The sequence below is a fragment of the Ursus maritimus genome, unplaced genomic scaffold (genome assembly GCF_017311325.1).
Source record: "Ursus maritimus isolate PB19 unplaced genomic scaffold, ASM1731132v1 scaffold_12, whole genome shotgun sequence".
NCBI lineage: Eukaryota > Metazoa > Chordata > Mammalia > Carnivora > Ursidae > Ursus > Ursus maritimus.
In genome coordinates, this window is record NW_024423564.1 from 19,047,835 (window position 1) to 19,336,192 (window position 288,358).

The 288,358-nt window shown below is 34.6% G+C and overlaps 1 protein-coding gene and 2 pseudogenes across 4 annotated transcripts; all 3 read left to right on the plus strand.

The window, feature by feature from the left end:
• The first annotated feature begins 9,708 nt into the window (after positions 1 to 9,708).
• On the plus strand, positions 9,709 to 197,930 carry COL11A1 (collagen type XI alpha 1 chain). Of its 4 annotated transcripts, none has more exons than XM_008697640.2 (67): positions 9,709 to 10,087; positions 31,277 to 31,444; positions 36,579 to 36,792; positions 40,134 to 40,296; positions 69,162 to 69,290; positions 74,894 to 75,010; positions 75,615 to 75,707; positions 77,678 to 77,932; positions 78,689 to 78,751; positions 80,198 to 80,239; positions 81,258 to 81,320; positions 82,101 to 82,175; positions 83,433 to 83,516; positions 85,601 to 85,657; positions 88,941 to 88,994; positions 92,131 to 92,184; positions 92,303 to 92,356; positions 92,544 to 92,597; positions 93,783 to 93,836; positions 93,957 to 94,001; positions 95,227 to 95,280; positions 95,804 to 95,848; positions 96,128 to 96,181; positions 96,640 to 96,684; positions 99,147 to 99,200; positions 100,577 to 100,621; positions 101,744 to 101,797; positions 101,878 to 101,922; positions 106,996 to 107,049; positions 108,600 to 108,707; positions 111,458 to 111,511; positions 116,173 to 116,226; positions 116,352 to 116,396; positions 116,543 to 116,596; positions 116,737 to 116,781; positions 120,276 to 120,329; positions 125,736 to 125,789; positions 130,133 to 130,186; positions 133,109 to 133,216; positions 133,612 to 133,701; positions 133,960 to 134,013; positions 147,638 to 147,745; positions 153,224 to 153,331; positions 154,261 to 154,314; positions 155,379 to 155,432; positions 155,924 to 156,031; positions 161,158 to 161,211; positions 163,033 to 163,086; positions 164,099 to 164,152; positions 167,565 to 167,618; positions 168,249 to 168,356; positions 168,651 to 168,704; positions 169,333 to 169,386; positions 170,411 to 170,464; positions 176,254 to 176,307; positions 176,422 to 176,529; positions 176,986 to 177,039; positions 184,013 to 184,066; positions 184,970 to 185,077; positions 185,575 to 185,628; positions 185,735 to 185,770; positions 185,870 to 185,923; positions 187,390 to 187,639; positions 191,129 to 191,241; positions 192,673 to 192,741; positions 194,759 to 194,992; positions 196,193 to 197,930. In XM_008697640.2, exons 1-67 carry the CDS (start codon positions 9,967 to 9,969, stop codon positions 196,337 to 196,339), a joined length of 5,436 nt encoding a protein of 1,811 aa, XP_008695862.1. In that variant the 5' UTR covers positions 9,709 to 9,966; the 3' UTR covers positions 196,340 to 197,930. The 4 variants fall into 4 exon arrangements, with proteins under 4 accessions (XP_008695862.1, XP_008695861.1, XP_008695863.1 ...); XM_008697639.2 differs by lacking the exon at positions 74,894 to 75,010 and adding an exon at positions 75,275 to 75,427; XM_008697641.2 differs by lacking the exon at positions 74,894 to 75,010.
• Positions 17,556 to 18,112, plus strand: LOC103669381 (annotated as a pseudogene).
• A 21,596-nt stretch (positions 197,931 to 219,526) lies between the features above and the next one.
• LOC103669317 lies at positions 219,527 to 221,053 on the plus strand (annotated as a pseudogene).
• Positions 221,054 to 288,358: the final 67,305 nt, after the last annotated feature.

The following is a 288,358-nucleotide window of genomic DNA, read 5'->3' on the forward strand; positions in this document are numbered from 1 at the left end:
GACATTTTAGGTTTCTAATTTTCATAAAATTTCTTAAATTACTTTTTTAAAAAAATTCAAGGTCCTTAAGTGGGAGGAAAAATGCATTTTTAGTGCATGGGCTGTTTTTAATTTTTTCCACCCTACTTTAGTTGACTACAGCATGAAAAGAAACCAAAAAACTATTTTACACTAAATGTACTGTAGGGAAGGGAGTGGTGCTCGTGGTTAAAGTGTGGGACTTGTAGCTCAATTTTTTGAGTGCTATTTCTGGCTTAATTACTGGCAAATTCTGTGGTTTTGTGATAGTTGCTTATATGGTCATATATGGGTTTGCCTATCTGACAACCACTTGTGAATGCTCCGCACTCCTAAGAAGCAAAGTGAAATAGAGACTTGCATTAAACTGATCCTACCTCTTTTAATACAATCCTTAAAATATTTTATTTCACGTTTGTCCTCATAATATTCTCTGGTACCCACCATATCTAATGTCTACCAGATATTGCAACTGTGCTCGTTGTTCCATGTCTAGCCTGAATATCATTGTGTCCTAATCATTAAAGTTCATTTGGTTGTGAGAAATAGGAATCTTCTCTGGCTAGGTTAGGCCACAAAGGAAATTTTTCTTCCACTTATGGAAGAGTTAATTTATCACACCTTTATGACTTTATAACTTAAGCCTGTCAGAAGTGTGGGTCACCATTCAGAGTAGTAAATACAGATCTCAATTGATTTGCTTGATATATATCCTATAGGATATTTTACACAAGAACCAAAATATGACTAGTTTACTTTGTTATCGGATAGGTGCAATGAATGATGTTTGCTGTAGACTGAATGTTGTGTCCCCTCCCCCCACCAATTCATATATTGGAATCTAATCCCTGATGTGATGGTATTGGGAGGTGGGGCCTTTGTGAGGTAATTAGGTTACAAGGAGAAGCATTGGTGAGTGGGATTAGTGCTTTTATAAATAATAGAGGTCTCAGAGAGCTAGAAATTTATGGAGGAGTAACAATTTCTTGATTTTAATATCTGTTATATAAATCTTGATTTCTCTACATGTGTTCTTTGAATCATTTTTTACATTATTTACAAATATTGTTTATATATAGCAGTCTTTTAAAAATCAATATTTTGGATAGTATGGAGGGAGAGAATACTCTTAAAATTTCTCTGAAAGAGCTTCAAGAACAGTTGAGCAGTCCAAAATGATAAAATGAAACCAAAATGTAAATAAACATATATTTATATATTTATGTTTATATATAAAATAAATTTATTTATTTATTTATTTATTTATTTATTTATTTATTTATTTATTGTGAGGAGTTGGCTTGTGTGGTCATGGAGGCTGAGAAGTCCCATGATCTGCCTTCTGCAAGCTGGAGACCCAAGTGATATAATTCAGTTGGAATCCAGAGGCCGGATAACCAGGGAAACCCATAGTATAAATCTCAGTCCTACAGCAAGAGGCAATGAGCTAAGCTGAGATATCCCAGCTAAATATTTGTCCTTGAAGCAGGAGAAAAGGGTGTTTGGGGCACCTGGCTGGCTCAGTAAGTGAAGTGCGCAACTCTTGATCTTGGGGTTGAGAGTTCAAGCCCCACGTTGGGTGTAGAGATTACTTAAAAATCTTAAAAATTTTTTTAAAAAAGGAGAAAACGGTGTGTCAGAAAATGCATCATGGACTAACACTTCTTCAAGCATGTTCTTAGACAACTCTCCCTTTCTTCAACACTTCTCACTTACGATGACTGCTAAAAGTCTATTTTTTCCAGTTTCCAGAAAAATCAAATTTTTCTCTTTCTTCTAGTTGCCTGGAATTCTCCCTTAAGATATGTAATTTTCTCCTACGCTGATTGCTTTTCTTGCAAAAATACTCAATCTTTTATCCCTGTCCTAGCCCCTGAAATTCTGAGGAATAAAATTCTGGCAATGCAAGGTTCAGGAAAATGTCTTAGTAATAGATTTGGAATGTAAATGAACTCAAAGATGCCCACAGGCAATGGGAATAATAGGCTGGATAGATAAGCATTCCTTGTGAGTATTCCCCAGAAGTATTGCTAAAGACAAGGGTGGTAAAGACTGATCCAGGTTTTCAATAAATAGTAAGAAGTATCTTTCCTGGTCTATAGTCAGAGACTAAATAAGTACATATTCATTTAGAGCACTATAATATCCATCACAAAATCCCTGGATAATGTTTACTTTTCATCAAGCTATTTATCTGAGCTACCAAGGTGTGTGTGTGTGTGTGTGTGCGCGCGTGTGTATTTGTGTGTGTATTTAAAACATTTCTGATCATTACATGATCAAATTTTATGTAAGTTATAATCTCAAATAAAATCCATTTAAAACAGTACTAAAGAATATAGATTTTTTTTAAAAAAAATCACTTTCTATAAGTAATAACAGTTATTCCCCAAGTAGGATTCCTTCTTTCCTAATTGACTTATTAATAGATTTTTCTTTCTTTACCTGAATATTAAGGTTCTAGGATTTTGGCCAATACCCCATTCAAATATTTATGAAATCACTATCCATATATATGACATATTTTTGAGAATAGCACATGGCACTATTTTTGCCATGGTCTGTATTTGCAGTACAATATGAATATGGTTATATATGAATTAAAAATTTTATGTGTCATCAATGATTTGAAATCCTTATATGAATTCCTTGACATTTTCCTTGTTTCATTCTTACCCATTCAGCAAAATTTACTCAGATATTCTGCTTCAGAATTTTTGGGTAGTAATAACAAGAGAAGACAGTGGAGACTACAGGAAGCAGTGTTGGTTGGTTGCCAATATCAAAGTTCACGGGAGGTCAGATACAAACCATACAGGATCCTTATTATCAGGAAATGGTAGAGATGAGGAGGATATCTAAACTTGATGGGACTGTATCAGCAGAACTGATCATTCTGAAGTTTGAACACTGATATAGTAAAATATTCCGGTAAACTGTGCCTCAAGGAGTATGTCAAACTTTGTCTTGATTGTCCACACCTCAAAACTCTTGTTTCAACCTTCCAGGTTGTTAAGAGTCCCACAGTATTGCCAGTATCTTCCTGCGGGTCCAATGCCAGAGCTTGGGTCTCAGGAATATAATGACTCCTATCTAAAGTTCCAGTGTTTTAAAATAATGGACAAAATCACAAACAAGCTCTTTTGTGTTTTAAAGCTGCATTAAAGTACACAATTAAGTGTCAACAAAAGCATACAGAGTTCAGTGAGAAGAGGAAACCAAGACTTTCAAGATACAACATAGAATGAATGTGTAATTTAGAAGGAAATAGGTAGACTAGAAAGAAATGTTTATCTAAGGCTTGATATATCTTCTGCCTCAAAGCTTTAAAATTTTGAACTAGAAGTTCTTTTTTTTTTAATATTTTATTTATTTAGGAGAGAGAGAGAGCACATGCAGGGGAAGGGGCAGGGAGAGGGAGAAGTAGACTCCCACTGAGCAGGGATCCCAGGACCCTGGGATCATGACTGGAGCTGAAGCAGATGCTTAACTGACTGAGCCACCCAGGTGACCTGAAGTAGAAGTTCTTATGTAATACTTGTAATTTTCAAGATGTTCCGTGCATTTACAAAATATTAATGTAATTATGATATTTCTTCTGTTTAACATATTGGATACCTTTTTTCCTTTCTCTTCTTAGAAAGTATAAAATGACTTAAGGTTAATGTCAGTAGTGTTTCCTGTCTGCAGAAGTGTATGAAGTCATAAAGTGATTTTAAAATTCCAGAAGAGAGTGAAACTTGAGAGTTGACATTGAGATAAACAGAACTTATCTTCATTTATCTTTAAGACAAGTTTTTTTATTTCTAAGAAATAAATGGTTTTCTAAGAAATGTTTTCAAAGATATCTCTTTAGTTTGATTTATAGATTTTTTTTTAAGGCTATAAATAAGGTCAGTAACATTACCTTTCCTTATTTTAAGATTTGTAGTACTGGAGATTTTATTCATTTTAATAGTTAATCTATAAGAAAAATAATGTGCCAGGGCGCCTGGGTGGCACAGTGGTTGGGCGTCTGCCTTCGGCTCAGGGTGTGATCCCAGCGTTGTGGGATCGAGCCCCACATCAGGCTCCTCTGCTATGGGCCTGCTTCTTCCTCTCCCACTCCCCCTGCTTGTGTTCCCTCTCTCGCTGGCTGTCTCTATCTCTGTCAAATAAATAAATAAAATCTTTAAAAAAAAAAAGAAAAAGAAAAACAATGTGCCTACTATAAAATACAAAAAAATATAAAATGCCTTATCTATAAGGAAAGAATTAATAGTGAGAGAGAGGGGTGAAATAAAATTTTTGTCACATATTCTGTTTCTGTATTCCTAGTTTGAACTCTGAGTATGCCTAACCTCATCCTTAAAATGAAACTATTAAAATTGCCACATTCCTGCCTTATGAAGATGTCATGAAGACAAACAACAACAAAATAAGAAATTTGAATAAAAATGTTGTTATAGTGACAAAGGTGTTTTGCATTTAAAAGTATACCTTCATATGAAATATTGCTTGTTTTACAGCCCTTTAAGTCCATATGTGATTTTCCACTCTTAACAGATTACATTGTGAAAACTTTCGAAATAGGATCTATTGTTTGTCCAGCATTTGAATGTGCAATAATTTGACCATACCAGTACTGGCAGAAAATATAATATTGGGAGGGTTATTAAACACTGAGAATCTGCAAAACCAATTAAGTTGGAGTTATTCATCACAGATGTTTTAAAAATCAGATCTATCTTGATATTTAACCATATTCACCAGCCTTAAATCTTGTATTTGGTGTTTGTTGTTGCATCAAAAAAATGTACAAGACTGTCATATAAAAAAAACAGCAATATGGTATATAATTCAGAAATCTGTTTTATGTGAGTCTTCTGTTTCCAAAGCACATGCATTTGGTTCCAGAATGAAATGAATTGGTACAAATGGTGGAGGCACAAAACAGATTACATATGGCTGTCTGGAAATAATAATCATTTTAAGTAAAAAATACTGACAAATGCCAGTGGGGCATATCACTCTGTGAAGGCAGGGTAGAGGTGGAAAAAAAAAGGAGTCTACTTATTTGAGAAGGTGCAATGATGCCTTTGGTCATCTTGGTTCCTTTTACTATTTATATTATGAAATGATAAGTATCCAAAAAACCCTATTTGTTTGAGTAAATTCTTAAAAGGAAATAATCCCTTTAAAGAAGCTGAAATCCTTCCTTAGGCAACCTTATTTTATTAGGAACAGCCAGTGTGAATCAAGATGAATACTCTTCTAATGATAGCTGGGCGCCATGTATCGTGAAACATCATTGGGATATATCATTGGTGTGGTACTTCTTTTGGCCATGACATGTGGTTCATTGAAATATTTAAAATCCATCTTCTTCTACTGATAGAGATGTTGATACTGTCCTGTACCACTTTGTAGAAAGTTGTGTTATATTTTTGCTGACACACAGGAGCATAGCAAATGCCAAATCTATTCAATTAAGAAGAAAAAAAGATACAGAGAGTAAAAATATCTTGACAAAGGTCCAAAAAAATATTCAAGTTTTTACCCTGGATCATTCTGTCCTCGTCCCTCTTTTCTACTTTGGACAATTATGGAAAAGAACTAGGATGACAAATACAGCTAACTAAAGTATATATTAAGAGAGGGGTACATGCATGTACAATGCTATATTCTGTGCTTGTTGTGGGTTCACTTATATTTTGTTTTCTTTAGGTTATTTTAAACAGGATGGGTCAGTCATTTCTGAGTTGGCTCCTTCAACACTCCAACAGACCAAACTTTTCATCTGAAGAGTCTGTTTTATCATGGAAATTGAGCTAAATTTGGATTTCTCTGAAGTTCTGTAAGTTGTTTCACAGGAAATGTGCCAAAAAATACCCGGTCATCACTAAGGGGTACTTGTGAGCTAGGATGGACTATGGAAATAAACTTTTCTGTCCTCTCCCCACCCCCAGTTTTTACAGTACAATGGCCTATCTGTGAGGTAAGAGGGACTAACACCATTTTTAAACAGAGCCTAATTTTTAGCCTCTCACGTATTAGAAAAACTGTAAAATAAATGTCAAAGTGCTTAGTCATTTCTTTCTTAAAATAATTGACCTAAGTTCAGAAAAGGGCAAGAAAGACAAACCATTAGGCACAGTAAGAGAGGGATTATATTCAACAGCAATTTTCTTTTAAACATTTTAAGTATTTCTGATGTGTGCATGAGTTTCCCACCCCCACAATAATTTCTCACTCAATAAGTGAAATTTGGTGCAATGGTTTTAGTTATAGTAAAATGTTTGGAGAATATGTATATACATATACTAGGCATATATGTGCATACTTTATATATAATATATGTATTATATATACCAATATCTACATTATATGTAACGAAAATAGGAAGGCTAAAGCATCAGTATGAGAAAAGAAGAATGAATGTCAAATGATTTAAAAGATGGTGCATCTTTTAAAAAATCTTGCCACTTAATCTATTTCTTCTTTCCCTTAATTGTACCTGTAGTGATTTAGGTCTTATTATGTAGAGTTCTCTCTATTTCCAATACTTTATTACTATTTATATTATGGGCATCCAGCTCTGGACCAGGTTTCTTCATTCCGAGGTTGGTTATTGAGGTCTCCATAGTTAAAACATTGGTTCTCAATCTGTATCCCCTGATTCCTAGAGATAGGTGAAGAGATTAAGGGAGACCTATGAACTTTTCACAGTGTTCACTAAAGCTGAATATTTATATCCCCCTAATCTGACCACCCAATCAATTATCAAATTATTATCTTAGTTTCTCTAAGAAGCCTATATGGACAGTCAAAGTAAAATATTGCTACAAAAGAAGTGAATATTTTTTCTCTAAACCATTTCCATCTTGGTTTTGAAAGGCTTACAATCAGAATGAATTCTACAGAGTTGAGCAAATATCTCCAAACATTGTTTTTTAATGTGACAAGATAGATGTCATATAGCTAATTGTGCTCCAAATTAAAGACCTATGTCAAGGAAACTGTCGTATTCTGTTACATTCTGAATATGTATGAACGGCAAGGATTGGTTGAAAGGTGATCTAGGAAGTGACGCCCCTGGAAGTTATCCCTTGAGAAGCTGAAAGTGGTGAGGTGCGTGTCTTCCAGCTTCCCTCTGTTCCCTTTGTTGTTTAGTGTTACCCTTCCTTTTGCAGAATTCACCTCCTGTAACTCCATGCTCTGGCTCCTGGGAGGCTCTAGGTCTGGCAGCTGGCTACAGACTGCAGGGGTTAGACATAATTACCTACTCCTTACCATGAATCTACTATATTTCCTTCCAGAGGCATTAATTCAGACCCAGGTTATGCCTAGATGGGCTGTGGCCAGAGGAATTTAGACCACAGAGTACAGAAAGCATAAGGTAGTAATAACTCTATTCACCCAAGACACTTTGCCTGAAAGGACCCTTTCACCCCAGTGAGAAGGCCTGAGATGTGACCAGAAGGTGGGGCGTGCTAGACTGCATCATTTCTCACCTTCTAGAACATTATCAGGCCATGGAATTCTCAGTAAATCAGGAGAGCTATTGAGAAACAATTTGGAATATCATCCCTACATATTGCTGCAAACGCTGTTAGCTATCTCTGCCTATTGAGTTGGTTCATGAATCTGGCAGCCTCACAAATATGTATTTCTAAACTTTGTATTTATTTTGCTCTTTTACATCTAGGAGAAGACCTATAAAACAAGTTCAGAAATATAGAAAGAATTGAACAGAAAAATCGTGTTTCAGAAAGTTTTGCAACTGAAAATACAAATTTTTCATTTTGAGAAGATGAAGGATAATTAAGATGGTAAACTGACCTATATTTCCATCATAAATTTCTTAATTGGTAATTGTACTTTCCACATTTAAACACAATATAATATGTAATCATTTTATGAAATTATATTAATAACTTGAGTTGGAATCTGAAAAGCTAGTTGGTGATATTTCTCTGCAGCTAGTATAAGGCATCCCAAACATTCTGCCAATAGCATTTCTAACATAAAGTGGGGTTTTCATATGTTCGTTTCTTTTAAACTGTTATCGAAGAGGTAAACTTCTTCATGTGGGAATGGTTCTTTGTCACAGAGGGTGACAGTCATCTTGCAGGTATATTTGCTTTAATATTAGTTGCTTTCCTCATTTTATATGCCTCATCTATGTTAAACAATTCCATCTTGGGCCTCCATCCTGTCTCTGAAAGCCTTCCTTCCAACTTCTAAACCACATATATGGATTATCTGATTAATCTAGTAGATCATGAGGTATATTTTGATAATAACTAACAGAAAAAGAGGTTTCTAGAGATTAGTGGACATATGGGCCTCATAAACTTAGTTGAGAATCCTTAAACATTGAAACGTCTTAAATACTCAGCATAGGTCCTGGTCGAAGTGTCCAGTCTTTGTCAACAGGAAAATGTATTCATTCACTCAGTCCATCTCTACTGAGTGCCTGATGTATGCTGGCTACCTTGTTGGGCACTGTTCCAGAAAATTTTTGAAAGAGACATCTCAGGAAATATTAAGGAACAAAAAGGAGCCAACAGGAGGGAATAATTTAAGCTTGGAAAAAATGACCAAGGAATCTATATTCCAGGTTTAAGTGGATTACTTTGAGGAAGGGTAAATAGAGGGAATTTAGAAACCTGCCCCTTATTATTTCCTCTGTGGAGTGACCATGTTTTCAGCTCCTGAGTCCCTTTAGAGGAGCTGTGGGCCTAAATGCTTGTATATCTCTGCTAGTATCCTTCCTTGTCTTTTCTCCTCCAGCTTTGCACCCCCATTGGAGATCAGGTCAGAATCAGCTGGAAAATTAAATTACTCACCCCCTCAATGTCAGCTCCCATACATCTCTTTCTCCTCCTGCCTCAAGAGTACAGTTCAGCTCTTTAAGAGACGAGACTCTGAATGAAGGTAGTGCAGAATTTAAACATTTAAGAGAGAAACTTGTCAGTTTCAGAATTCGAAGGACAGCTTCACTCTTAAGATCAGGGGTTTTGACCTCTTGGGTCCCTCCATCTCACCTTCATCCCTTTCTTCTAATTCTCAGTTTTAAAAAGTAAATAAATAAAAATACTTTTCGGAGCAGGCAGAGCAATGAGTCCTCTGGTTCCACGTCTGCTATAAGAAGCAGATTTTTACACAAGGATAAGGTTACGGCTGCCAGCCCAGAACTCCAGCAGTGTGGCAAATCAGACGCTGGGCTCCTCCCCTCCCCCGCCGACGAACGAGAGGCTAACAGACGAGTGCAAGTAGACAAGTAGCTGTTTTTATTGAATACAGAAGCTCCTTGAAAACTCTGTGGGCTCCGGGGCTCTCCTGCAATTCCTTTCATTCCCAAAGTGCTGGAGCCAAGCACGCGTCCCGCGTAACTCCCTCCCATTTCTTCTCGGGGATTTGGGTAGGAGAGGAGGGAGGAGAGGAGAGGGGAGATGGGGGGTGGTTGGTGGGCTGGGCTTGCCCAGAGTCCTGATTCTTGGGCCCAGGGAGAGGGGGGCGGGCTCGCGGCAGCCCGAAAGGCGTGTGATTGGGTCTGACCCTCAGCCGGCTTGTCAGTTTCTCTCAGGGTAAGGGGGGCGCGGGAGCCGAGTGGGCGGAGGAGGGGGCTGCCCAGAGCCTCTCGTCCGGCCCACTGACGGCATGAAGGCTTTAGGGGCACGCAGTCCTCTCAGATTTTCGGTTGAAGCCCCTCATCTGCCTTCAGTCTGAAGGCAGGGCCCCGCAGAGGACGGATCGGAGGGTCGCGGCCGGCGGGGCCAACCGAGAGGGAGAGGAGGGGGCGAGACACGGGAAGGAAGCAAACCATCAAATTTTAAAGAAAAAGCCCTTTGACTTTTACCCCTCTCCGTCCTCAATGGCTGTGTAGCAAACACCCCCGAAGATACCTGGGAAGGGACGAAGTTGGTCTGCAATCGCAGTTTCGTGGGTTGAGTTCACAGTTGAATGCGGGGCTCGGAGATGGAGCGGTGGTCCTCTAGGTGGAAAACGAAACGGTGGCTCTGGAATTTCACCATAACAATCCTCGCACTGACTTTCGTCTTCCAGGCTAGAGAGGTCAGAGGAGGTAAGAAAAAAATGGTTTTGGGGAGGTGGGAGAGTGCCGTCGGTCTTTGTCATTCTGCGCCCCTCCCCCTCTTTGCCCTTTCTCCCCCGCCTTACCCCCCACCCCCCAAAACCCCAAAACAATTCTCTTAAATAAAATCCAGATTGTAACTGCCACCAGGTTGAAGTGAAGGCTGGAGAGAGAGATGGATGTAGGCGGGACAGTAATGGGAGAAGAGGTAGCAGGGAAAAAGATCTGTCAGGCACAGAGCCTGCTGAAATGCCCTTCACCACTTTCCAGCGTCTTTGAAAAGAGGAAAAATATTACCTTGAATACAAGGGCAGTTGTACAAAGCTTTTGTTTGAGGACTAGTCCCTAGACTGCCCTTTGAACACATCTTCTGGTTTCTTCAGATTCTAACTAATGGAAATATCTTTTTAAGGGTGAGCTGAGGAGAAAATATAGAGAAAGGGTATAAAATGAACCTTGATAAAGTTCTTTGTGTGAAACAAAGTGAGAAACAGGCTCTTTTACTTTTAGGGATATAAGAGAAAGCAGAGGTGATGAATCTAGAAGACTGAGAACACCGTGTGTGTGTGTGTGTGTGTGTGTGTGTGTGTGTGTGTGTTTGGCATTTTAAGTGGAAGAAAATTTGGCAGATTATAAAGAACGGGTTGAAGATAGGGAGAAGACTTCTCCCTGAATATCAGTCCACTCCTCTCTACTATGACCCCCACTCCCAACCCCCACTTCTTCTTGCAGGTTGGACGTGCAGTTCTCTTGGAGAATGATGAAACTCGCCAAGCAAATGGGGTGGGGGAGGAGGAATAGGGATTGGGAGGGAAGAGGAGGGGGCCTGGGATGGGGTGGGAGGGGAGAGGTAAGGAAAAGTTCCTACGTGGCACCACCAAATATTCAATGACCAGACCTGCTCAGAAGACTGCAGCCCTGTCAGTACCCAAGAAGGGAGAGCGACTTCACTCCTCCCCTCTGCCTCCTCCCTCCCCTTCCCCCGCCCTTTCCCGCAAAGGCATCTGGCTGGAGCGGTCCGTTAGGTGCCGTAGACACGACTGGCGGGCAAAGGCCTTTGGAGTTAACGGAGCCCAAACAGCTTAGAGTAGAAAAGCGAGCTTTGTCGGGAGTGCACAGAGAAGTGGGGGGTAGGAAGGAGGGTGGCGAGGATTGGCTGAGGGAGAAAGAAGTTGTCAATCCCAAATGCGCAGGCTTTAGCAGAAACCTGAGTCTGGCCCTGGTAGATGCCAAGATCTGAGTTCTCCCTAATGGGAATTAGCGCTCCCGGAGGCCGAACTCTGGGAAACCTGGTCTGTATTCCTTCCCCAAGCTTAGTGGTGCTCACCTTCCTGAGTAGCAGGCAGTGCTGGATTATTCTTAGCTTGGCTTTTCCTGGTAAATACAGTCAGAGCCTCAAATTTAAATTTTGCTTCAATTTGGATACAAGTTATGCTAATTATTTTGATTCATTCATTTCAATATTTTCAAGGATAAATGGTAGAGTCTTTGAAAGTGGAATCCATCAAAAGTTTGCTTTTTACCTTTGGTACCTGGTCACCGGCTGGGTTGGTCATTTCTGTCAGCAGTTCTGCCCTCTGCTGGTTTTATTTATTATCTGGAATTTAAGTAGCTGCCTTAGAACCTAGGACCTCTTAAAATTCTTCTAACTACAGTGATGCTGGAAAAGGAACTCCATTAAGAAAGGACAGCTCTACTACTTTTTTTCCAGCTTATTACACATACATATGGACAAATGTATCACAATTCCAGCTCTTAATTTAAAAATATAGAAACCAAACTTTCTCTAATGAAGATGGTTGAGATATAAACTCAAGAGGCACCATTGCAGACATTCAGGAATTATTTCAATAAAGATATTTATGTTTCTTTTCCACATTTGGCCTCCCCTAAAGCTCTAAGGATATCAGAAAGGTCAAATTTCTACACTTGTGTTGCATAAATTGTCTCTTTTCAATCTAGCTTCAAACCTGAAACACTTTTAAACAAACATCCCAGTACCACATCAAGTAAATGGTGGAAAAAGAACCCTGCTTATTATTATAAGGCCAATAACGTGGGAAATAGCAAAGCTTAAGGATCACATGTTGTTTTTGCTTGTCACTTCTGACGAAATGTCTTAAAAGTTACAAGAGTATTTGGATATTCAGACTGTAAGATTCGGTAATTCGTGTCATGAAGTTGCTAGGTGCTTATTACTTCCCACTAAGTAATATTTACAAATCTACTCTTTTGGCATTTTTGCCACTTAATAAACTTCAACAAGGAAGTAATAGTATACTAATGCTTTAAAAGGAAACACTGGCCTGAATCATCACACAAGGGAAAAATAAACCCAGTGTTCAGTTCTTATGCTAGCCATTAGATTTGCAATTGAAGTAACAATGAATATGATTTCATTTCAGTTTCTAAATAAAGGTATTATGTACTATAATTTATTGATGTCTGTAAGATGCAGTGGTGCAATTTGGTTGCTAAATCAAAAGGTAATTTAGAACAGCCTATTTTCATCTAAAATTTGTATTTCTTGGATTTAAGACACTAACGCCTGAAAGAATTCTGGGTTCATAATAAATCAGATTCTAAAGAAAGTGTAATTAGAATCCTAAAGTATCTGCCTTACAAAGAATAGTTCTTGGAGTGAATGGATTGAAAGAAAATTTATACTCTCACATAGAATCGTATTATTTTACTTTGCAAATCCAAACTCTACAACTTGGTCATCTTTAACATGCCTATTAAAAATTTTTAGTATTTATAATGATTTAGTATAAGAGTTATTTTATAATATATTCATTTGTGTTAATTTCAATTTTATGTTTCATATATTTCCCTGTGGTTAACATAAATGTTTTATCTCAGAAGTTTATGGATTTCTTTATCAGTTAGTCCACTGGCTATTAGAGAGGACCTGAGATTTACCTGGAATTTATAGTGACTGTGCTCTGATTGTATGCAGCGTGATGGTTTTAAGACCTTTAAAAACAAGTTAAACTAATTGAATACTAAGAAAAATAGTATCTAATTGAATCATTTTTTCTAGTTAAAATGGTACTCAACCTTTGGTAGTTAAGCCAATACTTGTCTTGCAAAAAGTTGATTAATTTTATGAGCACCTTTCAAAGCTTGTCAGCAATTGGTAGTGAGCCTTGCTGGAGTGTTTTGAGTGCCCAGGATCAGCAGGTGAAATGGTGCTGGCCTCCAGAGTATGTGCTAATCCAGCTTTGCAAAGAGATCAAGTTTGTCCCTGTGGCTTCTTAATCATGAATCAGTTAGAAGGTCAGATACACTTCTGATAACAAATGCAGTGTCTGCTAGAATTATTTAATTGTCTTTCCTCTTGTTTATTAAATAAAAATTGACACAGTCCAATAGGAAAACAAAAAAGAAAACCAGGTATCTTATAAGAAGCATCTTCCTGTTTGTTTTATACAGATTTAGGTGCCACATATATATTCAATTAAATATAGACACTTTCACAGAATTGTCTGCTAGTTTTTAAATTAAGTTTATTAATATCTTAAAGTGACAATTTACTTCATAATAAATACTTAACTGAGACTCTACTTTATAAAAATTATTCTCTAAGAGGTATTCTGATATTTTTTTAACAAAACTGTGAAGTTGCAAATGAGAGATGTATATACCTAGGTAGTATAATTGCTTACAATTCATTTAATTACTATTTTAGGTTCTGTGTTTGCTTCAATGTGACTAACATAGAAAGAGCATATTATTCAAGTTAAGTTGTCCCTAAAATATAGCAAGGTAAACATGAATCTCTTTCCATTCTCGGGTAGGATTTCTGACAATAAATAAATAAATAAATAAATAAATAAATAAATAAATAAAAGAACACAAAACACAAAACAAAACCCCAAACTAAACAGTCTGTTTGCTTCTTTTCTGAAAAACCTCTCCTCACTTTGGTTAATTTATTGAAGCATTGCCTATTTGATAGCGAATGATAATGAGTGGACTCAAATCAAGCTTAGTTGAGTGTCAGTGTAATAAAAAGCTGAATTTTTTAAAGGAAGAAAAGATGTTTAGATTAGGTTTTTTAAAGAGAATGCTAGAGATAGAAATTATAGTAGAGATTGTTTCTCTTCACTACCTCTCACTTCACTAATTAGGAAACCAAGGCACAGAAAAGTTATTAGCTGAATGCTTTTTCTCATAAAAACATAAAAATATTTCTATAATATTCAGTGTTTTTCTAAGTAAATATAGTGAAGGTCTGCAATAGTGGTAAAAATATTCGTAAATAGTAGTACGTCTGAGACTTTATGGAATGACCAAATATTGCTTAATTGTATGTGTTGGAGTTTAGTGAGAAGATGGAATAAGTGAAAATGATTGATTTAAAGAAAATCAGATAGGAAACAGAGTTATAAAATGCATTTAAAAATTCCTGAATTTCCTGAGTTTGGAGAAAGGTAATTTTTGATCATTTATACTGTTAATATATCTAATTATGAGAATCTATAGGTTTATCAGTATCAGAGTAGAAAGCATAATAGTTTGTAAAATATTGTGTGTGTGTGTGTGTGTGTGTGTGTTGCTGGATTAGGAACATAGTCTTTTATGCACTCTAAAGTTGTTAATGGAGGACCAGACACACTTCAAATTTTCAAGAAGCTAAGAAATTATATACTTATATAATATAAAAATATTATAAATTATATATTTACTTCAAATAATATATTCATTTAATAATACATCTATGTGTTTATTACGAATGATGTCAAATTTCTATGATTTTAGATTGACTGGATGATAAATACTATATATATGTATGGTTTTAGTACTAAACCAGATAATGAATTATTACTTGAAATGGCTTGTTTGTTTATTAGATAATCTTTCCCCAGACAAGTGGCAAACTTTGGGAAAATATAGGAGAGCACTTATTAATTTTTCTTTTGGATTGTTAAGGCATCTGAGACGACACAAACAACTTCGACCTCAAGAATAAATGGACATTAATCTATAGAGAAGTAGACACTCCTAAGAGATCACCATGACATTTGTTGTGCTGGCAACAACAATGGTACATCTAGTATTTCCACAGAATGAAGAGTTTTCCTGTCTTTAGGGAAGCAGTACATGTCCTTAGGGTCCTGAAGAAGAGACTGTGGAAGCTAATGTTTATACTCATGATCAACACTAACAATTTATATGAATATAGGGCTTTATAAGTACTGAGCTAGCCCATCATTTTGTATAGTTTTTAATGATTATACTAAGGTATCCAAAAGCCAGAATTCCATTGTATTCTAAACACACTTTTCTTTCCTCCTACCTTTGGAGAAATAATTAAGGGCAGTTGGTGTAATCATTAGGAATTCAAGGCAACTACAGAATGGGGGCTGAGAGCTGATCTGCATTTCTGCTTTTACTCCTCCACTTCCCTCATTTGATACTGGGGAAATGTGACCTGAGCTGGGAGTGGTGAGAGGAAACCAAACTTTGTTTTTGACCATTGAAGTTTTGTTCCTTAGCAAAGGAGAAAGAGAGGTATACACAGATGCTATAAAAAATTACAGTGTTCCCTAAATTCTCTCCCCAAAGAGGCAACTTTAAATGCAGATTTCAGTGTAGCTTTTGGTATACTCTAATGACTCTCCTAAATCTGGACTTTTTTCTTCTAATTTCTCTTGCAATTTTATTCAGAACATAAAGATTTAATTTTTTTTCATTTTAAACTGTTTTTCTATATTATAATGTGTCTACTATATGTGCTTATTTTTCTTGCAAAACCCTAATATAATTTTATTTTTATAGGCCTTTTTTTCCTACTTTCCGTTGTCTCAAAACTCAACCTGAATAATACTAGCTGGTAGAGAAGATGAAAGTCGATTTTAAAGTGATTTAGTGAGTAGTGTCTATTGGTTGCAGTCTTTGGCCTACTACTGACTTGGCTAGTGGTTCTTTAGACATTGGCTGATCACCAGACCTACTGTTATCTGGTAAAATAAACTCTTTGCTTGCTGCGCATGGAATTAGAGACAGTGCTATTAATTTAGGAGAAAGAACTCAGAGAAAAGAAAGGTTATCATATTTCAGAGTAAGAGACCAGCTTAAATACGACTTGACAATTGAGAACTAAAACAAACCTGTGTAAAAGTGCTTTAGCACAAAAAACTTTTGCAATCCCTTCAAAACCTCCTTTTTTTTTTCCTTAAAAAGCATTTCTTTCTTATTTTAAACAAATTTAATTGCTCTTGAATGGCCCTGTACTGCACAGGCAAATGAAGGTCCCTATTCATAGAACTTGAGCGCATAGAGTGTCCGTGGAAGCTTCCTTCCTCTGTCTGACTGGTAAACTGGCATCCGGGCTTACAGGCGTGAACCTTCCACTGTGTGAGGTGGTTGGCTTTCCTTCCCCACTCAGCTCTTCACAAACAACTTCCCAAAGGATGACTGCCAGAAAGGGCAGTGGTTGCAATTCCTGACAAAGCTAATAAGAAACTCTAAAGCACTTTTTCACTTTGTGCTCTTATTAGAGAGCTCTGCAGAGAGAGAAGAGCCATGCATATTATGCTATTTTCCCTGACTTTTCTCTTTAGGCTAGAGTGAACAGTGAAGCACAACCTCTTAGCTGTCACTCTTCTTTTTGAATGCTGATGAGTCTTCAAAATACTTCACTGGTTTTGAGAAAAAATATGTTGTGCAAAAGGCTTAGCATGATGGAGAGTAGCCTTCAGGATGGGACCCCTCTGTACATTCAGGCTCATGACCAGTCATTTCACACCTGCCATAAACCTGCCCCCATTTACCTTCCACTTCAGCAATGTTAAACCTCTTGCCCGTATTCTCCCCTGTCCTAGAACACACTATTCTCTTTCCTTGGAATATCTGTTCCTTTCTCATCCATCTAGCAAATGTTTTCTCCTACTTCAAGATTTAGATCAGGCTTCATATCTCCAGGCAGATAGAATAGTAAGATCTAACACTAAATGCGCGCTTATTATTACGTGCCAGGTCCTGTTGTTAGCACTTCTCACATAGAATCTTATTTCATTCTGAAAATTGCCCCGGAAATAAGCTAATATTAAAATATACATTTTTTTAAGATTTTATTTATTTATTTGACACAGAGAGAGAGAGAGAGTATAAGCAGGGGGAGCGGCAGAGGGAGAGGGAGAAACAGACTCTCCGCTAAGCAGGGACCTCAATGTGGGGCTTGATCCCAGGACCCTGAGGTCATGACCTAAGCCAAAGGCAGATGCTTAACCGACTGAGCCACCCAGGCGCCCATAAAATATACATTTTACCCATGAAGGAGCTGAAAAAAGGTGAAGTTAATTATCGTGCCTCAAGTCACACAGCTTCTATGTGATAGACCCAGGATTTGGACCTAGACAATCTTGTTTCAGAGCCTGTGCTTTTGATCGTTTGTCCATGCTTACTTTATTGTGTGTTATAATGTTTCCACACAGCCTTCCTGGCTTATGATTATAATGCCCTGGGGCCTGACATTAATGGACAAATCATGCAACTGCACCACAGTAAGCTTCATGTCAATTGTGTGAATAACTTGAATGCCACCAAGGAGAAATATAGAGGACTTGGCAAATGGCAGTGTTATAATTCACATAGTTCTTCAGCCTGCATTAAGGTTCAGTGGTGGAGGCCATAGCACTCTTACCATTTTAAGAGCAAACCTAAGCCCTAATGATGGTGGAGAACATTAAAGGCTGTTGCAGGAAGCCCGGAAATGTTACCTTGTTTCCTCTGACTTATTTCAGGAGAAATTGACATGTATCTGTTAGCATTCAAGGTTCAGACTGGGGTTGGCTTGGTTTCATTAAGTAATAAGGACACTTACAAATTGCTGCCTGTTCTAATTAGGATCTGTTTCAAGGAACCACAGGTCTTAGTCCACTTTGGGAGAATGATATATGGTAGTATGCTTATTACCTTCAGTATAAAAGTGTCAGATCTGATTACCTAAAAGCTGTTTGGAATGTAATCACCTGGGAGAATGTAACTAAAAGATACACAGTTTGCTAAAAAAGATATATCATAATTTTAAAAAAATTATTCATTTATCTGTTAGTCTTCGCATAGGAGTTCCTGGGGGGTAATGACTATGAATTAGTTTTATTTCTGTCCTCAGGGTCTACCCAGATGCCAGAATGCACAGTATATGATATAGTCACTATTTAGATTATAAATTGTCTTCTTAACTTTGCCCAGTGGACTGGAACACGGTTAAATCTAGTTAACTTGGGAGTGGTGTCAAGTGACCTACTCATGTCTTGTCGTTAGCAGTAATTAGATCCCTCCCTTTTTCTCTGCTAGTGAGTGAATTGGGATATCCCTCTAGCTTTCCTAATTTGGAGAACAGTTTTTGCACATTCTCTTCAAAGACACTTCTAAATATTTGAAGGTACTCATTGCCTATATTACCTCTAAAATTGTAGTTTGCTTTAACCTAGTAATCTGATAGAGAAAAACACCATATGAAACGGTATTTTTGTTTTGGCAGCAAAATAAATCATCATTTCACTGTCTGCTGATGAGCAAGAGAGTTTAAGCCAAGAGTGGTATCAATCTGTTAAAGTAATAATTGGGAAAATTCCAATCATGTGTTCATTTTGAAGCTTTCATCTGTTTTGTATGCTATTAGGGATTTCTGATTTTGCTTAATAGCTATTAGAAAGAGTAGCCTATCTATATTTATTGCTTTATGATTATTTTAATAAACTAATTCTAGAAACTAATTTGCATATTATACATATATTATAATTATTATATTATGAAGTACCAGCTTTAAGCAAGAAGTATATAAAGTTTCCAGTGCTTAATAAGAGACAGTAGTTGCAGAATTGTTTTAGAAGAATGTTATGTATTTTTTATATTCTATTCCTATCCATTGTATATTTTAGTTACACTAAAATCATTAAGACAGGTATCTTTATCTGTTTAGTGTGTCCCAAGCACATAGAACAGAGCCTGTTACATAGTTAGTATTTGATAAATCTTTGTTGAATGAAGTGAAAGTGTTGGTTGAAGCTCTGATAAATTGCTTTTCAATAATCTAACAATCTGAGATATGATATAAGGTTATATATATATCAGTTATTGCCTGTGTCTGCAGAAGTGTATCGAACAGATTTTTGCTGGTGTAGTTGTCATTTCCTGAAAATGTCAATATCTGCAAGCTATGATCTCCACCTTGAATACTTCCAAACCGCTTACCATTGCTTTTTTAGGATTTAGATATTATCTCCTAAAGGAATACCTCTTCTCAACTGTAAAGACTGAGGTAGTTGACCTTGCATAACATTCTGAAGCACACTAAACTTACTCCAAACCTGAATACTTACCACAGAATATTTTTGATGCTAAAATGAAAACAGGGAATGCATCTTTTTCATCTATGTAAGAAATTCTGCCTTCTAGCACTATATCTGGAGCAGAATAGATGGCCAATAAATGTTTATCATATGAATTAATGACCTCATAAGCAAGGGATTATACTAGAGTCAAGAAGACAGAGGTAGTCAGCCTTGGCTTGCTATCACAATCATTTCCAGTCCCATCTCTGTGGATTTTGATTGAGTAGATTTTGTATAGAATCCAAGCGTAGGTGCTTTATAAAGCTTCACAGATCATTTTGATGCATATCCAAAGGTTTATGAATCTTTTGTAACAAGAAATAAATGCACAGAAAAATGGGAATGTGTCTAGCTTGTATAACAGGGCCCTGGAAGTCAAGTAAAAGGTTATTTATCTGCTGTGTGCAAATCACTTGATAAATACCCAATTACCCAATAGCAGTGACTCTGGAGAAAAAGATTTGGATAGATAACTGATTATGATAGAGATCATGCTTTTTTTTTAATCCTTCTCTCCATAGCATGTAATTAACTAAATGCCAACAAATATTGCTTTTCTCAACATTAATGTCAAATGCTTGTATTGACACTATAATTTAAGTTTTATAATAAACATTTTAATAGCTTTGGCCACTTGTAAATCAGATATGCCAAGCTTTTTAAGTATCACACTCTCAACTGGCATTTGTTCTTTCCTTCAACATCCTGAGTTGTGATATTACTTCTGCTTTCAATTTTCAGTTCATAGAAGCTTTTTATGATACAAGAAAGTCAGGACTGAGGCTGTTCAATAACCATGAAAATTAAATGACTCTCTTCTAGGTGCAATCAGTGTTAGGTGCCCTGACTACAAAGACAGGATGCCAGTGTCTATTACACATACATGGGGTATGTGTGTTATCAGGAGAGTGCTGGGGTTAGGAGAATGGGCTAGGGCCACATAACACAAGACTGTATAGATATATTTTTTCTGCATAGCACAGAATCATGTGACTAATTAAAACATACAAGAGGCTGCTAAGTTGGCAGATTCAGTATAGACATTGGTATCTATCCATACTAGGTGGTTCCCCTTGATTGCAACCACTGGATCTTCTGACAAATAACCAGGGAACGGGGGTCATGCTGCTTTTTCTGGAATAGCCAACCCACTGTAAAGTCACCTGGGGTTCCCCAAGATAATTAGTACATTTAAGTCACACTTGATACAGGGTTATGGCCACTATGGACTTGAAAAAAATGTATGAATGAATAATCTTCCTGTTTTATAAGGAAGTACATTAAACAAAATGTATACACAGATTTATAAAATCTGTTATAAGACAAAGATGTAGCCTAACATTTTAAACCTTAAATGTAATCGTTCTTGTTATTACCCAACTTGTAGCATGTTTTAGGACACAAATTATAAGTAGAGTTGTTTGTTTGTTTCTGAGGATTCATATATTGGCCCAAGATCTCTATGTTGATTATTTGAGAGAATAAAATATGTATTATAATCATTTTTAAGTCATAATGATTTCTTTCACAGAAAGTTGTATCAAATACAGTTTTAAAATAAGTGTAATGACTAATTATAGCTTTAAATAATGTTAATAGGCTGTCAACTCCCAAAGTTTTATTTCTATCACATATCTTTTCCCTGAATTCCAGACTCATATACTCAACTGCCTGTTCAGCCATTTCCAGTGGAATGTATTAAATCATCTCAAAATTAGCATACTCAAAATTGAATTGTAGAACCTTCCTGAAACCTGTTCCGCTCACAATCTTCCCATCTCAGCTGATGATCAGTCATGATGTTCGAACTAAAATATTTGGAGTAGCTTTGACTCCTTTTCTCTCATACTCCATTTCCAACCCATCAGCAACCCTGTCTGCTACATTCAGAATATATCCAGAATCTGACCTAGTACTTCATCTTTCAGTCCAGGATTGCAAAACTGACAAAATTTTACACCTCAAGGATTGCAGTTGTTTCTTCTGCACTCCCTTCCACTCTAGTGTCCCCATAGTGTGTTCTCAAGGCAGCAGCCACAGTGGTTTGGAACATTTGTTGGTTCGTGTTACTCCTCTCCCTTAACTTTCAGTAGTTTTCTGTCTCACTTGGAGTACAATCTAAACTCATTGAACATCCCACAGGACCTATACAGTCTGCCTCCAAACTGCCTCCCCTTTACTTCTCTGGCCTCATCTCTTATACCACTTTTATTTCCTGTGCAGGAGACCTGAATGTCTCCTTGCATTTCCTCCAACTCCTCCCGTTTGTGGCAACTCCTATCTCTGGATCTTTGCACTTGTAATTCCTTTAGCTTAGAATGCTGTGCTGTCAAAATATCAGGATAGAGAAGCCTCTTATGCCTTGCTAGACTGCTCAAACATTATTTTCTTATTGAGGCCTTTCTTGGCTTTCCTATTTGATACTAAAATCCATGCCTCCTCAACCCTCATTTAGGATTTATTTTTCTTTTTAGTACTCTTCAAATATTTGTGATTTGTAAAAAGTAATGACTTATTTAAATTAAAGGTGAAGATTTTATGTTGAGGCATTCTATCAGGTGTAAAATTAGATATTTTTGAAGTACAAGGAGTACAAATATTGCCGTAAAGTATTTGGGCAGCTTCTAGACCATTTTTAATTCACATGATTGCCATAGCTTTTAATTTTATTTTTCATATTTAGACATAGTCAAAGTGACACTTAAATTCCACATAGAAAAGTATTTTACTTATTTGATGAATGTCATGCACACCGATTCAGTTGTTGTAAGAGATTATAGTTGTAGAGAAATGGTAATGGGATTTTGTTTAGCTGGCTTAACAGGGCAATAATGTGGGACTTGTGGTTACTTAAAAAGTAGATGGGAGATGTTTACAGGTAAAGACATAAAAAGCAACTACAGATTAAATATTGTTAAGGAAATGTACATACATGCTGATATTCAAAGCAAAATTTATTTGTTATTTCCAATCAGTACTAAATATCAGCTAGGATCACAGGGTCTACACATTTCTCTCAACCACTGGGTAGGTCATAATTGGAATAAACAGTCAATGGTGGGATGTGGATACAATGGATTGTGGTGGGAGCCACAATTTTTCCCTTACTTCTACTTCAGAATATTTCACTGTGTATTTCTTTTACCCTGATCTTTCCAATCTTGAATTTAACCAGGTAACTGACTTTTTAAAGCTGGTATTTTCATGGGATTGTAAGGAAGTACATTTATATTTGGTCTTTGGGTGTCTGTTTTCTGAAATGGTATTACCATTAGGCTTGTTAGGTACCTTGGTGTTGCTGATTAACTATAAAATTCCTGAAACTACAGGCTACTCTTTTATACATGTCTTTGTCCATGTTATTCTCAATTTGATGCTATTCTTGGTTTGAGTATCAAATATCCAGTTTTTGCAAGATACCCATCAAACACTTGAACCTTGAGATACTTATATTTATTTTATTCTTTTTTATCCTGAAGGGACATATACTCTCCAAACATAGGTTTAAAATGACAAAACGTATAAGTTTATTATAGAATCCCTTGGAGATAAAATGAACTCTAAACACTTCCCATGCCCAGGGGGGTTTAATGTAAATTCTACAACTATAATCTTATAAGCTTAAAATTTATTAATGTATTCAAGCAGTTTGTTTCTACCATTTTATATTTTCTTTGAGAACAAAGAATAGATTACAGAATATAGACAAAAAGTCTAATCGTTTCAGCTACAAAGAGTTGTGTTGGGGCATAGGAAACTTATGTGATTTCTATTGACATTATTTATGCCACATAGTTACTTAAAGATGAACTTTCATAATTTTTGTTTTTTAAATATGGAAGAATTTAGGTCAATATGTTTTAATTTTTTCATACTTCATGTTTGTGATACAAGATTGGCATATAGCATATATGTGTTTGAAATAAATGAAGAAATAGTATCAGAGAAAAGGCACTAAATATTAGTTTTTTTAAAGATTTATTTATTATATATATAGAGAGAACACATGAGTTGAGGGGAGGGGCAGAGAGAAAGAACCTCAAGCAAACTCTCTGTGCTGAGCACGGAGCCTTATATGGTGGGCTTGATTCCACAACCCTGAGATCATGACCTGAGTGGAAATCAAGAGTTGGATCCTTAACCAACTGAGCCACTTAGGCATCCCTAAAATATCAGGTTTTTTTTAATTCTTAATAAATAACTCACATCACATTATTTAATCTAGAGATATGTTAACATCTATCCAATACAAAGAGAAATTACTAAAGGGGGAAAATGCTAATGATAGCATATGAATGTCAAGTTTTGCTATAGGGCAGTAATGAAACAGTGAACATGAAGATGCAGATTCAAGACTTATTAGATTGCATATGCTGCCAAAGTTCCAGGCAATGTCATGGAGTTGTACGTACTTGGGATAACCTAAGAATGTGCTGGAGAGATTGGTCAACACTATATAATTTTCATGGACTATATCTGATGGACCTTTAGCGATGGAAACCTGTTTAGTCTTCTGTTCTTCTGTAAAGAGATTTCCCAAAGTAGTCAGGGGAAATGGGTAGCAAGAATCAAGTTAATTATAACTCTGGGGGAAACAGGTGATGCTCACTGGAACTATTAAAGATGTTCCAAAAGGTTGAAAATTTAAGGACATAGTGCTTTTAGATATTCTTTTTACTGAGTTATTACTATGTGTTGGGCACTAGCCTCAGAGGTTATAATGCCTTATTTTATTTAATTCTCAAAATGAGGCTAAGTTGAAGAACTAAGTCACAGAGGAGGTGAGTAGGTTACCCAAAGTCACACAGATAATCCGTGCTTGGACTAGAAGTTGAATTAGAAGTTGGGCAAACTTGGATTAGAAGTGGGCAGTTCTAATAGTAGAAATGGAGTTATTAACTGTTGCCTATTCACTTGTCATATTCACTTGTCATATCCTATCCTAAGGAGTCCATGTTAGACTCTAGTAAGAGCTCTCGTGATTTTAAAATATAGCAAGGTATTGATAACAGTTAAAATATAATAATAGTCACTTCTCTCTCATTTTTCTTTTGTCAGCCCTACATTCCACCGCCACATAAACGCAGTAGCACTCCTGGTTTTTGATATTTATCTAGAGCAGTGAAACATTTCATGACTGGGTGGGAGATTTTTTTTAAAGATTTTATTTATTTATTTGAGAGAGTGAGTGCGAATGGGGGAGGATCAGAGGGAGAGGGACAAGCAGACTCCCTCTGGGCTTGGAGCCTGGGGCCTGGTGTGGGGCTGGATCTCATCACCCTGAGATCACGACCTAGCCGAAGCCAAGAGTCAGACACTAAAATGACAGCGACCCAGGTGCCCCAGAAGATGGTTTATAACTTTCTGTGTTTTAACTTACTTTTATTTCTCCCTATAAGGATATGTTTCATATGTGGCCTGTGATGTAAGGTACAAGGTGAAGATAAGTGACTCCCTAGAAATGGGAAAGCATCTACTTTATTAAGGCTACTTAAGAACTGGGTTCTTGCCACACTTGAATCAAATGGAAACAGTCAGACTTGGGAAGATCTTTAAGGTGCTGCTTATAAAGGCCATTTCTAACACTCATTTTCCTGCCGAGACTGGTGGGAAAGAAACTCTGGCTCTGAGGCAGGATGTAGCTGCTCATTGATTCATGTATTCATTCATTTATTAAACATATCTCTATTGATTATTTACTATGTGTCAGCTGCTATGTTATTTATGAATACTACAGTGAACATCAATAGTGCTGATGTTTGCTGTCAAAGGGTTTACAGTCTATCAGGGGAGGCAGACATCAAACAATAAATTACAAGCTTAGCAGAGAGAGAAGGAGGGAAATTAGGTGGTATGAGTCTGTAACAGGGAGTTTAGACACACACTGTGCCTAAGTGAAAATTAGATAATTAAGCAAGCAAACAAAATAGGATGTGGAGTTATCCAAGGGGGATATAAGGTACTTGGGATCATATGAGTGGGTCACAGAACCCAGCCTGGGAGAGATAAGTAATGATTTCCTGAAGGAAGTCATGATTAGGTTGAGATCAAAAGGTTGATTAGGTCTCAGTTCACCTGGCTTTAATCCTGGTTACCCATTAGATTCATCTAGAAAACTTCTAAACCATGAAGGCCTGCCCTCCCCCACTCCCTTCATTCTAATTATAAGTTCTTACACAGGACCCAGGCATTCTTATGTTGGAAAAGTTCTCCGTGAGATTCTAATGACAGTTAGGATTGAAAACAGTCAACTATCCTTAGCCAATTGAGAAGAGATTGAAAAATTCCCAATAAAGGGAGCACAGTATATTTTAGAAACTAAGAGAAGTTTATTTCAGCTGGAGCATTACATTTGGGGTTGGAGAAATAGATAGGAGTTAGTGTAATGTTTCACTTGGAGACTGTGGCTGTGAAAATCCATAGTGGAGATCTGATTTTTCTCAAGAGGTCCTCAGCAGCTATGATGCACATCTAAATTTATTCAGTGTTGATGTCTTGTCAGGCAACCATGATTACTTTCATTTCCTTGTACACTGTATGTCTTGTATCTGTGCTGCCTATCTGATATTTCTGTCACCCTCCTCTTAGCTTATAAACTTCTACCTATCCTTTAGGACTCAGCTTAAAAGAAACCACATGTTAGATATTTCAGCCTTTGTGAGCCGTACGATGTCTAATCACTGTGACACAACTGTGTCGTAGGGCAAAAGGAGCTATGGACAATATATAAATGAATGGGTGTGGCTATAGTCTAATACAGATATTATTTGTGGATGCTGAAATTTAAATTTCATATAACTTCTGTATGTCACCAAATATTATGCTTCTTTTAAGTTTTAACCATGTAAATTACAAAATAGTCAGCAAGGGCTTAACTCATAGGCATAGTTGTCCCTCCCACTGTTCTAAGGCATTGTCAGAAATACCAACTCACAAAAATTCTTTTAGATAAATATTTTTTTTATTATTTTCATTTTACAGATGTAGAAACTGAGGCACAAAGCAGTCTAAATCACACAGATGCTAAGTACAGGGATGGGATTCAGAATCATTCCAGCTCTTCCATGCTATGTATTGGTGTCGTTTACTCCTTATTGGTCATGGGAATGTGTGAAGAAGTTTAAAGGAAGAATTAATTAGAGATGAAACAATCAAAACATTATGAGACTTTAGTTCAGTAATCCATGGGGACACTGAAAGCAACAGAGGGAAAGGATTAAAGACCTGGGACAGACTAATCAGTGAATGAGTCAGGGTGTTCAAGAGATCAGCAGAACATAATAGAAAAGACATATTAGGCCCTTGAAAATTTTGGTTTTAAGATAAAAGACCCCTTTGGGCTTCAGAGAAAGTTGCTTCTAGTATTTTCGCATTATCGTGTTTCATGTTCAGTATTTTATATAGCTCGTGTTGTAGGTGGGTTCTCTTCTAGTTTGGGAAAAATTCAAGTATAGCTAAATAATTAAACCCAAATGCGAAAAGTGCTATAGTAGAGGGGAGTATATGGAACCCAGCTTTGGGAGATAGGAAATGCTTGCCGGAGCAGACGACACATCACTTATATCCTGTTGTCCTCAGGTGAAGTGGAGCTAAATGTTTCAGATAGGGAAAATAGGATTTATAAAGGCCCAGAGGCAGGAGAAAGAAGATGGGGGAGGGGTTCTGGGCAGTCTAAGTTCAGTATAACTAGAGCACTGAGTGAGGACGGAGTTAGGGGAAATGACAATGAAAAAAAAAATGGTGGAGGTGCAGTTGGGTGTGTTCAGGTCTTCACGATTTTCTGTGCGGGGTTTGTGCATACCCTCTGGAAATTCGTGGGTTCACTGGAGGGATTTAAGCAACAAAGTGACATAAAGCCTGGAGTTTTGGAAGTTTGCTCAAGTTGTGGTGTGCAGACTGATGAGAAGAGACGTGGAATCAAGTTAAATGGCTATTGGACTAATGCACTGGGCTCTGATAGCTTATTCTTCCATATAATAAACTATAACAGTATGTAGTAAAAGGCAGGAAAAATACTGTTGAACAAAATATCATACTAATTGGATACATCTGAAATTCTTTTCATGGTTTGTGGCATCAGCTATTGGCAACATGGAAATGATTCCAATATTAAGGGCATTTAAGAATTGCTTTGAATATGGAAATTTCGCTTTTTTAGATGTATCAAGCTACAACAATTACTGCTTTTAATCTTTAAACAGTTGCAGTTCAGTTAATAAAAAATGAAGAATAACTTCCCTATGTGTGTATAATGTATGTGTGTATGTATAAAGTCAGAATCCGTATTAGAAGAATTTGTTAAATGCTGCAATTATGAGATCAAATAACAGGCAGATTTCAAAGTGGTTTAATTTATTATTTACTTTATTTGAAGGAAAAAAACTTTAAAACTTGATTGACTAAGTTTTACATTTTTATAACTTGATATGCTTTTCTAGAAAAAGAAAAAACGTAGTTGAAATCTTTACTTTGTGTCCCTATTTTTTAATTGCTTTTTGAAGAACGAATTATTGCATATAATGTGTCTCTACAAAGCATTTTGTGAGGTTTTAAAAATAGAGCCCTTATTTTGAATCCTGTAGAGGGAATGTGTTTTTATCACAGTGCTTTCAAAGTAGGAAGAAACAAATGTGGCAAAATCTGTGCTCTTGGAAAAGGTCATCCTGTGAAATGATATTCTGTTGAGAAGATACGTGTTGTTTATTTTATGTATTTACCTATGAGCAGTTGGGACCATGACCATTGGACTGTGTCCTTTTCTTCATAGAATTACAGCCTTCATAGCTGTGCTCATGTCAGTCCTTGAGTCTCCACCCTGATGTGCTTTTGCTAATAGCCTCAGAGCAAGAAGATAAGATAAAATAAGCAGATAAGACGCTGTGACTTTTAGAAACAGCCTCCTTCAGAGTCATTTATTCCTTGAAACATAAATTGAGTGTAATTTAAAGCAAATATAAACATCAGGAATCAATTAGCTGTCTCAAGATAATTTTAGTATATTATATTTACATTTTAAGTTTCTTTTACAGGGTTTTTATTTACGGGGTATAGCAGTGAAGGTGGCAAAGTGGAAAGAGCCTGGATTTGGTATTTGCCCAGATCTTAGGAGTGTCCTCAGTTTGCTTTCTGGTTCTCAATTCCTTCCTCTGTACAGTGTGGATCAGAACACATGCCCTGCAAAGCTTAGTGACTAGCACATACTAGGCTTTCTAGACCAGGGAAGCCATTATAGTTATTACTTTCTTTTTGTACTTTATGATAAGAGAAAAGAAGAAAGTTAAGAATGGTCAGGGGTTCCTATTGGCCTGAAAAAATTGACCATCACAAGTAGGACTCCTGCGAAAAGGTTCTTGAAGGCTGTGATTCTTTTAAATATTCCAAGGCTGAACTAGAGAGGATCATATGTGATAGAGTTGATTCTTTTGAAATGTCTGATTTCCATAAAGAAAAGTTGTATTTTCTTTTTAATAATTTGGAACCATGTGTACTATACTGGATAGTATGTTGATTTTTATTAAGAGGCTTGATGAAATAGGTAGACAGAGTATTGTTAAAGCAAAGTATACTTGTTATACTCTAAACGGAAACACGTAAAGCTTCATCCACATATGTTTGTACATATGGAAGTCAATACACCTAAATCTTAATTAACTAAGGAAAGGACCAGATATACATTGGTCACAAGCACTCATTCATTCATTCATGCATTCTATAATGAATGGATAGTTATTGTAAAAAATATTAGTTGAAATTATACTTTTCACAGAACAGCATCCTCTATGGAATGTGATAAATTGTGATCGTATTTTCCAATTCTAAAATCAATCCCTTTTCCATTCTCATTAAGTCGTCCCAGAAACAGTATATTTTGAAATTTGATGGCAATTCTGTTGTTGTTGTTGTTTTTTAACTAACAACTGAAGTTTTCAAATTAATAATATTGGTTCACTTTCAGGCAGATTTGATCTCTTTTCTTTCTGAAATGGAATCTAAATACTTGCAGTAAGACTTATGCCTCAGACATGCTCAGTAATACAAGGGCCAGCACATTGCCTTCTCTGAATATTTTTATTTTTGAATAAGGAGAAAAAATCAAGAGAATATAGGTATATTGAGTGATATGGAGTCTAAAGTCTGTTTTTATAACAATGCTTACACCACATGACTCATGTTTTGGCTTGCTTAGTGAATTAAGTGGATATTAAGTTGTGGATCAGGGAATTTGATGGTCTAAAACATTGTCCTTTTATGTCTGTTTTATTTCATATAGTTTAATGTTTTGAAGGTTCATCCATGTGGTAGCATGTATGAGAACGTCATTGCTGTTTGTGACTGAATCCTATTTCATTGTATGCGTGTACTGCATTTTGTTACTCTGTTCATGTATTGATAGAAATTTGGGTTGTTTCCACCTTTTGGCTATTGTGAATAACGTTTCAGTGAACATTGGCACACAGCTATCTGTTTAAGTGCCAGCTTTCAATTCTTTTGGGTATATATCTAGGAGTAGAATTGCTTGGTCATATGGTAATTCTATGTTCAGTGTTCTGAGGAATATTATATGATTCCACTTATATGAAATTTCTAGAATAGTCAACTTCACAGAGACAAAGTATTATTATCAGTTTCCAGAGCCTGGGCAGAGGTGGTGAATAGGGAGTTATCACTCAGTGGTTACAGTTTCTGTTTTGGGTGATAAAAATGTCTTGGAAGTACATAGTGGTGATGGTTGCACAGCATTGTGAATGTAATTTTGCTGCTAAATTGTACATAAAATGGTTAAAACGGCAAATTTTTTGTTGTATGTATTTTACTACGATTAAAAAAGTGAATAGTATAATATACCAAAATCAATCAATTATACACTTTAAATGGGTGAATTACTTGGCATATGAATTATATTCCAATGAAGCTCTTTGAAACATCAAGTTTATCCAAAGGGATTATACTTTATTACACTTTTATCGAAACTCTCCAGGGACTTTCAATCTGAATCATGAAGCATGAAGCATGTCCATGAAGATACTCTGGCAAATTTAGAGAGTAGAAATCAACAAATTATATATAGATACATATACCCATGCGCAGACACACAGATACACGTACATACACAGTACACACTATTCACACATGCTGTATGCTTATATATAATTTGTTAATAACTAACATAGGAATGCATTCAAGACAAGAGCGTTATGTTTTGTTACCTATTCTTTTTAACAACTTATAACTTCTTTGTGTATACAATATGGCTTATTAATTACACATTTTACAATAATTATGTATAACATTCATTGTGAATTTGAACCTTCAAAATCACCTTTATTTAGATTATGAATAGTTGAATAATAAATCTATTAGAAATTAATGGAATATGTCCAGATGCTGGTTTTCACTTTAATTCCAAATAATGCAATTACTTAGAATGATTAAAGACTTTATAAATTGTAATTGAAATGCATCAGACAGGTTGTAAATTCACATATATTCAATTATATATTATATATATATTACATTACATATATATATAAAATATATATATAACGTATATTTGATCCTAAATCTACATATCCCCCCCAACATGAATATCTTCTGTTCGCTTTTCCATAGTTTAATTCTTGATTTGAGATATTTTGTATTTGAGAATTTTATAGTTTGTAATTTATCTGCTGTCCCACTCCTCAATCTCCCACCCAAATATTAAAGAAACGTGGCAAGTGATGGATTTAAGAAATAGAACAACAAACTATCTTATCTGTTAAAAATACTCATTTTTATATTAGACTATTTGTTCAATCTTTTTTTTTTTTTTTTACTTTTCACTTATTTTCAGCTGCTCCAGTTGATGTACTAAAAGCTCTAGATTTTCACAACTCTCCAGAGGGAATATCAAAAACAACGGGCTTTTGCACAAACAGAAAGAATTCACAAGGTTCGGATACTGCTTACAGAGTTTCAAAGCAAGCACAACTCAGTGCTCCAACAAAACAGTTATTTACAGGTATGTTCACTTTATTACTACAACTATTACTAATTTGCAAATTATTATTGTTTCTTTTTATCATGCTGTATAATGGACAATTATTGGCACAGATATAATTCTTTCATATATGGGACACCAAATACATTGTGGTCACTAAGGTGACAATGAAAATAACTAATGATTTAATGATTGCCAGTTTTAATTCAGTACAATTGCAGGAGAAATGCTCATTTGAAAATTTAGTAATTTATTATTTTATTCCAAGACAACAAAACTTGAAGACAATATTTTATCTAACTTATTTTTGCATACAATCATGTAGAATTTATTTTTTGGTGGGAACATGGCAACTTTACCCTTAATGACTACCCATGTGGATTGAATGGGCATGTGGATTTAGACATACTTAGTGAATGTCTTTCTAAAATTAATAAAAGTTTCTGTTGAAAGAAACACTTCTTCAGCAGATGTTTTAAAATAGATTATTCTGTCTTATTTTTGGATCCTGTTTTATCTCAAATATAGTAAAAGTTAGTCACATCTCACAGTTACAAGGAGATCTGGGACTAGAGATTTTGTAAATCTTTACCTGGGAAGTTTTTGTAATGGTATCAAAAAATACTTGGTAAATATTTTCTTTCTTTCTTTCCATGATTGACCTAATCACACTAATTATCTGCAAATCATGATAATATAGGGAAAGGGAGTTGAGTGATGAAACAATTTCTCAGCATCACATTGTGAAGGCAAGCAACTCCTTACAAGTCTGCTGTTGGATACATGTCAATTATTTTTTCTTGTAACTATACTAAATTGAATGTCCTCATCCTTATTTAACAGAAGAGGAAATAGAGTTTCACTGAAGTTCTTGGACTTGTCCAAATTACAAGGGGTCAGTATTTAATCCAGATCTTCTCTGTTGCCTAGGCCATTATTCCCTATATTATCAGATGTTTGTTGTTGGTGCTTTCAGATCTCTCAGAAATAATTTATCTTCTAAATTCTTCATATTATCCTCTCTACTGTCTTTACCTCAAGGGATTTGAATTCTCTACTTTCACTTAAAACTATTTCCTGACAACAGAAAAATTAAAAATCTGGGGACTAAAGAATTACAAAAGAAGATAGTGTATTTTTCATGGATGGACATTTTAAAGTATTTTTGAAAACACATTTATTTTGATTAAATCATTGACTTTTCCTAGATTTTTCTTGTTTTGCCATAATTTGTGATGGACAAAAGTAACAAACTGCAAATATAAAGAATGTCAATGGCTTTGTCTCTCTTTGAAAATAAAATTCTGACTTTGAAGATAAAAATTAAAAGTCATTAAATCCATAAAATATTTTTCTAAAAAATCAAGTTTAAAAGTTGCAAATGTAAAAATTATGTTGCTTTTCTATTTATCTGCTCTCTAATGCTGAAATAGGAAAGGGATGGGAATTTTCAAGAGGAAAAAAAACAAGGAAAAATACACTAATGAAAAAGCTCTAGAAATACTCAAGAAGTTAGCCTTAATTTTTTGTACTTTGGCTCATCATCTCAGGGTCAGTGTTTTGCCTTCCAAATTGGTACTTAGTTTGATTAGTTCAATCACTTCTGTTGTGTTACTCATAGAAAAAGAACACAATGTATGCCTTTAGGATCTCCTTCCCTAAGAGTTAACAAAATTCCCTTATATCAATTTTTTTTCACCTTCTCATAGTGTTGTGCCTTAAGCATATAATTCTAATAATGAATATTTCAGATAAGAGGAGACACCTCTGATATGGACCTTATTTTTCCCCCACACAAATGAATTTAAACTTAATCTTCCTACAGAGTAGAGCTTCCTGCCAAACAATGCAACATGCAATTAATAAAAATGATCAATGACATTTTCATAGTTAAAAAATACAGAGTGGATATTTTCTTTATCAAATAAGTAAAAAAGATCTTTGAAAAATTACTTGGAATAGTCTTTCTTCCATTATGGGAACATAATAGCGACTTCTTTTCTAACGCAGAAAGTAAGCAGTGGTAGTGGAAAGTTCAACACTGGGTAGGGGTGGAGGATTATCAGATAGCCACTGTAAAATTCTGTTTAATGAAGGTATATGTCCACTAAAGTCCTAATCTGAGACCTTTAATTTAACTGTCTGAGAACGTTGTACATGTGACCTGAATAGAAGCTGTAATTTGCAAATTCTATCTGCCCTCTTTAGAACACCTGCTGTAGGACAGATACTATCCAAGAAACTTCGTGTATATTGATCTTTGTCTTCATATTCATCTGGAAAGAAGAATATTTAAGCCTAAATTACAGATTGAGGGTTAGAAATGTGGAGTATTTGAATATAATCACAGAACCAATGAATGATATGAGCCTGAGAGAGAATCCCTGCCTCTTTTAGACTAAAATGAGCTTTCCTACTATGCAAAAATGGCCTTCCCTCCTCATTTTCAAAATCCTGCTGACCACCAAGCTACATCAAAAAAAAGATTTTAACTAAAGGAAGACATATTCCACATGGGAGTTTATTGACCATAATCTAAAAAAATTAAAATCAAATAATAAAACTTTGTGTCTTTTCATATAAAATGTATTCATGCATGCAATATCTATTGATAGTAAAAGGCCATTTTAAGAATCACTATTGAATTTGATATATTCAGTGTGAATTATGGTTATTGCATGTATATGATTTATGTATACATGCATATCAAAAGTAGTAATAGCATTTTTTCTTTAATAGCAGTCTTTCAACAGAGAGGATGCTTTATTTTTAGTTTGTATTTATACATTTCAAACATATATTATTTAAGTTGAAAAATTTCACATTTTATTTTATCATGTATACTGATCACTGTTATTTTAGATAAAATTTCATAGAGTAAGTAGTTGCATTTTCTTGTTGAACTAATATCATAGTGAATTCTCTCTGAGACATTTAGTAGTTATGGACAACGTTGTTTAATGTCTTATAGGGAAGAAACTAAGGTGGGGTGCATAGGTTAGACTGAATATTTTGACATCAAGTCATGAATTTTAGGTAACTAAATTTTCTTTTTTAAAGGTGATAGCTTAAAGATAATAATTAAAATCTTACTGACTAATTTTAAATTGAGAAATACTTCTGTAATTGAAAGATTTTACTTATTAGTGTGGTTAGCAGCTGACAATTTCAAAAGCTGTGCTGTACAAATTGAATGATTAATTAGAATTTGCTATAATCTATTTGGTCTTATATGAATATATTCTTTCTTAAGATTCCTTTTTCCCTAAGTGTCTCTATGTGGACATTAATTCATAATGTTTTTGCAAAAATGAAAAAAAAATAAATATTGTTTTCCCCTAACTCATAATATTTTAGCATCTTTTTTTTCAATGTAGATCTTTGAATAATTGAGGTACATTTAGGGAAAGAATTCCTGTGATTCTCAACATTCTGAGCTACTTATTTTTAAAGTTTCTTTTCTATAGTGCTTCTTCAATAGCAGGCTGAATTACCTACCTAGATTTTTATTTATAGTACAAGCAGGTAAAACTTGTTTTATTAAATGATGTGTTTTATTACTTTTCTATTTTATTTATATGATTATTTTCCTTCTGTTGATTTATAGAAATATAAAATTAGATGTCTTTATGACACTTAAATGAAACAAAACTATATACATGTTTTTATTATTTTTTCCTGTGATAGCAAATGTTTTATGACCTACTTGTGATATAGCAAAGTTGTTTGGTAAGTTATTTTAAAAATTAAAATAAAGAAGTTTAAATAAACAGTTTTTAGTTTGGCGATATCTAGTTATCTAGATATAGACAGATCTGGAGAAAGATACAGATATAGATACAGATATGGATATTATAGAACCAAATGGTTTACATGAATTGACTATTTTCTCTCTTTGACTTACTTTTATTTAATTTCTACATTTTAAATAATTTCAATTTCATAAAATGTCTCCTACTACTTTAAGTGACTAGTTATGCTATATAGGTGCTAAGTATTTTATTTAGCCAGTCCCAACCATTGTAGGCCATCTTAATATTTTAGGATTATAAATTTAGTGTTCTGGTGAATTGACATATCTTTACACATGAGCATTGTTCCTATTCCAATAAATTCATAGAAGTGGAATTGCTTGTCTCCTGTAATCTTTTGAATTTGAATCCATGGCAGTCAAATTCATAGTATTTTAACCATGTAGAATAGAATTTAGAATGAATGGATTGAATATGGAAGGTTCCTGGCCCAGATATCATTGATTACATATGCACAGATACACCAGTTTTGCATATGGACAACTTTTTAACTGAAATCTCATCCTTCAAACAATAATTAATGCCTGCTTTACTTATGTTCCAGAATAGTAAGATATATATGTAACAGTATTTTTGAAGAATAAAATGCAAAATTTAATATGCAGTGATTTTATAAAAATATACAAGTAGTCATTGCTTAACTATCTGAGATATATTTGTGATAATCATTTAACTGACATATTTATTTAATAAATAATTACTAAGCACTTGCATAGATTTGACCCCATGCTGGATATTTGGAGTATGATGGTAAGGGGGTGGGGAGAAAGACAGTCCTCTTGAACTTAGAATCAAATTAGCCAAATATCTAATAGTTGTGATATATAATGACATAAGCTTTTTATTAGTGAAACCGCATTTTGCATGATAGGAAAAACTGATCAGAAGCTCTTTAGCTTTTGAAGGATGACTTAAAAAATACCTTCATATATTGTGTCCTTACAGTGCCTTCTTTAAAGAGAGAATGTATGGCCATAGATCAGACAAGGCTGAAAATACAAATCTTACACCAAAAGTGGTACTTTCATATTTTAAAAGTTCTTACTATGTATTTAATATTGTACTGGCACCATGGTGAATCCTGTTTCCTAACTTTGAATTCAATTTTACATTATCATTGTGCCTTAAATGAGTGGCTTAAGATTTGAATATAGCTTGGACAATTATTGCAGAGAAAGCTTATTATCATCCCCTTCCCATTTGTTTTTTAATCTGAATTGTTATTACTGTTTGAATTTACATGACTTATTAAGGCTACCTAGCATGTTAAAAAAAAAAAAAAAGGGTGATCCAGGAATAATTTGGGAATTTGGATTTCTGACCCTTTGGCTTTCTCTTCTCAGGAGGAACTTTTCCAGAAGATTTTTCAATATTATTTACAATAAAACCCAAAAAAGGAACTCAGTCTTTCCTTTTATCTATATATAATGAGCACGGTATTCAGCAAATTGGTGTCGAGGTTGGGAGATCACCCGTTTTCTTGTTTGAAGACCACACTGGAAAACCTGCCCCAGAAGACTATCCCCTCTTCAGAACTGTTAACATCGCTGATGGGAAGTAAGTAATATAATAATCCAGTGTTGTAGCTATATTGAAAGCAATTATTTCATTTAATTATTAAAAAAATACTCATAAAGTGTGATGCAGTTTTTCTAGAGACTGGAGATACAGAAATGAACAAAACTTAAAATACCTAATTTTACACAGTTTCTTTTGCTGTCTGGGTAGACCGATGATGTCCAATTTAAAAAAAATACGAATAAAGAGCATATCAGGTGATGATAAGTGAGACAGAAAGAAATAGAGCAGTGAAGAGGATAGGGAATGGTGGTGGAGGGTACCATTTTAAGGAGTGAGATCAGGGAAAATCTCACTAAGAAGGTGACTGGTGAAGAATCTGGGGTGTATGCCCTGCTGATAACTGAAAGTATACTATTTCAGGAGGAGGGGAAGCAAATACACAGCCTCTGATTCCAGGCGTGACTGATCTGGTCTAAGCAATGTCCAGGATACCAGCACGGCAGGAGCAGAGTGGGATGAGGAGGATGGAGAAGCCCTGGGAGACCAAAGGGTAGAACACTTTGTAGATGAATATAAGCATTCTGGGTTCCATCTGGAGTGAAATGGAAAGTCACTGTAGACTTTTTGAGAGAGGAATGACCTCATTGGATTTACTTATTATCAAGCATGTTAATATTGACAATCATAAGAAGCTTTTTATAATACTTGATGTGTGCTATATACCATTTGAAGCACTTCATACATAGTCGACTCATTTAATTTTTCATGACTCTTTGAAGAAAATAATGTTAATAAACCCATTTTACAGATAAGGGGACTGAGGTACAGAAAGTTTAAGTAACTTGCCTTAGGTCTTATATTTGCAAAGTGGCAGAGGTAGGGTTTGAACTTAGATAATTAGACTCCATAGTAACCATCGTACTCTTCTAAAAATCATGCTGAATTCTGAATTCTGCATTGTGAATATTGCCTTTCACTTAGGGAGCAGCTAAATACAAATAAATGTTTATTAAATTTACTTGGTGGGATGCGTGGGTGGCTCAGTCAGTTAAGTGCCTGCCTTTGGCTCAGGTCTTGATCTCAGGGTCCTGGAATCAAGTCCCGCATGAGGCTCTATGCTCAGCAGAGAGCCTGCTTCTCCCTCTTCCTGACCCTCCCCCTGCTCATGCTCTCTTGCTATCTCAGAGCTCTCTCTCTCAAATAAATAAATAAAATCTTTAAAAAATTTACTTGGTATTTTATTGCTGAATCTAGGCTTCTAAAACTAGCCTTATCTGAAATATGATATTTAGTTATAGATGTAGGAAGGAAATAACTGTGCAGATGGGGAAAAAAAAATCCACCCTCAGTGTATCCTTATCAGGACCATGGAAAAAACTTCATCTCAGTGGCAGGAAAAACTAGGCTTTTATGAGCAATTTACATACTCTTCTTAATAGTTAATATGAAAAGTGATGTTATGAAAATAAATCAGGGTAAGGAATTTAAGGGTGTACTGTTTTCGATAGAACATCTCTTTGGTATGAGTGCATTGAGCAAAGACTTATTAGAAGTGAAGGAGTGGGCCATGTGGGGATGTGGAGAAAGAATGTTTCTGGCAGAGTGAAGAACACTGCAAAGAACGGTAAAGAGACAGCAATGTGGCTGTCGTGCAGGGAGTGAGAAAACAAAAAGTTGGGCATGAGGTCAGAGGGCCAGGGCACACCCTGTGAGGTAGAGTAAGGACTTCAGCTTTTACCAGGAGTATTAGATGGTTTTTAGCAAGGCTGAGACTTGATCTGACTTGTATTTTAAAACGGTCACTCTGGTTGCATGAGAATGGAGGCAGAGACCAGTTAAGAGTCTAGATGAGAGAGCTTGCAGATTGCATAAAGTCGAGAGGCACTGGATTCTGTGTATCTGTTGAATATAAGGATTTTCTCATGATGGGAATGCATAGTATATGAGAAAGAGAATAATTAAGAATGACTCCAAAACTAAGGGGTAGTTTAGTATTTTGACTATTATGTGTAATACCATGATTATGACGTATCATTTTTATCAGAGCTGAAAATAATCAACAAGATCAAATTTAAAGTCCTGATCAGCTTTTAGCAATGGAAATCATTTTTATTTTCTGTTAATGAAAAGCACATACGTACAACAGTGGAGATGGTTTAAGTTAAGACACAGGCTTCTTGGCAGAAATACGTGTAAATTTTACTCTCACAGTATTAAGTGGCTCCAAAATAAATCTTTGCGAAATTCAAACTAAGCAGACGCCTATGCTAGTTGAATGTGCTATGGAAAGACCAAAGATTAAGTGTATATGGAAATATACTTGGTCCTCATCAGTAGCCATGCCAAGTCACATGAAACAGACATTTAGGAAGGCTCCTGCAATTTTTGGGGTATTTTATTTTATGGATGTAGTCCTAGACACTTCTGCAATATTAATCTAGCATTTTTCATTTGGAAAAAAAAAATAAAATATAAACCAGAGTGGCTTGCAGAATCCAAGTGAGCCTTACTCAGTGGTTTATGTTAGCACCAAATACTGTTAATAAAACCCACCATTTTATAGTAAGATTAGGATATATATGTTTCCACAGGGCTGGCCACGTCTACCCCTAAGCCTGTCATCGCTGCCCTGAATTAGCTGGAGCAGTAGCTTCAGCGTGAATTGAGACTCTCACTCCACACATGCGTTGACTATGCTTTCTTTCAGCGTTCCCACTTCCTGCCAACCCTGGAAAGAAGGAGAGATATTGTGTCTCAGTTTTGGATCCTGCCCACAGTAGTGATCTATAACTGTCTTGAAATTAAAGTGGAAAAAGAAAACGAAAGCACTTGAAATAAATGTGAATAAAGACAGAGAAGCACATTGTGTTGTACAATTAGGACGTTCAGTTGTTCCAGATGGAGCAGTCATTCAATTAGTAGACATACCCTTTTACAGTTCATCTCAGGGGATCTCTAGAGAAAAAAAAAAAAAAATAAGTGGAATTCCATTTGGAAGAAAGCATTTACGTACATAGAAACTATTACTTACCCGGTATCCCACCCTTGATCTCTATCAAATACACTCATCAGGCATTGGTGAGATTAAGCTTTTGTTGCAACCACACAAAGTGAAGCAAAGGATGGGCACTTCTTATCAGCATAGACAGCAACCCCTGGTGTGCATTTTATACTGTTTGTGTCCTTTCTAGTACCTAACACTCTTCTGGGTAAACCGTAAGTAGTCACCTGTTAACTGATTGATTAAAAAAATGAGCTTACATTTTGTACAATTTCAGCTCACTTTCACAGTTTAAAGTACATTGTATTTAAACACGAATAATTTTGTGGCAACAATGTCTTTGAAGCTTACAAAAGAATTACTTGTCTTTTTTTAGGTGGCATCGGGTAGCCATCAGCGTGGAGAAGAAAACTGTGACGATGATTGTTGATTGTAAGAAGAAAACCACAAAACCACTTGATAGAAGTGAGAGAGCAATCGTTGACACCAATGGAATCACGGTTTTTGGAACAAGGATTCTGGATGAAGAAGTTTTTGAGGTAAAAATAAATCAAATTTTATTTGAAGCTGAATATTGTTAAATCGGATGAACTGAGTTGATAACAGTAACAATCAATATATGTTATAAAGCAACGTTGAAAATGAAAGGGTGACCTACTTTCTTCCTCTGCGGGTGTAGCGGTGATGTTTTCTATTGTTCGGTAAGAGAATGAGTAGACAATGATGGTTCTAACGACTGGGAAACATTACAGAGATTGGTTGATTTGAACACAGGCATGCTATTCTCCTGGGAAGGGCAAATGGCTTTACTCTTAGTACTTAGCATTATTTTCTTTGGAGAAAAGAACATTTTCTTCACTTCCTTCTCTGGGAGATTAATTTAGGGAAATGCACAAATCAGATATTCTGCCTTTGCCTGTTGTTAACTTTTCCAAGGTATAAAATAGAGATCATATTGCAAAAGCTGAATTTATGTCTTTAAAATCACTTTTTTAAAAATGTGAAGCTCATAGTAAAAAGTTTTCTTCCAATTATAATTCACCAATTATGATCATCACATTCTTTCTTTTAATCCTTCAATTATTGGTCTGGTAATTTGTCCTTTAATTTTCATTTAGTCAATTATTAACAGAACAAACAGACCTGAGTCCTGACCCCATAAAGGGATGCACTCCTGAGACATTATTCAGTACTGTGATCTGGTTTTATACAATTTATTTTTCAAAGTATAATAAAGTAAAGCTCTGTAATATATTACAAATTAATAGACAAGGTTTACATGGAAGATTCTCTGTATTTGGTTGATTGGTGAATATACACACACACACACACAGACAGTATTTTTCATAGAAAGAACAGTGTACATTTGGTGCAGGAGGATATTACATTCCTGTACTTAAATACATAACCTATGGCATAATTTTAAATATAATTAACATTTGTGGCACTTTCAGATTATTTAATTGAGATTCTGTTTTCGATTTTTCTCAACTTGTGTATACTTAAGCCTTTGACTCCAAATGAAATGTTTTTAACACATTATATCATACTAAATTAAATGATAAACTCATTCAGGCAATATATAATGATATATTCTCAGATCTTCCAATATCATGTATTGATTGCACATAAATGATAATAAATATTTATTTATTAGATGAATATTGTAAACAAATTAACTTAATTTCTAGTCTAGCAAAGTTCTTTTTTTAAAATTAAATTACGAACATCAGTTTCACAGACTAAATTTATTTTTGTAATACACACAACCTTATTTTCTGGGAACATATATGAGTAATACGGATGCACTGTATCAGTGGATGGTTTCATTTCATATCATATATTAGTTTAGTCTATTGCTATACATGGTTACAGAGCCTGTGGAACCTAAGCAACAGAAATTAAGAGTAAACTTTGTTCATCATATGGATGCCTGGGTGGCTCAGTCAGTTAAGCATCTGCCTTAGGCTCAGGTCATGATCCCAGAGTCCTGGAATCAAATCCCACATCTGGCTCTTCGCTCAGTGGGGAGCCTCCTTCTCCCTCTGCCTGCCACTCTCCCTGCTTGTGCTCTCTCTCTCTCTGAGAAATAAATAAATAAAATCTTAAAAAAAACCCACAACTTTGTTCATCATAAATGATAGGAATATATAAAGAGGAAATCAGAAGGGGCACCTGGGTGCCTCAGTTGGTTGAGCATCTGACTCCTGATATTGGCTATGGTCATTATCTCAAGGTCATGGGATCGAGCCCTATGTCCAGTTTCAGGCTCAGTGTGGAGTCTGCTTGAGATCTTCTCCTGCTGCCCCCCCCCCACGCCCACCATGCTCACCCTCTCTCTCAAATAAATAAATAAAATAATTCTTTTAAAAAAAGGAAAATAACAGAAGAGAAAAATTAACATTAATTAATGTTTTAAAAATACAAATTAATTATTAATATTCTTAAAATTAACTGCCCTGAAAGATATTTGTTATATGTACATGCTGATTGGATGTCTTTTTCAAACAGGCCTTCCCTTGCCACCCTCTCCCCATTCCCCATGCACAGACTGTACTCCACTTTCTTTCCCATATATGCTCACTGGGATGCAGTTTAGAGTTTTTGAATTACAGTTTTAGACTATCACAATATGGTCTTTTATCAAAGCAAATAATCGAATCTGATGTTACATATTTTAAAATATGTAATAATAGTCAATGTGTTTCATAGGCTGATTACAGTATCAACTCCTAGAATATATAAAAATGATTTCCCTAAAATATTTCCATATACTTTCACTACTGCTAACCACAACCCCTTTGGCCAAGAGGGCTTCTAGTAAATTACCAAGGAAGATGTACTAGAAGAAAAGATTAATATATGTATTCATGATTAATTCTTAATTTTCTAATCCATAAGCCATATTCTAAATCCTAGAGTAACTCCAGCTGTTTATTTGGAAAAACTGCTAAACTATTAAGAAAAATAATTTTTCAAAGACTCATTAATAAATTCTTTAGTGAGTGTGACAGTGAGTAACAAAAATAAGTGTATTATGCTGCTTTGCATCTTGGAGTTTCCTGAAACTTTATGGAGCTTTAAAAAGGACACTTATTCAATATGAAGTGTAATTAGTTTTGAAAAAGTAAATAAATGCAGACATTTCACTATAAGGTTTATCTTTATCCTCCATCTACATAGTCATTATACATAAACTCAAGTGGTATTTCCTAAATTATATTATTGTATGGGTATATAAATTTCAAAAACAATTTACTCTTTCCGACTTGAAAAAAGACTATGAAGAAAAGAAATAATTCAAACACAGATTTTAAAATCACAATAAAACTTTCTGGCTCCTTTTGTGAAACTAGTTCATCTTATCTATACATGATGTTAATATATCTTTCTCTAAAAATTTACTTGAATATTTTTCTTTTTATTTTGTTTTACATTATGATATCTATCTAGACTTTTGAATCTCTGCAAGTGAATATGTAGAAATTAAACTAAAAATGATGAATATGTAGAAATTAAACTAAAAATGAGGAATGGTACCATCTATGCATTATTTTAGTGTTTGATAAACAGTTGTAATGGTGAAGATGATATAAAAAGATCAGTGATTCATTTTTATGGAAACTGAAAATATCACTTCTTTGGAAATAGTGTCATTCCGATTTAGAAGCAAATTTGTTTAGTGTATAATTTCATCTCTATCGTCTCTGTATTACCCTGCATTTATGGAATGGTACTATTATGGCAAAAAATGCTAAACGTGGCCGTATTTGAATTACAGTCTGAAGACTTCTAAGAATTCAACATCAAACAGATAAAAGCAAAACTGAAAATGTTTTTTTTAAGTATGTTAAGTTAGTTTATATGAAAATGCCAAATGAATATATAGAGCTATAATTCACATTATATAATTTCAGCATAGTGGAGTGAATATAAATATTGATTATAGAATCAAAAAAATCTGATTTTTGAATCCCAAAATAGCTTAACTACATTTCTCTATGTAATTACTTTATGTGGGTTTTATTATTTATTTATCTATATTTTACTTCATGTAAGTTTTAATTTCTCATTCTTCAAATGGGAATCGTAATGTAATCTCCCTAGTAAGTATATATATTAAAAAAATGAACTCATGTAGGTAAAGTGCTTAAAATACTAGTATTAATTATATATGTATATATGGTTATATATTTTGTGTTTAATTATGTATTACTATGTAATTTTCTTATTATTACTTATGTTCTTTTTTATCATCTTACAACTACAACATGTCAGATATTCTTATACATATTTGATATGGGAGAGCAACAGTGACCCATGTATCAGTCAAATGTTTTATGTGGTCTTTTTGTCTTGTAAATGAAGTACTTGGTTCCTGGGCTACTGCTTGTTTACAAGGTTATGTTTTGGGGATTAGATAAATTTTCCCTCTCTAAACAGGTAGCACGGGGGTACAGAATTTAGCAGGGGGAAACATGGTCTGGGTAGATGAATACTTTCAAGTAGGCACAAAATATCTAACCAGCACTAATCCACAATCTTGGGGTTTTTTCCTAGCTTGATAATACACTTCAAAGATGGTAGGAAAAGCTAAATTAGAAAAATAACTACATTGCCTGTATTCGTTACCAGTAAAATTACTTTTGTAGTCTTTTAAACAGGAAACTTCTTTACTAAATATCAAGTTGTAGCCATTATAATTCAAGTTTTCAAAACATTGCTATTTCTATCTTTTTTTCTTTTTTAATGATCAAAGCAGGTAATTACAAGTCTTTTATATTTCCAACAATTTTCTCTCTTTGGGCAGATTCTTTCTTTCTTTTGAGAGCTTGTTTGGAGGTTCTAGCAGGGGAGCGCAGCTACTCGTATACCCTTGACCGAAGAACGGTCCTCCTCTATCGGGGAAGGTCGTCCTCTTCGACCCAGCGCGCACCGAGCGCGCAGCTTCGGGAGGGACGCACATGGAGCGGTGAGGGAGGAAGGGGACACCCGCCTAGCCAGCCAGATAAGCCGAATCAACCCTGGCGATCAATGGGGTGACAGATGTCGCAGCCAGATCGCCCTCACATCCTTTCTTTCTTTTGAAGGAATGAGAAGAATATAATGGCAATTTAAGTGGAAAAGCTTGTTGATGAAATTTTTTCATTTTTTCAAACTTCTCAGAATGATTTTGGCCTTCAGTTTTCTTGGGAGAAATCAATGAATAATAGTTTATAAAAGCGACACAATTTTAGTAGTTTTACAAGACCAGAAAACTTACCTTAAGGTAATAATAGCTATCTCAAATATTCCAGTAATAATTTGATTACCGCTTTGTGATACCTGTGTATCTTTTTAATATGTGTTTTTTCCAAGCATATATGCTTTTTAAAAAATGATGTTAGTAGGGGCACCTGGGTGGCTCAGTCGTTAAGCGTCTGCCTTCAGCCCAGGGCGTGATCCCGGCATTCTGGGATCGAGCCCCGCATCAGGCTCCTTCGCTGGGAGCCTGCTCCTTCCTCTTCCACTCCCCCCGCCTGTGTTCCCTCTCTCCCTGGCTGTCTCTCTCTCTGTCAAAATAAATAAATAAAATCTTAAAAAAAAAAAATGATGTTAGTAGACATGGTTTTCCTATAGAACAACATAACAGGATGGAGGTAGCTTTCCCATCTATCCACTTTTCCTAGTCTAGATGCATTAGCTAATAACACTTGAGATTTTTAAAATCTATTTATTGAGATATAATTGAAGTACAATAAACTGCAAATATTAAAAGTGTACAATTTGATCAGTTGTGAAATATGTTTACTTCTCTGAAACCATTATCAACATCAAGAAAATAAACATGATCCTCACACCCAAAAATTTCCTCGTGGACTTTTATAATCCATGTCTTCTTCTCCCCTAACCCCAGGCAATCACTAGTTTGCTTTTTAATCACTGTAGCTAACTTATTTTTTCTAAAAATTTAATAAGCAGAATGATACTGAGTATACTTTCTTTGGTTTGGCTTTTATCACTCAGCATAATGTTTTTAAGACTTATCCATGTCTCATATATATCATTATTTTGCTTTTTTAAAAAAATTGCTGAGCAGTATTCCAGAGTATGAATAAACCACAATTTGTTCATCCATTCATCCTATTAGTGGACATTTGGATCATTTCCTGATTTTGGCTCCTGCATATAAAGCTAAGCTACTATGAACATTCATGTGTCAATTTTGATTGGGCTTTATTTTTGTTTGTCTTTGTTGAATACCGAGAAATGGAATGCTTTGATTATTTGGTAGTGCATATTTAACTTTAAAAAACAAAGAAACTGTTGAACTGTGCTCCAAAGTGGCATTAAATCATTTTACACTCCTTCCGGCATTGAATGAAAGTTTCAGTTGCTCTGTGTCCTTGCCGAGCCTTGATATGGTTAGTCTTCTAAATTTTAGCCATTCTCAGTGGTTGTATAGTAGTATTTCATTGTGGTATTAGTTTACATTTCCCTCATAACTGATGATGTCAAGCATTTTTTCAGGTGCTCATTGGACATTTCTGCATCTTCTGTGAGGTGTCTTGCCCATTTTAAAAAAATTAACTGCTGTATTTCGATTATGGAGTTTTAAGAATTTTTTTTTAATAAATCCTTCGTACTTTGTTTGATAGCGTTTTGCAAATAATTTTCCAGCATGTGGCTTACATTTTTATTTCATTAACAGCGCCTTTTAAAGAGTGAATGCTTTTCATTTTGATAAAGTTTGTCAATTTTGTTGTTATGTTTTACAGTTTTTGTATTTCCCTACACCAAATTTACAAAAATTTTCTCCTGTTATCAGATACGTTGTAATTTTAGGTTTTACACATAGGTCATACCACATTTTGAGTTAATATTTGTGTATGGTACAAGTTAAAGTCCATGTTGATTGTTTTTAGACAAGGGTATCCAGTTCATCCTTTATAAAAAAGACTTCCCTTTCATGCATTGGATTGCTCTCATTCTTTGTTCAGAAATCAATTGACTACATATGAGCAGATCTATTACTGAACTATTATCCTATTCCATTGATTTGTCTATCTTTTCATTAATACCAAACTATCTTGATTACTGTAGCTTAATAGAAAGTTTTGATAGTAGGTGGGGTAATTGCTCTTACTTTTTATTCTTTGTATACATTGCATAGGCTCCTTTAGGTTATTGGCATCCTATATAAATTTTGGAATAAGCATATCAATTTCTAAAATAAAACTGAGTTTTCATTTAAATAAAATTTGGTTTTAATTGGAATTTCATTTAAGCTCTAGATCAAAATGAAGAGAATCCATATTTTAACAAACACTGAGTTTTCCATTTCCTGAATATGGTATAATTTTCCTTTTTTTTTTTTTTTGCTTTTCTTTAATTCCTCTCACAAGGTTTCCTAGTTTTCATTGTAGATGTCTGTTTTCCTCTGAAAGTGAACTTGATATGATCTCATTCCATGTAGATTTATTGACAATTATTTTATGGCCCAGCATATAGTCTATCTTGGTGAATGTAGCATATGCCCTTAAAAAGAAAATGTGTCATGAAATTGTTGGATCGAGTGTTTTATAGTTATAATAGATGTTTTAAAGTCTCTAAGAGTTTTAACATTTGGGTTATCTGAGTTGTTTATTGTCTTTTTAAAATTATTCGTTAATACACATTGTTTTTTTAGAGCTCTTACAGATTCAGAGCAAAATTGAGTGGAAAGTATAGTTTCCATGTACCCCTGTGCATGTGCATGTGTGTGCGCGTGCACACACAAATGCACACACACACACAAACAGCCTCTTCTACTATGAACATCCACCAATCCAGTACATTTTTTGCAATGAGTGAACTTATATTGGCATATCATTATCATCCAAAGTCCATAGTTTGCATTAGGGTTCACTCTTGGGTTGTACATTCTGTGGACCTTGACTGATGTATCATGACATGTATTCAGCAGTGCAGTATCTTGTGAAATAATTTCATGCCCTAAAAATCCTTTGTGCACCCCCTATTCATCCTTCCTTCTCTTCTAAATCCTGATGACTACTTATCTTTTGAATGTTTCCATAGCTTTGCCTTTTCCAAAATGTCATATGGTTGGAATCACACAGGTTAGTCTTTTCAGGTTGACTTCTTTCACTTAGTAATATACATTTATGTTTCTTCCATGTCCTTCATGGCTTGACAGCTCATTTCTTTTTAGTACTCAATAATATTCCATTGTCTGAATGTAACACATTTTATTTATCCATTCATCTACTGAAGGTATTTTTGGTTGCTTTTAAGTTTTTGATAATTCTGAATAAAGCCTCTATAAACATCTGTGTGCAGGTTTTTGTGTGGACATAGTTTTCAACTGCTTTGGGTAAATACCAAAATGTGTGATTGCTGATATGGTAAGAATATGTTTAGTTTTGTAAGAAACTGCCAGACTGTCTTCCAAAAGAGCTAACCATTGTGCATTCCCACAAGCAGTGAGTGAAACTTCCTGTTCAACATTTTTGGCATTTTGACCATTTTAGATATTGGCCATTCTAATAGGCATGTAGCAGCATCTCATTTTTTTAGTCTGCCTTTCCCTGATTACATGTTGAACATCTTTTCATATGCTTTCTTGCCAACTGTGGGTCTTCTTTTGGTAAGCTATCTGTTAAGGTCTTCTGCCCATTTTTTGATCAGGTTGTTAATTTTCTTATTGTTAAGTTTTAACTGTTTTTTCTATATTTTGGATAATAGTACTTTATCAGATGCGTCTTTTGCAAATACTTTCTGTCAGTCTGACTTGTCTTCTCATTCTCTTGATATTGTCTTTACGTAGGTGAAGTTTTTAATTTTAATAAAGTCCAGCTTATCAATTATTTCTTTCATGAATTATGCTTTTGATGGTGTATCTAAAAAGCCCACACTATACCCAAGGTCGTGTAGGTTTTTCTTGTATGTTATCTTCCAGGGGTTTTAGGTTTTGCATTTTACATTTAGATCAGTGATCCATTTTGAGTTAATTTTTGTGAAGTGTTTGCATTTAGATTCACTTTTTTTTCCCCTGTGGGGTGTCCAGGTTTTCCAGCACCATTTGTTGACTAGACTAACTTTGCTCCATTGTATTGCCTTGATTCTTTGTCAAAGATCAGTTAACTCTACTTATGTGGATCTGTTTCTGTTCCATTGACCTATTTGTATTTTTTTTCCAACAATACCACAGTGTCTTGATTACTGTCAATTTATAATAAATCTTGAAGTGAAGTAATGTTAGTCCACACAACTTTGTTCTCCTCATTCAATATTGAGTTGGCTATCCTGTGTCTTTTGCCTCTTATAAACTTTAGAATCAGTTTTACAATATACACAAAATAGTTTCCTGGGATTTTGACTGAGAATGTTGAATCTCTAAATCAAGCTGGGAAAACTGACATCTTGACAATACTGATTTTCTTATCCATGAATATGGAATATCTCTTAGTTACTTAATTCTTCTTTGATATCTTTCATCAAAGTTTTGCCATTTTCCTCATATGGATGTTATATATATTTTGTTAGGTTTAACCTATTTCATTTTTTAAGGGTTAATGCAAATGGTATTGTGTTTTTAATTTCAAATTCACTTGTTCATTGGTTGTATATAGGAAAGCAACTGGCTTTTGTATATTAACCTTACATCCTGCAACCTTGCTCTAATTAGTGATTAGTTCCAGGAATTTTTTGTTTGTTTGTTTGTTCTTTTGGATTTTCTATATAGACGATCATGTCATCTATGAACAAAGATAGTTTTATTTCTTCCTCCCATATCTGTATCTTTTATTTCCTTTTCTTGTCTTATTGCATTAGCTAGGACTTCCAGTACAATATTGAAAAGCAGTGGTGAGAGGGGACATCCTTGCCTTGTTCCTGATTTTAGTGGGAAAACTTCAAGTCTCACCAGTAAGTATGATGTTAGTTTTAGGTTTTACATAGATTTTTTAAATTTATCAAATTAAATAAGTTTCCCTCTATTTCCAGTTTGCTGAGAGGTTTTTTGTTTTGTTTTGTTTTGTATCAAAAATAAATGCTTAATTTTGGCAAATGCTTTTTCTGCATCTATCCATGTGATCATGTGGTTTTTCGTTTTCAGCCTATTGATGTGATAGATTGCATTAATTGGTTTTCAAATGTTGACCCAGCCTTACATAGTGGGGATAAATTTCATTTTTTCATGGTGTATAGATCTTTTTATATATTGTTGGTTTATACATTGTCAATTTGCTAATATTTTGCTGAGAATTTTTGCATCTGTGTTCATGAGAGACATTGGTCTGTAGTTTTCTCATAAATTCTCTCTCTGGCTTTGGTTTAGGAAATAGTGTCCTCATAGAATGAGGTAGGAAGTAGTCCTTTTGTTTCTGTCTTCTGAAAGAGAATGTTGAAGATTGGTATAATTGCTTACATAAATATTTTGTAGAATTCACCAGTGAACTATTCAGGGCCCAGTTCTTTCTGTTTTGGAAAGCTATTAATTATTGATTTGATTTATTTAATAGATATAAGCCTATTCAAATGATCTATTTCTTGTTGTATGAGTTTTTGCAGATTGTGTCTTTCAAGAAATTGGTTTAGTCCTTCTAGTTCATAGTATTCCTGGATTATCCTTTTATATCGATGGGATACATAGTGATGTCCCTGCTTTCATTTACAATATTAGTGGTTGCATCTTCTCTCTTATTTTCTTAGCCTAGCTAGAGATGCAGTGATTTTATTTAAGACACACACACACACACACACACACACACACACACACACACTGCTGCTTTTCATTTTACTGGTATCTGCTCTAATTTTTATTATTTCGTTTCTTCTGCTTACTCTGCATTTAATTTGCTCTTCCTTTTCTAGTGTCCTTAGGTGGAAACTTAGGTGATTGATTTTAGATTTTTCTCTTATTCTAATATATGTATTCAGTGCTATACATTTCTCTGAGAACTGCTTTTGCTGCATCCCACACATTTTGATAAGTTTTGTTTTTATTTTCATTTAGTTCAAAGATACTTTTAAATTTCCTTTGAGATAACAGCTTTGACTCATGTGTTATTTAGAACTATGTTGCTTATCCTTCAGCAAGTTTGGAACCTTTCAGATAGCTTTCTGTTATTGATTCTTAGTTTAATTCCACTGTGTTCTAAGAGCAGATACTATATGATTCTATTGTTTTAAAATTGTTATTTTTATGGCCCAGAATGTGGTCTATCTTGATGAATGTTCCAGGGTGAGCTTGTGAAGAATGTGTAGTCTGTTGTTTTTGGATGAAGTAGTGCATAGATGTCAATTACAGTTGATCCTTGAATAACACATGTTGAACTGCATGGGTCCAATTATGTGCAGACTTTTTTCTGTTATGTACAGTACTGTAAATGTATTTTCTCTTCCTTATGATTTTCTTAATAACATTTTTTTCTTTAGCTTATTTTATTATTAAGAATACAGTGTATAATACATGTAGCATACAAAATGTGTTAGTCAACGTTTTATGTTATCAGTAAGGCTTCTGTTCAACAATAAGCTATGAATAGCTATGTTTTGAGGGAGTCAAAATTATACATGGATTTTCAACTGTGTGGGGGCTCTCCACCCCTCACTCCCATGTTGTTTAAGGGTCAACTCTATATCCAGTTTGTTGATAGTGCTGTTCAGTTCAACTGTGTCTTTATTAATATTCTGCAGCTGGATCTGTCCATTTCTGGTGGATGGGTGTTAAAGTTCCCAGCTATAATAGTGGATTAATCTGTTTCTTCTTGCAATTATATCAGGTTTTGCCTCACATGTTCTGATGTTCTGTTATTAGGCACATACACATTAAGGACTATCATCTCTTTTTGACAGTTGATTCTTTTTATCCCTGAAAACTTCCCTTGCTCTGAAGTCTACTCTGTCTGAAATTAATAGACATATTCTTGTTTTCTTTTGACTAGTGATGGCATGGTATATCTTTCTCCATCCCTTTACTTTTTATCTATATGTGTCTTTATAGTCAAAGTAGGTTTCTGGTAGACAACATATAGTTACTCATTGTTTTTTGATCCATTCTGATAATCTGTCTTTTAATAGGTATATTTAGACCATTGATATTTAAAATGATTATAGAAATAATTGAATTTATATCCACCATATTTGGCACTGTTTTCTGTTTGTTGACCTTATTTTCTGTTCATCTTTTGTCTTCTACAATTCTGCATTTTTTTTTGTTAAATTGGACATCTTGTATGATTATGTTTCACTCTTTGCATATTAATTATACTTCTTTTAATTGTTGCCCTAGTATTTGCAATATACGTTTTTTAAAAAGTTTATTTATTTATTTTAGTAATCTCTATGTGCAACATGGGGCTTGAACTAAGAACCCCAAGATCAAGAGTCACACACTCTTCCAACTTAGCCAGTCAGGCACCCCAGCAGTAACTTCTGATTAACCTTTAAATAACACTATACTATTTCACAGGTAGTGCAAGTACCTTATAATAACAGAATATTCCTATTTCCTCCCTCCTCTACCTTGTATTATTGTTTTCATTTGTTTCATTTTTTCATAAGCATACATATATTTATACATATATATTTGAATATATTTTGCTATTATTATTTTAAACAAACCGTGATCAGTTAGATCAATTAAGAATAAGAAAAATAAAAATTCTTTTTTTTTTAAAGATTTATTTTTATTTATTCGACAGAGATAGAGACAGCCAGCGAGAGAGGGAACACAAGCAGGGGGAGTGGGAGAGGAAGAAGCAGGCTCATAGCAGAGGAGCCTGATGTGGGGCTCGATCCCATAACGCCAGGATCACGCCCTGAGCCAAAGGCAGACGCCTAACCGCTGTGCCACCCAGGCACCCCAGAAAAATAAAAATTCTTATTTTACTTCTACTTATTTATTCTCCAGTGCTGTTCCTTTCATTATCTGCATTTGAAATTCTGACCTATAGAATTTTTCATCTCTCAAATGAACTTCTTTATTAAATTGCTTGAAGGATAGACCTCTCACCAACAAATTCCTTCATTGTTTGCTTTTCTGAGAAAGTCTTGATTTCTCTTTCTCTTTGAAGGATAATTTTGCAGGATATAGATTTCTAGGTTGGTGCATTTTTTCTCAACACTTGAAATATTTTATTCTGTCCTCTTCTTGCTGTGCACCTTCTGAAGGGAAGTCAAATGTAATTGTGATCTTTGCTCCTCTATAGTTTTGGTGTCTTCCTCTGGGTTCTTTCAAGATTTTTCTTTATCACTGATTTTCTGAAGTTGAAGTAGTTTTTCTTTGGCATTTATGCTGCTTGTGGTTCTCTGGGATTCCTGGATATTTGGTTTGGTGTCTGACATTAATTTGAGCAAATTTTCAGTCGTTATTGATTCTATTATTTCTTTGTTACTCACTCTCTTCCTTCTGATATTCCCCTTACATGTGTGTAATATCTTTTGTAGTTGTCCCATACTCCTTGGATATTCTGTTCTTACCCTCCCCCCCAATTTCTTTTCTCTCTGCTTTTCATTTTTGGACATTTCTATTGTCATATCCTCAAGCTCAGAGATTCGTTCCCCAGCCATGTGCAATCTACTAATAAGCTATCAAAGATCTTCATTTTCAATCTCTAGCATTTCTTTGTGATTCATACTTAGAAATTCCATCTTTCTGCTTATTTTAGCCATCCTTTCTTGCATATTGTTTGTTTTTTCCCAACTTCTTTAGGATATTAGTAATCATTTTTAAAAATTGCTAGTTGGACAATTCCAAAATCTTGCCATATCTGATTGTGGTTCTGATGTTTCTCTGTCTCCTCTAACAGTGATTTTAGCCTTTTGGTATGCCTTCTAACTTTTAGTTGAAAAATGGGCATTATGTATTGTATAAAAGAAATTTGGTCAAGATGTTAGTAATATGTTGGTAAAATACAGGGGTAGAGGAAGCATTCTATAGTCCTATGATTAGATCTAAGTCTTTTAGTGAACCTGTATCCCTGGACTGTGAAGTTTACCAGTGCTTTTCAGTTCTTTTTCCCCACTGGGTGGGGCAGGATAGCTATAGATGGCTGTAGATGTGTATTTCCCTTCTGCCACATAGAAGGGGACTAGAGTTGTGTACTTCCCTTTCTCCAATTCTGTATGGATCTTCTTTAATTAAGAAAGAAAAAAAGCAAGCTATCACTATATTTAAAAATTATCATTATATGCTTTCAATCTAGGTTCTAAACAGAAAGCTATATTCACTAATTATTTCTTTAAATTTTACTCTTGCTTTACATATATTTAGAAGATCTCTCGTACAATACAAACTTTAGGAAGAGAAAAGTGGGTGTGAGTGAACCCAGATGATAAAGTCATCTCCATTGCTTCATTTGAGGACTGAAAGATGAAGACAAAGTTATCATTCAGCAACTAAAAAGTGTAGAAATAGTTAAATGAAAAAGGTGATGATGATATTGAAGTTTTTGCTTTTTTAAAAATATTGTATTTATTTATTTGTGAGGGAGAGAGAGAGAGCTATAAAGAGAGCATGAGCAGGGGAAGGGTCAGAGGGAGAGGGAGAAGCAGATTCCTTCCTGAACAGGGAGCCCAACATGGGGCTTGATCCCAGGACCTAGGAATCATGACTTGAGCCACCCAGGTGCCCCAAGTTTTTGCTTTCTTAACCACATTCACAGTATTTAGCAGTATTGACTCTGGAGCCAAATAGCCCTGGTTTGACTGTTGGATTTGGAATTTAGCCAGATTGGACATCATGGTCAAGATACGCAACCTCTCTATGTCTTTCTCCTTATCTGTAGAATGGAATACCTGGGGTGCTTCTTTCATAGAGTCATTGGAGAGTTAAGTGAGTTAACATGTATAAAACATTTATATGTGTCTGTTAATACTTAATGCTGTATAAGTGAAAAATAAACTTTCTTCTGTTGATTATTTCTGAAATTAGGTGAAAACAACAGATATATAACTAGCATAGCAGCTACATTTGGCTTTGTGAGGAACTTCAGCTTATAGTGTATTATTTTATAGAAGACTTCAAAAACTGAAAGAAAAAATGAAATGTCATCCTGGAATGGAATTGTATTTCTTACTCTGTCAAAATAGCACAGTGTCAGCGAAACAGAAAAACAACAAAGCTTTGAATTTACCATGGTGATTTAGTTTTGTTCTTGTTCTGTGAATCTTCAGTTAACATGTGTATTTGGGAATATAACTGTGGCTCTTCTTTTAATTGTTGAAAGCATTGTCTAGAATCTGTTTTGTGATTAATGTTTTGTGTAATGTAGTAAGACATCAAAATTATTTATTTTCTAAATTTCAGGAATTATGTACAATTTTAGGAGAAGTAACAAATATGGATACCAAACCTGAGGTATAAATTTGATAGGGTTGATATTCAAACACAGTCCAAGTAAAACTTGATTGTAACAAACACAAGTTCAATGCAAATTAGAGCAAAAAAGTCCCAAGGCACACACTAAACACCCATGTAATATTGGGATTCAGCAACAACACTGCTTTAAAGATGCACTGTATTCACAGACATGCTGAATTTCTCTAATATATAGAAAAACTAAATACGTATGCAGTAATTTCTAAAAGGGGATCTTCTGGTTCTCATGCAGAAATAGCCCAATGAATTTGAATGACAATATCTTGTATTAGCAGTTTTATAAAACAAAATTTTGTTACTCAAACAAATTTAGAAGTTGTCAAATTTTATTTAGACTTGGTGTTAATAATCATTTACAAAGTTGTGATGACATATAAGATATTCACCTCTTGATTTTTCTGTTTTTAGGAGATAATTAAGTCTAACACTGACCACGTATACCAGTAGATCAGAGTCCAACATTGGGTTAATCCTTTTTTTGAGAGTTTTCCATAGCCGAGTCTGAAAGGAACATCTGTTTTTGGCTGTTTGATGTGTAATTACATTCTTTTTTGCTTCACTTTGAGCTGGTATGACAAGTGTGGTGAGGGTCAACACACAAAAATGTGCCACATTATTTATGACCAAGCTTCAGTGATGCCGTAGGAAGTTTTGGCAGCCTTCTCCAGACATCACTGTACTTTATTATACAACAGCCGTGTGGTATACTGTTGCCATTCAAACTGTGATCAGATCTGTACCATTGTAGCATGACAGGCAGATAACAGCTATATTTGGGGACTTTACTGATAGTTTAGTATAATTTTATATTTAGTAAGATTTGTCATTGAAACCATTTTAAGAAATTCAATGTAGCATTCATTTTAGGTGGATTTTGATTTCAGAGCTCTATAGAAGATCCAAAGTACCAGTTATACAGGATATTCCTTGTCCTCTAAAAAGAACATTGCCATTTTGGGTCAGTGTTTTACTTTTTGATTAGTGCATCACTGGATTATCCACTGCCAACAGTGCACAATAAAGTGTCACATTTTATTTTGCCCTCTTAAAAATTTAATGTCTGATTACCGTGGTGAAAGGTGATACTTGTCTTCCTTATTATTTTTCCCTTTTAAGTTTTATTATTAGTCAGCAGCATTTTATTACCTTCTCAAGGATTAGCCATTTTGAATTGTGTTCTTGTCATATCTCTGTTATCATTTGTTTTAAAATTACCTATTAATATAGCTTTCTCATTAGACTATAAATTCCTTGGAAGCAGGATTTATAGCCTATTAATTTAGATATTCCAGTGGCAGCACCAAGCACAAAGTTTGACACGGTGTTTATAGCCACCGAAGATTAGTAAATACATGAATGAGTGCTGTTCCTGGTGGTGGTGAAGACTTCTTCAGAAGTGTCTGGGAGGAAAAGGGGCAGGGATAGCTGTAGGCTAGCGTATGCCATTTGAAAGTTAGGTGTTAATTATTAAGTAGTTGACTATTCCCTGTTAAAGCAGAATAAACATTATTTGCCAAACATTATGCTTAAATAATTGATATAGAGGCATAAATAAATAGTTGTAATAAGATATGATGGATAAGATATAGAAATGTTCAAGTGAAGGAATAACAACTATATTCAAAATGTTGAAAAATAAAGTGATATTTAAAGATGAGGGCACAGGAGCAAAAGATGAAAGTTTGGAATGAGCACAGCCGATCTGAGAAATGTAATTTGGTTGGGGGGCATTTGGGACATGACCTGGTTGAACGTGTTAGGGCATGTTTGTGGATAGCCTTTTACGCCACGCTGAGGAAGTTGAACTCTTAAACCAGAGGTCATGAAATATCTCTTTAAGTAGAGGAATTCAGATTTGTTTTTTTTAAAAAACTCGTGTGTGTGTGTGTGTGTGTGTGTGTGTGTGTGTGTGGCAGTGAAGGAGTTAGTATAGAATCAGGAGAACCAGTAGAAAGAAAAAAACAAACCCTGATATGTTGAAACATTAGTTCAAATAAAAGGTATCAGAGTAAAGACAAACAACGACAGAAGAAACAGAAGGAAGCGTCTTGCTTCAGGATGCTAATGTGAGGTAGACCTGGCAGGACTTGGGGACTGATAGGTTATGTGGAGCCAAGGGAGAGAGGAACTAAGTACTTTAAACTTCACACAGATAGTAAATAGTTGGTGTTTCTTTTTTACCAACATGAGCTCTTTGGAATTTTAGCTATGTTTAAAAGTCTTTAATTTTCTTTTTTATGATTTATGACTTAAGTGCTTTAAACAAAGCTTTAAATTGGCTAAAGGCCATAGGATTATCCTGGACAAAATAATCTTATCTCACCATGTTTCTATACTTCAAGAGCTTTAGAGTGAACACACAGTTAATGTGAAATTTTTATTCACTCAAAGGAATATAAGAATGTGTTAGACTATTAAATTATTTTTTTTAAATGAGATCTTCTTAAGGCATGACCTAGTTCATTTCTGTTTATAATAGGACTTCGTTCTTAGAAGAGTGGCAAGTACACAGTAAGTGCCAACTAAGTAGTATCAAGCCTGCTCCAGCCTTGGGGCCTGGGCATCCATTAGTCTTCCGGCTGGAAGGCTGTCCCCTACGTATCTGCATCTCTTATTTCCTTAGTTCCTCTGGTGTCTCTGTCTCAATATCTCTTTATCAGTGAAACCTTTCCTGATCACACTTTGTACTAGAGCATCCTACCTTCTGACCCAGCTCCCTTATCCTGCTTTATACTCTTTATGGCACCTACCGCTTTCTGATGTACTATACTTGTTTATTTTCTCTTCTCCTCTGGAACATAAGCTCCAAAAGGGCAGGGGCTCTGTGCTATACCCACAGGGTCTAGAATAATACCTGAAACTTAATATTTTTTAATGAATGAAATAAGTATACTTTCTAGCATCTATTAATTCAAGGGACATAAATCATCTACATCAAACGAAGCAGGAAGCAAGGTTTGTTACCGTTTTTCTAACCATTTTATTTTTTTATTCATTATTTTGTGTTGAATAGAGCTACATTGATAGTTATCTTTTAGTAAGAAACCTTGTTAGAAAGTATAAGATACATATGCACTTTTTATGTTAGTGTTTCATACCATTTTAGGCATTTTCTGTATTAGTAGGTAATTAGCTAGTTATTAAAACAGTACTCCATTCGAATAACATAAGAACACTACTCATTTTCTTAAAACCTGATTTCTTTTTTTTTTTTTAAAGATTTTATTTATTTATTCGACAGAGATAGAGACAGCCAGCGAGAGAGGGAACACAAGCAGGGGGAGTGGAAGAGGAAGAAGCAGGCTCCTAGCAGAAGAGCCTGATGTGGGGCTCGATCCCATAACGCCGGGATCACGCCCTGAGCCGAAGGCAGACGCTTAACCGCTGTGCCACCCAGGCGCCCCTAAAACCTGATTTCTTAAGCTGATTTTGGGACACCAAGAAATATAAAGTCTCTTGTGGGTAGCAGTTCTGTCTATGATTATGTGTTTTCTCTCATTCTTTCCTTTGAATTATACCTCAGATGCGATCTCTGATCCATTTTTCAATTACACTAAAATTCTAAGCATTTTGGCAGCTTTCCTTTTCCACACAAAATAGTTGAGAAAGAATCGTTAACGGTATGGCATGTTTGAAAAAAACTATGATGAGAGTTAAGGCTTTGGCAGATTCAGAATTCTGAGTAGACAAGAAGCCTAGTTTTTCAGTTAATCTTCTGATAATGGTGTTACTTCTTGAGAATTCTATGCTATGTTTAAGTTTTAATGTCAGTATTGTTCCTGGATATGCAATCAAAAACCTCTATGAAGACAGCTCATACTTCACAATAAAGCTCTAATATCAAATGTGAACCGAAGTTTTAGGGTCCAGGGTGTATCTTATGGAAACATTGTATAATTTTGTTAAGCTATTGCTTTTACAGTGGCACATGCTGGAAACTGCTTAGCCAAATGTATTTTTCTTTTTCTTCTATTATGTTTTTTCCTGATGGGCTTTACTTATAGAATAATGACTTTAAGGCTCCTGAAACTCAACTTTTTTTTGGAATTCATTATTGGAATGATTACAGATGGATTCTCCAGCAGCATTTCTTAGATTTTACAGTGTCGATAGACACGTTGTCTAGAAGTTTGCGATTCAGAGGTGTGTTCTCCTTTAATTGCCCTCAGATACTGTAGTAATTATACCTTATATTTGTGAACATGTTACATTTTAAAAACTGTTTAAGTACTTATTATTTTTTAAAGAATCTCTAGGAAATCCAGGACAAATAATAGTATTTTCAATTTACAGATGTTGAGTTCAAGTCTTGTAATGATGAACAAATTAATATCTTAGAGATCCATTTATTTTTTTATTTTTTTTGAAGGTTTTATTTATTTATTCGACAGAGATAGAGACAGCCAGCGAGAGAGGGAACACACGCAGGGGGAGTGGGAGAGGAAGAAGCAGGCTCATAGCAGAAGAGCCTGATGTGGGGCTCGAACCCATAACGCCGGGATCACGGCCTGAGCCAAAGGCAGACGCTTAACGACTGCGCTACCCAGGCGCCCCTAGAGATCCATTTATTGAACAAACATTTATTGTCTATCCACGATATGTAGGCCTATTCCAGAATGGTGGAAATCTTAGAGAACAAAACAGAAGAGTTCTTGCTGTCACGAAGTTTGTATTCCAGTGGACAATATAGATTGGCTAATTAAGTAGAGAAGCCTAGCCTATAAACTGCACCTTTTGTCTTGATTGTTTGAGCCCTTAAACTTAGTACATATGTAAAAGGAAGATGCCAATTACTGTTTTAAGGCCTTTAAGTACATGTCTTTCTCTAACTTCTTACATTCCCTGTGAGTCCACACTATGTTCCAGCAAAAAAACAGTCTTTACTGAAGTGATTACAGAGGTGTGAACAAGAAGGCTGGAGAACCTGGTGATGAGCATTACTTCCCTAGAGCTAAAGAGGCAAGGGGCAGAAACAGTGGTATAGAGTTCATTGAAAGCTGGACCCATGCAGAAGTGTTTTCCAGAAATGGCAGTAGTGGTAAGGGGGCCAGACTGCTGTGATAAGCCCGGGAAGTGTGAGGAAAACAACCTTTCCCTTCCCACCTTCCAAACTCTTGATAGTAACTTCCATTATCTGAATTGGAACCTGCAAGATAGTCTGATGATATGGGCTCTAAGGGTCAGATTTTTGGGGTACAGAGTAGGAGACGGTAATATAAGTAATTAGGATTTGGGAGACCAACAGAGAACAGCCAGCACTTCCATATTTAAAAGAGAAACTGGATCATTAACTTTATCATTAATTGTGCCATTTATGCCAAGCTTTTCTGGATTGTTCCTCTAATTTTCCCATATGGAAGTTGTCCCACTCTCCCCACCCCCCAGCTGCCCCATTTCTTTCTTCCTCATAAGTGGAGTATGGTAGGTACTAAAGAAATATGTTGCTTATATGTTATGTTTTGTGTATTATTAATCTTCTTTACCAAGCTATAAGCTATCTGAGAGTGGACTCTGAGTCTGTTTTCCCTCTTTATTCCTCTTGCTTCTATCCAGAGAGCTAGCATGTTATTTTGCTTTAATATTTGCTGACTGAATGCATAGATGAATGATTGGTAAACAGCCAAGGAAAAAGATTCTCAGAGTTATCTGGCTGTTAAATACCTGTGTATTACAATGAAAGTTATAGGAGAAAAGCAATTATTATCTGGCTAATAATGTATCTGTGCCTATTAACAAAAGTTATCACATATGCTAATGTATAAAAAGAAAAATTTTTTATCTTGGGAAAAATGTAACTCACCCTAAAATTGTGAGATATACAGTACCTCCTAAAATTAGGAATGTTGCATAGCAGGTTTGCTTTTGCAGTCAAGAAAAATATAGTTCTTTCCCCATACTCCCATTTCAATAGGGACTTCTGCCTTTCAACTTTGCGAGCATGCGCCCTGTTTTTCACTGTTCAATAGACATATATGCAGGTTGGCTATATTCTGTCATGAGCTAAGAAGTTTCCACAATGACATGGAAAAAATCTTTTTTTTCCAAAATTAAAAAAGTAAAAGGTGTATTTATTGTTTTATATATTAATACGCATAGTTTTAAAAACCACTTAGGCTTATATAGCTTATAAAATGGCCAGTTTTGATTTCACAAAACTTCAGTTCACTAAAGGAAAAATATCATTTATTGTTACATGGTAGAGGAGTGGAACACAGTAAACATAAGGAAATATTTTTTTAAAGTTCTGTTATTTCTAGATGGTATCACTGTATATAGAATGAGAATAATGAATGTATAGAGATGCTACAACCAGTCATTTCATTTCATCCACTGAAAGTTATTTTCTCTAGCCTTAAAAATAGGCAATAAAAAAAAGGCGATGCTTAAATTGATATGTAAAAAAAATAATTTCCAAATATCAAGCTTATTTGCTTAGAGGAGGAGATGTGCCAGTTCAACTGTTAAACTCTTTATGGAATGATGAAAATAGTCTGTCATGTTTTTTCATAGTCAAAAGATGATAATTACTTTAAAATTAAGTCCAAAATTTACTGCCAAAGTCAAAAGCTATGAAATGTAAAGTAAATGTCAAATTCTGCTGTTAACTTTGTGAGACAGGCAGTGAAAATAGTACCTACATGCAAAGGCCATATTTGACCTTTATGCTGGCATTAGTTATATGTACTTGTCCTTTAAATCTGTGTTATAATACAAGTTAAAAATATTAAATGATGCCTGTTTTTTTATACAGATGATGTTTTCTTAAATTATTTTTTAAAATGTCTCAATCTGATTTCCATTTTAAAATCCTCTTTTTATTTTAAATATTATTTTAAGTTATATTTTTAAGAAAATAGATCTTTGTATAAAGTATCAGATAAATTTATTTTGGGAGAGGAATTAAGTTGTGGTGATACACATTTTAAATGTTTGCTTTTTAATGAAATTTTGAAATGAATCGTTTTGTGATCTGAAAATCATCTCAGTATTTTTCAGACTTGTAATTTAAATTTTTACATGTTTTCTTAAATCAAGAAAGAACTAAGTGTGTGTTTTACTCTTGATTTACATCACTTTGATAGATAAAATAAAATGCAAACTACAAAAGATATAGAATTTTGATAAATACAAATATACACATATAATTCTGATGAGAATACATTTTTCTGTTCTTTTTTCCATTGTTGACATGAAGTTGAACTCGGATATAATTTCATTAATATGGAGTTAGAGATACAACCAGGAGTTGTTTTTTTATCGAAGTGTAATTGACATAGAATATTATATTAGTTTCAGCATACAACCTAGTGATTTGATATATTTACATACATTATGAAATCATTACTACAATAAGCCTAGTTATTATTTGTCACCATACATAGGTTTTTACAATATTATTTACTGTATTCTCTATGCTGTACGTTATATCCCAATGCGTATTTACTTTATAACTGGAAGATTGTGCCTCTTAATCACCTTCTCCTATTCCATCAATTGCCTTTCACCGTCTACCCCTGGGCAAACATCAGTTTGTTCTCCATATCTGTAAGTCTGCTTCTGTTTTGTTGTGTCTGTTCATTTGATTTGCTTTATAGATTCTACATGCAGATAAATCATAAGGTATTTGTGTTTCTCTGCCTGACTTGTTTCAGTTAATCCAATACACTCTTGGTCTATCCATGTTGTTGCAAATGGCAACATTCCTTTTTATGGCTGAGTAATAGTCTATCACACACACACACGTGCACACACACACACACACACTCACACACACACACACCGTATCTTCTTTGTTTATATTAGTGTTTTTATTTTCTTTGGATAAATACCCACAAGTGATACTGCAAGATCATATGACAGTTCTAGTTTTAATTTTTTAAGGAACCTCCATGGCGTTATCTATAGTGGCTATGCCAATTTGCATTCCGACCAACAGTGCATGAGGTTTCTCTTTTCTCCATACCTTCTCTAGCACTTGTTATTTCTTTCTCTGTGTGTGTGTGTGTGTGTGTGTGTGTGTGTGTGTGATACTTTTTAAACCATTCTGACTGGTATGAGATAACATCTCACCATGGATTTGATTTGCATTTCCCTAGTGATTAGTGATTAGATACATCTTTTCATGTATCTGTTGACCATCTGTATGTTTTCTTTGGAAAAATGTGTATTCCTCTGCTCATTTTTAATCAGATTGTTTATTTATTTGTTGATATTTAATTGTATGATTTCTTTATATTTTTTGGATGTTACTCTCTATCAGATACATCATTTGCAAATATCTGCTTCTGTTCAGTAGCTTGCCTTTTTATTTTGTTGTTTTCCTTCACTGTGCAAAAGCTTTTTAGTTTGATGTAGCCCCATTTGTTTTTTTCCTTTTCTTCTCCTTGCCTGAGAAGATAAATCCCACCAAAATATTGCTAAGACCAGTGTCAGAGCGTTTACTGCCTATGTTTTCTGCTAGTTTTGTGGTTTTAGGTCTTACATTTAAGTATTTAATCCATTTGGGGTTCACTTTTGTATATGGAGTAAGAAAGTAGCCCAGTTTCATTCTTCCGCATGTAGCTGTGAAGTTTTTCCAGCACGATTTATTGAAGAGACTGTCTTTCCCCCATTGTATATTCTTGCCCTCTCTGTCGTAGGTTGATTGACCATATAAGCATAGGTTTATTTCAGGGCTCTCTATTCTATTCCATTGATCTATTCCATTTGGGTTCTTTTGTGGTTCCAAAATGGCATTGATATTTTGATGGAATTGCATTACATCTATAGATTACTTTTTTACCTTTTTACTTAAGATTTAAAATGCATTTTGACATAGTCATATAAATGGATGTTTAAACTCAGTATGAAATTTCGCATAATTTAATTTGATGATTTTTTTTTAAACCTCTGGTAAGTTTACTTAAGGGAAATTCTCCCTGATTCTTATTGATCCGAGCGCTCGGTTTGTTTGGCTTCAGTGATGAACCTTACAATCTGCAGGTAGAGGGACACCACGAAAAAGTAAATGAAGGCAATTTTCTTAGAAGAAAAACTGAACTTATTCTGGAAACAATCATTAATTATCATTCCATTTTGTAGACTTAAGAGGTTCATCCCCAAATATTTCCTTTTATTATGTTTCTTAACTGAGTAAATGATTTTGCCTCCCTGCAGTTGCTCACTCCAGAAACTAAAGAATTGCTTTCCATTCCTCTCTAATGCACTTTCCTCCATCTTTCCTGCCATTCCCAACCTACCCCATTATCAGCACCTGGTCTCCAAACCTTACAGATATTTTTCCCTAATATGCCAACTCTATGTCTCCTTTGTTCATTCCTTCTTCTGCTTAGTTTAATTTCTCAGCACTTAACTACATGGATTCCTAACAGATTTCCAAGCTTCCAAACTGGCTGCTTCCAAATCATCCTTCCCTATGTTGTCGATGATTTCATTAAAAAACAGCATCCATCAATTTGTTCCATTGTTCAAAATCTTTGAATGACACTCCATAACTTCTGGAATTCAGCTCAGACAACGAGGTTTTTCTTAAATTGTTCCTCCTACCTCTTTCCACTTTGAACCCTCACTACTCATTATCATCAGATAGGGCCTTCTCTCCACCTGTGGGGCACTACAGCTACTTCTCTGACTTCGTCATGTGGTTTCATGTCTCCAGGGGTTTGGTTAAGATGCCTTTTCTATTTAGTGCTGTTTCCATCTGCATCTTCTTCATCAAACTAACTCCTCTTTGCTCATAACGTATCATTAAGATTTTTCCAAGAAGCATTTCATAAAAACATTCATTCCCATTGAAATATCTGCATGTTGCAAGTTCATGGAGCCAAGAATGTACTATGGGAAATTTGGAGTTTAGAAGATTTTATAGAACACAATTGCAGCTGTGTGATTTACTTTAGTATTAGGGGAGATGAAATTTTTAATTCTAGGAATTTATGAAATTCAGTGAGATATATCATCAATAGGTACTTGGAGTCTGTTTTTCCTGGTATTATCAAAAGTAAATTATTCTCTTAGAATATAAGAAACATCCAAGTTTTAATAATAAAAGTTTGAGTCTTCCAAGATTACGAGAAGAGTTAAAAGCTTCATGGTGGGGTGCCTGGGTGTCTCGGTTGAGTGTCTGCCTTCGGCTCAGGTCATGATCCCAGAGTCCGGGGTTGAGCCCCCTGTTGGGCTCCCTGCTCATCAGGGAGTCTGCTTCTCCTTCTCCCTTTGTGTGCTCTCTCTCTCTCTCTCAAATAAATAAATAAATATATCTTTAAAAAATAAAAAAATAAAAGTTTCATGGTATTGTACAGATACTAGTTGCTAGACAAACATTCAAGAGAGACTATTTATAGATAAACTACTTAAAAATGAACTCTTTGTTTGAACAGTGATAGTTGAACATTGATCCAGCCTCTCCATTCACTGTTTTGGTTATATCTGAATTTTCTTGCCATTCTCGTGATTTTATTAGGTTCCAAGCACATAATCCATTCACAGGTCACATTGTAGTGGACATGAGAGCTGATCAGAGCCTGGTTTTCCATTATGCATTCTCAGGAATCAGCTACTGTGCTGTTCAATTCAGTGGATACTTAGGCTGGGGACTGACTTCAACTAAACACTGGTTGGCTTCACATAGGATGAAAAGTTGAATTTGAAAATTCAGACACTTAACTTTGACACATTGACATTTGTCCTTAAAACATTAGATCAATCTCTTATACCACATTTTTAAAATAAATCTGATTGCTTATACATGGGAAAAAAGCTAAATGTGTATTAACTTATGTATTTCATAGACCATGATGTAGTTTATTCATCGCACGAAAACTAGAAATAGCTAGGCTTTATAGAGATATAAACACACACACACACATACACACACACACACAAATAGAAAACAAACCAAACAAAAATTAGTAGAATATCTGCATTATATTTTAATTATAAAAGGAAGATATGCTATTACTTATTAATTGGGCCTGATAAAGCTGTGGCAGGATCTTTTTGCACTACGTGTGAAGTTTAGAAGAACCTCATCTTTATAGATGGGTGCCATTTGGTTTTCTTACCCTTGCTTTGCTTTCCACCTTAATCTCATCCTGTCTATACACAAATACTACCGTAGAGACCTAGTTGACACAGCTGTAGATAGCAAGGTAATTGCATCAACTCTAAGTTTGGCTTCGTAGATCATTAGAGGAGGAGGACGTCTTTTTCATGGTTCATATGCTGCAGATGCCAGTATTACTTGGTAACTTCACCCTTTTCCAGCTGTGGAAATTTTTATGGCTATTGAATCTAAATATTTACAGTTTATTCAACCTGTCAGGGTGCTTTTGTTTATCTACAGACTGTCTCACAACATGTCCTATGATTAACATAAAACACTGTAAAACACCTTCTGGGGAAAATTATACTGTAGCATTTTAACTGAATTTTTCAGTTTCTTTCCAGTAGTATATTTTACGGCTAAATATTAAACACCTGAAATAAGAATTTATAGTGGAAAGATTGGCAGGATTCCATTTAATGAAGTCAAGTAAGAACTTAGAAAACCAGAATTCTTCTAAAAAATATACTATTTTAAAAATACCATATGCTTATAAGATAGGCAACATTTTTTTTTTTTTTTCTGTTTCAGCAGTAGCTTCAGTTGATTCATTACATTTCCTATACTTAAGTATGGAATTCTGAAATTCTGGAGAGAAACTTAGATATGATCTCTATATGTATTCATTTTGCTAAAGATGAATGAGGTAACTTGCATAATTCCACATGGTTAATGGCAAAGTTGGAAGAAAATTCAGGAGTCAAGATTTCTAATTGAAACCCTCAGGGATGCCAGCACTCAAGATGTACTCAATAATGCCTCATTATTATTATTTTTTAACAGCAGAATGAAAAACTGTGTATTCAAAGTTCTGTTTCTTACTTACTATTATCCATTTATATGACTATATAATTATTTGCATATAATTCAGTAGCGGGTACTCAGTATTCCAAATTGATCAGTTAATGTTTTAAAAATGCTATCAATAAATTTTAAGAACTTATATTAATTTACCTTGAGCATATTTACAACTAGTGGACAGAAAAGAAATATTAGAGACTTTCCTATCTAATTACAAAAAAGAACCTTGAAAAAAATCTCGGAAACAATCTAATTCGATTGATTAATTATATTGCCTCATTACATGTGAAAATAAATAATTTTGAAGTTGGAGCACTTATAATAGTATGACTATTATAAACTTTTTAGTTTTCAGGTGGATATTGGCTGATTCTGAATTCTTTTATGTTTTACTGGGAAATAAAGTAGATGTTTTCTTATTTGTGTGTTACCTGACCGTATTAAAATGATATATGCACTTTTAAAGACTGTTTTTGTTTTTCAAATTTTTATTTAAATTCTAGTTAGTTAACATAGAGTGTAATATTGGTTTCAGGAGTAGAATTTAGTGATTTATCAATTATATATAACACCCAGTGCTCGACACAAGTGCCCTCTTTAATACGCATCACCCATATAGACCACCCCCACCCACCTCCTTCCACCAACCCTCAGTTTGTTCTCTATAGCTAAGAATCTCTTATGGCTTGTTAAAGCACTGTTTTAATGAATGATCAGATGAAATGACTAAACAACCATTGTACAGAAGTGCTAGGAATTCTTGTCTGGGATTCATTGTGAGAGAGACTTTTTAAATTTAATGTCTATATTTTCCTTAGGCTATATAGGTTGTATAACTCTTGTTAACAAAATGCAAAATGCTGGAATAACTTTGAAATTATTCAAAATGGAATCAGGAGTTCTGTGAATCAGACTTATGTGCTGAAACTTACAAGGACTTGAGTCATCAAGTCGAATGGATATTAACTTAAAACTTCTTCTGGGCCTGAGTATAATTCTGGATTGATATGGCCATGACCCACGGATTTATATGAAACTAGTTTCATGTTGAATTAGACCCTGTGGAAATATTCAGAGTGCTTCAGGAACAGAATATTACTATTTTTCTCTTGTTTACACAGTTTCCAGAACCAGTTTCCTGAATCTCTTAAAAATTAAACTCTTTAGATAACCCTATTACTAATTATTTGTAATTTTTTAATTAAAATTATGTAGAATTCAAGATAAGTGAGTTTTAACGTACTTAGATGCTCAATTTTTTCTTAATAAAAGTATATGAAATTTATGCCTTTTTATTCATAATTTCAACTTTTCTGGTCTCTGCATTTCTTACTCATCTTTGTAAGTAGGAATTCCTTTTGATACTCTTTTACCAGAACACAATAGTAGAATCTATATTTTCATTTAAAAATTGTCATATAAATTTGCCTAACAATAATTCCATTTAATTTGATTGAACTCTTCAGTTTATATTTAAAATATATTACTATCTTTATATATATACAGTTTTTAAATTTTATTTTTTATCAGCTTATTACTTATATTTTATTTGTCTTATTTTATGCAGTGTAAACTGTGAATGCAGTAAAATCAAGTTTTAACAAATGGATGCATATAGTAAAGATTCTCTGAACCACAGTTTAATAGAATAACAGGTGATTACAGGTGTTAATATTAACAGCTGATTTGTAAAACAGGTGTGAATTTTTCTTTAATCCTGTAAGACTATTTTTTATTTAAGTTTTTAAATTCCAGTATAGTTAACATACAGTTTTATATTAGTGTCAGGTGTACAATATAGTGCTTCAACAATTCTGTACATTACTCAGTGCTCATCACAAGTTCGCCCTTTAATCCCCATCACCTATTTCACCCATCCCCCCACCCACCTCCCCTCTGGTGACCATGAGTTTATTCTTTATGGTTAAGAGTCTGTTTCTTGGTTTCTCTGTCTGTCTCTCTCTTTTCCTTTTGCTTGTTTGTTTTGTTCTTTAAGACTATTTTTAACATTGAATGTAAGTGATAGTTCTTCTTCAGGTATTTAAAAATACCCTACACATTGTCTTGGGTAAATCTTGCTCTGAATATATGTATATCTGAATATGCTGACTACATCCATGTTTATTTCTTGACAGGGGGACATCCAGCAGCTGTTGATCGTAGGTGACCCCAAAGCCGCGTATGACTACTGTGAGCATTACAGTCCCGACTGTGACTCTTCAGTGCCCAAGGCCGCTCAGGCTCAGGAACCTCAGATTGATGAGGTGAGGACTGTAAACTCTGGGCATGTTTTCTCATTTCAATGGTGCAGACCTACCCCTGTAGTATTGAGGCTTATCTCTATTAGTCAGTTTTAATTAAAGAATTCTTTATTTTTAATAGTGTTTTAATATTTCTAGGAAGAAGTGATTTAAAGAAGATTTTGCGTGTTTTTTCCTCTTAACTACTCTGTTACTTAAATTTCTTAAACATAGAGATAACCCACTGTATACTCTGTATATGAGCATATTCATTTTGGGGGAGATGAAAAAAAAGATAATTACCTAAAAGCTATATTTCTGCTACATAACTATCTAAAAGCTACATTTCTGCCCTTGGCAGTTAAATAATTAACACGGCCTCCAGATAAGGGTGACACATCCTCTGGTGTGCTTGCCTCTGGCAATTCAGGCAGATGAGAAAGTGACGTTAGAGCTGTCTTAAAGTTACAGGCTGTGTTGAGTATTTAGAGAGATTTTTTTTCAGTTTCTTATTGTCTATGCTACATTGATATGTATGTTTTCTTTCTCTTCCACAAAATTCAATATAAAGAGCAATGAAATGAAAAGCAGTATGATCTGAATGCAGTAACTAAAACTATTCATGTATGTTGATTCATATTATGTCACTTTATTTGAAATTCAGGTGTCAAACCATTCTCCCAGGCTATTTTTGCAAGAAAATTTACCAGAATGAAATTTTACCCTATTCTCTTTCAGACCAAAAAATAAGTTTGCACAGCCATAGCAATTTTGGCAGAATTAAATATCCCAAAAAACAAACAAACAAACAAACAAAAAATACAGTACTGTGTTCCCTTGTCCAGATTTTTTGGTAAAATCCTTTGATGTGGAGCTTCTTAAATTAAAAAACAAGCAAACTGGAAGGAATTTAGTCTTTAGTTGGCAGCAAAACAGTTTTTTTAGATTCTTTTTTCTCAAGGTGAAGAGTTAAATTTTGGAAGAGGGGGTTGGAAGGTTGAAAACATCCAAGCTGCCTTTCTGTTTGAAAATTGCTCAAGTAGCATTCTTCTTACTTTCTAAATATACTACTTGGTGCCATCTTTTGAGCTTGACTACTTAGAAGAGGTTGGGATCTTATCTTTTATTTTAATTTATTGTTCTTTTTGCATGTGAGTTCAGTTAGGATTTTACCATCTAAATGCTTGAGATATATTTGTTGACATCACTTTTCTTTTTAAAGTATGATAGTGAATTCTGTTGCACTGATCTTGTCAATGACTTAATATTAATGTTTTTCTTAAAACAGGATAAAGTCTTAAGAAGCTGACAGAAAAGCAAATATGAGAGAGAAAAAAGACATTGCTTGGGTAGTTGTGTTTGCTATTCTCACAGTTTTCCAGTGCCTCAGTCTTTTTATTCCCTCAGGATTTATTTAAACAATTGTGTGTGTGTGTGTGTGTGTGTGTGTGTGTGTGTGTGTGTGTGACTTCCAAAAGGATAGGTAAAATACCATCAGGTTTAGTGCTTTTATACCTTAGAGATTATGTGATGATTCAGTATTAAATTTATAACATTTATACATGTTATACATGTTTGAGATTGCTGAGATTTATTTTGCTCCTATTTTAAGGAAGATAAGTTTTGTTCTTTTTAGCTACAAATATGGCTCTGATTTTCGGAAGAATGAAGGTATGCTTTCTTAATATACCACCTTGAGGAGTTTTATTACTATATTTTAATGTTATCATGTCAAACTGTGTTATTTTAAAGCAAAATAGTTTTTATCCATTTTTATTGGATAAAAAAGTAAATTTTAAAAAGTAAATTTGTCCTTTTCTGCTTTAGTTGTTGATGATGTATATTTAACATTCTATAGAGAAGTCAAACTTGTTTTTACTATGAGAGTTTGAGGAGAAAAACAATGTATTGCTATAATAAATACTGCATGGAAATCCGGATGGGTGATTCTATAATAAATATAGCATTTCTTACCGGTTTCTATATTGACTGTGTTACAATGAAAAGCTTTTTTGAAGAATCAGCTCACGTTTTTTTTCCCCCAATTGTAAATTACATTGATACTTCAATAATATAACCATTCTATACAATTATGAAATAAACTGGTTAACCAAATTAGTAAACAGCCCTTATATTAGTTTTGACATACAGCCATTAATATGTAATTATATTTCAAATATGCATTTTAATAATTGGTCTACAGATGTTCTTCCTGTACAGCATAGGAAGCAATGTTATTTGCCAGTGAGTAAAGAACATGAAAGCAGTATAGAGCATTGACCATACAAGTTGAACTTTATAGTGCTTAATTTTCCATTAATAAATATGTGACATTGCATATTCATTATTCTAATTTGGATTAATAGATAAGTCAATTTATTTTATCAATTAACTCAAGGGTGATTTTTCCAACTTGTAATTTTGTCTAGCTCATACCCTCTAAATAACATCTTCTAAGTCATTCCTAAGATTCAGTCTTTTCATGTGCTTGCCAGAATATCGCATCATCATCATCCAGTGAAAAGCATAATGTAGGTAGACTTAAGTATAGTCATAATATCATCAAACTTTAGTTCTGTTTGAACCTACACAATACCATTTATATAGAAGAGTAATATTAAAATTATGATGTTTGGGGATTTTCTCAAGTTAGATTATTCTACAATCTTATAAGAAATTAAGTGTGAAATCTACATGCGGTTATTTCTTAATGTATTATGCAAACTGTTGTATCTTATACGTAGGAGGCAATTGCCATTCTTTTTTATGAAGAATGAACAAGAAAAATGAAGCAAAGGCAAGATAGTGTTTTATAGAGAAATTTAAACACCAACCGACTTTCCCAAATGTATTACCTTAATCTTTTTTGGCACTTAATATTTATCATATATTCCAGTTCTCATAGATGCACAGATATTTACTGATGCCACTATTTTTCTAACAAATTAAATAAGAACAGATTATGACATTTCTATACTCCTCACATACTATAATTAATGCTAGGCTACTCTCACATATCAAAATTGAAATCATCCCATCACTGCATGTCTTTTTGCATATATTCATCTCACTGATTACAGCTAGTTCTGTTTTCAAGGCAGCCCAAAATTCCATAGTAAGTAAAGAAGATCATCTCCGAAAGTAGGTTATAAAGCTTCATGTACATTAGTGCTAAGTATACTCAATACCACCACCAAAGGGATGTTGTTTAGATAAAGAAATAAGAACAGGGACGCCTGGGTAGCTCAGTTGTTGAACGTCTGTCTCTTGATTTTGGCTCAGGTCATGATCTCAGGGTCATGAGATCAATCTCCATCTCGGGTTCCATGCTCAGTGGGGAGTCTGCTTGAGATCTCTCCCTCTCCCTCCACCCCTCCCCCTCTAAAATAAATAAATCTTTTTTTAAAAAAAGAACAGAAGCAGTGATTCTTCATTGACTCCTGAAAGAGTCTAAGAAAAAGATGTATTTTAGTGTCCAAGGAGGAGAGAATATTATTTCCTCCAGTATTCCATAATCACAATTGGTCTGGTTGGTCTTCATTTGGAAAGAGTTTAAAAGAGGAGAAATTTATAGAGGTTAGACATTTCCTCCTACAAGAAAAAAAATACGACATGAAGTTGGTATATACTGATACGAATACCATGCTTCATTTAAGATGCATTAAACTGTGCATTTGAAAAATCAGCCCTTTGTGTCTTTGTTTATTGTCCTATGTTTTTAAAACTCATTATAGATGCATCTGATTTTGAAAAGTCTGCCTAAGTTTAAAACTTTACAGCATAAATAGACTGTCAAATCTTTTCTTTTTTATGTTTTACTTCAAGCTGGCAGCTAGTAGCTATGTAAATTTAATATTTCTTATTCCAACATGATTGACCATAACTACAGAAAAATTATTCATTATACAATATTCAATCTCCATTAATATCTTTTTAATATGTATCTAAATTCAATATTTAATCATTTTATTTATTTAAGAAGTTATTAATAATGTTTGCAGAGGCATGAAGAAACAAATGTTCAGTGTTGTATACATGAATTTTTCTATTTTACAAAATTCTGTACAAATTCAATTAGAATACATCTTTGTTGAAGTACTTTGTATGTATATTTGTTGATAAACTATTACCAAGTAGATAAAATTACTAATCCATTTCAATTAATTTAATCAAATCAGTGTTTTGAAAATCATAAAGAAAACTCAAGGCATGTCTATGTTTATATTTCAATATGACCTTCAGCTGAACCATCTAGAAAGTTCACTCTAGTGAGGGTATTTCATCAAAGGCCAGATGTAGAATGTTGCCAGGGGATCAGCTTTGGACATGTCTCATTATAGGTCTGTGAAATTTGCCCTCATTTGCATTGCTGTAGTTAATAGAGCTTATTAGAAGGCACAGTGATCACAAATTTTCTAAAAGACATATGGTCAACAGTTATTTTTCTGGCAGATCAAAAAGCCTTTTTTGGCAATTTTGAAATGCCAAGAAGTCTAGTTGGGGTATAATTGGAATTTTACCAAATATAATACTGAGGGAATTCCAAACAGGTTGCCTTTAGCATATATATATTAGAGATTCAGCTTGTTGCGTTTGCTGCTTAATATTTTATGTATATATGAGCTTAGTGTATTTCCAGTTATTTTGATTAAACTAATGACTAATATATGTTTCACAATAACTATATTCTTGTTTACAAATTAAAGTTTTGATAGAGATAGTTGGTTTTGAAGACTAATACATTATCTTCCTTATCACTCAATATGTAAGATTGTCTTGTACATCCCTCTGTTAAGAAACATACCTCTTTCCAACTAAGTTATTTTGATACAGAAGAATCTAGTATAAAATACTGTTTTCCAGTGTGAGTTCAGTTTAAGTAGTTTACAAGGTCTAAGTGCTATGCTTTTTTTGAAAAGCAGAAATAATGTATCAACTAGAAACAGATTAATTTTGAATCTTTAAATGTTTCACAAGTATTCTGTGCTCATTTTGACCTTAAGTCTTAGCAAATTAGAGATTTCTGAATAAATTTTAGATTTTATTTTTTCATTAGTTCCAGTGTTCTGTTTAGACTCATCTTATGTTCCTTGCATTTCGTTTTCCTTATCTCCCCTTTCTGATTCACAGCATAAACATTCTTTCATACTTGGAAAGATTACTCTCCATATTTCAAATTTCAAGCATGTAATTTAATGAAAAAAGTACCCATTGACATTATAGTAAAATTCTTAGAGAATTTAACAAATTACTTTGTAACAATTTTTACAAATAAAAATTAACATGAATATTTAACAACTGTGACCATGTACATAATTGTGTGTTCCAAATAAGCCATTAGCTAAAAGTTTTGAATATTAATTAAGTTTGAATTAGTATTCAAAATTTTTAGTTTCCTTGCATTCCTAACCATGATTCTGCTCTTAGAAAACCTGCTTTGTCACTCCAATGTTATTATACTCTGTATAGGATGGTATAATACTTCTTGTAATACAAAATAACATTTAAATAACATTTCCCTGCCTCTTAACCTTTACTGTAAGTAAAAGTTAAGACTATTACCACTTTGTTGTTAGTATTACCTGCAACTAACAAAATCGCCTGATATTTTTTCCTTTGCAATGTAGTATGCACCTGAGGATATAATGGAATATGACTATGAGTATGGGGAAGCAGAGTATAAGGAGGCTGAATTTGTAACAGAGACACCCACTGTAACTGAGGAGACAATAGCACAAACCGAGGTAAAAACAAAGTAGCACCTCTGTGTATGGTGTCCTGCTGTTTGTCATTTCATGGTTTCTTGTGTCTGCTGTTCCTTGAACTCATCATAAGCCTTTCATTCACCTGATTTCTATGAACCAATAACTGTGATTTTTATTCAACAGTAGCCGTCCTGAAGGAATGATGCTCATTTTGCTTTGCTTGTCCTTCCTTTCCTCCATGCTCTTCATTTCCCTTTTTGCTTTATTTATGTTTCCCATTCCATCTTTCACCACGTTTTACAGAAAAAGAAATCCAATTTCAAAAAGAAGACGAGGACAGTGGCCACTAACTCAAAGGAAAAGTCCAAAAAGTTTACACCCCCTAAATCTGAAAAATTTGCATCCAAGAAGAAGAAAAGTTATCAAGCAGCAGCAAAAGCCAAACTAGGGGTAAAGGTAGCAAAGAAAAAGCAATCAAGATCTCTCCTGGATAAGCTGGAAGATCTCTGATGGAATCATTGTCCTAACCCAACTAGATAAATGCCCATTTGGCTAATCTGATAACCCAATTAAATCATGATTTCCCTAAATTTGGGATTACCTTACATTTTTATAATTGCTTTTCTTTTGAATTTATCACTAGGCAAATATTGTTGATGATTTTCAAGAATACAACTACGGAACACAGGAAAGTTACCAGACAGAAGCTCCTAGACATGTATCTGGACCAAATGAGGTAAGCTCATTGACACTATTGAATTACAATTCAGATTTTTAAAATGTGTAATACTTCTTAATACACTTCACTCTGGCAGAACCTATAACTTGTGAGAAGTTCCATCTTTTTATCCCTCTACTGAGGTAAGAGGAACAATAGCATTGATTCACTGTTACTAGAAACAGGTCATTTAAAATCAGTCAATTCAGGTTTTGCATGATTCTTTGCTTCATGCAAATGCAAGTTGATTAAACTGAACTGGCTGCTATCATTTTCTTGATTGCTTCTGGGATTGAGCGAGCTTCTCAACATGTTGTGATGAAAGGTATTCACAACATGATTTTTCTGTGAGGAGGAGACTCTAGACTCCTCTAAAGTGAAAATTGTATCATGAAATGATACAATTAGAATTTATTTCATCTGACCAATAATCATGCATTTTCATGACAGCAAGCTTCTTGAGAAAACGTAGGCTTAGTGGATTTTAATAGCTATTTACATTTTCAAACTTGTTAGGAGTACGATGTTTATGATTAAATTAATATATCTTACCCTTTTTCATTCTTTTCTATGAAAATGTTTAAGCACATACTGGTATAAACCAAACAATCTTCCTGAATTTCATATTATGCATACATTCTTATCATGAAAAAATGAGGGTGCAATTCAGTTTAACTTTGTGAAATACTTGTCATGCCAGGTGTGAAGAATACCTGAGTCATTTAGCTATAAGAAAATTTATATAACATGTGTCCCAGTGAGGCAAATAAACCCAATGGTGCATTACATGCAAACACATGCTTTAAAAAATAACATTTCAGGGTGAGAACAGATTTTAGGTTTCAGCTAGTCCAAATTAATCATTTTCCAGAAATGGATAGCTTGAGTCAAGGTGTCTATCTAGCCAAATTTTTCTAGATAAACTTTTTTAGTTCAGAGCTATGAACATAGTAATATACACATATTGGATAATCTTCATCCCTTATAGATAGTATGTCCTCCCTGTCTAAGAACACAAAATATTATAGTTATTGGACATTTTATTTTATTTAGCAATTGCTAAATTAATCATTTAGCCACTTTTTTACTCACGTGATTTTGTGTACTACTACTCATTTATTCAGTACTATTGTGTCATCTAGATTCACTGTTGTAGAAATCAAGTTACTTAAAATGAAATTCAGAGAGTAGCAAGATAAATTATTTAATTGGAACTTCATCAAGTCATACTATCGCTAATAAATATGATTCAGATTTATGCTATTAATAAAGAATTACTTATGTGATAAAGAAAATTATACTAGGTTTATTTTTTTATCTCTGAGGGAGTATTATTGATATAAAATTTACTTGTAAATGTATATTTAATCTCTACTCTATGAGATTGTACGGTGATATATTCTATTTCATTGTCTTGAATTTTGAAGACTATAATTTATATTTTATTTGCTTCAAAGAACTCTTTGGTGATATACTTTCTTATATACTAGATACTCTGTAAAAATTGCAATGATAAGTCTCAGTATTGGCATTAATATTTTATTTTTGTGATTGAGAGTCAAATTTACATGTTTTTTCTGGTAACAGTTGTATGACATAATGATTATCTGTAAGTTTTGAAAATTAAACAAAGCTTTAACTATGTGCATATTTCATTGTCCAAGTCTCAAACTATAAAGCAAATATAAAATTGACTAACAAGTTTTTTTTTTCAATGGAACAAGCAAATACACATGCTGAATCCATGTGAATATTTGCAGTTTATTGGGAAAAGTACCTTGAAAGCAATATTTCCCTGTACATACCAATGTACAAAAATATTTCTTTCAATGATACTGAAAGGTTATCTTTCTCGGCCTTCAGGCTTGCTTGAGTAGCATTTAAATTGCTTCCCATCACATTCCATCAATCTGTAATTGCAAACGCTTACCTTGCTTTACTAACAGTAAACTTCATGTTCTTCAACTCCTTGCAACTTAAATTAATAGCCAAATCCAGTTGAAGAAGTATTTACTGAAGAATATCTAACGGGAGAGGATTATGATTCCCAGAGGAAAAATTCCGAGGATACACTATATGAAAACAAAGGAATAGACGGCAGGGACTCTGACCTTCTGGTAGATGGAGATTTAGGCGAATATGATTTTTATGAATATAAAGAATATGAAGATAAACCAACAAGTCCCACTAATGAAGAATTTGGTCCAGGTGTTCCAGCAGAAACAGATATCACAGAAACAAGCGTAAGTCAGTATTACGCTCTGTGTCATTGTATGTCTTATTTTTGGAGTATTTTCACGTTTATCTTGATGTCTTTTCAGGTGTAAAATACAGGTTGTGTTCTTATGTAAATTGTAAATATTTATCACTCCTAGGACATCTTGATAGATTCTTCCTCATGGGAATCTTCAGCAGTTGTAGTTCTGCCTACACTACCAGAGTCTCATTTGAAAGTATAGTCTTGAATAGAATTGTATCCAAATTGTCTTGTCATTGATAAGTTTAGAATAGTTATTATTCTGGATAGTAAGTAGAATTTCTGATTTTTGGACTATTTTATTTTTTAATTTTGAAAAAAATTTTCTATCGATGCACAGTATGGTACCATATTTGTTATTTTTTTTTTCACCATTTGGCCCTCTTCACCCATTTCTTCTACCCCCTGACCCACCACCTTTATTTTGTTAAATTTAATTTGATGACACTTTTTGCTTAATACCTTGGAATAATAATTGAAGTCTACAAATGTCTTTATCTTTCTGTAATATGTCTTTAAGAAACAATTGTTTCATCTTATTCAAGAATTGTATTAATGCTCATTATACTTTCCTTTTTATATTTTCAGTATCTGAACATTCAATAGGTTTCTATTTTTAAAAAGCACATTTTAATAGGTTGTTTTTAAATGCACTTGGATGATTAAATTTCCTTAAAAAAAAAAAAAACTTAAATGACCTTATTTACTTAAAGACAGGCTGCTTGAATTTTTCACTCAACAGATAAATGGCCATGGTGGATATGGAGAAAAAGGGCAGAAAGGAGAACCAGCAGTAGTTGAACCTGTAAGTATTGGTGTGAATACATTATAAAGGTTGGTACAATTAATTAATATATATTATGAGCCATCATCACCTTACATTATATATAAAATTCTAATGTCCAAATGTTTACAATGTGCCACAAATAAGTGAGTTAGTGAGTGAGGCCATTTCTGGCATGTGAAATTTTAATCAACCAAAAAATACAGAGACATGAATTTTGGAATTTGAAAGTAGCTGAAATTTGTCTAGTCTCATTCTCTCGTTTTACAACAAAGGAAACTGAGACCTAGAGAATTTAAGTAACTTGCTAAGGTTCAAGTGTTGGTGGTTGAGGCATAACCAGATGTTAGCTTTTCTAACTTCCTTCAATTTATCTAACATGACATTATTAGACATGTACTATTTGACCTAGATACTTTCTTGTTTAATATCCAGATAATGTCACGTTGTGATATGAAAATATTGCTTTTAAAATTCACTTCCTTTTTTCCCATCGAAGAATTGGTCTAATTCATTCCAAAAGTGATTTTTAAAATTTATATTAATGTTATTACTACTCAAGATATTGGTAAAAAGCAAATTCTTACTGGAAATCATTTTTACTATTGTTTTCCCTAATCACCAACTTGGGAAAACTGTTGCATTAGAACTAAGGGGAATATGCTGAACTGTTAGCTTCAAGATCATGAAAATCATTTCAGAAGTTGCAAGGACATAAAAACTGAAAGACTGGGTGGGGGGAGAGCTAAAGGTTACTTTTGTCTATAAGGGCATTGCTGGCTATCTACTGTATTACTCCAAAATCTGAGAAATCGTGCCAAGTACTCACCAAAGAATTTTTAAATATTTTTTTCAGAATAAATATGCCCTTATTTTGAAAATGCACAACTAACTTTTTAAATGATAAAACAATTTCTGGCAGTAGAATCATAAAGTTTGTGGAATGAGTTTCTTATCCTGAAACAGTACTCTGTTCTCTTGTCTATTGACGAGCTTATCTCATATTTATCCCCAATTCTTTTGCTTGGACTTTTTTCTCCTTTTCCTGAATTAAAGTGCTTAGGTGCCACTTAACTTCCGTTCTTTCATTCACGCAGTAAATATTTATTAAATTCTGGCTTTGTGCCAGGCATTATTCTGGGTGCTAGGGCAAACTTGGTCAAATTTCTTTGCTCTGCCCTTCTTGGGAGCATGTAGCATATTCTCCTTTTAATATTACTTTTCTGAATGTTTATTCCTTTTCTAATTAGTTCACAGATTCTCCAAGGACAGAGACTATGTTTTCTTATCATTTTAAACTCTCTCCCTTCCCCATGCAAAACTGTTCGTAATTGGTTTTATATGGTAGAAATAGAGAATTTACTTTTTGAAATGAAATGATGTGGTGCTTTGTTAGAGCTGCTTAGACGAGAGGTTAGGGGTTACATTTCACTAGTAGTGATTCTTTGTCTTTTTTTTTTATTATAGGGGATGCTTATTGAAGGACCACCAGGACCAGCAGGACCTGCGGTATGTAACTGCGTCAAGATTATTTTTGTCTTAATTTTTTAAAATAATCAGATATAGAATTTCTATTACATTATTGAATTTATAAATTTTATACTAATTTGAGTATTGAATGATAGATGTAAACAGTTTTATCAGAGGGCCTGGCTGCCTTGAATTGCTCTCTGATTTGTCTTTCCAAATGTTATTCTTTTGAGAGCAGTGGAATTAAATTTTGTTTAATTTTCTTTCTTTCTTTTCCTTTTCTTTTCTTTTTTTTCTTTTTCTTTCTTTTTTTTTTTTGGCTTAAATACCTCTGCATCCTCTAACCTCATTTTCAGCTTTCTATCTGTAAGTTACGATAGTGAAAAAAAAATCTTTGTTTTTTTAAAGAAGTATAGGTATATCTCAATAGATGGAGTTGAGAATTCGAAGTGGACAGTAGCTGCCTTATCTGTTCTCTGAATGGAGTGATTATCAGTTTCCATTGTCACTTCCTAGTGAGGCTGATGTGGCTTCGTGTGTCTTTATTCTCAGGTAGTTGTACTGATCTGACTTTGTAAGAAATCACTGTCTTTTGCGGAATTAGTTAAGTCCTTGTCACCTGAAATAGATATGTTATGCTGATGCCTTTAAATACTTTTTATCCATAAAAGAAAATGTAAAAATGCCTCCAAGCTAAACGATTTCTACTTTTCAAGTTTGCTATCACAGTTTTGAGGCCTAATTGAGTATACCATTTCTTCATTAAGAACTGCAAACCCACTTCTATTTCAGGACTTTATATTGGCATGTTCTCCTTTCCTGTTTTTCCTTGGAATGCCTGCCTCCACCCTGAGAGCAGCTTCATAGAGGAAGCGTTAAGCTAGCTACTGGGTGGTTCCTATACGTTGTCTTTTCATAGGAAGATAAATAGGGCAATTGTTTGGGAGACAAGTATATATTTATGAAATATAAAATGAGCTCTTTTTTGATATTAGTAGGATGTATTTGCCTGAATGATAATAAGATCTGACTCAGATCATGGTTTATTTCTCTGTAGGGTCTTATGGGTCCCCCTGGTCTGCAAGGCCCCACTGGACCCCCTGGTGACCCTGGCGAGAGGGTAAGTGGAAGACTCTTTATAACAAAAAAATAAAACATAGATTAAAATAATTACAATATATTCTGCAAGTTTGACATGTTATCCTTCTCACTGGAAAGGGGGAGAAGTCTGTGAATTCAATGTGCAACATTTTGTTTAACTTTTCTAACTATAATTTTAGAAGTGAGAATGAACAATGTGCACTTATCTGTTGTAATTATTAAGAAAACTTTTATTTTCAACAAATTTCCACTTTGAGATGAACCTGCTACATTAGATTCGGTTCTTTAGTCTGAATTGAGACATGTTTTCCACAAACTCTGATGAATATTTAGTTGGATTTTGATAGACTGAGTTAATAAACCTGAATTCTAATTTGAAGAGCATGTCCTGAATCACATGTTAAAATAGACCATTTGTGTTGTCAGTCCAAACTCCTTGTAAAATCTCTTTCCCTGTTTTTCCTTCAACCTTGAGTAACCAATAACTTTGTGCATTATTAAAATCCTATAAAACTAGTGCAAAGAAAATCAACCCTTGCAGGGCACCTAGGTAGCTCAGTTAGTTAAGCATCCAACTCTTGATCTCAGCTCATGTCTTGATCTCAGGGTCATGAGTTCAAGCCCCACTTAAAAACAAAACAAAAAACCTTTCTAGGTATACTTACTAAAAGGAGATTAACCAAGAAGGGGAGGACAAGTGCAAATTAGTTAATGTAGACTAATGTTATTAAATTTATTCTACTTCTAATAAACTTGATTCTTTATTCGATTTATTAATTTTGATGATTTACTTTCCTAGGGTCCCCCAGGACGTCCTGGCTTACCAGGGGCTGATGGTCTACCTGGTCCTCCTGGTACCATGTTAATGTTACCGGTATGGATTTTTTTTACTGCTATAAAGATGACTTAATATTTCATCATCTTATTGTTGAAAAATGTTGCTGAACCATATTACAGAGCAATTAACTAAAAACCATTGTATGAGGTAGAGATACTTGAAGTCAAGCAGCGTTGAGAAATGAAATTTTATTAAAACAAAAATTTGGTAAATATCAATCTCTGCATTAGAACTAAGGTTTCATTATTTGATTAGGCTTGACAACAAAGCTTAGACGTTGTTCTTAATATTTCCAATCATGTGCTTCATCCTGAGTCATATGATTAACATGTGTTTCATGTGTTACTTAACATATTAATATGCTATTTATCACCATAGAGATAACAGTTGATACTTTTTAAAGAAAATATGTCTATATTGTCATTATTCATTGCTCAAAAATTGTTTTACCATAAGATTGCTTTTTAAAGTTGCCCTTGTTCTCCTGGAAAGAACTTCGATTAATTTGTTTAAATGTAATAAAATTTCAAGTAATAATCAGGTAGAGTAAGGAATTGACTGATGCTGCATATTCAGTTAAAATTTAAAAGGATCTTTAGAATTTTAGAATTTTGTGCAAAGACACTGGGAGGGTGAGTTTCCTATTATAATTACTTAAGAAAAGGTAAACAAAACAAATATATCTCAAGGGTGATTTCCTCTGTATTCATACAGATTCCAGAAGTTTGGGGGCGCAGTCGTTAGGCGGCTGCCTTCGGCTCAGGGCGTGATCCTGGCGTTCCGGGATCGAGTCCCACATCAGGCTCCTCCGCTGGGAGCCTGCTTCTTCCTCTCCCACTCCCCCTGCTTGTATTCCCTCTCTCACTGGCTGTCTCTCTGTCACATAAATAAATAAAATCTTAATTTAAAAAAAAAAAGTTTGCGCCACAAAATAGCAATTGATCTATAACCACCACTGAACTGAGTACATTTGGATTTTTTACAAATGAATTAATAGAAATAGGTAAAATCTGTACAGGTAAAAATATATGATGACTTATTCCAGATTTTTCAGAGACTATGGAATTTAGAATCAGAAGTCTCTAATCTCTTCTACAAATGGTAAACATGGTCCAGAGAACTTCCATTATGGGCAGGAGAATTAAAAAGAAAAATCTAAGTATCTTGAGTCATATAAGTTACCTTGTACTTTTATAAAATCCCACCATTTTCAGTAAATAGTTTTTAATTAGTAATTAAGGCACCTTTTTGACAAAGGCTAATTTTGAACTTCTCTGTGTTCTCTTTTCTAAGTTTCGTTATGGTGGCGATGGTTCCAAAGGACCAACCATCTCTGCTCAGGAAGCTCAGGCCCAGGCGATTCTTCAGCAGGCCCGGGTAAGAAAGAACGAACGTGTATTCCTGTAAGCTGATTCTAAATCAGATTGTGTGTGTGTGCACGTGTGCGTGTGTGTATGCGTGTGTGTGCATGTGTGTGTCTGCAACATTGAATTTAGACAGAAAAAATACTAAGGTGATGATCTATTTTTTCCAGTAGGAATATTTTCTGTAATTGAATATTAAAGTTACATGACTGACTCTTGCAGTATTGCCATATATAATTCTAGCAATTACACATAAACCAAAACACAAATTTTCTAAATTTTTTTCGAAGGGTATCGATAGGTTTATGCCTAGCACTCTCTATTTCTCACATACAATCTGTCTACTAAGACAGAAGCTGATGATTAAAAAAAGATAAGGGAATAAGGTTTGAAATAATTTTCCTCCTAATCTAATGAATTATTCATGATATCCCAAATATTCCAGGAAATTAAGTTCTTTTAAGCATTTTCATATAAGAAAGAAACCTTCAAATATGTATTTAAGTTCTAATCATCATAATCTATAATGTTTTTACAAAATCCATTGTTTATAATCCTTTATCAGCTGAAAGTTTCCACTATATCTTATAAGACCTATAATTTTTTAAATTCACTGCAATTAAAAAGTCTAAAGAATGGACTAGGAAAGAGTTGAAAGTCGTATAATACTTTTATTCATAATACAGGATTTTTTTAAGGAAAAAAATAAAGGGCTTACATTTGGTATGGATATGGGCCCACTTTTTAAGTGATATAAATAATTTCTGTGATAACTTTGGGTAAATTTATGAGTATATAAAATTTAACATTTATAAGTCTATCATCATAAATTTATGAGTGCATAAAATATCTGAAAACATAAGTGAAGATTATAATTTATTCTCATATTTGTTTATATCTTTATTAAGTCTGTCAATCTGAAAAGATGCCATTATTTGGTTACATCACGTATAAAGACAAAAATATTAAAGAATTTGTTTATTAGATCTTGGTGTAACACTCACCTGAAAATATTTAAAATAATTTGCTAATGATTCTTACAATTCATCTTATAAATTATATTACTTTCAACAAATTTAAAGTAATTATTTGAGCTTAAATATTTTATGAGGCCATTGAATTCCTCATTTTATTAGTCCTTTTAACCTATTTGGAAATAGATAGCAAGCATTATAATTCCAATTTTTCAGATATTTAATCTCAAGGATTAAGAAGTATATTGTCAAAAATCTCATGGTGAGTCAGTAGTGGAACTTTGGAGATCCTACTGTTTTTATCTCATGCACTTTTCTAATATGATTTTACATATTGTTTCTATTACAGTATTATTTTTGGATATCTGTTTTGATAATCTAAATATTCATCTTTTGGAATCACTAATATTCAAAAATAGCTCACCATACTAACTTAACATCTATCAAGTATTTACCCTTTGTACTCCACTTGTTCCAGCTTTTCAAGTATGTTAATTTCATGTTTCTAATATTCAGTATCAATAGTGCATGTAATCAATCTCTCATGCCTATGAGTATACAAAATGAATGCATTTTTCTTGTAATGTTAAATTTGATTTAACATTTGTTAAAAAGAAGTGTATTAGCATATTTTCTGATAAATTTTGCTTGCTATCTGGCTTTAGTTGTCATAGTTTTCCCTGAAATATTGCTAGAAACTTTTTATTTAAAGCACCTCAAATTCTTCACCTCTAGAAGGATTTTCAATGATAATTGTGCCAGCATGTTTAAGAGAAGGCTATATTTTATTCTGAAGTACACTTCAGAGTAGAAAAATTATAAAATATTAGATATCTTATACTACAATCTATTTTAACTTTTATCATTGAATGAATCATAATAACATATGGTGCAAGATTGTATACAAGATACAGCAGTTTAAAGAACATCTGATACTTATTTAAGTCATTTGTCATTCTAGAAACTTGCAGTTCTTCAGTAATCAGGCACTCTTTCTGGTGTGTAGCTATTATAACTGTGTTGATCATCTGTTACTTAACAGGTAGCTTGTGCAAATGAATATTGTGGTTTAATATGCTTGTCCAGGAAAACATCCCTGAGTTTGATTTCCTTTATTTTCTAGATTGCTCTGAGAGGTCCACCTGGCCCAATGGGTCTAACTGGAAGACCGGGTCCTGTGGTAGGTTACTCAATAAGATAACGTATGTTTAAATCCATGTATTAGTAGTTCCTTGTGCAACTTGGGCCAAGCATTGTTCACATTTCTAGCTAATGAAAATAGATACATATACCTACTTATGATTGATTTTGCTTCCATTTTAAAAGTCTATTTCAATTCAGTCCTCAGTAAGTTTTGATAAAAAAAGTTTCAGTGAAGAATTTTCAAATCAAATAAATGCAATGAAAAATATAATTGAGTCATATCTATTAATTTTTCAAATTATAAGCATAATTTATTTGCACAATATTCCAAGTTATTAAAATTCAATTTGACATTAAATTATTGAGACTTAAGTTTGTGTTTAATAGAATTTTTATTAAGAAAGAAAAAATGTTTGAGGTCAGTTAAATTATTCCATAATCTGGGGAGAAAGCAGGATAATTGGCTTAAACTTCAGTTTGCCTTCAATATTCCACAAAGTGCTTCAGATATTAGAGAAATTAATTTGTTTTTTGGACACTCTTGGAAAATGACAGTGTTTTATTTTTCCATGCAAGCTTGCTAACAAGCTAATATTTTCCAAGTGGTTTTTAAAAAGTATCTTCGAATATTTTGAAACTTTTACCAAATGTTAAGCAGTGTAGCAATTCACAAAAAAACACAAAGATTCTTTTCAAATCATATTTTTTCTTAAGAGAAAAGAAAACTGTAGGAGTCCAACCTCGGTTCTAATTGATTTTAGAATTAATTGAATAAATAATTTCTATTTTAAGTATTTGTTTTTCTATTTAAAAAAAGCCATTCCTCCTGTTCTTTCACATTAATTTATATGCTTTCAGTATGTTTTATGGAAATAATGGTGTTTATAGAAATTATTACTATGAACATTAAAATCTTACATTTTATTTACTTAGTAGACACAGCAAAACAATTTTATTCAAGTTTGAATCAAGTTAATAGTCTTCTAATTATTTAATCTGTTTTACTGATCTTAGTAGGGTAATAAATAGTTTTCTTCATGTGGTTTATTCAAAGATTTGTTATGTAGTTGCATAAATTTATGGTAATCTTAATTCGGTTAAAAATTTGTATAGCTTATATATTTTGAAGGGTATACACTCAGGTATACACTCAATGATATGGGCTCATCTAGAACATATATTCTAGCAAAATAATAAGAAATGTGGAAGAATCTATGTTACTTAACAAAGAAATAGAGTTAATATTTCATTGCTTGTTAGTGATAACTCAAATTCACATGAGTAGGGAAAGTCAGCAGTATGCTAATGCTTTATAAATCTGGGGGCAGAAGAATTATCTGTATATTTTATTAAAAATAACAGTTCTTGGGGCCCTGTACTTGAGATTCTGATGATAAAGATTCAGGGTTGGATGTGGCAAGCTATATTTTTAATGAGTGCACCAGGCTGATTCCTACAGTCAAGCATGTTTAGAAATACCGCCATATGTTACCTAATTTAAAAATATCACTCCAGGATCTCTAAAACTACATTTTCTAAAGGAATTTTCCTCCATATCATCCTGACAAGCATAGCAATGAAAGCATGTTCCATTAGCAGTTACTGTTTTCACCAAACAATCATGGCGGGTCAGTCATTCACAGCGTGTTGGCGAGGAGAAAAGATTGGCAACCGCGTACACCTTCTCAATGTCATACGTTGGATACAAGATTAATTGATTTCACTGCTTAAGTCTTTGTTATGGGAAGCTTTAGCATGCTTAAATATTAAAAGTAGGTATTTAGAGAAAAACATATTGCTTCTTTTCACCATTTTCTCTTCTATTATACTTTGCTCCAAAATGTCAAATTATGAAAGACTTTCAAATATCTGTTCATTCTAGAGTCTTAAACTATTTTATTATAAAAGAAACAAAATCTACATCAATATATTAAGACACAAACATAAACATTCTTCCAGTGAAAAATTCTTTATCCAATTGTTGTGTCTGATTGCTTTTCTAGACCAGTAGAGGCTTATATTATAAAACATACAGGGAATGTAGAAAATATTGCAGTTATTTTTTCTATTCTGTTACTGTCAATTGTTGCATGATAATTTTTAGAGTAAGTGTTTGGACAAAGTAATTATAATTTGTTGAGTAGGTCGTGCTTATATACAGAGAATATAGGGCAGTAAATTAATTAAAAACAAATTGATTGTCCTATAAATGTGTTCAATTCAGTGATTAATAATCTGATTTAATATAGAACCTCAGGTTTTCTCTTGAAAAAATTCAGTTGCAAGGATTCTTAATTAGAAGTATGAAGGTTATCATTGTTTAACTTTCAAGATTAGAATATTCATGTTACTTCATTTTCCATATTTCTTAGGAGTCAGATTAATAGTTATTTTCCTTTAGAGCCACCAGGAGGCTCTAGATAGCTAACATTTCCAGACTTAGCACAATTTTGATCTTTTTGTATAATGATTCAATGCACCATTATTTGAATATATATTGATTTAAATAAATCAGAAACTTCTTAAAGACCCAAAGTATACTTCTTCCATGTGAAGTAACTGTTATCACCGTGTTCAATTTTAATGTTCTAAAGCTTTTTAGGGGAATGAACAGCCTAGTATTTATTTTTAAAACTCACAACATTTTTATAAAGTGATTTTATATATTTTCCAGTTAATGTGCCAGGTTTTTATTGCACTTTTTGAGTTATGTAAACATTTGTAAGAGGTTTTTTGTCATAAGGACTTATTCTTGTGGGAAATAAACAAACCACTTTGGGAAAAAATGCTTTGACATTATTTCAGGACAATTAAAATGATAGTTGTAGCATCTGTTCTTGACATTTTATTGCTATAGAATTCAGTGTCTGAGAAATTTCTGAGTGTAAAAGCAATAACATTTTGCCAAGTTCTTGCTGTATAAATGGATTCAGTGTATACCTGATTCAGTAAAAATGTGTTGCCTCTAGTACTGCATCAGAGTATAATAATAAATAGTGCCTTGTGTATCATCATAAGTACTGTGATGGTACACACAGTAAAGAAACTTTCGATGTGATTTCCTGAAATTGGCTTCTGTGTAGTTATGTGTAAAATAGAGACTTTTAAATTTGGTTTACACATTGGAATACAATAAATCTGAAAAGAGATGTATTTCAAAGGGTTTGAAAATTTTATTGTATAAATTAATAAAATTATACTAGTTCGATGAAATATATTTTGAATAGTGTTTGACTATTTCACATGAAAATGGTAGGATAAAAGTAGTTAAGGACTTATTGCTCAATTAAATGATTATATTCTTACTTTTTTTTCTTTAGGGGGGGCCTGGCTCATCTGGTGCCAAAGGTGAGAGTGGTGATCCAGGTCCTCAGGTAAAAAAAAATAGCCTATTTCACTTATTTTATTTTTGACTTCATTTTATCTTGTAGGGTAATTGAAGTATCTGCCATCTGTTTTATGAGTAAAGAAATTACTTATATTACTTTTAAGTTCACATCACCTCCTTTAATTGAAAAATCCCTAGTGGCCAGTTGACTGCCAATAACTTGATTAATTTAAACAATATTAAAAGAAGATAATAAGCTAGGATGGAAAAGGCTTGATAGTAATAGGCCTTCAGAATATTAAATTGACTTGAGATTGCACAGAGCAGGGCAGAACTACTGCAATTGTATTTTTTAGTGGTCCTGCCTCAAACCCACAATATTTTCTGTGAAGAGTAAATCTAACATAAACTTTCAGAAAGAATATTTAACATACTTCAAAGATGCTAACTTCAAACTTTTTGTAGAACTGAGGAAATTATGAGAATTGAGAACATCTGAGCTGAAATTTTTAGAAAGATCTTAGATTATATTTACATGGTACCAAATTAAAAGTATTATTTTTCCCTTAATGATAGTAAGTAGATAGAAATATTCAATATAAGCACCTTATGAAGTAAACTTTTCTAGAAATCAGAAAAACAAATGTGACATTTAAAAATACATTTATTTATTTACTTATTTTTAAGATTTTATTTATTTATTTTTAAAGACTTTATTTGTGACAGAGAGAGAGTGAGAGAGAGAGAGAGCATGAGAGTCAGAGAGGGAAGCAGGCTCCCCGCTGAGCAGGGAGCCCAACATGGGGTTCAATCCCAGGACCCTGGGATCATGACCTGAGCCACCCAAGCGCTCTAAGATTTTATTTATTTATTTGAGAGAAAGAGAGAGAGAGAGAGAGAAGGAGAGTGTGAGCAGGGAGAGGGGCAGAGGGAGAAGGAGAGAGAGAATCCCAAGCAGACTCCACACTGAGCACGGAGCTCCACATGAGGTTCTATCCCAGGACCTTGAGATCATGACCTGAGCTGAAATCAAGAGTCAGAAGTTTAACCAGCGGAGTCACCCAGGTGCCCCTAAAAATACATTTATTTTTAAATGAAAATACTTCCTGATATACTCAATAAATAGAAATTCAGATTGGGCTGCAGGAACTCTCAAGTGGCCGTTCACTAATTTTTTTTTCTTCTTTTAAAATTGGTTTTATTTGGGGTGCCTGGTGACTCAGTCAGTTAAGCAACTGACTCTTGGTTTCAGGTCAGGTCATGATCTCAGAGTCCTGGGATTCAGCCCTGAGACAGGATCCGTGCTCAGCGGGGAGTCTGCTTGAGATTCTCTCTCAGTCTCTCCCTCTGCTCCTCCCCCACTGAAATAAAAATAATCTTTAAAAAATAATAAAATAAAATTGGTTTTATTTTTTAAATATTACAAGGTGAAATTGAATTGTAACACCAATATATATTCTTTGTAAGCACCACCATAATCATCAGGATAGAGAATGGTTCTATAACTTTAAGCAATTTCTTGGAGCCAATACTTTACAGTCACATCGTCCCTCCAACCCCTAATATCTGACAACCACTGATCTGTTCTTTGTTACCATAGTTTCTTTCTTTTCAAGAGTACTGTACAAATGAAATCATGCATTATGTAACGTTTTGAGACTGCTTTCTTTCATTCACCATAATGCCTTTGAGATTCATCATAGCTGATGAGTGCATCAATAGCTCATTCCTTTTTGTTGCTGAGTAGTATTCTTTTGTACGGATGCACTACAGTTTATTTTGGAATTGGGGAAAAAAATCAAAGAAAATCGAGAAAGATAATTGGGTAATTCAGAACATGGCAGCCTTCTTTATCATCGTTGGCTAATATTACCATAGAAGGATGGAAAGCATTGCAACTTAACTGAGAATTCCATAAAAATACTGAAATGTCCTTATTTGAATAATCTAAGGAGTTTAAGCTTTTGAAAATTTATAAATTTTTTCATCAAATTCACCCCTTTACAAAATAGTTGAATCTGAAAACATTTCAGTAGTTGTCATGGATTTTGTGATTTTCCTGAACTCAAGTCCAAAGAAATACAATATCAGATGAAGAAGGATCATTTTCATTAAAAATTAAGATTTGTGCTGTTATTATTGACCCTTGCCTTCCAGCTGGGATACAGGGTAAAGTCATTTCACAACAAAAGTTTTCTTAAAAAGCTATATTCTTTTAAAACTCTAATTATTAGACAACTTTAATTTCATATTTCTATAATCAACATTGTACAGTGATAAAAAATATTCACAATTTTAAATGTGTTTTACATTTGCTACCACACTCATCATATGCATACTGTTAAACTTTGAAAAGTATAGTTAATTAAATATAAAGACCTATATGTTTATACTAGAACTACATTTGGTCTATTATTAGCTGTGTAATTTTATTTTAAAAATATATGTATTAAGCCCCACCAAAGACATTGTTTGTTGACATAATATTATATTGTACTACCTCAAGAAAGAAACATATTGAGAATCTTTAACCTTTAATCTGACATGGCATGGTACCAGGCAATAATTTGCATTTGGGATCGCCAAATTGTCCTCCAATATTTTGTAGATGATGGAAAGAAACATGTACCAGGCACTTTGCTAAGTTGTAGGAGTATAATGGAGAAAAGACTGAGTCTAAAACCACAGCACTTAACAATTTAATGGGAGATTCAACTATTAAAAAAGGCAATTATATTCCATGTGGTAAGTTGAATAAAAGAATAAATATGGGGAAGAGGATCTCCAAAAGATAAAGGAGAAAGGTGAAGGAAAAAGGGTTTGGAAAGAGAAGAGGAATGAGATGGATGGTGAAGAGTGTTTTCAGTCAAGGGAAATGTAAAACCCTAAGATTTTGAAAATAAAGTAAGTGAGGATTTTCTTTAAAGGTTAAACTATCACTTTGTATTTCTTTTGTTTAATTGTAATCAGATGTCTCTATAAACTTAATGAAATAATATGAATTTTTTTAAGAAAAATCGATCTTCTGCTTTATCTGAGCTTTTACGTAAGAAATAATTTATGTTAAAACAATTCAGGTAAAGCTAAGAGGATATACATTTCTAAAACCACCTGTCTCTGTGTGATTCAGTTTATTGATCAAGAATTCCATAAAATGAATAAATTGCAATGTTTTGATATAGGGCCCTCGTGGTGTTCAAGGTCCGCCTGGTCCAACGGGAAAACCTGGAAAAAGGGTAGGACTGGTTTTCATTGTGTATTTTGAGGGCATCTGAAATCATCAGTTATCTTGTTTCCTTTTACTCTGTGCCAGGAGGAATCCTTTTTGCTTAGTCATGTTCTTGGCATTTTCAGGGTCGTCCAGGTGCTGATGGAGGAAGAGGAATGCCAGGAGAACCTGGGGCAAAGGTCTGGAGCTCATATATTCATTTACTCAGATCTTGTATGTCGGTTCACTCCTGAAAATTTTATGTTTTAAAATAGAGTTTCTTGATATGAACGAATATTTCATATTTACATTACAGTATAGAATTAGGTTGAGAATGTGATGATGATGATAATGATGATGATGATGATGATGATGATGATTTTACAGGGGGATCGGGGATTTGATGGACTTCCGGGTCTGCCAGGTGACAAAGGTCACAGGGTAAGATATACCATTCTGTCACTTTGCATACTGAGATAATACAAGAATATTACGAAATTTTTTTAGAATTGATAGACTTTAAGAAATCAAAAAAGAAAATTAAATACTTGTGCATCTAGTAATTTAGTAAGTTATGACATCTAGTACATACTTGAAGAAAGATAAATAGAAATTACACATGCAATATCGATATAAGTTCTTTACTTTTAAACATTAATCATCCAAATGTAAATTCAGGCAGAATCTTTACATGTATGTGGAAAATATCATATTTATAGAAAGATGAGTGTGGAGATTTAATTTTGCCTCTAATTTTTGATAATCACCTTAATTTCCCTCTTACATTTTGTTTGTGGAAATATACTTAATAGAGTCCGCTTTAGGCAGTCAATCAATATAACAATATACTGGGCACTGTATTTTATTATCTTGTTACATGGTGCCCATAGATAGATACACCACAAGCTATTTCTTGTGATAATATAAGCTTGCAATCCAGTGCAAGAGCTTATAATTTGCAAAAGCTAAACAAACCACCATGCTGAACAGGAATCCAGTGGATATTTTTAGTGAGAAATTAAGCAAAGAGGAAGTCTCTCAGACAAAATAAAGCTTTGGACCTTCACATTTTTCTTCTCCAGAAGTTAGGAATGAAGATAAGACAACCTTTACGTAAATTGGAGAATATTAAAAGAAAAGAAAAAAGAAAAGAGAACACTATAGATGTCTAGCAAGATAATTTAGTGTATACCAACCCCACGTCAAGAGATGTAGTTTTTTAAAAAATCCAAAATTTCTTTAGCTATAGTTAGTTGTGCTGATTCACTATGAATCTCTTAGAAGCAGAAAAAATTTAAATTAAAATCACCAAACTGTATCTGTTTAAAACAATCTTCAGCAAAATAATTTTCTACATGATTTAGTTTGTAATAATTGTCTGAAAATTATTTTAGGTATTTTATTCAAACCTTTTTGTTTTTCAAGTTGAAGGAACATTTTTTTTCTAGCACGGTAATATATAAAGTCAATGTAAAATTATGATTTATCTCTGCAGTGTTCTGAGGACAAAGAAAGTATATGTTTTCCTGCCAAATTGTCTGTATATTCAGCAGGATAGCTGTAGTATAGACTTCTAAACATTCTGCTTTATTTCATTTTCTAATTGTATTTATATTTATTTAATAGGGTGAACGGGGTCCCCAAGGTCCTCCTGGTCCTCCTGGAGAAGATGGAATGAGGGTATATTAAATTTAATTTCTTTTAAGAAATATTTGAAATGAAAATGTAAGAGAACAAAGTCATGTTGAATTGATACATTGTCTAATTGCGTTACCCTACCATTCATTTTGTCAATGACAGGGAGAAGATGGAGAAATAGGACCTAGGGGTCTTCCAGGTGAAGCTGTAAGCAACTTTCATTTTTTAAAAAAATAATACTCTGTTTCAGAAGAATAGTTCTTGGTGATGTACCTATAAAGTCAATAATAAACTCAGGTGACTATAGCAGTCTCACCTAAGCTAACAAACCAGGTAATCATTATGGGAAAACATTTTAAAAGAAGGGCACATAGAGCTTTGTTATACAGAAAGTCTTAGACAATTGAAAGGAAAGAAATGTGAAACAGAACATTTTTTCAGCCAAAAATCTTACCTAGTTTTTGTTGCTATTTCTTCGTTTTATCTTATTTTTTTATATCATCGATGGCTCCAGAATCCATTCATATATTTAGGATAAATGGATCTTAACAGCCAGAAGGAACAAAAAATTAGGTGCCTAGTATATATCAGATATAAGGATAAAATGTGCTAAATTATATTATTTTTTTCCACTAAACTGTACAAATGAGGAAACTGAATTGGGGAGGTTTACCCAAAGCTAGTTAATCAAAACACCAGACTAGAGCCAGGCCTCTTCATCTCAGTCCTAGTTTGTCCCATTATAGAGCCTGTCAACTCAAAGGCATGATGGCGCTAGGGAGTAGGAGAGGCAGTAAATTACTGTACTCATTTTTCTAAAGAAGGAAAAGAAGGTGGAGCCGGTGGAGGAGGGGGAAAAAGAAGAGAAGAGATTAAGTTTAAAGAATAATAATTTTAAAAAATCTCTCAGGAAAATGATTTCTATCACCCACACATATAGTTTGCTTAAATACCTGTTTGTTTCTTTCCCTTTATGAATATTCTCTGAAGAAGGAATTTACCTAATACAAAACAAGAAAACCAGGATTTTTTGATGTGTATAGACTGTCTGATTGTATCATAAGATTTAATAAGATTCAGTGTTGCCATTCAAATCAGAAAATGACACAAAAGTGACAAAATATTAAGCTATTTCCTATTTTTTAAATTTCCCAAGTGACTCATATGTAAATTTATAGAATCAAAGATACATAGTTTATGTGCTAAACTCTGTGTTACCCATTTTGACTTTTGGATCAGGATAAACGTGAGATATTTGTGTTACATAAAAATGGTATTTTAAACACCACAGGCAGTGTGTTAATAGAAGATATATGGATATTTTTACTCTAAACATTACATTAAATTTCTTTGGAGGAGGAAGTGTATTTTGAGGGCATTTCTTATGAGGACATGTTTTGTTTCTTTTTTTGTTTTTTGGTTTCCCTTCTAGGGTCCACGAGGTTTGCTGGGACCAAGGGGGACTCCAGGACCTACTGGGCAGCCTGTATGTATTGCTGGAAGTATTCAGAATTTTCTAGGGAAAGCTTGTTGTCAGACATTTTAAATCTTAAGGCCATGACAGCTTTCAGTAGACAGCTAGGTATTTACTGCTTTGTTATATTCTAAGACCTAATGATGCTGACTGGCAGTTAAACTGATTATTCTCCCCCCCATCCGTTTCTTTCTTTTCTCTTCTTTTTGGTTTATCTGCTTTAGTGTTTCATGTCAAATTTCCAACACACAGTGGAAGATGCTGCTAGGTTGTCTCCAAAGTGGACACGGATAGGAGAGTATAGACCTTGCTTTTTTCCTCATCTCTAAATCCTAAAAAGATTTTTAGTCACCCTAGGCTAGTGGGTGTCAGGTTATTAGGTTAAATTTTAAAAAATTTTCTGTTGTAGTATTTAAACTTATATATATATATATTATATATGTAATTACATATATATATATTATATATGTAATTACATATATAAAAATATTTGCATAATGTAAAATGTACATAATTCTTTTTTTCTTTATTGAAGGGTATTGCAGGTGTAGATGGCCCCCCAGGACCAAAAGGAAACATGGTATGTAGAAATCATCTGTAAAATAACTCATTTCTATAATCTAGGTACTAACAAACCGCTTCTGTTGCTATATCTAAAATAAAAATTTACAAAATAACAGCAAATAAAATAGCAAAAATAACATTTTGCTAAGTCCATTAGCTTTTGCTAGCATTAATATTTATGAGATTTTCCAGATAGAGAAAACTGATTTGGGGACTGTTTTTCAATTGAGAAGAAAAAAAAAAAAACAACTACGTGAAATAGCTCTATTAAAGACTCTATATATTTCTCTGGCAGGGTCCCCAAGGAGAACCTGGACCTCCAGGTCAGCAAGGGAATCCAGGACCTCAGGTAAGTCCATGCCACTGCAGCTCCTTTGAGATAATGGGGTAGGGTGGTATCTTTTCATGAGAACACGGGCAGCTTCAGCATTTCCATGTAGGGTTAAAAATGTTTGCAACGCAAGAGTAGGAAGATAATTCTTTTTTCCCTTTTTTAAAAATTTGAGCAAATTTACAGAGGCCCCTTTTTTCCAAGAATAAAATGAGTCATTCAGTGTTCATGGAATGCCAGCACGAATAGCCACACCTGCAGAAGGGTTCTGACTAGGATCCCATTACAGTCCCACTGCCAGAAGAGTAGCCTGTGTAAAATGCCTCACAGTGTTCCAAAACTTTCTGGGAAATGTGGGGAATGTATATAGATTCTCATGACTCATTTCATGTGAAATAGAAGGTTATTTTTCTGTTTAAAAAAATGTATTCTTATGATGTGATTCCTGACATATGAAATAAATTCTTTTAAAATAGGGTCTTCCTGGTCCACAAGGTCCAATCGGTCCTCCTGGTGAAAAAGTAAGTTACTCTGGGGTTCTGGTAATGCCTGGTCACCAATTTGGGGTTGTCACCCTTAGGCAGAAGCAAAGTCTGCCTTCTGTTTTTGATAAGATGTCGAGACGGCTCAGCACATAAGGAATTAATCTGGAGTAAAATACTGAGAGTACAGTATGAGGGGAAGTCATTCATACATCTCTGAACTAGAAATGATAAAATTCACATAGTTCCATTTGGATAGCTTCCAAATGTGACATTCTCAGCTATATTAATTTTAAAAATGCACTGGTATGAATGAATGTTTTCTCTTCATTTTGGTTCTCCTTTTCTTTCTCATTATTTAAAAAAATGTCATTAGGTTTGCCTGTGACAAAGGGTTTCTAGCAAGATCTGATTAAGAGAAAATTGTGAAGTTATCATTCTCACCATTTTTCACGTATAAATGGCAAAAGATGTTCTTGTTAATAACTCAATGTCTGGATCAAAACAAGAATAAATCTTTAATTAAAGAGATGTCTTTCTCCCCGATTTCTTCTGCTGATTCCTTAACTAATAGTTCCTGTCCCCTGTAGTTACAGTACAGTGCTAGCTGGTTCTTTTTAGTACCTTTTCCCCTTATTTTCATTGATTTCTGTGAACATATAATTTAAAAAAAATAAGCAGCTTTACTGGGGTATAATTTCACATCATAAAATTTCACTCATTTTAAGTGTATGGATATATATATATATATATGTATATATATGTATATATATGATATATATGACATCTTCTTTATCCATTCATCAGTCGATGGACACTTGGGCTTTTTCTATAATTTGGCTATTGTTGATCATGCTGCTATAAACAGTGGGTTCTTATTAGATATGTCTCTTGAGGCAAGGGAAGCAAAAGCAAAAATAAAATATTGGGACTTCATAAAAATTAAAAGCTTCTGCACAGTGAAAGGACACAGTCAACAAAACTAAAAGGCAATCTATGTAATGGGAGAAGATATTTGTAAATGACATATCTGATAAAGGGTTAGTACCCAAAATATATAAAGAATTTATCAAACTTAACACCCAAATATATAAAGAACTTATCAAACTTAACACCCAAAAAACCCAAATAATCCTGTTAAGAAATGGGCAAAAGGCATGAATAGATACTTTTCCAAGGAAGATTCCAGATGGCTAACAGACACATGAAAAGAGGCTCAACATCACTCACCATCAGGGAACTACAAATCAAAACCACAATGAGGTATCACCTCACACCAGTCAGAATGGTTAACTTAATTTTTAAAATAAAATCATTTTATAGCTGAAGATTTTTAATATTTCTAGTCCCTTAAATATAGCAGCAACAAAAAATCCATGTAGTATTGCCCATAGGTCATTGTCATAAAAAATCACAACTGCTGATAAGAATAATTAATGAAATAGTTCTGCATTTGTACTTTACGTCTTCTTTCAAAGAAATGAGACCATTGTCTTGAGAGCAAAAGATAATTTATGTGACTGACAAAATACTACCATTAAAAATATAGTGTTTTGCAATGGTTATTACATAATGTTAGATTACCTGACTGAAAATGACTTTGCAGAGTGGTAAATTGAAACATTTAAATTCTTTAAATAAATGCAGTTAACCTTAGTTATAAAATATAAATTGTTCAAGTTAAAGGTTATTTTCAATTTCTTTGTTGTTCTGTTATGATTTAAGTTACATCTCTTGTAGGCTCTAGATTATAAGTCTATATAAATACAACACTTGTCCTAAATACTCTCTTGAGAATGGAAATGGGTATTATGTCCAATATCTAGGCTTGCTTATATAGCTTTTCCCTTTCAATTGGTTCTAAATTCTGCCTGATTATTTGATCAGTAAGCTATAATTGTTTGGGCTCTGGAGACTTGATAAGTTAGTTATTCTCAGCAGAATGCCTATCTTCCTATCAAGAAACAGTTTACTTCCTATGGTGGTCATTCTTACTATGTTCCAACTGTAGTGATGGCATGTTAAAAAACATTTGAAACCCTCCATGGGTAAAAAGAAATTAGAGTAATGTGTTGAATAAATAGTTACTTTGTTTTAATACCTGCATATTAGGTTTATACTTTGACATCAAAATATTAGCTATGTTTTTCTTTGTGTCCCATGAATAACTGTCACAATATAACATTTCTTAACACATTTTAAAAATTAGTTATGTTTCATTGATGTTACCATATAATTATTTTAATTAGCACTTATTAACATCTTTGACGGAAATATGCAGTGTTTACTTCTTCGATGGTATAAGTCAATATATTCTTGACCCATATTGCTTTTCTTTTTATTCTCTAAGCTCTAGTTTATTGTGGTAGGCAAATATAGATATAGATATATAGATAAAAACCAGTGACTTGTTTTATTAATAGCATATTCCTATGTAAAAGTTAGACTTTTCATTATTCTCATTTTTTAAAATAAAATATTCTCTTTCTCTATTTGATTAGGGACCACAAGGAAAACCAGGCCTTGCAGGACTTCCTGGGGCTGATGGGCCTCCTGTAAGTAATAGTTACTTGTCATTAAAATTTCTATATATTATCTCCAAAAATAGATTTTACATGTGTTTTAGAAGTGATTTTCTGAAGTCAGTGATAAAAACAAATTGAACCAGTAACGAAACATTGATCCCTCTAAAATACCATTTCATCATGTCACTTCCATATTGCAAAATCTTTTAGGATCATGCAGTGGTCCTTGGATACGCTCATTCTAGTACTCTGGTGCGAGAATTTCAAGATCTTCCTACTTCCTCATGAACCGTCAGTTCCAGGCAAACACATCCACTCACTTTTCTCTCAGCATTCTGTGAGAATTTATTGCTATACCTGTCCTGTGGTCTTTTTTTTTTCCCCATAGAAAGTGCTTTCCCGTTCTCTCTCACTTTTCAAAGTACATGTTTCCTGAGGGTCCAGGAGTAATTTCTCACCATTTAGTAAATTTCCTCAAACATCTTCCATGAAAATTTCTCAACTTTCAGAGATTTCTACCTTTTCTAGAAATATAGCAATGTTTATTGTACCCCAATGCATAATATTAAAATAAGTAATTATATAATATATGCAGTTGTTTTTTTTTAAAGATTTTATTTATTTTATTTATTTATTTTGTTTATTTGAGAGACAGAGATAGTGACAGAGATGGCAAGAGAGAGCATAAGCGGGGAGGAGAGGGAGAAGCAGACTCTCCGCTGAGCAGGGAGCCTGACGCAGGGTTGGATCCCAGGACCCTGAGATCATGACCTGAGCCAAAGGCAGATGCTTAATGACTGAGTCACCCAGGCAACCCTGCAGTTGTTATTTTAAAAAATTTGTTATTTATGTTTCTTTTTATCTCTTCAAACTACTTATATTTTAGAGCTAGCATACAAAATTTTTACTGGGTGTAATTGTGATGAAGTTATACATTTTTTTTTTACTGACTCTCAATAATTTATTATTAACACTATTAGTATTTGTGATCGTGCTATATTTTCAAATGTCCCATTCATATGCCTTAGCTGCCTTTTGAAGATGCATGTCTGATTATTTGATCAATATGCAAAATAGAAGTCATATTGAAATAAACATCTTTATGTAAGAACTAATTGATACTGGGGTTGAATTGTTAATGAACATTCTCTATTGTTTTATGTACTTTTCCCAAACTCTCTCAAATACATTATGTAGTTGGTGAAACTTACATCCATAAAATATAAGCTTATTATGTTTCCTTCCAAATGCTACAATTTCCAATGTTATTTAGAGCCATATGACATGATGCAAAATGTTCAATATCTTTTGAAACAATAGATTTGAAAAAAAAGGAACAATTTCATAGTGTTATAAACTACCATTAATATTGCATCTTACCAGTATTATGTTTTTACTAAATATAGGGTCATCCTGGAAAAGAAGGCCAGTCTGGAGAAAAGGGTGCTCTGGTATGTTACAAAGTATCCATGTAAATGTCCTGTAACCTTACGTCTAAGAGAAAATGCCTTACTTTGGTCATCTTTATGCTATATATTCTTCTACGATCACTTAGGGATAGGAATATTAGAAAGTAAGTACCAGAAAATAGTTTGTATCTACCTTTAAACATGTCCTTACTTTCTAAAGATTTTTGCTATAATTTAAATATAAATTATGTCCTGGTAGTTATTTTTGTTTAGAGTGTAATAAACAGATGTGTCTTAGATAGATAACTTTTAATTTTGTATCAGTAACTTTATAAATTAGACTGTATTATCTATTTTTTAAATAAATAGCCTCATGATCAGAGATAAATTCAGATTTTGCATATGTAGTATATGTGGAATAAATTACCATAAATGATAATAATGAAATTGGGTAAGAATTACTAAATATCAATAAACTGTTTATGTCACCCCAATTTTATCTTTACTTATTACTCTTTGTTAACTTATAAAAAAGAGATTTAACTGTAAGAGCAACGATTATCAAAATATCTAAATAAAATATTAAAATAAGAGCTTATTTATTGTTAATACTATTTTGGATTAGTAGTGGGTAGGATCATTTTGTTTAGATTTGCTACTTTTAGATTCTTATTAAAATAGCATTTAAAGACAGCATTACTATAGAAATTATATATTATATTTTAAAAATTGTTTCCTTTAGGTAAATTAATTAAATGAAATCGGCTGTGGAAAATATGCAATTTTGATCATGTTCTTTATGATATGAATTCTACAAAAGTTATACCAGATTTCTATTACAAATATTTGTCTCTTAGACATTGAGGACACCAGATATTTTCAGGTCAGGAAATTAGTTATTAATCATGCAATTATTCACTTTTTTTTTTTTGCAAAATTTTTTTTGCAAAAATATATGATACAATAAATTTGGAGTAGGTAGGGCTGGTCACATGGGTTGTTCATTGTATCAGACTTTAGAAATAAATGATAAACTCCCTAAGTAATCTTTACCAATAGTAGAACAATGTCACATTCTTGTAGATTATTTGGTAAAATTACTGTGTGTGAATGAGTAGTACTTTCAATGTATTATATATTTAAATAGCAATGCATCTTTTTTAGGGTCCTCCTGGTCCACAGGGTCCTATTGGCTACCCTGGTCCCCGAGGAGTAAAGGTAAATGTTATTCTTTTTCACACCATGTAATTTCAATGCAAAATGTTACAATCATTTAATTCTTCTAATTTATCCCATAGGGAGCAGATGGTGTCAGAGGTCTCAAGGGCTCTAAAGGTGAAAAGGTAAAATATAATTTATTTAGGTGATTTTAATTGTCATATATCTATTAGACCAGAAATTTAAGTTTATTCAACAGATATTTCATTTCCCAATATATTAAATAATTACTTGATACCAGACAATGCAAACCTGATTTTGTACTGTGTATCCTGGAAACTTTGTTGGAAAAAGATTACACCTTGGAGTGAGGACTAAATTATAGAACAGAAGCAAAGATATGTCATAAACAGAATTAATCCTGTATCCCTTTTTTTTCTTGCACATGTTTACCTTTTATAAATTATAGAGTTGCCTTATGAATAAAATAGCTACAGGGTTTATACAATATCCAGTTGTATGCATAACAGAGGAATGTTTATTCCTTTCATTCTTTGCTAAAATCCCCAAAGTTCTTAAGCTGAAACGCAGTGCAAAAGTTAGAAGTACCCTAAATCAGTTGGAGGAAGAGGAAGTCTTTATACATTATACTGTATGCAAAGCAAAAGTATTAATGAGAAGGAAATAAAGATTAAAAGTAGGCAGGGGTGGATGAAAGAATGTGGGATTTTTTGTGGAGCATTTGTAGTTTGTCTTTGGACAAAGAAACTGAAATTGAGAATTTTTTTTTTTACATAAATGTTTAATGTCAGTCAGTGTAGATCCCACAAATCCTTCAGTGATTATGTTAAAATAAAATGGCATTACTCACAGTCAGTATTGTTAATTCTTACTATAATATTACATTTAAAAATTAAGGTTTAGAATAAAATGTTTATAGCTTTATTGAGAAATTATGGAATATAAATTTTGATTTTAAGGATAACTTTATTCCCATAGTCATAATGTTATTAAAACCACCAAAAAAACACAAACAAACAAAAAAAACCCCCAACATCTTGTGTGGATTTGATATCAATAAGGAATGGATAACAAAAAGGGATGGACTTATATCCATTATAACTTATTTTTCTGAAAAATAAAAAGTAACATATTGACACATTGTCAAGTTATGCAATTATATTCAGTTCTATATGTAAAATGTCATGCATTTGAAATGAACTCAGCTACTTTGATGAAAATCCCAATTCATTCTTATCATCACAGATGAACTTCAGGATATAGTGTCTTACTGAGTTAGCAGCTGAGCACAATGATTGATCAGACAGGGTTGAACTTGTAATTATTTGCAGAAGGCCTGTTGAATGAATATATATATATATATATATATATATATATATATCTCACATGTATTGTCTCTGGAATTTTTCTTGTTTTTTTTTTTAAAGATTTTATTTATTTATTTGATAGAGAGACAGAGATAGCGAGAGAGATCAAGAGTTGAGTGGAGAGGGAGAAGCAGGCTCCCCAGCGAGCAGGGAGCCTGATGTGGGGCTTGATCCCAGGACCCTGAGATCATGACCTGAGCCAAAGGCAGATGCTTAATGGACTGAGCCACCCAGGCACCCCTGGAATTTTTCTTCTTAAGACATTTAAGTATCAATTCAAATTTGTCTCCAGAATAAGTGTCTTCCAAAGATTTTTAGGAAAGACAGTATTTAAAGGAAAGGTGTTTAATTGGGATGGGAAAGTTGTGAACTTGCTGGCAAAAGGGGTAGTGGCAAAATGACAGAGGTAAATACAGTTATAGATGATGAGATACATGTGAAGAGAAACACCCAGGAAAAAAATGTCTGCTCCTTAGATGTAGAAAAATAACTTTAGATTATTTGTTGTTTTGAATGTGTATGGTCTCAGAAGCAACAGGTAGGTGTAGAGAAAAATAATTGAAATTTTAAATTGAGAGTTAAAGTTCTGAGTTCCAATTATAGTTCTCATACTAACTAGACTGGTAAACTGAGTCAGATTGTCTCATTTCTCTGAGCCTTATTTTAAATCTGTAAAATGAGAACTTTGTCCTAAATAATCACTCAGGTATTTTTCAGGTATACCAATTATTTTATCATTTATTTTATTTACATCTGTTATTTTATCTAGTCTAGGTTTAGAGAAATTTTATATAAAAGTTTATGGAAACTTTTTTCTAATGATAAGAGTTCTCCCTTTTTTCTGAGTCTGTGAAGAATCATTAAATCTTTATGAATTTTAATATTGATTGTTTATTTTGTTTTTCTGAGTATGTATTATGATTGACTATCTCAAAAGAGATAAGGAAGTTCAAACTTTTTTTTTCCCACATAACAACATTAATTGTTAGCTAAAGATGAAATAGCAAGTAAGTACCTTAACTAGGATTAAAATTCTCCATTGTTCAGACAGATGTGTTCCTTCGACCTTAAGCAACATAATCAAATGAACCAAATGGCATAGATGAAATCCTCTTTTATGCATCTTCTAAAACTGTTTCCTTTCTTCTTTTTTGAAGATTAATTTAGACCTAATAGTTTTAGGACTGGAAAACTTAGTAACTTGATAGTGTCGCTTGTTTATAAAATTGCCACTTATTGTAAGGATATACCTAATATTTAAGTCACCTAATTTATTTCTTATTTGCTTCTCTACTTTATTTTCTAATTGTGAATGTATTGAAAACAAAAGTGTGACAGAAATAGCATATAGTCCACTATGTTCTCTCCTGAAACAAAAATTTCTGCCTGGAAAAATCCTAAAAACTGTTATTGATTTTTTGACTTAGATTGTAGTGTTCTTTAAACTAAATTTGGCAACTGTGTAATTACCTTTCTCTCTAGGGAGAAGGTAATGAAGACAATAGTCAATAGGAAGTTAAATGGTCATTTTCAGCTTTTAGGCCTCTATTATTGCCCGACTGCATTCAGTACAGAGAGAATCCTACATACATGGCTACTTTATAGCCAGAATGTTGAAAACCTTATGCTTTTGTCTTAAAGGAAACTTCTAGACCTGTTAGACTTTTTAGGTTTAGGCAAAATACTAGATTGAATCCCTTTTCTAGGGTTAGGTCTCATATATCCATAATTACCTGATATTTTCTGGACCTTAACATACCTTGCTAAACACACACTGAGGCGTGATCACTTAATAAATGTCCATTTAGTAAATGTTTATTAAATATCATGGTTATTAAGGACCAAAAATGTACTAGGCACTGTAGGTGCAGAGGCTAATTAGGCATAAGTCTTGTTTTCTACCATTTAGTTAAAGAAAGAACTATGATCTACTAAGTGCAGAATGGCATGTTGTTACAATAATAAATGCTTAGAGGGAGCACACAGGACAGAGGGATTAATTTTGAGTAGGGGGTAGTGTGGAGATTTAGCTCATGATAAAATTTTATAGCAGAATTATGAACTGAGTCTGGAAAGAAGAGTAAAGGTAAACAGAGGTAGAAAGAGAAGACAAAGGATTTGCAGGTGTGTGTATGACAACGGAAACCAATGGAAGAATTACAAATGAGGGGAGCTTGGGGGGCTCAGTCAATTAAGCATCTGCTTTCGGCTCAGGTCATGATCCCAGGGTCCTGGGATAAGCCCCATGTGGGAGCTGCCTGCTCAGTGAGGAGTCTGCCTCTCCCTCTGCCCCCCTCTCTCACAAAAATAAATACAATCTAAAAAAAAATTACAAATGGAAATACAGGTAATTCAGTTTTTCTAGTACTCAATCTCAGGGTGTTGGGTGGGGTGGAGGGGAGATTTGAGACCAAGGGTAAGACTGCCAAAGTGGACAAACAAGGGCTAGATCATGGTCAGGAGGGGAGGGGAATTGGCAGCTTATATTCATTATTAGTGACTTGAAACCATTGAGTTGCTTTAAAGTAAAAATTGATGTGATTAATTTTGTTTTTTATAGAGACCATTTGGCAGTAGGATGTGTATATGTGCCAGTCTTGCTAGCTGTGTTCACATACTCGACCCAATGATATGTCCTTTCCTCAAACTCTGCAAGTCACATCCATTCTCTAACTCCTAATTAAGATACTAACTCCCCTGTCAAAACTTCTTCAACTGAGGCGCCTGGGTGGCACAGGGGTGAAGCGTCTGCCTTTGGCTCAGGGCGTGATCCCGGCGTTGTGGGATCGAGCCCCACATCAGGCTCCTCTGCTATGAGCCTGGTTCTTCCTCTCCCACTCCCCTTGCTTGTGTTCCCTCTCTCGCTGGCTCTCTCTATCTCTGTCAAATAAATAAATAAAATCTTAAAAAAAAAAAAACTTCTTCAACTGACTTCCTGCCTCACTCCCAACAACACCAGAACCACCACCACCACCCTCATCATCATCATTGTCTCTCTTCTCCGAACACCCATTCTACTCCATTTGTACCAAAATTAATGCAAATGTTCTGCTTTCAGTTTTTATTGTTAAAATAAAAATCTTGAAATACTCCATGCAGAGTAAGGCTCAGTTAATGCTATTGAAAAATTGAGTGGTTATTCCTTAGGAACTTAATTTTTTCATTTTATTTTCTTTAAATTAAGAGATAGCAAGTTTGCTCATGAAGCCTAGTTTTAAAAGTCTAAATTTCACTAAGAATGGTATAAAATATTTCCATAGTCAAAATCTCTGCTCTCTTTATTAAAGAAGGCCCAATTTTCAGTATTATTGGTCTGTTTGTGATAATGAGTGTTATCTATGTACATGTAAAGGATAATATTGGTTTGCTTATTCTTCATCTGAAAAGAGATTGTAATATAGAACACAAGTTGAACTAGAAGGCATTTTTAAAGCACATGTTACAAAATTCATGATATAATATTCTTTGGTATGAATTAGTAAATTAAGGGTAAAGACATTTTATTTTGTAGTCAAAATTTCTTGTATTCCAAAGTTAAAATGATAATTAATTAAATATTTACTTTTTCTTTGTTCAAATGGCATAAGATATATGTTGTTACAAAGAGAATGGTTATTTCCCCTATAAGATAAAGGAGATTTAATGGACACATTTGAGAAGAATTTCCCAGAGTAACTTAGAACCAATAATAATAGAAAATGAGAGGATATGGACAATAAAGGTTAGAATAGGGAGAAGGAAGTTTCACAACACAATGCACATTTCTCAGAACAATTTTCCCGAAATTATCAGTGTTCATATATTACGTAGCCATATTTTAGATTCATTCAAACAAATCATTCAACATGTTTTATTACTTCTATTTTTTAGGGTGAAGATGGTTTTCCAGGATTCAAAGGTGACATGGGTCTTAAAGGTGATAGAGTAAGTAAGAAGAAAATTCATACCAGAACATGAACACTTATGTGTGTCTGTATGTATGCATGTGTGTGTATTCTTATATTTAAATACAGCAAGCACAGGATAAATAAAAATGTGTGTACTATCTGAGACTTTGTTGACTTTGTTTTTTATATGAAGATTACACATGTTAATTTTTGTGGAGATAATCTATATAGTCTTTCAGATATTATATTACATTTCCGTGTGTTCTATAGCCTACATATGTGTATGTATAAAAAATTGAGTAGTATTGTTTATAGATATTTTCTAAATTGATGATCAAATTGCTTAAAATAAGTAGTTTGATAGGTTTCTTCTAAATTTTGTAGTGAGCTCTCTTGCTTAGAAGCCATATATCTGCAATTTTCTTGAACTTCCATGATTAGTGATCTTGAATTTTTTTAGCATAAAAGTTTGCGTATACTTTTTTCTGGTAATGATTATCTAGAAAAAAACCAAAAATCTGAGTTACCCAAAGTAAACTAAGTGTTTTATTGGGAAGATTTATTTTATATCTAACACAATAATACCTAATATCAAAGAAGCATACTGCAGAATATTTTTGTTTCCCTAAAAAATATATAATGTCTGTTTCCAGAATTGGGACAAGAACTTAACACATTTCAAAGTCTAAAGTGGCGACATTTTTCTCGTGTTCCAGTGATTTCCAAAATTGCTATTGTCAGAGAGGAAAATTACTTTTTCCTACTAACCTGCTAGGTTCTTAGGCTGGGGCCCTGTAAAATTAGATTGACAAAAGACAGATTAACAAGACAAAAACAAACAGAATTTGTCTAGCATGTGCTTCACGTTTATACACGGGAGCACTCAATGGTAATTAACTCAAAGGAGTGGTTAGAATTTGGGCTCATATGGCATTTTAGCAAAAGAAGAATACAGTTTTAGAGATATGACAAGGAAAAGGATTTTGAGTTTCTAGGGCTGCAAATTGTGGGAAGGCAGCTATATGGAAAAGTAATGGTAGATAAAGTCTAGTTAATAAAGTTCTTTGGTGTCTGCGTTTGACTCCGGACTAACGAGAGTCTAGCAGTCTCTAGTGATTAACTGTTGTCCTTTCTTGTAGAGAGGGGAGGGATGGTGTCTTTGCAAATTTATATCCTGTTTTTAGCACCTTGTCTTGCTTCTGCTTCTTCTCACTTGCGTTCAACTCAAAATAACCTTCATCCCCGAGTGGCATATTTTGGGGTTCATTATTTTGCCACCCTCCACAATCTAACCTTAATTTTTACTCTTTTCTTTCTTTCTGCAACACAGATTTATTAAGATTCCTTTAGTATGAAACACGGTAACATCAGACTTCTGTAGGCTTTCAAATGTCAGACTATATGCAGTTGTTTATTTACTAATGGAAAGATTGATTAAATCAAAGATTTTCAAACCTCTTTGTCTTAAATAAAGCATGAGTAAACAAATGAGGAGTTGAAGAATACGACTTTTTGATATACTATAATCTCTGTTTTCAGTCTCCAATATATTTTAAATTACAAGAAGGTTGTTACTCTGTGTTTCAGGGAGAAGTTGGTCAAATAGGTCCAAGAGGAGAAGATGGCCCTGAGGGACCCAAAGGTCGAGCTGGTCCAACTGGAGACCCTGGTCCTTCTGGTCAAGCAGGAGAAAAGGTCAGTGAACAATTTTAAATTCCCGGGTGCTCTTGCAGATGATATTTCATCGACATTTAAAAATATTTTTAGTCACCCATGTCAGAAATCTAGATATTCTATTACATTTCAAGTATATCCATATACTGGTAGGAGTATAACCACGAGATGGGTCCATTTATCCTTTTTCATTCTCCCTTGTTGCCTATCCCCTCCGTTCTCCTTGGCCATGCAGAATCAACTGCTTTTCAAGCTCTTGCACATTAGAGGTTGAGAATTTGAGCGTGATTAACAAAGGATCAAAGAATCAATGAAAGATGGTCTACTTATTGTTTTGGAGGAAGTAGAATCATCTTTGCTCCTCAAGCCAAAATGTACACTTTCTATTTTTTCACATAAACATGCATTTTCACAGAGCAAGTGTTTTTAAAAAATGCTGTTGTCCAAGCCCAACTTCAAGAGATTTTAATTTTAGTCTGGGGTTAACCCAAGCATCGCTATGTTTTAAAACATCCCCAGATAATTCTAATTCTCATTGGTTGCAGAGCCTTTGTGCTATATGTAATATGTCAAAAACATTGTCAACCATTACATTTACATTTACATGTAATATTACACAACATTGAAATTATGCCTTTGTAGAGTATTTAGTGATGTGGTGAACACATAAATAAATGTACTATGTACATATTTATGTACACATAAATGTAACTATGAAGTTAAATTAAGAAAGAATGAGAAATGTCTGTGATAAATGTTATCCTATTACATACACTAAAGGAAAATATAAATAATAATTATTTCTTGGTGGTATATTTCAGATGATTTCCTTCCTTTTAATATGTATATCTGCTTTCCAAATTTTCTCTATTAAGCACACTATTATTCTGTGAAATATGGAAATTCTGTGCTACTTAAGAAAATTTTAATTTCCCTTCTTGCCACCCTGTCTCAGAAGAAAAATGTATGAGGATTATACAGGCACTGTGACTAGATAAGTAAGAAAATATTTCCTCATGTCATTAGGAGGCCCGTTGTAGTGGTTCTTCTATAGTTTCACCCTCCCAGCTGCCAACTGTGAACTGATGAAGGATGTCAGCGTGTGTAGGCAGGGAAGGAAAGAATGGGAGAAAACAAGGGCTTCCAAGGCTTTCCACTCAAGTACTCACTTGCCAATAGTTTGAGACTCTTCTGGACCTTCCTCTCATCCTTGCTCCACTTTATTTGTATAAATGATCCCACCATCTCTTCAGAGGCATCAGGACTTTACCCCACAATTCTTCATTTTTAATATTTCATTATTATTTTCCCTTTATTGAAGTTGCCTATCACCCTATTGAAAATGCAAACAAATTTTCTGTTTGGGTTTATTTTGAAATGACTTTGAAGTGAATAAGAGTTTATATTATAATACAGTAATTAACATAGAACACAAAGGCTTTGTGATCATAATTAGAGATTTTCATTAAACTTGAAATCAGTGGCATAAAACAGATATGATAACTTAATGTATCCAAAGGGACATCATTATAAGCATGCTTCTTAGGACTTGTTTGCATATTTTCCATCTGAAGGCTGCTTACCTATGCAGCGTTGATCTTGAATCAGACAACTCTTTAGTTCAATCTCTAAGAACACGGTCATAAACTATATTCCTATTTTCTTGCCTTGATTCCTCTAGTAAAATATTTATTGTTTATAAAGTTACAGCTCAACTTTTACTGTTGTATATAGTAATTTGGATTTGTTTTTGTTTCTGTTCTTATTTTGTTTAAATGTACATGGGAAATAATGATACTATGTGCCTCCTAATGTTTAAGAGTTTGGTAAATAATATTTTATATGTGAAGTGTGCTTTCAAGAAATCTTAAGGAAAATAAGTTGCAGTAAAATTCCACAAACATATTTGATTCAATTCATTCAACTTAATTTAATTTTCTCTCTACCTGTATCTTTAAATTAATGCTTTGTTCAGGGGGCAATTTTCTCAGTATAGCATTTTAAGCCTCTTGGTAGTTGTTACACATCTGTGGACTTTGCTATAGTTTACCATTTGTTTTAGCACTTTTAGAATGAAAGGTAATCTCATTGCACTGGAACAAAATTGTGGCACATTTAAGTCCTCCCCCACAGGAATTAACACTCCACAAAAGTCATCATGACTTAGCTGTAGTTTGCAACGTTTGATACATCGATTAACCCAGATTTATCCAGATGTTTGAATAAAAGAAGAAAAGTTGCTCAAAAATTAGGTCAGAATTTCTTGTATAGTTATTTAAACTACTCAATGAGAAATAGTTAAATAACTCATGATTGCTTGCTTTATATTTACAGTGAGAAATGAAATAATCTTATCAAAAAGATTCACTTTAGTTCAAGTAATAAAATCTAAATATAGTTTTAACTACATCAACTAACTTTAAATAGTTTCAATGTTGAAAAAGCTCTGGTGTTTTCTTTATTCATGCTTAAAAGTTCAGAAGGAGTCCTAGAATTCTCTTTAGCTCAGAGTTCTGTGTCCCCAAAGAAGGCACTGTCAGTTAGACAGAAGTTAAGTTAGCAAACATTATAGAATTAGAAATATGTCCAAAGCAATTTTTTCCCTATTCAAATGAGGAAATTTAATGTAAGTGACATGTATGGTGAAAACTTGCAAATCTTCCTTCCCAGTGTTCAAATATGTGGTTCTAATTTTTAGGAAAATGACTAAACTCATCATTGAATCTTCAACTTGGAATTTTTATTTGTTATTATTATTTTTTTAATTTTAGGGGAAACTTGGTGTTCCAGGATTACCAGGATATCCAGGAAGACAAGGTCCAAAGGTAAAACAATTGGCTTGATTTTTTCTACATTTTGTAGAAATTAATTACACAGAATTACCTTTCAGTTTGTGCCATAGAGATGATAAATCCTTAAATTATAATCTCACAAGAGAAAGACATGGGGTATGTGGGTGTTTGGTGTGCAGGGGGCTCAAAGAGCTTAGGTGATTATGGATTGGAGTATTTTAGCAGACAGGGTCATGAAAGGAAGGCATAGTCAGCTACTTCCTTGTAATTGGAGCCAGGACCATTCCAGGGTAGCATGCTAGTATATCTAGAAGTGATAAGGGGATAATAGGTGATGGAGAATAGCTTTTGATTTCATTTCTAGCGCCCTAAGGGTTGGAATTTCCACTTGCTGCTTTAAAAAAAAAAAAGAATTACAATACATCTTTCATCATCTTTATTTTCCCTCATTTCCACAGTATTTGTTTCCTAAGGCTACTGTAACAAATCTCCAGACTTGGTGACTTAAAACAGGGATTTACTCTCTTACAGTTCTTGAGACCAGAAGCCTAAAATCAAGGTGTCAGCAGGGCCCCCAGTCCCTCCAAAAGCTCGGAGAGTCTATCCTTGCCTCTTCTAGCTTCTGGTAGCCCAGGGTTGTCCTTGGTTTGTGTCTGTGTGACTCCAATCTCTGCTGCCTTCACATAGCCGTTTTTTTTTTCCTCCTATGTCTTCTCTTCTGTCTTGTAAAGACACTTGTCTTTGGATTTAGGGACCACCTGGATAATCCAGGATGATCTCATTTCAAGATCCTTCACTTAATTTACACCTATGAAGACCTCTTTTTCTAAATAAGGCAACATTCTCCTTCCAGAGATTTGAATATTGGATATATTGATTTGGGGCCACCATTCAATCCACTATAGAGCTCAAGTGCTACTTTTAACTATTTGAAATATACATAATTTAAGCATAAAAATGGATGGTTTAAAAAATATATTTACTTTGGTGTACTACTTTTCCTCGAGCTAATCATAAAACTTTGTCAAGGCTGCACTTCATGCACTGACTAGTTAATTAAAGTGGTTAACTAGATTAATATGTACATTTTGGTTATTACTATTAAGATGGGTATATGTCCACGATATTATCTATCTATCATCTATCTATCTATCTATCTATCTATCTCTCATCTATCATATATCTATTTGTGATGTATCTCTCTCTGTTTGACCCATTCAGGCTTGACAGGTATAGTATATGAAGATAAATCGTATTTGTATAATAATCCTCAAACATATACTTATTAATAAGTTTCAGAGATAATCACTGGGAAACCATAATGTCCTTCCTTTTGACAAATGTGAAATGCATGCACTTGGGTTTGCTCATTGTCATGTGATGACACTATATTAGGCTTGCCACCTGGCTTTGTTTTATAATTTTTCATTGGGTTACTAGAAAATATGCATTTCCTTATATAGTAGGAGTTAAACATAATGCTTTGAGCCCTTCTAAAATGAGATTCATTTCATTTGTGATTTAAGAATAACATGAGCATCATTTAAAGGTTTCTAGCTACATTTAGAACATTGATTAGTTTTACCTTTTAAATATTGTCTCTAATATACTGCCCTGTCTCCTAGCTACCTTCCTTTCAAATGTCAAGCATTTTCAAAAGTATTATGAGTAAAAAAAGAAAACATTCACTGCATAACCCACAACCTTAAACTATCTTTAGATTGCTTGAAGAGTTCTTGATCTAATTACAAAGTTGAATTGCAGTTGTGGTGTTTTGATTTAAAAACAGAAAACTGTCATATTACTTGAATGAACACAATATTCTTTATTTGACATTCTTATTTTCTTCTGTTTTTTTTTTTTCCTGAGACAATACTCTGTTCAATATTCTTTGAGTTATTTCTATTAACAAAAGGCACCAGAATGACTGGAGAGAAATGTTTCTTCCTAAAGGAATCAAACATTTTTCTTTACTGTTTAACCAAAATGTCTGAAACTCTGGTTTTTATTTTTTTATATTACTTTTCTTCATAACAACTTTTTTTATGATCAAAAATGATATATGTTTCTTGGTTCTAAAACAAAAAATAATGGGCTCATCAAAGACCAAAGAAGCTTCACATTTTTTTTTCCTATGTGGAAGCTAATGAATTTTGAATAGATTTAAATCTATATTGTACTAAAAGTGAAATTTGGCTGCTAATCTATTTTTAAGCAATTTAAGGACTATAATTAGACAATATAATTTATTTAATATCTTTCTAGCAATATAAATCACAATGGGTATTTGAAAGTTGTGCCACTGTAAGTATTATAAAATGATGGCTCCTTCAAAAAGTAAAATCTATTTTAATGTGGGATTCTTTATATTTAAAATAGCATTCAAATGATTTTGAAAGTTTCACAATTGGTGAGCCAATTTCACCATTAACTTTTGACTTTCGAGCATTTTGTTTGATGTTTGTTCTTTCCATTTACAAGCATTATAATGCCTTTTCATGGAAATTGTATACTTTGGTGGTAACCCCTTATGTGAGAATAGAGGAAGACTATGCCCATATATTATAAACTGTTTAGTTGGTGGGTTGGACATTTTTGTTACTTTCCCATAAGCTGCTTAGAGCAGAAACTATGTAAGAAAATAAACTTATTAAAAATAAAATTGATGCATAGAGCAATTTGTTTGAATGGAGTCTCTACAAATATGATTAGTTATCTATTCTACTCAAGACAGGAATGAATATTTGTTCTCAAATAAAATCTGATAGAGTAGATATTTCCATATTGGATTGTACTCACTCGTCAAATTTCTGGAGTAGTCACATAGTCCTATGCTCTACCAGATCTATCTGATTCTCTGTAGAGAAAGAGCAATGGCTTTGAAAGCCCTTTAAAAAAATGTAATTTGCAGATATTATTTCCCCATTATGTGAATATTACATGTCTATAGACATGAACTAGAATATATTGGGGAATGGGTCATCAGAAGAAGGTTAGCAGTGCATACTACGGGTTATTATTTTGATCATCAGCTCCCATAAGGCTTCAACATGTGATTTTCCTGACTTGTGGAGGAAATACAATTGGTATCTGTTGTATATGTCACCTGGAGAAATTGTTAAAAATGCAGATTCCTGGATCCTCCTGCCAGAGAGATAGATTCTAAAAACATGGAATCACTCTAGACTATTTTGATACAGAGGGGGCCGCATATCACTTGGAGAAATATTATTTTAGGGGTAATTCAATCCAAAGGAATGGATAAAAAAGCAGGGAAAGGATTCAAGTCAAAGAAGGCTTTATTATATCTCCCTAACATATGGGGAAGTGTGTAAAATCTGAATGTCTACTACTCTGTGCTAGATACTTTACACATTATTGCATTTAATTTGTATAGTGGTCTGAATAGGAAAAGTGAGTATTCGGAAGCCCTCCCACACTTTCCATAGTCTCATAGTTAGCAAGTTGAGGAGATAGGATCTGAACCTTAATCTGTTCTATTTCATGATACAATGATGAGGCAAAACAATCACAGTTATGTTAAAAGGAATCTCTGAGCAGATGAAAATCTGGACATATGCACGAGGTGAAATGGGAGAATTATATTCTATCTGTAAGATATGGCTGTTTGTGGATGAAATGACATGATGCTTTTACTGTGCTTATTACATCTCTAAATAACCAGTATTTATTGTTATCTATTATTATCATTTTTATACCTTGCCTTCCTTTATCCTAACCTCCCACAAATTCAAAGTGCCTATAAGATGTGGGTGAGCGCCCTCATTTTGCAGGAGAAAAGACTATGCTCAAAGAGGATAAGTAATGTACCCAACTTACTTAGGTGAATGTATGATAAACCTAAGTCTTGATTTGTCTTCGGAATTCCAAAAACGGTATTTTAATGCTGGACTTTCTGACTTAGACTCTCAGCTAGATCCAACCACATTCAAGCATCAAACAGAAAAGGTGGAAGAAGATTTTTAGTCTTTATGATTTTATTTAGTTCTAAAGGTATAAAAATAAACTAAAAAGTGGTAAGTACACAAATGCAATAATGTTAATTCAGGAAAACTGTTTTATAAAATTCCTATTTTAATAATTATCCATGCTCATGAAAAATAGGATTTTTCTTCCAAGTTGAAGGAAGTACGTAGAATTGTAAGTCAAAATTATTGTATATAGGGGCGCCTGGGTGGCACAGCGGTTAAGCGTCTGCCTTCGGCTCAGGGCGTGATCCCGGCGTTATGGGATCGAGCCCCACATCAAGCTCCTCTGCTGTGAGCCTGCTTCTTCCTCTCCCACTCCCCCTGCTTGTGTTCCCTTTCTCGCTGGCTCTCTCTATCTCTGTCAAATAAATAAATAAAATCTTTAAAAAAAATTAAAATTATTGTATATAAAATGTCCTTTAATTGCTATTTTCTAATATGAGAAATGATAATATTTGATTAATTATTTTAAAGTTAAAAACTAAAATATGTTTTATCAATTCATGCTTTCAATGCTTCAGGATTTCAGATATCACTGTAAGTTCATTTTCAAATACATGCATAGAGGTTGTATGGTATCTTAAAATTCTATTTCTGATTTAACTATTACCAGCTTGTGAGACTCAGTGTGTTCCAACAGGCTTACAGCTTGTGGCTAAAAATGTTAGTTACCATGCTCATTGCTTATGATTTTTATTTTTGTAGGGTTCTACTGGATTTCCTGGATTTCCAGGCGCCAATGGAGAGAAAGGTGCACGGGTATGGTATATTGCCCTGGACTATCGAATATCAGTGTTCTTGCATGAGTACCTTTCTCTCAGCACTCGACTCACAGTGGACTGTGATTCGCTGCATACTGAAACTGTTTGAACTGTCTTTGGCAGGGTGTCGCTGGCAAACCAGGCCCTCGGGGTCAGCGTGGTCCAACGGTGGGTACCTTCATTTAAAATCATGATTTTCATTTTTCTGTCTGGATTTAATTTTCCAAGATAATGTCTTCAAAAATAAAAACTGATCCTGTGCTTTTGGCTGTGCTTGGCACCGGATCAGTTTTATTTTTTGCTCTTCTCTGCAGGGTCCTCGAGGTTCAAGAGGTGCGAGGGGCCCCACTGGGAAACCTGGCCCAAAGGTATTATGAGTACCCCTCCCATTTGGGTTTGCTCTCAGTTCCTCTTCAGAGGACGAAAGCCAGGAGAAGGAATCAAAACTGATTTGTCTTTTCTTTTCTTTCTTTCTTTTTTTCTCTTTTGTTGTTGTTGCTGTTGTCAGGGCACCTCAGGCGGTGATGGCCCTCCTGGTCCTCCTGGTGAAAGAGTAAGCATGATATAGTAGCATAATGTAAATTAATATTAATATTTTGCAAGTGTTTACATTTCTGGGAAAAGGTACATATGCACAAACATGTGTCTGCAAAAACATGTATACAGTAATTTGCAAAATCTAGACAGAGTTTAAAAAATACCTGTATTTTTCATTGACTTCTTTTTAAGGAAAGCAGAATTAGTTATGTACTACTAATTTTGTTATCGAAATGAGAGTAATATTGTGCATAATTGCTCTATGATGTCACTCTTAAACTCAAGCCAAAACAATTTTTTTTTTAAATGTCCACGTAACACCTGTGCCTTCTTCATTCCCCTTGCTTTCCCTATGGATATTCATTTTGTCCATGGCACTGGAAGCAGCATTACGCTGGTAAAATGCAAGCTCCCAGTAGCCATTAAGTCACAATCGATACACATTCAAATCAAGATAAAACATCTATTCCAGTAAATAGAAAAACTATTTAGCAAATTGATTTTCAATTGATATAAAATAAAGCTAAATATACATGAGTAAGCATGCCCTTTATTTGTTTTCTTTTGGCAAAATACAGAGTGTTTTGTAGCCAGAGTTTTTGAAAGCTATCTTCTTGAAAGAATTTTAAATATAAATTCTGTATTACTGTTAAATTAGTCTCACTTCTTAATATTCTATAGCAATGGTCAGTATTATGCAGTCGTAGTAATATGTTTTTTGTATATCATTGCTTAAAATTTATAATAGATGTTTCACCAAAAGAAAAACAGAAACACTTTGTGATGTTTATACAAAAAAACCTGAGAATAAGTAGTTTTGGGGGGGCAGGGAGACAAAGTTTCTATTTGTGACAGAAGTGTCAGTAGATAAGACACAAGAATAAACATTTAATTATGGTTGTTTCAAGGTTTTGGGTCATATTTAATTAAATTAAACTTCTACTAAATGTTTCTCACTGTTGATGAACTAGTCCCAAATTGGGCCTATTCTGTACATTTTGAGTTCATAAATAATATATACATTTGAAAAATTTTATGGTCAAAGTCATCTTAAGAAGATGTAGTTTACTTAACATGGCTAAATCATTAAATGGAGTAAAACTATTTCACAAATTATAGCAGAACCAGGAGTTTTGTCTTTAAAGCACAAACTTTTTTGTGCTCATATTTTGTGTATGGATTCCAAAATATCACGATCAACCATATGTACTTACAATTTTGGAGCATAACACTGTGGCCCAACAACATGATTACCTGTAATTGTAAAAATCCTTTGAGAGTAAGAAAGTATTTTTTGAGGATCAAAATAAAGGTTATCACAAAAAAACTTTGAAGTAAGCTGGTAACTATTTTCAAATAACATTCATACATTTTAAATATACAGAACACATTTCCTGTGTTCTGTGTAGTTGATGAAACCTTTTATCCCTAATATATCCTCATTTTCTGCAAAGGATTTTACCTCTCATAAACTTTTCAGTTATGTCTTAGGCATAGTTGAAGAATGACAGAAATATTATCATTAAAATATTTTCTTCAAAATATATGACTTGGGAAGTTTAGGGGGAGAGTTTTGTAGTACCATTGGACTAGAAATGGAAATACCTATTTCTGCCCATGACTTCTTTAACAATATATTTGTTTATAAGTATACACAGTATTATATGTACATATTATATACATGCCTTAGGATATATATATATACTCATTAGGATATGCTGCAACTTAATAATTCCTCATACTCGTGATTTGCAGATCATGGATGTCTGTTATTAAAGACTTCGTTCATAGCTTTTAGTTGGGTCTAAGATCATCAGATTTAGCAAAAGCAAAACAAAACAAAATAAAAACAAACAAAAAGACTAAGACACCCAATTAAATTAGAACTTTTATAAAAACGACAGAATAGTTTGTGGTGTAAGCATGTCCCTCACAATATTTGGGACATATTAGATTATGAATTATTTATCTAAAATTCAAATTTCACTGAACTAGGTATTTTATCTCGGAACCCTGATTGGTTCCAACAGGTTCCAACATTATCTTTACACTGAGTATGTATTTTCCATTTCACTGAAAAGTATTTTGATTAATACAGACAGAACATGTCAACACTTTTTGTGGAATTTTATAAAGACCCACTTTTTCTTTATATTCTTTAGAGAAGTGACTTTTGAAAATTTTTTCCTTACATAAATTTAAGTTCAAAATCAAATTTATTTGAAAAGGAGCCAAAATTTAAAAAGCAAAGAAATGACATTTTAAGAAATTAGAAAAATTGAGCTTGCTATATAACCTTAAAAAATACTATTTTTAAGGTTTGTATTTAAAATAAAACTTTGTTTATAATATTCTTAAGTTATTATGATAGATACTGAAGAATGATAGCTTCATGCCTTAAAAAGAGTACCAAAATTTGGAACTCCCAAAAGTTGCCCAGTGTTTTGGGTAATCGCACTGTGATATCTATTTATTTAATGACATATCTAACTTTGAAGGTTTTTTTGATTTTAAGTTGGGATGCTGGTAATAGCAATAGTGATAATTTCTGAACTAACATTGGCTTAAAAATGATAATGACATTTCCCTTGGAAAGGCTAAACTGTAAATTAAAAAGAGTAAATTCTATTAAAATCTAATTTAGTAAACTTTATTTTTTATTTAAATATAAATAAATCTATTCTAGTTGAGTTACTTAAGAAATCTTTTTATATTACCTTCCATTTTATATATATTTCTGTTAGAAATGTAATTGTTATATTCTGGGAACATAAAGGATTATCTTTACCAATTATTTTGCTGTTTCTATATTAAGGTCTACTTTCTGCATTTTAAAGATATGTAAATATGAGTGTTGAATAATATAGTTAATTAAGCATCAAGAACAATATTATAAATTTTATTTGAATTAAATGTTAACGAGAATGATTATACAATAAAATGTTATCATCTTGTCTACAAAAGAAGTTTATATATGAATAAAATGAAATATTGACATCTTCAAAAATTAATTTTAAATATAGAAATTTGTTAAAGTCTTTCTGGATTAGCCACTTGTTTTTTTGTTTTGTTTTTTTTCTTTTAGTTTTGTTTGACTGGAGCCAGAACATTTGTAGAGTCAATTTAAAAAATAACTTTTTGGGGGAAGGCTATGGAATTGAAATACTTCTTTTTAGGGATGTTTCCAACCAATGTTAAAAGTCCAGCATCTGTGAAACTTCTTGATACATCTATGTTCTGTTCACTTTTAATATGAATTCTAAATATTTACAATTTTCTTGATTTAAGACCACTGATGTGATGTGTGGTTTTGGGTGCTGAATAATGTGAAAAATCATGCACTTAGCTTGTGGATTAGCATAGATTATCCTGTTGCATTGCCTCAGTTTGTCATTATGGTGAAGAAGCTGTATGCTATGTTTTGGTTCATCTGTAGAAATAAACAGTAAAGTATAAAGATGTATTTTTCAAGGCATAGTCTTAAATTTCTCCACCGCTTTTTCTTTTCAGGGCCCTCAAGGACCTCAGGGTCCAGTTGGATTCCCTGGACCAAAAGGCCCTCCTGTAAGTGCCATAGGTTTTCTTAATCTTTCTCCATTGGACAATGTTTCCAAATTTTTGAGCTTCATAGTTTATATTTTAAATAATTTTTAGGTACAAATATTGATGAAAATTCTAATAAAAACAAAATTGCAATTGATAATGTCAAAGAATGTACATTTTTCAATTTGTTCCATTTATTCAGTTTCAGTTTATTGAATGTTTCTGATGTAATTCAAATATATCTTAGTAAATATCCTTTCAAAGTATATCAAAGACAGAAACAACATTGCATGGGTGGTATTCTCTCAAATATTCCTCTCCTGCAATGAATATTACTGATGGCATTAAAAACTGTTACTGATTCTTAAATATTTGTTTTATCAGTATTTCTCTTTTGTCTCCCATCACCCAGTGTATCCTTCAAAATATCACTTCCTAACGATTCTGTAGTATTCTGATGTTACTTACATCTCATTATAGTTTATTTGTATTTATTATTTTTGTCTCTATCATGCATTCTTTTAAACAATGTAATGCTAACCTTTACTTCCTGAATTATACCCTTTTATAAAATTTGCTCAGATATTCAAATATCTTCACAAAGTTAATGAAATCCTTTATTCTCATACTTAAATATTCCTGGGGACATAGGACATGCTCAGTGCTCAGCTGTTTTCTGCTTCTTTTCTTAGCAACTACTCAGAACCAGAATTAACTTACCCACTATTTTAGTCCATTTTGGCTCCTATAACAAAAAAAACCCAACCAAACAAAACAACACACCCAGAGACCAGACAGCTTATAAACAATAGAAATTCATTTCTCACAGTTCTGGAGCCTGCAAGTCCTAGATCAAGGTGCTGGCCTGGGCGGGTGAGGGCCCTCTTCCGGGTAACCGACTTTTTATTGTATCCTCACGTGGCAAAGGGGTTGGGGAGCTCCAGATCCTTCCATGTCACTGATCTCATTCATGAGGGTTCCACCTTCATAACTTAAGCACCTCCCAAAGGCCCAACTGACTAATACCATCACCTCTGAAGGTTAGGATTTCAACATATGAATTTCAACATACGATTTAGGATTTCAGCATGAATTTCAACACAGAGTTTTGGGCCATAGCACCCGTGTGTCTAAGGAAGTTGTTCTCAAAGTGTGGTCCTTGGGTCAGAGCATTGTAGCACCACTGGGGATTTGTGAGACATGCCACCTCGCTCAACTAGAGGGGCCCAGTCTGGGTTTAGCAAATTCTCCGGGGAGTTCTGATGCACGCTCAAGTTTGTGAGCCAGTCTTCTGGTCTACACTAGATAATGCTATGCAAACTCTAATGTGCATACAAATTGTGTCGGTACCTTGTTAAAAATGTAGATTTGACTTAGTAGGTCTGGGGTGAGTCTTGAGTCTTGACATTACTTGAAAGGTCCAGGTGATGCCAATGCTGCTGCTCCATGGGCCATACTGTACGTGACAAACTAAAAAATATTTTGGCTGAAAATAAAACCAGCATAGTTTGGATATGATCTACTCAGCAGGAAGCTAAGTATTGTTAAAATTTTCAGTCAATAATTTGAGAATCAAATGTTTTTTCACTGTAATAATACAGATAACTAAATCATTACTAGTAGTTTTACTCACATTCTGGATATTTTCATTTGGAGGCTCACTGATATACATTTTTCAACTGAATATTCTCAACTGATTTTGAACTGAATCTTTTTGACAAAACCACAGCATTCACCTTGTGTGAGGAAGGTATATGGGACTTTTTATATATGCCAGTATTTCAAAAATTGTATATACCAGTTCCCTATTTTCAAATAATTGTAGTTAACCAAATATAGCCCAATAGCAATCTTGCATAAAGAAACGATTCAGAAAATTCTGAACTAAGACGTTAAAATTTTAAATAAATGTTGCATCTGATTTCATTATACTTTTAAACATGTTGAAAATAATTTGTAACTAAATGAATATGGGTACCCAATTTTTTATTGAATTGAATAACCCTCAATTTCACTGATAACTTTCAAATGTGCCTTTTAGCTCACATCTTTAAAAAATGAATTATTTATCAAGAAATGCTGACTTATAGTAAATATTAAATGTTGAAGCAATCCCTCACTTTTGGCAATAATTTTTAGACATTTTGTTTAAAATATTGTTTCAACACTAACAGTTTTGCTTTATTACTGCAAACATATCAAAAAGGACTGTTATCTATATTACAGTATTTTGTCTAATGCAAATAGCTAATATTAAATATAAAATAGTATCGATACTACCTGCATATAATGTTGTTTACCCACTATCTCAGTTTCCTTCCAAATGTAATATTGTCTTACAAAGTTTCACATGTAGAGAAGTGAAAATAGTTACAAAAATGATTATATACATAGGACGCATAAGTATTTTGAAACCATGTACATAGATCATTGTTTAGCAACATAAAATCCAGTGATATGTATAACTTCCACATTATCATACCATTTATATTTGTACATATTGTACATATTGCTAAGAATTGTTTCCTTCATGGAATGTAATTTTATTGTCAAAGAAAGCCATTTGACCCATTTTTTCCTCAGACTTTTTCAGTCCATTCTCTCATGTATCTTTCAACAAGTTTTGAGCCATTAATCATGCATGCATTTTGTCTCTAAGAAGTATTAGAAGTATAATAAATGCCTACACTTGAGAAACATGCAGTCTAGTTGGAGAGACACGACACTGTTAAGGAACATTGCTTTCACTGCTAAACAAAATGATTTTTATACTCTGTTTCTGTGACAAGTGAAACATTAGAGCATGAAATAAAAGTACCTATAATTTCTCTGGTATGCAGTTTTATAACATTTAGGACAGAGTGCCTTCATCTCTTTCATACAGAAAGAAGAAATTCAGGTGGAGGGCTAGAGCCAAGCTCCCTTTTCTACAAATTAATTGGCTCATCTTCATTGTAATCAGAAAATGTGTATGCGTGTGTGTGTGTGTATATTTTTATATATAAATTCACACAGATACACATACATAAATGGATTATGTGCTTGGAATGTTCATGTTTAGAGTCTGTTAATCTCATGCCAATGTCAGGATATTGTTACCCTATTTAAGAAGAATTTTAACTTGAAGTGATTAAGATTTATAACACAACTATTATGACATACATTCTATTTATAGAAGAGGAAAAATAAAAATTCAATTCCAAAGGGAAGTGAAAAAATATCCTTAACATTTATTTATAAGTGTCTTTTCACAGATTGCGTTGCACACTCTCATTTCGATAAATTTGTTGCCACTGCCCTTCAACAACATCAAGGGGAAGTCTCTTTTGACCAATAAAATCATTATTTTAAAATTAATGCCATGAAATTATTTGGTAATTATTCTGCTTTATCTTATTGGATAGTAGTGTGGGGCCATTACAATTATTTAGAATTAATCACTTAATATTTGAAATATATACTTAAATCAAGAAAAATGATGATGGTATGAATTCTTTATGTAGTCTATTAACACTGTTCCTCACAATATGTAGTAAAGTCATTAAAAATCATGTATTCATGCCAAGGTGACGTCATTCTGATCTAGGACCACCATTTTAAAGGGTTATAATATTTTGCAATAAAAGTGTAATCTATGCTTCCCAAATCAGCAAATATAATGAGATATTGAAATTTATATTTACAGATTTGCCAGAAAACATGGAAATGGTTTACGCTGATGGCAAAACACATCATATGAGGGGCATTTTAGTAGAGAGGGGAAAAAAAAGCCTCATTCATATTTACTATCCTTTAGCTGCCACTCTCTGTGTTTTCAATTAAAACTTTTACTTCTGCCCCCAATTGACTGCACATTTATTCCCATATGTATCAAAATAATAATAAGCTACAGAATTTGTTTTTATTTACTGTTTTGAATTACTGAACTTACATGGAGCCACTATGAATTAACTACTTATATCTGTGTTTCATCTTTAAACTGAGGGCAGAGCTAACTCTTATATTACTGTACACCTAGTGCCTAATACATAAATATGTAATAGATGGTTTTGAAAGAAGAAATGGTTCAATGTTGGCCAAAAATGTTTTGGGGCCTTGGTTAAAAACATTCCAGTTTTGGTCTTTTCAGAGGATGTTACTAGTATCACTGAGGTGATCCTGGGAAACATGAGCAAATCACTGAGCAAGCAATAATCTTGTGAAAAGTCATAAGAACAGTCATTACTTACAGCTGCTAATTCACATGGCAGCCAGGGACGAGATGAGATCAGGGAGCAGGGCTGGGACTAGACACTGTCAGGAGGTCTTTCTCCTGAACTGTTGGAGCCAGCGTCAAAGAAGTCTTACTCCAGTGAAACAAAGCTGTCAGTGAAAATAATCTTATTTTGAAACAAAGCCTTTTTTCTAACTCAGTATAAAAATAATTGATATTTTAAAATAGATTTTTGTAAATAATGCATTTTTAAGCTAAATAAATTTCATTAAATGATTAACATAGTGTGAAAGGTGTATCTGTTATCATTAAAAATGTTATTAAAATGATCATTTCTCTTCATTTATCCAGAGGTGAGAATATTTCTGCCTATACCTATTAAACCTGTTTTGAAATCTGACCCCAACACTTAATGGTTTCTGAGTAGGGCAAATAATCTATAATGCAGACTAAAGAAGCAATCTATTTCTACTAAGGATCTAAAACACAGGAACCACACAGAGTTGTTTACTTTAAGTGCTTAGTTAATTGCTTCATTTATTTCTTCAGTCATGACACAGACAGCATCCTTTAGAGAAAGTGATAACATAGTAGATTTTCTGTCCAGTGCTTAACAAACATTCTGTGTCCTATAGGATATTTAAGAAAACTCACTGGGAAAATTTGGCCCTGATGACTTCCAAAATTGAGCATTGCACCTTACTTTGTTCCCTTTACTTGAAGCAATTGAGAGACAAAGTGCCCTTGGTTATGTTTGTATATCTTCTCATTCTTACCAGTTAGAAGCTCAGACCACCACTAGAGGACACTATCTTTCTGCTATCCAAATCTTGAGGCGCGGGAAATTGAGTTAGGGACAGATCACCAAAAAGAGGGGAAAAAAGCTCATTTGTCAAGTACTGAAGAACTAAGCCTTTTTGTAAAATTAAAAATACAGATCTGTGTGAGTATGTTTTTAAAAAATAGATGCTAACAAAATCATTTAAATGTAAAATGTTCGTAATGGAGTTATACAATTTTCTCTTGGTCACAGTTATGGATAGAATAATCCTAAAGAGGTACACACACATACTACCATATATAAAATCAACAGAAAATAAAATTACGACACCTAATGAAAATACGATGAGAAAATTGTCTAACAGATTACATTTAAAGTATAAACAATTTCAAGATGATTTACGACATGTGGTATTTAATATTTGTGATTTCAGGGGCCACCTGGGAAGGATGGTCTGCCAGGACACCCTGGACAACGTGGAGAGACTGTAAGTGACCCCGCTCTTTTGACTGAAATTTTCATCTCTAGTACTTCATCGTTTCACAGAAAGCTACTTTATTATTAACAGCTACTTTCCTAGGTTATGGACAATGGAGAAATTAATTTCATTGAAATCTTTATTTAAAAATATACATAAAATACATAAATAGACCCAAATTTGTATCCCACCACAAATGAATATACTTGAGGATATGGGGTATTACTTGATTTGACTGTCCTTATTGTCAATAACAGAACTTTGGGGATGAGTTGACGGAGAAGACCCCATTATCTTTTGGATACTTCTACAAGGTTGTCCACCTTAAGCCTTTCACAAAAGTATTTGTTTAAAGATATATTCCATCCAACCCTATCACACGTTCACTCTCTAAAGGAAACACATTACACCAAGCCATGCATTTAATAAGTTCTTCTATCCAGAACAAAGGGATGAAATATTTTCTGATGTTGGAACCAGAAGTCTATAACTGGGTAGAAACTATGTCAAATGTCTCTTCTAGCCTTAGTAGGAAAATGTAAATGAATAAAATGTAACTGAATTTTATTTTAAAATTATGAGGACTATAACATGAAATAAATTGTCTGAACAACTTATGTGAATACAATGATTTGGGCAGGGGGGAAACTGGCACCTTAAGTATGGTTTAAAAATCCCAGTGAGTTTGTTTGTTTATTCTGCTACTGTTACAGAACCATGTGCCTGGCTTTTCCAGGGGGATGTTAATCTAATCAGAAGTTATCATAGCTTAGCACATGTCCTTGGACTCCATTCTTGGATCTCACCATTGATTAATTTTATCCAGATTTCTTAAGGAAATCACAACACAGACTAGCTTTGATGATGTGGTTCAAAGTCATTTTAGGGCACGCAGCCAGCATGAAGACATATGAGTTGCATTGCAGTGCACAGAGCAACAAATCTGAAAACAGGATGATTTTTTTGCGTAGGATAAACAATCTATCAGCAGCAACTCAATTCCTGTTTTGCTCACCAAGCGATGATTCTTAGTGCAACAACTTCCTCATTTTAGTCAGGTTGTAAGCTTCAAAATCTTGGATTTCAAAAGCAGAATCAAATATGACTTAGTGAGACCAAAGTGTATAATTGTTCGGTTTCCTCCCGGGAATTACATCTGCATGAGGAGCATAAAATAAACTCGTTAATGGAGAATCCATACTCAGATTTGCAAACGTACTCTCATTCAAATCTTGCAGTCAATCATTTTTAACTAAGTCATTGTGTAACTTTGTGGGAGTAACTCTAGAATATTCTCAAAATGTCTTTTGAAAAGGGGATACCTAGAGAATAGGCATTGTAAAATCCCTTATGTCTTCAATTTAATCAAGACCTTCTGCTTCTATCCAGAGGAGCTATATTATATATAACATTTAAATTTAAACAAAGCATATTACAATAGCATATTAACTAGTGATTCTAAGACGGATACTTTCCTCTAGTAGTTTCTCATAGACAAAGGTTAGAATTATTTCTGGAAAATGTATTCCTGATTTCAAATCCACTTTTAAGAGCAAGAGTGAATCATCCTCTATTCAGCAACCTTTCTTTCTCACCTTGTTCTGTGCTGACTGGGATTCAAAGGATTGCCTTGTACAAGAAAGAGTCAGAAACTAGAGTAGCCGTATGTTACTATATATGTGTCACCTTATTTTCTTTTGTTATATTTGAGATTTGTCCCCAGTGAGAAATCCTTGAATTGAAGTTTCACTCTGACATTTTACAATTCAAAGCTTTTTAAGGCCACCGGCAAAAGTTCAAAATAAATTATGTTATACTGAAAAAAAGCAAGTTTGTCTCAGGAACACACTGCCAAATCCTATAGTCATCCTAAAATTAACTTAGTCTCCTACAGATTATCAGAATAGGAGTTAACGTTTTTATTGGGTCTTACAGCAGACCGAATGTAGCAAATTGATCTCCGTTTTCAGGGACTTTGAAAAACATAATTTAACTTGTTATTCTAAAATTAAGTGGCAAGTATAGTCTTATTATACGACAATATTGAACAAGCACACTCCACTGTGAACTACAAAAATTTCTTGTACATGGTTTATTTGTGTCACATTTATTGGATATTTGCAAATACTCTGAACGTATTAAAGGAACAGACATAATATAAACAGTGCTGTCCTCCAGCTTCTCCCAAATCAGTCACCCACTCAGATATCCTAACACCCAAGGTTTTCTCTTTCCACATTTTTCACAGAATTTCCTCAATTAAGCATTGTTTTTTAATCACTTTGTTTTCATTAATTATTATTACAATCATTTTTTGTATGCTGTTCTTGCTCTGACAGTTACTAAGGAAAAAAAAATAACAAACCTTGTAAGACCTTTTTTTTTTTCTTCAAGTTCGGTATTGCATTTGTATCTTCATGTCAAACTTAGTGATCAGAAATTGGGAGAAGGCGTAATCCAGACAGAGGGAACAAGCTATACAAATACGTGGTGTATGGCTATTCAGAGAAAGGTTAGAAGATCAGCATGGCTAGAATGTAAAACACATTCTATGATGTATTCCCCTTGTATTAATTTGTTTTGCTATTTTTTAAATATTTTTAAAAAGCTTTTATTTATTTATTTGACACAGAGAAAGAGAGAGAACAAGCGGGGGGAGTGTCAGGCAGAGGGAGAGGGAGGCTCTCCACTGAGCAGGGAGCCCTAGGAGGGGCTGGATCCTGGGACCCCAAGATCATGACCTGAGCTGAAGACGGATGCTTAACCGACTGAGCCACCCAGGTGCCCCTGTTTTGCTATTAAAAGTGGTTTCTCAAGACAAACTCTGTTGGTCTCAAGAATTAATGGTTTAAAAAGTGGAAGGACTCTGTTTTCTTTCCCTGAAATGTCAATAAAATTACAAACACAGGTTCTTTTCCTTTTTCCTACTTATAAAATTTTGTTATTATAAATAATTTAATCACTTATCTGGAAGGTTGCGATACAAACACCGGACTACAGTTTCTGCCCTTTGCTTTTCAATCTTATTATTTCCAGTCACATGTTGCCATGAATACTTTTGTAGACACTACTTGCTTTAACTCAGTTCTGAAGGTTTTTCTCCCCGTATTTTGAAGCTACTTCTCCAACTGTTAAATGTAAGTTAACTTACATGGAAAGAAATTTGCCCATCATAAAACAGTCATACACAATGAATAACCCACAAGTCTAGAGAAATACAGACACCAAAATATATGCTCAAAGGCTTTGTTAGTGACTACCTGCTGCTTACGTCTACCAGGTTTTATCTTAATGGTTGCATTATTTACAAGGTACATTTGTAACTGCATTTGGGGGGGGGGGGGTTAAGAAAGAATACTGATAAAATGCTGAAATGATTGCTAATCAGGCACAGTGTTCTTTTTACAAATGTACTCTACATCCTGTTTTATTTTTGTTTTTATTTTGTTTTGATTCTATTATTTTATGTTGGAATGCAGGAAAGGGAAATGCATTAATATCACAGATGATAGATTTATTTCTGTATATAGAACCAGTGGACTGTTTCAAGAATGTCTGCATCATCATTTATTTCATCCATAAACATTCTTACATTAAAATCCTCGCTGTGATGGGGCACCTGGGTGGCACAGCGGTTAAGCGCCTGCCTTCGGCTCAGGGCGTGATCCCGGCGTTATGGGATCGAGCCCCACGTCAGGCTCCTCCACTGTGAGCCTGCTTCTTCCTCTCCCACTCCCCCTGCTTGTGTTCCCTCTCTCGCTGGCTGTCTCTATCTCTGTCGAATAAATAAATAAAATCTTTAAAAAAATAAATAAATAAAATAAAAATAAAATAAAAACCTCGCTGTTGTTTGACCAAGTGGAATAGGGCTCAGAATACGTTTTTCCTCTATCTTCATTCCATTGTCTTCTTTTCTTTTTTTAATTTTATTGAAAGTAATCATTGGACTATTATGTGAAATAGTGAGGATGGTAAATTTAGAATTTTAAAGAACACTGGAATAGAATAACTCATATTTAAGCATTTAAAAAATAAGTATTTTTAGGGGTGTCTGGGTGGTTCAGTCAGTTAAGTATCTGACTCTTGATTTCGGCTCAGGTCGTGATCTCAGGGTTGTGAGATTGAGCCCCACGTCCGGCTCCATGCTCAGCTCATGCTTGGGATTCTCTCTCTCCCTCTTCCTCTGCCTACCCCCCCAAAATAAAGAAATAAAAATAATAAAATAAAATAAATTTAAAAAATAAGTATTTTTAACCAAAAAGTGACTTTGTTTTGACATGAGTTATCTTACCAAATTTTAACTTATGCTTTTGTCATGTATAACTTTAACAGATTATGCTTTCTTTCCTTAGGGATTTCAAGGCAAGACTGGCCCCCCAGGGCCAGGGGGTGTCGTTGGACCGCAGGTATGTCCATTTACTTTATATCTCTAATAAGATTTATTTTCCTGTTTATATTTTCATCTTTTCTATGCTGTATAAAATCTGCCCATTTTATTATGATTCAAAATGATGTATTTTAGATTTTACATCACATTTAAATAAATGCAACTGGGCTACCTCAAATAAACTTTAGCAAACTATTACTTAGCTGAAGAGATTTTTCAGTTGGCTGCATAAACAAAAGAGAATAAAAGAAATAATGAAAATTAAGTCAGAAAATTCACAATGAAGTTAACATGAAAGCCTGACCATAGTACTGTCTGCGAAAACCAAAATGCTTTATTAGAAAGATTGACCATCATCTTTCCCCAGAATTTCAAATACAAAATGACTTCAGATTTCTGAGTATAAATTAGATTCAGATGTAAATATATTAGAAATATAATATAAAACTTTGAAAACAGATTTTTTCCTTAAATTATAATATTTGTAGAATATTTCATGTTTAAGATTTTTGTCTTTATAACAATGATTTCCATCAATGATAAAATATTAGTTTGTAATCTTTGAATATGTCTAAATAATGAAAGTGACAGATAGCTTTTTCAACATAGGTGGCAGAAAGAGTCTCAAAAATTGATGCAGTAGACTGAATTGTAGAATAATTTGTGAGAATAGGAAATATTTATTCTGGCAAAGTGGTATTGAATGGAAAGAACGCATTTAGTTTACTCAGCTGGAATTTCACCCCTGCTAATCACAAATCATCGCAAAAGAGCAAGAGCAGTTGAATAAGTGTTTTAATTATTTAATTGCTTTAAATAGTTTTTTTCTCAGCCTATAATTAGTTCTTAAGACTTTGTAACTCAAATACACCCACACACACAAACACACACACAAATGTGCACATTCAAACATACATATAAGCAGAGAAACAAAAAACTGCATCTTCTTTCTAGGAGCATGTGTGACAGAGGCAAAAATGAAGAATTCTTGGAGTGATTAATCATTTAATTCCAGAGATGAATCCTGAACCTAGGGAAATGCTATTTATTCTTTTATAAGAGAAAAATGTAGCATGCATGATTTTTTTTTTGCATTCTTTTTGTGTGTGTGTGCTGAAGAACTCTTTTTATTTTAAGATTTTATGTATTTATTTAGAGAGAGAGCATGCTGGCAAATGAAGGTCAGGGCACAGGGAGAGGGAGAGAGAGAATCTCAAGCGGACTCCATGCTGGGCGCGGAGCCCCATGTGGGGCTGGATCTCACGGTCCTGAGATCAGGACCTGAGCCAAAATCAAAAGTCAGTTGCTTAACTGACTGAGCCACCCAGGTGCCTCCGTGCTGAAAAATTCTTAACTGCTTACCAGTTTTAATTAAAAAAGAAAAAATACTCCTTCAATAATTAGCTACCCTTATTTTTTCATTTCACGCAACTTCATGGCAATTTTCAGTGAAAAAATATAACTTAAAGAATGATTCCTATTATAATCAATATCCATGAATAGGAATGGAATTAAAGTCCAAATAGAATGTAGACATCAAGGGGCTTAACTGAATAGTTCAGGACCTTACCCCTTTGAAAATTCATCTCTGCCTAATGTAGACATCTGGCTTCTGAGATCTTTGTTGTTATTGTTGTTGTTAAAGTATCAGATGTTTTACTGAGGATGCATTTCCATTGAGTTAGTTTTCTTTATTGATTCTTTTAAGAGAGAATATCCAATCCCTGATTTCAGTAAACTAATTTTCATGTTAAGGCAAAATAAGTGATTTAATAGGAACAATGTTGATCATGATATTTGATATTTACTCCATTTTTTGTAGTCATGTGAATCACTGCTCATTTTTGTCTCAATGGTGATAGCCATTAAATTAAGGATCAATTTTACCTTGCTTACTACTGAAATTCCAGTGATCAGATATCCAAGAAAAATTCCTTTGTGGGGGAATGTTTGTACATTAATGATAAATTGGGGACTTTCAGCAATATATAATTAAAAGAATTTAAACCTAGAAATTTACAGCCAAATACGAGACAGATCTATTCTTTATCCAAGACCAGAGGTTAAGAATCTGTTGCATTTTTAGAGAAATAACAGGGAATGATAATGCATAAACAACTTCAACAACACTTTCCACTGTTTAACAACCTTAGCATCTGGAAACTTTCCCTTTATATGTCTTTAACTTAAATCCTTCATTTTGCTTTGTTCTAAGTGGAGATAGAGAGCAACTGGTCACCATTCTCTATTTATACTTGAAAGCTCATTAAACTTTAGCACCACAGAACAGCACCACTCAGGGGACACATAAATGACCCGACATTTTTCACTTTGGCATTTGCAGCAATTTAAGGCAGCGGGCTATTTGTTACAGCCTTTGGCCAGGAGGAACTGCCAGCCCAAACTCACGGCCTGCAGGATCTCCCCGCTACATTCCCTAGACTTTGTCAAATGAATATAAATTAACTATAGAGAGGTCTCCAGTCGTGGAAATTCCAAGGAGAACTGCTTTGGTTGTTTGGGTTCCAGGGGACCGAGGCTTATTATCAAGCAGTGATTCATTGAGTAGCTACCAGTGTGGTACCAATGTCTCTTTTACTCCTGTCCTCATTTGGCATCTTATATAAAAAGAGGAAATAGGATGAAACTAGTGAAAACCTGCAGTTTTTAGCAATACTTTGGTCTCACTCCGAAGCACTTCTGGTAGTGAACAAAGAAAATAGCTCTTTGAATTTACCTATGTAAATGAGGTCCTAACCAAGGACGACACTTATTCTTCTCCAACTCCTCCCAGATACGCTGCTTTTTGTTTTGTAGGACAGCATGGAAGTAAATAAGAATGATAAATTTCTGCGAAAGGGAGTACTACTTCTTTGGGATTTGTGTTATCCTGACCCAAAGTAAAAGAGTAATCTAATAAGGTTTTGCTGATCCAATTTAGGGACCAACTGGCGAGACTGGTCCGATAGGTGAACGAGGACATCCTGGCCCTCCGGGCCCTCCTGGTGAGCAAGGTCTTCCCGGTGCTGCGGGAAAAGAAGGTGCAAAGGTATGACGCTCTCAAGGAATCTTCTTGGCTGAAAACATCTATTTGCTTTTCACTGTAGCTTCTCATCACCTGTCCATAGAGTCTCTACATGTTAGCATAGTATTTAAATGGATCAGAAAGATATACCAGTAAAATATTCAGCTTATTGTACTTCAAAGTGTGACTAAACAATAACATAAGCCCACTTAGCTCCATTGACCAGAAAGCCATCCATTTATATACAGTCTTAAATATAAGTAGTGGTCTGTTCATTTTAATGTATATGGCATTCCACACAATATTCTCATTTTTGAATGACATTTAGGCTTTACTTACAGGTTAGAGGCAATAATAGCTTTGAGTATAGAAAAATGTAGAAATTACTCTCTATGATTGATGTGTATTATATTCTCTAGGGTGACCCAGGTCCTCAAGGTATCTCAGGGAAAGATGGACCAGCAGGACTACGTGGTTTCCCAGGTGAAAGAGGTCTTCCTGGAGCTCAGGTATAATCAACATATAGATAAAGCATGTAAATGAGATTGCTTATCAGAAGCATTTTTCTCGGGACTTAACTAAATAAAGATTCATGAGTAATTAAGGGGAAATGCGTAAGCATAAACATTGATTATCATAATATATATAGCAATGTATATTTGAGTCTAAAAACACTTCTTACCATCTTCATTTTATCAGTCATACATCTTCTATTTATATTCAAGTCACATTGATTCATTTTCTTTGTTTTTATTCTCATTTCCCAGGGTGCACCTGGACTGAAAGGAGGAGAAGGTCCCCAGGGCCCACCGGGTCCAGTTGTAAGTATGATTATAATAAATAGCCGTGCTACCCTTGGTTGCAAATTATAGCTCTTCTTTCATTACTCTCATGCTGTGATCCCATGGTGTGTAGGAGAGAAAATAAACACATGTCAATCAAATCAGTCAATGCCTGGTTTCTACTAATTGCATGCACTAATGAGTGCAGAAACAGAGGAGTTTAGACGATTGGAAATATTTACTCCACTGCTACTGTCAGGAGGTAAAAGGAGCTAGCTTGCTTTTTAAATACTCAAGGAAATAAATCATAATTTGTCTTATTGTGAGTACTTGATGAGACTTGAATTTTGTCAGTGCTTTTAAAAACTCTCCTAAGTGGGAAAGGCGTATATTCATTTATGTGTTATCCAGATTGCTTTACTTAGTTACTGTAACCTTATGAAATAATTGGCAAATGAGCAAATACCAGATTTTTACTTCACCTTTTCCTTTCTTGAGATATACATCAATCCCTCTGAAAGCAATTGCATGCAGCCTTCATTTTTGCCCACGAGTTCAACTTTGTTCTTACTTGTACTCAGAAGGGTTACCAATAACAGCTAAACCACCAATTTTAGTGGCCTCATCTCATTCTTCATCTTATTTCACCAAGCTGAATAGCTGAAAGTGGCTTTAAATCCTCTCTTAACTTCCTTACACAAAATATTGACATCATATTAGACCCCCTCCAAAGTGTTTCTTTATTTTGTCCCCCTTTCTTGATCACCACTGCTACCGCCTTTGTTCAGACTCTCTCCTGTCTCTCCTTGCTCGGTAGTGTCTTACCGCATGTCCCTGACTCCATTTCCTTAGCCTCTTCGTTTTGCCCACTGGTTTGAGAATTACAGGTGCACATCCTTAACTATGCCCTCCCTCTGCTTTTCTACAGCTCATGGTCCCATGCTTCCTTCAGAAACACACTCTTTATAATGACCAATGAGTTCACAGCTTGGTCCCATTCACCATAGCCTGTTTTATTTGCCTTGTTGACTCCCTCTGATTCTACCCAATTTAATGCACTGAACTTCATGCTTCTCAAACTGCCACGATCTTTTATATTTTGCAGAGAGAATACTATTTACTTTTCCCCTTCTTCCGGGAAACTATATCCTTTCTCTACTTGACAAAAATTCTACTCACCCAAAAAGATGAGGCTGAAATGTTAAATCTCTATAAAGTCATCTCTGGACAATTTGCCTCCATTTCATTTATTGGTGAAATTTCTTCACCCTTTGTGCTCTTTGTTATGGGTTGTATTTTAGAAATTACATTGGAATATAATTGGTTGTCTCTCTCAGTAGGCTGTGAATTTCTGTGTTATTTTAGTACATCAAGGCAGAGTGCCTGGCACACAGTAATATTTCCATATCTATCTATTTAAATGATCACAAAGCCTGATATTGGAGTCAAGTGTATACAGCATAACTGAGACTGAGAACATGGCATTATAATCTTTGGCAGATTGATTAGCATATTTATTCTGCAGATCACATAAATGTCATGCTACAATGATTAAGGTAGGTGTGGACATACGGTAAAGATTTTTTAAAAGGAAAAATAAGCATTTCAGTAACTATATTTGGCCTTCTATATGCATAAAATTATATAGAACATTTAAAAATATCTTCGTAAGTTAGTGCTGGTAGCACTAGCAGAAACAATAGCTGAATACGACAAAAGTTTTTGTTTGAGCATAGACTCTTCAAACTATTCAACACAATGCAATCCATTTAATCAGACCTTCAGGATCTAAAGTGATTTTATTTCAAGAAAATATATATGTATTTTAAGATCAAGTTATTTTATCTGTGAAACCTGAATCATGACTACAAGGATTACATTGTTTCAAGTTATTTTTTAGGGCCCAATCAAATAATGCTATCCCAGGTATTTGGGACAGTTAATATCTATATATTTGTTGGGTGCATAGTATATACAGGAGATATAATTTAACAGAATGGTAATCAACAATTATCTGACCACATGTAGAATTACATATTAAATATGATATGAAAAGCTAATATTTATTTAGTTGGCTTCAATACAATTTATTTAGCAATTACTACTTACCTCCCTATGTCCAATTAAGTTCCATGGAATATATTCCTTTAAGTGACTTTATGATAAACCATTTCAAAAAGAAACACACCAAACACTAAACAGCACTATATAAGACAGTCAATGATTAAATGCCTAATGACATACAGACAATAAATATTAATTCTGCAAGGGTGGGAGGAAAAGAAGAGAAAGCAGCAAAAAGATCTTGCAGGGTGTGGCTTCACAGAGGGCAGAAGATTGCAAGATCATTTAAGAACAAGAAAAAAAAATAAGGTATTAGGGAATATCTAATCTTACCAAAGTGGAGAACATTGGGAGTAGAACTAAAATTTGATAAATTCTCGCTAGGATCCAGGCACTCTGCTATGTATTTACATAATTTAAAGCTAAAGCAGATGTATAATATGGCATATGATTATGAAGTCCTAAAATAGTAAGTTGAAGTAATTTGAAGATTTGAAGTTTTTGGAGCAAGAGGAGGAAAAAAATCAAATACAGCCTTTTGCAGTAAAAAATTAATTTTAGGGAAAATATCATTATTAGTGTATAATATATAACAGAAATGGGAGATACCCGATGAGCATAAAAGCTCAGTGATCAATGCGATGATATGAGTGAGCCAGTGATGAGGCCAGTGGGAAGTCGAAGGACAGTGCGGATGTAGCAAACACGAGGAAGGCAGGAGAGAAGGATTTATTACTAAGATTGGATGCTGGCAGTGAGGAAAGATGAAAGCTGAGTGATGACCTCAAGCTTGTGTCCTTGTGAGAATTGACAGTTTAGTGATGCCTTCCATGGCTGGAGCAATTTTACCTGGTCAGGATCAACCACAACAAAGACAAAACACTCTCACATGGAAACCCAGAACCTCTCAGCAGTCACAAAATATTTTAAAAGGCTTTTCTACTTTGCTAATGGAAATGCTCCACAGAGGCTCACTCTGAGTTTATTTATTTTGAATTAACACCCTTTCTTATAATAAATTCACATATCCAATTCTGTATGCATCAACCAATTGAAACTCTTCCTCAAAGCTGATGCAAAAAAAAAACAAAACAACTAAAGACATCATTCGTATGTATTAGTTCCTTGTGCTATTGCTTTAATTGCTATAAAATATAGTAAAGAGGTATATGGTGATGACTTATACTTTGTATCAAGTTTTTTATCTTTTTTTGGGGGGAGCAGAGGGTGAGGGAGAAAGAAAGAATCTTAAGCAGGCTCCACATCCAGCATGGAGCCCCACATGGGGCTCGATCTCACGATCCTGAGATCCTGACCTGAGCCAAAATCAAGAGTCAGATTCTAAACTGACTGAGCCACCCAGGCATTCCTGGTAACAAGTTTTAAACAAGCCTTGGTTTACTCCATCTAAAACAATTATGTACATGTGAAATTTGATTGGAAAAAGTTTTATTCCAAATGAAAAGATTAAAAGAAGACTGTTGATTTTCTAGATGTAAACCATAACTTACCCAGAAAATTTGTTCATGTTAATTCTAATCTTTTGAGATTCAAGACTTTGTACGCTGTTACCTTTCAATTGATAGTAAACACAAGGAATCAGGCAGGAATGGTGACTTCTTTAGCAAGGAAGATAACAAGTTCTATTTTGCAATGTTGATCAAAGAGTGATATCAATAGATCGGAGGAATATATCTGGTCAGTTGGTGAGAGACCATGAAATTCTAAGTCATAAGGGATAAAGGTATACAAATATCCCGTAAAACTTCTTGATTCTGTAGTAGATGGGTCTGAGTTTATATCCATCTGTATTAACTTTGCCTTTGAGATATTGACCAAGTCATGGTAAGTGCAGGAGTGAAATTCTTAAAAACAGAGAAGGATGGGGATTTTAGTTATTCATATTAAAGAAGAATATTAAAGTGATGGATTCTTTGCAGAAAAAATGTGAATAAAGAATGTGAAGGGTAAAGGAAATAGGAAAGGGAAATGAAGTAATGTTAGAAGTGTTTATTCTTTCAACTCTTAATGCAGGGAACTTTATAATCTTTATTTGATTTGGTTCTTGGCTGCCTGAAGTAGTAGATATTATCATTCCATTTTTAAAGGCAAAGGATCTGGGGCTTAGAGAAGGTAACAACTTACCCGAGTGCATAGTCCTTTGGAAATAAAAAGTAGTGATAACACATTACACAAACTCATTTCCAGATATGTGTACCTCTCCGCAAAATCTGCTTGATTAAGTGTTCTTCTCTCTCTCTCTCTCCCTTCCTGTCCTTCTCTCCACCTCTCTACTTCTTTACCCCTCTCTCAGTTGCACTTTCCCAAGTTCTCTTGATCCTTCTCTACCGCTATGAACAATATTTTTCAAAAGGAAGAGAGTTATAGGAGTTAATATCACAGCTAACTGACTTTAGTACTCCTATATGTGGTTTTTATAACCATAGCTTAATTTAAAGGAATGAAAGTTCAGGCTGCTTAAACAGATGTATAGGTTGAATCCTTAATGACTATAGATGTTTTTCAGTACACTATTGAATCTTCAGCTTTTTAAGCCTAGAATACAGTGTTCAAGGAGCCTAGGTGTGCTGTGTGTTTCTGGATTACTAGAGAAATAAATTTTCTCATTCTACAGGATATTGATGAACTAAAACTAAAAGCCTAAACAGGGCTTTTATCAATTAGCAGTTCTTGCTCACAGTGAGATTTTTGAAGTTTGTACATGTCACAATTATGTATCTTGTATACTGTTTTTACATATTCTGATCCATACAAAGCAAAATATATTATTTCATAGTCATCCATCCATCATTGTGCCCATCTGTTTATTTATAAATATTTTTGACATCCATTCTCTTTATTCATAATCCATTTAGTCAGAAGTATACTTCGGGCTAGTTCTCTCACATTGCTATGAAATCCTACAGAAGTGAGTTTACTGAAACTCTACTAGGTCCAGCTGTGATGTCATTGGCTTATGTTTGGAGGAACTATGATATGTAGCATTATATCAACCAAAAGGATCTGTTTGAAGACATGGGAGATTGCTTGATGCAGAGCCTTTGTTATGAATAGCCTTAGGAGAAATCTTACTAATCATAGCTTTAGAAATCTTTGTAATTTCTTGAGCAGTTAGCTAGCTTCCCCCCCCCCCCTTTTAACTGTTATGAATTGTGAAGCCAATTTCTCTTTTGACTTTGACTTACAAAAATCATGGAGTTAAAGCTGAGATCCAATAAAAAAGACAACTCTGTTTTGCTTTATATCTGTTTTTGTAGCTTTCTGAATTCAGTTCTATCAGAAAATACATGTGATGTACTTTAATATTATATATTATATTTTATTACAATTATTTTTAGAAGTGCTGGACAGGACCCATTAAATTGATTTCACAACCCATGAGTAGATCATGGCCTGAGGTTGGGAAAAACCTTGGTCCTTTGTATGCATATTTAGATAAATAATATTATTGCTTCTAACTTTTGCTAATAAAAAGTTACTTGCTTATCTATTTTTCTTGTCTATTCCTTTTTATTCTTGTCTATTTTTAATTTATCTTATCTTATATTTTATGTCTTCCCTGTAAGATGCTAAAATCTTTTCTTACAAAAAAACTATAATTAAATAAATATCTGAATATACCAGATAGTCTATTAAGCTCAAGTTATATAGATTCATTAAATAGATATTTCCTGCAAAGAGCTTATGGTATACTGAAGAAAACAGATAGGAAATAGATAAAATAACATAATAAATAATAAGTAATATATTAAAATAATACAGCGCAAAGAAGACAAGATGGGAACAATGATTTTTTTAATGTTCTAATTATAGCTATAAATAAAAATCAATTTTATCAATGAAAATTAAGTTTTCTAAAGTTTGTGCTACTTGAAGTGATTGTGTATTAAACAGTTTTTCGTGCTCCCACAGAAGACAAAGAAGATCCCAATGGGGTGCTGTAACTTTGGGCTTTTAAAGTTTGGCAAAAACCAAGTGCTCACTGTATGCCTGATGTTGTACACAAGAGCTGGTAATAGATGCCAGTCAAAGCACAGGCATGCTTTCTGATCTCAGGGGGTTTACTCACTAAGTGGATGTCTCGATGCACACGCACAAAGCGGAAAGCGACAAAGGACTGAAAAGAAGAAAGGAAGGCAGCGAAGCATTTTTCTCACATGTTGAAATAAACTTGAGTAAACGTTTTGTATTTATGTAAACAGACAATATATATAAACGTATTATGCAAGCAAATTCTCAGATTTTACCTACTACCTACATTTTCACAAAACAAAATCAAGGAAAATGAATTCCCTAAATAATCTCTCCTCTGTATATTTTTTCTGATATGGAACCATCTTCTTGCCAATAGTCCTTTCTCTAAAAATAAGGAGATTAAAATAGAACGGTGCATTTAGTAAAAGCACCTTCTTTTTCTTACAACCTCTTTTGTTACAGCAGTATTTTTTCCCCTGAGAGTGGTAGGAGTTGATATGGAGAAAATGTGTGAGAGGGGGTCAGACATCTAGCTTCTCAAAGGTAAATGTCCAAGATTTCAAAATTGTGCCATACATACTTAACCCCTTTCCTATAACTTCTATTTCATGACTATGTCCTATGTCCTGATCATTCTGACTCTCTTTTCCTCTTTATGTGCTATTATTTTTTCTTGTCATTTCTTTCTTAGGAGTTTATATGTCTTTCCTATCATAATTCCTATTTTTTTTTCTAATTTTGCTTTTATGCCCTATTCCAGAGAACCGTCTTTTCACTGGCTTTTACCTAGTCCTTGATCCAGGGAATAGATAAATTCTAAGCAGGATTATACCTACTGACCAATTCATCATATACTATACTCTTTAAAATAGAGTACATTTTCTCTGTGAAATCCAGGTAACCTATTATGACATCCAACCAGGGATGAGCAAAGTATAGAGAGTGGGGATCAATAACCAAAGATTGAGATATTACAGGACTTTGACTTAATCATTCAGTAGTTATGCTTTAAGTTCTGGTAATGCTTGATATTTTATCTGACTTTTTGGATTGTATGATCTAAGATACATGTAATCTGGGGAGTGGGAATTTCCTCAATTTGTTTTGCCATGAAGGTCAAGTTGGCTTTGAAAGAAGGGGCAGATTTTTTTTCCCTCCTTCTACTCGAATAGCTTTAGTTCATAAAAATTTATGTTTATACTTCTGAATACAAAAAGGGTGGAAAAAATCTCCACCTTTCTTTTAACAATATGACTTTAGATATACCATATAACCTGGGTCTTAGTTTTCTCTTCTATAAAACTTCTCTCTAGTGGGCTGACTTTTAACTGAATGCTGATGAGGTGATTTCTCTGTTTACCACTCTCATTTACTTTATAAATGCTCCTTGGCGTATGAAACACCCAGTGAAAATAACAGGAAATACTCATCTGGGTGTTCTGTGTGTGAAGAGTTAAAGAAATAACCACACTGTTCTCTTTGCTCCAAGAACATAAACTGATACTATTCCTTCTTGGATTTTAATTGTAAAGTTTAGAGGAAGGGGCTGCAGAAGAGGATTAATCTAACATAAAAGTTAATATAGTTACTTAACTATAGAGAGAAATGCAAATTTCTCCTTTTAAAAGCAGTTATGTGTCTACCTTTCAGTTGATAACACGTGACTTGTAGTGGTTAATATTTAGTATTAAAATAACAGAATAAATAAATAAATAATATTTTATGTCATGGTCATTATAATTCATTCAAGTCAACATATACTATTGCCTTTGCTTTTGAACAGCAAAGAAAATATAAAACAAAAAGACAACCTACTGAATGCCTTTGAAAAATGTTTAATTTGCCATGTTCCCATTGCTTTTTAAATCATGGGGTGGGAAAATGATATTTCTATAGTTTTTAACCCTTTTTCTGTGAGTTCTTTCCAATTAGGCAATTCTAATGTGTAAAATATCCGTCATGGTTATAAAAGATGAGTATACCAACAGTTTAAATTAGGATTAGAGACATCATTCTGTGGAAAACTCTCTACCCTTCTTTTAACATAACCATGTAGACTTCTGGATCTTAGTTTTCTCTTCTATAAAATTTTACTTCTACACTCATTTGAAATTGCATATCTGTTTTTGAAATATGTAGTTGTTCATGTATGGTTCTCTAAGATCTGTTGCATTCATACTTTTAAGACAGATATTGCTTAAAGAACTTTAGAGGCATCACCACATTAAATACCACAAAAACTTGGGGACAAACTATTTCTATCCCCATTTTATTGATGAGAAATGTGAGCCTTTGAGTGGTTAGTGTGTTTGCTCAAGATGGGAATGTTGGTGATTCCAGTGCTGGAAAAGGAAAGATCACACACAACAGACACATTTATTTACTTAGGGTCTGCTACGTTCAGGTAACTACTCAAAGTTCTGGAGGCCAATGAAAAAAATAAGCAAAAATCCTACTTTTGTAGAGCTGATCATTATCCATTTAATCAATGTGTGAGCCCAAATGTATTTATTTTAAATGTAAGTGTTTATTTATCTGACAATTATAAAGCCCTCTACTCTTTACTATAGCCAGTTATAGAGCTATGCAATACTTTCTATCACTATAAATGTCTACCCTTTATGGAAAAAAATTGCATGTGAAATGTGAGTCTCTCAAGGGGTGCTACCTAGCATAATACATTTTGTATTCCCAGTCAGTGTCACAAGAAAATAGATTCTAACTATATTTTTTTGGGAATGTGCAAATGGGTTCTCTTTTTAATATGGGGTTTAAATTTTTATTTTTTTGTAATGAGATTTCTCCAGTGGTTCAGTTGGGAACTAAAGGATTCATAAGGCTTATTCTTCTAAAAGTTGGCCTGGGAATATTTTTAAAAGATTAGCATGTTCATAAGATCATTTGCTTAATAGGTAGGTATTATCAGAGATTTTCACTTTTCATTTATAGAAGTATAAAACAAAATCATTGCAGAGCATGCTATTATTAAAAATATCCAGATTTACAGAATGTTTGAAATAACTAATGGAAAAAGAAATCAGTTATACTTTAGGGCACAAATATACATCCAAAAAGTCTCCTCTTATTGTTTTCATCCACTGTTTCAAAGTTAATGAGCTGTGACAAGATCATGAGCAATATTTTAACTGCAGGAAACTAATATGTTTTTATTGTTAATTTTAATGCAGATTCCACAAGTAAGATGGCAATCTGAAATTTAATCTTATGAATGCTCCAAGGGAGTAATTAAAATAGTTAAGCTTTGCCATAAAAAATAGCATATAATATCTACAAACTATAAACACTGTCATTGATTAAAATCAGCATTCTTTCTCTACTTGATATACATGAACATTTTATTTGATTAACTTTAAATATTAAACATACTTTGCTAGAAAATTAATAAGCATTCTTTTCTTAAGTAAAGACCATTAGTTATTTTCACATAATTTGTCAGACATAGTGTATCCAGCTAAAGAAATATATATTTCTCTTAATTTTTATACCACATTTTCTAGGGAAATATATTCAAATGATGCTCTTTCTCATGCAAATTTGGGGAATTTCTGACTACACATGAATCCATTTAGATCCTAAATTTTTTAACATTATCTATCATGTTCACATATTTTGTAGAAAGACCAGTGCATATCTCTAACTCTGTTATCATATTCTTATATTTATTACTGCTATTTATAGTTATTTGACGCATTTAGTAAGTATTTTATGCTTTGGAAGTATCAATGAAGAACTCATGGAGATACTTACAGGACAAAATTCAGGCCAAATACTACATTAATTCCTTCAGAAAATAATGGTAGAAAACCTAGCATACTATGGTAAATTGTGTAAGGAATATTTAGAAGGATGTCTCATGCTTTAAATTCTCAGAATAATACAACTTTTAGAAAAGATGGTTGTTATCCTGGGCCTAATGAATGGCTAAAATTTTAATAGTACAGAAAAAGACCAAGAACTTCCCAAGGTAGAATGTAAGAGTGACCAACCACTCTACTAATAGCAGGCATATAGTATTAGAGGAACAATGAGAGATATGATGTATTAGGAGGAAATAACTTGCATGTTACATACTAAAATGTAAAGCAAAAAAAAAAATTTCGAGTGTGTGTGTGTATGAGTATTTTGAGGGGAAGATCAAGGATAAATATATTCTCAAAAAGAAGCATTTACCCAAACTGTTTCGAGTTCTGTAAATAAGAAAGAAGAGTTAGCTTCTAAAACCAAAGGTGGAACATAATGAAAAAATCTCACACATGTTAAATAGTTCTCAAAACTAAAAACAATTCTTTGTTGTTGAAAATTAAAAATAAATTTGTAAGCAACAGTGACAAAAAGCGAAGATTCTAATGAGTTGTTAAAAGAAGTTTAAATGAACGATATCAATGACAGAGAATGACTATTTGCACAAAGGACATAACTATTGCTATAAATTCTTTCACGTTTTCTAATTTTAGAGGGTGTTCAACGAATATGAACTCATTCTGGGAGAAGTGATCATAAATGACTATGCGTCTCCCACTTATTAAATTTAGCACAATATGTATAAATTATAGTGGTACAAACAATCAGGGATTCTTTTTTTCTCTGCATTTGTTTATGAAATACTCAGTACTTAGAAAAATCTTTGTATAGATCATGGCACATCAGGCCCTTATGGCCTTTATCTGAAAAATAAGCAAACTGTATTGGAATTAAATTATATCGCATACGCAGAGTACTTAACACAATAATTGTTTAATAGGCTTGATAATTGGAAAATAGTAAGTTTTTTAATATACATTTCAGCTTCCTAGTGAATATCCCCTTTAATCATTCCAGTCTCATAGCTTTTACCTCAACATGTCTAATGTGACATCTTCCTCGGGTAGTCTTCCAATAGTTGGGGTTTAAAGGTAACACAGAATTAAAGAGAAAGATTTCAATGGCCTGACAAATCAAAATTGCCTCTCTTTTTGTATAGTCAATTACAAATAAAATATCTTAGCACTTAAATTGGAGGCTTAGTTTAGATTTGATAACACTAATGGGTAGTAATCCTTTTCTGAGGTTTTACAAGTAAAATGTTAAAACGGAAATGTAATGCAATCATGTTGTATGCACCAGTTTTTCAGATAAGTAGAGATTTATCTTTAGGGATGTCACATTGTATACTGTCTTCTGTCGATATTTTTCTATTACAAAAAAATGTGCTTTCTTTACTGAACTTTTTCTTTCTCTCTTTGTAATTCAGGAAACACCTTTGCATTTCTTTCAATTTCAGGGTCCTTGTTTTGATCCTCTTGTTCTCTTCCCTCTTCCTTCTTCCTCCTTTCTGTCTAGAGACAAATCTTTACATTCCTTTCACTTATAGGGCAGTACCTCTCGAATGCAAAAACACTTAGAGGACTCTACTCTTTATTTTTCTCTTCTGCACTGGCTTCTGAAATCATTCATCCAATGTCTTTTACTTGGTTAACACTTACAGCACTTGTGGTTGACTTTTTTCCATATAAATATTTGATTAGATTTCAAAAAAACATTTTGACAGAAGGTAGATGTTTATTATCTAAAAAAAAAAAAATACTAACTGCAATTTTCCTTTGTTTCTTCTAGTATTTAAAATATTTAATTGGTAAAAATTTAATTTTCACACAGTTTCGGTTAATTATTATGCAACTGAGGAACAATTCCTGGGTTTGTTTTTAAAAATATACTTATTATAGTGTAAAAATGCCACTTTTGTTTATATCAAGTTTAAATTTCATGATTTCTTTAACCATATTTTTAGTAATTTCTCCAAATTATTTCCATCTCCTAAGTTTAAGATACCCTAAAATTTAAAAAAACTACAGCAATGGTTGCAAAACAAAACAAAACAAAACAAAAATGAAATACAAAATAACTTCTTCTAGTGTCACTCTTAAATTATTACCAATAGTCTCAAATCTGTATTCTCTTAATTCATTTTAATTGTGTTAGCATTCAGATATCTGGCTAAATAAAAACTATTTTATGTACCTTGCGAATTTAGCCAGAAAAATACTATCAGGAAATTGAGTAGTAAATATTTTTGTAATCTTTTGTATCAAAAATATTTCAATAAAATTGAATTTGAAGATATTCCGATTAAATAACCCCTGGGAATCATTGATGTCTCCATTAGAGAGAAGCAGTGGGTGGCTTTGTAGAGAAAGTACAGGAAGGAGCCCAAGGTCAGAGTTTCTTTTGACTAGCTACATGGTTATGACCAGCTACAGGTTTCTCACCTTTACAACTGATGGACTACAACTGCAATATCAACTGTATGGAATAAAATGACAAAATGAATGTGAAATGGATTTGTAAATTGTCAAGCACTATGTCAATACAGATTTTTGTCATTATTATCACTGTTCTTGTGTTTACACATAACCGGTTCTCTACTTCATAAAATATAAATTAGAACAAAGTCAGTATTTCATATTTGTATAAAGAAAAGATTTCCAATTATATGGGAAGTATAATTTTAGAAAGTAAGGGTAAAAATATTGTATTTTCCAGGTTTTAGAAGTCATTTCTTCTATGAGTTTTGAAACGATGTTATCTATATATCTTATTAAAGAGAACTATTAATAATCCTATTTTCTAATATTTCAGATTTATTTCAATCATGAAAGAAAATGATAAATTGTAACTTAACCACTCATCTAGGAATCTAATCCAAAGACAACAGCTTTGTTATTTTTTATTAAATAAAAATGGAAATAGTAAATAGGTTATACTTGAGCTTTACATGACTTAGTAAATGTGTTTGATTTCTTTTATTCTTCCTTTAAATAATGATTTCTTAAATTGTTGATAGATGGAATTAATATGAAGGCAGTATCCACAGTTATTTTTTTTAATTTTACATATTAGGTATTTTTTAAAGCAAATTAGTTGAAAATATATGGCATCTTCTTTGGAACTCAATTGGACATACCTAATTATATGAATTATCTTGCCAGTGTTTGTAATAAAATCCAATGATCCCTGTCAGACTCTAAGATAAATTTAAAGACTTATTTTCTGGGAAAAAGTCCAAACTCTGGGATACTGATTATCAAACTTTATTTTGTAAAAATATTATATTCGTAGTCTAATGCAGTGACGATTTCTGAACTCATTTTTAAGACTTGGAAATTGTGATTTGGCAAGTTTGAGGTGAAGCCCAGAAATCGCTTTGAGAAATATTAGTCTAGAAAATTCTTCTGCCAATCCATAATAATACAGGGAGAAAATCACATAAGTCATGTATTGGATTCATGTTTTATAAAGCATTGTGAACCACTGTGAACACTTAATAAAGAATGATATCTGTAAAATATTAAAGATAAACAAATTAAAATTTTTCATCTTATCAATATTTTCCTAACTTCAATATCTGTGTTTAATATTGGGGCTAGAAATTAATCATTCAAATAATGAGTACAACCGTTCCTATTTGAGATCTCCCAATTGTCTTGAAGTGACTTTTGCATTATTTACTATCCTAAAAGATTCCACTATGAAATAAGTGATTCTTAAGCCAGTATCACTTTTTCCCACGACTAATAACAAAATACTTTTTCCCCCCATGTATTAGGGCTCACCAGGAGAACGTGGATCAGCAGGTACAGCTGGCCCCATTGGTTTGCCAGGGCGTCCGGGCCCCCAGGGTCCTCCCGGTCCAGCTGGAGAGAAAGGTGCTCCCGTAAGTAATTTCAAGGAGAAAATATATTATACTGCCATTCTGCACAAGTTATTACTTTTTATTCAAGGATATTAGCTCTTCATACTCCACTGCCTTCTCTCTGCATATGTGTCTGGCATATAAACACACTTCTTTTTATATTTATAATAGAGAAAATTTCAAATTCAATTAAATGAGATGACATTTTCCCACACTTTATGAAACTCTAAGACCTGTGAAGGAGTTGGATATTATTAATGTAAAAGTCTTCTGATTTTGCTCCTTTTAAAAAATAAAATTGGAGTTTTGATTAAAATTATACTTTGCTGCTTTATATTAGAAAAGTATGCACTTTTCACTCCTCTTGTATTACAACTTCATATCCAGTATTTCCAAAGTCTGTAAATGAAACCCATAGAAAGGGGCTGCCCTTCTCATGTAATTTGAGTTTTGATCTACAGTGAATGAGATGGGAAACATCTAACAAATTATTTTATCTTATATTTATTGGATTTAAAATTTTATTTTTAAATGATTGTGGGGTATATTCTATTCATTGGGCTTATGTTTCTTTGTTGAGATTTCTTCTCTGTTTCTGTCTTTGCTTTTGATTTAATCATATTAATTTTCTTAAAAATTTCTCATCCTCTAAAATTAAAACACAAACTCATTCAATAAATGTGGATAAAATGGTAGACCATAATACATAAAAATAGGAGTTCAATACTTTTGTATACATTGAAGTCTTAATATATATAATCTAGTTTAAACCTGTAATTTACAAAATACTGTTTTATTACTAAGACTTTAGTTCTAGGAAGTTGCTTTCATTGTCTATGAATTTTCTTTCATTGTGATATTATTCAAGTGTTTCCAAATTAAAATGCTTGTTCTTTGTAATCTATTACCTTTCAGAAATATTAGAATATTAGAATGCAGCCATACCATCTATAGATAGATTTTTGGAGACAAAAAAGCACTTTTAATTGCTGAGAAAATTTTTAAAGTAATATATTTCCAGATTAGTAAATATGTTGAAAATATAGACTTATTTTCTGAGTTGTTAACAACTATGAAAAAATTATTCTTTGCCCCCCTTTTACAAACTCTGTAACCTCCCACCAACTTTTATAGTATGTTGTACATGAGAAGAGGACAGAAAAGACAGATTTAAACCTTCTCATACAAGTTCACTAATAAATCCAGGGTACCCATATCTTGGCACATCACAGTGAAGAATGCATACAGGATAAAAAGATATATACTTCTTCTTATACAAACTGAGAATATACTAATTAGAGAAGTCAAGGATTCTGTGAAGATAATATATTGAAATGCTGGGTTTTAAAGTGGTTAAATATCTTGGTATTATGAAGAAAGAAGGAAAATATTGAAGCAAAGAGAATAATATGGAAAAGTACCAAAAGTGATAAGAAGAAATTAATTTTGTGAAATAGAGGAGATATTATTGACAGAAGGCCTTCCTTGTAAGAGCTAAGATTTGGACTTGAGTTTCATTGGTGATTGATGATATAATGACTAAGAAGGGGAAAGAGATGCTCTGCCCATTTGTCCTCTCTCAATTTTTCCCACCACCAACAAAAATTCCAAGATGTTCATTCTATTTTTTTATTGTTGTTCAACAAATAGTTATTGAGAACAACCAAGTGCAGCTCACTGTATTAGTTAGTATTTTTGAAGAAGGTGTCTATTTAGGGATAGGAGCATAAAGTGGTTATACAAGTGTTAGGGTAAAGTACCCATAGACCTCCATGCAGAGGTTTAGCAAAAACTGATGAAAATGTTGGCTAAGCTGTTAAGTGCAGTCTTTTACCTCTTCCTAAATCCAAATATAAATTTGGGATCTTAACTTCTCTGAGCAACTTGTGTTTTAAAAATGTTATATAATTATTAGTAGGCTAGGGCTTGCATAAAAAAAAAAAAGATAAGATGAAGGGTCTGTGGAAGGCAAGTCCTTGGCTAACTTAACCACCAATCTTCCTCCTTGGAAGGAAGAAAATAGAAAAGATGGAATGTCCACATGACCTACTTATGGCAATACTGTGGCCTAATCTCTATCCTCAAATTAATCAATCAGTGTCAAAATTGTAAATCTGAGAGTTATTTACAACAAGAGCAATGTTAAGAGGCATATTGTTGAATTCCCATGTGATGCAATATTGAGGGAGGAGAATAAAAGTTTGGATGCTCCTTTAGGGGGAATCATTATGGTGGGAGTTCTGCAAGACTCAAATAAGAGAGAGGTAGAGTAAAAGAGCCCATGACCAAGAAATAGACTCTTAACTACCGAGAGCAAACTGATGCTTACCAGAGGGGAGGTGGGGGGGATGGGTTAAACAGGTGATGGGGATTAAGGAGGGCACTTGTCACGATGAGCACTGGGTGATGTATGGAAGTGTTGAACCACTCTTTTGCACACTTGAAACTAATATTACACTATATATTAACTAACTGGAACTTAAATAAAAATGCTTAAAAAAAAAAAAAAAAAGGAACCCTAGAGTGATACAAAATGTATCCAGGGCACACCATCATGTAGGCCTGAGAATAGAGTCTCCTTTGTTGAATGTTGTAAAACATCAAGAATACTGAAAGCCGAGTAAAAGCAAAAAGAGAGATGGGGACTTGGCCTGTTGGGCATTTGTGACCTCTGGGTAATTACAGTGGGATTCAAAAGAAGGCGGGTGATAAAGGAGTAGGCTCGGTACATGTAGAGCTACCCCAGTAAGCCATGTGGCTAAAAAATAGTGGAGCAGTAGGTAGAAGTACAAGCAGAATTGAAAGCATTTCCTCTTATTATGATGATGCACATATATTTATCGGCTTAACCAATAATAAGAAAAGTATCAGTGAAGATTAAGGAAGTTAAGGGTGTCAGAGGAAACTAGCGCTGCCAGCTTCAGCCAGTCAGAATTGGGCTGGGAATTCAAGTCTATTATTTGTTTAGTTCATGATTTTGACTAAGTTATTTTACACCCCAAAGCCTCTGAAAAGAAGGTAACCACAATATTTTGTGAAGATTAGATGAAATTGTAGTCCTAAATTACTTTGTAGAATTGTGATAAGTCTTCAGTGAACCATCATCATCATCTTGTGTGTGGGCCAGAGTTGCTGTAAAAAAGGATGGCTTCTAACCAGAAAATAGATGCATAAATTGGCTTTTGAATAAGGAAGGGTGGATTCAATGAATTATAATAAAAGTTGAGGGTATGGGTGCAGGCTAAATACAAGATCATGCCAAGTCAAACATAGGGCATGGGGATGGGTAGCTGCTTCTATCAAAATTTTAAGTTGAGATTCAGCTATTAACATTAGTGGAAGGGTAGAAGGGATGAAATAAAGTCTGCTTAAGGAAAGATGGATGATGTTTCTGATAGTCCTGTAGATTGCGGGCCGGGAGATGCATACATAATGGAGGGAGAGTTTGTCATCTTGCAGAGTTGTAAATGAAGAATCTAAATTTAGTGTGGTGTAGAGCAGTTGAAAGATGTTTCCTGACTCCACGCAGACCAGAATCAGAAGAAATAAATGGCAGGTGGTTTTTGGCTAGACATCATGTGTACTATAATGAAGGCAGATAAGAATTAATCTGTCTTATTTACGGATACTCTTGTATAAAACAATTGATGTTTGGAGTTTAGGCTCTAAAGGAAATCCAAATTTAGGGAGAACTATCTGAATCAGCTGATGTGTTTAAAATGATGAAATTCACTATTAATAACAGCACATTTTATGAGTATAAATAGGTTTGAGATATTGTAATATTTGATTTACAGGAAATAAAAAGTCTCTAGGGTGACATCCGGGTATGTCTTAAATGATAATTAGGGCATAGTTTTGAAAGACAAGAGCATATGGAATCTAGGAAATGAATAAATCAGAGTTTACAAGTTAACCTTTTTTATAGATATGTGTTATTTTTGTTGTCATTAATAACTCAACAAATATTCCCTAAGTGGCTACTTTGGGCCACAGGCCAAAGGGATGCAATGGAATGCAAAAACAGACATAGTTTCCGCCCTCATACGATTTATTGTCTGATGGGGCAATTAGATAATAGGCAAAGAATCGCTAAGTAGGTGTATAATTACAAACCCTGGTTAGTGATATGAAAGGAATATACTTGAATATGTCAGCTTGTAACAGAGGGAACTGAGCTGGAATCAGGTCCTTTCCTTGGACAGAACACAGATGATGGAATGTAAAAGATAAAGAGGAATTATCTAGGTGAAGGGTCCTCCTAGGCATCTTCAGGCCAAGTAACAAGAGGGTCATGGAATCAGGTTTAACTGAAAAAAGGTCTAGAGGGCTTGGAATGCAACGAGCAAGTGCAAGGGGAGGCTAGATGCTGCTGGGCAGGTCAGGTCGTAGGAGGCAGATAAAGGTAGGCCACACTAGCAGTGTGGTCTTAGGAATCATAAACAAGCAAATCGACTAAAAAATGTTGGTGAGATGATCTGATTGTCTCTCTGGTTACACATGGGGAATAGTTTGGAGGTAAGAATAGATGTGAGAAAAGAAAAAAGATTATTTCAGTCCTTCAAAAGAAAGCTGCTATTTTGGGATAAGGTGTTAGTGGTGGAGATAAAGTGAAGTAAAGGTATTCAGGAGATAAACAGATAAAACTTAATCATTGTGAACGGACAGGAAGTGGTAAGGGAAGGGTGTGTGGGGAGCAGGGTAACACAAAGGCAGGAGCTAATGACTTGCGGATTCCCAAACCCTATAACAAGAGAAATGAGTCACTGAGAGCAATCAGGTAATATATACCTTATGCAAAACTGAGGAAATCCTGACTTTTAGGAAATAATTTATTTTAAACTCTGAAAGAACTCTTAATGGAAAATAATGTCATTATCAAGACCTATTTTCTTTCATTACACATTAGAGGTAAATTTTAAAATGGGAAGATAATGTCATTGTCAAAAAATAAAACTAATGGCCTTGTCATTTTGAATCTGTAAAAGCAGCAATGAATTAAAATATAAAAATCTAGGAAAATCCATGGCACATTTGTTAAAAAGAGAAAAGCTGATGCATAAAGCATATTATAAAGTTGGGATATGAGCAAATGCATTTTATAATTTTTTGACACAACTATTTCAGTAACCCGACCAAAGAATAAAAGCTCAGTGAATTTTCGTAAACATCAAGCATCTGATTTATCAATGTATAATACTTGATTAGAAAATTTGTGTTTGAAGGAAGAATTCTAAGTTGAGTCTTAATTACTTTGGTGGACCATAGCCTGAGATTTATAAATTGTTAACAAGATGGTATTCTTAGTCAGGAAAGAACGTAGGGATCTTTTGTGTCGTCATTTGTTACTTGAAAATATTTTTTCTTGGTAACATTAATTTTTCTTTCAGATATGGAACCCAGAGTATGACTGTTGCAGCTGCACTTAAAAATTGTAATAAAGAGCTAATTTATAGGTTTCTTACAGCGAAATAATGATCTGCTGGATTTTTAATACAGGGAGAAAAAGGTCCCCAAGGCCCCGCTGGGAGAGACGGAGTCCAAGGCCCTGTGGGTCTTCCAGGGCCTGCTGGGCCTGCGGGCTCCCCTGGAGAAGATGGAGACAAGGTTGGTATTCTTTATTCATATTAGTACCTCCTGTGAAAATTTAATTTTTTTCTCAAGAATCCTAGGTTTAATGTTTCTGAAGTTAGATACTAACAAACCTTAAGATGGCTTTTTCGAAGTTTTATATGTCCCATGAGCTCAAAGTTTTCAATTTAGTGTGACTACTATTATCTATCCGTGAAATAGTATGTGGGATGTAAACAAAAAAAAGGGAACACAAAAACAATGTTGGGGGGGGAAATAGCAGATGCCAAAATTGCTTATTTATTTTCAAATCTATAGTTTCTGAAATAAATGTGAAACTAATTTAATTAATTATTTGTATATACTTAGTACTTGTGTCTTGGATATTGCAAAGAAAGACTTAAGAATGGGTCGCATACCTGTTTGCTAATACTATACTTCTCTTTCAGCCAACATATAAGTAAAGATTCTAAGCTCTTGATTCTGAGTGTAGGGTTGTGTTGTTAAGTGTATAAACTTAATGTGTCTTCTAATATTGTTGTGAAATGCCGTAACACAATTTATGAACCAGTAATCTGATAATGTGCAACATTTTAGCATTTGGAAGACCAGGAGAAAAAAATTAAGTAATTTTTGATTAATGCGTAATTATATATCTGTATAAATCAATGTAATACCATTATCAGTTTATAGTGATGATATTTTAGACAAAATTGATATTTTGAATTTAAATTCCAGCTTCAATATTCCTCAAAGTTAGTTGACTTTTGGTTGTCTATATATTAGTCAACACTAGAAAGAGAGAAGCAGAGAAAACCAGGATTTTACAATTTAAACAGTGACATTAAACACTAACACATAATTACATTAAAGTAAAATTTAATAATGGAATGCTAGTGATGACAATTGGAATGGCAGATGTGACATACTAGAAATAAACTTTAACTTAAATCTTTCCAATACAGGGTGAAATTGGTGAACCGGGACAGAAGGGCAGCAAGGGTGACAAAGGAGAAAATGTGAGTTTCCTTGTTCTTACTGAGGGGCAATTATTCATTCAACTTTTTTTTTTATATTAACCATGGATATTTTTCCGTAGTACTACCTACTTATAAATCCATACTATATTACCTCTTTGGCAACTCTTCAGTTGAGATTCAGTCAATTCTAATTAAACCTCTTTCTGATGTTATGTGCTAAGATATGTAATCATTCCAATCCTGAAAGCCTCATAATGAGACTAAGTCACCAGCAAATTCACTCTCCATCGCTTTTGCATCATTAGTTCATATATCCCTGTGGTTTAAAGAGAAATCGTGTCTTAGTGTGGTTATGAAAAGGATTTTGACCTGGTGGAAACCTGAAAGTGCCTCATGTACCCCGATGGTCTATGAACTGTGCTTTCAGAGTCTTTGCTTTAAGTACTCTTTCCAACAGGTGGCAGTAATTATGAACAATGACTGTTTAGTGCTTGGATCTTTTACAGTGACTGATCAGTTATTTATATAAAAAAAGACGGTTAAGAAGAAATATTTATTCATGTAAGACTCACAAACCTATTGAAATCTATTGCTCAAAAGAAGGAGTTTCGGTATACTTAATATATAAACTAAGTTTGCATGTGTTTTCATATGAAGGAAATGCAGATTTTTATATATCACTATGTTCTGTCTGTATAGAATCTCGCAATCCCAATATTCATTTAGAAGATAGTGTATGGACAGATCTTTTAAGTGCTCTTTCTGACTGATCCTATCTCATTAAAGAAATCTGGCATTTTGAAAAATTTCAAATGTGAAACTTCAGTGTCTTACATAAAAATCCATTTTTAAATATCCACATTACAGTTGAGAGTGCTTTCAATAATAACCAGCAATTTCAAGCTGATTGCAAATATGCAAGTCTGAGTCTCAAGTAGTAAAACAAATAATGGTTGACTGGGCTAAATGCAAAAGACTTCTTTTCTTTTCCATAGAAGTGTAGAGATGCATAATAGATTTTGATCAACTAAATATTCTGTGCTATTAGAGCTGAGGCTCTTCCGGCTTCAGTTTCAAAATTACTGATTTTTATCTCACCCCAGGGTCCTCCTGGTCCCCCAGGTCTTCAAGGTCCCGTTGGTGCCCCTGGAATTGCTGTAAGTACTCCTCTTTGTTCAGCAAATTTATATCCTCACAGTTCTCTGGTTAAATTTATGAACTGTCACACAACCAGTTGATTTTGTGCAGCGATGAGTTTGTACGTTTAACATTGAATCAAGTTTAAATTATCTAATACAGCTAACTAAGCTGATCTTTATAAACAAAAGATATTGTGACTTCATTTGAAAAAAAAATCACAACCAGTTGGAAGTACTTAATTTGTAGTAAATTCTGAACATCATTTCCCCCTTGTTAGACAATTTTTATGTCACTTGGTATACGTGAGAAAATCAAAATCAGCCATACTCCAGACACAAGGAGTGTAAACAATGGTGTATTTATAGCAGATAATGGAAATTTAATCTTTTTACTCGGTTGCTTGTAAATAGAACAGCTTTGATTAAATTAGAAATGGCTATATTTTTATGATGATGTATCAGAATCATGATTTTTCTAGTTTGTGATCATTTTCATTGCTCTACTCTAGGGAGGTGATGGTGAGCCAGGTCCCAGAGGTCAGCAGGGGATGTTTGGACAAAAAGGTGATGAGGGTGCCAGAGGTTTCCCAGGACCTCCTGGTCCCATAGGTCTTCAGGTAAGATGCTCTCTGCATTGTGTACTTGGTCGTGTCCACCTACTTCTCACACCAGCTTTTCTGGTGGATGTAAAACCAAGTAGCCTTCCTTGTTCTATGCAGGAACTTGGATACAATGTTTAGCCATAATGACTGTTTTACTTAAATGTTAGCCCTACATTAGGTATCATATCTCCTTTCTTCATTCTCATTTTGCTTAAAAAAAAAAAACAAAAAACAAAAAACAAAAAACCTTATTTAAGGCTGATCATTAAAAGTGAGAGTTTAGAAGGATGCTTTTGTAGGTCTCATAGCAAGAAAAATAGTACTTCAGATGGCTAACAAAAATCCAAAGCATTTTGAGAAAGAGCAAACTGCCAATCACAACTACCAACAGACACTGCCAAGAGCAATTGTTAAACAATAATAGGTAAAATAAATAGTTAACAATGGAGAAATCATTTCAAATAACATTTTAAATTTATGATTTGAATTTTATGAAACATATTCAGGACAAGAAATATGAAATTGCAGATCTTTCAAATTTTCATTCAAATATGTCTTACAACTGGACTCAGTCAACACTTGCATAGTAGACAAATCCTCTTCTTAGTTGTTTTTCCACTCTTCCATGTGATGTTCACTGCTTCCTACAAACTTTGGAAACATCCGGCTTTTTTCTTTCACAAACTTATTCTATACCTACCTAGTGATCCTCTGGAAGATTATAAAATTTTGTTTTAAATGATATTTGGGTACCGTATGGATATGCGTTATACCGCATGAGCAATTTTAGAAACGGTTAAATTAAATCATCTAGTTCACTGTCCTTAACCATTTGTGAAATTGTAGAAAAGTAAATAGAAGTTGTATTTATATAAATTTAATTTTTTATCTTTATTTTCATAAATAAAGTCACAGAATACTGGTTTTTAATATTAAATAGGTTATTATATACATAATTATACAGATTATATTGTAAATAATATAATTAATTATATATCATAGTTATTGTTATAACACTCAATGGATGTCTCCCAGTGAACATGATATTGTAATTTTCTGCTTTTATTTTAATGCCAAAATGATTCTTTTTAGACTTGGGAAATGCAAAAACTTCATGTTCATACTGTGTTTACCTCTTTTATATTTATTAGACAAAAATAAATGAGCAATCATGAGTACGAAATATCAACATGTGTGAGAAACACACATATTTGAAAACAACAACAAGGGATTCAAAATCAGATTGCCAGTGGATAGGTTACCATTCATTTTCTGCTTTCTCATTTAACTGATTACTCTGATTCTATAAGGTTGTAATTTAGGAGTTTAGTTCTCATGATTAAAGAAGATGCCTTGTAGCTTATATTTATAAAATATTAAGTGAAAAATTACCTTCATTTCCACAATGTAAGAAATGTGCTCTTTGATGAGGGTGACTCAAGAAATTAGTTCACTACAAAATTGATTATATTTTCCCACAGCTACCTCTTTAAATCAGGGATCTGAAAAGATGCTAATGTAATTAACATGTTCACAATTGCATCTGCATCCTTTAATTGAAGCTTCATGGCAGAATAGATATTAGCAATTATAATACATAAATAATAATAATCTAATATTCTGGTTAAGTGACTTGATTTTTCAATTTGATGTTTATAATTTATCTGCATATGAAGGAGACATATAGAATGACAGTTCTTGGCTTAAATTCATTTTTTTTATTTTATCACTTAAGTGCCAAATGATTTTAAATTGACAGACCTTTAAACAGAATATCTCCATGTATAAATTATTCCTTAGGAGAAAGTTGGGGCATATGAAAACTGATTAACACTGTAGTACCATTTAGCACATTTAGTTTCCAGTAACAAAAGAATTTGACTCATTATGTCTCTATTAATTTCAATGATAAGAACATTCTGTCTTAATCAGCTTAAACTATAACCAGACTTCATCAGAAAGAAAGAAATATTTCAATGTTTCTCTATTGGGAGGTCTCTACTGAGCTAATATTAGGAATACTCATATGGGGCGCCTGAGTGGCTCAGTTGGTTAAGCATCTGCCTTCTGCTCAGGTCACGTTCCCAGGGTCCTGGGATCGAGTCTCACCTTGTGCTCCCTGCTAAGTGGAGAGCCTGCTTCTTCCTCTCCCTCTGCTGCTCCCCCTGCATGTTCGTTCTCTCTCTCTCTGTGTCAAATAAATAAATAAAATATTTTTTTTTTAAAAAAAGGAATACTCATATGCATAAAAAGAAGCTGGCAATGCAGAGCTTTTTTTGTTATAGAAATAAAAGAAAACTATGAACTCTACTATTTATATACTATTCAATTTGGGGATTCCAAATCAGATTTACTCTATGCTAAAAGGAAATGGAAACGTGGACAAAAAAATAAGCAATGTGATTATTAATTTATGCAGTGTTTAGGAAAACGTATAAACTTTAAGAACTTAAAATTTTAAGAACTTATAAATTTTAAACTATAAGAACTTAAGGGTTGCCTGGGTGGCTCAGTCAGTTAAGCATCTGCCTTCAGCTCAGGTCACGATCACAGTGTCCTGGGATCGAGCCCCACATTGGGCTCCCTGCTAAGTGGAGAGCCTGCTTCTCCCTTTCCCTCTGCTGCTCCCCCTGCTTGTTCGTTCTTTCTCTCTCTCTGCCAAACAAATAAATAAAATCTTAGAAAAAAAAACTTGTAAGAACTTAGAACTTACAAACTTTAAATTATAAGAACTTAAACTTATGTGTAAGTTGCAATGCATGATACTTAACAAAATGGACTTGAAATATTAGATGTTAAAATCTACTTGTCTGTTCAAGAGTTTAAGTTTGTGTTCTCTATCAATGAATTATAATTTCTGAGGTTGTGCATCTTGGACTCTGAAATCTTAGTAATTTCTCCCAGCTGGTTTTTAGGCAGGCTAAAATCTAAACTACTGCCTGGTTGTATCCTCCCTGGAACTTCTCCAGTGATTCTAGAAGCTACTATCAGATGATATTAACCATTTGGGAATACACACAACTGACTATTTTCCTAGACATCCTAGTGACAATTGAGAAAAAAGAAATGATATCCTGGTATATGTTGTCCATTATAAATCAGTAATTAAGATTTTGTCATAAAATAAATATATGCCACATTAAAAAAAATGTTTATAAATACACTCAATAGAGTACCCTCTCGGAGTGGGTAGCCAAACTGAGAGCCATGTGGATTTAGCAGGTCATAGAAATAATTTAGTGGGTTATTACCACGGTTTTAAAAAAATGAAATATAACAGGATAAGGTAAAACAGAATAAAAATATCAAAGATCATCATCTGTGCATTAAAGGTATTATTTTTTGAAACTCCTCTTTCAGCCGTTTTGCATGTGCACAGTTGGGAGGTAATAAGTGAAATATATTTATTACATTATAATGTAATATATTATAATATAATAATATAATTTGCAGCCACTGCAGGGTAGTGCCAATTCAATAATTTTACTAAAATACCAGCCTAGATTTAGAGCTTTTGTGCTGTGTATTTTTATTTCTTAAATAGATTATATCCGAAAAACTATTGTATAAATATTAAAAATAAAATATGTGTAGAGTGTATAAGGTATAAATAAACAATGGTATAATACTAAAACATTAAAAAATTAAAGTAATCCATAATCTTACCATATTAAAAACTATTACCATTTTCACTGTTTCTGTCCAATAATTATTATACCTATTTTAAACACTATTTCACAGATAAATTTATACTATGCATATTTACTTATACTTGTATTTTATTACTTATTATATATGCTTAATATTTAGAGTATTAGTATCATATTAATGGTCCTATAATATTCCATTAGCTTATGTAACCAAATTGATTTAGCTATGTTTTCTATTATTAACATTTGGAATAATTGAAAATTTTAATTGTCATAGCTCCTGTTATAATAAACATTTTATTGCATGTAGTTTTTCCTGTTGATTTATTTTCTTAGAATTCATTCATTCATCATTAATTCATTTTATTGAAATCCTAGTTTTTGCCTGATCCTCTGCTAATTGCTAGAGATAATATATTGACATCTACCCCAAAGTAGCTTATGGTTGTAAGTACATGAATAAGTGGCATTATTGTGTTTTTAGGTATACAATTCAAATATGTGCAAAGTATTGTTGAGATATGAAAGAGGAAATATAAACAATTCTGCTTTGGAAGAACTAGTTAAGAAGACCAAGAGGAAGTAAAATAATTTTCCCATAAAGACATAGGTGAAATTTAAGTGTAACCCGCTCTGTTAGTTTATTCTGTAACACAGAACCCTTCCAAAACAAAGACACGGCAACTGGATATAAAGGAAATGAATTTGAGAGAAAAAGGGAAGGAAAATACTCCAGGTTTTATGACCTTGCAGATTTCTAGGACTAGAAGTCAAAGTAACAGGTTAAAAATTCAGAAGTTATTTATAACCCTGGAAATGTGTTAGAATAACCCTGGAATATTGATTTTCCTTTTTTTTTTTAATCTTTATTTATTTATTTGAGAGAGAGAGAGCACGATCGGGAAGAGGGGCTGAGAGAGAATGAGAAGCAGACTCCCGGCTAAGCAGGGAGCTCGTGGGGCTGTATTGTAGGACCCCACGATCATGACCTGAGCGGAAAGCAAGAGTCAGTCACCCAACCAACTGCACCACTCAGGTGCCCTTAGAATATTTATTTTCAAAAGAGTTTTGTCAAATTGGTACATAACTATAAAAACCTCACCATAGGGTGTTCTAAAATAATTTGGGACAAGATTTTTAGAAAATCCTTGCAATGGCAGTCCTATATATTACTCATAAAAGATGGAACAAATGTTTAAGTGTCCATAAATTCCCTGATTAAATTATGTATTTAGTGCTTGTAAATAAAATCAAACAGTATAATATTATACAAAGCATAAATTTTATTTGTAAATATAGGTATAAGATTTTATTATATGTAGTTAATACTTGCATTGTAAGTATTTTAACAGATGACAGTTTCTGAATCTTAATTTCATGTTTTTATTTCGCTTTATATCTAATTTTGGATTCATACTAGAAATTGTTCAAAAGTTTCTTTTTAAGTACATGCCGAGTGACTTTTATTGTCTTCAAATTATATTTTCTTAGGGTCTGCCTGGCCCACCTGGTGAAAAAGGTGAAAATGGGGATGTTGGTCCTATGGTAAGTTTATATCTTTTAGGATATTATGGATTGTGAATTTTCACATTACTGATAGCTTTCTTCAGGTTTGGTAATATGAACAAAGTAATCCTAAGAGCCATGACTTTTCAGATCTACGTCTCCCCCTTTCCCCACTAACCTGTATCTGTGACCATTGGAGTCTCTCAGCAAATATCTCCCTTTCTGTTCTCTTTTTCACTTTGGAGTAATGTTATATGCATACATGGCATTATTGGTGGATATGTTGTTATCTATATTTTTATTTCTAAGTGTGTGTATTATTGACATGTATATAAACTGCCAAACTTCAGTTATTTATCAGTTTTTAGCTCCAGACTTTGAAGTGGACAGGTAAAGAGTAGGTAATAGTCACCCATGATTTGGATAATTAGCAAATGTTAACAAAGTATTAAATATTAATTGTACTTTGTAACAAATTCTTAATTTAAAAGGAATTCTATCTGAATTAGAATGTTATAACAAAATAATTTGCACTTATTGATTCTGGCTTTCTGCTCTAAGTGTAAATCTAAGAGTTCACTGAAACTTTGAAATATATATATTTGTATATTGAACATTACCTTGGATAAGGAAACAATTATCCAAGGTAATTGAAATCTATAATGAAATGTAATGAATATATTTCCTAATCGTCCCTTCCTTTCAATAAATATTGCCCCCATTTCTTACTTCCTTCAGAATACACATTTTGATATTTTTACACTTGTATTTTAGATTTTATTTTCTTCAAATAAGAAATCATTCTTTTTATCACATTAAACTAAGAAACAGGAAACAGAATAAACCTTGATGACTCAAAGAACTGACCAATACTCTAAGCAGCATCAGGTACACAGAGAGCTCCTTTCTAGAGATGATTGCTATGGTTCCTTGAATCATTAATACATTTCTCTCCGACATATTAGTAATAGCTAATAGTAGGGAAGTTTTCAGCAATGACATTAGAATAAACTGTGACCTTTAGAAATAATTCTAATGCCCTTGTATTCACTACAGACTAATTTAATCACAACCTTGAGGTAAGGGGTTCTGGCCATCAGTATTTTGTAAAAAGTGCCCTGAAGTAATTTTAATGCACAACCAGTGAAAAGAACATTTGTTTTAGGAAGACAACTAAATACTTAATCTTATTTCAGTTCTAGCATGTAGAACATAAGAACTGACACAAAAAAACAGAATATTCAAATAAAAAATACTTTTATAGAATTAATAAATTCTGAATCTACTCAAGCACCATTTCTTGTTCCAACTATGTATTCCTTTTTTAATCTAACATTCTAGCATATTCTAGTATAATATATTTCTGTTGTATTATGAATCCATTGTACCAGATAGTAGTAATAGCCTAATTTTCTAATTTTTAATCAAATTGTTTGCCTGCAGTCCTAAACTCCCCATAGCTTTGTTCAGAGGATCATTTGCTAACATGATGTTGTATCCATCAAGAATGACTTATAACCCTGGGATGGTTCACTGGTTATGATTTTACAGCATTGGGGCGCCTGGGTGGCTCAGTCATTAAGCGTCTGCCTTCGGCTCAGGGCGTGATCCTGGCGTTCTGGGATCGAGCCCCACGTCAGGCTCCTCCGCTATGAGCCCGCTTCTTCCTCTCCCACTCCCCTTGCTTGTGTTCCCTCTCTCACTGGCTGTCTCTATCTCTGTCAAATAAATAAATAAAAATCTTTTTTAAAAAATGATTTTACAGCATGAAACTTCTTTTAGTTTTCTTGACCGCAAAATGAAAATAACAGAAATGCAGTGTGTTTGGTCCTCATAAACCTTAATATTCATCTCTTACAGGGTCCACCTGGTCCTCCAGGCCCAAGAGGCCCTCAAGGTCCCAACGGAGCTGATGTAAGAATTGTGAAATATAGGTTAATTATTTTGAAGTTATTTAAGTGTCAGTATTATTTAATGGTAGATGGTACCTAAGACACAATGGAGATAATTGCACTATGGTTAAATGGTTAAGTGGACAAGAGCTCAAAAATCCTCTACTCACTACATTTCGTTTTGCAGGAAAATAAACAGGCTTTATAGGGAACTAGTCACCACAAATATAAAAGAGTTTTAAAGTTCACATTCGATACAAGCTATTTTAGACAATTATGTGCATGATAATATGTGCACCTCTTACCATGTAAGTTGTTTCCTCTCAATTGTGTAAAGACAGTCTCCCCCATGCTTAATAATTGACCCACTGTTCCAATATTACGGGATTTGAAATGTAATGCCATATTTATCTTACTGTTACCATTTAGCAAATGTATAGAATTTGATGTTATCTCTTTTCTGATTTCACCTTTTCACAATGAAAAAATCTTTTATTCTTGTTTTCAATTGCTCTTCTGTTATGCCTGCTTTTAATTTGGTCAGGCCAGAACTGGGTAAAATAGACAAGGAGCAGATGTACTAAAAGAGTTTTTGGGTTTTCATTCCCCTTAAGTAATATAAAGGTTAAGAGATGGTTCGTACTGTTTTTTTGCATGGATTACATAATTCTTAACCAGAGTCATACTTTGATCTACTCCAAAACTCTACAAAATTAACCTTTTTTCTGGCCTATTCGATGGGCAAAGAAGTTGAAATTAAGTTCCAAGTATCAACCAGCATGACTAGAGTTGGAAAGTCTTCTGCCATATCTTCAAAATTCTGATGAATTTGAAAATCAATTTAATATAATTAAATTATTTGCTATCAAGTAAATTTGGCAACTCAGTAAAAGGCATCATTTTGTCCCATCCTTCAAATGTCTTGGAAGATTCTTGCATATATTTCTCCTTCTTTGAGAACTACTAGATATATATTTATGACTTTTTTATTTTTATTGCAAGAATAAGGATAACTGTATATTCCTTTTCTGCAGGGACCACAAGGACCCCCAGGATCCGTTGGTTCAGTTGGTGGTGTTGGAGAAAAGGTGAGGAATGGGGGCACCGGGTGGCTCAGTTGGTTAATCATCTGCCTTCGGCTCAGGTCATGATCTCCCGTTTCTGGGATGTAGTTCTGCATCAAGTTCCCTGCTCAGTAGGGAGTCTGCCGCTCTTTCTCTCTCTCTTTCTCGCTCCGTCTCCCTCTGCCCCTCCCTACTGCTCGTTACCACTCTCTCTCTCTCTCAAAGAAAATCTTTTTTTTAAAAAAGGTGAGGAATGTAGTGATATGCAGTTTGATACACCAAGAATTGAGGACTTTGATGATACTGGCTGGTATTTTAAGTGCTTCGAATAGTTCCGTCTTTCTCAGTATTTTACACATAGTTATTTGAATCGCAGCCCATCTACTCTAGTAGTTAAATAGTAGTGGTAATATGATTTTGAGATACCATGTTTTTTTATTGCCAGGTATTGTGCTGAGTAGTGGACATGGGTCATTTCCTTTAATCAACACAATCCCTCTGATGATGATATTATTATTACCCACATTTTTAAGCTGAGACACTGAAGCTTAAAGAATTTCAATAATTTTGTCAAAGTTTTATCCTGAGAAACTAAATCAGGATCTACTGTCATGTATGTCTGACTAGAGTAAGTATCTCTAGTAACACTCATTCCTGAAAAAGAAGAGATTGGTTGATGTAACTGAAACAGGAAAAAGGAATCCTTCAAATTACAAAAGAATTAATCATTCATTTTGTCATATTTGGAGTTACATTTTCATTACTAATAATATGACCTGTCTTTGGCACTTTTCAAAATATTTGGCATGTGTCATAACATCTGGGCTCAGAATAGCTTCGTTTTCTCATGAAAATGATTTCACTTAAAACATCTCTTTCTTTTTATGAAAATGTCAAAATGATTCTCTGAATTCTTATTTATGCATTCATGGTCATTTCTTAATAGAATTTTTAAGAAAATCGACATTAATATTTGCTTTATTTAAAAAAATAAGTTATTTGCCAGTTTGAGAGATGAAAATTAAATTCCATACCATAAAATGTTATACAGTGAAAAAATGTGGGCTTTCTAGTTATTAATTAAATGATATAAGAAATATAGACTTGCCATAATTGTAAAAATGATTCTGTTGTTTGGTCTCAAAGATTTTTGACATATCACATATTGCATTTAATTTAAGTAAAAGATTTAACTCTCAGAAAAAAAGAAATGCAATAGGATATCTGCTGAACACATTCTACCATTTGATTATAATTAATCCTATATGGTCAACCATTTAAATAGTTTCTTCATTACTAAATTAGAAATATTTTAAAATTATTTTGTAATTCTTACTGCATAAACAGTCAAGTTTTTTTTTTTACTGACTCTTTGTTTATATTTTTAAATTTAGCGTTTTGTGTTGAAAACGTGCAAGTGAGTTGGAGTGGAATTTAAAGAACATTTTTCACTGAGTACAGTTGTCATAGGGAGAATAACTGGTCTCTGATGATAAAACTGTAGGAGACAGATGATAACAGACTCAACTTTCCTCTTTCTTCCCTTGGCATCATCCCCTTTTGGCTGTAATGTTGACTAGATAGTTGTGAGAACTAGTCTCTAGTTTTAGTTTTGTCCACCTAGAAAATTCTGAAATAATGCTTAATAAATAAATTCTAAATTTAAAAGCCTTTTCAGCTTATCTTATGGTTTCCTAAAGCTTGCGGGTACAGTAGGAACAAGTTTAAGTACTTCAGTTCCTACTATGGTTTCATCTTGTGTTACTCTTGAAGATAAACATGGATGACAGGGGTTTGGAGTTTGGGAAAACTCTTTTTCCATATTGTTTCCATTGTTTAAAGGCTATCTGGTAACACCTGGCTACCTTTGAGTCTTAAGAGAATACAGTGTTGTTAACTATATTCACATTGCTGTATATTAGATCTCCAGAACTTACTCATCTTGTGTATCTGAAATTTTGTAACCTAAGACCAACATTTCCCCATGTACTCCACACTCCAGCCCCTAGTGACCAGCATTCTATTGTCTGCTTGTATGAGTTTGGCTATTTTAAATTACACATATAAGTGAGATCTTGCAGTATACTGTGTATATTTAAAATATAAAGCATTTAATGTGGACATTTTATCGTTGATTTGAATGGCAAACTGCTTTAGTCTTATTTCAGAGATATGAATAATAGGTCATAAGAATATTACTTATATATCATTCCATCAACCGGAGATGGATGACTGATTTGTTGCTTTGCAAATAATGTGAATGTAATATTTTACTTGTAAGGTTTATCTAAAATAACAGGTAGTATTTGCTACTCATCTTGAGAGAGAAAATAATTTACACACAATACTGTTACCAATAAATTCCTAGAAAATACTTGATATTTTCCATGATTATGCAGATAATTCAAGAAGTTAAAATATGTGCATATTCTCGAAGAATAAGAAATTAGGTACACTGAATAGCCTATCCCTGGAGTTATGTTTATATTTAATATAATGCATTTCAAACCAATTTATGAATAATGGGTTTATACCAGTACAATTGGAAATAAAGCAGAATTAAAAATTAAAGGGAATTCAGACCTGCCATTTTTTTAAAAATTTAAAACAATTTCCACTTCAGAATTTCTAGTTCCACTGATTTTGTGTAGAAACATGGCACATGAATATACTGTATTATTTCACTTGGATGATGACTTGAATAAAATACTATGCTTTTTCAGTGTAAAAAATTAGTAACAGACTTTCATAACTAAAACCTACTAGTCTAGGAGGTTTATTTATTAGTCTGCTGAGCTAGAAAATAGTCATCCATATTTGTACAGGTAGAACATAAAAGCTACTGAATTTATAATATGTATATCCTCAAAAGGAACAATTTTAATTAGTATCTAAGTATCTTTCTGTATCTTATACAGTATTTTCTATGTTCTCAGATCTCTACTAAATATATTTTATAGGATTATCAAAATACTACCAAATGATTTGCTTATTTGCTATTGTAAAGATAAATTAATATTTTAGTAAGAAATGGAATTTCTTTAATCAATAAACTAAGTTGTAATGTGAATACCGATACAGCACAAATACAGAATTTGTTAGGAAACATGCAGAGGTCTGTTTTGTATGGTTTGGTGATAACTTGAGGTTAATGCTCTGTTAACTAATTGATGAGAATTGTAGCATTCAGTCTACCCAGTTCTGCCTCCTCACTTGAGAAATAAAAATACTGAGGTCAGTAATAAGTTCCTTCCTCTTAATAAAGTCTTCTGCCTTTAAACAATATAATGATTTAAAGTCTAGTTTGAAATGTCGTGGTCATCATTGAAGGCAGTTCTACAAATGTAAAAACATCATTTCTGTGTTGTTGTTGTTGTGTTTGTTTGTATGTTTGTCATTTCTATGTTTTGAGGCTCATTTGCTTTCTTCTTTGCAGGGTGAACCTGGAGAAGCAGGGAACCCGGGGCCTCCTGGGGAAGCAGGCACAGGCGTAAGTGTTAGCTTATTGTCAACGTAGGTGTTAACAGTTTGGGAATTCCTTTCAGAGTATATTAAACACGTAACTTAACTCCTAACTAATTCAGTTCTTTGCGTTTCCTTTCCAACACACTAAAAATAATCACAAATGCAGAACTTTTTGTTTAGCAATTTTGCATATCCTTTACATATTTTGATTTACATAGAAATTGAAAAAAATAACATTTATTAGACATAAGTTAGAGCATTAAAACTATAAGCTGTTTACACATTTTTTGATGGGGTGCTCACAAAAGAAACAAACTAACTGTGCTACGTCAAACAAACATGTATGAATTGTATTAGGACTGTATTCGTTCTAATTTAGATTGGTTCAAACCTGGAGTGAATTTGACCCCTGGGACACATTTGGCAATGTCTGGAGAAATTTTTGGTCATCTCCCTTGGAGAAATGTCACTCTTGATGTCACATGCTGGGATCAAATTAGTAGAGACCAGGGGTGCTGTTAAACACCTTGCAATGCACAGGATAGCACCCCCCCTCCCCGCCCCACAGCAGAGTTGTCTGATCCAATATGCTGAGGCTAAGAAAGTTTGACTTAAAGCTTATAATAAAATTATTCTTTTTCTGATGTGATTGTAGGGCCCCAAAGGGGAAAGAGGAGAAAAAGGAGAAGCTGGCCCACCTGGTGCTGCTGGACCTCCTGGTGCTAAGGGACCGCCAGGTGATGATGGCCCGAAGGGTAACCCGGTAAGTGAGCTCGGTCCCCTTTAAAATGGCATCTATGTCAAGGACACATAGGAGCTTTTCATAGAAAGGTTAGAAATCATGAAACTCTGTCCCATGGCTGGTGAAGCTGACTTTTCATCATTTCATATATCCATTAGCATTCTCCATTAATTTCTTTTTTAAAACATTTTCTAGCAGAAGAAGGGAAATATTCTCATATGGTTTTGCCATGACTTAGCTCTGAAATATCAGAATACTGTGACTTTATAAAGAATATTTTTATTTATCTTCTTTCTTTTAAAAACATCAACCTAGGGTCCCGTTGGTTTTCCTGGAGATCCTGGTCCTCCTGGGGAACCTGGCCCTGCAGTAAGTATCATGGGGAAAAGAAAGGAATTATTTTGATGGGGTGGTTCCCAGTATCTCTATTGTTAATAATTAAAGAATATTCTTGATGACTTCAGTAAATCCCCAAAAATAGAAAGGAAAAGAAAATGTAAACCGCAATCATAGCTATGACAATTAAATCCATAAGGTTGAGGACAATTAGACCTATGTTGCATGATTATTTTCTTCATTTGGGTTAGTTTTCCAGACTTTGCTGAGTAGCAGCATTACTATGATTTCAAAGTTACAGCATCTTTGTTTTTATTTCAGTCTCTCCTCTGCTTAAATCCTACCTCAAAGTGTGCGGTATTTGTTCATGGTGCAAGGATGCACCGGCTTTGTATGCTAATTACATCCTCTTTCTTTTCTTATATTAACAGCATACTGTATTTTAAATTTAATGTGGTGGCAGTTTTCACAAATCTTTATTGAAAGAGTGAGAGATACCACAATCCTTAAAATACAACTGGAAGATTTCAATAATAACTTTTATTTGTCCATTTAGTAATGGTTTATATCTCAAGGACTCAGAGAGTATATCATACCTTTTTGTTTTAATAAAAGTGAACTCATAGAAATATCTGAGATCACTTTCCATTGCCCGTCACAGGGTCAAGATGGCGTTGGTGGTGACAAGGGTGAAGATGGAGATCCTGGTCAACCGGTAAGTAAGCACACTATTTTTATTAGATCTTTACGTAGTCTCAAGACATTTTAAAGAAATAATCAGACTTTCAAAAGCATAGCTATGTGGGTACACGTTTTTCTGAAAGGATTACCAGTTATATTTGAATTTCAGTTCAAAGTCAAACTAACGTGGAGTTTCTTAGTTGATGTGATTTAAGCAATATAAGTAGCCGTCATCATAAAAAAATGTAGTAATACCATAGTAATGATTTTGTCATACTATGTCAAATATAGCTATCTATTTGTATTAAGTAAAAAGTTATTTTAAAAACACAAATATGGCTGAAATGAAGACAGCCATGTTATCAGCCTATCATTAGCATGATTGTCCTGCAATTACTAATCTAAATGTATTCAGCATTGTATGGGACTAGTGCTATTATTTTTTTAAAATTGAGAATGACCCCGTAGGGGCTTTGGCCACTTATGTTATTTAGGGAGAGGTAAAGGAAGGCACTAAGTTAAGTAGGAACCAAACAAATCTCACCCCTAATACAACTTTGTCTCCAGAGCCATCCGCAATGGATATCTGTAGGCTTAGTCTGTGTAGATAGGACTGGCGGGTCATATCCGAACGTGCTGAGTACTCCTTGGCATGGAAATGCTAGTTCTGTACAAGAAGAAATTTAGAGAGAACAGTTTTATGGTGTCACAAATCTATGTGATATGAGTAAAGTTATTAATCATATGATTCTGTTCATTAGTATGTCTACTGGCTGCTTGTCAGATGTAAGTTAGCACTTTTTAAAAGAACGGTTTGAAGAAGAAGGAATCTGATTCACTTTCTTCCAGCTATGGAAAAGTTTTTCATGTGAATTTATCAGCTCTAATAATAGGTATCTAGAGAAAATCTAGGTACCTGAAACAGAGATGAGATTATCCAGGAAAGGTAGATGTGGGGAGGTGAAGAAAGAAGTTTGATTTCAGTCCAGATGTCGGAAAATGCTGTGAGCCGTAAAACAATGCTCAATTGCTTAAAAAGGTATTTTTCACATTTATAGGGTCCTCCTGGCCCATCTGGTGAGGCTGGCCCACCAGGTCCTCCTGGAAAAAGAGTAAGTTTTTAAAATTCTTTATTTGAAACATCCACTCCTTATCTACTGTGTATATAAACTTATGTAATATTCTTACACTGTAGGCAGCACATTACAATGATGCCGAAAGATATAAGTCGTGGAGAGCAGGGTAATTTCTTAACATTTGTCAAAATTCTTATTAAAATAGAACGCACTTCGACAGATTTAATCTGTCACAATGAGAAGTAGTTTCCCACTTCTCTGTGCTAAGGTCTCCCCTCTGTACAAAAGGAGGCTGTTCTAAAGGACTGCTGGAACCCCGAACTTCAGTTCTCGGTGTGCTACAGGGAGATGAGATGCCAAAGTCTAGCAGTAGCTACAAACACGGTAAAAACCTGAATGCAAGTATCAATAGAAAGAGCTCAGGAATCAGTCCGCACGTAATGTTAGCTTGCTTTATCTTGCCAAGCTTCTCTGATTTGGAAACATGGCTGGATTTTAACAAAAGATGACAGGAAAAAAGAAATAAATAGATCTTGTTCAAAATAGTGGCTCCAGTAGATCCTAAGAGATTTACTTGAACTGTCTTTTTCTTACAATTGTACTATTTTCATAATAAAACCTTTTGTTGACCTGCCCCTTGCAGCACTTATATCAACGTACATTGTTCCCCTGCAATAGTCTGTTTTAGTCTATTTTCCATCCTCCCTGCAAACAAAATACATTTCTTAGGTTCATTCCCCTTTCAGTAATCCAAAGGCCCAGAGCACCTGCGATCATTGTTGTTTTCTAATGGTAGCTTTGTTTTAGGGGGATTTTCCTACTACACATCCTCATGTACATATTGTATGAACAGATTTTCATTTTGTCCCTCAGCAATATAAATTCGAGTCAGTATTTACAAACATTTGTCTTTGCCAGAAATAAATGTAGTCTATATTAAACATCTTCTCTGAATATGATTTTCTCTTCACTGACCAAGTGCTTTTTGCCTTCCTCCTTCCCCCTTCTTCTTATATCCTAACAACATTCTAGATAAGATTCTTATTATTTTGTTTTATTTTTGCTGTTGTTGTTGTTGGCAGCCCCAAAGCATGGTCTTGGTAGAAAAAAATGTATTACAAAACAACCATTGGGCTGTTATTCTTAGAAAGTAATTACAAAGTGTAACATGATTTTTGAGATCTCTTGCCTATTTTTGCCTGCAGTCTGAATGCCATTAAAACTTTCTAGATGGATGAGTAAATGATAATAAACCTTCCTAATAGAATATTGATCAGAATGTTGCGAGTGGCAGTGATACTGAGAAACAAGATTCTAACTGTTATTGAGCAAGTAGGAAAATTAAGTTGTCATTTGTAGTACAAGTACATTCTGTCATGTGTTTGTAATACTGGAGAATAAATGTACATGTCCTTAAGGCACTAGAAGCTTGTGCAGTTTGTGTCAATAAACCATGGAGTTTTAACCTCACCTTATCGTTACAGCTATTTGAGACCAAGAGCTAGTTCCATGCTCTTTTATTGAAAAAACTCCTAGAGGTCACTAAAATAATTTAAACATTATAAAATGCACAAAATTTACCTGTTAAATGGAATTTTAAAGACTCCAGCTCATATTGTCAGAAGAAAGTTCACAACAAAAAATTAAGATAATTGGTATTATTAATTGGTAGAAATACAGAGAATAATATATATATATATATATATACCATATAATGTATATATATTCTTATTATATATGTGCATATATTCTTATTATATATTCTTTCCATCCTTAATGCTTTTATGCATGAATGTGAATGGTCAAAAGATAAAGTGTTAGAAGGAAATATCCCTCCCACATTTACACACTGAGATTCAGATCAGAGATTAGATTCTTAGGAAAGCCTTCCCTACTGTCAAATTAGAACATTGTGCCTATTTTATACGCTTGCTTCACCTTTGCATATTTAATGTACTGTCTTTGTTAATTATGATGTCTATCTTCACATCTAAACTTCATGAACTCCTTAGGATTTCACAGGTTTTTTATCTTTGTTTTTATTTTTGTTTTGTATTTTCCATGTGCAGCACATTTCTGGCACATAAGGACAATTTAAATGATTTTTTTACATGAATGGAAGAATAGATAAATTATGGAATAATATTGTAAAATACGAATAGTGGAGAGAGGTTTGTGCCATGTATTTTATATGAAGCTTATTTCTCATGGTGAAAAAAATCCTGTGTAACAGTGGCTACTGGTAGAGAATTAACTGGGGCCTGTTTTATTGTCTCATGTTTTAGGAGGCATTTTGCAATCAGAACACTCATTAGTTTATGAAATTACAGCAAGTATTTTGCTAGATTAAGTCCTTGACCATCTGTTTATGCAGATATATGAGAAATAAATGACCAAGACAAGTATTTGTCCGTACGCATTATTTATTTTTCTTATTCTCCTAGAAAAAGTGTGTTTATCTGTTTTCATCCCAGTCTTTCTTAAAAAAGAATCTGTGCCATCTGGAAAAAAATATAAGAAATAGGGATGCCTGGTGGCTCAGTCGGTTGTGTCTGCTTTCAGCTCAGGTCATGATCCCGGGGTCCTGGGACTAAGTCCTGCATCCAAGTCCCGAATCGCTCCCCCTCTGCCTGCCACTTCCCCTGCTTGTGTTCTCTCTCTCTGACAAATAAATAAATAAAATCTTAAAAAAAAAAAAAAAAGAAAGAAAGAAAGAAGAAAGAAAGAAAGAAAGAAAGAAAAATGAAAATGGGAAAAAAGGGATAAAGAACAGAGAAAATCCATTTAATATGGATTTCCACCATGACATATATCAGGCATTCATTCAAAGAGGGAAGAAATTCTTTGGGGATGGAGAAACTCTATTTGAATCACAATTTTGTGTTTGTGTTGTAGTTTACTGGTGTTTAAATTCTCTAGGCTCTTCAAACTCAGATTTTCTTTTCTCCCTTGCAGTAAAAGCAATATTTTTGTTACATTTTTAGACAGCTGATGACTTGCTTTTTTAAAAGGCTAGATCCTTATAAATCTTCTATTCTATAATGCTCATGTGTGTAAATGTAATCTTTTGAGAAGACTCCATACCTTGATCCCACTAGTTTAAGGAAAAACCTTCATAGAACAAGGAAAAGCCTATTGTTCAGCTGAATCTCATAATTTCTATTTCCAAAATCATAGTCATTATGGTTGTTTAGGTTTGCATATGTTAATATTTTAAACATCACACCAAAATAATTTTTGACAACATTTTAACACTAGGAATTATTTGAAGTTGATGCTTGTATACAGAAATCCTCTTGCATAAATAGCATGAAATTAAAAAGAAGTGCTTAAATTTTAAACACATATTCCTGTTAACATAATGCTGCTGCCTCAAGAGACTGCTTCAAAATTTGTACATTTCTTCCTTTGGATTGAGGTGCACTATGTGCCTAATCCCATATGACGTTATGGTGATGATATTGAGAAAATAATGACCAATGCTATATTCATTGATTCTTTCTGAGATAACTGAGTTCGCAGAATGCCCTGAGTTTGATGAGGTGCTTGATACTCATTTCAAACGTGGATTTAAAAGACCATGTGAAAGACTAGCATGTGCTCATCATTAGCATATTAATATGGCATCTGAAAGAGAGAAAGTCATCCTTCTGCCTAACCTTATTTTCACCAATTAACACCATCTCCACTACTCTCCCCAACCTCCAACCTCAATCTCGGTTGCTGATTTTGAGTACAATTCATTGCAACAATTGAAGTAAACAGATGGAAAGCAGGAGAGTCTGGGGAAAAATGAATGTAATTTCTTAGAGATCATGGAGTTTCTTTTTTAGACTGTCTGTACTTATGTTCGAACTTTTGCAGAAAATTTCAACATTAGATTGAATCTTAATGCTTGTTAAGTAATAATAAAAATTCAGTTGATTAGTGGACAAAAATATTTTGTAATAAAATTGTAAATTTTATGTGTTTTAGAATAAATTATTGCAAATGTATATTTGGGTACTTCTAGAGGCCAAAAGCATTTTTATTGTATTCTTTTTGGGCTGTCAAACCAAATGCTTTGCTTTTGTTGATTTGAAATGTACTAAGAAATGGTGTAAGTGATGATCCAATGTAATTAATAGAGGCAAAACTGAAATATAATGGGAATTACATCTACTATTAAGCTTGAAAAATTGGTGATTTCTTTGATACCTTGACTGTTATATTCTTATTATAAATGATTCTTTTCTCATCATTTTGTTACAAGATTGAGAAATGTCATGTTTTATATTTCACAGATGACTATGTAAATATAAGAAGAAAATATGAATATCAGATTTCAAAATCTGATTATATATTTCAGGATCATAGTATACCTTATTGTTTAGCCGACTCAAAATTTTCCAGTTAAAACAAGTAGTTTCAAACATGGAATTTATATTTTTCAGGTATTATAAACAGCATGTATGGAAAAAGTAGTTTGTTGACATGGTGTCTGCAACCATATTTTGAGAATCTATTTTGTTTGACCTGACTCTTAGGTTGCCGACATGGTGAAAAGTATAGGTAAAATACTTTAATGTACAAAAAAAAAAAAATCTAATAATCTTAGTAAGGATAGTAACAATAGCCAATGTTTGCGCAGTGTGCTTTTATGTCCCAGGTGCTTATATGCCATTTACATTTCTCAACTCATTGAGTTCTTATCATGACTCTGGGAAATAGCTCTTATTCGTCTCCACATTTTGCAGAGAAGTAAACTGAAGCTCTTCCATAGTGTATAACTTTCTAAAGATCACAAAGGTAATTAGTGGCGGAGCCAGGTTTAAAGCCAGGCAGCCTGAGTCCGGACCTTGTGCTCTAAAGCACCAAATTCCATATCTGTATTTGATACCACTCTACTGGAAGGCTTGAAAGATACTTTTACATGTGTTATCTCATTTAAATTTAACAACAATTCTATAGGAAGAGGATTTTTATTGGTAATATTTTATGGATGAAAGAACTGAAGTTCAGGAATACTAATAAGTTGCTAAAAGTCACAAAGCTAATAAAAAAAGAACTAAAGAGAATTGGGGTTGGCAGATATCTTACAAAGACACGTATATAGTCGAGGAGCAATATTACAAACAGCTTTAAACAGATTAATAATTAGCATCTCTCCATAGCAATCTATGTGGCTATGTAAAAGTTAGGCAAACACCAGAATATTCTCTTAAGCTTCTGGATGGCATATGGAGTGTGAAGATTTTTTTTTTTCTTGCTCTTGCCTAATATTAGATTTTAAAAAGTGATAACTGTTTTTATGTCACTTACATTGCATAGTTCCGGAAAATGAAAATAAAATTTCTGCTGACAGTCAAGATTTTAAACGTTGTGCTGCCCTAGTTTGAACGTGATTCTGTAAGAATGCGTAACATATGGATGTTCTAAGATTGAGAAAGGAGCCAATCTTAAAACACGTTTAAGGATGGAAGTGAAATCTGATACATTCAATTAATTCCAAATCATACAACATAATAAATGACACCTGAGTATTTAACACACTAAGGGTGACTAAGTCATCAGCATTTCTTAAAAAATTTATCTTTACCATTTCCTTACATTGATACGACATGGTTATCTGTCAATCTGTGCTTTGTTTATTTTTAATATTCTAACTGAAAGTTTTTATATAAAAGGGTTTTGATTTTTCTCATTGTGTTTTAAACTAAATAGCTGTAGACAGCCACAATTTATTAGAATCTGTTACAAATTAGACTGGAGTATTTGCGAATAAGTCCTCAGTTACTTTACTTTTATATGCAGTATGTATTTTAAGTGCAATTTTCTGTCTATAGGGTCCTCCCGGAGCTGCAGGGTCAGAGGGAAGACAAGGTGAAAAAGGTGCTAAGGTAAAATATATAATGTTTGAGCGGCTTATGCATAAATTAAACAAAATCTATTTAATAACATAAGAAATACATTTTCTGATCATTAACGTGTTCACACGTTTTATTTTCTAACAGGGAGAAGCAGGTGCCGAAGGTCCTCCTGGAAAAACGGGCCCAGTTGGTCCTCAGGGACCTGCCGGAAAGCCTGGTCCAGAGGGTCTTCGGGGCATCCCTGGCCCGGTGGTGAGCATCTCTGCTAAAAGATGCCATTTTGAAAATGTTTTATTTCCCCCCCCAAAAAATTATGAATGAAAATGTTTATGTCAACATTATTTCATAAGGTATCATATGGGTGTTTTATGGGAATTCAGTAAATATTATGTAATAACTAAAGCCAGCTACTCTTCAAATATTTAAATATGTCATTTATTTAATAAGTTCAATGTGAAATTCCAACATAAAGAGGCAGAAGAAGAACCTAAACCCTAAGAACTCAAAGAGGTACAGTTTTTATACATGCATCCATAGAGACATACACAGTGTAAAAAGATTCAAAATTGTTTGTAACATTCGTAGATGTTCTCCATGTGATGAAATTCATGATGTGTTTTCTTGCTTGCTTTTTGGATTTCCAAAATTGAAATTAAAAAAGTGTACGCTTTTGTTAATAAAAAAATCAATTATGTTTATTTTCCGTAGGGGGAGCAAGGTCTCCCCGGAGCTGCAGGCCAAGATGGGCCTCCTGGCCCTATGGTGAGTATGATCTTTTCTATTACTTAGAAAGGGAGAAATCCAGAAACAAAATTGTTTATAAGCTAGAAATTCTGAAGTTTTATATTATAAATTAGATTATATTTTGTAGACCTAAAAAGGGGAAAGTAATCCTAACTGATAGGTTATTTGGAAAATATGCCACTTGATCAGATCTTTCCTTTCTTATGTCCTTTGGATAAGAAAAAATATTTCCACTCTGAATAAAATGCCACTAATGGTCCAGCCAGTTCTTTTCCAAATGTGGACAGTTCCCCCAAATGCATGCAATTACACTTAGTTTCCTGGCACTTCATTTAAAAGAATGACATTGGCAGAGGCGTACAGTGATTCCTTCACCAAATAAATTGTTCTCTTCATGAGTCATACAGACTGAAAGATAAAACATTAACCTCCATTAGTGAAGAAAGGCGTAATTATTACAGCTGAAGCTTGGTAACTGCCATAAACCCTATATGCAAACATGCTTGAGATATGCAACAGAGTATTTAGCTGACCAGCGTACTGTTCGTAGATGGGAGTTTATTATAGGTGCCAAGATGATCCTCGCTACAGAATTTAGGCAGAAGTGAGAATCCAAGTCTTGCCTTTAAAATCATTGTTTTCTGGGGGTGCCTGGCTGGCTCAGTCAGTTAAGCGTCTGCTTTCGGCTCAGGTCCTGATCCCAGGGTCCTGGGATAGAGCCCCACATTGGGCTCCCTGCTCAGCGGGGAGCCTGCTTCTCCCTCTCCTTCCGCCAGCTGCTACCTCTGCTTGTGCTCTGTCTAGTAAATAAATAAAATATTTAATTAAAAAATCATTATTTTCTGGGTGACAGATTCTATTTTATGGTAGAGGCATTTGAAATTCATTGTCCAAAAATAGTTGCATGTAAAGGGATTAATCAAAATAGCTAATAATACATACAGCATTATACAAGTGTGATGCATGTTGGTTCAAATAGCCAAATGCTTCTGTACAGCAATTTACATTTTACAAAAATACCTCTTAGCATGAATATATTAGTTACCTCAGAAATACATACTCAGAAAGCCATCGAAACTGGGATTTAAAATCTTAATTATTGAGGAAGAATTTTGGCCATTCCTCTTAATAAAACTGCCACAAGATATACCAAATATTTTGTGTTACAGAGATTTTTTTTTTGACTTTCACTGAAAAGTTAAAGATCATTTATTTTAGTATCAGGATAAGAGTTATCAAATTTTGAGTGACCTCAAGCAGGAGATGGTCAAATCTGCACAGGACCCCATTTGCACAGGAACAGGGACCTGGCTGAAACAGAGTGGGCTCCATGTCTGCGCCACTATTGAGGGAATATTCTCCTTAGATATGGTAAACTCCTAACTGTAGAGTCAGAGCCTGGAAAAAAAAAAATTGCCTTAATGTCACCTTAAAATTTGCCAGAGATTTTTTTCTTGTTATTTCAGATTTTCCAATAAGTATTCTGACCTTTCTCCAGATGAAATAAAAAACATCATGCTGGAGATTTCCTTCAGATAATATTAAAAATAAAACCATCAGACATACCACCTGACTCCAGCTTGTAAAAGTTTATATTTTTGACTTAGGTAAATGTGAGTTTACAGAGCAAGGGACAGAACAACTCAAACCCTTTCAGGCAGAATGAAGTGAAAAGCACCAGAATTTAGCAGTGTGCGTGCCATGCCTTTCTCTGGCTCCTTGTTTTTATCAGAGAGCACTTAGAACATGAATAGATTGCAGCTTTTCATACCATCAATTAGTTTGATGATATCTAATTTTAATGAAAATGCTGGTTGGTTCTCAAGAAGTGAGGCTAGTCAGAGAAACCATCTTCAGGATGCTTTTTATGGCAATTTAATGAGCTTTTCAACTCGGCTAAGAAAAATTTATTTTCGTAGGCAATTTTGATCATGGTTATTGGTTCAGGTCATTGACTCTCAAGCCAAGCTGCCTAGTTTCAAAAACAAACACTACCACTTACGTGCTAGATGACTTTAGGAAAGCTATTTATTTATTCATTTTTTAAGCTTTAGGTTCCTCATCTGTAAAATTAGAATATCAATAGCATCTATCTCATGGGATATTGTGAAGTTTAAATGAATTAAATGGGGATATTAATATCTTCTACCCCATGGGGTTCTTACGTTAATTAAATAAGTTATATGTAAAACACTTAGACCATTAATTGGCACTAGAAGCCCAAAATTAAGAATTATTAATTGAATGAAATGATGTTTTGAAAACAAAACAATTTCATATTCTTAGTGAAAAGTAACTAAATTTGGGGTGCCTGGCTGGCTCAGTCCATATAGCATGAGACTGTTGATCTTGGGGCCCTGAGTTCAGGCCCCACGTTGAGAGTAGAGTTTACTTAAAAAAAAAAGTAACTAAATTTGACCTCATTCATGCATATGTACCGTCAATAAACTTGTTTGAAAGACACTGCCAATGAAAAGGACCAACAAATAAATTATGCTGACTTACAGCAGTTGGAGTGTAAAGTAGGTAAGTACTTTAATAGAATCAAGCAGAGATTGCTCAATATATTCAGAGTCAGACTGTTAAAAAGCCATTTCCTCTGGGGACCTTTCCCTCATCAGAAGTATGGTGAGATTATTAAAGAAGGAAAAGAGAGGCTTAAATGTGTATGGAAGGCTTAAAAATGTGGGAGATAAAAATAAGAGGTTTCAAAAGTCACACAAACTTGAATTTGTCTCTAACATTAATCCATAAGAAATTCGTCTGAATAGTCTCTCCATAATGTGCTTTTCCTCATTATAATTATAAATATATTCACACCCACATCCAAGTTTACACATGCTTCAGAAGCCTGTTTAGCAGTACATTTCTGCAGCTACCTGTTGGGTCTCCTTTCCCCTTCTAGAAGCTGCCTGAAACTTCCTGCCCTACGGTCCACTAGTCAGATAAAAACCACAGCATTCCCCTTTCCCCAAGTTTTAAATACAATGTAGCTGTTCAGTAAATTCAACTCTGTTTTCATCATTCCAGATAGGCAGCTACCTAATTAGACAATTGCACTCTATCTAACAGAGCATTTAGCAGTATGGGTGCCATTTTTCTCTTTTTGTTTTATTGGAGAGTATTTATACACTTGCTTATATACTTACTTTACTTATAAAGATATTTTATAAGTATTTTATATACAATTTTATATTAACCTTTGGAGTGGAAATTCTTTGGGGTGAGAGTGAAACAGATCTTTTAAAACTTTTAAAATGATATGTGTTTGGTGCTTGCCCACTCTGTAATCAGCTCCACTAGAGTTTAGATATGGTACAATATTTATTTTTCTCTTTAAAAGTTAGACATTTCTCATGGTAAAAATTAAACTTCTATAAATGCATGAATTTTATGTACATATATATTTAGAATCACCATATGGAACTGAGGATAGATTAAATAGTACATATGAGAGCTAACTGAAAGCTAAGGACAACGATGAGATTATATAAAGGAGAATAAAAGGATTTTTTTTTTTAAGTTGAATCAAATTTTTGAGTAGTCAACGAGAAAAAGGGATGAAAAATTACCATAATATAATCATACATGCTTTTCACATACTGATAAATAAAATATCTGATAGCATTATTTTTTAAACCATAAGTGCCTGAAAAATGGTAAGATAGCTTACTGAATTGCAGTTTCGTTTTTTTTATGCTACCTTGGAACTCTCTGTAGACAGGGTTGAGATGTGTAGCATTCCACAATGATTCACGAGGTTTAAATAACAAAGCATTTGCTTTTCACCAAATTAAACATTATTTCACGATATTACATTCTAAATAAAGTGCGGGATCTACAGTTTCTTTAAACTTCAATACTCTAGAGTTTTGAGATGCATATAAAGGCAAATATTCTGTAAAGCATAATACTGCAGGGGAAAATGTTTGTGTATTCTAGACACTTAAGAATGTATCATCCCTGTTTTCCTTTTCACTTATTACTTATGAATTATGTATTTCCCTAGGGTTTTTCAATTTACAATATCCTAAATAGGAAAGAGAAAATATGTACTTGGAATAACATTTTTATATGCAGAATTGATATTTTTGATATGTTCCAAGTTCAGAGGGTTATTTATAACTGCTATCAATATCATAACTTTACCAATTTCTATTTCCACCTGATGAAAATGATAAGAAACTGATTTTGCTTGGTAAGTTCGTCCTCAGATAATGTTTTCAAGTTTATAAGAAATTATTAGCTTAGAGGAATTAATCCTCATTTCCTCTAACTCTTTTATGTACATTTATAGAAATGATTTAAAATGCATTATAAACACAATGTCTAGTATATTTCTCGTTAAGCCTGAGTAATTAGAATTCCAGTATTTCTTCTCCTTCTTCCCCCTCCTCCTTTTCTTCTTCCTCCTCTTCTCCTATTCCTTTTCCCTCTTCTTCTCCTTCTTCTTTGCCATTTTAGCTTATACTATTAGAATGTGGTGAGAAGGCTGAATGATAACTGTTTGTAACTTTTAAAAAATGCTATACTTTACTGTTTATACAGTACTTTGGTAGGTCTGGTTTTTCTTTCATTATTACAATACTGTGACACAGTTATTACTATTAAAGTATCTTCATAAATGAAGCTCAGAGATGATAAGTAATAGATCCAAGATCACCCAACTAATGTGTCATTAGATTTGAGACTCTGAATGAAGCAGTGAATACAATATTGATGTCCAGGAAGAACATCTCTTTCAGTTCTCCCACTTAGAGCAAAATTTCTGTAAATTATATCATATGCCTAAAAGAATTTGAATGTGAAATGAGAAATGAAGAAAGAAAAAAATCTGGCCTATACATAGTTTTGTATTTTCACTCTGGAGGGTGTATTTACTTTTAATTGACATATGTCAGATTTAACCAACATTCTTAAAAGATTTCTGCTACTGGTATAAGTATATGGTTCTTTCATGCAGTTACATTTTTATTATAACCATTTTTTTCATGCTTTTTTATGCCACCTTCTTCTAACATATAGGGTCTTTGGCATTTATCCTGACGGTGACATGGTTTCAAGAAATTATTTGTGTTTTCATTACTCATTGATATTATTCCTTTTAAAATATGCTGTTGGGCAACCTTATTTTCCTAATGGTTCATCATGCATTTCTGATAAAATCAGAAAATAGTAGATGCGAAATATATTCCCTTAATTTAAAAATTATTAAACTAGTAGAACTAAATAGGTAATGCTTTTATTTTAACATAAATGAGATAGATCTTTTATGCGTTCTGATTTGTAGATCTTAAAAAAAAAGAATATTATTAGGCACATTCACATTTAAAATTGCACATATTTTCTATGAAAATAATTTGTATCTATTTTTAATGGAATGATGTAGGGAAATTGTCCACTTTTATATCAATATACTTACAGAATTTCAAATTCATTCATGAATTAAAACAAATATACGTATATGTAATATTAGTCCAAAATGCTATTGTTACACAGTACTAATGGTACGAACCCTGTTCTTACTTTCCTGGATGATCAGGAATTCAGTTTAAGGTGTAGATGTGAGAAATTAAAGAGCGCACTCATCTATTCAATCTCACGAGACAGGAATTATAACCCTCAATTCATAGATGAGAAAACTGAAGCTCTTTTTGGTTAGCTAATTTAAATTGCTAATAAGAGAGGCTGGCTTCTGTCCCAAGTCTATCCTATTCTGAGCCCATACTTTTTATATTACATCATACTACTTGGATCAGATCCATGGCGCTTAATATGTTAAATTCACAAAAATGATGGACTGGGACTTCACGTGCTCTTTCACATGGAAGATTCTAAGTGGGTAGAAAGGAAAAAAATTGTTCGTGGTAGTCTTGAAGAAGATACAATAGAGAACACTCATGGTATATATAGTTTGGTAAAAGTTAAAACAATTTGCTTTCTAAGTGCCATGTTAAAAGTCGTTACTGAAACTATAATTCTAAAATTTAATTCAATATAAATAATTCAAACTCATAGAGAAACTGTTGAAATATTTTGCTTTGTTTTTCTGGCTGCCTTAATATTGCAGGTAGTAGTGACCTACATTTTGTAGCAGTATCTTGGCTCTTATTTCATCAATCACGTCCTTACCAACCATCTTTTAGTGTCAGTTACACTTCTTCTGACAAAATCGCTTGCCTGCAGTTTAGTTTGTCATTAATTTCAGAGCAAAGGTCATATTTTATATTGCTTTCAATATGGAATACACTGACTTTTATATAAAAAGGTTTGTTAAAAAGTCATCAATATGAATAATTCCATGGGTAGGGGTCAGGACTAAGAGTTAGTTGTTGAAGTCATGCCACGATTTTTATAAAAAATATAATTCAGCATAAACGGGTAAATGTCTTATCCTTGGACCATAAAAAAAGGTTAAATTAGCAAAATAGAGATGATTATATGAAAAAGCTAATTGTTTTATTATTAAATTTATAAATCATCTAGATAAAAGATTCTTCAAGAGTAATAGTTAAAAATACTGTCGGGAGTTTGCTTAGGAAAAGTGGTTATCAAAGGTCACTTGACTGTCAAAAATTTATTGAGGTGTTTTTTTTTAATTTTACATGAAATATTGTAATGTATTTGAGCTTAGCACCAAAATATTTGCTTAATTTGATGTATAATTTAGAAATCCCTTCTCCTAAAATTAGTGTATTTAAAAATTTATCCTTCTTTTTCTTTTTAAAAGACCACATAAACCATGTCTTATTTCTAATTTCATATTTCTGTGGTCAAATATATCAATATTATGCTCTATAATTATTGTTAAATATTAAGCCATGGAGTTTTAAACAAGCAAAATTATTCAGAATCCTGAAAAATACACATTAATCATCATTAATTATTTTTGAACTGTCATATTACCAAAACCAAACTTGTCCAGTGGATAGTAATATGATTCTCTAACTCATACCTACTCTATGTATGTTTATTATTTCTCATTATTTAGGGACCTCCTGGCTTACCTGGTCTCAAAGGTGACCCTGGCTCCAAGGGTGAGAAGGTGAGAATAAAAGCACATATTATTACAATTTTGACATCCTAATAGCAGACACAGTAATTTTGCAGATTGAAATCACTCAAAAGGAAATCTCAAAGAATATCTTTGTCCTTCTAACCAAGGAAAAAGCTGTCAATCTTCTGCTTCCCAGATGAATTTAGAAAAGAGAAAATATACAAAGTCATAGTGAAAAATGTATCAGAACTCAGTGTTATATTTTTTCAATGTCCCCTTCAAGGAACCATATGGAGAAAGCATATGGTTATACTAAAATAACCCTTCAGAAAATAAACAGATGGAATAACAAAATGCCCATTTTTATGTTTTTAAACATGAAAATAAAAAATTTAAACTAGAATACCTTTGAAATAGTAATTTGATCTTCCAGAATGTATGCTGAGTTGCAACAAATAATTAAAGAAAATAAGCCTTTTTAGAATGCCATTAATGTTTTTTGGATTATTTTCAAATCTTCAAATGTCTCTTAAAGACAGCAGAGTCTCTGAAGAGTAGAAATCATTTCATATAAAATATGATGCTTATTAAAGTAATGACTTTTCAGTTGTTTATTTCATCAATATTACATATGGTCATTATTGGCCTCTTAGTTGAGGGAATTCCTTTTAAGTAAATGGAACACTGAAGATGATATTTTTAGAAAGCATTTTGTTCCCTAATACTCCTCCCCACCAATAAAAGTCTCAGTTAATGTAAGCAGTAAATGACCCTGTTAGGTAAGAGAAAAGCAGGTTCTTAATCCTGTATATCCTTCAGAAAGGGTTAAAGTTTAATCAATTTTTTTACTTTTATGTTTCATAAATTTAGTGTGCAATTATTTTATGACTATAATTTAATAGATGGTTGTAATTTACATATTGTTAAATTTATTTTTTCTGCCTTCTAAAGGGACATCCTGGTTTAATTGGCCTGATTGGTCCTCCAGGAGAACAAGGTGAAAAGGGTGACAGAGGACTCCCTGGAACTCAAGGATCTCCCGGAGCAAAGGGGGATGGAGTGAGTAAAGATATAAATTATTCTCCTACTCCTTTCTGGTCGTACGTACACACACACACACACACACACACACACCTGTGCACATTCCATTAAACATGACCAAGGAGGTGATTTACAGCATCTTTAATCTCTTTAAGTCAATGATGTTTTCAAAAAGAAATTTACTTAACCTTAAAGTAATAAATTAAAAATATGACAAGTTAGAAATCATAAAAATTACCGTTCAGTAGTTAATTGCACAAAAATTTATCAAATCGCCAAAACATACAAATCATTATTCTGAAGGCTGCTTTATATCTATAAAGATATAGACGTTGAAGCAAATGGGGAAAAAAATACAGATTATCTTGCAAAAGTTATGTCTTAGATTTATAATGGAAAGTTTTAGGTTATCCTTACGTATTTTGTATAATCAAAAGTTTGCAGTGTGTGTTGTTATGCAAAACATGGCATAAAATAGCTGAGGAAAACTCTAATTCGGCTGATTGTCTCTATAGGGAATTCCAGGCCCTGCTGGTCCCATAGGTCCACCTGGTCCTCCAGGCTTACCAGTAAGTGAAAGACAAAAGAATTTTATAAAGTTAACTTATAAATATACCGAAGAGTCATGCATTCTCCAGATTTTTATCTGCACTTTTGCCTTTGCCTTTTTCCTAGGGTCCTCAAGGTCCAAAGGGCACCAAAGGCTCTGCTGTAAGTACTTTCGCCTTTGGATTTTCATTTTTCAGGGAAGCCCACTCAAATGCCTTGCTCTCGATTTATCTTGTTCCTTTTTTTTTTTCCCCCAAACAGGGACCTGCTGGCCAGAAGGGTGACAGTGGTCTTCCAGGGCCTCCTGGGCCTCCGGTAAGTGCAGAATAATAAGACTGATGTGCTGGCAGTTAGCATCCTGAGACTGCCAGTGATTTCTCTGAATTTATAAGGAGGATTAAAAATAAAAAAGACATTCTGTCAAAGTGCTGATTTTTCTAGGAAATAGCAACTATATTAATTACAAAATCTGGTCCTCATGCCAAGATTTTTCTTTTAATTGAATATGAAGATCCATTGACTATATATTATGATAGTCTTGCTTTTATTTGTTTTTCAAGAAAATTACATACTTTATGTCACATTTTTATGAAAGCAATTGATTGTATGCTACAAAGATACATATATGTCTGACTACACTAGGAATAAAGACAAAAGTTTAGATGCTTGACATTTGTTTTCCTACTGTATCTAATGCTCATCATAAAAGCAATAATAATTTGTAACATTTATTAATGCTGACATTTTCCAGGCTTCACATAACTACTAAGTGACAGATCCAGTTTGCTAAGGCTGCCATATCAGGCACCACAACAAGCTGGCTTAAATAATAGAAATGTATTGTCTGACAGTTCTAGAAGCCACAAGCTCTAGATCAGACTATGGGGAGCACTGGTTCCTTCTGAAGACTGTGGAACTGAAGGTCTGTTCCATGGCCCTCTCCTTGGCTCATAGATGACTGTCTTCTCCTATCTTTTCCCATCATCTTCTATGTGTGTCTCTGCACCCAAATTTCCTCTTTTTTATAAGGATACCGGTCATATTGGAATAGGATCCACCCTAATGCCCTTACCTTTACTTAACTAATTATATCTACAGCGACCCCATTTCAAAATGAGGTCTTATTCTAAAGGTACTGGCGCTTAGGACTTCTACATATGGATTTTTGTGGGATACAATCCATGCCAATATGGATTTAACTATTCAGTATAGTTCTACTCTTGCCACATATGCAAATTCAAGTCTGGCTGCATTTTTTAAGTTTTCTTAATTGATGCAGTTTTAAGTTATATTTGAAATAAGTTAATGTGTATTTTTAAAAGTTTAATGTTTCATAATATAAATTAGTATCAAGCATAAGAGAGAACTCACTGAGTAGCATAAGAACCCTAAAATGGCGTTTTAATCTTCAGAGACCAAAATCTAGTTGTGGAGACAGGACACGTAATGAGGAAGGACTAATCAATAAGTAAGAAGGTAACATACGTATGTCCACACAAATCTGTGCTACGTTACTTATATAGAAAAAGGTCCAGAAGTCATCTAATTTGTGTGTCTACCTCAGTATCCCTACTAGATTCTTTTTAAAAGAACTTACAAATTTTACACATTGATATTTATGTATGTATATATAGCAGCAATTAGTGAAAACATTGAAGATAGGAAAAACATTGAAAAGCTAAACCAACTGTAATTTCTTATAACAATGACAAAACCAGTAATAAATTATGCAGAATATTTTACCTTCAGAAGCAATTACATGCACATAATCTCTTTCACAGGGTCCACCTGGTGAAGTCATTCAGCCTTTACCAATCCTATCACCCAAGAAAACAAGAAGACATGCAGAAAACATGCAAGCAGATGCAGGTGATAATATTCTTGATTACTCGGATGGAATGGAGGAAATATTTGGTTCCCTCAATTCCCTGAAACAAGACATCGAGCATATGAAGTTTCCAATGGGCACTCAGACAAACCCAGCCCGGACTTGCAAAGACTTGCAGCTCAGCCACCCTGACTTCCCAGATGGTATGTGACTAGTACCGGACACAGCAGGTGTACCGAGCCTCTGAGTTATGACGGTGCAGTATCAGCTTGTTAATTCTAGTTAAATGTGTAATATAGAATCTAAATAAAACTAAAGCAAATGATTATTCATTCCGATCTTGTAAACAGAGAAAGTCATTTACGCTGTGCAATCAAGATCTGCTTCAGAGAATCCTTGGCTGTTACATAAGATTTCATTAAATTCTGACAAGATTATTTTTGGATGATTACAGACAACATAAATGCATTTTCCCTGTGCTAACTATCAGAGAATGGGCTTTATGTGTGCACGTATGTGCACATTAGTACATAATTATTTATATCCTATAAACTTATTTTATATTGATAGGAGTAAAGTTAACATGGTTAATGGCACAACTGAATCATATTTGGCCTATTAGTTTAGCAAGTGAACAGAATATCTAAGAATTAGGATATTTGGGGGCAAAAATTATTTCATTGATCCACAAATGATCGGAACTGTGAACAATTTATTTGTAATAATAATCAGGATAATTTATTATACCTACCATTAAACCTTTACATACCCATCCTGAGAAGGCAACAGTTTCAAGCATCCTGAGTTCGTTAATAAACTCACATAATTACTAAACTAACAAGGGGCAGATCTTTATGTGATCTTAAATCTCCCACTTTATGTGGAAATATTTTGTCACTCTTTTTACAGTTGGGACAACAGTATTTTGCACTGTCAATCATATAAGAATGCTGTAACTGAGATCTAAATAACTCAGTACAGAGAGAACAGTTCAACGTGATTCAGAAACAACCACCACTATAGAGGAAGAATTTCATAAAATCTTCTTATCTTAATCAGGCATAACCTGTTAAAACTAAAACACAGGTAGCTAGGGGTGCCTGGGTGGCACAGCGGTTAGGCGTCTGCCTTCGGCTCAGGGCGTGATCCCGGCGTTATGGGATCGAGCCCCACATCAGGCTCCTCCGCTGGGAGCTTGCTTCTTCCTCTCCCACTCCCCATGCTTGTGTTCCCTCTCTCGCTGGCTGTCTCTATCTCTGCCAAATAAATAAATAAAATCTTTAAAAAAAGAAAAAAAAAAAAAACCACAGGTAGCTAATCAGGGCTCCATACAGACTGATATCCAAGGTCTTCAAATTTATAATATGTGTATTTGAAAAAGATATGTTTAGTTCAGTTGTACTGAGTTATAAAACATGATTAATGTTTTATATGATTAATTAGAACCCGAGCAGTATATGATTAATTAGAACCTGAGCAGTCAAGAAAAATTTTTGTAGATTTTGGAAATGGAAAGTTCACTGTGGGCTACGGTTCCCTGTGGTTTCTAATAGTAACTGGCATTATTAATTCTTCAATGTGTTAATTAATTGCAATTAAATATTAATTAATTAATTAATTAATTTAGCAGTGCCAGGCGCTGTTCTTCAGACAGAGATTTATAGATACGCAGAAGGAATAATGCCCTTGAGCTACTATTATCAAACAATACAGACAGCAAAATCATAAGTATTAATAATAGCATATTATGACAGATACTGTGGAAAAAATGAGTATTTAGGTAAGTAAGAGATGATTCGATTTTGGACGAATAGGATGTTAATATTTAAGGAGGTGACATTTAAGCTGAAACCTTTAAAGAGGTAGCCAATCATGCAAAGAATCAAAAGGGCATTCTGGGCAGAGGGTATGGGTCTTTTGAAAGCTTCGAAGAAGACAAGGTCTTGGTGTCTTCAAGGAACCCAAAGGTCTCTGTGGCTAAACAATAGTGAACGAAGTGGAAAATGACTTGAAATAATTTGGAAGAAAGCAAGGTAGAATCGAAGGAAGCTGGTTAAGGAGCTGTTGGATTAATCTAGGCAAGAAACTGTGGTGACTTGATTTACGGATCTGACAGTAAAAATAGGAGATGAATAAATTAGAGATAAATTGTCCATGGTATCCACAGTATACTGAATTTATTGAACAAAGGTGCCTTAGTAATTCAGTTATTATGTTATTTGAAGAAAAAATTTTTTTTAAAGATTTTATTTATCTATTTGACAGAGATAGAGACAGCCAGCGAGAGAGGGAACACAAGCAGGGGGAGTGGGAGAGGAAGAAGCAGGCTCCCAGCGGAGGAGCCCGATGTGGGGCTCGATCCCAGATCGCCGGGATCACGCCCTGAGCCGAAGGCAGACGCTTAACCGCTGTGCCACCCAGGCACCACAATTTGAAGAAAATTTAATGACAATATTAACTGAATAAATCAGGATAAAAAATACTACAGAATTTGAAATCATGTATTTCTAAAAAACATAAGATATGCCAAACATTAAGAGTGGTTATCCTGGTTGGTAAAATCCTGGATGATCTTAACGTTTTTTTATGTATTTTTTTTCCTGAGGATTTCAGTTGGTTCCAGAAGTGAATCTATAAATGGTGCAATCAGAAAAAATGTAAATGTTTTTGTTAAATAAATATTTCAAGTGATCTGACATAGAAGCTAATCGGACGTAGAAGCTAATTGACTATTAGAGTACTTTACCTGTTTATATACAGTAGTAGTAAAAGATAAGGCAGATTGGTATTGGATTTTTAAGAGTTCTAGTACTAAGCTAAGCAGTTAGTGATTTTGAAATGTTTAAAGTTAATAACCAGTAGATTCACATAATTCCAACTAATATTTAAAATGAAGTGACAGCATAAAAAATGGTAGGAGGGAAGCAAAGTATCATCACATGTATATCAACGCTGTCTATCAATAGCTGTTGTCAACAAAACCATATTGTCAATTATTTTTAAATAATTTTTTTATTTCTACTACTTACCATCTTTACTCGTCGAACACTCAATTAATGGTCACAGTCATTCACACGATAAAATTTGCTCTGCACCGTTTAGATAATGACATTAATAGCAAACGACATTTAAATATATAAAATAGACCTTTGTCGGGTCTAATTTAAAGGGGGAGCACATTTACTACAAGAAGTTTATGCTATACAGTGATGCAAAAGTGTGATCCCTGAGGCTAAGTAGATACTATCGCCTCCATTGTTACAGATGAATAAACCAAGGAAAAATATAGTGATTATAAGACAACTTAAGTAGCAAATAATACAGATGAGTTTTAGTGTTAAGTTTATCTGATTCCAATATGCATGCAACTTATTACGAAGGATAAATTGAATGTTAATATTTGAGGAGGTGACGTTTAAGCTGAAACCTAAAAGTAACAGGCATGCTAGGAGCCAGAGTGTTCGGGGCAGAGTATATGGGCAAAGCTTTGATGCAGACAAGACAAAGTGTCACTCCTTAACTCTTCAAACACATACCCTCATATGACCAAAAGCATAAAAGTGATTCTCACAGGAAGAGATCCATCAATATTAATTTTTCTTCATTTCTCTTTCTAATAAAATTTGATATTTAATGCAATCGATTTTTATATAAATGCATTTGTATGTGACATATTTTTTTCCTCCTTCTAGGTGAATATTGGATTGACCCTAACCAAGGATGCTCAGGAGATTCTTTCAAAGTTTACTGTAATTTCACGTCTGGTGGTGAGACTTGCATTTATCCAGACAAAAAATCTGAGGGAGTAAGTGCCAATCTGTTTTGGTGGTGACTGTTGACAGTTCTTGCCATGTTTTTGCAATATTGAACTAAACAGGAAAATTATACTGTCATATTTTCATTTATCTGCTTTTCTCACAGGGTAATTAGAGCATTTCATTTGCATAAACATGAATAAGACACCAAAGTGATGCACAGAGTTAACAAATACTTCTCTCCTTTATCTTTTACCCAGATGTATTCTTTATGCACCTGCTTGTGCTCTAAAATTCTATGGCTTTTCCATGACACAGCACAGCTGATTCTCAAATTTCAGCGCATGTATAGTATTCTTCATTCCAATTACCACGTGATAGACCTCGCAGCTGTATACGATGTTCAAAATGCACCATTTATAATCTTTTACTTAAAATAAGAGCATTGTCTGCATTTGCATACTTTTTAAATGTTTAGTCTCTTCAAAAACATTTCTTGATTTTCACCCAGCAGTATCAATATATTTGAGTTCTATCTTTAAAGCTATAAAGACAAATGACTAATATAGGGAGAGATTTCTCACTAGCATAATTATATTCTCCAGTTTCTGGTGATAAATGTTGCCTTTGTGTGTCATCTTTTAATAAATCACATTTTTCTTAGTACATGGCGTGGGCATACAGAGGCACAGAAAGTCCTTAAAGCAAAACAAGTAGGTTTAGGTGTGGCTAATCTCTTTAGGATAGAAGTTCACATTTGTTGAGAAAAGAGTGGGTAGTAGGGGCAGAAGACGAAGCAACTTCTGTTTCCCAACCAAACATGGCCTGTGTCAAAGCATAATAAAATTCCTGTAGCCCCCAAAGCAAGGAGGGAACATGGAAAATGCCTCCCCTTACACCGATAACTCAAATTCCCTACAGTGAGGCCTTTTATACCCTTACATTTTGCTGATGTTTGCAAAGCAAAACGATAAATGCAGATCTATTAAAGATTCTAAACATTCTTCCCAGCAGGAGATGATTAGGCTTGCTTCCTGCCAAAGACTTTTCCATAGCATGGAGCCCTTAGTTACCGGCTGAATGCTTTCAGGATGCTTCCCTTCACTATGGAATATTGATGGTACTTGCCTTGATGGCTGGTCCCAACTAGTATTATGAGGGCTTTCTTTGCAAGGGATTTTGCCTAAGAGTTCCACCAATGTCCCCTGTAGCCAGTATTATGCCGTTGACAGGTTACTTCTCCCCATCCTTCTTTTTGAGTGATTAAAGAAAACAGGTAGAAAATGACTCAATCTTCACTAAGTGGGAAGTCACAGGATCTCTCTCAAATGTTGCTCTTTATGTCATTTTCTGTAGTTCAGGATAGACTGTTTCAAAACCTCTTTGGCATCTTAGTCTTACTGAAAATTACTGATATGTACATAAACAATACTGTTCATAATTTTTACCTACTTTCTAATTTTCCTGTTCCTTTGCAACAGGTAAGACTATCATCATGGCCAAAGGAGAAACCAGGAAGTTGGTTTAGTGAATTTAAGAGAGGAAAACTGGTATGTTATTACCCCAACATGAAATGGTTTATCTTAAACTTCATAAATGAAGCTCAAATTATGTATTACACCCTGCCTGGGAAAGTCTAAATTATACTCTTCAGGATTCCATGTGTTCTCTGGCTTGCTCCAGCTGTATCTCTTAGACCGCTGTGGTATTTTAGAGAAGTCTAAATGCTTTGTATCAAAATACATGGAAATAGGCTGAACTTACCAACATAATGTGATCAGATAAAGTATGCATTTCACTAAGTTCCTGATAGACATCATAAAAATGGATTGTGTTAGAAATGTCAGGTATAGAGAATACGTAAATTATTTTTTTTCTCTATTTCAGTAAGAAATTTTGGAATGTGGAATGTTTTTTCTGATTGCTACATTTGGATATAAAGTGAACTGACTGACCTGACCTTTTACTTGGATTAGAGCACAAGTTCACTTAGATATTTTCATACAATGCCAGTTCACTATTAATAATTTGTTATAGGTATTTTAAAATTAGGTGCCAAAACTAAATGTATATTATAAAAGCTGTTCAAAAATACGTGTGTGTTTAAAATATTAATAAGAATGTATTTAAATGAAAGTTTCTCACTTATCCAGGTAATTATGCAATTGTTTAAAGTTCTTTAAAAAGCTATTATTTTCCACTGATGGCTGTTTTATAGTTATCATCATATGGGAACCTACACAAATTAATTAACAACTTTAGTGATGTGCTCCACTTGACATAATTCTTCAGTTCAGTCTTCAAGTTACATTAAATATCCATGTGACATCTTACCAGTGTAGAAGTTAAAAATACATACACAGAATGGTGTGTGTAGTGTCATTTTTTGGTGTTTTGGTTTGTTTTCCTTCTTGTGCATTTCTCAAGTGGCCTTTTTTTTCTTCAACCAAACAAGGTTCCTCACTATCTGAGCTGTTAATCAGTAAGGATTAAGTAAATTCAACAATAAGGAAGAAAGTCATAGATAATTACCTTTACATAAGCTAATTCTATAGTCTAGGTAAATTTCCTACTCCGTTTTTTAAAAAATCTAGGTTTATATGTTTCAGCTGACCCCAGTATTTCAATTACACCCAATAAAACAATTTTTGAACGTAATAAAGGGTTTTAATAATTTTTTGATTAAAATTATCTTCTGGCTCTAACTACAAAATAAGTATTTACTGACTCAACAAATATTTACTTGCATCCCCTCAGGCATTATGTTTGGTGATGGTGACACAGTGGTGAATAAGTATGTCATCTAAGAACGGACACACAGGCAGGTCTGTGCAGGAACCAAAAGACCAAACACCTTAGAAAACTATGGCCCCAAAATAGAAACTGCAGGAACATGTTTGAAAAGTTTGGGTCAAATGGATATACTATGAAATTTTTTTAAGAAGTAGGTGAGATTAAAAAAAACATTAAGGGGTGCCTGGGTAGCTCGGTTGGTTAAGTGAGGACTCTTCATTTGGGCTCAGGTCAGGATCTCAGGGTCACGAGATCTAGCCGACTTGGGCTCTGTGCTCAGCAGAGGCAGAGTCTGCTGGAGATTCTTTCTCCCTCCCTCCCCCCTTCCCCCCCCCACCACTCACGCGCACTTTCTCTAAAAAAAAATAAAATTAATATAGGTAACGTTTGCATTGCACCAAGATTCCTCAGTTCCCATTGTTTCACTATTTAAAAAGATACACAAATATAATGAAAGCTCTCTTAGAAACAAAAGCAGTTTTTTGGAAATTTTTAATGGTTAAGGCAATAAAGTATAGAAATAAAGTGATTTTTTTCAAAAGTAAGTAGTGCTTGCAAGTAACTCGGATGGAAGTACAATAGTGATTTCATAAAATCCTGTCTCTGGGTCTTCTGACCCTCTGTCCCCACTTTCTTTCCCTAAGTGAAAATGGACCTGTTGATTCATCCACATGCTTCTGGGATCACAGTTCACTGTCAACAGTGATTTTTATCCTTTTATAACTTAAATGAATAAAAGAATCTCTACGTGTCTTTTTATTCTTTTATTCCCAGCTTTCCTATTTAGATGTTGAAGGAAATTCCATTAATATGGTGCAAATGACGTTCCTGAAACTGCTGACTGCCTCTGCTCGGCAAAATTTCACCTACACCTGTCATCAGTCAGCAGCCTGGTACGATGAGTCGTCAGGAAGTTACGACAAAGCACTTCGGTTCCTGGGATCAAATGATGAGGAGATGTCCTATGACAACAACCCTTACATCAAAGCACTGTACGACGGCTGTGCGGTGAGTCGACTCGCTTGCCTTCTTTCACAGGGTGGGAGGCAGGGTGTAACCACCTCAGTCTGGCCCTAAGCCAGCTTTCTCTCAGGAAATGGATGGCAGTTGTTGTGAAGATCTGATGCTTAACACTGGCATTAAAATACAGTATCTTAGAAGCCGCTAATACACACACATGCACACGCGCACGCACACGCACGCACACAGAGAAACTCCGAAACATACATAGAGACACACATGTTAGAAACCATACCATAAGGTAATCTTAGATCATATGCTATTTCTATGGAATTATTCCAGATAGCTAAATACTATTATAGCTCGTTATTCTTGAAATTAAAAAAAAAAACCAAAAACTTTATTTCATTTGTCTCCTTCATCCATGATTCTAAAATGACAGATAAAGCAATCAGCATTATACCATTTATATGGTAGGTAATTCTTACCCCTGTATTTTGTTTGTCAGGAGCTTGTCTGTTGGTCTGTATTACACCAGTTTACGCAGTTATTATCATTTTTTGTTATTTTTATCCTCTGGAACTATCTTTTCACACAATGGGAATTCTATTTAAGAAAATGACCGAGAGCACACTAAAAAAACTCATTGTTTTAGCTGATGACTAAAGAAGTCACAGTTACAAAGAAATAGGCCCAGGCCTTCAACGAAGTAAGCAGGGTACCCACAGATCAAAGAAGAGAAAATAAAACATTTTAAAAGTAGCAAGTGTCTGGATTTCCCAATAGTAATATACTGATAATCATTCACAAGATGATAAAGCAGCAGAAATGCTTTGACTTTTGACCTTGTGCACTGTAATTTCTATACTGTATCTTAAGAAACCTTGAATATATATAGTATGATTACAGTGGTAAAAATATATTATTATGAAGGAGCCTGACACAATTTTAGCATCAGTTTTCATGTTAAACTGTATTTACCAATTCAATAAGATTCTCTTCAACAGTGCAATATATCTGAATATTATAGTTGGGTAATAACAGCTAAATATTAAACATTCAAAATTTAAAAGTACATAAGACATCAGTCATAACAAGGGTTAATTACACATAAATAATGGCAAATTTGTTTCTTACTCTCTTCTTTCTCACCTTCTCAACTCCATTCAGAGGCTTAAGAAAAAAATAACATATATGTTAAAACTATGAAATGATTGTGTAACTTTGTATTTCTGCTCAATTTTACAGTCCAGAAAAGGCTATGAAAAAACTGTGATTGAAATCAATACACCGAAAATTGATCAAGTACCTATCGTTGATGTAATGATCAATGACTTTGGTGATCAGAATCAGAAGTTTGGATTTGAAGTTGGTCCTGTTTGTTTCCTTGGCTAAGATTAGGACAAAGAACATAAGAAATCAACAGAAAAAAATACCTTGGTGCCACCAACCCATTTTATGCCACATGCAAGTTTTGAATAAGGATGGTATAGAAAACAACTTGCTACGTAATATATGTACTGATTAGAAATATCGATGCCCTTGCAGGGGCAGAATCTTTACACGACAAAAGCTTTGAAAATCATAAAAATACAAGATAGTGTGGCTGAGATGGAAACAGGCCTTATTCTTGATTCCCAATTTTCATCTCTCCTTTTCCTATTTGGATTTCTTTGGTGCTATAGAAAAAAGAAGAGAACAATATATATTCATAAAAGATATGGTGCTCATTCCCATCCATCAAGGATGTGCTAAAAGTGTGTTTAATAAATTGTAATTATTTTATGTACAGTTCTATACTGTTATCTATGTGTCCATTTCCAAAACTTGCACGTGTCTCTGAGTTCCATCTGACTCTAATTTTATGACAATTGCAGAACAACGATGGCAATAAATATATGTATTATGAAAAAATAAAGTTGTAATTTCTGATGACTCTAATTCCCTTTCTTGGATTAATAATAAAATGCCTTTGTATATATTGATGTTGAAGAGTTCAATTATTTGATGTCGCCAACAAATTTCTCAGAGGGGCAAAAACTTAGAAGACTCTTGGAAGCACACTTGGATCAACTCTTCTCTACTGACAGTAACTCTGCTGAATTTCAGCCAAAAATATCATGCATTTTGATGCTTTATTCAATGCTATACCTCAGCCTTTTTCTTTTCAGAGTCCAGGATTTCACAGGATCCTTGTATATACGGAAAATAAGCAAGTTTATATTTTTGGACAGGAAAATGTGTATGAGAAGCTATTTTAACAAATCAATGCCTCCATCAAGCGAACAATCAGATGTACAACTTTTTTACTACCTTATTTCATCTCATTGTTTTCAGTGTGCTTCAGTCATGCAGATTAATATTAAAAGATGGGAACTAAGCAATTATTTATGAATTTGTTCAATGTTATACTTTTTAACCAATCAACTTCTTGAATTTGATGCCAAGTTGCATATTATAACAGTCTTCGAATATTATTTTACCTGCACCTGCCCAACAGATACTATTTCTTTTCTTTCAGAATAATATCATACATTATTTGACCTGCCTAATTCCTAAATAACATATGGGTGGATTGTTACTAACAGTGCTTGTTTTAAAAGTCATACTTATTAAAGCAGTGAAAACATTTTTTTTCCACTAAGGTATTTTCTTCCAGGTAGCTTGATATAGCAGTAAAATTTAAAAATTACAAATTGAACTTTGTATCTATTTTAAGTAATATATGTAAGACTTGAAAATAAATGTTTTATTTCTTATATGAAGTGTTAAATTAATTGATACCAGATTTCACTGGAACATTTTCAACTGATAATTTATCACAAAAGAGCATACCTGTAATATTGGAATTAAAACGTGAACACTTGTCATTCAGAAGTTCTTTTATTTTTGAAATCAAGTTTGTAAATGTCCTTTCAAGAAGGGAGATATGAATCGTATAAATAAACTCAAGTCTTGTCTACCTGGATTGGTCATTCTCTTTCTTAAATAGGTTCCAAATTACTTTCTATTGCAGAAAAGGCTTTTGGTTCAGTTTCTTGACCATCCAGATTAGAAGAGTTTTATACTTCCGGAAAAGAATATTTGCTTCAGAGATAAGTTGTTTAAATTTTCCACTTGTCTAAAATAAAAACACCACATGGTAATACTCTATTTACAAAATTAAGGTAGGCTATATTTAAAATTTAGAGAGAGATTTTTCATAATTAAACATTTTGAAAAGTCTCAAACATATGTTCACAATTTCAGCACTAGAAATATTTCCAGAACTTTCACATAGTCTCTAAATTATACATAAAGTAATATTTTTTATCAAGAGAAATTCCATACATCAGGCAATTTAATGAATATATAGCACTAAGAGAATATTTTGCATATTGACCCGCCCTGGGGAAGCTGTATCATTTGCCCATTTAAACAAAACAGCCTCAAATTTGGCACACAATAAAATTAATGAATAAATAACTGAATTTCTTATCCTTTTCTATTCCTTGCACATATGGATATGGTCTTCTGCATCGCATTGGATTTTTTCTCTCCCTTATAATTGATTTAATCTGAACAAAAAAGAAGCTTAGTGGAAAGGAAAAAGCATATTATATGACATTCTAGTGTTGGCCCAAGCATGTATAAACTCTGGAGACTAATGTTGACCCTGGGTGGATCCTGGCATGGGTGGATTCTGGGCCTGATGCACACAAAATTTGGCTTTACTCTTTAAAAAAATACAAAATTACAAATACAAAAAAAATTACAGAATTTATTATTTTGAGTGAATGAAGGTATTCCAACAAATTAGTAATTATAAAACATGGACCCGTACCGAAAGTATCAGACAATCTGGGAAAAAAAATCAATGTTTTCATTCATTCCTTGAAGTACTTTTGTAATACTTTAATTCTATGTGTTTGTTTATTTTTGCTTCAATCTCTGAGTGCCTCTTCATATGAGAATTTTATAACTTAATTTCTAGTAGAAAGAATAAGTTTCTCTAACATGTTAGATTAGAAAATGTTTCTTATCAACAGCTTAGAGCTGTTTCTTTCAATTTCACTTCTTGTTATTGTTAAGTATTTTAAAATTTTTAGGGTATTTTAAATTTAGGAAAAGCTCTATACATTTATTTTATATTTGTACTACGAATTTGTGAGAATTTTTCACGGGCTAGCTTCTGATTCTGTACATTTTTTACCTTGTTTTCTTTCCACTACCAAGAGATTTCAGGCTCTGGGCACCATAAGACATATGCAGGCCATGGTACAAACTCTCTCTTCCTACTTTTTATGTCATAACACAGTGAGTGATAGGATTATTCCAGAAAGCCATTCCTACACTAGGATTACTGGCAATAATTTTACATAAATATGAACGATAAGCCATATAATTATGCCCCACCATGTAAACCTAGTCTATAATCCTGAATAAATAAATCCCTAACTGAAGTTTCTCCTTGCTGCCTCCTTCCATACCACCCAACACAAGAAAAAATGCCAAAGGGAAGTTGGAGTGGAAAGATAATACTCTTAACAGATCACAGTGAAAGGAACTTACTTGGGCAAATTTTACCAATTATATGACCATGAGAACAGATTTTTAGCAGATCTCTCAAGGGCTTAGATGGGATCCATGAACCACAACGATCCCGAAGCTGAGTCCTCTGTACGCTGAGTCATTGTGAAATGAATTAATGAAGGGCCTAGCACACTGACACCAAGAGCTAAATAAATAGTTGCTACTGCTCTGGACTTCCCACTGCAACTATCATCACCGTAGCTTAAGTTCCTTTCTAAAACATAGCTAATAACATGTGTGCTATTTACATCACAGAACTTTTATAAAGATTTAATTTTAAAAAAGTGAAACATACAAAATGCATGATCACAGAGGCCCAAAGTAGCAAATAGGCTCCCATAAAATCCAAGCTTTACAAATGAGTCACAAAGGACACAAAACAGGAGCAGCAGCATAAGCCATGTGAATACCCGGAACGGCACATGCATCAGACACAGCCTCTCAGCTCCTCTTTGACCAGCGTGTGTTTTGTTCTCTAGAAGGATGAGTTGAGTAAGCTTTAGAGTCCCTCAAATTTTACTCGTTGCTTGGCCTCTATCGATGTCATGGTCATATAACTAGTAATTCCTCATGCAGCTGCCTCTCAGAAATCCAGAGCTGACAGAAATACCTACAATTGAAAATCTTGCAGGAGTATATCCTCCTAGAAGCATTTCATGTTCAGAATCAGCACATAACAACCTTTGCAGGATCCTCATTTACCTTCTATCTAGTAAATCCATAGTCAATATTTGTAAGGAGTTTGGTCAGGATCAAAGCCGAGGTAGAAGAGTTACAGAGCCACTGTTAACTCTTTCTTTCTAAAAATATAAGTTGAGGGGCGCCTGGGTGGCTCAGTCAGTTAAGTGTCTGCCTTCGGTCATGGTCCTGGGGTCCTAGGATGGAGTCCCGCGTTGGGCTCCTGGCTGAGTGGGGAGTCTGCTTGTCCCTCTCCCTCTGCCTCTCCGACCCTGCTCATGCTCTATCTCTGTCTCTCTCTCTCAAATGAGTAAATAAAATATTTTTTCAAAAATAAACTGAAATAACATCAGAAATGTTTTATGTAACAGCTAGGACTTATTTTATAATAACCTTATGATGGCATTTCTACCTATAATACTATTTATATGAAGTTACACAAAAACACTGAGGAATACATTCCTATTTTTAAATTACCTATATATGTCTATAAAGAAATTAAAAAAAAGTAGGCTTTTTGTTCCATAATGGAAAGATGTTGAAGAGCAACCATATGTCCTAGTAGCAGATCTTATTCTAGCGACAACCCAGGGTGCGAAGTAAGCGGAGTCTTCCAGCTGGATTCACCATCACTTTAGGGTCTCTGGTATAAATAAAATGTCTGCCTGCTGTTTTTCAGCTCACGGAGGGAAATGAGTATGTCCAAGGCAAAAAGACACTTCCCCTGAAGTGACATACACTTCTGTGCTCACTCTGCGTGGGATAGCCATACTGAATTAAATGAAATGAACATTTTTATGGAAGTAAAATTTCTTAGCTATATAGAAACAAAGTGCACATGTTAGATAACTATTATCTCGTTATTTCCACATAGCTGTAGAGATTTTTACTTCACTACTGAGAGAAGTAAGAGTGAAAAAAGGGAAGCAGCGATAACAACAACAAGAGAAGCACTAAAGGTATTAGCTATTTAACTAAAAGTGGAAAATTCATATGACTAGATAATATATATGACTTTATTTTAGATTTTTGGTGAAAGAGTTGAATGTCTCACGAGATTTTTTTTTCTCTGTGCAGGGGGCCTCCCCAACTTCCAGACCCTGCCACCCCCACTCTGGCCCATCAACCCCTAACCCAGGAAGAGAGCGGGAGAGGGAAGGGGGAACATGACAGGGTAGGGGTGAGGTAGCCAAGTAGAGGTAGAAGGGTAGAATTTGTGAGTAGATCCTTTCTAATGATAAAGTCAAGTGGTTTTGAACCATAGAATACTAATACCAGAAATCTTGAGTCATTTAATTATCAATTAATCAATGAACAAGTATATAATTTAGCACCATGATGAGGACAGGTCTCTACCAAAGATGCACCATATCCTTATTTACAGTTTAATAAGAGAAAGAAAACCATCACATCTAAAAGAACAGTTTATTATCAAGGTTCTGACTATCCAGGTGTTTGGAGAACTGAGGGAACAATAAATGTTGGTTTGTAAGTGTGTTTCATGAGAAGGATGGTAGGTCTACAAAATGTAGAGTCTGGATAGGTGTGTCTGAGGGAGAGAAGGAAGACCACTTTATGGAGGAAATCCAGGAGAGAATTCCAGAGGCATACGTGAGTGCGGAACGTGAAGAGGACAAGGAGTCTTTTTTTTTTTTTTAAGATTTTATTTATTTATGTGACAGAGAGACAGCCAGTGAGAGAGGGAACACAGCAGGGGAGTGGGAGAGGAAGAAGCAGGCTCCCAGCAGAGGAGCCTAATGCAGGGGTTGATCCCAGAACGCCGGGATCACACCCTGAGCCGAAGGCAGACGCTTAACGACTACACTACCCAGGCGACCCAGGACAAGGAGTCTGATACAGCCCCAGTAGCCTGGTGTAACGCCAAGTCCTATATTTAGGGTTGGGTTATAATGGCTTGAAAATCATACAAAAAGTCCGGATATTATGCAGTGGATAATAATGAATGCTGGTTGCTGAGTAAGGCAAAGTGATAATGAAAGTCATGTTTAGAATGACTAGCATTTTGGCAGTTTCTCAGAACCCGCATAGTGGGCATCCTGTGCTGGATGGCTCTCAGAGTTGGGTCAGACGATAGCTGCCATAAGGCTGTTGCTGAAATTTAAGTGGGTGATAATACAGATTCGGATTGCAGTAATAACATCTGCATGACTTCAGAGGAAGGACCAGTATAAAATAATCGGAAAGAAGAAATTACTACTATATTTTATTTAAAAATATTCTAGAGACATTTACTGGATACACCTTAAAATAAGCTATACTCGCCTCATCTTTAAGAACATAAATCATAAAATCAGAGAAAAGAAAAGTTATATTTACTAAAATCTGAAGAGCCAATGGGTTCCAGAGAAACAAATGTCATCTGGCACAACCCTATCAATTGGCTTTGTATCTCCTATCGCATCTCATATACTATTGCAGAATACATGTGAAAATAACTTGGTATTGCTTAAACAGTACGTGCTTACAACACTATAGGCAAACACCTGTCTCCTACATAAATAAAAGTGCATGTAGATTATCAACCACAGAAGACATACATCGACAGAGAAAACAACTGCTAAAATGTATTACATAGTTGTATCTTCTGATGTTGAAATTTTCATAAGTAAAAATTGGAGCATAAGGAATAAGCAAATACATGGAAATAATTCTATATAATTTATATGAAAAAATATTATCTAGCTGTAAAAAGATCAGGGCATCATAGGAACACAATATATATTTAAATATGTAAATAGACAAATGAAGAAATCATAGCCATATGTCCTCTGTTGCCTGCCCTTCAGGGTGGAACATTTTTTTTGTTTAATATTTTACTCATTTATTTGAGAAAGAGAGAAAGAGAGCATGAGCGGGAGGAGGGTCAGAGGGAAAAGAACAAGGAGACTCCCCGATCGGCAGGAAGCTCGACATGGGGCTTGATCCCAGGACCACGATCCCAGGACCCCGAGATCATGACCTGAGCCGAAGGCAGACACTTCACCAACTGAGCCACCCAGGTGCCCCTCAAGGTTGAACTTTTTAAAGGTGGATTGTAAACATTGTTTCTACTTTCTTATCTGGCATTTACCCTTTAACCCAGAGAATGGACAACTGAATTCATCCCGTGCATTATATTGAAACTTCTCGACATCACAAAGAATAGAATATTCATCAAATCCTATTGGATTTGTATGTACTGGCATTTGGATGTATTTTTTCAGAAATGACAACTGTTTGCGTCAAAACTGGCTATCTTTCTTGTGCTCCTTATCTCAGTTAATGACATCTCTGTTCACACAGTCACCTGGGCCAAAGATATTCAGAGTCATAATGAATTGCTTGCTGTTCTGTCTAGTCAGCCATCTATTTCTGTCAATTCTCCTTCCTAAATATCATTCACAAATGTGGATCGCCTTCGTCTTCATTACGGCTGCCTAAGTTCCGGTAGTGATTTTTTTTCACCGAAATTTTAATAGCTTGGTATATAATTGCCTACTTCCAGATACCCCAAATCTCACATCCTTACTGAGAAAAAGGCTTATGAGTAGTGCAAATGCAGACAGATTACTCCCAGTTGTAAAATTTCTCAATGGCTTCCCATGACCTACGACATTGCCTTTCTTCTTTGTTTTATTTCATTTTGTTTTACTACACATGAAAAACACATTTACAACCTCTCTCACTCTCTCTTTTATCCACAGGCACCTCACATAGAACTGAAATAACATTTTGCAAACTCGTATTGATTCACTCTGATTTGTAATATTCCATTTTATGGTACTTTATTTCATCTCAGAGAATATCAGTTGTATCCATTAAGCTGATAAATTATTTACTCTTGAAAATACTGGTCAACAGAATAAAGGTCAAACACCTTAAATTGTTGAACAAGACCCTATCAGATGCTTCCCTATTTTTCTACACTCATCCTTGGATATGTTCACATTAAAGAGTCACATTTTGCAAGACCTGAGCACAGGGAGACCAAGATAGCTGGGCTCTGTCCACAGTGGTTTACTCTGTTTTTGCCTGTCTAAGGGCACCGGGACTTGACATCACCATATAAGCTAAACTTTATGATCCTGTTACATATACCGAAGTTTAACCTCAAAGCATGTTCCCTGCAATAATTTATCCAATATCAGTGGAAAAGTGGGGAAAAATCTAAGTGAATACTGTTAAGAAATTGTTTTTTTAAAAAGTTAATGGTACATTTGTAGATTGAATGACAAATTTGTTAAACTTAATGTTTGAAGATTTAATGACACGTTCCTAATATATTTTTTTAAGATGTTATTTATTTGACAGAGAGAGACACAGTAAGAGAGGCAACACAAGCAGGGGGAGTGGGAGAGGGAGAAGCAGACTCCCTGCCAAGCAGGGAGCCCAATGCAGGGCTCCATCCCAGGACCTTGGGATCATGACCTGAGCCGAAGGCAGACGCTTAACGACTGAGCCACCCAGGCGCCCCAATGTATTTCTTTTTAAAAAAAGATTTATTTATTAGAGAGAGAGACAGAGCAAGCACACAGATGGAGAGAGAGAAGCAGACTCCCTGCTGAGCAGGGAGCCCGTTTTGGGGTGGGGCTCCATCCCAGGACCCCGGGATCATGACCTGAGCTGAAGGCAGATGCTTCACCCACTGAGCCACCCAGGCGCCCTCATTTCTAAATTTAAAAAAAAAAAAAATCAAAGAGTATAGAAAGCATCAAGTTTGATAGATGATTTTTCCTATATTGGAGGTAAATGGAGCTTCTGCTCTTTCTGTGGGTTTTTTTTTTTTTTTTTTATCATCACATATTGGGAACAGGCTGCACAGATACCCTGGTCCTGTCATCAGCAAAAGGCCAATTGGTTATTTCACAAAAAATTCTCATTTGTAGCAAAAAGGAAAGATGAATCATGAACACCGCAAGTTAAAAACAGAAGATCTTCAAGCTAATTCTAGTGACTTCATTCAAATAGAGCATGGGGAGGCAGGCTCGGTGCGGGGGTTAGCGTGCGCCCTGGCATCTGTCACTGGGATTAAGGCTTCTCCACCAGAATCCTTCCCAGTGATGCAGATTCGTATCTGTCATCTGCATCGTCATCTGAAACATTGGGCTTCCTGGTATCTCCACGTCGTTGCCACCATTAAGTGACACGTCTGTTAAACAAAAATAAAGCTGATGTACAGATGTAGCTCTTCAAAGAATCCCAGGAACTAAAGAACCAAGGGAAGCAAAGAAGACATCATTTCTTCTTTATCTGTTCCTCTTCACTCAGTAATTTTTACCTAAATGAAATGTTCTTTCTTATATTTTTTTTTATTTCTTTAAGATTTTTATTTATTTATTTGAGAGAGAGCATGAGCTGGAGCGGGGGGCAGGCACAGAGGGAGAAGCAGACTCAGGGATCCGACTCAGGGCAGGGCTCCATCCCAGGACCCTGGCATCATGAGCTGAGCTGAAGGCAGACGTTAACTGACGGAGCCCCCCAGGCGCCCCAATGTCTTTTCGTTTAATGAATGCTTTGTCTGAGAAGAACTCTTAATGAGCAAAATATAATTTTCTAAGGAAATCTGGTGAAGGAAAGTTTACATTATACACATTAACATAGACCTATATAAAATAAAATTAATCATCTGATGAGAGATGTTTTTAAATAACCCAATTGCCATTCTCTCCTCCTTAACAAATATATTCATGACCATTAAGCTACCAAATATTGAAAATGTTATCTTCACTTCCTGTTAGCCTTGACGGTTAAATAAAAAAAGAGTAACTCATGTCTTCATTGTTATCTATGGGGGTGTGCTTCCCATGCTTGTCTCGAAAGATCCCTCCCTCCTATGATGGCACAGCCTTTGAAATGAGGATGTGGATTAGATTAGAAGACAGGTATAAAGAAGCACTATGAGTTTGGCTGCTGGACAGCAGAACTGTTTCATCTGGCTTTATCTTTGAACACGCATGGGGAAATCTTACTAACTGAAAGACCGAAGTTTTCTTATGCAACCTCTTAGCTTTTGCCGTAACAAAAAGTCAAGCTTCTCTCCCAAGAAGCAGGTATCTTTGGTGTTTATATTTTAAACCCATCATCCCAAGCAAAGACTATTTTTGTGAAACGTTTAACAGTAGCCATATATTTGATAGAGTTTACCATTTTTAGAACCCCAAAACGACTAGGTTTATTTTGACAACCTGAAGAAAGAAATAGCTTAAGGAAAGTTCTCATTTGAGCCACAGAACTATTTTTAAAGGAAATGGCAAAAGTTTATCTAAGTATTTGGCAGAATGTCAAATAAAACTCCTCAATTTTTCCCTCTCATTGTTTATTTATTCACAAACCTTGCCAGTTTTCTCCTCAAAATGTTTTTCATGACTCCCCTACTATACAACTCAGTTACTAGTATCCTAGTCTGAGCTCCTTCTTAGATCAATTCTCTAACTTTTACTCTTTATTCTAATTGCCCACTTCTACTTATTAAGTATGTATTAATGCTCAGGAGTCTATGAGTTAGAAGGGAGGATTTTCTAGCCTGCTAGATCTGGCTAGGCTTGATCTTGCTTGCTTGGGGTCATGCATGTGTCTGCAGGCAACTGAACGGTCTTCTGAGGGCTAGTGATCAAAAATGACCTTGTCTGTGGTAGGCTTCCTTCACATGGTATCTTACTCTCTAGCAGACTATACTAGGCTTCTTCACAGGTGATCACAAGGGAGAGACAGAGGGACAGAGAGAGAGAGAGAGAGAGAAAGAAAACACAGCCATTAATTGAGGCCAGGGTCAAAACTGCCATGGGGCGCCTGGGTGGCGCAGTCGTTAAGCGTCTGCCTTTGGCTCAGGGCGTGATCCCAGCGTTCTGGGATCGAGCCCCACATCAGGCTCCTCCGCTATGAGCCTGCTTCTTCCTCTCCCACTCCCCCTGCTTGTGTTCCCTCTCTCGCTGGCTGTCTCTCTCTCTGTCGAATAAATAAATAAAATCTTTAAAATAAATGAATAAATAAAACTCCTACAGCATAAACATACTTTCCACAGAACGTTAGCCCCAGTTACATAGTTCTTTGTAACATACACTTCTTAAAGAGCGGGGGTTTGGTCTCCCCCACAAGAGTATGAAATGCATATTCCTTCGAGTCTACAAATTAGTTCTAATCATATAACAGGAATGTTATGGGTTGAATCGTGTCCTCCAAAAATTCATACTATGGACTCCAACCCCCAGTTCATTAGAATGTGATCTGATTTGGAGATAGGGTCTTTACAGAGGTAATCAAGTTGAAATGAAGCTACCAGGGTAGGCGTTAATCTAATATCACCATTTCCTTATAATAAGGAGAAACTTGGACACAGAGACAGACAAATACAGAGGCAAGACAAGTGAAGAGACACAGGAGAAGACAGCCATCTATCTACAAGCCAAGGCAGGAAGCCTGGAACAGATCCTTCCCTCATAGCTATCAGAAGGGGGATTTTGGGGGGCGCCTGGGTGGCACAGCGGTTAAGCATCTGCCTTCGGCTCAGGGCGAGATCCTGGCGTTCTGGGATCGAGCCCCACATCAGGCTCCTCTGCTGGGAGCCTGCTTCTTCCTCTCCCACTCCCCCTGCTTGTGTTCCCTCTCTCGCTGGCTGTCTCTCTCTCTGTCGAATAAATAAATAAAATCTTTAAAATAAATGAATAAATAAAACTCCTACAGCATAAACATACTTTCCACAGAACGTTAGCCCCAGTTACATAGTTCTTTGTAACATACACTTCTTAAAGAGCGGGGGTTTGGTCTCCCCCACAAGAGTATGAAATGCATATTCCTTCGAGTCTACAAATTAGTTCTAATCATATAACAGGAATGTTATGGGTTGAATCGTGTCCTCCAAAAATTCATACTATGGACTCCAACCCCCAGTTCATTAGAATGTGATCTGATTTGGAGATAGGGTCTTTACAGAGGTAATCAAGTTGAAATGAAGCTACCAGGGTAGGCGTTAATCTAATATCACCATTTCCTTATAATAAGGAGAAACTTGGACACAGAGACAGACAAATACAGAGGCAAGACAAGTGAAGAGACACAGGAGAAGACAGCCATCTATCTACAAGCCAAGGCAGGAAGCCTGGAACAGATCCTTCCCTCATAGCTATCAGAAGGGGGATTTTGGGGGGCGCCTGGGTGGCACAGCGGTTGAGCATCTGCCTTCGGCTCAGGGAGTGATCCCGGCGTTATGGGATCAAGCCCCACATCAGGCTCCTCTGCTATGAGCCTGCTTCTTCCTCTCCCACTCCCCCTGCTTGTGTTCCCTCTCTCACTGGCTGTCTCTATCTCTGTTGAATAAATAAATAAATAAATCTTAAAAAAAAAAAAAAAAGAAGAAGGTGGATTTTGGACTTCTGTCCCCCAGAACTGTGAGAAAATAAGTCTCTGTTATTTATACCACTCAGTTTGTGGCACTCTGTTAGAACAGGCTTAGTAAACTAAAATGAAGTATTAAATAAATAGTTTGTCTGATTAATTGAGTGAGTGGAAGGCTCATAAGTATAAACTATTAATTCTATGTTCTTGGACAAGAGAAATTTTGACTGAATTCCTAGGAACTTAAAATTTCTGGATCACACATTCACAATACACAAAACAAGGGATTTTGTTTTCAGGATGCATCATCCAGATATTAAACTTTTGATTGTTAAACTAAATTCTCTACCTTATATTTTATTTTGTTTTTTTTTTCTACCTTATATTTTAGATCTGAGAAGAAACACATGTAAATAAGAACAAAGATGACCAACAAGTATGAATCTGGAAAGTAAAGTGGGCTGTTTTGTTCTGTGCAACTGTAACATAATGGTCAGCAAACAGAATCTGAATGCTACTAAGCTGTATGAAATTAGAAATTGATATGAATAAGGTCATATGAACGAGGAATAGATTTGGCGGAGACATACACTACTTATTTCTTCTCGTGGGGATACAGTGAATGAGACTGACGTGACCTCCTCATCCTTGAGACCTTAAAGTTATGCTATGTATTATCAAAATTAAATATCGATAATATTGATGATAATAATAATGGGGAATTAATTTTGTGATAGGCAAAATGTAGGGAGGTAAGGTCATCTCTGGCAGGGGTTCTGACCTTGATTAGGAACCCAGGAAAGTATCTGTGAGTAAATGAGACCCAAAGAATGTATAGAAATTGTGCATCTCAGTGACAGTGAAAGAGAGAAAGTACGTTAACCAAAGGAAATAGAATGATTATATCACGAATCTGGGCAACAAAGAAAATCTTGGGAGACCCAAAAACCTGAGCATTATTCTTTCTCTTTTGGAGTATGGTTAAACTGATTTCTTTTTCTTCCTCTTTTTCCCACACCATCAAGTTCTTCTGTGTGGTTCTGAAACTTTCTGCGAGACAGGCACACTAGAAACGAGGACTAAAATAGTAAGACATGCCTCAGAGACTTGCTTAAACTTCTGCAGTGAAGAGAAATACAGGTCTGACCACCAAAATTGAAAATCCAACCCAGTACTTCAGAGATAAAACGATACCAGAAATAGAAACAAGCAATCATCAAGAGAACGATTTAAAGCACCTGCTGATGATTTAGTCTCAGAGCCTAACTCAGGCGGGAGAAAATTCAATAGTGTTCAATGAAGTAAATAAAGTATGGAGGAAAATAAAATCCTGGAGCCTCAGATAACAATAGTATTGATGCTTGCAGGTTCTGCGTGACAGCCGCACGCACCCCTGCGGGAGAGATGGCTGCAGAGCCAGACAGCGGCTCGTGGCGCCATAAACTATGTCACATAGACAGACTCATCCCCGGGACAGAGTGACGTGGGCAGTTATCCCGTCCTGTCCTTCGGAGAAGCCCTGCTCTACCGCCAGCAATCAGCCGGGCAGGGATTCTTTGAGGCAGGGGGAGCTGTTTGCCAGACGGAGCTAAGAAAGGACAGACGCCATGATTCCACCGTAAGCAGGACTTGAACTGGCCTGATCGCCAGGGCCAGCTAAGGGATAGGAACGTGAGCCACCAGGAGAGCAACTTGCATACGAACCCCTAGCAACCCTGGGAGAAATCATTAAAGCGATTAGAGGAGAAGTCCTCAACTTGGGACCAAAGAGCCAAATCCGGCCCTCACACCTATGTTGTTTGGCCTAAATAGTGTTGGCTCATATCCAAACTTTTACATTTTTTTTTTTTTACAAGTTGCTAACCTTTAAAAACTTGAATTTCTGTATGCTCTTGAAAATGTAGAGGATCTGACAAAATGTGAGAGAGTGCCCACTGCATCTTTCCGACGGGGGCGCACATTCTCTAATTTGCTGGCAGGCTGCACTGTTTTGCTTCTATCTCATTTGCTTCGTGTGGGCTGGCCCTCCTAGACATTTGAGTCCTAAACCTACTACTGATAATTCGAACAAGAAGACGCAAAAGAGGATGGAGTTTAGGAAATATTGATCAGAGAAAGAATTCATGGTCCAGACAAGAAGCGAAGGCCTAACATCGTTATATTAATTCAGGAGAAATTGGAAAGATTACCCAGATATCAAGGAAAGGGAATCAGATCTCATAAGAGGTAACACATAACTCAAGGAGATAAAACGGGCTATACTGTGGGATGGTTTATACTCTTTCAACCAGAATGAAGGCATCCAAGAACCTAGAAAGAGCCTATCAAAGTAAAAAGCTCTGTATTAGTCAGCTCCAGCTCCCACAGCAAAATACCGTACACTCTGTGACTTGAACAACTGAAATTTATTTTTTCACAGCTCTGGAAGCAGGAAGTGTAAGATCAGGGTGATGTCATGGCTGCTTCCTGATGACGGCCCTCTTTCTGGCTTGCTGCCTTCTCTCTGGGCCCTTACATGTTGAAGCTCTCTGGTGTCTCTTTTTTAGAAGATTTTAATTCTTTATGAGGAGAGAGAATGCACACAAGAGGGAGAGAGAGATGCACAAGCAGTGGGGAGGGGTAAAGGGAAGGGGAGAAGCAGACTCCCTGCTGAGCAGGGGCCCAACACAGGCCTCTATTCCAGGACCCCAGAATCAGGAGCTCAGTGAAAGGCAGACACTTAACAGATACGGCCACTCAGGCGCCCTCTGGTGTCTCTTCTTATTAGGGCAGTAGCCCTATCATGAGAGCCCCACCTTCTTTTTTTTTTTTTTTTAAAGATTTTATTTATTCATTTGACGGAGACAGAGACAGCCAGCGAGAGAGGGAACACAAGCAGGGGGAGTGGGAGAGGAAGAAGCAGGCTCATAGCGGAGGAGCCTGATGTGGGGCTCGATCCCACAACGCCGGGATCACGTCCTGAGCCGAGGGCAGACGCTTAATCGCTGTGCCACCCAGGTGCCCCAGGACCCCACCTTCTTGACCTCAGCACTCCTTAGCTGCCTCTCAAATGTTCCAGCCCCAAATACAGATAGGCGGTGGGGTGAGACTTCAACATATGAATTTAGAGAGTGGGACATTCAGTTGATAAGAGTCTCCATCAAAGCTACCCTTACAAAGCTGCCCTCTCCTGCTTGACCCCACATGATAATGGCATTATAATGAAACCTGTATTAGTCAGGGTTCTCTAGAGGAATAGAACCAATAGGAAGAGACCTAAAAGAACCATTGGCATAAGTTCTAGTCCAAGTCCAAAGGTTTGAGAAGCATGAATTTAGATGGTGTTAAGTCCTACTCCAAGGCCAAGAGATCAGTGTTTCAGCTCATGCAGTCAGGCAAAGAGAAAGAATTCTCCCTTCCCTGCTTGCTTGTTCTGTTCAGACCCTCAACAGATTGAATGAGGTCAGTCCACACTGGGGAAGTCAATCTGCTTTCCTCAGTCTACTGCCTGTTCAAATACTAATCTCTTCCAGAAATATCCTCACAGATACACCCAGAAATAATGCTTAACCAGATATCTGGGCCCCTGTGATCTAGTCAAACTGACATATAAAGTTAAGCATCACAAAAACATATTTTGCAAATGATCAGTAATTTAAGATTGGACCATCCGTCGTTTATTTACCTCTGCATTAAGTATCTGAAAAAGACTTTGGGGGGTTTCTGCCAGAGACAAAGAACAATATCATGAAGGAGAAAATATGACTTTCATGCATAAGGGGTAACCTGAGTGTCTATCCTTCAGAGGGCTTTGTGACACTGCCGCATGGCTGTTACTCTTTCAGACTCAGATAAAATCAGTATAAATGAAAAAAAAAAATCACTGCTGTTTATAAAAAGACTTCAGAAATCTAAAACTCTGGACTAGGAAAAAAAAGAGAGAGAGAGATTCTTTCAGGGGTTCCTGTGTAAGAATTTGGAACAATCTAGATATAACTGCTTAGACTACTCTCTCTGCCCTTATCATCATCATGCTAGAGGGCTAGACTTTTAAGAAGGAAAGAGCACAGACAATAGCATGGTCTATAAGCTGACCTCTCCAACATCTGAGAAATCAAACTCCATTGACTGGGGGGCACCTGGGGGGCTCCGTTGGTTAAGCGTCTGTCTTCAGCTTAGGCTATAATTGGGTCCTGGGATCTAGTCCATATCAAGCTCCCTGCTCAGCGGGGAGCCTGCTTCTCCCTCTCCCTCTGCCACTCCCCCTGCTTGTACTCTCTCTCTTTGTGTCAAAGAAATAAATAAAATCTTAGGAAAAAAAAAAACCAAAAACCCTCCATTGACCGGCATGGAGTATTAAGCATGTGGGTTGGAACCACTCTCTCCAAGACCACCTGGGCTGAACTTCCAGAAGGGGCACTGCATGCAGTCTACTATATTTTTATTTTACTTTACTTTTTTTTTTTTTTAAATACATTAACAAGGAATGTACAAACTTTAAGTTAAAATCTCTGGTGCCTGACCTGAGTCCTGCGTCCAATCCTCAGCTGAGAAAGTAAGTGTGGTCAGAGAGACTAAAGGGATAAGAGGGAAATTAAGAAGACAAAATGGCGCCTCTGTGCGTAGCTCTACCTTCCAAGATAAAAGAAATCACTGGAAATTATTAGATCTCTAGGGCCTCCAAACCAAGGGAATTAGATAAATGACAAACATTTCCAATGTACGAGAGCAACCCATTGCAAAGTTTTGTCTTCATTGTACTCCCATGAAAAATTAGCCAAGGGGAAACTGGTCCTAAGTTAAAATTTGAAAGTGAAAACTCTTCTAAAATAACTTTTCTGAATACATTTCCTTACAGAAAAAGGACTTCACCCTTTGGTTTTGTTGTTTGTGAAAATACACTGTGATCGAATGGGGTAAAATTTTATTGAGAAATTTCAGGGTTTATGTAAGTTGGGATATGGTCTTTTACTAGTAGAATTATAAGCAAATATTAAAAATTCATCCTTAAAACAGGGTGTGGCTTTCACCTCTCCAGAAAAAAATTGATGGGACATTAGACAAGTGTGGCAGGGGGAATTCTAAGGTGGCTTCATGAATTCCACCTCCTGGTGTTAAATCCCATAAAATTTCATCCCCTTGAGTGGAACGGGACTTCTCTTTTGCTTGTAGAAAGTAGGATATGGAAAAAAAGTAATGGGATATCACACTCCTTGATTAGGTTACTTTAAATGGCAAAGGTGGTGAGACATCTTTCCCAAGATTACATCCCAAAATGCTATGAAATTCCATTTTAGCAGATTAGTATACAGGAAATCCTCCTTCTGGGCTTGAGGAAGCCAACAACCACACTGTGAACTGCCTGTGAAGAAGGCCACATAGTAGGGAACTGGAGCAGCTTCTAGAATCTGAGGGTGGGCGTCCACTGACAGCCAATAAGAAGCATGGGCCCTCAGTCAACAGCCACAAGAAAATGAATCTTTCTAACAGTGATATGAATTGGGCAGTGGTCTCTTCCCCAGTCAGCTCGCCAGATGAGAATGAAGTCTACTTGCCCCCTTGATTGCAGCATGTGAGACCCTAAGCAGAGAACACAGTTAAGCTGTGCCGAGGCTCCTGAGCCACTGAAATTGTGAGATAATAAATATGTGCTATTTTTAAGCTGTTAAATTTGCGACAGATAGTTATGCAGCAATATTTCTAGGATGAATCATAATTGCTGAGAGCAGAATGGTATCAATCTTGATAAAACCGAAGTAGAGTATTATTATAAAATGGGTTGTTTTCAATATTGTTTTCTTTTTTTTGGCATAAAATTGATTAGTGAGAAAGGTTTTTTCTAGACTGGGCAGACTCTATAGAGTGGAGGAGGACAGTACATTCAGATGTCAGTAGAACCTGAAAAATGATTATTGAGTAGTTCTTCCCCAAAGCTGAAATTCTCAATTTTTTTATTAAAGATTTTTGTGTATTTATTTGAAAGACAGTGTGTGTGCATGTGTGCAAGCAGGGAGGAGGGGCAGAGGGAGAAGGAGGAGTAGACTCCCCACTGGGCTGAGCTGGGAGCCGGACGCTGCTGGAGCTCAGGACCCTGAGATCATGACCTGAACTGAAGGCAGATGCCCCCCCCACCATTGAGTCACCCTGGCATCCCTCAGTTTTTTTATTAGAATTTTTATCATGAGACCCCAGCTTTTGAGACTTTGGAACTGTTAATATGTCCTCATGGAATGCCTTCTACTTTTTCTAACAGAAAGACATTTTTCAGATTTGCAATCGAAATTGGCTATATTTGCTATTTGAGAAACTACATATATATATATATATATAATGTTTTAATAAAAGATGATGGAGATTTATTACATAACTGAGAAAATTATAGGATATAAAAATGCTTCAAAATGAGTAGAGAAAAAGAACGTCAGGAAACTAGGTTGTTTTCTGATAACTTTAATCTGTTGTGGGTGAATGTAGCTTTTATCTATATAGTGATCATTCGATCACAACAAATACAAAATTGGAAGTTACTGGCAGCTATATTTTACTTCTATCAGATATTTAAAAATTACACCAAATCTCACTTTCCCTATAATTTTATGGATTTTATGTGTTTGTTTTATGTGAATATAATGTCCAAGGACATCTAAAGTTATAGGGAGAATGCCTAAAGTTAAGGGCGGTGGTTTTTTATGTTTTCTGAATAAATTTAGAAGCATAATGTATGACAAGTTTGATGGTTCTGAATATTATTTTGTATGCTTTCTGATACTTTTTGATAGATATGGGGGGATTGGCTTATGAAAAGCCTACACACGCACACACACACACACTCACACACACACACACACACGAATATTGTACTTGATAAAACTGGTAGTGACAAAGCAATAAACTATGGTCCTAGTGAAGGAAGAAAGGATGTAATGTGGAAAACAAATGAATTCAGAGTGCAGTTCAAATAGAGGAAGACAGAGGAGAATTTTTAACAACATTTGAGAGAAGCGTATTAAGTAGTTAGGGGCTCTGTGACACGGGAAGTCTCTGATTAGTAGGGGAAAGCAATTTTGATGGTAGGAAAGGTAGAATTTCTTTTTCTTTCATTTTTAAGTGACTAGGGTATCTTCTTGTTCTGCAAGCTCTGGAGTCCTTTGAAGGCCAGACGGGGCAGGTTTTAAAAAGGAGGAAAGGATAATTTCAGTCTTCAAAATCTAGAGGGACAAAATGCTAAGCTAAAAATACTCTTTGATTTGACTATACTTAGCTAACTGGGGATGTTAAAATTACTGACCAACTTACCGTTTGTAAATATCCACATAAAAGCAGAATTAGATAGGGCCTAACAACCAAGGTGACAATTCGGATTTATTAACATTAATTCATGGCTTCAAAAGAAATGGAAAATGTTCTTTGTCCCTGCTGAGGTGACATAACTGGTGAGAACCGGAGAATCTTCTTCCACTTGGGTTGGGAAACCAGTTGGTTGAGTTCAGTGTCACCGGGAGGAGTGGAAAAGGATGGGCAGCAGGGTAGCAGGCTACCTGGGAAGGATCTAAAAATAGTAAGAGTAACCACTGGGGCCCAAAACATGAGTCTGCAGCAAGAGGCATTTCCACATCTGAAGAGCAAAGCTTCAGTAGAGCCAGAGGAGGCAACTTTCAGATGGGACCGGAAGCAGTGGCTGTGGGATCCATAAAGCAGTCCTCCTTGGTGTTCCATCCAGCTACTCGTAGGCCCAGGTAAGGCAGATTAGGTGAGATTTGCTATCTGTCAATAGTGACAGGCTGGTGGACATGGCGTCCTGATAACAAGCCTGAAAGAAGGGGTAGCCAAAATTGAAAAACCCAAATGGGAGTGGTAAGATATGAAGAGAAGTATGCATATTCTCGCATATGGCTCATCCATGCCAAGCTGCTTCCAGTCTTCTGATACACCGTATCCCTTCACTCATGATCACATCGTGTTCGAGAGCATGGGTATTTAAACAAGATAGCCTCAGAGAGCCTAGCAGCCTGACATACCTGAGAAAAGCTACCCACCTCTTTGGGTGAGAGATTTCACACCTCTAAAGGGAAGTGGTGATGCCCATTCCTTAGAATGACTGCAGAGCATGTAAATTACGCATCAGAGAGTGTCCCCGGGAGGCACAAAGTAAAGGCTAATTTGTTGCCTTTTGTCATGTTCTGTCCTCTGCCAGGAAGTACTGATCTTACATTTCACTCCTCCTTCAGTTTTCACTCCTCATTACTTCCTCAGTGAACCCTCATTCCAACTCTCATTTTGGATTAATTCCATTTAGTTCATACAGTTCCTAGAATTTGATACTGGAGTTGGTTGTTACTATATCAGTCTTTCTCATTAGATTATTAGTTTCTTGAAATCAGTGACTATATCTTCTCAATATCTGTAGCCCACACACTGAGTATAGGGCCTGGTACAGAGTACGTATTAACGCTTTGCTGAAATGATTTGAACTAAATGCATGATGACTCATATCAAAAAGCCTTGCCTCATATATTTTATTATGAAGCCCCCAACCTGCTTTGTACAGTCTCCCTGGTACTTCCAACCTTACTTTGTAGTCTTCAGCTTGTAACTCCACGGCACTGCGATGTCTGTTTCTTTTTTGGACACTCTTTGAGAACACAGTGTATGGCATCTAATTTTCTGGAACCCCTTCATCCACAGTACCAAGCACGTTTTCAGGGCCCAATACGTGCTCATTGAGAACTTAACTATATAAATGGCTGGATGGTTGAATCTACTAAGAAAATAACATTTAAAAACTAGGAAAATGACATGCAATGAATGCTTACCTTTTAAACCAGGATTTATAAATTTGCTCTGATATGAAATATAATGAATTTTTCATTTATACTTTACTTGAACCATGAAAAGAAAAGGTAAATGGTCAAATATATCCACTTTTTGATCTATCAACTGGTTCATCTTCATCATCTTCAAATCACCTTTTATGTTGACTATGATTCCTATCTCATGACTAATACAGTTTACTGACAGATAATTTTGCTCAGTGGATGGTGGTAAGAAAACTAAATTTTATTTGTCTTAATAATTAATTCATTTGTTTGTAAAGACAATTATTGTCTAATTTTACCATTTTAACATATGTTCATATGAACACAGGCTTAAAATGTTGTATTTACGATTCAGAATAATACCCCATCTACATAGACCATGACTTAGTGATATAAGTCAGATCTCTCCAAATCTAATATGATCAAGAAAGCCTACCTTTCTTACATTTTTCTTTTTTTCTCTCTTTATTTTCAGGAGAGGTCTTTCTTCCATACCCACTCCTATTTCTCTCTTCCAAAGGTCCATCTTGTTCTACCTGCACAACTGTGGTATCTCCCCATTGGTCTACCCACATGATTTTTAATTAGTTTTCCAGGATGTACCCAGGATAAATATTTCAAAACAAAACTCTGAAAATTGCTCACAATGCATAGAATTCCTGTTGTTCATAGGATAAGGATTAAACAAGGTGCAGACAGATTATGACCTGCCCTACTTCTCTAGTCTCCCACAGTCCCATCTTTATAATCGTCATCTGTGCTCAACCATCTTGCTTTCATTGCTTCTTTTTCATTTGCTGTAAATATCATGTTTAACACATATCATGTTTCATTCACCTGGATATCTCTTCTGGCATCCCCCTTTTTAACTAGTAAACTCTTACTCATCTTTCAAATATCACCTTAAAAATTATGGCTTTGGCTTTCCAGTTTCTTCTTGGATTAAAGAGAGGTGGAAAGAGTCCTGCTATCACGCTGACAAAAACAAAAAATCCAGGCAAAATGCAAGTTCATAACTTTTCTTAAACCAAAGAACTGAGGTCACGGCACAACCAACTAATGCAAAATCTAAGGAGAGACTAAAGACTTCGGGGAGGCGGGTGGATAAGACATGAGCACTTCTTCACCTGAGATGATGGAGCCAAGTACTGATAAGAAGAATGCAGCTTGAGGTGCTAATGAATTAGCTCCTGACAGCATGTTAGTGTGAGATGGGAGACTTCAGGCGCTGCGTGTAGGGGGGAGTTCACACTTACTTGTAGGTTTTTCTACATGCATCTCATACCTCATAAGAGATTCACAAAAAGATTGATGAAAGTTCTGAGGAAGAGTCCCTCATGGTGCAAGTTTAAGGGAGAGGAAGGGCAATGTCAGCAGGAGAAGCACAAGCCCCGTTTGAATACTCCTTCCCCATCTGCCCCTACAGAACTTACCGTGGTAGAAGAGCAGGGAGCACCGCACCTTTCAGGGCATTGGTGAAAACTAGTGAAACAACAGTAAGGGAAGGATCAGAATACATGCTTGTCCAGAACTACAGCTGCCGTAGGGGTGAGCACACGCTACGACCAGACTAAAAGTTAATGAGTAACAGGTCAACAATTCTCCTGGAAGATGACCAGAATAAAGAAGGCTGGAGAGGAACGCTCTCTCAGGCACACCGCAAGGAGATCTGCAGCTGAGGATGAATCAGAAATGATAAAACCATAAAGAAAACCATCCCCACCCAGAACACACATTATCTCCAGAGGAATTAGGTGACTAAGGTGCCCTGAGGGTAACAATAGCAACTAAACAACCCAAACCAAGGCCACTTCTCTTTAGATGGCTTCAAATCTGCACAATAAAGGTCTCCAGAAGGAGAGGCATGATAATTTCTAGCCCCCCCCAAAAGTGTTCTTTACCTCAGTAACTACAGTCTTATATAGAATGTCTATTTTCTTTCTACAAAATATTACAAGGTTTATGAAAAATCAAATAATGAACAATGCATTTCCAAGAGACAAAGATAATCAATAAAACTAGGCTCATATTTGAGACATATATTGAAAAGCTATGAGCAGAATGTTGAAATTAATGTTACACAGTTGACCCTTGAACAGCATGGGTTTGAACTATATGGATCTACATTTACATGGATTTTTTTAAAAAAATACAGTACAGTACTCTAAAATATTTTCTCTTCTTTATGATTTTTATCTTGTTCAGCTTACTTTATTCTAATGCAGCATACGATGCATGTAACATACACAGTATGTGTTAATCGGTTGTTTATGTTATTGGTGAGACTTCCAGTGAACAACAGGCTATCGGGCGGCAGACTGCGTGCAGGACACATTGGATGGCTCTGGGTGCTCCACGAGGACTGCAGAAAGCCCGAAAGGCCATCAGGGCAGGGAAGCCCAAGCTCCACTCTCAGAGCGGAAGAGGCCTGATGGAATCCACAAGTTGGGTTTTAGTTGCCACTGGATCGAGTTGGATGAAGTATTCTTAGAAACAGCAGAACAGTTGCAGAAGTTGCAGGATGGTAACCAGAGATGGTGCCAACGGGTGAAAGTGATGGAATGAAGTTGGTGCAGACTGGACGCATCCTCCACTATATAGTAGGGAAGCACCATCTCTTTGGGAGGACCTCAAGGACAGAGCCCTCATTGACATACACATGGAGGGGACGCTAGATCTGCTGGAACTGATTATCATGCATCCTTTCTTGAAACCAGATGATCAACAAAAACCACTGGTTAACATGGCCCAGAGGCTATAATTAGATGCTTGCCTGGGTTTGAAATGGTTTTAAAGGATCATGGGCGAAAGGGGTTTTGTTAGTAATCAGCTGAGCCTTGTGGACATGATTCTGCTCCAAACCATTCTGGCTCTAGAAGAGAAAGTCCCCACTATCCTGTCTGCACCTCCAGGAGTTCACAGTGAAAATAAGTAATATTCCTACAGCTAAGAATTTCCTTGAATGTGGCAGCAGGAAGAAGCCTTTTCCGGATGACATCTACATGCATAAGAGAGAAGCGTCTACATCTCCACGCTATAAAACATCACATACATCTGTGAGTGAGAGCTAGTTCCTACAGATTTCTGCATCCACAATAGCATTTTAATGGGTGCCAGGCTGCTGGGAGCCCAGCTCTGTCATGGTGCTAGCTATAATTGTTCCTAAGTTGGGTCTTTCATGTCAAGACCTTTTCTAGAAACATCGACTTTTTTTTTGTCCAGCGAATAATTGTTATGCGACCTTTTTCTGAAAACCTTTTTGCAGAGGCTGGCATTTCAGTTAGATCAGATGCGGTTACTCATTTTGGATAACAAGGCTGGGCAGGGCTTCATGTTCTCCCTTGACCTTCTGCTTTCCTCTCCTTATACCATTTTAAATACCCTCCAGTCTTTTCCTAATTTTTAGTGTTTAATGACAACAGAATATCTGGTGAATAACTCCTCTCAGCCATAATAAATCTGTGGTAGTAGTGATTACAGTCAATATTAGCCAAAATTAAGAATTTACAAAAAAAAAAAACCCACAAACCACAATTGGCTATTGAGGGGGAGTCAAAAGTCCTATGTAGATTTTTGACTGCACGGGAGGTTGATGACCCAAACCCCAACTTATTCAAGATTCAATTGTAATATGATAAAATCTCTAATGAAAAAGGTAGACAGATGGGGCACCTGGGTGGCACAGCAGTTAAGCGTCTGCCTTCGGCTCAGGGCATGATCCCGGCATTATGGGATCGAGCCCCACATCAGGCTCCTCCGCTATGAGCCTGCTTCTTCCTCTCCCACTCCCCCTGCTTGTGTTCCCTCTCTCGCTGGATTCTCTATCTCTGTCGAATAAATAAATAAAATCTTAAAAAAAAAAAAAAGAAAGAAAAAGGTAGACAGCATGCAAGATGAAATGGGTAATTTCAGCAAAGTGGAATCTATAAGAAAGAAACAAAAAAGCTAGAAACAAACAAAAAACAGTAACAAAGATAAGGAATACCTTCAACATGTTTATGCCCAATACAGCCAATCAAAAATGCTCCCTATGCTCCACATACCCCCCAAAAAAGAAAAGAAAAAAAATTAATAACCTCAAAGATAGGTAAAAAACAAAAAAAGCATGAAAGTCGAAGAGAGGATCCAAGGACTATTGGACAATATTAACTGGTTTAATAAATGTATTCTTGGAATCCCAGAAGGAAAAGAAAAAGAAAATGGAGAAGAGAAATAATTGAGGAAATAATGGCAAAAATTTTTCCAAAATTAGTGACAGACACACAAAGACACACCCCACGCCCACCTGTTATATTCAACTGCAGAAAATAAATGAAAATGAGGAAAACTTGAAGGCAGCCAGAGAAAAAAGACACGTTACATAAAGAGGACCGAAGAACTGCAGCATGCTTCTCATTTGGAGTCATGCAAGCCAGATACACCAAATTGCTGTATTTAGTGTTGCAAAATAAATACATAAAAACTGCCCACATAGGATTCTATACACCCCCAAATATCTGTCAAAGTGAAGGAAAAAACATCTGCTTTATGCACACACACACTCACAATTTATTTCTAGTAGACTTGCACCACGAGAGATATTCAGGCAGAAGGACTATGAAATCAGACAAAAAGATGGATAAATCAAAAAGAAGGATGAACCCTGATATGGAATAAATGAATAAAAGCATAGATTTCAGTTTTCTTTCCTTACTTTTAAGAGCTGTAATAGATAGCTTTGTCTAAAGAAAATATAGTGATATATTGTATGCTTAAAGCGCATGTTAAAAGTAAAATGTATGACCTAAATAGCACGTGGGATTGGGGGGAAGAATTGATATTTTTAGCTGTGAGCACCTTGCTCTATGCTTTAAGTGATCTAATATACGTAAGTAGACAGCATGAATGTTACATAACAGATAATGTAACACTATATGCAAGGGCTTCAACTCCAGGAATGACTACTAATTTTTTTAAGTTCTAAATAATTCCCGAGTAGAGACAAATTAGCATTATAAAACATGCTCAATTAACTCGGGAACAGGCATTAATTCCGTTTATTATATGCACTTATATTGCTTTATACACTTATTTCAGTTATAGGAACACACTTTTGAGTGATTTATTAGCTGAACACATTTTTTTCATAAACCATAAGCTTCATGACACCTGGGACCATATATGTTATTGCCTTAGATTATATCCCAAAGTCTAGCATGTATAATGGGCTCAATAAATATTTGTTGAATAAATGAGCAAAATCTACTTGCCTTTGCAAACAGCTTTCTGGACCTCAAATGCCCTTGGTCCATTTCTCTGCCTGGAAGAGCTTCTAGGCTTTCCAGACATGATCAACTACCTTCTCCTCCTTTGTTAATTCCCCATTCGTACGATACTCTTATTCAACACTTAATTTCTGCCAGCACTCGGCAAGGCACTGGGGACTGGGGGTTTCCATTATGAGAAAAATATGCTCTGTACCTTAGAGAAGTGCAGTATAGTTAATGGACATGATAATTAGGCAATATTTGTAATGCAACAATAATAGTGCAAATATATCTAAAGGCTTTTCTTGACATCCAGAATGTGAGGGGGTACAGAAAACAATTACCATGAAAGACTATATTATACTATATTTTAAAACTACTCTGGCTCCAGGAAACAAACGAAGGGTTACAGAAGGGGAGGGTGGGGGAACTGGATAACCAGGTGAGGGGTATTAAGGAGGGCCTGTGTTGTGATGAGCACTGGGTGTTACACGCGACTAATGAATCACTGAACACTATATCAAAAACTAATGATGTACTCTATGCTGGTTAACTGAACATAATAAAAAAAACTATTAAGCAATCACAACTGGAAATTCCACTTGTTGCAAGTGTATCATTTGATAGTTTTATTTCCCTGATGTTTTTTTTAGAAACAGATATTGCCTAGTTTTAGAAAGAAGAATGATTAAATGGCATTTGTGTAATTAAGCACATCATAGGTTTTTCATGTGCTCATTTGGTATGTTTAGTATAAGTTGTAATTACAGCGGACACAAGGGTACCCTGTAGGAGCAGCTGAGATCTGGTGTAGTTACACATTAACTCGAATTATTATGTTAAAATTAGCTGCAAAAACAATCATAGAGGCGCGTTAGATTTCCCTGAAATCCTAAGCTAAAGATGTAAACATACGTATGGAAAATTAATGTGCAACTTTCAATGCTTTATAACTTGGTATTCCCTTTAATGTTGGGAAAAGTAGCACTGTATACACTACTGGACTATTGTAGAGGAGGACTTCTACTTTTTGTCCCTCTTTTGCCCATTTCTAAAATACATGAATGGTGATATATGAAACTTTTAGCTTGCTGGTAAACCCTGGGTTCCAGCTGCGGACAGAATTGGAAATGCCCTTTTTAGGAAAAGAAGATTCTGGGGTGCCTGGGTGGCTCAGTCAGTTAAGCATCTGCCTTCAGGTCAGGTCATGATCTCAGGGTCCTGGAATCAAGCCCCACATCGGGATCCCTGCTAAGCGGTGAGTCTGCTTCTCCTTTTCCTTCTGTGATCTCTGTCACTCTTACTCAAATAAATAAATAAATAAATAATAAATTTTTTAAAAAAAGATTTTATTTATTTATTATTTATTTAAGGTGGGGAAGGTAGGGGCAGAGGAGAAGGGAGAGGGAGGAAATCTCAAGCAGACTCTGCGGATCATGACCTGAGCTGAAACCAAAAGTCTGATGCTTAACTGACTGAGCCACCCAGGCACCCCTGGAAATGCCCTTTAAGTGAAGAAATCTAAGACTAGTGGGGATACTAGAGAAATATTCTTACTTCTTATTGTCAGTTTTTCTTGCACGAGATGAAGATTTCAATTACTCTTCACTATGCTCTGAAATTTCAACATTACTAGCCTGTCATTTCCTTTTAATTTACTCCTAGTTAACAAGTATATGTTTACATTTACATATATGTATTCCTTTTGTAAAAGGAAATGAAAATAGACATTTTAATCCTGAAAAATATTAGCAGGTAATATCTAGTGATGTATGAAATGGATAATACACATCATTATCCAGTGGAATTTATTCTGGGGATGCATGATTTGGACAGAAATTTGTAGTTTTAAATATATATAATAAAAAAATTATAAAAATTAGTGACCTGAGTCTCTACGTTAAAAAGTAGTAAGAAAGGAAGTAATAACCCAAAGTAAGTAGAAGGAAGGACAAAATAAAGATAATAGTACAAATCAATTAGAAAATAGAAACAGGGAGGAAAGAAGCAGATCACAAAGTTATTTCTTTGGAAATATTAATACAAATCTAAAAACTTTTAAAGAGAAAGAAATTACAAACATTAGAAAAATTAAATGGACTATCATTACATATCTTACAGAAATTAAAAAGAAAGCAAGGGAATATAAGAACAACTTCATACAAATGAATTTACCAACCTGTGAAATAAATTCCTTGAAAAACACAACTTACAATACAGACTTAAGATAAATAAAAACCTGAGTCCTTCATCTCTAATTAAAGAAATTGGGGGCACTTGGGTGGCTCCATCAGTTTAGTGTCTGCCTTTGGCTCAGGTCATGATCCCAGGTCCTGGGATGGAGCTGAGCATCGGGCTCCCTATTCAGTGGGGAGCCTGCTTCTCCCTCTCCGTCTGCCTGCTGCTTCCCCCTGCTTGTGTGCACGCTTTCTCTCTCTGTCAAATAAATAAATAAAATCTTTAAAAAAAAATAAAGAATTGAATGAAAATTTACTTTAAAAATAAAAACAAAACCTCAAGAACCAGATATTTTTTTAATGCCGAACACAGGCAGACATTTGAGAAACTTCTACACAAAGCCTTTAAGAAAGCAAAGGGGGAAGAAAAATATATGCCAACATGCTTGATGAGACTGGTATACCCTTGATATAAAAACCTGGTAAAAACATTAAAAGATATAAAATCGTAGAACAATCTCATTCATGATAAGGTGAGTGTGATTTGTTAATTTCTAAGGTAACCCTAAAAAATTATATGCAAATTCCATGTTGGAAGAGGGGAAAAAATAGCCCAAGAGAGAAAAAGAAATACAGAAAAGATGTGAAGGAATAACATAAAATATGAGTACATTTGTCATTATGGCAAGTGTGAATTGATATAATGTTCCATGTAAGACCCAAAAAAGGGGCGCCTCGGTGGTTCAGTCGGTTAAGCATCTGCCTTCAGCTCAGGTCATGATCCCAGGGGCCTGGGATTGAGCCCCACATCGGGCTCCCTGCTCAGAGGGGAGTCTGCTTCTCCCTCTGCCTCTCATTGCTATGCTGTCTCTCTTTCTCTCTCCCTCTCTCAAATGAATAAATAAAATCTTAAATAAATAAATAAATAAATAACCCCCCCCAAAAGTCGAACTAAATGAAAAATTGAAGATGTATATTGCAATGAAAGACCCTCTTAAATGATAAGGTTGAAAGTAGAGGACTGAAAAAATATGAACCACTCAAGTACTAGCCAAAAAACGTAGAAATTAATTTATTAATATCAGACAAAATAGAATTAGGCCAAAGGCATCCTAGAGATAAAGTGAGTTACTTAAAAATGAAATTTAAATTCACCAAAGCAATAATACTTTGAAATTTGTTTTTACATAATACAAAATAAAGAGAGAAAAATCTGACAGAATTAGAAAAAAAGGACACTTCCATAGTGGTAAAGTGAAGGGCTCTCTCCAAAACATAAAGAGATTGAACACATTAGAAATTTGACCTAATGGGTGCTAATAAAACACCACACGAACAACCTCAGAATACACATTCTTTTTAAGTATACATGAGATACATACACACAGAGTACATTCTCTTACTAAAATGCAATTTAGTTGGGAATTAATTTAAAGATTATCTAGAAAATGATCATATATTTGGAAATAGAACATGCTTCTAAAATACCCATGGGCCAAAGGAGAAATTATAAGGAATAAAATATATTTTTAATTGAGTAATAATTAAAATATTACATAGCAAAACTTGTGAGATACATCTAGTGCTATGTTTAGAGAGAAGTTTATATCTTAAGTAGGTATGTTAGAGAAAAATAACTGAATACTACTGAGCAATCATCCATCTGAGCAGTAAGGAAAGAAAACAGCAAAAAGTTAAAACCCATAAGTGAAGAAACAATTCAACTAATTAAAAACTAGAGTTCAACATAAGAAGAAAACAATTTTCTCTATTCACAGTCACACAGAACACTTCTGTGACCAAATGTGTGGGTTGTTGCCACACCAACAAATTCTCTGATACCAGCTGGGTGTTCTACAACTCACTTCTGACACTACCTGGTGTCAGTGTCAGATCCACCAATTAAGGGTTCTGTCCCATGTGATTACCCCCAGGTTGTCAACTGTATTTCTGAACAACTGGCTATAAATGGGCGTTCCTATAACCCCTTCCTTAGATTCAGTAATATGCTAGAATGACTCACAGAACTCAGGGAAACACATTTATTGGCTTATTATAACGGATATAATAAAGGATATTGATGAACAGCCATGTAGAGAGATACAGAGATTCTCACAGGTGAAGTTCAGAAGGATCCCTAGCTCAGAAGCTTCTGTCCCTGTAGAGTTGGAGTGCTCTAACCTCCCAGAATGTGGATGCATTGACCAATCCAGAAACTGCCAGAACCCCATATTTTGGGATTTTTTGTAGAACCTTCATCACATAGGAATGTTGGATAATTTTTTTTTTTAAAGATTTTATTTATTTATTTGACAGAGATAGAGACAGCCAGCGAGAGAGGGAACACAAGCAGGGGGAGTGGGAGAGGAAGAAGCAGGCTCACAGCGGAGGAGCCCGATGTGGGGCTCGATCCCAGAACGCCGGGATCACGCCCTGAGCCGAAGGCAGACGCTTAACCGCTGTGCCACCCAGGCGCCCCGGAATGTTGGATAATTAGTTTGATTACCAGCCTCTCTTCCCTCTCCAGAGAATGGGAGGGAGGGCTAAGAGTTTCAAGCTTCCCATCATGGCTTGGTTTTTCTGGTGACCAGCCCCTATGCAGGAATCCACAAGAGTTGCCCCATTAGAACAAAAGACATTGTTATCACCCAAGAAATTCCAGGAGATTTAGGAGCTCTGTGTCAGACCCTGTCACTCAGGAAATTACAAGTGTCTTAGGGACACTGTGTCAGGAATCAGGGGCAGAGACCAATATTTGTCTTTTTGATTATTTCACACTCAATGAAAGCAAATGTTGATTCTTTGAAAGGATGAACAAAGTCGACCGATTGCTACGTTATTGCTTTGATCAGCTAAATGAAAAAGCCTCAGATAATCAACATCAGGAAAGAGAAAAGGGGGCAGGGTGGGGAGACAAAAAATACAGATGCTACAGATATTCAATAATAAAATATTATGGAATATTTTGTCAATTAATTTTAAATTTCAAAATATATTCCAAAATAAAATTCATACATTTATATGACTCAATAAAGAATAGAATACGAAAATACCCTAATAACAATGAAATTTAAAAAATTGAATCAAATTATTCAGCCAAAACTTCCAAATTTATATAAAAGTAATAATTCTAAAAATTGTTAGCATAAGTTTGAAACCACAACAAAATAACAAAAAAGAAATAAAAAAGAAAATTACAAGTCAATCTTACTTACCAATGCAAAAATCATAAATAAAAATAAAATATAAAATATTTTATAAAATATTTAATATATATAAATATATATATAATATATAAAATATTAGAGCACCAAATACATATGACATATAATGTGCATATGGTAAGTTATATAGTACTTCGTGAATTCAAGATTGTATTAATATTCAAAATCCACTAATGAATCAACACCATTAGCATATTAAAGGTGAAACCCATATGATTTCCTCAATATGATGAAGAAAAATTCATTTAATGTAAATTCAAGATCTGTTAATAATTATATATTAAACCGAGAATGGATTGGATGTTGCTTAGCCTGTCAAAGCGTGTATATACAGTACAATTTATTCTCATACTGGAATTCCCCAGCAGGGCAGCAAGGACAAATTAAAGAACCGACTAAATAAGTAAAGGGACAAAACATATAAGATAAAAATTTCATTATCACAGGTGATATGATCTTATACTTAGGTGGCCAAGTGAATCCACCATTAATTTATTATAATAGGTTACTGCATATAAAATAATGTACAAAAATATTGTATTTTATATAGTGGCAACAATTAACAAATAAAACAAAAACTATTCTGTTTAAAAATAACATAAATGCAACAACAGAAGTGCAAGATATTTATGGAAAATATAAAACTCTATTGAGATATGTTAAATCAAGCCTAAACAAACTTAGAGCTATACCATTTAGGTTGATGAGTCAATATTTTAAAGAACTACTTAATGTTTTAAAATTTCTCAATTTTCAATAAACTAATCTATAAATTCAATGACAGTCCGCTTAAAATCCTAACTTATTTTGCATGTAAAAATTCGCAATATTTATCTAACTTCACATAGCAATATATTTAAGAATAGCCAGGACTTGATTCAGTAGAAGAAGATAGGAAAATTTGTCCGAGTAGATATCAAGACTTACAATAAGTAGTATAAGAAACAGGATAACATGGTTCTGGCTTAGAGTATAGGCAAATAGACAAATGGAACATAAAAAAGAACCCTAAATAAACAGACCTGTGTATACATGAAGAATATTGCAAACCAGCCGCAGAAGACCAATAAACAAATAGTTTTGAGATATTTGCAGCAGAAACTGCTATCCATTGACACAAATCCATTTCCTCTTCTTTCTGGGCACACAGATTATATTTTCCATTTCATCTGCATTTGTATGTTTCTCTGTGACTGAAGTCTCACCAGTGGAATACGAGCAAAATTAATGCATGTCCATTATGGACACGCTCTTTGTTCTTTTGCAGACCAGATGCAGAAAATGACAAGTTCCTACCAGACAATTTTGCCATAAAGTAAGAAGAGATTGAATTTCTGAATCACCAAGTAGAGAAAAGTCTCCTACCAACTTGCCTACAATTGATAATATGTTTGTGTTTGACTAATCTGTTTGAGACCATTTCAATAGCTGTCCCTGTCTTAAATAATACCAAAATTGTTAACAAAAATGCAGGGCTTAGGAACCTCTAACAATGTATTAGCCTCTGTGGTGGGTGGGACAGAACAACAGATTGGAAAGCTTGAGATCTGCGTTATATGATGTCAGCTTATTTAATAACATGTTGCCTGTGACGACTTGGAAAGCTGACCAAGTCCCTCCTAAGCCCATATCTCCAAGAGAAACAGAAAGACCCAGAATAAAAACATAAATCGATCGTTCTTTACTGCTCATACCAAGGATTCGAGAGAGCGAGTAACTCAGGCAAGAAGTGACTGGCTTGCAGTGAAATGGGCCATGTGGAGTTCTGAAATTTGGGGTCTTGCAGTTTTGAAACCACATTGCTTCTGTACCCCCCAGGAGGGGGAAATAGAACTTTAAAGATGATAAAAGCAGAAGTTGTTAAGGCTTTTCAGTTAAACAGCGGAGTCAGCAGTATGTTTGAGATCTATTTAGCAAAGTCATTTTCCCATGAAAATGAGCAAAGAAACAAGAAAATAAACTGTGTCTGTGTGTGTGTGTGTGTGTATGTGTGTGTGTGTGTGTGTGAAATGCGGAAAATAAGAAAAATGATATTTTAAAAGAAAAGATTGGTGAGACCTGTCTTATCAATTAACTAAAACCCATTTATTCTTTCTGGACACAAAAATTAATTCATATCCATAATATAGAAAAGAATTCTCAAAATATCATTAAGAAAGTGGAAAAATAAATTGAAAAATAAGCCAGTGGCTTAAATTCTCAATAAACATGAATAAAGATACCCAATTAATTTATTGGCAAGGATGTGGAACACTCATACTCTGTTGGTGATAGTGAAAATTGGTGCAGCTGCTTTGAAAATTATCTTGGAATATCTAATAAAGTTCAGGAAATGTATATTGCCAGCCATTCTAGTCCTATGTATAAATCTTAAAGAATCTCTTCCCCATTAAAACTGGGATAAATTTTCCAGAAAGTTATACTTATATTGTTCATATTAGCTTCAGATGGGAAACAACCCGAAAGACCATTAACAACAGAGCAAATAATTATGCTGTGGAAATATAAATCAATAAAAACAAATAAGCAACACCTTCACACAGCGTTGTGCATTTATCTTAAACACATGCTATTGGCTATAGTAAGCAAGATTTAAAGAAATAAGTGCCATATCATTTTATGTATTTTTGATGTGTGTATAGGTACGATATATATGCATATATATATCTCACAAGGAGACATAATAATATTATTTATAGATGCAGCTAAAGTACAAATAAGATAAGACTATTCTCCATTGTGTATTATTGGTACCCTTGTTGAAGGTCAGCTGACAACCCACAAATCTGCTAAGGGGTTACTATTATAAATATGTAAGGAATTCCCCAATTCAATAGTAACAAATAAATAAATAACTGAATTTAAAAATAGACAAGGGACTTGAGTAAATATTTTTCCAATGAAGACATACCCATGATCAACAGGTATATGAAAAGATGCTCAAAATCACTAATCATCAGGGAAATGCAAACCAAAACCACAATGAGGTATCACCTCACACCTGCTAGGATGACTATTCGAAAAATAACCAATAATGGTGAGTGTTGATGAGATGAAGAGAAATTTGAACTCTTATATAGACTTTCCTCAAAAAACGAAAACTAGAACTGTCATATGATCCAGTAATCCCACTCCGGGCAGATAGCTAAAAAAACTGAAATGAGGATCTCAGAGATACAGCTGTACTCCCATTGCTCATTGCAGCACTATTCACAATAACCAAGATATGGAAACTAAGTGTACATCAATGGAAGAATAGATAAAGAAAATGTGTTGTGCATTTTTATGTCAGCAGCAAGTCTGATATGTCTGTTTCTTTTAAAATGGTAACTGTCTAACGTTCACTTGGAATCAGGAGATGTGGCCTTAGGCCTGTGCGAGTTGGGGATTTAGAGTTGAGATCATCACATAAAATTAGGGCTCTTGAAATGCCACACCTTTTGTGAAAAGCAGACTATTTAAAAATGTCCTATTGGGGCACCTGGATGGCTCAGTTGGTTAAGCATCTGCCTTCGGCTCAGGTGATGATCTCAGGGTCCTGGGATCGAGCCCCGCAACGGGCTTTCCGCTCAGCGGGGAGTCTGCTTCTCCCTCTCATTCTCCCTCTGTGCTCTGTCTCTCTCTCTCTCTCAAACAGATAAATAAAAATTTAAAAAATTGAGTAACACCATAAAATAAAAATAAAAAAAAAAAAGTCCTATTGGCAAAAGAATAAGACGGGGAAAGATGTCTGTGTTGGCTTGGGCTTTGGTTGAAACAACAACAATAACGAAAACCTCTCCTGAGACTTGAACCACGGACTTGCCCCACCAAGAGTTTATTGCTATCAGGCTGATCTACACCCATGACTCACCTGACCTGGCAAAAAGAAATACAATAGTTGACTTACGGGACACATTCTCATTTCAGTATACATGATTCTCGCAAGCAAGACCTGCTGGAAAATGACTTGTCAGTCCAAGGTTAGAAAAACGTCCTGAAAGAAACCAAGATGAGAGAGAGACAGAAATGAAAATCAACAGCAGAATGAGTGCTGCAGAACCAAGATGGCGGGGCTGTTTTAAAAAGTGAAATACAGTTATAACTTTTGAATTCTTATATGCCAGTACGCGTTGTCATCATTTCCTTTAACCTCATAATATCCCTGAGACAGGTGATTTTATCCTCATTTTATAAAAGGCGTGTAGGGTGTAGATGACTTGGCCAAAAACCCAAGGCTAAGTAGTGCAGTAGATGGGCCACTGAACAGCTGGGTGCCACCCAGCCTCTGGGGCGCTCCTAGATCTGCCTCCGCTAGAGGGCAGGAGGCCTCCGCTCGTCAGGCACTTCTGCGATCCAGAGGTCAATCCCCCCTGAGCTACTCTCAGAGCTTTGGGGCTTGACCGTCTTTTTCTCAGCTGGCCACCGAAATAGTCCCCAAGTGGCCCTAACCCAGTTGAGGACTTAATGCTGAAGACAGTTTTGTGAAGAGCTTCATGGGTAAAATCAGTGTAGAGGAGAGAAATGGATACATTTCTGGAGAGATTAAGGTAGATTTTATATCGGATATTGCTTTAAATGGCATTAAATTGTACATATTTAAAAAGGCAGAGGAACAAGAAGAACGTAGTGTGGGTTTAGATAGTAATGTGAACTCAATTATAGATGGTGATTGTGGGGAAAAAAAATCAACTTTAGATGGAGATTTCCTAATAGTAATGTCAGATAAATGTCTCTTACCTCCTTCTCCTCCCTGGAAAAAAAGAAGTAAAACAAAGTCTAAAATAAAAGGAAGAAGAAAGAACAAGATATAACAAAAATGATTTGAAAAAAAACTAAATGGGACTTCTGGAAACACACACATGAGTCATGAGAATTAATTCTATAATTTAATATAATTATATGATTCATATATTTATGTAGTGATAGAAAGGTAATCAGATGGACACAGCTGAAAACAGAATTGATGAGCTAGAAACTAGGTGTAATAATATTAAATTGAATAAAGAGGTAAAATGATGAGAAAAAAGAAAATGCTAATAAATAAGGGAAAAAAAGAATAAGACAACCTCATATATTTTAATAGGAAATTTAGGAGAAAAGGACAGAGAAAAGGCAAAAAACAATGTTCAGAGAAATAGTTATAGGACAATTTATTATTTATTATTTCTATGCAAAGAAAAATTAGAATGTCATAGCCTGTAAGACAATATTTGCAGCACGTAAGCCAGCAAAGGATCAGTGTCCAAACTGCATACTCTACAAACCAATATAAACAGAGCTATGGGATTTCTAGTAGAAAACCAGATAAGGCATGCAGGAAAAATTATACAAAAGAAAACACAAATGAACCAGAAATATGTGATAAAATGGATTATTGACCTTTTTAAGAAGTCACTTTACAATCTGAACTCTTTCACTATTTAACTCTCAACTTGTACTCTGTTAAATTTTACCGCATTAATTCACTGTTATTTTTTAAGATGTATACAGCAAATTTTACTTCAAATTGATAACACAAAATAATGTATCAAAATTTTAAAGGGTGCATGAAGTCCGTCCAACTCTAGTGACCTCTTCCATTCATTCACAGGAAGAGTCAATGGAATCTATAGTGTTCCCATTCTTAAAAAATAATGTAGTAAATAGTGCACAATACAAGATTTGACAAAGTGGGCAGTAAGGGTAGTAAATTAATAACATTTAAAGAAGAAAGATATTGGGGGGGAAAGGCTAGAAGAAGACAGATGTGCTATGGAAATTTTACCATTACCAAATTCTGATTACAGGGACTTTGTAAGTTCAAATGCATCGAAAGGTAAAATTATAATTAGTATTCATATCTGTTCTTCACGACTCTTTAGCAAAGTCTGCTTATTTTAACAATTGTATTTGTAATGCAGCCCATGCCTTGACAGATACTAACAAAAGTAAATCAGCAAAATGATTCTCCCTCTTCTTCCACCCTCAGGCTCCGGGCAATCACAGAAACTATGAACATCTGCTTGGATTCTGATTGCCATGTTCACTGATTCAGTGCACCCAAATAAGCAACAATTAGTCTGTTCAGCATGTGTCAAAAGATCTGTCAAGTTAATTCAAATTAAGACAGGATAAATTGAATCCAGTTGGCATCATGCATATTTGTATGCAAAGTTTAAACAAGCATCAGCTGTGCTATGTTATCTTTTATTTACAAGCAAAACAAGAATATATTGTTACATAATTTCAGAAATAACTGTTCCTCATCATGATTTTACTACGTCATTGGTGGGATGTATTTTCTTGGGGCGAAAAAATTTTCTAGTGGATTTGAGTGGACTACTGTATTGCATTAGATCAAAATAGTATCATTTTTCTTGGACTCATTTATCTTAGTTCCATTAATTAGTTCCTGGGTACACAAATGGGTTTCAAAGCTTGAGATGTGCGAATTTCCATAAATTACACTTCCAAAGGTGAATTTTTAGATATAAACCTCATATTTATTCTTTAATTTTAAACATTCTATAAAATGTTAGTGTCTTCAGGTGGTCGGGTGATAGTTTCCCATCTCACTTATTGTATAGCAATCTGTAGTATCAAATATCTCTATACTTGAATGAAGAAAGAATCTGAACACTCAGAGAGTTAGCGACGCTCTGAGGAAGCTGGCAGGCTCTTAGCAGAAGACAGAATGATTGCAGTGGCATTAATTATAATCCATTCCACTTTCCACCTGTCACAACTAGACAATGCTCCCCTTTCCATCTCTACGGAGGTTTGGATGGAGTCATGTAAAAGGTCATCTAATGTGCTGTTACACTATTGATCTTCAAAGGGGGGGCTCCATAGTGCTGCTGTATCTCTGACTAATACACTCAGATGAAACATAACTTGTGGGAAAAAATAGAAAATTGCTTTACCAAGCTCTTTAATGTTTACTTTAAATGAGTCATATTCTCCCACTTCTGACACTTTTTCTCCCACTTTTGATACTGAGAGAGGAAGAAGGAGGCTGTTAGAATTCATGGTTCTGATTGAAGTTGGAAATAGAAGAACTGAAAAAAAAATAAGAGAGAGAGAGAAAGAAGACTATACTTTAAGGAACTATAATATGACCTAGGATTTAGTAGAGGGGAAGTTCACAATGACAATTAAGTAAACATTTACCAGGATACCTGCAGGTCTGGGCATTGGTGAGTATTTGTCAGGATCTTAAAGCAGGACAGACTCAAAAAATTCTCCATTTCTACAACACAGAAATAAATGAGTCCTATTCAGGTTAAGGAGGTAGAGACATTTCTCCCCTTCCTTTCATTTAATATGAATATCAACTAAACACTAGGTTGGTAAGTAGCATTTGGTAGGATAATATATAATTTTAATATAAGTTCTGGCTGTCAGAATTGGCATTTCGGAAGAAAAAAAATAAGAAGGAAAAAAAATAACATATTTCCCAAATGGTTAAATTACGTTGACAGGGACTTCCTATTAAAAGCTGATAATGGTAGGCATCTTGGGACTATTTCCAGTAGCTCTACCTTGGAGCAGAAATTTTTGCCTTTAAAGAGGCCTGATACAGCAGGTGAAATGACTGGCCTTAGTGAGATAGAACAAACTTTTTTTGGGGTACAGTTATCTAATGCTAACTCTATGGGATGTGTGTGCGCACGTGCGTGTGTGCTCACGCACGCACACATGGGCACACATGCACGTACACAGCCATCATCAGATGTACATGTGAAGGTTTAAACAAGGCTGTGTTCCTTGATCTTCACAATGTTTCTGCCGAAAGCTGAGTCTGCTCATCAATAATTCCTCCAAACTAATATCTGGTACTTATTCTGACATTTACCGCACATCCATCGTTTCTGCCTTGGAAATATTTACAAGCTTTGGAGATACCTGGGCTAAGGCCAAGAAATTAGATGAGAAGAGGAAACATTTGTTTCCTATTTTATATGTTGCATTCAAAAATATAGACTCCTTCTATGACAGCCGGAGGACAGAAGCTCTTCAGCGAGCAGTTCCATGAAAAGTGAAAGAGAATAGAACTGAGGGTTAAAGTTTGCACCATCTGAACTCAGATGCAAACAGTCACTTTGAAACAGACTGCTTTCACAAGCTTAGCAGAAACACATTAAGATTAATAAACTCTTCTCATAACTGGAAACCAGGTTGGCCTTGTCTTTTGTGGAGCTCTTCCAGGAATCCAGAAGGCCATGAGTGTACATACGAGAAACTGAGTAATATATATTATTTTAGTTGGGTATTCTAAAAAATAAAATACCCAGGTGGGTATTTAACCCTTCAAAACCTCTTCTCCCTTTCTGAGTCATCTTTGTAGCAGGGTCTGGTTGAGTAATCTGTTTCTGTATTTATTCAGTTCTCACCCTGAATCTATAAACAACAACTATATTAATCTCTATTATCATAGTCCTTTATGTTTTTGTTCAACACTTCAATCTTCTGATTCTTTAAAATGTGTTGTCAAAGATATTAGATATCTCAACCAAATTTTTGTCAGAAGCTACTGTGATAGCCATACCTTAGTTCTTGACATCAAAATTGTAAGAATGTTTCCACAGCTCAGGATTAAAATCAAAATTTTCTCTCACATACAAGAGTCTTCCCCTAAATTTAGACCACATTTAGGTAACAACTGCTCTAAGAAACAATGTGCTTTACAATTCTGTTTTTAATAACCTATAGATATACATTGATGGTCTGTAAATAGATTTCTTTATCTTGTCCACAAGTTTATCTTGAGAACAATCATCAGATAACTGAAATCAAGAAATCTTCTGTATGGGAGACATCTGCCATCTGGCCTGAGAAACATCGTTTGCTCCACTCATTGATAATTACTCTTATATGGTTCATCAGGAGCTCATTCCATGTGGCATTTGGGGCACTGTTAGTTCAGGACTTTCCCCAACTGTGTCCTAATCCTGCCAAGGGAACGTGTCCCAAGGTACAACAATTCCACTCTCCCAGGATGTTATTTATTTGAAGTTTTTTGTAAAAACTAATTTCAACTTATAAAAATAAAATAAAGAATGAACGGATTTTCTTCACCCAGATTTGCAAAGGACATTACACTAGTTTTATCATTCATTTTCTGTCTCTCAGTAGACATTAGCTTTTTTTTTCCTAAAACATTTCAGAGTAAATTGCAAACACTCTAAATACTTCAGAGTGATTTTCTAAAAAACAAGGGCATTGCCTTATATAACCACAGCAACATTATAAAAATCAGGCAATTAACAACGATACATTGCTATTATATAATCTACCAGCCTTATTAAAGTGTCACCAATTATTCCAGGATTACATTAGTTGTTGGGTCTCCTTCATCACCTCTAATCTGGAAAAATGCCTCTACGTTTCTTTGTATTTTATAACCTTGCACTTTGGAAGAATTCAGAGCAGCTATGTCGTAGACTGCCCCACAATTTGGGTTTGTCTTTATAATTATATTCAGCTTAGGCGTATTTGCCAAGAATGTCATAGAAATGATGCAGTGTTCTTTCTAGCACATCATGTCAGGAGACGCATTGTGTTCATTTGTTCCATCTCTTGTAATGTTAAGCGTGATGCTTTGCTAACTTGGTGTCTGCCCTCTTTCTCTAACGCAGAATTACTGTGTCAATAACTATCCTGAGGGGAGATACTGTGAAACTATGCAAATAGTCCTTTTCATCATACTTTTCCCCACTAATTTCAGCATCATTTGGTGATTCTTATCTGAACAATTAATACTGCCTTAATGGTTTCCAAGTTACAACTTTCTATTTCTATCAAACTTTCTACAAGAGCATTCTCTATCCTCCATTTATTTTTTATATTAATGTAAATTCATACATATGTATTTTATTCTACGGATTATATAACTATAATTGTTTCTGTTGCTTAAATTCCCCGGATTGAACCAATGGGATCCTCTTCAAGCTGATTTCTGTGTCCTTTTCCTTTTTTCTTTGATTGGAAGAAATATTATATATATACATGTGTATGTATATCATTTATATATATATATATATATCTCCCATAATTTCATACTGTTACTTCTAATTCATGTTCACCTGGACAATAGTTAGTCTAATCTTTTGTCCCTTCCATACTTGTAACTCTGTTTTCTAACATTGAGAATCCTGGCTATCATATCAACGAAGCACTTGTTTATTTTCCTAATCCTAGAATACATATAAAGCAGCTTCAGAATTTTTAGCCCATTCCCAAAAGTGCTGCATACGATGCAGGCTAATCCAGTTAACCCACATTTGGAAACTACATTCTGAAAGAACAATTTAAAAAGATGGTGCAAAATACTCCCATTCATCCTCCTCAATAAGATCCTCTCACTTAGGAATTTTTTAAAAAATTGAGGCATAATTGACATACAATACTATATTACTAGTGCTTGGCATACAACAATGATTTGATATTTGTGAAATAAGCACCACAACAAGTCTCGTTAACATCCATCACCACACATCGTTACAGAATTTTTTTGAAAAGCCTTTTAACTAATACGTTCTGGTCCCTACTTTTCTTTAACTTTTTATTACATACTTTTGTGTCATAGCTGTATGACTGCACCTTGTTTTTCTACTTCTACAGAAACCTGTTTCATTTTTGTTGGGTGGTACTCTCCACCGCAAACCCTTCTTATTCCTGTCGCAGATACGGGCTAAGTAGTAGCCAAAGGTTTTGCTCTTAATTTCTTACCGTGTAGATTGGCAGGACCATTGCCTCTAGCTCTTGCTTTTTTCTATAGATCAACAGATGAATTTTCTTTTGAAAAAAGAATATAAACCAACGTCATGTTTTTTTTTATCTTTTGTGATTTAATACATATATTTTTTGGAGGTTTGGATTACTCTTGTTCAAAGTGGTAAAACTGATCCACATATGATAAATTCAAATTCCATTTTGATTTAATGACGGTAATGAAATATTAGATCATACTGAAAATGAATGTGTGAACTCGTCATGATCTGTCTGATACATTTTAATAGTAGTTTTGAGAAATTGAATTTGACTCCAAACTACTTATATACCTAATGTGTAATGCAGGTTTTTTCTTTACTGATCATATCCTACAGAAAATAAATTAAACTACATTAATATCTAGAGATAAAATTATGCTTTACAGGCATAAGTGCCATTTAGGGATATTGGATGCAGTCAGCCTTTAAAAATGTCATCGTAACCGAAACAATAGTAATATGGTACCTTAAGCAAACACTAAGATGAATCAGTCAGTTCTACCTGCATTGGATTGCAGACAAATTATCTAAGCTTTCTCTCATTTCAATTTGAACCATTAAGAGGGTTTTTTGCTTCGCAGATTACGGAGACACTGCCTTTGCTGCGGGTGATCCGTCTTCATTTAAAGCTGCACTCAAGTGCCTTTCACACTTACCGGTGCTAACAAGAATGTGGGCTACCTTAATCCACTGTCGGAAGAAATCAGGGAGAGTTGGCACAGAAGCCAAAGAGAGAAAATGCGTAAACATAACAGAAGTTATCATGGAAATGACAAATGTAAATAATGGATAAAATGTAATTGAAAAGAGCTTTCAAGTGAAATACAAATGTACCATTTTATATAGGACATTTCGGGAAGCCAGCCGCACAAGCCTCATCGTGGAAAGATCTACAGGTTTTAGGCTTTGCTATTTCCTTATCTGTAATACTGGTTATTGACAAAGTGGTCTGAGTTATTAAACATCAAGAGAATTGAGTATAATCTTGGCCTAAATAAATGGGGCTTGTGTGAATGGGAATTATCTACTGAATTTGATGTTTATATTATATGACAGACTGGCTTTATTACCAGATCATTTTTAGAAACTGAGATAGGAAAATTTGGCAAACATAATATTCTTGGTCACCTCAGAGCTCATTTTAGTACCTTCAGTCTTACTCATTTACACTGGCTTTGACCTTCAATTTACAATTCTATGAATTTATGAGTCTTTCTCTTCATTACATAATACAAAACTGACCCTGTCCTTTATCCTCTATAAAATACATAATTGCACTCTGTGAAATGAAATTATTTTCACCTTGTGATTATGGTGATGATATTCCTGATTCTAGTAAATTGCAAAATCCAGAGTAGGACATATGGGACAGGGTGAAGGTGTGATGAGCAATTCTATTGATAGCTGAAAAAAATCAGCAGAAATATATGAGGTCAAAGAAAAAGCATTCATTTCTCTCTACCACATGATCCCATAAACATATTTCATTTGTAAAACTGCTTTATTCACTTTACTACATATCCATCATCCATTCTTCCTAAGCATACCACTACTCCTGATAGTTCATTTCACAACTAGAGTTCGATTTTAGGGAAAAGCAACTTATCGACAATTTATTCTTTATTTTTTCTCTTACTGTATGTATGCATTTTAAAATGAATAACTTACAACTTAGGAAGAATACATTAATTGGAGACAATGAATGACATGGTAAAAAATATTCCCCTACATCTCCCCCTCCTGTTTTTTGATGCTGTAAGTGTCAAACCAGTCCGGAAAATGTTTTATGCCTCAAAGTCTAAAGCAGTAAGTTCCTGAGTTGGAGTACTTTCTTGCCAGACTTTCGTCTTTGGTGAGTATTTCCCAGTTGTTTCTGAAATGACTCCCTCTGAGGATATTGCTGAAATGTTGTGTGCACGGCTGCTTGTTGAAGCCAAGAAATGATGGAGAGCGGCTCACGTGAGCGCTTCTAATTGTTCTTGTACTAGCAACTGAGGAATTCTCACAGATGGGTTTATCATAACACTTTGTTAGCATTTTTGTATAACAACTGCCTTTTCATCTGAAGGGAAACCCTGGAGGAAAATACAACATTCAGGAATAGGGTTTGAATATTAATTAATTGATGCTTCAAGTAAAAAGTTTTCTTTTTTAATATGTTCCATGTACGTAACAAACTTTGTGAAATGTTAAGTTTCTTCAAGGTATGCACGGAAGTCATACTTTCTAGGTTAATAATAAATTATTTCATTTGCCTTTAATTATTTCATTTTAGAATCTTTCACTTTGAAATCTGCTATTCTATGGATGATTAATTTAGGATTTTTTGCATGCTTGCTGTTGTCATTAGTATTTTTAATCAAGGTCATTGGGTGAGCATTGATTAATTGCAGATATTTCGATAACGGGTTTACAAGCTCCGGTAGGGTAAATTATTAAATTAGAACAAGGTTCTTGACTAGAATTTTGGTTTGCTGGTTTGGTTGACTGTTTGTTGACTGGAAGTGTGGTGATTTTTTTAGCAATGAATATTACTGTTTAATTAGTCATAGAAGCTAATATTAAAGTTACTAAGGTCCTAAAGGAATTGTTTGAATATGGGACTGTTTTTATACTTTCCTTAACAACTTTGACACATTTGTTGTTATGATTTTAAATCAAAAAGGAAATACAGAGATAATATTGATTTGTTTGGGTACATATTTTCAGAAAGGAACATTTCAAATGTCAAGTAGGTGTCCTTGAGACAGTTATCTGCAGGTCTGCTTTTGCCTGTTGCTTATTGAATTCTGTTTTTTAAAGCTTATTCTGTATTTGTGTGTGTGTGTGTGTGTGTGATAGTAGCAAGAATAGCTTTAATTTAAGATTGCATGAATCCTTTATACTGTTTTTGTTTTCTTGAGGTCTACGAAGTTATCTTTCTCCTATCATTCATATTGAGATGTTAATAAACGAGCAATATTTTATTTAACATGAAAAATGAACACAATAACCCATCTGATATTTCTTCAATTCATTATTTTCTGTTAATGGAAAACATGATTAATTCATTAACACATTTTCAGATAATCTTTATGGTTAACCCTATTAATTTAAAATTCTGTCAATTAACATTCATTCATATTAATGGTCTGTTTTTTACTTGTTTGCTCTATGGGAAGCATTATTTTATTGCTTTTATTTGACAATACAACTATTTAATGAACAACTTTTAAAAATGATTCATTTTCTCTTTTCATCAGTCCCTATTTGTGATGTTTATCTCTCTCATATTCTAGGAAAAAAGAAAAGCAGTTAAAGTAAAACAAGAAATGAATTATTCTGAAAATGATCAGTGCTTTAATTGTGTCCAAAATCTACAGTAATCCATATCCATCAATGTGGAAATCATTAGTAAAATTGGAAACAACTGTTCTTCTGCTGAAATTCAATACTTAAAGCGAACTATCTCTGATACAAAAAATAAAAAATGCAATGAACCAATACAAATGCGATGAACCAACAATTGCCAGCTATCATGTTACAGTGATTAGACTATTGCCAACTTTTAAAACATTTATAATCCAAATGCATCCATTCCAATGCAATGTGTGTCATTTGAGAAAGCTTCTCTGATACTCAGGATTAAAAGTATAGTTGACCCTTAACACAGGTTTGAACTACACAGGTCCACTTACACCTGGATTTTTTACAATACAGTACTGTACATGCATTTTCCTTACCTTATGATTTTCTTAATAGAATTTTCTCTTCTCTTGCTTACATTATTGTAACAACACAGTATATAATACATATAACATGCAAAATATGTGTGAATCGACTTTTTATGCTATCAGTAAGGCTTCTGGTCAACGGTAGGCTATTAGTAGTTAAGTTTGGGGGGAGTCAAAAGTTATCAGGGATTTCTGAGTGTGCTGGGCATCAGTGCCCCTAACCCTAACATTGTTCAAAGGTCAACCTTGTTTCGTAGTGTAGTATAAATCAGATGGACCCTCACAACTCTCTTCAGAGGCTGGCCAGAGTGGTGGATGAAAGAGCAACCAGGGGGCACTGCAGCTTTATGAAATTACCTCATGGAAGATGACAAGAATTTGTTCTGAGATTTCCTAAGAGTTTAAATATGGTTTTTAACTTCCTGTGATATAATTTTGAGTAACCTTGAAAGAAAGGTTCTGTTAGGCGTTTATGCTTAAAAATTAAGTCAGACTTTTCTCAGTTGTCCCATTTTAAAATATGATTTTCATTTTAAAGACTTAGATATATAAAAAAAGAGGATGATTTATTTTCTTCCTTATTATTAGTTAAAGAGCTGATTCTCAGGATCCTTGAGGGATTGGCAGATGAGGTTAGAATTTTAATGTTCTATTTCGTTTAATCTATTTGGAGACACATTGTATTTCTGTTACAGAAAAATCTGAGATTTAAAGTGAAAAAGTTTTTTTGTGGAACATTTGGTATTTTGGACATTTGATATTTCCAACGTTTAATTTAAAAGACATTGTTATGTTCAAAGTTATTGAAGAAAATTCAATATATTTTACTCATTACTTCATAGTAAAGGACACTGAATATAAACCATCTCAGTATAAAGTCGGTAGTGCAGACTTTCCTTTAAAATATTTTCCTAGAATAAGCATAAATCACAACTTGCAGGGGGTACTTTGGTCAATCAATGCTATTTGTTAAATTTTTGTTAATTATAAACTTCATTAAATTATCAAGTTTGTGTGTGCGTGTATGTAGTAATAAACGTATTAATTTAAAATCTTGAGTAAAGGAGAAATACTCTGAGCCAACATGAGTTGCTGTTGATTTCTTTTAGTGTTGAGAAATCAATGATCTCATTCTGTAAATTTACATGGGCATATAGATATGGACCTTCAACCACCTCAGTAGACAGACCGAGGTAACAGTTCACCATTACTTTGAGATTCTGAGCCTTCCCTACAGACCACTAATCAGTCGTAGGTCAATCAACCTACCATTTTCTCTCTGTTATCTCCTCTTCACTTTCCTAGAAACCTCCAAAACAGTCTAAGCAGCCATAGGACTCATCCTATCCCCCTTAGGCACTATTTACATACAAGATCTGAAAGTTGTGTATATGTTATCTCATTCTCAAAATAGTCTGTATTTCATCTTACTTCCATTTTTTAAGAGAGACAAGGGATTATATTAAAAGAGAGCATGTTAATATTGTTTTATCTTTCCATTGCACTTTTGGAATTTGTATTATATAAGTAAGAACACCTAATTTCTCCCCTTCACCAGCTTAAGATCACAAAATTCTCTTTAGTTAGAAAACATGGGCTCCATTTTTATATGTAAAATTTGGTATTATATATAATTTATTTTCATATTATACTATATTATATTTTATGTTTATTTAGGAATATATTTATAATTTATTTTATATTCCTATCATTTATCTATCTATCTATCTGACCTTATTGCTGCTTACTTCTGTGTGCTTTCCTTCTGGACTTGCCCCTGCACATGTCTTCAGAGAAATATTCCTGTGCTACAGAGGTTGGAAAGTGTTTGGGAGTTTGGGAGTTTGTGTCCTTCTGGATGGCCTTCAATCAAATAACCAACTGGTGAGTGAATTTGAAAGTCCAACTAACTCTCTTGCTTTGGGCAGGCCAAGCAATGTGGTGTAATTTATGTTCCAGGGTTCACCATGGGATCAGGTTGAAGCTGCAATTTTGCTGCAAAGTTCACAGTTGTTTGGCTTTTGCTTCTTCTTCTTTTTTTTTTCTTTTGCTTTCCTCACTTCTTTACCAATTTCTTTTGGAAGCATTGCTTTAATAAATCACTCGCACACATATCCTGTCTCAGGATCAGCTTCTGGGGAATCTGACCTAAGGCAAGGAGTAGCTATTCAAAATTCTCTGTAACTATTCAAAATTTACCATGATACAGAAAAAAATGTTTTTATATAGATAATCCACTGTGTGTGTGTGTGTGTGTGTGTGTGTGTACATAAAAGACAGGCCAGGAGGGAATATTGGTACTTATGGTTTGAGAAACATGGTAGACTGAAATAATTCAGAAGCTTCTGCCCTAGTATGAACATATAGGATCAAATATAACTAAAACCATTTAAATATATAGTTGTACATGAAAGAGCAAAGAGAAAATTCCCATGTCAGAAATGTGCATACCTTAAACCTGTGAGTGGCAGGCAGTAAATACTGAGTCCTTTCATCAATTCCTATTTATTTCCAGTGAAAGCATACACCTCCAGAACTTCATCATGACAGAAAGCAAAGTCTGAATTTGTACTGCCAGTATACTCCAAGAATCACCCAGGAGTTTCTAACATGTATAAAAAGAAATAATAATAGATGTATTTAGGAAACTAGAAATAACAGAAAAATTAATAATCTGATAAAGACTATTGTTGCAGCTTGGGTTTCCTTAGGAAGCCAACTTTGGGGCAGATTATCACACAGTTGGCTCCTGGAATTAGTTCTTGTAGAATGGAAGGGAAGAGAGCAGGATAAGGCAGAGGGAAAAGTTGCGCTGTGCGATCTTGAAGGAAGCTTCAGCTGATTGTATGGGGAGTTCTGAAGCTGGGATCTCTCGCCAGAGTCTTCCTGACATGTGTGAGCAAGTCTTTTGGTGCAGGATGTCCCAGGAGGAAATACTTTGGGCCAGGTGGCTTTCTTAAACCAGAACAATCCAGATAGGACTTTGACATCTGAGAGTAAGCTGCCAGCAACACTCCTACCAGCTGGGAAAATGAGCCATTCATTCCTAAAAGGGGATCTGACCAGGGTATCATAGGTCAACACAGATTTCTATCAAAAACTCAAAGTTTTAAGCTAAATTGATGAAAATCTGTAAGTAGTGCTTTCAAAGTAAAAAATGAGCCAAAATTTGTGGATATAAGTACTTTTAGTAGTATTACCCTGACGGTTAAGAGTCAGTAGAATAAGAAATATGAATTGTAAGAATTAGAAATAAAGAAGAAAAATTGACATTACTCATTGGTGACAGGATCTACTACATATCTCCATTTTCTCGTCATGCACTTAATCTTTGTTTGACTCCTCCGATCTTCATCTCTTCTCAAACACAATGTGTCTCCCCCATAGCTGCAGTTGTCTCAGGTCCAAGAGATTTTTGTTGGACCTTTATTACTAGTTGTCCCTGGCATGTTTAACATCGCTGGCTACTACCTTCTGGAAAAGTTCTGCCCTCTTGCCTGAGGTGACTCGACTCTCCTTGTTTTCTCCTGCCCATGCTGATTTTTCTTCATGGGTATTTCTTCACCTGCCAGTCTCCATGATGCACTTCTTGGCCCGCTGCTCTTTCAACTTTGCAGCCTGCTTGGATAGCCACATTCTCATCTATATGCTAATGGCGCTCAAGCCTCTGTGGCAGTTTTTGTCCTCAAGACTCTTTTGTCAAGGCTTCTCGACTTGTTTAATCAATGCCTCCTCATCACCTTCAGTGTCCTGCAGTCACCTCAAATTCAGAACGTATGAAACTGTACTCATTAGTTTTCTTCCTCAAACCTTCTTTTTCTACATTGCACGTTAATTATTGGAATCTGAATCTGGACCCAATCGTGAAAGAAACTATCCACTTAACCACATAGGCCTCAATGTATTCCTTTTCTTAATATTAGGAAATTAAATTTGCCGTAAGAGCTTTATTTGTAACCATTTAAAATCTGACCCCAATCTCGCATGTAAAGAAGTTAAATTAATAAACGACCCTCCCATTGTCTTACATATTCAAAAGAGATAACACATGCTTTGTATAAAAAGGGTTTTTTTAAAATAAATTTTAATGATTGATGTTTCCCACTGAATTTTGTATCAGATATAAATAAAAGAGTTGTAGGTCTTTATTCATTTTCACATGTTATGTAACAAAGCTAGATTTATACTTTTAAACATTACATAGAGTTGGGAAGTCTTCGAATCAAAGGTTACACCAATTGTATTTCAAGGTTCTTAAAAATCTCAACTGACTTTCTTATCCCCATAATTAACTACGTCTTGAGTATATAATCAGAAAAAATCAGAATTAAGGTATACATTGCTAGCTATTACTTACATAAAACATACTTATTTTTTCTAATAAATATCTCCTATATAAAGTATTACTTAGGGCAATTAGCACAGTTCTCCTGAGTGGTAATCTCAGAACTGTAACAGTGACTTACAATGTAGTATATACAATGGCTTATATACAATATATTAGCAGTGGCTTATACATATAAGGTTGTAGCCTCTTACCTAAGAGAACCCTGAGTGTAAGCATTCTCTGGCTGATACGGCTACTCCAGGAAGTCATCAGATCCTAGGGCTAGGAAGTTGTCAGATATCCACAGGACAAACTCCGAGTCCAAGATTGCTGCAAGGACTTCAGGATGCCACTCCCCAGTTTGTGAAGGCCTCTACACCACGCTCACCTGCACCTATTTGTCCAGCACTTAGAGATGTGGAAATCATTAATTGCAAGAAAGCCTGCAAAATGTAATCCTTAGGCTGAGTGATTTGCTTCCCAAAATAGACTGTTTTTCTGAGGCAAAAAGAGAAAAAGGATGTTGAGTGGCAGCTAGCATTCTAATACTTGACTGAGCAATTACATTATTTATGTTTGTTTGAATTGAGCCATGCATTTCCATTTCCTCTCTAGCAAAGTGTTCAACGTCACCTTTGAATTTTGTCAGACCATTAAATTTAACCACAAGTAGTATGTGGAGAAGGAAATAATCTAACAATCTTAAAAGGCCTCAAAATTTAATTTGTGCACTTTCCAGCAGGTAATTGACAGAAAAAGTAATACCTAGCCTTTCAGCAAGGAGTCATGTTACTTAGAAAAAAATTCAAAAATATTAAAAGTAGTTTACTGCAAAAGCTGCAAAAACATTTCAAAGCAAAAAAAAAAATTTCAACAATGACAGGTTATGAATGGCATAGCAAACTATCTTCACATTGATAGAAATAAGGTGGGTACTAGAATTCTCCTTTTTTGTTTTATTTTTGTCTTGTGTATTTGTAAGTTTGAAACAAAATCAAACTTTCTACATAATGCAAATGTTTAGTGAGCCTGCTACATTATATAGTGCTTATTTCTTGCATAATACTTCATAATGTCAACTATAAACTAGACTGCACAAAAATCAGTCACATAGAGATTCAGTGCTGCGATGGCTTATTTAATTTCATGGTGCATCTGAGTGGTACACTTTCTACTTTTTGCTACAAGCCCTTCTTGATTCTGCTTCTAACTCCCTCCTTTTTCTGCCTTTCTTTGACCACTTTTTCATTTTCCAAACTAAGGTTCTTCTTTTATTTGTTTCTTTGGTCTCTGTTTATTATTCAGAGAATGCACAGTTCTCCTGATGAAAGTTTGACCAGAAATGATTCAGGAACAACCACAAGTCCACAACCTCCACCCCTCAATCATATATTCTCTCTCTCATGTAAAGGATAAACAAGTCCGGACATTAAATAATGACTCACTCACATTCTACTCTCATCACTATTCTGACTATGAATCTGTCAGAAGTAGGAATGTCTCTTAGTAAAATATCGAAACCACTTCTCCATCAAAAAGGTGGGAAAGCCCAGGGCAAGGTAATTACTATTTATTTATTTATTGGCAAATAAGTTAATACACAGACTATACAGACTTCTTTATTTGGCAAAGTAAGTTTTATTCCATTTTTTTCTGTACTCACTAGACTCCTTTCATGACTATTTTTAATCGGATAAAACTGACTAAGTGACTAAAAACAAGAATTACTCTAAGTTGTTTTTCTTGCTACTGATCCATAAGTTAATGTTCTACAGATTTGCAATGATGGGAGAAATAATGACAAAATAGTCTTACAATTCTCTTTATAAAATACTACTGTGATTTTTAAAGAGAGTTCTATGAAAAGATGATCTCTCCTATTAATGTCTGATATGGGATTATTCATAAGCTGAATTTACAATTTATAGAAATAGTTTATAAATTTCAAGTACTGAGAGAACCTATAAGAAATCACAAATTTCAGTTTTAAAGTTCAGAATGACCTTGTGAAATCATCAAACATAATTCCTTTGTATGATGCAAGCTGCACACGTGTCACACAGATTATAGAAAGCTATACTCAGTGAAACAATGCATCCAAATACATATTCTTATACAGACGGAAAATATATTTAAGTTTTATTCCTTTTTATCTGTCCCTAACTTGCTATGTTAACACAGTTTTTCCAAAGGTAAATAAGAGTCAGTTGAGACTGTATGATTTCAGTTATCATTTCTAATTCTAAGAACCTATAAATATTGATTTTTTTCAGATTATACAACGACCAATTTCTATGCTATCCAAAGATGTAATACAGATTTAGGAATGTGGCCAGAAGGTGGAATTTTATTGCAAACTTGGATGAGATTTAAATCGCAAGCATCACAGAGTGGTAACAGCAGTACCAACAAAACCAATAAAAAAGTTAAAGCTTTTTTGACACATGATTTAAGTTGTGCTGCGTAGGTGACAAATGTATCTTGATCCTCGATATCACACGGAAAGTTTTCAACCTATGGAAATAGAAAATATTATTAGTTTTACTTTGATCACTAAGTATAGTTTTAATAAATATTTATTCATTAAATATGTTTCTACTTTGGGCCAGAGTGTCCCTAGGTACTCCAGATGCAATAATTACCAAACACACACACACACACACACACACACACACACACACACACATTATCACTGCCTTCAAGTAGCTTACATTCTAATAGAAAAAAACAAACAGGAAGTAATAAATAAAATCAGTGAAATTGTATTATATACTAGGAAGTTTTTTTTTTTTTAAAGATTTTATTTATTTATTTGACAGAGATAGAGAGAGCCAGCGAGAGAGGGAACACAAGCAGGGGGAGTGGGAGAGGAAGAAGCAGGCTCATAGCAGAGGAGCCTGATGTGGGGATCGATCCCGTAACGCCAACACCGGGATCACGCCCTGAGCCGAAGGCAGGCGCTTAACCGCTGTGCCACCCAGGCGCCCCTATATACTAGGAAGTTTTAAGTGGGACTGGAGAAAGAAAAAGTGGAGCGGGCTGGGGGAATCAAGATCTGCAGGGTGAGGGAGATTCGATGAAAACTGGAGCTGATGGCATCTCACTTAATTTGATAAGAAAAAACAATCAAAATTCAAAATTGTAAGATGATGAAATTTGAGGGCAATGAAAATTTTTTTTGAGAGCAATGGAAATTAAAAGACTGCCTTCTATCTCCATATAATGGATTGATCTCTATCTGGAAAATAATGGAAAATTATATTTATTAAAACAAATACTTCACACTTGCTTTAATGTCCCATATTGTCCCAGTTCTCTGAATCGAATTCAAAGTTTCTCATGAGCATTGAAATCCTGTCTTTGCATGAAGTTTCCCTGAAGGTCTGCCTTAATGAGTAAAATTGAGAGCCGAATCAACAATTTTCTCCTTTATGAAAACTAAAAAGCAAGTCTTGGTTAAGGTATCTGGAGGTTTTTTGTTTGTTTCAAATTTTTATTTAAATTCCAGTTAGTTAACAGATATTGTAATATTAGTTTCAGGGGTAGAATTTAGTGATTCATCACTTCCATACAACACCCAGTGTCCTCCTTAATCCCCATCACCCATGTTGCCCATCCCCCTCGCCCCTCCCTTTCAGCAACACTGTTTGTTCTCCACAGTAAGTAGAGACTTTATTTTTTAAGATTTTGGGTTTTATTACAGCAGTTTTAGGCTTACAGCAAATTTTAGGGGAAGGCATAGCAATATTTTATTTATCCCTGGCCCTCACCTGTGCATAGCCTCCCCAGTTATCAACATTACTCAACATAGTTGTTGTTTTTTAACCAAAGATGAACTCTATTGCCACATCATAATCACCCGAAGTCCATAGTTTAGCTTAAGGTTCACTCTTGGTGCTGTATAGTCTATGGGTTTGGACAAAAGTGTAACGACATATATCCCTCACCGTAACGTTATAGAGTATTTTCACTGCCTTAAAAACTCCTCTTGAGTTCTCTCTATTTATCCCTCTCTCCCACCCTTTGCCAACACAGATTTTTTTATTGTTTCCATAGTTTTGCTTTTTTTCTAGAATGTCATATAGTTGGAATCATATAATATGTAGCCTTTTCAGATTGGCTTCTTTCAGTTAGTAACAGGCATTTGAGATTCCTCCATATTTTTTCATGGCTTAATAGCTCATTTCTTTTTAGCAGTGAATAATATTCCATTATCTGGATATAACACAGTTTATTATCCATTCACCTACTAAAGGACATTTGGTTGCTTCCAAGATTTGGCCATGATGCCTAAAGCTGTTATAAACATCTGTGTGCATGTTTTTACGTGGGCATAAGTGTTCAATACCTTTGATTAAATAGCTAGGAGAGTGGTTGCTGGATTGCATATGAAGAGTGTGTTTAGTTTTGTAAGAAACTGTCAAACGGTCTTCTGGGGGGACCCATTTTGTGTCCCTACCAGCGATGTATGAGAATTCGTACTGCCCCACATCCTCATCAGCCTTTGGTGTTCTCAGGGTTCCAGATTAGGGCCATTGTAATAGTTGTGCAGTGGCATCTCGTTGTCTCGATTTGCACTTCCTTGGTGACGTCTGATCTTTCCATATGCTTATTTACCATCTGTATGTCTTCTTTGCTTAGGTATCTGTTAAGGGCTTTGGCCCATTAATTAATTAATTGTTTTCTTATTATTGAGTTTTAAGTTTTTTGTATGTTTTGGATGAGTCTTTTACCAGATGTGTTTTTTGCAAATATGTTCTTCCAGGCTATGGCTTGTCTTCTAATTCTCTTGATATTGTCTTTTGTAGAGCAGAAGTTTTTGATTTCAATGGAGTCCAGTTTAATTCTTTCTTTCACGGATCGTGCCTTTGTGGTTGTATCTAAAAAGACATCACCACACCTAAGGTGATCCAGGTTATTCCTATGCTATATTCTATGAATTTCATAATTCTGGGTTTTACATTTAAATCTATCATCCATTTTGAGTTAATTTTTGTGAAGGTGTAAGGTTTGTCTAGATTCTTTTTTTTTTTTTTTTTGTGCATGTGAACATCCAGTTGTTCCAGCACCATTTGTTGAAGAGACTATCTTTGCTCTATTGTATTGCCTTTGCTCCTTTGTCAAAGTCAGGTGACTATATTTATGTGGCTCTATGTTTAGACTCTATTCTGTTCCATTGATCTATTTCTGTAGTTCTGATACCACAGTCTCTTGATTATTGTAGCTTTAGAGTAAGCTGTGAACCCAGGTAGTGACAGTCCTCCAGCTTTGTTGTTCTTCAATACTTTTTTGGCGATTGAGTCTTTTTTTTTTTTTTTAAGATTTTATTTATTTAGTTGACAGAGAGAGGCAGCCAGCGAGAGAGGGAACACAAGCAGGGGGAGTGGGAGAGGAAGAAGCAGGCTCCCAGAGGAGGAGCCCGATGTGGGGCTCGATCCCATGGTCTGGGATCATGCCCTGGGCCGAAGGCAGATGCTTAACGACTGAGCCACTGAGGCGCCCCCGATTCTGAGTCTTTTGCCTCTTCATATAAATTTTAGAATCAGTTTGTTGATATCCACAAAATAACTTGCTGGGCTTTTGATTAGGATTGGATCTATAGCTCAAGTTGGGAAGAGGTGACATTTTGGCAATATTGAGTTTTCCTATCCATGAGCATGAAATCTCTCTCCATTTATTTAGTTCTTTTATTTTGTTATTAGAGTTTTGTAGTTTTCCTCAAATAGATCTTGTACTTATTTTGTTAGATTTATACTTAAATATTTTATTTTGGGGGAGGGGGAATGCTAGTATAAAAGTTATTTTAATTTCAAATTCCACTTTGTCATTATTAGTATATAGGAAAGCAACTGACTTGTATATTAATTTTGTATCTTGGAACCTTGCTATAATCACTTACTAGTTCCAGGAAGTCTTTATTTTTGGAAATTCTTTTAGATTTTCTACATAGATGATCACGTCCTCTGTGAACAGAGAGTTTTATGTCTTCCTTCTTAATCTGTATACCTTTTATTTCCTTTTATTGACTTCTTGCTTGGCAAGGACTTCCAGTCTCCCCAAGTAATCAGCCATAGATTTATGAAATTAGACAAGAACGGTCAAATATGTACCATGTGAAAAAGAAAGAGTGTCATGCCACTTTTACAATTATTTGAAGAAAAATAAAATAAAATAATGTGAATGTTAAATTCAAATAAAGAATTTTAAGTTGTTTTTCCTTAAGAAATGGGGGTTTAGTAAATAAAAGTCATTAAACATTAACACAAGAGGAAATAAAAATGGTAAGTAAACAACAGTTTTCAATAATTATAAACAAATGAAAATTAAGAATAGAGCTGAGAGGTAAGCTGGGGAAAAAAACCTCTGGGCCAGGATCATTCATATATATAGTACCTATGACATATGCCAGGTAATATATTAGGAATGACCTAGGAATGATCAGGGCAAAACGAGAACCCCTCCATTCACCAAGGCTGAATGACTCCATCCAGTTCAGCCTACTTTGATTTTTTAAACTTCTGGAATCCCTTGAGTGTGAATTTCTTTAGCAGTGAACAATCTTGTTGGCTGCCCCTGATTAATACCCGACCCTCGGTACAGACAATGGATCTTGGGAACTAGGCAGACACCATTCACGTCCATCTGGAACATTCAGAGAGAACTACCTCCCGGCCAGCATCCTTGATTGATGGTCTGACGAGCATATGAAGTCCGTGTCTGAGTCCACAGAAGGCTGGGATTTGCTACCAAATGTATCTCAGCTTTTTAAAGCCATTGCCTCTTGCTCTTTTTAATTGCTACCCAGCACCTACCCCTGCCTCTACTAGCTCCGTGGAAACCAAGAGTGAAATGATCTTCATCTATAACACTGAATCTTCTTAAGTCTGCCTCTTCCTTTCTGTTTGTATGACTTATATGTCTTGCTACTCATCTCAAAGAAACAACAAATACTGCAATAAAAACTAAAATGATAAAATAGTACCATTGATGTGTGATTTCCCATAGGTCTCTCAAGTACTTCTGATGCCAAATAGTGATTTTAATTGGAGAGTGAAGTACACAATATTTTTTAAGTTTTACCAAAAAAAAATGTCTTTAGGTGAAGATTTCTCTTGGATGAAAGTTTTAAAAATACCTGAATTAACAGTTCATGATCAAATACATATATAATGAAATTGTGGGTCTATGAAGCAAAAAAAATTTTTGCTTTATGAATTCAGTAGAAGGTCTTTCTGAATTAATTTAAAATGTCCTGACATTTTTGAAAAGCTGTACTAATGTAATTTATCCATTAACAAACTTAAATTCTCAAACAAGATGAATATATTTATTTGTAGATATAGAGGCATTGCCAAAATTATTGGTATGTTATGATTATGATGTTTATTAAGACCCATAGAAGAGAAATTTAAAAATCAACTTGGCAAGCAGAAAAATAAAATGTGATTCCCAGGCAAAGAACTTCATTGTCTATGTTTTCTGAAGTCCCTAAATTATAATGAAAACTTTTACTCTAATATCTTTCTTTATAAGAGTGTTCCTGATTTAAATTTTGCTTTCCTTTCAGCCGTCCACCACGACATTACATCTGAGGATCATACATTTGCTAATAATGGTGCCTTATTATTTTTTTTGTAATTCCTTATTTTCCAGTACCTCTTTCATTTTCTTTTAGACTGCCAAGTGGCAATGCTAATTATGAATATTTTGATGTTTCTTCATTGTTGTGATTGATAGTACTCATATATTTACTTATTTATTGTAGACACTGAATAGAAAAATAATCTGTAGACTATTATTTTCATTTTTATGTACCGCAAGCCTCTGCTGATCTAGCTAAACCAATCTATATCTCATTGTTTGCTCAGTGATCATTGCTCACATCATTGTATTGGGCTTCACCGAATCTGCCTTTCATGCCTCTGAGAAGTCATTCAGCTCACGATTTCTCCCCTTTATTTCATATTATGTGGTCATATTTAAAACTTTGTTGCTGGTTCTAAAACTTCATAGACTTGAATTTTTCAAGTGAAAGAATTGAGGCATTCTGTTTGCTAATTAATTGAGTGGGTCTTAAAGAACATTTAAAATGTCCATAGTTTTGGGGTGGCTAGGTGTCTCAGTCAGTTAAGCATCTCCCTTTGGCTTACACCATGACCTCGGGGTTCTGGGATCAAGCCCCTTGTGTGTCGGGGCTCTCTGCTCTGCTGGGAGCCTGATCCTCCTTCTCCTTCTGCTCCTCTCCCCCTGGTTGTGTGCTCTCTCTGTCTTTCTTGCTCTGCTCTCTGTCAAATAAATAAAATCTTTAAAAATATAAACTTTAAAAAAATACATACATAAATAAATAAAATGTCCATAGTTTCAAAGATCCTGGTTTCCTAATATGAGGCATTATAATATTATATAACATAGGAACGATGAAAAAAAAAAATACACCATCATGTGAAGAATTCCTAGAAAAAGAGCTCAATAGGATAGGGAATGGCTGTTCTGCTGTTTTACGTCCCCAGGAATTCATGGTCTTCTAAGCTCTGTCGGAACTCCAGTTAATAAGCATAAGAAATAATGACATTTGCTGCCCTGTGGCATCATTGCCTTTACAGGAAACAACCAAACAACCCCCCTGTGCCTTCCTTCACCTTTGCCAACTGGCTCCTATCAGTTAGGTGTGCGAGAAATACCTCTTCAATTACAACATCAAAACCAAATATATTTGCTTTTCTAGATATATAAATTCTGTATTTTATCATCCTATTTGAATTTTCAATTAAGCTGTTTAAAAATTAAATATAAAATGCACTTGCCAATGATTCTCTCTATAACTTTTCAGGTTGAAATTAGATGAGATGGTAATAAATATCTACTATAAATCATACTTCTAAAAAATGTTACAAGTGTTATGGGATACCTTGTTTCCTCTGAATGCTATTATTCAAATTTGAAGAAGTACTAATTTTATTCATATCTATACAAAGGGGTGAATTGTCAAAGTCGAAGGGACTATTAAGCTATACTCTAATATTTTATTCTCTAGTTTCTTCTCCAGATTATCATCCACATTTACTATATTTTAAAGCCAAATGGGAATGACAACTCTTAGACTGGATGAAAGAGAAATAACACCTTTATTACCTTGTTTATGACAATGCTTAGAAGAGCGCCCTACACTCACAGGCACTGAGAATAAATGCTTAGGACAATTACAGTGAAAAATACTTTGGATGATTGTCATGATGACGGTAATAAAGACAATAATAAAGATAAAATCTTCTCTCTTGATGTGTCCTTTTCTTTTTGTCAGAAATAGCATCACTATTCAATGAGGGCTCATTTTGAAACTATGATCTACCTTCTGTACAAGCCCTTGACCTATCATTTATAAAGAAGCTTAAAAATATCATTTTGCAACGTATTGAAAATCACTAGTTCAGATGAGAGAGATAATGTTTATTTCTTTATCTTCGTGTAGCTTTCCTACAGCAAAGAAATGATAAAAAATAATCCCAAAGTATTAACTCACAAGATTTCACATATCGGATGATCTTAAACTCAAGTCGGATCTTGACAGCTACCTACGTCTGGGTTTACTGATGATATCGGAAATTTTCAAAGAAGTAGGTTTTTCCCTAAAATAGCTTAATGTGTCGGATGCACTTCAATTTATAAGGTGACACAGTCTTTCCCTATTTGAATTGAATGCCAGAAGCTAAAACAATCTCCTCGTATAGGCATTAGTTAATTTGTACAACACTCTGCCGAATGTCGTTATTTCAGCTTGTCCGTGACTTCTAAGGGTGTTTATTTCCTGCCGTCCCTCTTGTTCTCCAATTTGAACAGATTCCAGATCAGCTATAATGAAATCAGGCCTTTTTTCCGTGACCATACTGGTCATTTTTGTTCCATTTTTCATTAGTGCTTTGAAAACTTAATTGCAGGACAAAATGCAATTCTTTAATTCTCCTTACAAAGACAATGAGTTTTTCAAGGAGAGTCTATGATTATTTTAATTAAAAACCCTTTTCTTTGAAAGTTAAAACAACTTTAGCCTAACATCATCATTTCTTTAAACACATTAACTCATTAGAACAAAAATGCAATAGTAGCCCTGAGACTGCATTACAAATTACATATTTAATGTGCCTTTAATCATTCACAATGGATTCCCTGATTAACTAATATTGCTAAATACTTGGCACTGCATACGTATATCATTAACAAGATGGAAAAACTGAAGCTTAATTCTGTTTTATAGGTACATCAACTGTTGCCGAGCATTTCTGCCAATCAACCTTGACCTAAAGTTAGAACTTTTGTTAGTTTTCATGGCAAAATAAGGACAGTCAAGTTTCAAGCTAGCGAATCTAGAGGAGTTTAAAATAACTCGGGACGCCTGGCTGGCTCAGTAGATGGAGCCTGGGACTCTCGCTCTCAGGGTTGTGGGTTCCAGCCCCATGCTGGGTGTAGAGATGATAAAAATAATCTTTAAAGAAGGTAATCAATTAAAATAACTCTGATAGATGTACACTGTACCCCCCAAATTAATTTTTTTATACTAGGTAAAGATACTTATTTTTTCTTAAATTGAGTGTTCTGGGAAATCAATCACTATGGTGACTGTTTTCTCTACCACATAATATAGTTTTATTTAGCTTTGTATTTGTCATTGTACCATCCTGATAACATAACCAAATGTATTTAACTCTGGAGTCAAAAAAAAATATTGAGTAAAGTCAATTTAATTTTTTCCTTGTCTCCTTTTGGCTTTATCCTGGCCCATTCTTTTGGAGTTGATAGTATTATCAAAATAGGTAGTGCTCAGAGCTAGCCTCATGGTTCATTTATCCATGATTATTTATTCCACAAATTTTTAGAACATCCAATATATTTTAGACACTAGCATAGACTCTGGAGGTACAGAAATTAAATGAAATTGTTTGTGTCCCCTGCAGCTCAAATTTCAGTAGAGAATCAGCCATTTATGTATGTATGTATTTATTTGAATCAACTTTTTAAATGTACAAAATACATAGTCTGATTTCCAACTTTAAGAATTTTCTATGACCCAAAGAAAAGGGATCCTGTTTGGGCTTTTTTTTTCTGGAAAAAAATAGTGTCTACTCCAATGGTAAACCTTAGAATATGAGCTCATGACTTTGGCACAGGAAAGGAGATTTGCCCAAGTTGTGAAAACAAAATGAGTTTATTAGTTTTTAGGTTCTTGGATTCCGTAACTGTTGGGAGAATAATGCTATGAGTCTAATGGATGTTCATATGCAATTTATGAACCAAGAAATATCAATTAAGGAGTTTAGTAGTCAATATTGAACAGGTCTACCAAATTAGAAAGAGTAATTGACCAACCTAATATGATTAATTACATATAGTAAAATAACTACATAAGCTGTAAAAGCTAAAAAATAATTTCTATTTTATTGACTATATCTTAACTAATTTCTTTCCCATTGTAGGTTGTCTGCAATAGTCCTCCACTGGTCAATGAGGGGATGTCCCTGAACATGATAGGCTCTCCATAAAGATGTATTGACTGACTCAGAAATTATTTTGGGTCATTTTAATTCTGTATTCCTGTTTCATACTTTTTCCCACATAGCCCAAATGTAGTCTAAATTTTTAGGATCAGATCCTGTAATCTTCCTGTAATGGCTGTAGTTTGAAGATTGGCTTCTCTTCCTGATGAAGTGCATCATTTAAAATACAAACTCAAGAGTAGACAGAAGCTTATCTCTAAATCAACATCATCTTGGTACTAGTGTCCTCATACATATTCACTTGAGTGTTCTTCACCTGATGATTGCTTGCTCCCTTTTTTTTTTTTTTTAAGATTTTATTTATTTATTTGACAGAGAGACAGCCAGCGAGAGAGGGAACACGAGCAGGGGGAGTGGGAGAGGAAGAAGCAGGCTCCCAGTGGAATAGCCTGATGTGGGGCTCGATCCCAGAACTCCAGGATCACGCCCTGAGTCGAAGGCAGATGCTTAAGGACTGAGCCACTCAGGCACCCCGCTTGTTCCCTTTTTGTCTCTCTGACATTTACTTACTTGCTTTGGTGACTGTACCCTCCTACTTCATGACTACTTGTGTAATTGGAATCCATTGTACAGTTTATCTCTGTTATCTGTATATTCTTTGTTTTTAATTGCTTATCCAAAAGCTAAAAAATACTCCTGTCTATTATTTGCAGCCTTGATTCATCAGTCCTCTGTTACCTGATGCTATCCACAGCCACAAGGCTGACAGAATTTATTGAGTGATTTTATAAACTCTGACCACCATCGAAATTAAATTTTATGCTTTCAGTGGATACAATGAAAAAATATATTACCCTACATATTTACATTTAGTTTAACAAATTTCATGGGGAAAGAATAAGCATGTCTAAAATTCACGAAAAAATAGAAACCTTTATTTTCCTGATATATATGTATTTTGAACAATATGCAAAGTACAGATTAGATACCATTTGTGATATATGTATTTCAAGAATAATTTACATACTCAAATATACCTTAAGAGTCCTTGGTAAACAAGATGAAATCAGAGAGGGAGACAAACCATAAGACTCTTAAGCATAGGAAACAAACTGAGGGTTGCTGAAGGGGAAAGAGGTGGGAGGGATGCGATAACTGGGTGATGGACATTAAGGAGGGCATGCGATGTAATGAGCACTGGGTATTATATAAAACTGATGAATCACTGAAAAAGAAAAGAAAAAGACAAAAAAAAAATAAACCATTGGGCAAGTTAAAAAGAGAGAGAGAGTGAGAGAGTCCTTGGTAAACATTCATCAATACCATCCATGCTGATTTTAAGGAAGTGTTTCTTGGGCTTTCATGGAGATCTGAGTTAAATGGAAAAAATCAAATAATCTCCTATCTGCTCCATTTCATATTTCTCTATCTTACTACCAAAAGCACTGTGAAAATCTATGTAAATGTCTGTATGAAGCTATGATGTAACTTTATGGTGCTTCACTTAACAAGTGTAAGAAGTTTTTTATTATTTAAGGAATGGGAGAAATTGCTGATTATTTTTCTCAGGTATCTAGGTAGAATATTATATTGTCAATTTCTTTGAATGTGCTAGATGTCTTTCAAATACCACAGCTGCTATTCATGGCAATTGTCGAAGTGTATTTTATGTCATGGAATACTTCCTTTGAGGCACACAATGTGCCAGACTCAATAGGTGAGCTGAAAAATTGGTCACAAACAGAGAACACCAACAAAGAGACCCAGCTGCTAAGACAATAAATCTTCTGATGTAACAACAACTGACAAGTGTTGAGGACAAAAGCACTCAATTTTATGATATCTGGGTCTATGGTATTTCCTTTTAACTAAATAATAACTTTGTTTTGAGGAAAGTAACCTCTTCTTGTGTATGAGGGGACTTGAAATGAGAAAATATCTGCCTATTTTTCATAAAACATTTAATTAATAACCAATCCATAAAGTAGTTTCTATTGGATTACTTTTGCTGTGTAACCCTCCACCCCCAAACGTAGTGGCTTAAAACAACCTTTCATTTACTTCATGATTCTGTGGGTCAGAGATTTGGGCTGGACTCAAATGGTGAATCTTGTGCCTGACTCATTCATGCTCTGTGGTCCTTCCACAGGTTGGCTGGGGCAGGTTGTTCTGGGGTGTGGTCAGGGGGCTACACTGGAACATCTCATTTCCACTTTCTATGGTCTCTTGTATCTCAGAAAGCTTGGGTGAACATTTTCACATGGTGCCCAGAGGGTTCCAAGAGCTTTGAGGAAAGAAAAGCTCTACTAACTAATGTTTTTCAAACTTCTGTTCATACTTAGTAACATCTTAGTTTTCAAAGCAATTCACATGGCCAATGCAAGATTGTGGGAGACCACAAAAAGTTACTCAGAGGATATGGACACAAGAAGAATTTGGGGGCCATTTTTGCATTTTACCCCCGTACTACATGAAGAGTCCTTACTTTGGCAGTAAACTAAAATATTGAGTTATCTGTAGCTTGCCAGATTTTTCTTAGGTGAGTCATTAATTAAAATCTGGATCTGATAGGTCTTGGCCCAAAGGAATATTCCTTTTTCTTTTTTAAGAGAATCTTTTTTTTTTTAAGATTTTATTTATTTACTTGACACAGAGAGAGAGAGAGACAACCAGTGAGAGAGGGAATACAAACAGGGGGAGTGGGATAGGAAGAAGCAGGCTTCCAGCGGAGGAGCCTGATGTGGGGCTCCATCCCAGGACTCTGGGATCACGCCCTGAGCTGAAGGCAGATGCTTAATGACTGAGCCACCCAGGTGCCCCCCGAAGGAATATTCCTGCATGTATTATCAATCAACTGTGTTACACTGGGCAAGTAAACTGCATGTTCAATGTATGAGCTCCAATTCATAAAATGAGGATACTAGATTTTATGGCCCCTATGAATCCTTAAAGTTCTGATATTTTTTTTACTCCAGAAAATATTTCATAAATATTTCCCATAAGCAAATCCCCTTGTCTACAAAATGAGACATTATAGGGACACCTGGGTGCTTAGTCAGCTAAGCATGGGACTCTTGATTCCAGGCTCAGGTCCTGATCTCAAGGTCATGAGAAGGAGCCCCGCATAGGGCTCCATGCTCAGCAGGGAGTCTGCTTGGGATACTCTCCCTCACCCCCCCCCACTTGTGTGTGTGTGCCTGTGCAGGCACGCTCTCCATCTCTCTCTCTCTCCCTCTCTCTCTCAAATACATAAATCTTAAACAAAACAAAACAAAACAAAATGAGACACTACAAAGAAACATAAAAGCTTGATTTGATATGATGAAATTTGCAATCTAATTAATCATAATACATATTAAGAAACTCTGATCAATCTGTACATACACACTCTCATTTAATATTCATGAAAATCCTGTCCTGCCAACTAATATTTATTTGCATTTTTGACATAAGGAAAAAGACACACAAAAGAACGAATAATTTTCTTGAAATCACGTATGTATGAAGTAATCTTGGTTAGGATATGGATCCACAGTTCTTAATCATTACATTACTCTCTGGGCCCATTAAGCCCAGACACATGTCAGCCCAACATGTATCAAACATATATAAAATATATCAAACATATGTAAAACAAATAAAAAAACAGGATAAGTCCAAGTGCACAGAATGCAATGAGTTTTATGTGCAAACAGGGAAGGGTGAGTCAGGAAAGGCTTGATATGTAATTTTAGCCATGAGGTAAGACTGGAGGGACCTGAAGCTTAGGGAACTTAGGCTACTTGTCCTTTGAAGAAGTAATAAGAGACTATGTTTGACTTTCACAAGAATTTTGTTTCAAGAAATAGCAGTAGTTTCATCCAAGAAGATAGCTTGAGTAAAAATTGTGCCTGACTTTGAAAATTACTTTGAGTAGTTTGAACTTATTTTTCCTCAAGAGAGAGTGGGGATACATAGAATGTTTTTAAACAGGGAAGGTATATCATAACGTCTGTTGGTTAGTTTGGCATAACTACCTTTGAGTCCAGGAACTAGTTAGAAAGTTATTAAAATATTTGGGGAAAGCATTTCTCAAAGTTTGTTTCACAGAATACTAGTTCTTAGAGGTTCTAAGAGCTATTATTATTTATTTAAGTTGCTGTGTTGAAATAAGTTTGGGAATTTTGTATTAAACAGGTCAACAAGGTTTCTTTATTGGAAGACCTCTCTGCTCATTTAAATCTTTACAATGGTGTGGCATTTTTGAAATGTATGTAAACATCACAGAAAGTCCTTTTGTTTTTTTTTTAAGAGATTTTCAGAGGGGCAGTGTTCTCAAATGCTCCGAAAAATGTTCGTTTGATTATAGGTGATGGAGAACAGTAGGAATAAGAAAAGAAAAGAATTTAGGAATATTTCTTTTGGTGAAGAAAAGTGTGATAGGATCATTGATTGGTTAAGAGAGGACAAGAGAATACAACGTTGAAGATAGATCCACAACTTTGAGTTTAAATGACAAGGAAATAAACACTTAAAAAATCGTAATGTGTGACTGCTTAGATGGGGCAAGTAGAAATGAAGATGAATTCAGTTTTAGGTGAAGAATCTAGGTGGTCACTGGTATTTGATGAATATCTTCCTCATTCTTTCCTCTCTGTTAATCAGCCAACTTTCTACTCCTGATGTCTCCTTCCTTGGGAAGGGCTCCTGATTAGAGTAATATTCTTGTCTTCATTCTGACCACTTCTTTGTTCCATGAGAAGACTGGCTTATCTTATTGGTGAATTTCAAATTTTTGGTTGGAGGAAAAGGGGATCTGCCTATTCAAAGCAAAAAACCTATGTCCTCATGGAGACGACTCTGGTTTTCAGTGCTGTGTTGTGAAGTGTGCTGAATTAGAAATACCACAGCAGAATCAAAACTAAGGCATGTTCTCCAATCTAGTTTTTAACTGTATAACAATTGGTATTTTGATTTCCATCTATTTATCTCTTTTATCTGTCTCTCAGTTGGTTCAGAACTTAGCAAAGGGATTTCATCAGCTTCTTTAAAGCACCCATGAAGGCCACTCCACAGCTCCTCGGTCTCATATGTTCTCCATCCAAGAGAACGATTTAACTTGGGACCTTAAAATCCAAACTGTAAGTTCTCAGTAGAGACAACCTCATGTACCACTTGGGACAAGTGTCTTTCTCTTGTTGGAAGGCAGATTCACTTGGTATAAATACAGCCACTGTGGGCAGTCATATTATAAAAATTATTGGTTAATTTAACATGACTAGCTTTAAGGTTAGTTTATTGGAAGCTCGAAAAAAACTCCACGAAGTAGAGATGGGTTACATAGTCAGAATAACCAGGCAAGACCAGCAACGGACTTGGATTTGGGGGGAAGATAAATGCAGATTAGCATTGGTATACATAGAGGGATATATTTTGCTTCTCCTAAGATGTCCTTGTACGTCCTGAAGGCCCGAGATAGGACAAGTGAAGTCATATATATTTAGTGTATTTACAATGGCAATGACAAGTTAGTGGAGAACACAACTTTTCCAAAATTTCCCTAAATCCTTTCCTAAGATGGAACTAGCTAAATAACCTTTGGATCTACATCTACTTACTGTTTGCATGTAGCTTTTTGCATTAAAATTTCATAAGCAACCTCCAAACTGATCTAACCAATAGTAGTATACGAGTTTGTTCTCAGTTGGCTCAGAGCTGGCTCTGCTCATCAAGGAAGCCAAACTGTGCCCTTGGCTCATCTCACTCCTGTGGTTTTAACAAGGTAAATCCTGAGCAGTCCTCATTTTATCTCATCTTCTTTTCCACAATATCTGCTGAGACCACTGATCTGATGTACTGTTTCTCATTTACCAAAATTAAAATATTTCCTTCTCTTGATACAACAAGATTTCTCTTCTAATGGTCATCATTCAACCCTCCTGTAAAATTAGCATGTATCTTTTAAAATTTATTAATTCCCTTAAGGAAAATGCCCTCTCTGTATATATTTTTTAACGTTCCATTTTCATAAGTCAGTACTTATCACCAATATAACATCATATCATATTAGCAATGCTGAGGTGTAGTGATAGGATATACTTGTGCACCTGATACCATATGGGCACTCAGCTGCATTGTCAATAAAGTAGGCTCACACCACTACCAGAGAAGACTAGCCCACCCTAATGTTAAACAATCACCTTGAAAAAGTAGGTATTCAAGGCCCATTTAAATAAATTATTTTATCTTGAATTTGAAAATAGATGCTGATAAAGATAATAATTGAAAAAAACAAAATTTATGGTATTCATGAGCAATATCACTTTGATATGATCTATTTAATAAGGAGACCACAAGAGTCTAACCAAGCGTATTTGTTTCATACTAAAACCTGAAAATATGATATGTATTTGATTCTTCTTCCTGCCATTAAGTATTTGAGAATCCCCTAGAATCTCAAGCCCGGAGTGATAAGGTGAAATAACATTGTTAGAGAATTTGCATCATGATTCTAACTTTAAATTATGGAAAAAGAAAGAGTAGATATGAAATTTTACAAGCTGTCACATCAATTTGCCATTCTTCATCTTTATAAATGCCCTTCAGCCTGAAAAAAGGAAATATTATTTAGAAGGAAGAATTCTCTGCCTTATTGCTATGATATGAGAATCAAAGGAGAAAATGATTATATTGTCTTATAGCTGAGAGTAAAGTAACTTTCTAAAAATTAATTAATTGAGTAGGCCTACTAAATCAGTGTCTAGATATTTACCCTGAGTAATTTACTATGAGTATCATGACTTTAGGGCAAGGATTCAGAAGGTCAGTTTATTTTTGTCCTATAGAAAATACCCCAGGAATGAATAGCAAGGGTGAAGAAATGTAATAATTCAGGCACTTTTGGGATAAACCAATCAGAAATGCCCCCCAAACTGTGATCTGTTCAGTTTTTTGGCCCTTTTAATACTGCCTAAAATTGTATTTGAAAAACTTCATGTGATTTATTGTGGTTCTAACCACCTCAGTCATTGACATATCCAAGAATGATTCTTTTCCGTTTGCAAGGATTGCATTAATGGCAACAGACAGGTTGTCACAAAAGATTTTCTTGCTGTCTTTTGGTGCATCTAATATAGGGACATATGCACTAATCAGTGTCATTGTTTGAACTCCCTCCAGCCTCAATTTTAATGTCTTAAGCCTGAGGCTGACCATATGGCTCAAAAATAAGTCTTTTCACCTTCTAAAAGGTCACAGTCTATCTTTAGTTACATTTTTAAAAACTGCTTTAAGCCCATGGTTTAAGTACCTAGGTGACTTTCAGAAATGATAAATCTTTCCTGAGAATAAATGTGACTTGTTTACTGAGGAACAAAACAAAGCAAGCCAATGTATACAAATACATTGTAATATGTTGGAAAAACATATCTTAAAAGTGATGGAATCTTGAAATTTGTGGGTATAGTTTTAATTATTTTCACATGTAATGAGGAAGAATCAAAGTTATCAGTAATGAGTCTCTAATGCTAAGGAGGAATCTAAATGAGGACAGAGTGGCAGTTTCTTATCAGATAGCTCACCTTTATCGCCAATAATCAATTAGGAAAAAATGAAAGCAATCTATGTATAGATATAGATATTGATATACAGATATTTTAGCAATCTATCTTTTTAAAACTCAATTTCTGGATTGGAGCTACTACAACTGTAGATTTTTAATATATTTTTCTCTTTTTAGATTTTTTATAATCTGATGATTATATTCACATTTCAGTATAAAAGTCTTGGCATATTAGAAAATAGAATTTCCTTTTTTTTTGTGTTCTGGGAACTATTGATTAACCAAAGAAGCCTAAAATTAATAATAATTAAAAAAAAAGACAAGTGATTTTCAGTTGTAAATTACATTTTCCTTCAAGAACTTAAGAAAATGAGGGGCGCCTAGGTGGCTCAGTCGTTGAGCGTCTGCCTTTGGCTCAGTGCATGATCCTGGTGTTCAGGGATCAAGCCCCTCATCGGGCTCCTCTGCTGGGAGCCTGCTTCTTCCTCTCCCGCTCCCCCTGCTTGTGTTCCTTCTCTCACTGGCTGTCTCTCTCTGTCTGTCAAAAAAATAAATAAAATCTTAAAAAAAAAAAAAGAATTTAAGAAAATGAAATGAAATGAAATAAAACCTTTTTCCAAAACTCATTATGTTCAAAGTCTAAAACACAAAATCTAGGTTAATACTTCATTAAATGCCCAATGTGTGTTCAGGACCTGAGGGCTTTCACATGTTACTTCAGACACTCCTAATCTTTGAGTCACTCTGGTCTGAAGAAGGCAGCAATCAGAAGACCCTGTCTCTCAAATCTGTAGATTGAGTAATTGACACGAAAACTCTACCCTGGATGCCTACAGATCTACAGCTTAACTCCTACTGTCTTCTCCCCTCCTTTCTAGATCTCTGACCTACACTCATTTCTTCATGTAAGAGCTTCACCCTGATCCACATCCAGCATAGAGATTCCGATCATTTGGTTCTTGCCACCCTCATTTCAATGAGAACTGATTCTTAGAAACCTAAGACTGTCCCAGTAAAATCTAAATTTAAGTTACCTCCCTGAATGCTGATATTTCTCCTAGCCTCACTCCCACTTGTTTGTTGTCTTATTTTTTCTACTGGTCAGTTGTTATACTCCTACTGTGCGTATGGGCCAAGTCTGCAAACAGACCAAACCCCAACCCAAAGCTGCCTGTAAGAATGTATTTTATGAGTGTTTTCTTAATACTCTGAATACATGAATACGTTTTTAAAGATAAATATATTTTCACAGGTAATTATAAGGATGTTCCTTCTCATGGGATACAAATGAGACTAACGAACTGTGGATTCCTGAAACTATTATTGCACTGTATGTTAACTCTGCCTTTTAAATACAAACGTGAAAAAAAAATAGACTACCAATAACTTTCTGGTTTTTTTTTTTTAAGGCAATTAGGCCAAGATCTACACGCCCCTTCCCAAAAGTAAGCCACTGGAGTGGGTGAAAAGAATATGCTCTGTCTGTAAAACCTCTGTTGAAAGGTTTCTTGGTTAAAAACTCATCCTTGATTTTTGTTGTTGTTGTTGCTGTTTAAATAAAAAATTTAGGGAAACAAGTATCCATCAGCATTCCAAATGAGTTAATAGACCTTGGTGACTGGTTGCCCTCATTGGATCAACATCCTAAATTTACAATCATTTATCTTCTCACTCATCACACACACACACACACACACACACGCACAGACACACACTAAAATATCTATCATCTATATCTATCTATCTCTCTAGCTACCGATAGATATCTATGCGGTTATATAGATATATAGATAGATATCTATCGATAGCTAGGGAGGTAGATAGAGAGATATCTTGTGATTACAACCATCAAAGTATAGTCTAGTCATGGAAAACAGCTACAATTTTGGATGTTGTTTCACAAATAATTTTCTTAAAATATTTACTTACACAAAGTCATACAAATTAGAAGACAGAAATTTGATGAATTATTACAAAATGAAAACATGTGTTCATTTGCATCCCAATGACCAAAATATTAAAACAGTCCCAGAGGGCTCCTATGGCCTCTCTTAACCTCTATTCTCCCTTTCCCCAAAGGTAGCACCACCCTCCTGTCTAATAAAACAGATTTACTTTGCCTGGTTTTGAACAGTGTGTAAATGGAATCACGCGGTATGGATTAGTTTGTGTCTGTCTTCTTTAGCTTAACATTATATTTGTAAGATTCACCCACATAGTTTCATGCAGCAGAGTTTGTACATTTTCACTGCTGTGGAGTTTTCATGTGTATAAATGAAACAGTTACCCATTCTGGCGTTCTTAAACTGTTTGGTATTTTAGCAATTAATTAAAGCAGCTATGGAGATTCTATACTTATATTTTGGTCCATATATATATTTACATTTCTGTGGAGTTTGTGCTTATGAATAGTTACGAAGCCATAGGACTTGCATTTTTTCAAATTTATGAAATAATTGGCAAATGTTAATTGAAAATACCTGTACTTAACCTCACACCCCAAGTTGAGAGAGTTCCAATTGCACCGTGTTTTCCTTGTCACTTGGAATTTTCGTTCTGTTTAATTTCAGCAATTCTGAACAGAGTGGAGATGGTAACATATTTAATTTACTTTTGCCTGGCAACTAAAAAGAGACTCTTCATACATTTTTTCTTTATATTTTGATACTCTCTTTTGCATAGAGTGTTTGTTAAAGTCTGTTGTCTAGTGGATTGTCTATTCTGTCTTTGAATTCACTTTATGCTCTGGATTTGAGCCCTTGGGAGTTAATATGTATGGTCAATATATCCTCCCTCATCTTTCATTCTCTTAACTTTGTCTATTAATGGAGGGTTTATAGTTTTAATGTAATGTAATTTCATAGTTATTTATTTACTTTACAACTCATGCTTTTTTTCTTATTGAGGGAATATTTTTTTCCTTAGCATGAAGATAATTTTCCATATCATCTTTTGGAAGCTTTATTGTAATCATTCAAGTAGATGCAAGATAGACGTTAAGATGCATTTTCTCCATGTTTTTTAATTATTTCATTATCTTTTTAAAAAGAATATCCCTTCCACTTCCTCTGGAGCTGAATCTCAGTCATAAACCAAGAGTCCATCCATGTGTGACTCTCTTTTTGGACTCACTAGTCTGTTCCATTTGCCTTTTTTTTTTTTTTTTTGCAAAAATCATGAAGTATCACTCTATTGTGATCATTTTGGTATCTGTTCAATCAAGCAAGTCTTCTTAATTTGTCCTCCATCAGGATTATTTTGACTCTTAGCTTGTCATTTTCCCTGAAAAAAAGTTTGGAATTTTGAGCTATACTGGAATAAAGCTATTTATTCAATAAATATTTGGCTAGTTTAGGGAGAGATGATATCTTTAAACTGTCAACCGTTTCAATTTATTAACATGGTATGTACAGCATTTAATCTAGGTCTTCTTTGATTTTTTAATTTTATTTTATTCCTTATATTACACATCCCCCCTTTTTTTCCCTCTTCCTGACTTACTGTACTGGCTATACCAACCTACATAATGATGAATAGAAGTGTGAAGGTACCCATTTTGTCTTATTTCCTGATGACAGAGGAAAGCTTTTAACATTTCACCACTTTGAAATTCCTTCTGTTATTTAAAAAATATCCTTTGTCAGGTTAAAAAAGGTGCTTTCTTTCTTAGATTGCTGAGTTTTTATTACAATGATGACGGTGATGATGACAAGGATGATGATGATGACTAAAATTTTATCAGATGTTTTTATGAGAATCTTTAAAGAACAATTTTATTCTTTATTCATTTGTACACTCTTTTAGTTACCTTTTATTTTCAAAACACTTGCACAGTAGTAAACACTCTCTTACAATGTAATTTATTGAAACACCTTTTTTTCTAGAATATAAACATGCCATTTCCTGTTTAATCAGCTCTTAGCTTTTTAAAATCGAGACTCAATATGCTTAATAGCACAAAAAAAAACACTACTTCCAACATCCAGTTCAATATAAGTTTGTGCCCCTTAATGTTTTCCTTAAAATTTTTCTTGATATAGGCATGCATATTCAGTCAGACCATACATACTCTTAATTCTTTAGCTAAATATTGTGAAACTTCTAATAATAATTATACTAACTGGCTCTTCAGTTGGGAGTATCTGAATCTATTTCATCTCCTTAACGCTAGTTATTGCGTTTTAAAATATTCTTTTCAGCATGCTATGTGAAATTGGTATCTCATTTTAATTTTCATTGTACAATAGGCTTTTTAATTGAAAAAAGATAGATATACAACTATTATTTCCAGAACTATTAATATTAAAGTTTCGCTTATGAAAGAAATAAATCTGTAAAGTAGGAAATAGAACAGCTTGTTGCCTCACCCTAGTGGGGTTGATGGCCTCACTGTAAAAAAGTTCTTTCTTTTTTATTATGTTCAATTAGCCAACATATAGTACTAAGCATCAAGTACTTTCATTCTGGTTCCAAATAAAAAATTTCTCATTTATCACAAATGATTGTATAATACGTGAGCTATAGAAGCAAAATTTCTTTTAAGCCGTCCTTAATCAATCTGCAAATAGAATTATATCATAAAATTACATTTGATGTACAACATAAATCACCTCTAAATCCAAAATACTTGCAGTTATCACTTACTTTTCATAAAGAATCTTTAAAATTTTTAATATTTCATATAAAAGACCAATGATGGATGTATTCTTTACATTTCTACTACTACTAAGTTGTTTATATCATTCATAACACTCATTCTTGTTCATGTACCGTGAAATGCTTCAATTTAATCCATTTTAGATTAGCATTTATTTCTCAATTCTCTGGTCACTTTGGCTATTACTTCATAGATGATTTCACAACAGAAATGCTGAATAAGCAACTTCACCTGGCCTGAACTACAAACAATATCCACACATTATTTTACATTCTGCGTTAAGTATGAATCTCTAAGCACAATTTTAATCCCTTCACCAAGGTGTAGAAGGATAACGTGGGGGGCGCCTGGGTGGCACAGCGGTTAAGCGTCAGCCTTCGGCTCAGGGCGTGATCCTGGCGTTATGGGATCGAGCCCCACATCAGGCTCCTCTGCTATGAGCCTGCCTCTTCCTCTCCCACTCCCCCTGCTTGTGTTCCCTCTCTCGCTGGCTGTCTCTATCTCTGTCAAATAAATAAATAAAATCTAAAAAAAAAAAAAAAAGAAGGATAACGTGGGTAATTTATAACTGCTTCTGATAGAGAAGAATATTATATAAAATGTTAGGGGTGGTTCCCATGAGCTAGTTTCACAGTGATTTATAATATGATGTTGTTTTCTTGTCTTTTATTGCAGGGAGTTAAATAGGAAAAGATTGATTTTGCTACTATTGTATTTAATCAAGATTTTTAGAAACTGAAAGACAGCTGTCACTTGCAATATGAAATGCATAAAGAAAGAAACCTTTATTATTTTTAGATACCGAATTCAAAGAGGTTTTCTTTCCTTCTGTGGGATGCAGGGCCTTGACTTTATGATCACTTTTTTAATGGATACACTTTCTAAAAACAAGCCAATAAAAGCTTCGGAAATAAAATACAGAGCTTTTCCTCACGTCGATTACAATGACAGTCACTGTGGTGAGTGGTCATTTAATGGTTACGATGATTATGGCCATCCAGACTGAAATTTTCTGTAATCACATTTTTGGTTTTCTCCTGAGATCTGTCCCTCGGAATTGAAGAACTCGTCTACCAATCATGTGACGTATAATGCTTTGAGCTTTGTAGGAATAAAGTACTGACTTGTGTCTAGGCATGCTTGGGGAGTGTATTTCTACTCATGGGCCGTTGGCCACAGTCTAGTAAAACCCCCTCTAATTCACAAACTATTGAGACAATTCTTCAGTTTCTTGGATGGGTAACACATGGCCATTTCTAACTCTGTAGTTCCAGCCAAAGTATTTTAAGTTATCGCCAGAGGAGCCACTGGCAGCATGATTTTCTTAGCTTTTAGTTTGGTTTTATAACTGAAGACTTTAAAGGTAAACTTCTACTAAAGAGTAAATGTCTCAGAAATTAATTGGCACATGCCAGTGTTTATTTTTACTAAATGAATCTCCATACATTTAATGCTTTAGGCTTTTTAGCTAAATCAGTATGTATGTAACTTCTAGATATACTTTTTAAAAGATTTATTTATTTATTTGAGAGGATGAGAGAGAAAGCAAGAGAGAGAACACACGACAGAGAGAGGCAGAGGGAGAGGGAGAGAGGATCTCAAGCAGACTCCCCATTGAGCATGGAGCCGGATGCTGGGCTCGATCTTACCACCCTGAGATCACGACCTCTGCTGAAACCAAGAGTTGGGTGCTTAACCAACTGCACCACTTGGGTCCCCAGATATAATTTTGCCTAGTCTTGTTCACATGAGTTGTTTTCATTCATACTTTAAATGTATTAGGCACATAAATGAACGCATACACTTAATGTTCTTGGTTTTTTTCTACTAATTGGAATAGATTTGTCCCATTTTGGGGTTCCTTGATGTCTAAGATCATCCCATTACTGATCTCAAGAAGAAACACTAATTCTTTGCACCAATTTACACTTCCACTAGCAAGTTATGAGAATTTCAGCTCCTTCTTATCGTTGATGGCACTTGCTGCAGTGTTTCTAATTTAATCCAGGTTGGTGAGTTTGTTTTGTCACTTTTGGGTTATAATTTGAATTTTGTAAATAATTAATGGTGTTGAGAAACATTTTGTATTCTTTTTGGCTTTAATTTGGATCCTCCATTGTCTAATGTTTTTAAATGGATTTATAGACTTACTCAATACAAGTTTTTCTTTTTTTAAAACAAGATATGTATAGTGAAAATATTTTCTCACAGTCAGTGATTTACCTTTTCAGTCTCTTACTAGTGCCTTTTAATGGATAGACTTTTTGGACTGATTTATCAATGTTATCTTTTATTGTTTGTACTTATTTCTTCATGTTGAAAAAAAATCTGCACAGGGGTGCCTGGGTGGTACCATTTGTTGAGTGGCTGATTCTTGGTTTTGACTCAGGTCATGATCTCAGCGTCCTGAGATCAGGCCCCATCTCAGGCTCCCTGCTTCGCATGGAGTCTGCTTGGACTTTCCTCTCTCTCCCTCTCCCTTTGTCTCTCCCCACTGCATTTTCTTTCTCTCTCCAAAATAAATAAATCTTTTAAAAAATATGCACATATATGAAGCTATTTTCTTGTAATTTTTATGGAAGCTGTATATTTTACTTTCACATTTAGGTCTATGAACTATCTGGATTTTTTTTTTTTTTGGTATGATGTGCAGTAATGATTAAAATGGATTTTTTTCTCATATGGATACAGCCATGGATGCAGCATGATTTGTTGAAAACACCATCATTTTCCAAGTCCACTGCATTTGCATCTATTTTGTAGTCAGATGGCCTTTGTGGGGGTGTTTTCTTGATTCTCAATTCTGTGCAAGTAGTCTATCTATCCTTGAATGAATGCCATACTGTTTTAATAGCTATAGATTTATAATAATTATTATTTTCAAGTGCAAGTCCTTCACTGTTGTTCTTCATTGACTTTAGAATTTTCCAAGCTTCTTTAAATTTTCTATTTTCTTATAAATTCTCGAATCATCTTATTCCCAACATCCCATTCCCACACATAAGAAAAACAAAAAGAGCAACTTCCTGGTATCGTGATGGTGATTGCATTGACTCTCAAGATCAGTTTGAGAAGAATTAGCCATTTAATAATTCTAAACCACCCAAAACTTCAGATAGGTACCTTTAATTATTTTCCTGACATGTCTTTTATTATACATATTCATAGGTATTTTTTTTGATTTTGCAAATAGTGTTTTTAAACCCCTGTTTTTTGAGGTATAATTTATAGACAGAAAAATTCACCTTTTTTAAATATTCACTTTGATGAGTTTTGACAAATGTATACAATTATGTAATAACTAGCCCAGTTAAGCTATAGAATATTTCCATCACATGAAAAAATTCCTTAGTATTAGTCTATGGTTAACCCCACTCCTCATTCCTAGCCCACGATAACCACTGGCCTGACTTCTATTCTATAGTTTCGCCTTTACCATAATGTCATGTAAGCAAACTCCTATGGTATGTAGTTTTTGGTTCCTGGCTTCTTCTACTGAGCATGATGCATGTATCTGAAATTTTTTCCTCTATAATGCTCCATAGTATTCCATTGCATGAAAATACAACAATTTATATGTCCATTCATCGGTTAATGAACGTTTGAGTTGTTTGCAGTTTTGAGCTATTATGTATAAAGCTTCTATAAACATTCATGCGGACATATGCTTTCCTTCTCTTGTACCATATGGTAAGTGTATGCTTCACTTTACAAGAAACTGCCAAGAAGTTTCCTGAAGTTGCTATACCCTTTTGCATTCCCATCAGCATGTGAGTTGAGCTCTTCAGTTGATATGCCTCCTTGCCAGCATTTTGTCCTCCTTGGTTGCTCTTGTTTTCAAAATTTTCAAGCATTTTTATAAACATACAATACATCTGGTTGTGGTCTTAATTTGCTTTTACCTAAAGACTAGTGAGGTTGAACACCTTTTCTTGTGGTTATTTGCCCTCTAGATCTCTTCTTTGATAAAGTTTCTGTGCAAACCTGCTGACCCCTCATTTCTTACTGGGTTGTTTTTCATCTTATTAATAAATTGCAAGCATTATTTAGATACTTTGGATACACATTTTTTACCAGATATGTGTTTTACACCTGCAGGTTGCCGCTTGGTTAGCAGAGTGTAGGGTGGATTTTAACTTGCATTTACTCCATTAGCCAGATTTAACAGTGCAACGAACATCTTGCAAAATGTATGCAGCAGCCACTGAATATTTTTAGAAAAGTAACTTTATAAGCTTATGATACTGTTCATTTCTCTTTAATTTACTTTGCTCTGAAATGCAATCTGGGCATTTTGTTTGGTTTCGGTTTTAATTTTAATTGAAGAGATGGAGTTTATGAATGAGAGAATAGGATACAGTAATAGGAAAGTACACATGGTACCAGGAGAGAAGAAGGAAATTTACAGAAAACTTTTGGGTTTCCAAAGGAATGGATTAGTGGATTTGGACCAGTTTTAGCTACAATTCTAAGGGGTTATGGCACTGGGATTGTTTTCTGTTTTCATCAAAAAATATGTAAATTGTTATATTAGTCTACCCTATATGAGACATATTGAGCATTTTGCTGATAATAACATGTTCAGTTTAATGACTTTAGTGATTTAAACTAAAAATATGATGTGTTCAATATGATATTGTGCCATTTTTACATAAGTATAAGGTCACTTCAAAATTATGCCCTTTTAATACTAATTATACAAATATATCCCATAAAATCGTATGTCTCATATTTTCCTCCTTTTAAATTTTTACTACTATTTAGCCCAGCAGAAATTATAAAATAAATTTTTAATGCTCATTTCCTTTAACTTTATAGCTCATCTATACAACCTTTTTAAAAATTTTTTGGCCGCCTAACTAAGATCCCTGATAGAACGTCTTTCTTCCCCCCTCAGGACTCATTAGCTATTTCAGAAAAATAAAACTTGGTAGAGTACCTTATTAGAAGTACTAAAATCATGATTTATGAGTTATGGAATTTATATCAAGCTAATAACAAACTGTATTTTTATTTCTGTAGGTACTCACGTACTGTATGCTACACTTAATAACAATATAAAGATGAAGTGTTTATTTAAATATAAGCAGGTACTCACACTTATTCTCGGTAATGATTTTTTTTTTTTTTTTTGACAGAGATAGAGACAGCCAGCGAGAGAGGGAACACAAGCAGGGGGAGTGGGAGACGAAGAAGCAGGCTCATAGCGGAGGAGCCTGATGTGGGGCTCGATCCCATCATACCAGGATCACGCCCTGAGTCGAAGGCAGACGCTAAACGACTGCGCGACCCAGGCGCCCCGTTGGTAATGATCTTTCAACCCTAACCATGTTACCCTCTGACAGGGGTTGAAATATATGCTGAATTTCAATTAAATTTGAATTTCAGCTAAATACATTTAAAAAGTATATAAGTGTGTCTCTGCAATGTTTGGGACATATACATAGTACAAGCTCTACTCTAGGCTCAACTCAACTCCAGGTACATTGGACCATAAGCTGTTCCTTAAGTATCACTGGTGTTACTGAATCCCAAGTTTGGCTGCCTGTCACTCAAAAGGGCAATATTCAGAGATTGAATTGGAATTTGAGCTTTATTCAGGAGGCTGGCCATCTGGGGAGAAGATGGTCTCTTGTCCAAAAGCCAACTCCAAGTTTTCTGCCTAGCCAAGAGGGTTCTAGAAGGGCTGGGTGTTGTTAGTGAGGGGACAGATCGGCTTATAACATTTCCTGATTCCATGTAGATTTAGTCGTGCCTAAACACAGTTTTCAGGGCTTGAGAGTTATGCAAAAGTTCTCGTTCCTGTTCTGTGATGTGTGAGGGCTTTCTATTCTCCTAAAAAGAATGCCAGATTTATAATTACACAAGTGGGGCTTGTAAATGAAGCAGATGAACTTAAGAACACCTATTAAAGATCACCATGCTAGCTAGGAAGAGCAAGGTGGCTTCACAGACATGCTTACCTTAAAGCCCTGTCACTATTTCCTCTACACTGAATGTTCTTTACCAGAATCCACTTTTACTTTCTTCCAATCTCTGCTCCATCACCTTTTCGGTGTGAGACCTGTTCTGACCGTGCGATTTACAATGGCACTCCCACCCCTCACCCAGATCTACTTTTTTGTTTTTCCATAATTCCTATCAAAAATCTTCTTATAATTATTTATTTTATTTCTTGTTTATTGAATATCTATCCTTGCTGTAACATGAGATCCATGGAGGTATGGATTTTTCCATTTTGTCCATGACTATATCCCAAGCATTTAGAACAGTGTTTGGCCCATAAGAGACACTGAAAACATTTCTTAAATCAACTAATGAGTGTGCAGTAATGATCTAAACACTTAGAGAAAAAGGTTTGTTCTTTTTTGGTGGGAGATATGTGGATTTGCACAATGCATAAAAAAATTAATGTTACCAATCTATTAAAGTAAGATCAAGAATATTTCCATGTGTATTCATTTGAGTGCCATTCCAATATTTGTATTATTGAGCTCGGATCATAACTCAGCTTATTTTTTCCACAGCTGCAGTTTTTAATTAGTTTAAAAATATTCTGAGAATGCTTATTTCTCATTTTAGTGACAATACGTATATGAATAAAGTTTGTAATGACCCGGGCATGTGATGTAAGATATATGGTATTAATTGCCTATGAACTGTTTTATATGTTACTCCCTTAAACACCAATACCAGGCCACCTATTAAGCAATCTATCAATATGCCACCTGGTTTCCGTGTATCATCTTACCTCCCTTTTATGGGAACTGTAAAGATTTTGAGGATCCTCACTGTATTCCATAGTGTTCTTCTCATATGAAAAATATGTAATTTTAAGTACTAGTGTTAGGAATATTTTTGTTGCTTCTGATAGGATGGCATTAAAAATCTTATGACAATGTTGAATCATGTAAGTAATCATATTCTCCTTCGCATTGGTTGCTAGAAGGTCAGAGACAAATTTATGCCATGATGTGGACATTGGACTAACATAGTAACCTCTCTGATCCCAACTTCATAGTTCTTTTTTAGTGTTCTTATCTTTTCCTGATTTTTCATTTATTCTTAAGATCTTATAGATGTAAATACGTGTTTTAAGCAATATTAAGTGTTTTAAGGGAAAAAAGAAGGATATGACTAAACTAATGAAATAAATGAAGAGTATCATTTCCATTAGTGTTTTCCCCAGTAGCTACCTGCACACCTGAGTGTGTATGAGATGTCATCTCTGGCAGAGCCATTTGTCCCCACTTACTCCCCAGTGTTGCCCCACAGCTTCACTCAGGGATGATATACAACCCCATGGGGTATAACAATTATCATAAATCAATCTACATAATTCTAAAAATGGTTAGAAAATTTGGAAATCCCAAAGCGTGGTTACCAATATATAGAATTTCAAACCTATTACTGGTTATGTAGCTGGTATTCTAATACAGTGGTTGAGTTAAAACTACACTCAGTAATCCTAGTGCCTTAAGAGGCATGACTCTTCAATCATTTCATTTCCCACCCAGTCTTCTTATACTCTTTTATATATTTATTCAAGAAATAGCTATTTAGCTACTATTAAAACCTTCCACCATTCTAAGCCATTTAGACATGAATTGGTCAAATCTTTAGTTCTCCAATTTTGTCTTCACTTCTGCTTGACATTTTCCTTACAGATAATAATGCCTTATTTTTTTATTCACTCTCTTTTTGCTGACTAGAACTGGTGAAATTAATTATCTGAAAGTCAGCAGCACTAAGGATTTTGTAAAACCACAAGATACATTTTATTTTCAATTTTTGTAACTAAGACAGATTTTCACTCTGAGATTTAGATTGTATGACTCAGATAAAAAGAAAACTTTCCCACTTTTAATAAAAAAATGTGTGACCCTAGACCATAAATCATACTTATGGGGATTCATTTACAAGGCCATCATTATTTTTCTTCACTGTTAGAAAGCATATTCAAAAAAGAAGTTAAACATTATAGCTTACCATGTATTTAGGAAGGATTTATGTGCATTAAACTCTGGATAAGAAGAAGTACATGATAAATATTTTTAAAATCTAAACTTTAAAAAATGTAAAACTAAAGGTTGTTAATTATTTTTCTACTCAACCCATTACAAAATAATAACTATGATCTTTTATTCTGAGCATCTCCACTCAATTTTCTCTCACCACATACCACATCAAAAATCTATTTACTCATTGGGTATCCGAAAACCACTAGCTTGTCTAGAGAAAATGTTTAGATGTGAATTAGCTTACTCCCTGGCCAAGACTCTCCTTACACTATATGACAGACACCACATTTCTGGCACAGTGTCAAAATCTGTGCCTTGAGGTTGATTTGATCTAGCAATTTAGGACACACCTGGGCCCCAAACCCAGTGTTTCATTATTTCCCCATGTCTGGCATTGTTGTTTTACATTTCTTTTCATATCTCAACGCAAATATGAAAATCATCATGAAACCCTTAGGCAATTCATTTGTTCCTCTTCAGTGCTCTAATAATGTTGAAGATGTACTTCTATTTCAATACTCATGACAGTGTATTTGTATTATATTTTTCATTAATATGTTTACCGAAAACTAATGGGATACAGAACATTTCTGTGAGCTGGCTAAACAACAAGAAATAAGACAAAGGCCCATATCACTGAGATAACCACAGTGACTTTAAATTATTTTTATTTCCATCATCAAATTCTGTTATGGACAGATATCATGGCTTACTATTCATTTTTCTACTTGTAATATTAGCAAGTTGGTAGACATATAGAATATAAAAGACATTCAGTAAATAAAGATATGGAGGACTGGTTGGGAAGATGAAGTAAGGAAGGTAGCTGAAATCATTTTACAGAAAGTATCATTACTGTAGAGAGCTTTGCAATTGAGCGTATTTGAACAACCAGATACATAGTTGGAAGGGAAGAAAAGCCTGGTACTTGGTCTACAACATAGGCATCTGTGATATGGGGCAAATTAGCACAGGGTCTTCACAATTATTACACAAGAAAAAAATCAAAATTGTAGTTCTTAAGTATGAAACTGTCAACTCTCACATTAAAATTTTTTTTACATTTCTCTGTAAAGCTTGAGGTGAAATTCATGTTTGTCACCCTTACTTCTACTGCCACTGAACAGGGTTGTGCGGCCCACCAGAGCATCAGGCTTCCAGATTAACTAGAAACAGTCCCACACAGAGCTGGTTAAATAGTCAAGACAAGATCTCCATTTATTGGGGAAAGGGGGTTGGGCGCCATCCCAGAAGGAATTCTGGTTGTTTTTCCTTTTCTTGGAGAGAGGTTAATGAGGATCTGATTTTTTGTCTCCAAACCAATTCAGAAAATGAAAGCAATAAAATACCGATCACATTACTTTTGACTCTGGGAGCAACTCTTCAGCTTTAAATTTGCCAAAGTTATTTTCAGTGTCTTCTCTCCAAAGAACCCTGAACTGATAGAGTACAACAGTAAGGAAAATAGGTATCAGACTTTTTTACAGATTATCTGAGGGAGGGAAAGACTCTACAGCAAATGATAAAAAACAAGTTCAAGCCAAAGTGAGACACCGATGGGAGAACAAGACAAGAGGCATCTAGACCAGATCAGATTAGAAGCTGTTCTAAGAAGAGAAATATTTAAATCAGAATTCTACTGTGCACATTTTATAGTTATTCATATAAAGTGTATAAAGTTGAACTGAAAGGGTTTCTATATATATAAATCCTCCTCCTATTCTGTTGATTCAGTACTTTCCAGTAATCGCTCAGCTCTCTTTGTAAAAATCTCGAGACATCCCCCAGGTATTGGTGGAAATCAATGTCTGGATTGGCTTGGTGCTACTTAACCATCTCGGTCAATGTTCTTTGTAAGGCGTCAATAACCAAGTACTCTATACTCTGACAGACTTTTGCATAGTGTCTGGATAAGTTACCGTATATGTTCTGAAAAAAACACATGTGAGAGAAAGGTCAAATTGAGAAATGCTATAAAATTTAATGGGTGATTTGGTAATTTACTCTAAGAAAATAGCGTTTTGAAGGGACAAGACAGATCACTGAATCAACTGGGGGAAAATCGGTATCCAGGAAAATAATAAACTGGGGGGAAATCTGGAATGCAAACTTGTGTGACATTGTGAACTTCTATCCCGTAAAAAAACTATGCCTCGTCTTGCTTATTTCACCGTTCTCTACAATTATTTTTATCAACCCCAGGAAGTGTCTTTTGAATCGGTTTTTAATAAAATTGCCTAAGTTGACTGCCGCTAACAGTTGAGGATGAAAGGATATAGTCACAATGTCTGTGTACAAACAGAAATCCGACGCTATTTTATTCTGCCTTGTAAATGTAATTAAAAATACAGGTGAAAGGCATACGTTGAAGTAATTAATAAAACCGCATGCATTTGTCTCATTCAATTCTGGCCAGAGACACACACACACACACACACACACACACACACACACACACACACTATATACAACTCTAAATTTCAAGTTTACAAATGATGGGTTGAGGCTGAATGTCAATCCCTGTTTTTACACAAGCCTGATATATTGTATCAGAATAGTTTGAAGAAACAAAGAAGTGAAATGTGCACGAGTGAATTTCATACTGTGACAAAACTAAGACTATCATATAGATCATTCACTTCCTTATAGCATGTTGTGTAGATTCCATTCAGTGCGTTGTTTTACGAGAATTTCTGTTTTAAAAACCTGAGCATAGCAAACAAAGTACATTTATTTATGTTTTGAGATTGAAGTAGAAATGAAAGAAAATTGTCCTCTTTATGAGCAGTTCATCTCTGAGGGAGAGTTCTTTTTATTCATTTATCCAGACTGAATAAATAAAAGTAATAATTTGTTTCACTTAGAAATTATTTATCTCAAAGAAAAATTGAAAAATTGGGAAAAATCTGTCAAATCTAATTTTTCTCACGTAAGCAAAATAAGAAAAGTTATAATTTTCTTACTGTTGTGACAATTAAGTAAGGTATCTGAGGCATATAGCATGTGTGATCAACAAATGAGCTGTTGTCCGATTAATCCATAAGATAGAAAAGAAACGCCATTTTATTGTGATAAAAATAAGGCTTAGAAACATATCTAAACTAATTGAATTGGGCCATTTTGACATACTTACTCTGTGTATTCATAATATTTCAGCCATTAATCATGACTCAATAAGCAGCAAAACTTCAAAGATAATTCTAATTTATGAATAAAGCGAACTCTGCTACGTGGTATTTCGCTGTATGTGCAGTAAAAAATGCTTCCTGTTTTGCAATTACATCTCACCAATAGGTGTCGCTATTGGTGAGTTTAGTGCAAATTCAAATTACTTGCTATTTAATCGCATAAAATAATATTAAGAAATGGTATCGAGAGAAATACAAGTAGATATTTTTCAAGAAATAAAATTTTAAAAATTGCAGACATATCTTTTTAACTAGGAATCATTAAGTAATCACAGATAAAGAAGGATAAGCATGAATATTATTGCTGTTGGGAAACAATATATGCACACTGTGCTTAATGGAATTTAATTTTACCCTTAATATCTGTGAAATAAGAAAAAAATGGGTTTTCTTATCATCTTTAATCTTCATCTTTTCAGATAATCGTATCACGGAGTGAAATGCAGGGTTCATACTCCTGCATTTACAATGATCGATCGGTGATCCGTACATGCACATGTAGGTGGTGTGTGTGTGTGTGTGAGAGAGAGAGAGAGAGAGAGAGAGAGAGAGAGAGGTTTCATTATTTGTCAGAATTTACTCTAGCTGCTAATTGTCTCTAAGAATAAATTGACTTTTTTTTTCTTTTTATGGCCTGTACACCAAAACTATGGTATTCTGCGGATCTATACCTTTGCTTCTATCAATAGTGTGGATGTTTCCTAAAATTTCATCAAAAACCACAAATCATTTTTAAAGGAAGCCATCTTGCCCAGTTTCCCTGGAGTGTGATTTCTGTCCTTCAGGCCAGCCACATCTGCCTATTCTGTCCAGCAACAGCCATCCCCTTCGAGGAAGGTAGAAGCATCCAAGAACCTCAATGCCCCAAGATAATCAGAGGAAAGGTGATTGTTAGATCTCTGAATAGCATGAACTCACTTCCCTAACAAAAGTGCACTGTTAACCTCCCTAGAGTCTTACCCAACTTGAAAATTGTATCTACTTGAGGAAAAAAAGAGAGTGATTGCTCAGTTTCTAGAGTGGTCTTTTTTCTTATCTCAGAATACTTTTTAATGTTTTTTCTTGGATGTGAAAGGAAAAAGATCTAGAATAAAAGCAAATGGAAACAACTCCAATATTCTGCTTAGTCTTCTTGTTCAGACAGTAGAAAAGCTATCACATGATACTTGAAATTGATGGTTGGCTTATTGGGAAGGCTATGGTATATTTTTATTAATTTATGTTTATAATTAGTTATTAAAGTTCCCCACCAACTGGAAGTTATTATATAATTGCGCTTTTATCAAATTATGTTCTAATTATTTGCTTTTATTGGGATTGTGCTTCCCAATGTGCTTTTTTCTTTCAGATATTCAACTGTTGTTACACTCCTGAAGTCTGAATGAAATTCTTGACCTTTTTATGGTTCTAAGTAATACACATAAGTACAGAATTTACCCTTAAGTTGTTGGTGATGTGCATGTAACATAATAAAATGTTAAACCGATCTGGATTGTTTGATGCATATGAAAATCACTAAGTAATGAGTGAAAATGTTTATCAATTGCTCATTACCACTCAGTGCTATTCTTCAAGATACCAAATGGGAAATGTTGGTCAAACTGCCATCTCTCACTAATTTCTGTCCTCTGAATCAATTTCCTACCCCCTCCTTTCTGTTTTGGTTTCTTCCTTCAGAGGCAAGTGGTTAACAGGTTGACTCTGGAGTCTTATTAACTTGGCTTTAAAGTCAATCGTTGCCACTTTCCAGCTATGCACCCTTTGATTAATTTTTTAACTTCCTTAAGCTTCATTTTTCTCTGCTAAGTGAAATAAGAAGAATGGCAACCTCTTCACTGCTATGAGGGTTAAGTAAGATATTTGAGGCACGTAGGGTAGCATGTGGCCTCTACTATGTGGTCAACAAATGAGCAATTATCACATTAATCAAGGAGTGTTGCATCCCCCTCCTAATTATTTCTTCAGTCTGATACTTTGTCTCTCTCTCTCTATTTGAACCAAGTTACTTCAGGGTCTTACTAGCTCTCTTATATTGTTCTAGTAGTCTCACAACTAGTCTCCTTTTCCTTATCTTTAAATGTTCCAAAGCATCGCTCCAAAGCAAATCTCTGATTTCATAAACTTTTTATTTTGCATGACTCTCCACCTTCTATTATCTTCTTCACCTGCCTTCAAAATATTTACATATGCTTATTTATAAGCTACATACATGGCCTACTATGATGCAGAAATTATAAAATATAAACAAAAACAGGAAAGAAGATGAGATAAATATAGTCAGAAAACAATATTTCTCTTCAAGCATTCCAGTGAATTATTTTGCACAATCGGTTAGGGGGACGCATTCAAACTTTGAGGCTCTTGAGAAGGTTGCTAGTGATTTGAAGCTCCTTAGCAAGCATTTGTATGTTTTTATCATACTTTTGTTGTCTGTCACCACCTTTCCCTTAAATGTTATGCACTAGCAATATGACAAATAGCAATTGTTCGCTGAGCAAACCCTGCTGTTTCTACTCTGGGTGACTTTCCTATTCACACTCCTGGAGCACACTCTCTACACTGCAGGGAAGGTCTACACTCACCCTTCATTAACTTTCCCCTACTTTCTCCATATGCAGATGTTATTATTCCTTCTTCAATATTCCTTTAATACTATGCCTAGTCCTGGGTTGTAATTTTTCCATATTATTTTTAATTGTCTGGTTACTTTGCTAAGATTTTAGATTGGATTTCTTACAGGGGAGAACTGTTATTTTTCTTTGCATTACCTGATAATAACAATTCCATAAATATTTATGGAATTAAATTATTCAACATATATGTGTTGAACTAAGTGAACCATTTGTGAGATTTCTTGGACTTCTTTGCATGCTTTATACTAGACTGTGTGTTCAACTCCTATTCACTTTTTAATACTCAGAGCAAGTATTTCCTCTGTAATATCACCTTTAGTTTTGTGATTTTTTTAAAGGTGGAATTGATTTTCTCTTCTCTTTTAAGACTTTATTTATTTACTTGTCAGAGAGAGAGAGAGCACAAGCAGTTGGGGTGGCAGGCAGAGGGAGAAGCAGGCTTCCTGCTGAACAAGGATCCTGATGCAGAACTCAATCCCAGGACCCTGGGATCGTGACCTAAGCTGAAGGCAGCCACTTTACTGACTAAGCCACCCAGGCGCCCCTGATTCTCTCGTCTTGGAATTATTCCTTTCCCTAGTACTTACATATACTAGTGTTTATCTCCCAGATTGAAATTTTTGCTCTACAGGTCCCATTTTTGCCAAGAAACTTGCTTTTATTCAGGTCAAAGATAATATATCTATTTCTAGCTTGTTACAATAGTATTTCTTGATTGAATCAATAAACAAATAACCAAAGGAATGAATGGGAAAGTCATCAAATGATAACCGAATAATTCAAGATCCAGTGTTTTAAATGATATCCTTTTTCTATTATAAATCTTAAGAGTGTTTGAAATGTTCTACAGTGCTTAATTAGAGAAGGAAAATATTTTGTTTCTCCATCTGGAGTCAGGAAGACCTAAATTCTTTAAACACTTGTAATATCTGTACATACCAAGCTTTCAACATTTATTTTAATGACATATAAATAGAACTCAGAATTATGTATTTAAGTTAAAAAATTCAGCTAAAACAATAAATCAAATCATGGAATTTTTCCCTAAGTGTCCCCATATTTGCTTGAAATTAAATTATAATCATCAGTATTGTCATCCTGATTATTGTTACTGAAATAATATTATTATTCATTTAATCTAAATATGTTTGTTGTGAGTACATCCGGTCTATTGCTCTTTACAGTTTAAAGGCATATGCAAAGATGAAATTAATCTATAACCAAATGAGAGATATATTACAACATTATACTTTTTACTCTTCTTTTTTTCTTTGAGTAGCTATAAAAATGCCCACAGTGGCTAAATGCCATGTTTCTTAACACGCTATTGGCCATGTCTCATAAAATATTATTGTTCCTGGTGGGCCCTTTAAACTTAATTAAAACGTGCAGTTTTGCTACAACTTAGAAAATAAATCTGACATGCTATAATTCAAATGTAAGTACCCTCCTGGTGACTATCAATAATTGGTGAAGCAGAGAGAAAGGTCTTTTTTTTTTCCTCCAAATTGTGCCTTATGAAGGACTGTTATGTGGTAAAATCCCATGTTTTACTAAATTCAACTGTCTCATGATTTTGTCCTTACTGTATAAGTTCTTATAACTGGTACTCTCATATCAGAACACAAGCCAATATATCAGGTTACTGTCTTAAGATACATCAAGTTTAAATCCATTTTTTTCTGAGCATCGTGTAATTAACCATATAACTGATTAATTAATTAATCATTGAGTGGTTTTAAAATAGCATGATTTAGTTAATAGGTGGACAACTTTGGACAAATTACTTAACTTCTCAGTGTCTCCCTTTGCTCATCCGTAAAAGGGGATACTAACAAAACCTGTCTCAGAGGTTGTTGTGAAAACTTAATGCTGGGTTCATAGAAGAGGACATATTTCTTCTTTGCTACATTATGACCACACTGCATTCAATTCACCATGTTTGTATTGCATTAAGTAAGTATGAGTAGAAGAAAATGTAATTTGGGGTTACTTGTATCAGATAAAGCTTTTATTATGTTTGCCCACTAATGAATAGTCTCAGAACTTGAATCCCAGACTCTGATTAATAGCTTTTGAAGACTGCAATTAACATAGGCAAAATTTTGATGGATGGCCTGACATCTATTTTTCTCTGGATTCGTTTCTTGTTAGATGTTTGTGGGTATTGGCCTCCTGGGACTTCGTTATCCAGGGTGATAGGGTGATATGTGGATTTGTTGAACAGAGACCTGCTTCCTTAGGGAGGAAGATCAGAGAGACCCAAGAGGAAAGGCATCATGTTTAGGCTTTGAGCTTCTGTAGCAGGAAGGAGCAGACATTGAAACAGAAGGCAAGAAGACAGAAGGGAAGAAACAGTGACTGAATATTGGAGCAGGAGGTTTGATTGGCCATGGATTGCCACCAAACTTGGGGAATAACTTGCACATTTTTCTTGAAAACCAGTACAAAACAACAAAACAAAACACTGGATTTAGAGATGTAGATCATGAATATGGCCAGGGTGTATGGTAATTTGACTACCATACAAAATATAGTCACATGCCCCAGATGTCAGAGAAGGAGGCATATTGACCGCATTTCAGCTCCTAATGGGAGAAAGCCACTCCTCAAAGGAATACTGGACCCGAAGCAATCAGGAAGGAGGTCTGGCAGGCCAAACAACAGATGTCACTCCATGATTTATTTCCTCACTACTAAAGCTACACTATGCATACATCAGCACCTGTTCACTTTGCCTATTATCAGTGGGGCCATGCTATGATCTGAATGTTGGTGTACTCCCCAAATTCATATGTTGAAGTCCTAACCCTTCAAGGTGATGGTATCGCTAGGTGGGTGGGGCCTTTGGGAGGTGTTTAAATCATGAAACCCTCATTACAAGATTAGTGTCTCATAAAAGAAGCTCCAAAGAGATGCCTGGCGCCTTCCACCACGTCATGATACAAGAACTCTGCCACCCAGAAGCACACACTCACCTGACATGCTCACTCCCTGAGTCAGCGTCCAGACTGTGGTGTTTGAAAGCCATCCAGTCTTGGTATTTTGGTGTGGTAACCCGAGAGACTGATACTGCCTCATTCTCCCCAAGACGAATCCCTCCATTTGTAGTCTCAATTCCTTCTCCTCCTACCTTTGGAAAGGCCCTTTTAGCAAAAAACAAGGAACTGTATCAAAGGCTGCTGAGAGCTTTAGGGAAATAAGTCACAAAAAGTGCCCCTGTCTATGAAATCTCACTAACCTGGTTTTCATCCTCATTCTTGGATTGTTCCTTCTTAAAATTTTTTACTGTCTCCTTCTCACCCAAGCTGTACCTATGGGACTTTCTCTGTGTTCAGTCCTGATTGTCCTTACTGTACATGGTCAATTTATCAACTCCTGCAGTCCTCCACACATGCCTCTCTTTGAAGGTCAGGTCTGTGTACTCTCTACCTACTGAATATTTCTACACTGATTATTTTCCATGTATCTTCAATTAAATGTCCAAATATAGTGATTCATCTTCCACAACTCTGCCTACTCATCAAAATTTCCAATGACTCCACCAGAAGGTATATCTTGATTTCATCCATATCTCTCCAACGTTATGCCACTAAACCCTTACATGGTACCATCAACTTATATGTGTGTGACTGTATAGTCTTAAATTGGTCTCCCTACTTCCACTCAATATATTCTTCACGTAGTAGTGACAATGAATCTAAAACATAAATTGGAGCATACTACTTTTCTGTCCAAAATCTCTAAATGGATTCTTATTTCATTTAGGAGAAAGAATAAACTCCACATTGTACATGGCTATCAAGATTTTCATGAACTGGCACCATCTTTCTCTAGTTTCAATGAATGCCCACCACTCCAATATACCATCCCACCAATAATGTTAATCTTCACCTCATCGCTTCCCCTCAAAGGCATTTTCCGAGGCCCCAAAGAGAATGAAATCCTCTGCCATTTCCTCTCAGGATACACTAATCTTTGTTTCAAGTAAAATTACAGTTTGATATTATGTATTTATATAATTGTTTTATTTAATAGTAGTTTTTTAATGTGTAACATATTTAGCTTCTACTCTACTGACATTTTATTA

Coding starts and splice junctions, on each gene's coding strand:
- COL11A1 (XM_008697639.2), top strand. CDS start 9,967: ATGCGGGGCTCGGAGATGGAGCGGTGGTCCTCTAGGTGGAAAACGAAA. Junction 96,685..99,146: donor TCGGTCCTCCTGGTGAAAAA/GTAAGTTACTCT, acceptor CTATTTGATTAG/GGACCACAAGGAAAACCAGG. Junction 161,212..163,032: donor ATGGGGATGTTGGTCCTATG/GTAAGTTTATAT, acceptor CATCTCTTACAG/GGTCCACCTGGTCCTCCAGG.